This window comes from Chroicocephalus ridibundus, chromosome 6 (genome assembly GCF_963924245.1).
Source record: "Chroicocephalus ridibundus chromosome 6, bChrRid1.1, whole genome shotgun sequence".
Taxonomy (NCBI): Eukaryota; Metazoa; Chordata; class Aves; order Charadriiformes; family Laridae; genus Chroicocephalus; species Chroicocephalus ridibundus.
The window spans coordinates 74,217,320-74,494,025 of NC_086289.1; the positions used below are offsets into that span (position 1 = coordinate 74,217,320).

Sequence of the window (276,706 nt, forward strand, 5' to 3'; positions counted from 1 at the left end):
CATTGACATCATATTCTGCCCTCTATATTTCACGTTGTTCCCAACACTTGATTTTTTTTGCTAGAAAAATTGCTGAGAACAGACTGCCACTGGTCTGCTCATTCTCACAGCCTGTTTCTTCATAGCTGGATACAAACTCACTTTTCAGTTCTGTTGTTTTGTTTTGGTTTTTTTTTTCCTTATTTTTCAACTCTGTTTGGATTCTAGTAGAACCACCTTTTGAAACTTTAATTTATGAAGTAAAAGGTGGTTCTAACAAAGGTCCCATCACCTGCTTGGAAGCAATCGATGAATCCTTGGATATAATGTGGACTATGGGTGGAAGGCTATTAATCTACATTATACATCTTCATTTTAAATGGATTAGTCACTTCTTTAACCTTGCTGCTGTCAGGCATATGCAATAGTTATTAGATATTGCTTGAAAAAAAAAATATTATTTCAATATTTTTTCCCTACGAAGTTACTTCACTCTATGCCTCCTTCCCCTAACACTGTTCTTTCAAAGTGAAAAGCAAAGAGAAACACAGCAAACGCAAAAAAAAAAAAAAAAAAAAGGTAATTTTAAGCAAAGGTACTGTCCCTCGAGCCGGCAAATGTGCGTTTGGCTGCCTCAAGCTCCCCACATCACCTCAGCCGGGGAAGCCCGCTCCCTGTCCCTCCGCAGCGGCCCGTCCCGCTGCCCCGGCCCGGTTACAAACCGCTCGGGACGGTGACCGGCTCCCTCAGCCCCCGCCGGGGCGGCCGCCTCACGCCGGCGGCCACCTAACGGCCACGCGCCGCGCGCGCCCGGGGCGGGAATCGCCTCAGGAGAGCGACCCCGCCAGCACCTCTCGAGGCCGGGGGAGGCCGCGCGGGGGCCGCCCGCCCCCGCCGCCCTGCCCCTCCCTCCCGCCCTGGCTGGGACCCCCGAGTGCCGCCGGCGCAGCTGGTGCCGCTCCCGCTGCCATTGGATTAAAAATAGCATCTTCCCTCCTCCTCCGCTCCCCCTCCCCCGGGCCCCGCTCCCGCCGCCGCGCCCTGCCCCGGGCCCGGCTGCCCTCCGCCTCCATTGCCCTCGCCTCGCCCGCTCGCCGTCGGCCGGCTGGAGGGAGGGAGGGAGTATGCAGCGGGCCGCGCTCTTCAGCGGCGGCGATGCGCAGATGGCCGCCGGCGACGTGGGCGAGCTGCTGGTCCCCTACATGCCCACGATCCGGGTGCCCAAATCAGGGGACCGGGTCTACAAGACGGAGTGCGCCTTCTCCTACGACTCGCCTGTGAGTGCAGCGAAACCGCCCCCGGCTGCCTCCGCTCCCCCTTCCCCGCCGCCCACCTGCGCCCTGCGGCAAACCCGCCCCTCCTGCCGCCCCTTCCCCGCAGCCCCCTCTCCCCGCGCCGCTGTCTCCCCCTCAGCCTTCCAAAATCTTCCCCCGTCCCTTCCTCGGCCAGCCCGCCCGCCTCCACCTGCCGTGGAGCCGGGTCTCCCCTCGCCCTCCCCGCCCGCGGCTGCTTCGCGGCAGCGGTGTTCCTGCGCTTGTTTATTTATTTTTTTTCCTCCTTCCGGCGGTCTGAAGTGGTTGCTTAGACGCGAGGGTTTTGCGGTTTTGGTGGGTAAAACTTCTCGGCCTGCGGGGAAACGGGCTGCGGCGGCCCGAGGGCTGCCCGCTCCCCCTGTTTTCCCTCACACGCTGAGGCAGCAGCGAGGGGCAGCCCCTGGCCTTCTCCTTTGCGCGCTTTGGCTACCAGGTGCCAGTCGTTTTGCTTTCCTGCTGCCTCGGTGCTCAGTCTCCTTTTTAAAATCTTCAGCGAAAGCATCCAAGGTAAAGGCTGGACCTGAAAATCAGTGTGAAAGTCCTCCCGAAACACTTTCTCTCCCAGGGTTTCAGTTGTGTCACTGGACTTCAACCAACTTGCGGTGTTTCCCCACTAGCTCCTTGAGTTTGCTGTTAAATGAATGTTCGATGTACAGTAAACTTTTTATGGTGTGATACCTGTCTTGCAGAACATCCACGAGCTCCACAGACTGCATGTGGTAGATTTGGGGCCTCACTGGTTTTTAACTTCGCTGACAATACTTGGAAGCCTTCTTAGATAGTTCAAGAACCAAGTGCTTAGAAATTATGCTTTTTAAACGGACCTGAAATTTTATTAGAAGTTGCTTCTCTACATGAAGCTGAGGTTTCCCAGAGGTGATTGAGCACTACATATTGTTGTTAAAGTCAATGGCAGCAATCAAAAGGAAGCTCAGGGTTTACATTACAGAATATTAAACGAAAGATAAGTTTCAGACAGATTTTTTAATCCTCCCCCCCCCCCCTTTGCTAATTCCTTTTAATGCAGAAAATCAAAATTGGTTTTAAAGGTGACTCAGCTGTCTGGCGTTCATCATGTCTTGTTGAACAGAGGTTATTTTTACCCGCACTCTTCAGATCTCAAGTGTCACCCAGCAGCCCTGACTGTACTGGGGGACGGTCTGATTAAAACTGCCAAATCAGACTCTACTGCAGAGGCGCTAATTGCATTATATACTTAATAAGGGATTTTGGGGGGAAATCAATGCACCACAATCTTTCCTTCAAACTTCTGCTCGGCAGAGCACGTGATTGATGATTTTAGTTACACGTTGAGGCTTCTTCCACGTTGTGGTTTACAAAATATTTCTGTTAACCAGTAAGAAAGGATATTAAAAACTGCTACAAATTAAAAAAAAAACAATCACCACCCCCACCAACAAGCCTCAGGTAAACACAGCAAATGCTGTGTTTAGTAGAACAGTTGGTTTCAACAACATATAAAATGTTTGAGCAAAACTTAACAGAAACTATATGTAAGAGTAGCAAAGGATTTGGAATCACCATGTGCATGTTTTTTTTCCCCAAGAAACGTTTCATCCTTTTGACTTTATTGGGAAGAAATTTCAGATTTTGGAAAATGTTGCCCTCCATTATTAAGGCTTTTTTTAAAAAAAACTGCATTATAGGCATTCACTGGGCAAAAGGCTGGAGCGAACCTATACAGTACCAGTAAAAATAAGACTAGTCTCAGTGTGTATTGTTTTCCACAGCTTTTCAGCCCACACCACTCCTCAGCTTAGCTGGGCAAAGGACTTGTCTCAGATTTTAGTTTTTATTCCCATATAATCTAACAGATACTTGGATACTGTTTCTAGGATGACGAGTCTAAAGGGTAGTGCTTTCTTGGGTAAAACACTGGCATTTACAAATTGAAAATAGCAAAGTTGTGTTTTTACAGTCTTTCATTCAGAAGGAAAGTGAAAGGGTAGAAGCGGGTTGTTGCCTTGGCTAAAGCGAGACGTTTCTCTCTGTGTGCTTTGTATTAGGTTGGGTTAGTGAGTTATTTTCTTAGGTTAGCTACGTATGACCTGAGCAAGCCTCTGCTATTGAGTCTGCCTCTTTTGAAAGAAGATGCACTGGTTGTTGTTTGGTTTGTTGTAATATTAAAGCAAATGATCGCTGTTAAAAAAGATGCTCTTGGTTTTATTATCCATGGTAAAATTCCAGATTACTTTTTTGACAGGGGAGGTGTAAGCTTATTTCTCAGTATTTTGTCACCTCTTCTCATTTTGCCATTTAAAATATGCTCCTTGTTACAGTTCTAACTTCAGCATGTCTCTGTTTGGAGCCAACTCAATGCAAGATGTTTTGTTCTGTCACTTTTCTTCAATACCAGGTCTTATTTCAGTAGTTTCTTTCATTAACGCTATAAGTTAATGGTTAACGCTATAAGGTCCCTCAAGTTTTACCCTTCTTTTTTTTTTTTTTTTTTGCTTCTCCAAAGAGCTAAATTTCCTGAGTATTTGTCTGTATCTTTTAAAGCAACATACCCAGTCACACAGCAGCTCTATGCTAAAGTTTCTTTAGCTATACTAATTGTATATTATTACTTTTCCTGTAAGGAAGTGCTGTGATCTTTTAAATACACTAAAAACCATCAGGCCTGTGAGGATTAGGGTACAAAGTATTATTATTATAGAGAAAGATTCCGTCTTGGGCTGCCAAAGACAATGAGGTACTGGGTGTGAGTGGCTCTGTCTTTTACTTCCAATAGTGCAGACTTCAACTCAGTGTTCCAATTCACGTGGCTGCAAGACCTGGATTTTGCAGACCTGTTTCGCACTCTGTCAGTTGCGTCTCTTGTCCGGATTTGAGCAGCGTAGTGTCACTGAAGATCCATGTTCTCGTGGTTACAGGCAGCTTCACTGATTGTTCTCAAAATTGGTTGACTCACTGTTCCCCTTCCATGAGTTTTAAGTCTTACTTCCTTGGGTAAAGATGTGAGAACAATGGTGCCTTTGCACTACAAAGAGAGTCATTACATGAGAGATTTCAGAAGTGCAAGTGTAGGAAAGGTACAAGTGGATATTCAGTGTATTTTTTTCCATGTGAATTAACCGCAGCATGATGATCTTGTCAGAAACGTGGTATTGTTAGAAAGGCCACTAAACAGGTGAGAAATTCATGTCCTTCGATTTGGCCTATTTCTGACAGAACATACTAGGGTTAGTTTCCAGGAAATTCAGCAGAAACAGGAGGGAAATTTCTGAGCACTTAAGAGCCATAGTGACAGTTTTTACCTTGCTTGTCTCATAAGATTAGAAAATATGCCTTTCTATGACTTAATTTTTAATTACTTTTCTGGTTTTTTGGTGGCTTCTTGAAAAATTGCGTTTCCCTGATGAGGGCTCCTACTCCAGTTAGCCATTGATTCTTTATAAGAGAATTGGGAAGGAAAGGAAGGCTGCCTACAAAACACGAGTGTGTCCATGTGTTGAGTATCTCTCTCTACTGACTGGCCCAGCAGCCATGGTGGCCTCCTGCTTCCCAGAGGTAACGGGCACAAACTTGAACATAGGAAGTTTCACCTAAACATGAGGAGGAAGTGCTTTCCTGTGAGGGTGGCAGACCCTGGCACAGGCTGCCCAGAGAGGTGGTGGAGTCTCCGTCTCTGGAGACATTCCAAACCCGCCTGGACGCGTTCCTGTGCCACCTGCTCTGGGTGACCCTGCTCTGGCAGTGGGTTGGACTGGATGATCTCCAGAGGTCCTTTCCAACCCCTACCATTCTGTGATTCTCTACAATTTGACGGATGAAATCCAGTACTTCTGATATTTCAGATCTGACACACAGTCCCTCCTGGTGACCGTTTTTTCCGTATCTGTGCCTCTGATGTAGGTTTCTTCTCTCCTATTTTGTCCACTTGTGACCTCACATCCTCTTTTGGTGGATGAACTTGACTTTGTGTTCAGTAGAACGCAGGAGGCAAAAAGGTTGTGTTTATATATCTTTTAATATAATCTTTTGTCCTCTTATTATTTATATAGAAGTATAGTACTCAGCTGGAAATTCAGCCTTTTAATGGGATCCTTGTCTCAAAGACCTCTGACCATTTTAGATAAGACTCATCTGAGGGAGAGGCAACTGCCGGAAAAGGGATGCAAACTGGGGTTCTAAGAAAGGCTTACGTGCAGGCTCTGCGTGTTGTAGATGGATATGCTCTGCAGCCTTTCCCATGAAGGGCAGGGGTTACAACTACAGCAAAAGGCATGAGTCCGGCACGGCGACAGGACCATTCGAGTCCCATAGTCGAGTTCTGTAGATTGCAGGACTGTGTTTGTTTGAGCAGCTTAAAGCTTGGCTTCACTCTGCTGGAAAACCTTGCTGCTGACAACAGCGTCCTTTGTGAATCTTGCTGACTTCATTTTTGTGGCTCAGGGACTCAGTAGTGGTTATGTTAGGACAATTCCCGAAGGCTAAACTGTGCTGATGCTTGGCTGTTTATTAGACAGTATAGTGGAGGCTGAAATCCTTGAGAGTTTGGAGTGTGTAATGGATATCAGCAACTGTGCTACATAAAACTTTCTAGAAATAATTACCTCCTATCTGGCTGTTCCTTTGGTCGATATTCCTTGAAGAAAATTAGAAAGTCACTGGGCCCACTGTCTGGGAGAGGTAGGCTGGTGTCTTGTTTCTATTGATGGGACGGGAGCATCAGTGAGGAAAAAAAACAAGAGGACTGAATGCACCAAGACAAATCAAATACTCCAGACGAAAGATTTTTGGCCAAGTTATTGAAGCAGTGAATTGTTTGGTGGTGGGTGATCACCCAAAAAATCAGAGCAGCGGTTTCCCTGCTGCATCACAGGGAGATACCAAAGCTGTCCCATGGGCAAGTGTTTTGCTGGCTGGGAGTGCACCAGGACACTAAGGTTAACTAAATGGTCTTCCAAAGTTGGAGAATGGTAAAATCCGTAAGGGTTGTGCCTGACCAAACTTTAGTTATCCTGTTATCCAGAGTGATGGTGGGCTGGAATATTTTGGGTAGCAGAGAGACTTTGTAAGGTACCTGGAGCTAAATACAGAGATGAAGATGAACAGGCAGCCCTGGAGTTCTGCTGAATTGCTGTGGAAACATTAGGTTTCCTGTAAACTCTTCTTCCCAGATCTTCTGTTCTGGAAGCACAGCACTGTCTTTGTGAGCAACAGAATTGTACATCTAGGGGTCCGCACAGAGCAAAAATCATCAGGCTCTCTCTAAATCTAGGCCGCCGTGGAAGCAGTACAGGTGGCACTGTTTAAGCTGCAGTACTGGGAAGTAAACCGCAATGGATCTGAGACATCTCTATCAGTGGCCCACGTAATCTGCACCTGGATAATCTGACCCCAAACAGTGTTGATTGATGGGTGGAAGTTCTGTATTCGTGGCTGCAGGTTAGATGAACTCACAACCTAATGTTGCTTTTGCCATTGTATCTGCTCACTTATCATGAAGCCTTGATCCTGCCTGTGAATGTGACTTGTACAAGATACTGCTTCGGAGTTATGTGTGCCCCGCTCAGGAGTCCGCCCATGACTTGTGCACGTGAGTGAGCAGTCAGGCCACCTCTTGGAATGGTGGTTTGGTTTCATTTTAGTGACTGACTGTCCCACGCAGCTTTTTTCTTCCCCAGTAATGTTCTAAGTGCTGTACTGGATTGGCCTTGTCCCTGAGCCTGTCTAGAAGCTGCAATGGAGATACCAGACATCTTTGTGAAGCAATTGCTTAACAATCTGCTCATAGGGAAATATCCAGTGCCATCCTTGCTAGTTGGCATTTAGCCCAGAACATGGAGGACTTTAAACCTTTCAAAACTGTAATATAGTTGCTGATATAACTTTATCTGGTTGTCCACATAACATCAGAACCCTAGAGTCCTGATACATTTTTAATTTCAGTGACATGTAGTTTCTGTAAACTGTTCAGTATTTTGCATGTTGCTGTCACAAAGTGTGATAAAATAGTAAATAGTAACTTTGATCTCTCTTTCTGTCTTTCTTTTTAAGGGAGAGCAGGAGAAGGATTTTGTTGCGCTTGAAGCTAACAGTCCAGTTATTAGAAGCCCAGCACTTTATTTTCTGCTGCCAGGACATTTGTCCTTTCTTTCTCTGCCCAATCCAGCTCTTCTTTTCCCGTGTCTTTCACCAGTTCCAGTAGTACATGCCTCCTCTTTACTGCTTGTATATATTCTCACGTCAATGCTTGTGTACGTCTGTGTCATTCTGTTCCCTTTTCTGATTCTGTTGCTTCTCCTTCTCATCCTCTTTACTAGATGTCCAGTTTTGCCTTCTTAGTATTCCTTTTCTGCTTTCCTTTTGTCACCATTGCTTTCTTGTCATCGTTGGGTGACAGAGGACAGTTGTCTAGAAGGCAGACTTATGCCATCGTTCATACCCCATGTTCCTTTTGAATGTGATTAGATATGTTCCTGGCCTTTGGTACACATTTTTTGGGTTGACTCCCACCCTCTCTTCTCTCCTCTCCCCTTAAGGAAGTTACCACATTTGTTGCAGTGGAAACTTGAAAATGAATTTTTTGTTTTGCTGGAGTCATCTCTGTGTTCTGTTGTGTTCAGTTGGTTGCCTGTGATTGGCTTTGGTTTTTTTTTTTTCCTTGTTTCAATGTAGGTAGTTTTGGTGCATGACAGAGAGACAGGCTTTCTTTTTATTCCTCGTTGTAAATTACTATATGCTGTTGAGATAAATATTAAGTGCTGAAATGGCTGTTATTATTTTTAAGCCTGTCCTGAAATACAATACCTGTCATTTAGTTACACTATTGTGGGATTCGATGCAATATGCGTATGTTAGAGAATATTCTGTGGCTGAATGAGCAGAGGAGCCAGTGACCCTCTGACATAACCGGCACTTTTTACTTTATGTGTGATAGGATGAACAAACTTCTCATTCTTTATATTTGGGTGTGGGGGCTTGTGAATACTTGAGGTGCCATTTTATTCTCTTCTCTGATACCTATATTAGCACATTTTACCATTGTTCTAGTGGATCTAAAGCAAACACCTGTATAGTAGACGCTGTGCCCAAGTCTGTAACTGTGTGCTGTGTTAGTAGATCACCACAGCAATTGTGTTTTTATAAAATCATTGTTGAAATTGCTAAACCCTAGATTTCCCTCAGGGGTCTAAATGGTTCGGGGGTTTGGTAATGGGGTACGGGTCATTAGTTCAAATCCTGCTCAGGGTAGTAGTGTTTAAAAGCTGTAACTGTCTGATGCCATGAGCGTGTGTAAAGTGCGGTGGTGAACTCTCTCTGGTTCCTTGTGGATTAGCATTTGTGTTTGCCAGACCTCTCATCTGCCAGCTTCCTTGCTCTGCTTTTCAGGCCTGAGTGGGAGTAACTGTAGCATTTTAGCTCTTTCACTGTGGATTCCCTGTCCCTTTCCTTCCTCATCTTACCTCTGCAAAACATGAATTATTGTCTAAATAAGTAAGATGAGCTACTTCATTTTTTAAAATACTTCTCTCCCTGGTGCGGACTGTGCGTCTCCCTCTCTATCAATAAAGCACTTGGCATACTGTGACCATCTTAGCAGCAACAAACAGGAAGAAATACAGTGAATAGCAATCACTTTTCCTTCTGCTTAGAGGGCAAGAACACTGGCCTACTCTCGCGTGGCCTTCTGGGTAGCGACCAAGGCCTAAGCAAGTACAAACCTGTGCCCCAACAACGTCTTTAGACTGGAGCAATAAGGGAAGGCAATGTTAATATTTTATTTTATCATAAACTTCACACTACATGCCGAGGCAAGCGTGGAGGGGAAAAAAAAACAGCTAAAATTCCTGATTGTGTCTCCCAGGACAAGCTATATTTTTCTGGTGTAAAATAGTGTCTTCAGTACATTAGATATGTTGCCTTCATCCAGAATAAACTTTCGCACATATCTAAAATGAATATTGATACAAAGATTTACATGGCACAGCCTATGTAAAACATCATTCTTCCCAGAACTGGTTGTGTGCTCAGTAGGGTTAAATTAACGAGCACAAACGCTGCTTAAATTGCAGTCAGGTGTCCTTTGAGCACCAAACAGGGGCCTAATCCTTTATACAACCTTCTGCAAAGGTGGCTTTTTCACAGGTGCCCCTGTTTTGCTGTGACCTTTTAGGCTTTTGAACAGCCTGTACACTTCTTTCCAAGTTGCGTGAGAGAATAGTCTGCCTGCGTTCTCCAGCAGAAATAACTGTTTTGTTAGTAACCACAACCAACTTACTCAGATTCTACATTTAGCTCATATACTGAAAGTGTCAGATTGTTGTCATAGGCAGCTTATCAGAAACGGTTCAGTGGTCTCTTGGACTCCTTCCAGAAAGAGAGAATGGTCTCCAAGAAAACGAATTTGTAAACAAAGTTCCTGAGACCCTAGAGTGACAAGACCAAATATTTTTATTTAGGTTGGGTGCCTGTAGGATCCTCTTGTAGAGGACACATCCACGACTTTCTCACAGAAGGAGATAATGCAAAAGTATTTGGAATATAGGATATAAGAGCAGACAGCAAAGATATAATAGGCCTTAAAGCAGATAAATCTGTGAAAGAGTAGTGGAAATTAAAATAAATGTAATACATTTTAAATACAATTATATTTTATGCATTTTTTGAGTACCAGATTTGGAGTTTTCTTTTAACCACTTTATTACTTTTGAGCACAATTGCAGCTATCAAGTCTGTTCTCAAGGCTGTGTATATTTAAAATTCAAAGGAGCTGTGTTTTTTGTTGGTTTTTTTTTTTTTTAATAGAATCTCAGTTAATTGTTATGTGGATCAGAAATGAGATGGCTAAATATTTTACTATTTACTCTGCAGAGATAATCATTGTGATATCTAGATGCTGAAAGAATGACTTCATGGTATATGTTAAGTGTGAATGGCAGATAGTCTAAACCCTTGTTTCAGATCGTGTGTTTGAAGCTTGGAATGCTTAATGCAATTTTTTGTCCTTTAGAGGTAATTAAAGCAATGTCTGTATAGTTCATTACATGTTCATCTTTCAGCTAAATCTGGAAAGCTGAAGCTTGTATGTGTTGCTTCATGTTAAGAAAAGCAGAAGAGATGGGTATTTTTGAAAGTCTTGGGGTCTCTAGGACATCATTCTCTAGTCTCTCTTCATGTTCTGTTTCTCAGCTCCACGGCTCCGCTGGTCGCTGTGGAAGTACCAGTATTTAATTGGTGTTTGAGGCAGTTCTTCAGTTCTGGCTTTAGTTTTATTGATAAAAATGAACATGTTTGAAAGAGTAGCATATAGATATGGAAAAAGGCTGTAGGTAAGCTAGAAGCTGAGATTCCTTCCACTCCTACAGAAATACTCCGTGCCAGTCTGAAACCAGCTGGGGAGAATTGCCTGGGTTTAGAGTGGCACATTCAAGCCTGGTTTTGGGGCAGTGGTAGGAAGGGGGAGACTTGTCAAGCCCCAGCTGGTCTGTGCCAGGTATCAAATGAGCAACAACTGCTCAACACTATTAGCCCTTCTGCTTCCTTTTCTGGAAGAGAATAAGGTGTATTAACCTGGTGCTGGTTAGGAAAGTATCAGAGATCAGCTGTGGTCTCTGTCAGACTTGCCCTCTGCTACTTGTTCTAGGCCACGGGACAGGAGAGAGCCTAACTCGTGGCTGGCAGGGCAGGATGGCCAGCTTTGTGCTGGCTCTGGGAGGGGACCTGGCTGAGATCAGAGGTAGAATGGAGGTTCCTGCCTGGCAGAGCCTCAAAGAGAGGTGGGCCAGGCAGGAGAAAACTTCTTGGTTCACTGTATTGGATATGTTCCAGGTATTGCACTCTCAGGTGGTATCCTTGCAAAGCAGTTGTTGCCGTAACAATTCTCAATACATGATTATGCTCATGTATGCACCTAATGTGACTTGTTTCTGGAGATAACGATTTTTATTTTTTATTTTTCTTTAAATTTCTTTCTAAGGTGCCTATGGATGAGTTTAATTCATGTTGTTCTTTGGGGAATTTAACATGAGATGTTCTGTACCATCCAATAGCACAAATGCATTCACAATAGAAGGAAGGTCATGGTGCTTCTGAAAGGCTCAATCTTTGTTATGCACCACCTATTCAAAACAATACATGCTAGAGAGGGCTTAAAAAATTGATCTAACATCAATGAACCAGATGACTGAAAGTCCTCCTGGCAGTCTGAATGATGGAGGAGAGATCTGGGAGTGGTGATAAAATGGAACAAGGTCCTCATAACAGCCAGTATCAACACCCAGCTTTCGGGAGAGCAAAAAGTGATGGAACTCCTGCCAGGATATGCTACTGAAATGCCAGCGTTTGTGATCGGTACCAGGAATATATATATTTGTATTTATTTTGTAGCGCCCTTGTTTCCAAGCACTCTCACTGCATGAATAGAGAGAATCACTGGTAGATACTGAAGAATGTTCACAAAACACTTGCCAATTTTCTTGTTAGCCAGTTCTAAGAGCTGTAAGATCACTTGAGATCTGTTTTTCTTGGACAAGATTGTGATCAGTAGTAGAAGTTGTGGCTGAATCAGCCCCTGAACCATCAGCTCTGCTGCGCTTCTGATTTGGAATGCTGTTCTTGCCCAAAAAAATGGCCAAAAAAAGTTCGACTATTTCAAACAAATGTCTGTGTTTCATTATTTCTATGCTTTACAAATTTCTGCATGTACAAATCTCTGGGGATTGGGCACTCAAATGGAATTTTTCAAGACTGACTTCTAGACCTCCAATTTGGATGCTCACTAATCTGTAATTGTAAAGTAAGCCATTTCAATGAGTTTCTACAGGCTGTGATATGATGTGGAAGTTTCTTAGAGGACTGGTAATGTAAACAGCATAATGTGCTATGAAAGCCACGCTTTAAATGCCTGATAACAGAAAGGGTTTGCAATTCTTTGGGTTTTTTCTGCTTGCTGCATCTTTTCTGTCCTGATCAGTTCCTTCTGTGCTGTAACTATTTGTGTCATTCCTTTTAGGATTCAGAAGGAGGTCTCTATGTGTGCATGAACACATTTCTGGGATTTGGAAGGGAACACATTGAAAGGCATTACCGGAAAACAGGACAGTGTGTATATTTGCATCTGAAACGACGTGTGATAGAGGTGAGACTTGTGGCTTCCCAACTAACTACCTTGGCAGTTCTCGTGTCTCTTGTGCTCATTTCAGTAACATGTTTCAGTAACACATTTCAGACATAGACCAAACCTTGAATGACAGAAACGAACATGTTCAGATTTGGGGCTGGATATCAAATTCAGGTGCTTGGATCCCAACCAATCCTATAGCTTCAGTTCTCAGATGAATCAAAAGCCCTAAAGAGTCAGATCTTAAAGGCAGGTCATTGCCTGAGTTCCAGTGGTCTTTTTCATGACACACCTCTGTGTATCACATGCATATTGTCTGCATATTATGTGCATGTGTTTTGTCTGGCATCTTTAAAGGGCTGTTAATGACTGCTGACCTGAGCTATATGGAAGGCACTGGGTTTGCTTGTTGCTCACTCTCCTGTAAGCTCTGTCTCTTTTGGCAAGGTAGAGGGCCTAAAATAGCTGCTTGGAGCGGGATAGAATACTTCACGTTTCTCATTCTACAGCAATGTTTCCCCTGGGTGATGAAGTTATGAGTTATGTGAAATGCCCTGACTACTTATTTTATTCTAGTAGATGACTGTTAATTTTCTTATCAGAATTATAGTGAGGTGGATTGTATGTCTCCCAAGTTGAAATTGTTAATGGTGTTTGTTATAGTTTAGAATTGTCTTTCCGTGTAAGGGTGATAGCAACATTTTCCTTCACACGGTAACTGAGTTTTTGGAGAGCCTAGTCTAGTTTTAGCAACAGTTCTTCTGAGTGAATTTAACACTCCTGAAAGATGATAGTTAGGACTAGAGATTGGCGGGCAGAAATCCTGTTGGCTTTCCTTGTATATAACTTTCTTCCAGCATGTGACCTGTGAATTTTCAATATTAAAGTAAACCGGGGCTAAAATGAGGCCTTGAAAATTCCTTTCCTGGATAAAGGTGAGGGTGAAGAACTCCAAACGGAAGAAACAAATATACTGGCTGTTGTTTAGTGTTGCGTACCCCTTCAATTGAACTACTTCAGTGGTTCCTGTTTTTCTTCCTGTGAATCATGATGTAGCAGAGGGGCCTGGCATCTATGTTTGAAGGTGGTGACACACTGGTGTGCTGGGTAATGTGGCAGGAAACAGTGTTTGACTATACAGTACAGGTGAAGATTGTGTCATCTAGCATGGCTCATAGATAGGATTCCTCATACGTTAGCTGTGGATTTTGTTTACCATGAGTGTTCGCTTCTTACGTGCTCTCCATGGTTTCCTTTGAGCAGTGTGAAACATCAGGCCTTCACTGGAACAGTTTTATGAAGTGTCTGGCACATGCTGCATTGTGGTTTTGTATTTTTAAGCCAAGCTTTTGATGGTGTGGGATACAGTAAAGCCAAAGGCATTGGATATGCTATCTTAAGATTCTTTTAGTAAGGCAGCTATTCTTGCCTGTGGTTCCCTTGGCATCATCCTTGCAGAATGCACTGCATTGCTGCAGAAATCCGTTTGCTTCCGATGGTATTTGGAATAAGTATCAGTCGTGTATCTTGTCACAATTCAATTAGAAAATATGGGTCAGATCTTTAGCCTAATGAAGAAAATAGATTTTTTTCCTTTTCACAGAATTTCACCCTTCAGAATTTTTAAACCAGCCACGATGACTCATACACAACTGCCTGGCTAGTATTCAGCCCCAGGAAGAGCTTTAGCTTGGTCTATAGTGGTACCTCAGCCCTGGTGAAAACACTGGGCAGAGAAGCATGAAATGTCCTACAGTGATGGGTTCCTGGACATTATTATAATCCTTGGAGTATGTGCAATTTATTCATAATGTATTTGCAACTGGTTGTCTTGTATCTCTCTGCTGCTTTTTAAAAATAGATTTGTATTCTTGGCTACTTCCTTTCCACTTGTTAAATTCCAGTAGTATTAAGATAAAAAATGTTGTGCTTGTTATTTTCACTTCATTGAGGAATTTTATTTTATTTTATTTTTTTTAAATGCTGAAGTTGCAACCCTGAGTTTCCCTTGGGCTCATATGTATGGATAATAGGTTGTGTTCTTAAGTGCAGCCAAAGAGTGTTAGTTGGTATCTGCTCTTTCTAAGAATGGAAAACTTTCCTATGATGTATAAGACCTCACTGATGATTCAAGCAGTCTGCTTTGGCCAAAGCTTTATTTACATGGTGAAGGGAACCACCCAAAATATGCGACCCTTTCACTTACCAAGGAGCAGAGGCAAACATGAACTTTCCCCAGGCTGACAGGTTCTTGGCTGGTTTCTCTCCACCTGTTGTATCCCAATATTATTATTAAAAAAAAGGTGCCTAACAACTTGCCAGTTACACTAACGTTATACACTGCATAATGCATCACGTTGGCATTATAGCCACAGAGACTTATTTGATTTAATTTGATTTGATTTAGTGGTGCCTGTTAATAAACAGCTTAAGAATCAAGTGCATTGACTTTTACATTTCCTCACCTACTGGTGTTTTCTCTAATATTTTGAGGTATTTTGAACTGGGAAATTAGTGATTGAAACTGAATGTCACTTGGAAGTTACTATTCTCTGCTGTGGTGCTTAAATTAAAAAATAAAATAAAATCCCCCCCAGATAATTACTTGGGTCTTGTCAGGTTTCCTCCATACTTTCTAATGTTAAGAAAGCATGGTGGTAACTTGGATTGATCTTAGTGGAAGCAGGCATGGATCCTGACAGAAAGGCCTTTTTTTCTGGATAGAAGAAAATTAGCTGAACTAATAAATCACAGCAAAGTGGTCATACTGGAATTAGTTATGAAGGATTGACTCTCTTATGCCGATTTCTTCCCCTCTCTCGTTGAGCTTTCGTCATTAAGAAATACTATAGGGGATCTAGTAGTGAGAGGTCTGAGTGATGCTAGGTGTCCCTGTCTTGTTGACAGAACAGCAGTCAGCCACGGTGACCGTGAGACATGCTCTGCTTAATTGCCAACAGCAAAGTATGAAGGATTCAGACAGTGGCTTTCTCACTTTCATGAGGGTCGTAAGCAATGATGAGTCCCATTGTCAGAAGTGAACGAAGAGGATTTACGTTCTTGCTCAGCAAGGACTGTGGTTTAATAGAAGGACCATGAACAGATATATGTGTGTTCGAAATGGTGATAGTATGGGGTTGTTGCTGATTTACTGTTGTCTCACTTGATAGATTTTTAATTGTTTGTTTCTTTCTTTCCAGAAGGTACCAGGGGCATCTGGTGGAGCTTTACCAAAAAGGAGGAATGCTAAGCTATTTTTAGGTATTGTGAACAGCTGCTTTCACAGAGTCCTTTTTTGACCCTGTCTGCATGTTTACTTGGGTTCTGTCCACCATTGTGTCTGGCTTTGGGGCTCCTTCTGGGTTTCCTTTTTCTTTTTCTTTTGTGGTTTTTTTTGGTTGTTTTTTTTTTTTTTTTTTTTTTTTAACTTTTCGTTCTAGTTTTTAAAGTTGGTCCAGATAAATAAGTAATTCTTAGCAATTTTGGTGTATGTCAAGTGATATGTATATGTATACTTGAAACATTTTAATTTAAAGTAGGCCCTCAACTATTCTCAAGCAGCCTAGGGTTTGATGGTATTTTTTGGCTAGTTCTGTCCCTTCTTTCTCTTTGTGATTTCCACAAAGCATCCTTTTGCTAAAATGTTTATCACTACTTAATGTTCAGATATAACAGGGCCTCAGTGTGGCACTGTTCTGCTCAGCGGCTGGTGATAGGAAGGGTTGTTAGCATTTCAAAATTGTTACCTAGGTAAATGTTCCGAAGTGATGTTGTGGTCTCTCCTGTAATGAATGCAACAGAACATATATCATGAGCATCTCTTACCAGTTCTTATTCTGTTATGTCCACAGTTATTCCCTTGCTTCACAGAAAGCCGTTTTCTTACCATGTCCATTTCATCCAATATCCATTGATTCAGATTACCCAGAAAACCTGAGGGCCTCATAAATATGGATGAGGGGAAATGATGTAAAGTCTATATTCTCCCTCCTCCGACCACTTGTGGTATTCCTCTCATTCATCTATTATTTATTCTCTCTGTATTAATAGCAAATAGTGAATTTTTCTTCAGGTAATGAAGAGGTTAAATATTTTCTTTACCACTGCCAAGTCTTATGGCTAAAAGGAAACAATAGCATTGCCTCCCTTTGGAATTGCTTTGATCTGTGGAATGTGTCCCTAAGAGGCCTTTGCAGATTGTGATCGATTTAATTGTTGTTGTTAGTGTCTGGAGTAAGTTTTGCAAGGAGGACTTAGAGAGAAAAAAAGTCTTAAGATGAGTCATAAAGAAATGAAACTTCTCTTGTAGGAAGAGACTGTTAAGTCACAGATGCTGGTCTAAACGCCATTTTTTGTCAGTTTATATTGAAAATAATGTTTGTCACAGGATGCTTGTAAAATAATTGGTTCAGAAACAAAGCTGGCTGCAATGCAGCAATAGTTGTACAGTGTTAGCAATGTGAATGTAAGCAAGAATTACAAAAGCACGGTCAAATTTTATTCTTGCTGATCTACTGCTACGCTTTGAGGCTCCTGTCATTGTGGTATGCCAGCACACAGTGTACGTTGCACAGTATCTCTCATGTGCCGTGTTGGAGTCCTCAAATTCCATCCTTGCACACAAGCATTTTGTTCCCACAGAGCAGATCTGGTGCAGCAGTTCCAAGTGTCCTGGTCCCAGGGAACTTCTGAAGGTGGTGCAGTTTCACTGTGGTGGATTTAGCACGTGGAACTATCACCATTTAATTCAGCACTTCTGGAATCTAATGCACTTTTGAAAATATATCTCATCTGGTCTGTTGTTCTACCGCAGTCCTCTTTGCAGCCCCTGCTGGCTGGGAGTAAAATGGTATCAACTCTCTGCTCTAATCCTTGAGATAGTACTTCCATGCATCCAAATGCTTTGTATCCACTTCTTTGGCTCAGCAAATTTTATTCTTTTTATGTCCATGCTTAAAGAACAAATTATTCCTGTCCTTGTTCATAGCTGAGGAAAGGAAAGCACAGAGATGTCAGCTGATTCGATAATTTTGCATGAGAGAGCAGCAGAGATGGTTAGCAAAATCTGGCATTTTACCTCTTAATCCAACATCTTCCTCATTGGTTTGGAGCTGCTGGACTTCTTAACAGGTTGTTTTAGTTCTGTCTTTCTCATTGTGACCTTGGGCACCTACAGTAGAGGGCTGCACCAAACTGGCTGCTACTAGCCTGTATGTGTATCCTGCCATTTAGGGCTTACCCTGCCAGACAAGCATAGGCAATGATCAATGGGTGACTCGAACATCACTCTGTTTCTAGGTGTCTTTGAATAATTCCCTGAAGGCCCAGAGATATAAGCGTTGTGTACAAAGTCAACCCAGTTTGGGCATTTGTTACATTGCTTCTTATAATCCTCTTTGATGTAAAGCTATTAAAGATACTAAACCCTTTTCAATCTGTGTAGTAATAGGAAAACATCTTTTGGATGCTCACTGGTTACTTTCTAGCACTGCTGCTCTCCAGCAAATGCAACAGAAACACAGACTGGTTGGGTCACTCAATTGAAAGCTTTACCTTTCCCTAAACATTACAAGATCCATAGCAAAGTGTGTGCATGGGCATTAGGTTTTGGGCTTGTTTTGTATTTCTTTTGGACAGGGCTGGAGGGCTGTCAGTGTTCTATGTAATCAGGAAGCATAATATTGTCCATTGAAATGTGTGAACTGCCTTTAATCTAGATTATTTAGGTGTTGCTAGGCAGTCTGGTTATGATAACTGCAGCTCAGGCTGTGCAAGCTTTCAGGGGATTTGGGATGATAGTTAAAGCAGACTGGCTGCATCACAATGCATAGAGTAGTATCCTCACTGCATTATTATCTAGGCTGGCAAGTTTGAAGGTACCTAGTGCTTGTCAATATGCATGGCTATCGCATAAAGAAGTTTTAAATCTGGTCTGTAAAATGGAAAGAAATTCATTGATGGGGCAAGGTGGTAGGTCCCCATGACTTCACAAGGCTCAGATCTTTCAGATAAGAAACAGCTGCACTGTCGTCTTTGGTATGCAACCTCTTGTTTAAATCAGCCACAATATGATAAACGTGATACCAGTTTGGGGGAAAAAAAAAAAAAAAGACATGATGGACCAGGAGAAGTATCATCACTAAATTTAATTTTCATATTAGCCCATCTGTAAGAAAAAGAATGGATCAGAATTGATAGAAAGGCATATAAAGATGACAGAAGAGAAGAGAACCCTTGTGGATTTTCCAAAGTGAAGTAATGGTTCTGGGTCTGCCAAAATGCTCTGGGACTATGTGTTGCAGTCCCCCTATGTATTCAGTGACTTATGTGAATAAGAGCAATTAGATTAACAGAATGTACTATGGTATTCCTTACAAGATCCTGGTCCAAAGGAGTAGTAGAATAAGAAGGAAGATCCTCGTATTGAAGGGATTGGAGGCCCAGTTCTTACAGTAGAGTTACAAGCAGAGCCCCCCTGACCTGTTACTCCCAGGAGTTATCAGCAGCGTCCTCCATAATGCTCTAATTATGAAGAATTAATGCGATAGTAAATGGTCTGGAGAGGGACTGAAAAATGAGGAAATGGAGTTTGCTGGGTGATTTAAAATTATCTAAGAGATTAAATCTAAAAGTGATTTTTAATGTGTTACTGAGTAACTAAACAATAGATGAAATAAATGTTGAAAAATGCTAAGACGACAAGTGCTTTAACTGTATGTGCACAGTGTTGTGGTTTAAATTAGCTATTACTGTTCAGAAAGGTATTTCTGAGAGAGAGATGGTGTGAATGGTGAAAATGTCAGCTCAGTTGTTAGCAGCAGTGAAAGACTCAAGTGGAACATCAGTAGAGCAACATTTTATATTTTGTTCTTTATTACTTTGCTTTATAAATAAGAAGTGAACCTCTCTTTTGAAGAAAGAAACCACAGCTGTGTGTAGTATCTCCCCCTGTGCCTCTTTCTCCAAAACCAACCAGACAATCAAACACAGACACACCACCCACCCCCCGCAAACAAAAAAACCCCGATAGATATTTGGAAGCTGGGAGGTATACACCGAGGGAGGAATCACTGCAGTTTTGCCTTGTTTTGGTACCCTCTTCCTGGGCATCTGTTGATCCATGCCAGAGCCTGGACCTGGCTAAGCAGAGCTGGCAGAGTGGCTGTCATAAAACTTGTCCATAGACAGATGTCCTCTTCCAGATCAGTTACCACAGCAGTATCTGCCAGTGCAGCCAGTTGTCTGAGCTCTGTTTTGAGCAAAGTCAGGGCTAACTTAGCCCATCAATTAAGTGCTTTGAAGTACTCAAATGAACAGCTCTGTCAGCAGATCTGTGAGGATGGTAATTGCTGGTGGGGAGTGTTAGTGAGGAGCAGTACCCACGACACACAGTTGATCTCAGAGAAGGACTCGGAAAGGAAGAGAAAGCATCCACTTAGAAAGTTTGTGAGAACATATAAACTTGCTGAGTTTTTCTTGCATGGCACCTGCCTGCCTAGGGCTGTGAATGCGCTTGTGGCTACCATTTCCAAAGGTAAAGACCATTCATAAAAGTGGCCATACTGGATTTGATCACAGCTCCACTTAACTCTCCTAGATCTCACAGCAGCCAGTAGCAGAGCTCTGTTTTCAGTAAGGATGTTTTTGTTTGGTAAGCTTCTGAAGAAGACTTTTACCACAGTGGTTTAAGTTTATATTTATGTAAGTAAGCATATAGAGTATATATCTGTGAATGGAAAGCTGTGATTTAGAAGGAATTGAGCGTTTCCTGACAATATTTTTAAATTTTAGCCCAGTAAAGTTGTGCATACTCCCCAACGGTGGCAGTGGAACTATTATACCATGAGTTGAAGGTGTTGCTTTCTGGTTTTGCCATCTAAAGTTGAGTTGAGTACGGAATGTTGAGCAGATACCTTACACTAATAGAGTCTTAACAGTTTGCTGGTTTAGGTAGAACTGCAGAAATTAAGCTAGGTTAACAAAGGCTAATGCTGCTAGTAAAATAGTTAAGAATTTGAATTTGTGTTGTTTAACTTTGCTTGTTTAACCCATGACTGTGCCAGAAATCCAAGGGGTGAGGTCTATATCTAGCAATAAGAACAGCGTACTAATGCTTTGGAGGTGTAGCAAGCAATTTGAATGTTATTTGGCAAGTAGTGAATGATCCAAATGATCCTACTAGAAAATTTTGCTTTTCCTTTTGCCAGAAAGGAGAACGTTATGACTCTAAAGTGAATCTTTCTAAATTATTTTTAATTTCTTCTTTTTTATAGTTCATCTGATGAGGTCAGTCTTTTAGATGTGCCTGAAAACCGAACTGAATAGCTTATAGTTTGCAAAGGGCTGCTACTGTGGATCACTATTATTTAGAGGCTTCAGGAGGAAATGATTTGATTTAAAGACTCAGTCTTCTACTTCCAAGTCAATACAAATTTGCCCATTGCTTCAGTGAGAGCCGGATCAAGCCCAGATTCCTAAGATGTCTTTCTAGGGTTTCAAAACTAGTTGCAAGCTCACTAGTCAACATCCTCATTCAATTTGCACGTTTGTATTCCCTTTCATACGCAGACAGACGCATCTATAGGCACAGGAAATCCTGTTTGGGGGTCCTGCCTGGAGTCTCCTTTTGCCACTATTATTAGTGCAGTCTGTTGGTAACTTGTCTAAATCTGATCTGGGCACGTCCATTCCTTTTCTTCCCCTCTGGTGGGTTGGTTTACAGTACTCTGTCTTCCACTTCCAGCTGCTGTTTTCAGTTAGTTCAGAAGCAATGCATTTCTCACCGTCGCTAATGTGATGCCTGTGAGCTGGAGTAAATTTACTCTACTGACCGCTTGCCCAAAATAACGATGTCAGTCGAGCCTCTGTTTTAACATGTGTGCTATTTTGCTTTGCCTGTCGTCCTAGCCTCCCAGCACAACACTTATGACCTACAGACACTTTGTTTTAGTGACCACAGTGTTTAACTGGGGCTCTGAGGAGGCATCGTAAAGCTGTTAGTCCACTAGAAGGGAAACAATGTCATGTGGACATTCACCATCAAGCTGTCAGCTCTTTAAAAACATTACAAACTGGTTCATTGTCTTGTGGCTCAGTCTTAGAACTGAGTAAACCCTTTTTTGCCCAGAGATTCTTCTACTCACAGTGCATCTTGGAAGAACATCCTTGTCCAAGAAACAGCTTTGTATGAAGTATAGCGCTTGAAAGTTCATATTTTTCAGTGCCTTTAGGGTTACAGTAATTTTTGATCATAGAATTGTCTAGGTTGGAAGGAGCCTTTCAGATCATCAAGTCCAGCCATGGATAAAACACTGACAAAACCATCATTATCACACACCATCACCATTGCTTCTCAGCCTTCTGGCTAAGATCAAGTGTAGTGTGTAATCAAATATCCTCCATTTGTAAGTAGATTTCCCCCTGCTCTGCTTTCCTATAGTTACTATTCTTCGTCTCTCAAATTCTACACAATTTATAAAATCCAAGTTTGAAAACTGCCCGCAGACTGCACATGATGCCCCGTGGCTACAGGGTCAGCTTCTGCCCTCATTTAGTGTGGGCTCCATTGCCTTCTGAAGTAATAGTCATCTGTTTTTATTATATCTAAGCTCATGGCTTGCTTAGCCATGTTGGCCCTTGCACAGGCACAGAAAATATGATGCAGGTCGAACTTCTTACTGAACTTAGCAATTCTGGCTCTCAGCACATGCAAGCCAAAATTTTAAAATATGAGTAGTGATTTGGGGGTTTTCAACTGAACACCATTAAGGGGCCTGTCTGCCAGTCAATAAAAGGGATTAGTTTATATGGTCATCTGCTGTATCAAGGGATTTCAGTCAGTGACCTTAGAAGTCCTTTCCGCTCTTACGTACTGGATCTGAACCTTGAGAAACTGAGTGATAATTGCGAAAAAGCACTGGTGGTCCTTTTAGTTCCTATTTAGAGGGAGTACGTGTGTGGAGTGGAAGTGTACTAGCTTTACCTGGTCACCTTCAAAAGTGGAATTGCCAGTTAAATCCTCATGGTTTTTTTTTTTTTTCTTGGAAATTATGAAGCGGTGTGCATCTTTCTTTAAAATAAGAAGTGTGATGCTGCTGTATCAGTGTGTCAGACATCCAGAATGCCACGCTGACAGGACATTGTTTTCTGCTTTTCTGGTAACGTGAACGTTATGAAGTGTGAGAAGGTAAAAAGGAACTTTCCGTCCCTACCCATTGCACACAAAAGGCTGATGCTCCGAAGTGTGTGAAGTCCTTAGATGGCAGCAGATGATTGCTAATAGGATACTCAGTCTTTCATCCCAGGATCACTAGTTCAAATGCAGGTCAGGTCAGTAGCAGTAAAGTCCCTACTGTCTGGCTGATGTCGTTTGACTTGTGAGATGAGCTGAAATGTGTGTCTGAATTTTGAACCCAGGCAGCTGTATCATTGCTGTTTCTGTATAGCGGCTTGAAAGTACTATAAACTTAATGTCAGTATCGTAAGGAAATGAAAATACCAGCAGGTCTTGCTCGTATCTACAGATAACAGCAGCTGATGTGAGCTGTCCTCAGGTTCCCTCTGGTGGCTGAGCGACGTGTGTGACTGCAGGCCCTGGAAGAGGTGTTTGCTGCCTTTAAACCTCTGTTTACATCCACTGAGTTGTTATCCTCTCTGAGGAATCATTGTCATAGTTAGGAGGTGGTCAGTACTTTTAGTTTTGCTATGCTGGCCACCATTGAAGTTCTGGGCATTATGTGAAAATTCTCTGTTTCTTTGCTTCGTAGAGCAAAAGAGCTTACTGTTGCAGACTGCATCTGTTGAGATTCACTACTTTATTGAAACACAGGATTGTAATACAAGCTGGGAAAGAAGACCAGAGTAAAGTGAGGTCACTGGTTATCTCTATTATGCTGCAGAAAGGGAAGGGATTGTTACGAAAATAATGTGATTCAGGGAATTAGTAGTGAAGTAGTATTTTCTTTATAAATGTCATGCTTTCAGTATAAGAAAAAGTTCTTGCTTTTGTGTCTATATGCAGCTAACGAGAAGGGGCTTTTGTTGGTTGCTGCTGAGAAAGAGGTGGTGATGCTGGAAGTCGCTGACAGTGGGTGTTGTCACCCCGCAGGACTAGCTGGTGCAGCAGGTGAGGCAGGAATTGAATGGAAACTGGATTATGTTCCTCTCAAGAGGTGGTTTTTCCAGGTCAAGTTAAAATATCTTTTGATACTTGTTTTATCACTTAGGATGTTGAGGCTGTTACTGCCCACTGGGTAAGTAGAGACCTTAGTTTTCTGAGTCTGGCCTCTGTCATCCTCACCTCTGTCCCAAATATACATTTGAGATTTCAGGCATTCCCAGAGTGCAGTGGTTGCTGCCCATATTCATTTAGTATTGAGCGACTCATTAAGCATATGCAGTTACTTGGAGTGAATAAAAGCCAGCTTTAGCTACTGCTAATGCATCTTCTTTCTTGGTTGAACCTTATTATGTCAGTGACTGACTGGTACATCGGAATACAGCAGATCTGGCATCTCCAGATGGGAGAAGGATCCAGAAAATCCCATCCTTGCCCAGGCTGTTCTTGCAATTGAATCTTGTGAAATGTCTGACACAACAGGCACATGTTTGGTCTTAACTTTCTCAGTTGTCCTGGAAAGCACTGAGCAAGATTTTAATGTAGTCTTGTCACTATGGGATAATTATGTTTTTGATGAAGCTAGAGATAAAAACTCTAGCTGTTTAGTTACTTGTATGCCCGCCTGGCTTCTCCCTGGGTCGACTTATTTCTGGACAAGCATTTTAGCTGATGTTGCTTGATCAAGGCTCATATTTAAGCAAAAAAGTCATCCTTACACTGGAATAAGAGTTTACGTGAACACTATGGAAGGCTTGATCTTCAAAGGAAAGCTTTTTTAGTTAATAAGTGCGTTTTAAATAGATAGTTACACTGATTACAGAGTGGAGTTTGCAAGACGGATAGTGTTGGTGTAACTGTACTGACTATTTGAGACTATGGAGGAGATGCAGGAATGCTACAAGCCATGGACGTCTTCATGGGAGGAAAGGCCACAGGTTGAAGATGCATGGTAGCCATAGCATGTTTCAGCCAGGTCTGGAAAATAAGGGGGGCTGAAACAGAGGTGCGTTATTCCTGCTCTGCAATTTGGGCATGGGTAATGTGACCTGGTCTCCATATTTTATAGCGTTTCAAGATCTTGGGTAAAAGGCACAGCAGTATCACATCCTGATTTTGTCCAAAATGAGCAGAATTTTGTTGGCTGCTTTCCAGAATGTGACGTCTGCAACAGTGCGCTGCTTGGAGAGGGGATAAATAATTCCTGACTGGGGTTGAGATTAAGATGGAAATTCTGGTCGTCAGAACATCCTCTTGCAGATTTCAGTTTAGATTAGGATTTCACAAACATTTCTAGCTGGAAGAAACTATTGACAGTGTCAACTTGCAGGCTGATGCCAGGCAAGCAATGCTTCAGAGTGGTACCCCAGCCACAATTTAGGAACCTTGGTCTCGGGACAGTCTCCTAACATTCCCCATCTTGTTTTTCAGATCTAGAAACCAACAGTGATCTCAACAGTGATGACTTTGAATATGAAGATGAAGCAAAACTTGTTATATTTCCTGATCACTATGAAATCTCATTACCCAATATAGAAGAGTTACCAGCACTGGTCAGTGAGTGTGTGCAAGTGGTGATAGGAATTGTCTCCTGCTTCAGTTTTTATCAAGATGGTGCTTTATTTTCTGATGTGTGGTGCTTGTTTTTACATAAAGAACTTTCTTAACCAGCTATAATAGAAGAGAGCGTCAGTGATTTTTAAAAGTCTGCTTTGTCTTTGTTTCTTGGATTTCCTTTTCCCTCCTGTATTCCTTCTCTTATTATGATGCCAGCTTGTCCCAGGGAAGCTCACATAGTACATGTCGTGCTTACTTCCCTGCTAAAATAATAACAACTGCAGTCTAGAAGATTACATGCATATTTAAGTATATAAATAGTTTTACTGATATCCAGTTCTGTATGTGGTTAGCAATGGGCTGAATGCCAAGTTCTGTCCAGTCACTGAATCCTGTTAGGTTTTGATTGACATTCATTTGTCTTCCAGGTGACGATAGCTTGTGACGCACTCCTCAGCGCAAAATCACCCTACAGGAAGCAGGACCCTGACTCCTGGGAAGAAGAGCTACAGGCATCTAAACATGCCAAAACACTTGTACAGTTAGACAATGGTGTTAGAATTCCCCCCAGGTGAGGGTAGTAAGGTTTGTTCATTGTAGGCTCTCTAATACAGTCCAGAGTAACAGAACTAAAGCCAGCAACTGAGACGACAATTCTCTCTTGCATGACTCCAGGCTGGGTGTGTATGTTTGGTTTGACCTACCATAAGTGGAAATAAAGGACCGGTTCCTGCCTTACTTATTTCTGTCCTTCCTTCCTGTTTTCTCTTACAGCGGCTGGAAATGCTCAAAATGTGACCTGCGGGAGAATCTGTGGCTAAACCTGACAGATGGTTCAGTGCTGTGTGGGAAGTGGTTCTTCGATGGCAGTGGGGGCAATGGGCACGCAATAGAGCACTACAAGGAGACGGGTTATCCCCTGGCAGTGAAGTTGGGAACTATCACTCCTGATGGAGCAGGTCAGCCACCTGGCAGGTTCTGAGATGGGGTATCTTTTGTGCATGAGACTAAGGGTGTCTAATAAGACTGTTTATTACCAAATGGGTTTATGCTTCTAGTACAAATGTTTGAGAAACCGATAAAGGAAAGAAAACCCTGTGAGTCTGCGAATCTTGATTGGGGCTGGGAAGAGTGACACGCACTCCATTTGGAGAAGCCCCTTACCTTTTTTATCTGCTCTTTTTCTCCTGTTTTATATTTTGTGTAAATAGTTTTTTGAGTTCGTATAATAGTAGATTTATGATAGAAGAATGGTATTATTTTGAAACAGCAGAATCCGGAGAAGTGGTATTTTTCAGTTCTGCTACATTTGCTAGGGCAAGTGGTTCAGTCTTATGTAATATAAAACAATTACAGGGTAATGATTTTTGAAGTCAGAAAAGTCTGTTCTTATCAGCATGTATGCTTTTTCATCATAATGGAAACTGTACTATTTTTCCTTATTGTTTTGGTAACGTTTTGTTCAGTCTAATGAATGCTCATCTTCATGGGTGCTGTGATGCTCATTTGTAAAACGCCTGTTGATCTTAAGAGGGGAAAAGAGCTGTAGATGTATTCTTGTTTGCCTATTCTCTGAGTGTGATGTTCTGCATTGTTGCTGTGGAGAGGATTATGGTGTGAGAGGATTAGATGGAGTAAAAACATGAGAAGCTGAAAAAGTCATAAGCTTTTGCTGCAGCTGTACAGAGAAATAAAAAACGGAAGAACACATAGCATGATTATATTTTGGTTTTAGTGCTTATGACCACATGGATGAAAAATAGCTGTTTAGAGCAGCCCCTTGTTTTAACACAGATCAGTTGAGAGTTTTTTATCTTTAAGTCCTATTCAGCATCAGGGAAAGGAGACTGTAGTCAGATTCAACCAGCTGTGCCACAGAAACACTGAGCAAAATTCATTCTGTTCTTTCCCAGATGGAATATTGTTTCCTTGCATGAGCCTGGTCTCAAATGATTTCTATCCGAGTCTCTCAGTTATTGAAGTTGTTTAGGATTTGCCCGGTTTCAAATGCATCTAAAAAATAAACAGAATATTCTTTAGTGTTTTTTTCAATATTTTTTTCTTTTCGTTCTCATCTTCAGCAGCAGTGCTTGTTTCCTTATGGCTGCTGTCCTTCTGCCTTCCACTGATCAGCTGCTTCCTCTCTTAGGTGGCCTTTGGGATAACAAAGGACAGGCTGTCATCCTTCCCTGTGAATGAGGGGCACCAGCTGTTCCCTGCAGATCTTTGTTCTTCTGGATGACGTTTTCCTGGTTTCCCTATAGAAAAGACTTCCCTCCCCCAACCCTCCTTGTTTCCTTTTCAGGAATTATTCTCTCTCTGATCTATATTGCAGTGGTAATCATAACCTCTCGATAGGGCTAGATGACAAATGAGCTTCAGGAAAGAGGGTCTGTGGCTGATTGTGACGCAGTCTGTCTGGTTTCTGCTTCCCTGGGCTGGAGGTGAAGAAGTGATGGTAGAGGAGTAATAAGCATTAGTCCCTCTGCTGACATAACTTATTCCTTTTTCACATCAGTAAGAAGGAGAAAGAGGTGGTGCCTGAATTCCACTTATACTTACCCTACATGTACACAGAGGGAGCAGAGGAGATCTCCTTGTCTTCTCTTGAGAAATCTGTGTTGAATACATCATGAAAGATTTCTGGGGCATTAGCCCCATTTTGTAGCATTCTGTCACCAAACAGATCTGGGATCGGGGCAGAAATTGAACAAATCTTCTGTCTTGCACTCTTGGACAGGATGCACAAGAGAGTCAGAAAAGTTGCTTGCTTCAATAGGTTGAGTGCTACTCAGCAGACTGCGCTGCCTGCTGCCTCTCTCGACCATACCTTTAGATTTCAAATTATTGTGAGGTTGTGTGTTTGAAACTGGTTTGAGGAATGGAGTGGGGGTTTGGCAGTGGGAAACCCTGTCTGACAGGTACTTGAATGAGTTGCTTTGTGGCTGCCAGTCTCAGCAATTGCAAGATACTTCTTTGCGGGATGCCGAGCAACTTGTTTCTTCAGGGACAGGGTTGCCATTGCCTATTATGCTTTAAGTAGGAAGGAGTGATGTTACACAGCCAGAACAGGTGTAAATCTTGAGCTGTGGAAGAAAAGGAACTACAGGTAGCATTGTCATCTTTCTTTTCTTACCATAATATGAGTAATAATGATTAATCTCTGTTTAATAATATTGTGTTGTCTGTCTCAGATTTTTCTTGGGTTTGTTTGTTTGTTTGTTTGTTTTTTCCCCCCTTATTCCTTCCTTTTTCCCCTTTCTCGTTCTAATGATACCAGCTTTTGTGTGTCACCTTTGCTGACTTGTCTACATTTCTTATCTACTGGAGTCCATATGACAGCACTACAGACCTGTGTTTGGGGGCTCTCGTCTTCTTTCTTTCATTTACTGCTCTTTGATTTTTTCGAAGTAAGTGAATTCTGTCTCTCCCATGAAATTAAGTTTGCTACACAGCAGAAAGAACTAAAATGTGTGACACGAACTGGGCTTGAGCAAAAGATTAATGTGTCTTGCGTTCCATTTCTGCTGCTCTGGGACAGTAGTCCCTGGTGGCTGCTCTCTCTTCACTCGCCAGAGCTGAGAAAAACAAAATCAAAGCTTCCACATTGAAAGTAGTCACCCAAGATTAGTTGATGTGTAATCTCATTCCATTAGGTGTTTGAACTTTACAGGATCTTTTGGCTGTGCTGTGACCTCACCAGAAGACTATGGGAATGTTGTGATCTCGTGTGTGTGGATGAACAGTCATGTCATCTGGGCATGCTTGCTACCACACAGTGGAATTCCAGCAGATGGGCAGCTACAGTCACACACATGCCAGAGAGGTCATCGGGACCAATGTTAATAGAGGGTCTGATGGCTAATCAGCAGCTGGCAGCACGACTCAAAAGCCCAGTTCCCTGTTTTGAGGCAGTTAATGTTTTTCATAGGGCTGGTAAATTTTAAAAGTTGCATTAAGTCTTTGAGTTCTTGGCTAACCTTCAACCTATTGATGGTCCCTTGCAACCTACACAATTGTACAATTCTCTCATTTCAGTGTGGGTTTGGTACTAGCAGACTTCAAGTAGCCTGCCTTGTTGTTAAAGTCTCATGTTGGGGATGGGCTAAATCAGACCCAGGGTCTGTAGTTGAAAAGTCAGGACCTTTCAGAAGTGGTATTTGTGCTGTGAACATCCTTCCTCTGGGTTCCTGCTCTCTTCTCCTGAGTTTGTTTCATCTTTCTCCTGGCTAAGTTTTCTCTGTCAGCCTAGATCTGGTCATATGGGGCAAGGTCACTGTGAGAAACTGCTGGGCATGAAGGAAACTTGGCTGAGGGAAGTGCAGGCAGAGTAGCAGAGGGATTCTGGGGTTCGATATGAGTAGAGACCAAAGCAGGGGAGTAGTCATTCACTACAGAGGAAGAGGCCAGAGAAGAGAAAAGATGGAAGGCCTGTTCAAGTCTTACTAGTGCGTGTCTTATCACTTATATCCTTTTATCATGCCTGCAGCTTTATTCTTCTTGGTTCAAGTAGGTGAAACCTGCTCTGGGCTCAGCGTGGTAAACACTAAAAATGTTTTTTTTTCTCTCAACCATTTTGTCCTTCTGTTGTATTTATTAAACTTGGTTTCATAATGAAAGTATCATCACTAGATATATTGCTTCGCTCCACAGTTTGAACTTTGCCCTGCCTAAACGTTTGTGGGCTTTTACTTAAGGCCGTAAGGACCCATCATAGAGCTAGAACTGAAACCTAGATCTGCCATGCAATAAAGCAAGACACCTCAGTCATGAAATCAGCCATTCTCCATAACCACAAGATTAATCTTCGAAGTCCAATCCAATGGTGTCCAACGCAATAAACACGTCTTCATTTCTAATAAAGTTTTTCTCAGTTCTCCCTCCATCTCTGTGGGAAAAGGGCATAAGTGGATTCCTTAAACTGTGCTAGAAATTAAAATACCATTTGCGGTAGTCAGTTCGCCCCATATACTCGCAGTTTTAATGCGTCTGCTTGTATCTAGTAGCTCCCCAAAAATTCAGAATCTTTTGTTGCTGTGTTCAAAATGAGGACTGGCCACGTATCTGAGAATTTTGCCACCCCACTCTTTGTTTTCACTACAAATTTCTTATTTGGGAGGGGGGGAATACTATGATCACTATAATATTCTTAGGTTTTAATACTGTGAGGACATGTAATTTCTTTTGAGGAGAGTAGTTGAGGTGATTGTGTTGAGAACATTTATGATATTTACTGAGGTCTGTGGATGTGCGTTTTTCTGCTGGTCGTAACTAAACTTAGAGAATGCGATTAAGGCATCTTGCATAGTCAGTCATGTACTGAGAATGCAATGTTGGTAAACAAAGACAAGGGGTAATATTTGATACTACAGCTCATCTGTTTCTCTCTGCTTTTGTAGATGTCTATTCCTTTGATGAAGAGGAGCCGGTTTTAGATCCTCATATAGCAAAACATTTGGCACACTTTGGAATTGATATGCTGCAGATGCAAGTGGTAGGAAATCCATCTTTTATTTAGTTTGTTGTTTACTTGTTGTTTAGTTGGGGATGGGAGAGAAACAGGAGAAGAATGATACTTGTAGCTTACATTTGTGTCATTCCTTCAGACTGTTATGATAGTATTTAGTTTTGTAAAGTTCAGCCAGCCAGTTCATGTTTTATTTTCTGAGGTCTGAGATGAGCGGATCATTACTCTCCAATCCGAAAATCGCCTTCCAAAAGAGTTCCTTTGTAGTCTTTAACTTACACATTTCACTTCTCATGTGTTGTATACGATTTTCCTTCAAGATGAAAAACCTCATTCAGTTAGAGAATAATATCTAGAATATTTAATTACAGTGTGTGAAGGAAAGCCTATTGCATGTGTAAACGGATACAAATCTTAAGCAAAAGATCTTAAGCAATCGATAAGTAAAAAAGTGGTTGAAAGGTTCTTTATGGAAAGTTATAAATTTCAGTTTAGGTCTTGTTAGTAAATACATTACAAAATGAAGAAATACCTTGTCTCAAGTCTAGAAAACAGCATGGTCTGTGGTGTGGTATGCTAGAAAGGGACTGCGGCAAAAAGGGTCCTGTTCCTGAACATGTTGCTGGTCTGTGTTAGTAAAGAATTCCTTTTAATAATTTGTGTCTTAGTGGGTGCTGATTCCAGTTCTGTTTAAATCATCTAAGAAGTCTGAATGGATTATGTTTGTAAAGGCAGGTGGCTTTGTTTTTATTTTTATTTTTTCACTGAAGCACATAGCCTAGTATCACTACCTGAGAACCTGAACATGAAAACTGTTAAAAAAGAACAAACGTGGTACTGGTTTAGTGTATTTAATTGCCCAAAGGGAGAGAAAACTAATAATAACTGTAAAATGATAGAGAAGAGTCAAACTGCAGTTTCAAAAGCCTTCATGGTGCTAGTATTTTTGGTATGCTAATTTCCTTGTCAATATAATGAATAAAAAGTGTCTTTTATCCAGCGATCTTTCTGGAAAACCTCTTTTACTCAGCAACCTTGAAAACTTAGTCTCAGCTGTTGCAAAGTTTTGCCTCCAGTTTTCAGACCCGTCTGAAAAATTCTTAGTGAAGTGGTGAAGCAGTGCTAGCGGTAAAGGACACTGCAGTGACCTGCACATACAAACTGTGAACGAGCTGTGGATCCAAAAGCTGAAAGCTGAGCTCTAAAGGGGAGAAACTTTAGCATTGCACATTTTGGCTTTTCCCATTTGAAAGAAGGGAAGAGTTCTTGGATCTGCAGCTTTTCATCTGGTTTGTTTGCTAGTGCCAGCTTCTACAGCAGCAGCTACTCCTGGCCATTACAAATAGAATGTGAAACCTGAAAAAATGCAGATGCTGATGCTTGAGGTCACAGCCCTGAGAGAAGTGAAGCTCCCAGCTGGGACTGAGGTCACAACTAGGAACGCTCAAAAGAGCCTGTGGTCTGTGGTAAAGAGCTAAAAGGTATATTGGAAGAACAAGCTGCTAGCCGTCTGACCCTGATCTTCTCCTGTACGTGCAGGGCTTACCTCCTTTTGCCTATTGGTTTGACTTTTCTAGAGTATAGAACACAAAGTTGGTGATGATGATAGTGGAAGCATAATTGTTGTAGAACTAAAACAGATTAAAAAAGATCTTGTTGCTTTCAGACAGAGAATGGGCTAAGAGATAATGATATAAAACCAAGAGTCTCTGAATGGGAAGTGATTCAAGAAGCTGGTGTGAAACTCAAGCCCATGTACGGCCCAGGATACACTGGCATGAAGAACCTGGGAAATAGCTGCTACCTCAATGCTGTCATGCAAGCCATTTTCAGCATCCCAGAGTTCCAGCGAGCGTAAGTAGCTTCAGACTCGTTCTTGTCACTAGCTGCTGCATTCCTCAATCTCTTGTTTTTCTAAGCACAATGGTATTTTGTCTCACCTAAACAAGTCTCTTTCAGTCAGTTCAGTGGCCGCTTAGAGGATTTAGTGATTATATTGTTCTCTTCTGGAAAAGGTTGGAACGCAAAATCCAACCTGCCTTTGAAATCAGAACTTACTTAATTTCAGTGGTGGGAAATCGTATGCTACCTTGCAAACTTGATTGTTCTGCCTCTGCTTTTTATATACATACATACCTATCTCTATCTCAGTATCATCAGTGTCACATTAGGGTTTTTTGTACTGGCCCATGCCTTCATACAGCTGCAGGAATCATTCTATTGCTCCAGTGTCATTTGTGCAAAAAACTGTACCGGCACAAACATGTTAATATTGATCCGTGGTAGTGAAAAGCAATGCACCTTTTGCATGCAGGTCTGGCTAAGAAGAGGGGAAACTATCAGAGGCATTATTTGAATTAAAAGTCTCATTAAAAAAAAAAAATCTCATTTCACAGAAAGGGTAGTGTGAGTATATTCTTCCACTGAATAATTAAAAGAGTAAAAGGACAAAAGCGCAACAGAAGAATATGAAATATTCCTGACTGATCAAAAATGAACACATCACTCCAAGGAGAGAAGCCTTTGTATAAAGGACAGTCTATGGTTTGCAATAAAATTCAGAGTGCTCTTTTATTCCACAGCAGTAATAGTGTGTGCGCTGGAAGTAAGGCTTTTAGATTTTGGAAAGCCTCCCAGGTTTTCATGTAGCACTTGCCTTCTGGAGAAGAAGAGTGAGAAAACTTGTATTTGTTTGCTCTGTTAGCCATATGGAGTGCAGCCTGTAGATTCATTAGGTGCCAGCTTTTCTACCTCCATGTTTGAAAAATATCAAAATGGACTTTACTAAGGGAGGTTGTTTTCCACAGCCTGGTCCTAGAGTTACCTAGAGCACTTAGTATCAACAAAGTAATGGAGATCTTTGATCAAAGAGGGACCAGGCAGAAATTAGATGTGTTCTTTCAACATGGCCGTACCTACCTAGCCTGTTTTTATTCTTGTGGTTAAAGGAAGCAGTGCTCCGGTAGAGTGCTATTAAATACTTCTCATTCCAACAAACTGGCTAGAACAATGCATACCTCAGTGTTTATTGTCAGGAGTTAGCCTTTGTTTCTCTGAAGAAACTCAGTAGAAACATTCTTTTTACACTCTTATCTTTGGTCCTGATACAAATTTGGAATTTATTTGGCGACGCTGCCTAGGAGTAGAAAGTACATTGGTTCTCAGCCCAGCCCTATGGTTTTGAGCAGCACCGTCCTGCAGCTATTTCAAGATCAAGAAACAGAATTTAAGTTCTGGGTGAACACCACCACCATATCCTTTATAGCTAGAAGCTTCTAAGCAAAACTCAAGTGTCATTTCCTCATTTCTTTACTATTATTTTTCCACGATGGAAGCACTCACCAGAGATAGATTAAGTCATTGCTATGATGCAAAATGTGACTTGTTAGCCCAGAGGAAGCCTGCTGATGTATCACTGCTGAGGGCTGAGGATCTGTTAGGATGTTCTTGAGTAAATCTAGCTGTGATATTTGAATGTTTCTGCTTTGTTCTGGTTGCCCAGGTATGTGGGAAACCTTCCACGAATATTTGACTACTCTCCTCTTGATCCAACACAAGATTTCAACACTCAGATGTAAGTGACACTTCTCAATGGTTTACTTGGTCAAGTTAAATAGAATCTAAATAATTTAATGGCAGGGCAAATGAACACCCCTGCATGGGTTTGAAAGTGAGATATGGCACAAGGTGGAATGGTAAGATTTGCCTACTTAATTGCAGGTAATGTTGTTTCATCAGGGGGTCAAAGACAGTAAACTTCTTTTTTGCTTGGAATAAAAATCTTCTCCTCTTTTCTGTTTTTCTCACATGTTTGTTTCCACCCCGCCACTTTCTTCCCTACAGGGCTAAATTGGGACACGGCCTCCTTTCAGGCCAGTACTCTAAGCCACCCATGAAATCTGAGCTTATTGAGCAGGTGATGAAAGAAGAACACAAGGTATTTGACTGAGTTTGTGCAGCCTGGTAACTAGGTAAAAGTGATATCCTGAGAAAAGGGAACAGGTGCCGGGCATTGAAGAACACGTGTGGATCCAGCATGGGATGCTTAGCAAGGTGGAATGTGCAGGATTCTAGTCAGGAATATATTAGTCAGGGGCTATTTGTGCAAAGCATTAAAACAACCATTGGTTCTGCTAATAAAGTATTCTGCTGCTCCAGTGATGAGTGCAAAAGTTCATAGAATTTGCAACTTATCCTCTTTGAGGAACAAAAAAACCCCAAAGAGCTATTAGAGTCCTCAGTATTTGGAAGCAAACTTCTAAACCTTCTTTAAATTTGAGAAAGAAGTATAAAGAGCTAAAGAGTTGTTTCCAGAAAGTGTCTGACGATATTCCACCTGATTTCAGGAGAAATTCAGGACAAATCAGGTCTAGGTAATACAAGATTAAGTGGTGCTGGAGGCTTTCATGTAGATGAAGGAGGGGCCATGCAGAGCCATAGAATCATAGAATAGTTTGGGTTGGAAGGGACCTTTAAAGGTCATCTAGTCCAACCTCCCTGCCACAAGCAGGGAGATCGTCAACTAGACCAGGTTGCTCAGAGCCCCGTCCAACCTGACCTGGAATGTTTCCAGGAACGGGGCATCTACTGCCTCTCTGGGCAACCTGTTCTGGTGTTTCACCACCCTTACTGTAAAAAATGTCTTCCTTATATCTAGTCTAAATCTTCCCTCTTTTAGTTTAAAGCTACTACCCCTTGTCCTATCGCAACAGAGCCTGATAAAAAGTTTGTCCCCATCTTTCCTGTAGTCACCCTTTAGGTATTGGAAGGGGCTCTAAGGTCTTCCCAGAGCCTTCTCTTCTCCAGGCTGAACAACCCCAGCTCTCTCAGTCTGTCCTCATAGGAGAGGTGCTCCAGCCCTCTGAGCACCTTTGTGGCCTTCTCTGGACCTACTCCAACACATCCATGTCTTTCCTGTGTTGAGGGCTGGATGCAGTACTCCAGGTGGAGTCTCACCAGAGTGGAGTAGAGGGGCAGAATCCCCTCCTCTGTCCTGCTGGCCACGCTTCTTCTGATGCAGCCCAGGATGCAGTTGGCTTTATGGGCTGCAAGCACACATAGAATCATTGTCAGCTCATGTCCAGCTTTTCATCCACTGGTACCCCCCAAGTCCTTCTCAGCAGGGCTGCTCTCAGTCCTTTCATTCCCCAGCCTGTATTGATACAGGACCCTGCACTTGGCTTTGTTGAACCTCATGAGGTTCACGTAGGCCCGCTTCTCGAGCCTGTCCTGATCCTTCTGGATGGCATCCTGTCCCTCAGGCGTGTCGCCGCACCACTCAGCTTTGTGGCAGTGGGATCTATCCTGGAAACACAGTAGTATGTGAGGTTTTGGATATAAACTGAAACTCCAATTGCTGGGCAACCTGGGGAGAACAGTGTGTATATCCTGATTTGTAATAATTCACAATAGAAAAAAACCTTGGAATCAGCTTTCTCAGAATAGGCAATTTCAGAACAAAGGTATTCTGAGGGGCAAGTACCATAAGCTAACATGCTAGACACAATGGAGAGGGGGATGAGATAACCTTTTTTCCCATGTTTATGTAATACAGAATTTTATTTGTCATAGTGAATGTTTTGTCTTAAGCAAAATATTAGTTACTGGGACAATGTTACCTACCCAAGGAAATCTGTTATTTTACATTTGGGTTGCTATTCAAACTGTCTACCTCAAAACATCTTGTATAGAGTGATGCTGGGAAAACTGGACCTAGAATATATTTGTGTCCCCACCAACCTCTGTTAATGTGACCCCAAGCAGCACAGGGAGTGAAACCACAGACTCCATAGATGGGATATTTAGAAATGAAAGGTCAACTGGTAACGAGTACTGAAAATACGACCTGTAGAAAAGAGCTGTCTTTATGGAGAAAGAATCTGATACTAAGTTGTAGTTTTATACACAGTAGAAGTCACGCATGCTGTTGTCACAGAAGCATGGCGATAGTTTCCATGGAAACAGATATTTTCCTCTACCTTCGTCTATCAGCTATTGATATAGGAATTTCTCCTTCTGAAATCAGAACGCCAAGGAGATTTTGGACAAAGATAGAGCAGCCAGTATGGCGTAGTTTGCATGATCTGAAAGTCTTGTGTCTCCTGCGTAATTGCTTTGTACAGTAGCTACTGATTGTTTTGGAACGACAAATGAATCCTGCTTGTTTCCTTTAAATACAGTTTACAACTTAACACCACATCACTGTGACTAAGGAATAGTGGAATAGATTTCAACAAACTCCTCACATTAAATTCTGTATACTGACTGACCTGCTTTCTTCGACACATACAGAATACGAATAATGTGCTGGAAGTTCAGGGACTTGAAGCCTTCAAATAAAGCTACACCTCCACGTTTAGCCCGGCAGCCACTACTAGCAGTGAGATATTGAGAGCTTTTTAATGACAGATGCTATAAAACTCTGTCAGGCAGTAGTAGCCATCTACTGGCATTTAACAATAGTTGTGTTATTCGTAAGTTCAGTTTAATAAGGTTGAAGTTACATGTATTAGGTGAGTTCTTTATCAAGCAATTCATAGCACGTATAAGGCTTTGAAACAGCTTTTAGTGCTTTTGTTCCTTGTTGTATTGAAGATTTATTTAGAAAAAGAAAAAAAGTATAGATATTTTCTCTGTTCCCTCGCTCTAAGCATACAAATCTATGCTTTGTCGGTTTGGGGGTGCTTTTTTTGTTTGGTGTCTTCCCCCCACATCATACTGGTGTACATACAGATAGTATTTTATCATCCAGAGAGTTGTACTGACATTTATAATACATCATTTTCAAGTGCTTCTGCTTTGTGTCTATAAAATCAATTATTAATTTTATTTTTATTCCTTTACCTGTCCCCACCCCCCCACCTCCTACATGCAAATAGGTTCTCTAGCTTTCTGGGTCTTTGGAATTCATCCAAAGTTTTGGGGAGTTGTTGCCTGTAAAAGCATTCATATGAGATCTGCAGTGGTCCAGCACAGTCTATATTTAGCTAAACTGTTTTGCAACTGTTGATGGGGAAAGTGTGCTGGGTATTCTATAAATATTCATGGTACTGGGGACCTAAAATTTTTCACCACAGGAGTTTAATCTGGAAATGGCAGTAGTTTTCTTGGACTCATTTTAACATTAAAAACAGGCTGAAAGCCTAAAGGGTCATCAGCTAGGGCTTGATTTTCTGTTTAGAGCTTTGCCATTTCTTCTCTTATTTTTCTTGTCCTTGAGATGGAAAGGGTTTAGAGGGCAAGATCCGATCCTCTTCTATAGACTACCACACATGGCATGTTTCTCTTCTCCCTGCTGAAATGGCTGAGTAGAAAGTGTATAGATGGAAACAAGGCTTAATTCCAAACTCATTGCATTATACATTAGGGCAAATGTGCCACCTTGACGTATTCTTGCTTCTGACACAAAGAAGCCTGGTGTATAGTCATTTGAGCTGGTTTATGTGTTTCTCTCCCCAGTCCTAGCTTTGATGAAAGGCAGCTGAGGACACTGAAGTGATATATAACCTAAGATTCAGAAATCCCTAGAACATCTCTTTTGTTCAAGCAATACTGAGACTCTCTCTCTTTATGAGAGCCTTTAAAGAACATCTTAGCCTAATGTGGTTGCTGGTGTACTGCCAGAAATTGAAAAAGCATTAAAATTGAGCATCTGCTCCTGATTTCAATGGGTCTATGAATACCTTACCTTGGTGAAACCAAGAATAAAATTTTGCTCTTTTAGTGTGCGTTTTATGTGCCTTTCGTTTTATACCGCTTTTGCTATTTTTATATTGGTATGTTAGCGCAACGGTAGTAAAGAATGAGATTGGCTGAGTATTTAACAGCCTCTGACATATCCTAAAGGCTACACTTTTGCTTGAGTTGTCTTGAAAATTATTTGGTCTACTGGAGGGTGAGAACAAATCTGAGTAAAAGATTCTGACCCTTTTAAAAGCGTTATTTAAAAGGGATGATAGCTAGCGTTGTCTTGAGGATGCAACTTGGGTTGGTTGGGGAGGCTTCTTAAAATGGTATAGAGGGTGAGAAAGTCAAAACTAGAACTCTCTTGGAAGAGAGGGATTTTCGGATTTGGGGTAGTTTCCTACTGATGTAACTGAATGGCTAAAGGCAGTATGTTACTGTCCTTCCAACATGACCAACACCTGCAAATTGCAAATTCATGTCTGTTCTTAACCCATCTGGGAACGCGTGCTGCACACATTTCTTGTTTTCTACTTGATTCTGTAGAGATCTCTGGAAAGGTTTTGTCCTGAATAAAGCTGCTAATTGATACACTGAAGTGCTTCAATGCCCACATACTTTTGGGTGGAACAGGGGTCTGAAAGGAATGTCAAATATTAGAAAACAGTGCAGGCTTTTAGCCTTTCTGAAAACTACTAACCTTTAGCAAACCTTCGGTAATTTCTTTTAACTTGCAAATGCCATAGAAAAGTCAGATAGAGTGAACACTGTAGGGACTATATCATAAAAGATATTCTAAAACCCCTAAATAATGTTTCAGGACTCTTTCCATTTTTATTAAAATGGAAAATTAGATGAAACTGAAACTGTCTTTTCTCCAGTGGCAGAAATGGGCCATAGATAGATCTAGTGGAGTGACTTTGGGATACTTGGTCCAGGAATGAATAAAAATCCTTCTTTAAAAGGTTTCTCTTTCTTTTATTTAGCCTCAACACAGTGGAATATCTCCCCAAATGTTTAAGGCTTTTATAAGTAAAGGCCATCCAGAATTTTCCTCTAATAGACAACAAGACGCACAGGAATTTTTTCTGCATCTTATAAATCTGGTAGAGGTGAGAAAATCTGATTTCTGCTTCTTTTCCCTGGTTATATTAGACAATGAAGGTGGAGCTGTTACATGAATGGCTTATTTTTTTTGTTATACTCTTTTTAACCTTGGATATGTAGAAAATGGCACTAATTTAAATGTATTTTGGTTTAGAAACATTTGTTTCTATAATTCTCCCTTCACTTCAGACTCTTGCATGACCACACACGGGCCCGATGCTGCTGGTAACAACTGTAAGAGATATAGGGAGGTCAAACATCACCGTACAGGCTATAAAATTTATAAACATATGTGACTGTCCTTTTAAATTGCTGTTTGTTTTATGATTACATGCTATCCATTTGTTTACCATATTGCAGTCTATCTTGGAATATTAATGAATTGGGTAGTATGATTATTCTTATTATTCCAAATCTATATCATCATTGGGAGCAAACTAATTACCATGTCCAGTTCTTTTACAAATCCCAGCTGTACGTCATTGAATGAAGGACTCCCCTGCTGAAAACAAAGTGACTATTTGTCAGTTGAATATTTCTGTATAAAATATTAGTTCCACTGAGCTCCAGCTCAATGCTGCGTGTAAAAGAATCAGTACTGTGAATTTTAATGCTGTCTTTCTGAAAAGGAAATTTACAAATACGTGCAGTTTTGATTTAAAGCATTTCTTTCTTTTCCATCTTTCCTCCTTCTTTTTTCCCATTTTTCCCAAGAATTGAGGGTGTTTATTCATGTATTACAGTCTAGATGAAGTTATTCACATTTGCATGCATAATGTTCCAGATCCCAAAACGCATGTACTGATTATAGGGTGGTTAGAAGACATTTTTCTGGTTTTTGCCTGATAACAGACATTAACATGAACAATAAAGAGGAGGTATTTTATTTGTGTGACATTCCCATCTGGATAATGAGCTACAAGTTGCTTGTTCTGTTTCAGTGCAGATTCAGAACAGTAGGAACAATTCTAGTTGCTGAAAGGATGCTCCGTGTTATTTACCTGAGCTTTCTATCTTTAGTGTAACCTGCCACCTTCCTACCTTCTTCTGTTCGCTTGACTCAGTCAGATTCATTAGGTACATGCTCTGCAAGCTGCTGCGTGTAGAAAGATACCGCTGTGTATGCAGACTTTGTGGACTTCAGTGGGATTCTCTGTGGGTACAAGTGTTCTGCATGCAGTAAAATGCAAGCTGAGCTGTCAGATCTGGGTGCAAGATGGGTGTTTTTGTGCTTGCCATAAAACAGCCAGCAGGCTTTGGGTTTTCTGGTCATTTTAATGATCATCACTTAAATGATTTGATCTAATACTCCTTTCAGAGGAACCCTGTAGGTTCAGAAAACCCCAGTGATGTTTTCCGGTTCCTGGTGGAGGAGCGCACGCAATGCTGCCAGTCCAGAAAGGTCCGCTACACAGAGAGGGTGGACTATATCATGCAGTTACCTGTTGCTATGGAGGCAGCAACAAACAAAGGTAAATAAAGGAACTGGTCCATTGACTGACCTTCTGGTGACTCTTTCAACCCCTATGTAGTCTCTTTGTATGGATAGAATGGTTTGAGGCCATGTGGCAAATGAAACCAATGAGCTGATCAAGGGAAAATTACTTGGTTTGGGTTTCTTTGATTATACTTTCAGGGAAGAAGGATTCTACCTGGATACTCTCGGTAAGTTTTCAGACAGATTTATTTTCAGACTATGGGACCACCATTAAGTGTCACCGCTCAGGAATATATCACTAAGAATGGTAGCAGTTTGTATGATAAAGATGTCAGAGATTTGTGATTTAAAACCTTAACCTAGATTTGACCCAGGGATGTGCCACACCACTTGTAGTACAATTTATTTACCCTTGTTTTAAGTGCATGTGTGCACCCAAAGATCCTCATTAGCATTGAATTTCCCTTGTCCTGGACAGTGAACCCATATATAAAAAGTTCTTAATCCTTAAAAAGGAACTGAACATACTAGCTAATGACTATCTTGTGAAAACAAACACACACACAAACATAAAAAAAAACCCAAAACAAAAAACATTTCTAAAACTTGCGAAAAATGAGACTGGTAAGGTACATCATAACCACGACAATCTTCATTTAGCTTTTAGTGTCATGTACATTTCTCAGATGAATTAATTGCCTATGAATTGAAGAGGCGAGAAGCAGAGGCTGCAAGGAGACCTCCACCAGAGCTTGTCCGTGCCAAGATCCCGTTTAGTGCGTGTCTGCAGGCCTTTTCTGAACCAAGCAATGTTGAGGATTTCTGGAGCAGCGCCCTTCAAGCAAAATCTGCAGGAGTTAAGTAAGTGTGTGTCTGACTGCCAATTGAAAATCCATATGGTAGTGCTCGTGCTTATCTTGCTACCTGGACATGATGCAGAGGGAGACAGGCAAAGGCGTAGTGGGCTTCGGCATTGTATTGGTGGTGGGGCTTCTAAATGTAACACGCAGCTCAAGCCTGGCAAGAGTTGTAATGACCAATTGATCAGCAAATAAATTGTTCTCAACTATCAAACTTCAAGGGATGATGGGGTCCCGTTGTTAAGAGCTTGAACTTTAAATGCTTGTAGCTTAACTGTCTGCTCATGTTTTAAAATCAGATGCTACGGATCAACTAGTGATAGAGCTCTGTACAGTGTGGTAGGAGATACAGTCTGGATCTCTGCACTTGGTCTCTTGATGTCTTCATTTGACTAAAAATGCTGAAGGGTGATGTGTGGCAACAAAGCAGAGTGAAGCAAATGAAGGTTGTTTTTCTTGTGAGAAAGTTCTTTAGATGGATGGAAAATTTTGCATTGTGAAGTGCTATGCTGAAAACTTTTTTTTTTATTATGTTTTATGTTAGTTGTTGTTTGCGTTTGGATTTCAACCCATCATCTTTGTATGCTACAGGGTTTGGTTGCATCTGTTAAGTTTGCTGTCACTTACATGAGGCCATTGTACAAGATGGACATATAAAAGAAGGAACCCATCTTGTGTGTTTATAGTTGGGTGGATAAAAGAACCAAGAACAGCGTGGTCTTAAAAAATCATTAAGAAATAGGATGTCAGTCAGAGAACAATGCAGTTTTCAGGGCAGTATTTCGTGCTGAGAACAAGAGTTACTGCCTTATCTGGTTACATTTCTCTGTCAGCAGCAAGGAGTGGTTGAAAATGGGGCTCTGCAACTGCTTTGCTGTGGCTAGGTACCTTCTAATTTTAGATCACTTAACATATCAATGACTCATCGCTGGTTTAGCATACTGTTTCAGTGACATATTGAAAATTGGGAGACAAGTGCACATGGTGAAGAGAAATGTAGCAGAAATCTAAAGGCTTGTATTAATTGTGAACATGGTGCAAGAACATTCTAGTCTTCAAATAGATCTAGGGTTAATTTGTAATTTAGCCGTTACTCGTCCATTAGGTCTTTAAAAGCATCGAAAGATGCAGAATAATTTGCTATTTAAAATTCAAAAGTTTCGTGCTGCAGATGATAAAGTTAATAAAATTGCAAGGTGGTGCTAACAAGAATTTAGAAAGTAGTTATTTATAGTATGATAGGAAGGCCTTATATTTATGATACATTTACTCTATTTTACCCAGAGTTAGTTGAATTAGAAGAAAGAATGGTATGTGTGAATGCAAGATAAAGGGAAGGGTGCAGGGATTAAACGTGGGGAAAATGGGAGCATAGAGAAGGAGAATGGCTGTACGTGTAATGTTAAATTGTGTTCAAGATTAAACTTTTTCTTTTCACTAAGAGGGCAAATGTCAGAGATCCCCTGAAACTCAACAGTCATTCTCGATTTTGATAAAGATCATAGTAGTTCAATAAGAATATCATGTGGGTTTTTTTATATAGCACTTTCATGTGAAAAACTACAAATGACAGCTTTTCTATTTTTGCTTAATGAAATGCTTTATTGGTGGACTGATACCTCATGGACAATGCTACTGTTACTAGAAAGGCAGTGAAAAAAATGCAGAATTAATTGTTACTCCATTCTGTCTGAGCTGTGTTTTAAGCCTGTGCCCTGAAGTTCTAGACAAGATGTCATTCAAAATGTATTTCCTGACATTCAACTTCAGAACAACTTGAATAAGCAAATTTAACATTATTTGTAGTTGTTTTCTATGATCTTCCTATAAGCTGAATTGTCTGCAAGGGTCTGGGCTGCCATTCAGGATATGAATGCGTAGAAAGCTACTACCATACTTCTCCACTGTACTTGAAAACTTTTTTGTGAAATTTGTGTTTATAAAATCCATGACTATTCATCTCACTCAGAGCTAAAGTTACTCATTCAGTGTGCATGAGCTACTGAAATCTGAGCCGCTTGTGATTTTGTTGCCTTGTTTCACTGAGTTGTATGTCTTGTGTTTCCCAGGACTTCTCGTTTTGCTTCATTTCCTGAGTACTTAGTGGTGCAGATAAAGAAATTCACCTTCGGCCTTGACTGGATACCGAAAAAGCTTGGTATGTGCCTTTTATATTTACCTTTTTCTCATTCTATCCAAGGGAAACCTGTAAGGTGTACACACTTTGGTCTATAATGAGGACCTGGCCTGAGTCTCAAATTTATGCTGTGAAGATCCTAATTCTATCTTCTTTTCTTTTATGACAACTTAAACCAATCCATCAGATCTGTGGAGTTAAAATACAGTTTAATGTAGTCTGACCTTCTAGTTAAATTGTGCTTTAGTATTCCAAATTTCTCAAATAACCGTTTTCAGATGAAGAATCCTGGCTGTGCTTGTGGCTTGAGTACCAGAGTCCCCTCTCTGATGGGGCAGGTTGTACCATGAGGTCATTTTGCTTGATTCATATGCTGAGCCTGTTTCTCTGCTTTTGTAGATGTTTCTATAGACATGCCAGATTTTCTAGATATCAACCACCTTCGGGCCAGGGGTCTCCAGCCAGGAGAAGAGGAACTTCCAGACATTGCTCCTCCCATTATCATTCCCGATGACCCAAAAGGTATTTACTGACTACATCTCTTTTGATTTTCTGCTGAATTCCCCTTTCCTTCCAGCACAAACTGATTCTCCTTAGCTTCAACTTTTGGAGCTATGGACAAAAAGCAGCTCTGTGCTTCTGTAATTGAAGACTGTTTCTTTTACGCTGAAGTTCAGAAACAAGAACGTTAGAATATACTCCTTCCTCATTCCTTGGGACTGTCTAGAGAATGAAATGGTTTATAACAAGTAAAATCACGTCTTTATAGCATGACCTTAAACCCAGGTTGCTGCTATTTCCTCCAGAGGGCTTAAGTTTGAGTGCCTCAATATTTAATAGGAAACCAGTAATGAAACTACTCTCATGACACGATTGCCCCATTTGCTTGGGTGTTTATAAGAGTGGTGGTATAATATCAAGCTGTATGCACCTGAAAGGAAGCTAGTACCAGAAATCGTGTGTCAGAGCAAATTTTTGTCGTGGCAAAATTCAGTTCTCCAAAGGTTTTAATTTTGTCCCTTATCGGTAAGTTCCTTACCAAGGCCTATTCTTTTTTATCCTCTTGCTCAGTGGACTGACCTAGTCTTAGTGTAAGTGCATGGATGATGGTACCTTAGTTATAGCAAAATAGATTTTTGCTGAAGTAGGTTTAGGTCAGCCATCAGCTATATTTCTTACTGGTTTATAGTACCAGTGACACTTTGCTCCGAGTTGAGTTAGGGAGATTACTGGGCAGAAACATCCCTAGTCTAATTCATGGCAAAAACGTCAGGGATGTAAGGATGAACATGACCTGCCTGTATGAGGTGAAATGTTTCTATGACTTTAAGAACATGGTATTATTTTTACCATATGCATCTACTTAGCCTTCACGTAAGTCCTTCTCCGTGTTTTTCTCCTTTCTCAATTTTCAGATCGTATGGCAAACCATTTGGTGGAGTGTACGTATCTCATTGTTCTGTGACTGGTATTTCAGCTGCTTAAAAAATGGTCATGCTTCTTTTGCTCCGCCAATGGCTTCTCTGTCCTCATGGAGATGCATGGAGTATTGCCTTGCATGCTTCTAAATAACAGATGATTTTTGTACTCATTCAGCATTTATTTGCATGTGTACAGGACGCTTAAAGGGTCTGTAGTAGCATCAGCGTATCCAGAATATGAGCTGCTCCTCTATCTGCTGCTCATCAGCAGGATCTTGCAGTGCTGCGGGTCACAGCTGCTTGATCCTGGCTCCCTCTGGACTCTGATCTCAGCTCATCTTCATCTCCATCATTCAGAGATGAAGTTCAACTGGAGACTGCCAGATCCAGCAGTCGTTTCTGTCACCTGCAAGATTCTGCCTGTAAGAGGGGTGATTGCTTTTGGCTGCCATCTCTAGCTAAGCTCAGCACCCCTTGAAATCCAGTGGTGAGTTTTTTTAGTAAATAAAATCCTGTAGGAATTCATCAAGATTTAAGAATCTATGTAGATTACTGATACAAAAGATTACCAGTAATCCCGAACAAATACCATAATGCTTTGTACGAGGCTGTTTTCTAATGGGTGTGGGTTTACTGCAGAACTAAAATAAACACAAGAGATAAGTATTGTAATATGTGGCACCATGAATAACAATAAGAAATACTATACAATGGATGGAATTAGACTTTTATACTTTAGAAGGCCCTTTCTTGTAGCTCTAGATATCGATGAGTCTTCAGTTATGCAACTGGCAGAGATGGGTTTTCCTTTGGAAGCATGTCGGAAAGCTGTGTACTATACAGGCAACCTGGGTGCTGAAGTCGCTTTCAACTGGATCATTGCACACATGGAAGAACCAGGTCAGTGATTTGAAGGTTAATTTAAACTCAACTGCTTGTATATTTTGGCAGTCGGTAGAAAATTTATAACGTGTGACAGTGAAACAATAGCCCCCTTCCCCACCCCAGGAAACCTGGAGGTGTGAGTGAATTTTCCTAAGCTGCTACTGGGATATGCAGATCTTGACTGTTATGCGGCATCCTCTGCCTAGAAGAAGACAACAAACCTAAGCTACATGAGATGTAGACTCTCCTGCCCTCACTGACTGTGTGGGCCGGCTCTCTGTTTTCCACCCTTTGGCTAGGTCCATGCTGCTAAGGGGGAGGCTGACTTGTGGTCAAGTGTAAGTACAAAGAATCCTGTGGTCTGGATGCTTTTCTTCCATATCAGCCTTCTCTAGCTCCAGCTAGAGCATTCGTGCCGTACTTAGAACTTGGGCTGTCTATTGATGGACAGGGCTGCTAGATGTTCTCCACTTCCTGTGCTTCATCCATGCAAAGTTTGGAGCCATGATTCAGCACTGGGTATACCTGAGCACTCCCTCGCCAGGGAACTCCAGATTTGGTTGAGTTCACACTTCACTGTGGGCTTTTGTGTTGCTTGTGTAAATGGGGAATGAGTTTCGTGTTGGCTTAAATGACATATTTCAGCTATGGAATCAGTTAATTTTACATCCATAGGTGTATCGGCTGGGTTGTCTACTATTCTGGTGTCATCATGGCTTCCATACCAATCTTGGCAACTTTCCTGCAGTTGTTTCACTCCTGTGATGTGCCAAGTTGTTTTAGCCTGCTCAGTTTGAGTTTGTCCACCTAGGTATTTTGTAATATGCATGTTCATCTTGTTCCTTTTAAGGCTTTCCACACATCTATGTCCCAACCAGGCCAGTGAAATGAACTTACATTGATTTCAGGACTGCTTTTGAAGTCCTGTTTGTTATTTGTTTGTGTTTGTCGTTGACTTTCCAGTTCAGAGGGGCAAAAGAACAAGCTGATGAATGTTTGTTTGTTGCAGACTTTGCTGAGCCATTGGTCATACCTGCATTTGGAGAAGTTGCTTCCAGTGGAGCAGCTGGATTTGGAGCTGTTGGGCTAGATAACCAACCTCCTGAAGAGATGGTTGCAATTATCATTTCCATGGGCTTCCAAAGGGATCTAGCAATTCAAGCGCTGAAGGCAACAGTAAGTTCCATGGGTTATTGGTAACACTTGGGTTTCGTTTCATATTATGTGCTCTGTACGTGTGCACGCTCAGATGTCTTTGAAACATGCATTTAGAAATCCAGCTAGCGGATGGTGCACATAGAACTATTTTGGCAAAGTGTGGGATGCTTGACTTGTCTGGGTTAGAGTGGGGAAGGTGGTTTGTGTGTTTCACATGAATCTTAAAATGTGGAGGAAAGTGAGGAAAACTTAGCTTCTTTTACCATCTGCTGAGAAAAATCCTGGATGTCTAAAACTATGCGTTTTCAAGATGAGAACCCGGGGGCCGTGGGGATTAATTGTGGGAGGATGTCTTTTTCCATCTGCCAAGCTCCTGCAGAGTGCTTGTTGAGTACTATTTTCCATGGAGGTAGAGTATGTATTTTACAAGTTTTAAGCGCTGTCGAACACAATCCTTACTCTGTTCAAAGACTGATGATGCTAGACAATGTACTAAAGGCTGGTCTTTTGCTTGTGTAACTCACAGAACAATAATTTGGAGCGTGCGCTGGAATGGATCTTCAGCCACCCTGAACTTGAGGAAGAAATTGAGCCTGCTATGGACATGATGAATATGGCGAACAATGCTAACGCCAATATCCTTGCAGAGACAGGGTCAGAGGGACCCAGGATCAAAGATGGCTCTGGAAGTAAGTTCTCCTTCATCTTAAAACTGGCTGTCATGTTGTTGCGTCACACCTACACACCTTCTGTTTTGAAAGTAGCTATCATGGGGTTTTGGACATGATCCAGGCAATTTACTTCCCATCTTGCTTCTGGGGCCGAGTCCAACTCTGGGGCTGCTAAGCTCTTTGGACTGTGTTTGCTCAGAAACTCTTTCCCTGGACTCACTGAATAACCTGAGTCCAAGTTTCTTGTTGCCACAGCATATAAGTCTCCTGGCCTAGCTTTACTTCTTGTTTTGTTGCTGTAAGATAAAAAGACAAAGAAAAGCTAGAATGTTTGAGTCTTCAGAGGCCGGGCATCCTAAAGATAACGCTGCTGTTACAGACCACCTGAGTTTCTGTCCTCCTGTGGTCTGATGAGAGATTTGATCCCTTCAACCAAGTTCTTTATTCTAAATATGGCAGGTATAGTTGGTATCCTACATGTACTGCTTTGCTATTTTCTTGTGGTTTTCTCTTTGAGCTCCTCAGTCATGCTACCGCTAAATAAACCACAAGATGGGGCTAATGTGCAGCGGTCAAAGTTGTGAAGCAGGCAAAGAACTTCCTGTAAGCGTAAAAGCACTGGAGTACAAAAGCTCAGCGGTGGTTCTAACATAGGGATATCACATGACGTTTTTTGAAGGGTCTTTAGTGACCCGTTCTAATAACTATAATATGTTCTAAATTTGTATCTCTGATCTTGACTGTAATGGTCTTATAAAAAAACCAAACTAACAACCAATTTGATTTTTGTTTCTGAGGTTGCTGTTATTATATAAGAGCGTTCGTTTCTTGTTTCTAACATTATAAAGACCAATCTTAAGTCGCTTGCAGACGTGGGAAACATTGATTAGCATTAGGTTAAAACCAAAAGATTTGGAATAATTATTTTTTATGGTACTTAGCCTTTATAGACTGAGACCATTTACTGAGTGCCTGAAATCCTGATAACCAACATGATACTGTAAAATGGCTCCAGAAAGCCCTCTCCACCAAAATCCAGGCCCCTGTCCTTATGCAATATCCTGAAAGAAGGTACCCTTTTACTTTTGGTGGTAATTTGGGTGAATGGCATGAATGGGTGGGGAGCAAGAACCAATGCTGAGTTCTCCAGAGACTCTAAGCACAAAAATGGTCCTCGTATTAAAGGAAGAGGTTTCTTTCCTGTCCTCTCTTTTATGGGCTGCTGAAATTTAAACTTCTGTTTTTAATTTGATTTATAGGGGATCTGTGATTGCACTTTAGATATAGCTAATTTGCGTGCAGAATGAACTCCGTATCTGGCACTTCCTCTGGTGCTCTCTGTGAATCTGCTGTTTTCTCTTTCCTGGTAGGGGCTGTGATCACAGCCCGGCTGTATGCGCACAGATCTATGTGGGTTTGACTTGGATTGGTTTGATGTTTGATAATGAATCTGACTGCTAGTTAAAGCAAGAATATGCTGCAATCTTAACAGAAACTGTGTTTGGGGATGCAGAGTTTGAGTTAGGAGTGCTAAGCTGCTTCTCCAGCATTAGAAAGAAAGCTTCCTCTGGAGTCATATTGCAACGTTAGCAAGAAAAGACTTATGCTCCCCTTCGTGTTTCTTAAACAGGATACGAGCTGTTTGGGTTCATCAGCCACATGGGAACATCCACAATGAGTGGCCACTACGTTTGTCATCTCAAAAAAGAAGGAAGGTGAGTGGAATTAGGAGAGACACAAGGATGAGCAAATGTTTTCTGTGAAGCATGCAGCTGTACAGAGCAGGGTGTGCATTCATGGCAGACAAAACGTGCGTGTCATTACCACGTATACATTTCCCACCAAAGAATGAAGATTGTTACGGACTGTAGGTGCGATGAGTCGGTTCTGATTCCCCTGAGGTCTATGCCGAAACCTATCATCGGCTCTCATGTGCTGGCTGTTCCAAATCTCTGTTCATTTTGGGTCATCAGTTCTGTATCTGGCTTCCCCCAACTTCTTTCATTCCCCATCGATTGAAACCCATCAAACTATGGGCTGATACTAGTGTTGCTATTACTGCAGTGCTGATCTTGGCTGTGATTTTGATATGTCTCTATTATTTGGCCTTGGGAATCCATGGTTTTCCTTCCATTGAACTGTAACTGTGCATTCCTCTGTGCGTCCCTCTTCCTGACTCTGGCAGTAAACCTGCCTTGGCTGTTTCTCTGATCCTTTGTTCTTGTTGCAATGCCTAATTTTAGATTCTAAGCTCTTTGAAGTTTGGGTCTCAGAAATCCCTGATAAACTTGTGATGATTTTTATACACATGGAAGGTAATCAATGTTGTTTTCATTTCAGATGGGTGATCTACAATGACCTTAGAGTCTGTGCCTCAGAACGACCTCCCAAAGACCTGGGCTACATTTATTTTTACCACAGGATACCAAGTTAGGCCTTGAATCTATTACCTGGCCTTAAGAAGCCATAAGCCTTTTTAACCTGCCCAAAAAAAAGTACAATAAAAAAGAAAATCTAAAACCAATGAAAGACCCCTAAATCTTGGACTGCCAAAAAGCAAAGGAAAACATGGGATATTTATAGTTTATTTAAAACCAGTCGTTTGATGCTGCCTTAAGTGTTAGAGGGAAAATTTCTATTAGGTGATGTATAGTATGTTGTTTTAAATTTATACACCTTAAAGGATACCTTAAGACCATGCAGATTACTGGTGGAGTTTGCAGCAGTATATGGAGAAAACAGAAGTTTCAGAGTTGAACAAAAATAGCCCAGTTCAGCCCAGCTCCCGCCTGTTCTGTCCATGCATCCACTGGAGACCGGGAGGAAATATTTGCGTCTTTGGGAACTGGGAGCCAGTGTTTTCAAGCAGAGTTCAGAGCATTTAGAGAAATCACATCACGTACAAAGTTGGAGGGAGGGGGATGTGTGAGTGTTCTTCAAAGCAGAGCATCTTATTTAGGAGATTGTTTTCAGTACAGTGAGAAAAGTCAACTGAAGTTATATCTGTTGGAATTCAGTTTTATAGTATTTTGGTTTGCCTTTTTGATGCATAAACCTAAGAAACTAATGGAGATGGAAGCAATGTCCTGTCAGTGTCCTGTACATTTTCTGCCAAAGAAAAATAGTAGATTTTATTTTAGCAGACACAGGTTTCTTCATCTTCTCTTGAATGTTTGTTTTGCAGGTTTTCCCAACAGATTCAGGAATACAGATGGCTAAAAGAAGCAGGCTATAAAATTAAATGCATACCCTCAGGAAAGGCAAGGCTATTATTTAACTTTTATTTTCTTATGAAGGAGGTAGAGAAAGGGGTTAATGTCCCATTATATTTATTTCAGGGAAATTTGCATCTAGACATCTCACATTCCATCTGAAATTAACTCCCTTACAAAGTACTCACAGTGCAATTCTGCTTTCTGCCAAAGATTGCTTAAATATTTAGTCTGTCCGTGAGTGGGGGAAATTGCTTAGTAAAATTGACAATTTATTGATTTGCCATTCTCTCCTCTCTCCCTTAAAAAAACCCCTAAAGCAACAAAAAGCAAAACCAACAAAACCTAACAACAAAAAGAAACCCACCTTGAAATGATGTTTCAGCTTTCTTGAAACTTGCAAACACACCAGTAATCTGAGTCTTCAACAGCCACCTTCTAAAGGGGCGTTTATATCTCTGGCAGGGCCGAAAGGGCGCGTAGGTAGGGGCTGGCCTTTCCTGTCTTTTTCTTTGGATGTTATTTCAGTTTGTGTCACAGACAAGAATATGTATGTGAGTTTTTAAATTGTATTTGAGAATGCTAATTCTAGAAAAAATGCAATGGTGAGTGCGATACCTTTCATAATTCCATAAAAATCCCAGAGGTTCACAGTGTTGGCTGCTGCTTAGAGACTGTTGCTGCACTGTTACTGAGCCCTCAAAATTTATTGCCAAAAAAAAAAAAATCCTCCTTACAGAGTGCAAGAGAGGCAGGGAGGTATAATTAAATTTTCTCTGCAGTCAGTGCCTGCCAGTTTAATAGCAAAATTCAGGCAGCTACGCACTACAGAAGAGAACCCAAATTAAAAATCTGGTTGTGAGTAGGGCATTTTATTTTTTCCAGCACCAGGGGAGCAATGGTTCTCCCTCCAGTCCTATAGCCTCATGCAGAGCCAAAAAACACTGTTGATTTTTTTTTTTTAATCAGTTTTTGATCTTAAAAGATTATGAGAAAAATTCTAGTGCAATAATTCTGCAGTCTGTAAATGGTGCCTAATTGCTGGGAAAGCTTCCTGCACTTAGTGCTCTTCCTGACACATAAACCCGACGTCCTCACACATCAGTAAGTGGCTCCTGTGAGATTCAGCTGCCGTGTCATTATTGAGCCACCAGTTCTGGACAAAATAAAAGCTGCCAGTAATTTTTTTCTCCTCTTCCAGGCTTTGGGTATGTGTCTATTTCACCAGAAAATGGGATCAGCAAATTATGCAGTGACACACCTTCTATTTAAAGTGAAAGAACAAAACTTCTGTATATCTATATGTTTGTGCTTTTTCATTCTGGCAGTACAAAAAGGACAAAATGCTTTTCTTTTTTTTTCTTTTTAAATTTTTTTTTTATGTCCAGTTGTATTCCAAGGAAGTTCAATACAACGGCTTCCCTCTTGCCTCATGAACTTAAAGGGCTATTTATAAACTAACAAGTTCTGGTGGCCACTACCTTTTTATTTAGAAACCTTGGGTAAATAAAGGCCAACACAGTTGTTCCCATATTCATTATTAAACTGGAAACATGGCTGGTCTCGTAGGATTAAGGATGGAGCTTGGACTCTTGCAGACCATTTGTCTGGTACATCCTAAAACTGGAATGGCTGTGGGACTGACTGGTCTCAGTTAATGGGAGGCGCACTTAGAAAGTGGGTGGTAAACTGGAAATGGGAACTGGAAGGGGAGAGTGGTTCGCTGGGGCTGGTAGGGGAACTGTGGCACCCCGGCTTCTGAAATTCCTTTCAGCTCATCATTCTTGGGTACTGGCTGCCCAGACTACCAGGTGGGTCAGAAGTGCAAGGAGCAGCCTGGGGGAAAGGCTTACGGATCTTCTAAAATTTAGCACTTGAAAATATGTTAAAGTTCTTCAGCTCTTGGAGGAATTATTGTCTCCTAAAGTAGTGGCTTCCCTCCTTTTTCAAATGGCGTGTTAAGTCATCTCACTTTTCCGATGGGATGTGTGTGAAGAACATCCTGAATCTGGAGGAGTGGGATGTAAAGTCCTGACTCTTCAGGGAGAGGAGTTTTGGGGTTTTTGGTTTATTTGGCTTTTTTTTAAACTCCAGCATGCAGAAGCCACAACCAAACAGACTGTACTGAATAGATGACTAATTTATCAGGCTTTGCCTGTGAAGATTTGTGTGCACTTAACTGTGCCGGGCCGGGCCTCGGAGCGCAACCCGGGCAGCGGCTGCTGGGGGAGGTCCATGGGTTGGGTACTGCAAGCGCTGGCGGGGTGTTAGGGGTGCTGGGAGCCTCCCGACAAAAAAGCATGGAGGAAGAAAAATCACTGTGAGCTGTTTGAGACAATCTAACCTGACAATTGTGGAAATCCAGAAGAAGAGCAAATTAACGCTCTTACTTCTTGGGATGAATTTTACTTTTTTGTATGATACATTGAGGTTAGGAGAGTGGAAGGAAGAAAAACTGAACAACTTTTCCCTTGGTTTCCTTTCCCTCTCTCATTCCTAGCAGCGTGCTGGATCCAGTAGACCCCTCATTCCGAGTCACAGTCTCCAGTCTCCAAAACACATGTAGGCACAACTCCTATTTAATCTTCTTACCTAAAATATAATTAAGATAAAAATTTAATTTATTCAAAGCTGCGGTTTAAAAACAAGCCTAGATGTTTCTGGACTACTGTCACTTGCAATTCTGCTGGGTTTGGTGGCATCACTTCTGACTCACTTTGGTGTAACTGAAACCAGAATCAGTCCATTTTGTTTGATTCAGGCAGCCTCCACGGGGTCGTAGTGCACGTTTGGAACACAGATGCAACCAGAGCTCGTTAGATTGTTTTAGAAGCGTCTCCAATTCATTCCTTTTGTTCTCCATCCTGGCAGCAGCCATTTTTATCTTCTTCGCTGTTTTCATGCATTGAAAGACTATGCAAAATATTTAACTGGACATAACTTTTTGTTCTTTTCCCATCACCCTTCCTACCTTAATGGCTGAGATCAGTTTCTGATTTTTATTCACTCTTCGGTGGTTTTACTGTTGTGTCCTGGAAGCGTCTGTACTGGTTTACTTTGCACCATTCGGAGTTGTTTGCTTGAAGCACTGTTAACATTTTAGAGAGTATTTGTCTCAGATGAGAAAGGTTGTGAATGACATTGTTGCAACTGTTTTAAATTAAAAAGAAATATTCTCACATCTTGCGACTGTGTGGATTCTTGCTTCTTTCTTTTCTGTCTGAGCTGAAGAGGAACAGACTGACTGAGTGTGTTTTGATACTCCCTCTTTTCTTACTCCTTTTGGTCATGTTTGGTGTTTTACTTAAAAAAAACGTGCATAGGGAACAAAGAGCTTTGTGAGAGTCTTGATTTCTTGTGACTTGTGGCACATCTATGGCTGGAAAAAAAATAAAATAGAAATCCCCAAGCCCTGAGTGGGTATAAACCATGGCAAAAATAGAAAATAAGATTTAAACTAAGATTAATTTTTTCCGGTTTTAGCTTCTAAGCCAGGTGATGCTCTTTGAACACAAGAGCTCGCAATGTTCATGTGGAAGAGTGTTGCCATTTCACCTGCAAATTCCTGCTGTTCAATCACAGTTTTATCTTTGTCTGTAACTCCTCGTACACAGTTAGAAATTTGACCTGCTGTTCGATAAGGAGAAGTCTTTTTTCCTCATGTGTAAGGGCTTTCCGTAGCGGTGTGACCACTGGAACTCTTTGGTAGATGCAAAAATAGGCCAAAAAATAGGATTGAAGGATGGCAACCCTTGCATCTTTGTATAGGATGATGGGACCAGGAACTGGAGGAGAGGTAAGAGAGAAATCCACAGGGCTGTAAGTGAGATTTCCTGACATGGAAGTAGAGGCCATGTGAAGTGTTGAATGATAAGAAAGGTAAAGGTGGTTCAGCTCCTGAAGTTGAAATGTAATGATCTATTTTGGTTTCTTTTCTATCACAGATGTCCTCTGTGACCACGGCAAGTGACGCCGTGCTGTGTTCGCACCACCTGTAGCAACTGGAAGAGGTGGGGAATGTGGCTCCTTGCACGAGCTGAAGGGCTCTGTTCAGACTTCATGCAAGAATTTCCTGTGCAGGATTTGCCTGCTGTCTTTTTCGGCCTGCTTGTGGGAGGCAGTATTAGATAACTGACAAGTTAACACCGCCCCTGGTCTCTGTTCCCCCTCACAAAACTGGGAAGTGACACCTCTCTGTCCCTCAGGTGTGCTACAGGGATGACAGGAGTAAGGGAGGCGCTGACAGCTGTGGTGAAAGATGAGTGCCATAAAAATGCCGAAGACAGATAGCGCGTGGCTGGCAGCTGGTGTGGAGTAAGTGATTATATTTTAAGACTTCTTTACCAGTATCCTTCCCAGGGATTTTTTGAGCAGTTTTGTACGTAGGATTTGGCACTGATGCTTTTCTCCCAACCGCTCAGTTTGGCTTCAGGACTGCAGCGCTGGGTTCCTGGACCGTGTTTCTACAGAGCCCGTAACTAAAGGGCATTTCTGCCGCGTCTTCATTGGTACATTTGAGCACCAAGAACTAAACTAACCTTAACATCTCCTGGCAAAACATGCCAGTTGCCAGTGCCGCAAAAGATTGTGTTCTAATATTATTTCTTCTGTTTTAATTTTGAGATGTGCAGTTGCATGATCTTCAGGAAAAATTTGGACCTACTTTTTTCCCTTCTTCGTACGGAGTGTATGCGCAAAATCCTTTGGGCCAGACCTCAGCTAGTATAAATTCCAGTTGTAAGTATAACTGATCAACATGTTGAAATAAAAATGAATTGCAAAAATAACTCTACCTCAGAGTAACGATGAATTTACGAAAAATGTTTGGTAATGAAAAAAAGCCTCTTCTGGGCTTGATTTTTAAGCAGAGAAGCATGTTCACATGGTAAACAATAGGATAGCAGACCTCATTAAAAAAATCCTTTATTTCACTTGGAGAAGCAGGTCCCTCCTTTCAGTTCAAGGAATCATAGTCAAGACCATTTTCAAATTGAAAGATATTTTGAAATATTTGAAGCCACAGACAAAGTTTATTTTTAAAACATATTTAAAAATCGCACAGTTATAAATACAGGTAAATAAATACAATTTAATATGTGGAAAAGAACCCAAGGAAGGCATGCTTCCATTACAGTACAAAAATACTACATTAAATATGGTGCTCTGCAAATAGTCATCTATGACCTTAATAAATTTAACACATCCAATATGCGCATCCTTCATTTTTGAGGAAATAGATTATTTTAAAGAGCAGTGCAAGGAAACACCAAATTAAAGCATCAGTAAAACTACAGGTCTGTGTTTAATATTATACACAGCTGATAATGCACTAAGTATACAGAGGCAAAGTTACCTGTAGTAAGAAACTAACCTTTTACTCCGTCCGAACTTACAGACTCAGGTTCTCAGTCTGGGTCAATCTGAACCTTTGGAAGGGATTGTAAACATTCAGGTAGGGCTGAACTCCCACCTCCGCACCCACCGCCTGCCTCGCTGCGAAGCCTCGCACCTACACTTAACGGGCAACACAAGGAGTTGAGTGAGCGATGGAGGTCTCAGATGGCCCAGGCGAAAGTATCTACCAACCCTTTAATCTCCTCTTTCTTATATGTTGGCTTAAAAATAAAGCCAAAAAAACTGATGCAAGATTGCAAAGGTTTTCGAACCGTTTACAGCATATAGAAGAAGCCGCACGGAATGCCTCTCAAAACTATATAGCTTTATTTTACTCTAGATATGTTATACTCTGATATATAAAATATATTTATAAATGCTTTGATTTTTCTGAATTTACAATAGATTACTGATATTAAAAAGGCTATTTAAATTAAAGGTTTAGCCAATGTCGATGGCATTCTGTAAATGCGGAAGGGGAAAAAAGATCAAAGCACATTAAGTCTTGACCATGCAAGCTCGCTCAATGGGCTCTCACATGTGCAAGCATTTGTAAAGTTACATCTCATTTGAGGAGAATTTGGATTCCTTCTGTCTCTTTCCCATACCTATTCCTTTGTGGCTGAGGCTCTGAAACCTCCCGTGGATTCTGTGACATGCTCCTTTTTCATTTTGCCTAGGTTTGTTCAGAGTGTCAGCGATCTCTTCATGCATGGCACTCCTTTTCTCTGATTTATTTCACCAGTCCCGAAATAGTAGAAATGTAATGAAGGAATCTGATTTCTAGGCTAGATGAGGTTTGAGTAGTAGATAATACTGTATTGTGTACCCACCATTTTTTCACAACATGCAGTGCATTTTGTCTATCACTTTTATCTGTGAATACTCAGTATTTTATAAACATTTATTACATAAATTCACTGTACAGACTGCTAAGCTGACAACACTGGTGACCAGAAATCTCAGTTTTTCAACCGTGCAGGTTGTTTGTGAGAAGTAATTAATATGTCTCATTTTGCAGACGCACGTTTGGGCAAAAGGGATCTACAACCAATTTATGTTTCACTCCAGTCCTCACTGGCTCCAGCAGGCAATGGTTGAGGCCTCTGGGGCTGCAAGTGATGTTATCAGTTATGATTTCTGGGGTGGCGTTTGTGTTCTGGAGGCCCGTGCTCCGTGGTTGTTCCTAGGGCCACCTAGCTGATCTCTTGGTGGTGTCAGGTTCCTCCTTTTCATCTGACTGACAGGCCCAGGTTTTCTAAATTGGCTCATTAGCTCTTCATCCTTGATTTCTGAGCTTTCAGCTGAGTTAAGTGTCTGCAGCTGAAATGAGGGATGCAGCAGATGCTCAGATCCTGTGAAGCTTTGTATCTATGTATTTCAAAAAAGGCAGTGGGACGCTGAGCTGCCTTCAGAGCTAGTGGGTGAGTTCGGAAAGCCTGGCCTGTGGCAAGTAAGTGTAGACCAAGACAATAGTTGTTTCACTGGTTTGGGGGATCTTTTTCTCTGGTTTGGTGCTATCTGGTTTAGACTAGAGAAGAAAATGTGAAAATCCAAACATCCAGCTTCACTGTGAAAGCTGCGCACATTTAGCTTTTTAATTCTTAAGAGGATACTAAAACATGTCTGCAAAGGCTGTTACTACAGGTGTCTGTCATTAATTAAACACTTGGAGCAAACATGAAATCCACAACACAATATGATTTCAGAGGATGGAATTTAACAAGGGCTCTGCGTTTGATCTAACCTGTGCCAAATAACATGAGCAACTCAGTTTTGAGTTTGGCAGATGCAAAGTACTTCAAAAATATCCCATAGAAGATACCAATCGATAGTTTAAAAATACCCTATGTGTGGGCCTTCTGCGTGCATTCTGTAAACATATACTTAAGTAGCCTTACTGCATGCTTTGTCTTAATACTTCAGTGTGGTTATTTGTTAATGTAGTTGCGTGCAGTGTTGTCATGTGAGGTTTTGTGTCATTTGAACTTCCCCCTCGATATTTTTACAAATGCTGTGATTTATCAGATCATAAGAAAATACCATTACATACAGACGTGTATATGCGTTTACCTAAAGATCAAACTGACATAAAGCAGTCTGTTGCAACAAGGTTTCTAGAGTCATTACAGTTTAAAGAGATCAGCTTTGGTCACAAAGCCTCACTCCATAAATAATCACTTTGATTTCAGCGCCTGTTTCAGTGTGTGCAGTGGTATCAGAGGCCAGCCCTCGTCCGGCATCTGAATCCACACACACCAGCTGATCGCACAAAGTGCTGAGCGCTCCCGTGAAGGATACAGGCTCCCAGTGCTCAGCAGCTTGATGGATCAGACTTACAGGTCAGACGTACTCATAAAGCTTTGCAGAGGAGGGACAGTCACAAACTGGGGTTAGGAAAGCATTTTTTAATTGCATGAAATATAAAATGGAAGAAAGACTCAAAAACTTGAAACTAATTGTCAGGCAGTTATAAATCACCTCTGGAGAAAGAGGGGAGTAACAAGAAGGAGAAACGGGTGGGAGATGATGATAAATCATTGCAGTGCACTAATTTGGCATCACCCCATAGATGCTTTGCAGCTGTAATCCTGAAATGTCTCCGAGACTCTTCTCTGCTGAAATAGCTTGTCTCTATGTAAAACTGCTTCCTTACTTAGACCTGAGCAACCTTCTGTTTGTGTGTTTCCTTTCAGTTTTTGCGAGCGGTGACCTCACCCGTGCAGGCCGTGAGAGAGCGGCGCTGCCCTGTTCTCGTGTAGTGCCATCCCATGCCACGGCTGTTGTGTGCCCATCTTCCTTCCGTGCACACCTGGGCGAGTCAGGGATGGCAGGAGGGTTTGACTTGGTCGAGCTCATGGGGAGCACAGGGAACAGGACCCAGATTTCCTGTCTGTCACTCTCAGGCTCAATCTGCCACAGTTTGGCAGCCGCCTTATTTATTCTACCTTGTGCCTGGCTGGAAGTACCAGTAGATGAATTTTGTTTTCAGGGTGTTAATACGTGGCAGCCTTCTCACACTTTTCCTCGTGCTGTTTCAGGCAAATACACACGCTTGCCACTGAATATTTAAGAAACACCATGAGGAGGTCAGATCAAAGCTGCATCTAATCCCGTCTTCTGCGCTGACAGTGCTTGGCAGTGGGGGCTAAAGGAGGACGATAAAGCCCAGGATATTGAAGAAATCCCCCAAAGTACCAAGAGCTGCTGAGCCTGACCTTTAGAGTGAGGTGAGCTAAGTCATCGGCCACTCTCCCACACAGACCAGGCCAGCACTGGTGTCTGGTAAGAGGAGATATGCCACCATCCTCTGTAAGGCTGTCTGCTTTAGTCTTTCCCTCACGCAGTGCCTCGGTCAGTGGTAACTGGACACAGGCTATCTAAACGAGGAGAGAACAGTTGGGATAATCTCCAAGAGCGTGCACAACCTCTTTGGACAGGCTTTAGCCCGTGTCCGTACAGCAGAACTGCAGTGCTCGGGATGGACTGAGTCCTGAGTATCCCCTTGGGAGACAGCGTTCAGCCCTGGTGGTTTGTTTCTAGGTTTTCAGAGACGACTTCCCTTGTACCAGTCGCATGGGTGTGGACATGTATTGGCAGATGAATGCAGTTTTCAGCAGTGCATCCCAGGATAAATCAAAAGCTACCTACTTTTTCTATTCTTTTTTGGGGAGGCTAGGAGTTGCACTAGGTTTTCCTAACAGAATTGCTGTGTTACTCGTCCACGCACTAGAGGAGAAGAGGTTTAGTCAACTGCCATCAGTGTCAAATTCTCCTTGTCGTTCTGTCTCTGAGAAGTCAAGCAGTTAAGGGTTTTGGTTTTTTTTATTTGAAAGGTATAAAAATAAAGCTCTTGAACAGCTAATTCCTCTGGATAAGCACTGATTATCCTACACAACGGCACAGAGGATATTCTAGAAGAACTTGTGTGATGGCAGGGCATCAAGCACAATCTAAGCACATATGCCTTTGCTTTACAGCCTCTTCTCGGAGCTGCCTCCCTTCCCTCTTATCACTTCCCAGATTCAATTGCACTGCACCTTCTGCTCTGCCTTATCAATAAAGAGCTGTCATCACACATCGCTGTCAAAGCAAAAGAGCAAACTGTTGTCAGCAGATATGCATACAGCAGCCCACTTAGCTACAGTGACATTCCCAGCCAGTCCTTGATAACCAATCCTTAGAGGAAGTTCCGGGAATCAGTTATGAAACGCTTAATAGATAAACAGGAATACATATATATGAACAATGAACTAATAAAGCACTACTAGAAAAATTCCTGTAGCTGTTTCATCTTCTCTATTCTGTGGGAGAGAGTGAGGGTAAGCCTTTTATTTTTTTAATGACAATTTATTATTTTTATTTAACAAACTATAGTTGGTGATTAGATGCAGTGATTACACTGTCTTATATGGAATTTTCCTTTAAGTGGTTGCTCAAAATAACAGACAGCTGCAAGAAACTTTATGTTTGTACTGGTGAAACTGTCCAATTCCCACAGAGCTGCTTTCTCTGTGATGTCTGCAGTTAAATTTTTTTTTTTTTTTATCCAGCTGATTGAGCTGGATTTTTCTTTTAATGCTGTTTATAGGAAATGTGCTTCTTGTCCCACTTTAACACATTCTAATAGCTACCCTGCACACTGCATTCCTAACCACAGATCAACACAGTAGCCACCTAATCCCACTTTTTATCTTTCACTATTTAGGAAAAACATTAAAAATACCAACAACTGAAAATTACTTCCATAAAAATGTCTATTCCTGTCTTTGATTGACACGTTCACCTTGAGCTAAATGTGTTTGACTGTAGTCGAATCAATCCGTTCATCCTGTGGCAGGGTCCTGCCCCCGGTGCTGTTCTCCATTCATCCAAGCAGGGAAAATTAAGATGGTGTAGATGTATACATTTTTAAGCAGCTACAAATAATGATGTTATCTAAGGATTTAGTCTGATATCATGGAGGTCACTGAGACTTCTGCTACTGCTTACCATAACGGCAGGATCAAATTTAGTCTCAATCCTACAAGCATTATATAGACCATTGTTTTCAGGGAAAATTTTCCCTTGAGCGTGGTCTGTGGGCATTAACTCCTATGAAGACTTTCCTTTATTAGCAATAAAGGTCTGTGGCTTATTATGTTCTGAAATGACATAATTCACGTACAACATGTATGTGCATGCACATGCATGTATTTCCAGTACCTGATGGATGCATAATAGAATAATCTTTCTACTAGATATTGCAGTTTATACTGTATTTGCATTTTTTAAACATAAGAATATTGAAAACCCTCTCATCGCATTTCAGGAAATGATATTTGGTCCTCGATGCCAACAAGGCTATCCTGTACATTCTGTTGTTAGTAACCAAAATAAAAGCATAGCAGCATAGCACTTTTTTACAAAAAGAAAGGTTAAAGTGCATAAGTAGATAGATAGGTGCAGATCCTGCTCTGAGCTCCTTTGAAGCAGACGCACTCTGTCCAAGATCAAGGACAGCTGGTTTAAACAGCAACAATTCTAGTGCAAATTACCACTTTGCTGGCAACACTTGCCTTTCCCATATGGACGTGGCCTAATCCCAAAGACCTCCGTTCCTCTTAACATCGCGCATGGTTTATAACTCCATGAGCCTGCAGAACTGGGCCCAAATAATTCGAGGTACCTTTGGAAGCAAAAATTTTCTTGACTGCCAACTAATAAATATATTCAAAGCAAAATGCATCCATTTCACATGCATCTATTTTCAGAGCTCTGTTAAAAATGGACCTTGAGAAGACTTTTCGACAAAGAAACCAAAGGATAGGGAATCCACGTTGTAGGGCAAAGTGATGTCAGCATAGTGCGATGAGCTACTAAGCAGGTTCCTTGGATGCATTGCTTGCCATTCTCATGTGCAATAATGATTATCTAGGTTTGTTCTTAATATATTTTTCTTTGTATAGCTGTGTACATATAGAGATATAGCTTGCATGGGATGAAGGTTCTTCAGAAATGGCTATTTCATCTAGTTCAGGGCTTTGTCAGCTTAGCCACAGCTCATTTCAATCCTTTGAGTTTGACTTTATTTACATTATCTTGTGCTTTTGAACTTCTCCTTTTTGAACAACGTCCGAGAGAATTCCCCTACTGATCTACAGCCATGATCTTTTGGAAAATGTGGTCATTTCGAGATGAGTAATAAAAGAGTTCTCTGTTTCCTAATTTAATCAATTTGTGGATACTTTTTATTACGGCTCTAGATTGAAAGCTCTTAAGAGAATGTCTAGATCACCCACATTGGCAGCTTGAAATAGTTCTGGCTGGTCCATCATAGACAGAGCAATTCGAAGTGCTGCCCAGATATTGCCTGATAGAGCAGGGTGAGGAACCTGTTGTTGATTCCTGCTCTTTCTTTGCAAACTGAGAGCAGTGAGAAAATTGCTGACGGCCTCTCTGTAGGGAAGAAGAAAAAAGAAACAAGCAATATAACTTGCTTAACAACTAGAGTAAAACTATCTAAAGCTCTATGCTAGACTCAAGTATATAATTTTCCAATGCAGTTCATCGGTCTCTTTGTGTTATTCTTGCTTGATTTTCTTTAAACAACTGGATGTGGCTTGTGGTAATGCAGAACTCAGCCTATTTATACATCTGGGGTATTGTCTTCATTGCTGTGTAGCTCCCCTTCATCTTAACTGTTTGAAGCTGACAGCCTGGAATATCACCTGTGATTCCTGAAGGATGTACTGAAAGTGGTTTTGACGGCATTAACTACTTGAAGCCGTTTAAGTGAAGTTTCTCTTCTAAAGACAGGCTCTTATATTTTCTTTTAGAAAAGCTCTTAAGCACAGGACTAAGTTTATGTGTGAGAAAAATCCCACTGATTATAATAAAAGTACTTGCACTTAGAGCTAAAAAAATGCTTAAGCAGCTTGCTGAATAAGGGATTTATTTTCTTTTAATAGAAATTCAGTAGTTCTGTTATATCGAATTTGTGGCTATAAGAAAAGTATCATTGCTTTGTTAGTACTTTGTAAAAAATAATTACAAATTTTACAATAGCTGAGTATTCTGATGGTTTTTTTCTTAGATAGCTCCAGCTAGAAAGTGAATTTTCAGTTGGTAGTTATGACGTCTGACTTTTTTGTAACTTACCTGTATGCCCCTAGGTTGATGCAGCTTATCCCTAAATTGTATCTGGACCTAATGAAGCCAGGTTGTATTTCTAAAGCACGCGTGTAGGCCTCCACAGCTTCCTCGCTTCGATCCCCATTTGCCAAGGTCGCTCCAAGACGGTTCCATAACGTATAGTCCTGGTGAGAAAATGAACTTTCTACTGTAGGTATCAAAAAGGGACATAATAGCGCATTTTTGCTTTCAAAGGAGGACTGCAGAAAATAACAGTATTGTATCTTCTCTTAATTGACACAGAATGTGAGGTTCTGACTCATGGTTATAGGTAACTTTATATAACTAGTACAATTAATCACACACAGCTAGAAATTGAACTTGTATAAATCTGCTTCTAAATGGGACTGTTTTGTAATTAACATTTCTATTTCAGGTATTAAAATTTTAATGGCTGAAGTGACATCTCATTAATATTAGCCTGATCAAAAGCGGAGAAAGAAAATGGCCAGCTAAATTCTTAAAAATGTAAAAGCATAAAATGTACCTCTGGTCGAACAGTTAAAGCAGCACTAAATGCATCTATCGCTCTGTTAAATTCTCCATTCAGGTGGAAAAGAACTCCAAGTCCCGTCTGCAAGTCAGGGTCTATCATATCACCATTCTGGTGAGCAGCCTCCAGGTACAAATCCTTTACTTCTTCAAGTAATGAGCTAGACAAGGGTGAAAAATAACTGAAAGTTCCATCTTACAGTTCTTTACAAATATTGCAATATTGATTGCAAATTAGAATCCTTGTAGTGGATTTATCAGAAGCGGTATACTCCTAAAATTTGAAAATAAGCTTCTTAACTTTATCATGGCAAAGATTTACTTCCAGGTGCTGTTGTAAACTCATGTTTGGAATAAAAAAGTTCACCTATATAATGAACTCAAAGTGAGATAACGTGAAGGCTTATTAAAACTATTTAAATTAGATGAGTTTCTCAGACATAAAAGAGTTATTTACTGGCAAAAATAGTAGTCATTCTTAAGAAGAACAGATCAAGTGACCAGCGAAGATCCCTGAAGAAAGTTGCCAAAATGTAAGACTTCTGTACCCACTGTAGGCTTCATAAAACCTTTGCACTGACAACACCAGATGTCAGCAGGATGAAGCCAAAATAGAATAACACCCTTAGCTATTGAGCAGGACTTGCATGTTTTATTTTTGCTTATGCTAAATGATCTTGTCAACCCAGAGCTTGTTTAGAAGGAATACAGAGGCAGCAGACAGGGTCAGAGGAAAGTGGTGGGAGCTGAGGGAAAGCATCTCTTTTTAGCTCTTTTATTTATTATTATTTTTTAACTGCCAGGGCTGGAATAACATACAGCCTTCAGTCGCTAAACCAAATGTCCTGTGTTGGCTTCCCACTCCTGCCAGTGGAGACATTGAGGCTTCCATCACAGGGAACAGGCTGGACTTCTACAGAGTAAAGGGGCGCAGCACGCACCATCATTTCTAGTGATGTCGTTAAAATTCCCACCATCAGGATTTACACTGCATTTACCTTTCATCTGATGTCTTAGACATTCTCCTGGTAAGTGCTGGGGACCCTTTTTTGCTTTTCGCTATATACTTGTATTTTGGATTTTGCTTTATCCAGTTTCGTAGAGCTTGATAGGCTTCTTGTTGATGGCCAGTGTTAGTATAACTTACAGCCAGGGCCATCAGAGCTTTTAGGTTGTTTGGCTGTAGTTCCAAGCACCTAGGCAGAAAATAAAAACAGATTAAGGTATTTTTTTAGCCAAACACTATTCTTGAATTCTTCCAAAATAATCTGCCTTAAAAAAAATTACTCACAGAAGTAAGGTCTACCCAGTCATCCTTTAAAGAAGGGACTTTGTCTTATTTTTCTATGGGAAGTGCATTAAGCATATGCACACACACATGCACGTGCACGTTGCTGTGCACACACACCTATGTACATAAACGTATGCAAAAAAGTTTTGTTTCTGTCCTTCTGGTCATGAGTAAATGTAGGGAGATTCATTTTTATAGTATCTGTCTAGTAAACAAAGAGCAGCTTTATGTAAATTCAAGTGAGCAATTTAATATGGTTTGCAGCTATACAAAAAAGTATTTTGAAGACAAAATTTCTTTTTGTGAACATCATTGTTGCTCGTTTCAAAACTGTGGGGATGAGAAAGCACTAAATCAGGCAACCCCTTGGATTTCCATCCAGGTAAGGTAATAAATTACATATAAATAAGTTAGATTATCCTTAGGTGAAATGACTCGATGGTTAACATTGCTAATGCAACTGAATGTGGAGAGGGTACTTGCCTCACATGGAAACGTGAAAGCCCACCACAGAAAGATAATAATAATGCTGATATTTTGGAACTGGTATTTTACATAGACACATACTGTGAGCTTCACATCTCTATCAACCTAAAAATGTTGTCAGTTTAGTATTCAGCAGCTGAAGGGAGCTCGTTCCAGTTAAGAAAACCTCTTCATTAGGTTTCACAGGCTCCAGAAAATATGCCAAGTGGCTAGAATATTAAAAAGTCACTTTATTTGCATTATGTCTAATTCATGTTTATCAGGCCATGTAGCTTTTCCTTTGTGCAACTATTTAAGTTACTAGATTAAATATTGCACTTATTTAAGAAAACAGAAATATTAATTGCTAGTCATCCCTCTGAAGTCACTGGGAAGATTTCTATATCTATGTCAATGCTTTACTTAGTTAACTAAATGCTTTATGTTACAAGATAATTACGATGTTAAATATACTTAGGCCACTGTTACCTAATAATCATCAGACCCCTTATTTAGCAATTATTTTCATCTACCTTTGGAGGGCGACAATGGCTGCCTGCTCGTTCTCATTCTCTGCCTGTGTTATGCCCAGGAACTGCCAGGCCTGCAAAAACAATCATAATTGTGTTATTTTGTTATATATACCCAACTGCAAGCAGAGTCACAACTAATTCTACTGTTAAGCAGCTGGCTGAATAAAAATAGCAGATCTTTCCAGCACTAACTGCGGATTTTTCTGTGGCGTGCATACCAACACTACCAATCAATGCAGTTTTGAATGTCTTTGGGCCTGATAATATTTATAATCAATGAATGCAAAGGTATTCTGTCAGTGTACGCTGATTTCTTAAATTTGAAGTATTGTACATTTTAAATGTTGCAAGAATTTTATGGAAAACAATGAAGAACAATTATTAAGTTGTATGGGTTTAAGGGACTCCAGAGGATCTGAGGGTTCTTTCTGCTTTTCAAAATACTGCTGCTTAATGTGATGTAGCAATAGATTCAGAGAGACATAGATACTTACACCATAAATATTTTTCATGTTTCATAGAAACTGACTTTAAATATATACTCATTGAAAACATCAATATTGTGGAAATTGATATAACTTTTAAAAATTTGTCAGCGTTCTTGTTAAATCAAGTGTTCATCTTTTCAATAGCATTGTTTAAAAGATAGTTTGAAAACATCAGGAAAAGAAGGAAAGGTTTGAAATATTGTCTCTTTTGAATACGCTTAAACGACAACTTGGAAATGCTATAATTTCAAAAATAGGGTCTCATCTTACGGAGAGCTCACCTTTATCTATTTCAAGGCATACGCTATTCCAAAACCACCGTTAGCATTCCGTCTGTTTCAATCAGTCATGATCAGCAAAGGTTTGGGCCCTGAAATCATTCCATCATTGCATGCTAAAGGGAGCCCCCTTTTCCTTTACCAGTAAAAGGCACGTGAGTAAATATACCTCCGCATCATTGGGTTCTTGTAGAATAGCAGCCTCCAGGTACAAGATTGTAACGGGCAGGTCACCTTCCTTCATTTTTTTCAATCCTTCCTCAAAAGCACCAGGCCAGTCTTTGAAGGGATTCTCAGTATGGAAATAATAACCCTGGAGAACAGAGACAATGGGCTCATGATGAAGCACTGTAGCACGGAATGGCAACTCTATAAAATTAAATGACTCACTGTTTTCCAACTGGATGTAAACATCCCTTGTTCTACGAAAATGGGGTGAGATTCCCCATGAAATTTTGACAACAAAAAGTGTAAAAAGCGAGCATCACCGGACACTTATGTTTCTGCTCTCTTTATTTTTACTTTAGCTCTGGAGTTACACTTACTGGTCCTCATGTTGGGCTCTCCTGCTCCCATCACAGATAATGGGCACAACTCACACTGACTGCAGTAAGAGCAGAACTGGTCCTGGCACGAGCCCAGTACCTCCAGTCTGATGGTAAAGAGCACACATCAAGCAGCTGGCTCCCTCCAGTGCTTGTAACTTGATGTCTGTCCAGTTAATAGCCTGAAATCTTCAATTAACCTTCAAGGTACAGAACAGTGTTGCAAGCACCTGAGTTTATTTTAATATTTCTTTAAATTTTGCCTTTTTCTTTTCTTGCCACTGCAGTGTAAAGGTATGCTCATATCAGCTACATAATATAAATCAAATTAAAACATACAATGGAGGGAATGAAGAAGAGAGACAGAATCTCTAGCATGTCTATCCTCAACAGTGTTTGAATGCGCCAGCCCAGATTTTTCAATTTGCTGCTCTTCCTTAAGTGCCCATCTTCAAAAGTGCCCACAATCCAGCAGTTTGCTTTGTGACCCTTTCAGCAGAATTCTTGCAGTGTGCAAGTCTAAATGTAGTCTCGCTATGGCAAGGTCTTTTAAATCTACCCCACTCACAGACAATTAAAGAGGATGAGCTCTTTTGGGTAAAATTAGCTTCCATGTCCAAAGAGTTTGCTTGGGTTCCCTTGAATAGCCGAGGCTGATCTCAAAGTTTCACAGGAAGGATGTACTGAATTAAAAAACCGTGGGTTACCTTCTCAATAGTTGAGATGGTGACTTGCCCTGGTGCTTCCTGGTTCTCTGAAATCCAGTTTCTGCGAGCCATTTCTTCCCATTCTGCTTGCATTTTATCCCAAAACTCTGTATCTGACTAGGAGAGACAGAGGGGAAAAAGGGAAGAAAAATGAACACCTAAGCCTTAAAGTAAAATGGTAAGCTTTTAATTTCTTTCTGTGAGTGGTCTGAGTCTGGCAATTTTGCTGAGCAGTATTAATTCTATTAATAATCATTACTGACTGAAATACTACAGCACAAAATTGGAATTCCATATAATTAAATTTCATGTCTTGTATTGTTGCGTTTCGTCAACAGAAAACTCTTTATCTCAGAGGCAGCGTATGTTCTATTTGCAGCAGGATTTGCAGCAGCTTACACTGCATCTTACTGATGCTAACAGCAAAATGCTACATCAGATTTGAAGGAAATGAATGCTGCTAGTCCCTGGCAAAAAAAAAGAAAGAAAAAAAGAAAAATCAACTAAGCATACATGCTAAAGAATAACAATAGCTAAAACAGTTTAAAAGACAACAAGAATCCCACTTTGGTATATTCAGCATAATTTTCAACTATGTAAAAGAGTAATGGCAAGGCTCAGACAGAGGGTGTCTGCACAAGAGAATTAATACAAATGGGGCTTTTTGACATAGTGGAGAAATCTTGATATTTATCATAAACCGTGATGGTGAGAGGAGCCTATAAGGGATTATAACACTGTACAGTCAGATTAAAATTCAGTTCAAAGACAAGAGTGAAAAATGCGTATACAAGAGAAAAAGAAATGATGAGATTTAAGATGTGTAATGACTAGAATGAGGGAACCACTGTGGCTACTAGAAAATGATGCCAAGAAATTGAAATAGGATTAAAAAAAAAAAGAGGGGAGAATCCAAGTTAAGGTGCTATTTTTTCAGCCTCCACGCATTAGTCACAGTCCCTGAAAAGCAGTTCCATGGCAGAATGTATGCTTGGCACTATGAGCCTTTGCAAAGTTCTCCAGTGCCTACCAGGACGTGGCCAGAACTTCAGTGAACTGCCACTACTGAGGGCACAGTTTCTCAGCTTATTCATGTCAAAGACAACAGCACAAATAAATCGACTGAAGTTTAGACAGAACTATTTGTGAGTGAGGTGCTAATCAAAATTAATTGAAGGTATGGTAAACCGGTCCCGATAGTTTTGTCTGAATCTTCATTATGAGACTGCCCGCTTTGCCACTGCTCCATCGCCACGCGTGATTTGCTTAGTCTGTGATTGCGTGACTTGCTCCAACCCTCCTTAGGTACTTGGCAAAAGGAAAGCACAGACGATGACAGCATCTGGGTGTCAGTGATGAGAATGTTTGAGAGTAGGTGTGGAGGGTTAGGAGGACTTGCTCTGGCTAACATCAGCTGCTGGAAATCATAAGGTGCTTTACAAATGGGAAGGTGCATCCCCTCTCTAGAAATCTAACGGGCGTTTCCTTTTGGCTCAGACTGGAGCGTGTGCCTCCTGATACCCAGCACGTTCTTCCAGGAGACTCAGAATTGTCTGAATTATGCAATTATGGGATCTATGAAGGTACCTGTGATATTCCCCTGTGGACTAGGAAACGAATGGGAATCATTCACTCCTGGAGAGGAGATTTCACTCTTTGTAACAGAAATGAACAGAACTTGACAACTCTGTTACACAACAAATTCCGAGATTTCAAACTTTGCTTTCATTCCAAATGTGAAGGAAATAGTCTTTTAAATAGATGTGAGATTGTGCTGAAATGTCTGTTTAGGGTTTTAAAAGGCTAAGGTAATGAATCACATCGCTCCCTCTTCTACTCTTATCAGCCATGAGCAGAGGCACTTGAATTTCTTTAACTTCCTGTTCAAGAGACGTCTCTATCAACTGCTTTGCATTCAGTGCAAACCTCTCCTCCATGGAGGAAAAAACTACCTGGCCATCATTTTACTAGCAGTCATTTTGAGATTCAGGATGAGGAAAAGGACTGGAAATTTCCCTTTCCTGCAGATCAATATTAATAAAACTACTGAAAAGTAATGAGAAATTCCTTTTTAAACAGATGAACTTATAGAAGCAATTATATATAGATACATATATATATATGATGTTTATATTAGAATTTTTGCTTATCCCACAAAAATCCCTGATGAACCAACGGTTTGGAAACATATCAAATCACATTTCTGTAGATTGTAGGCAAACATATAAGTGGTTTTAGGTCTGAAGTTCAAATTCTGCTGCTTAATTACCGATTTATAATTGACACATAAGTTCACTTGTGCATACTCCACTTAAAAAGCTAATGAATTACCATGCGTTCAAGTAGCCACGCTTAGTGTCTATCTGTAGTGAGTCAAAGGTGGAGGAAAAATGTAATAGGGAGAAGACCTGTTTTACTGGAGAGTCTCTCAACTCATCATATGCTACTTGGACACGGGCCAGGACCCAACTGTTATTTTGTATAAGCAAAGATTTGCTTGTTTGGGCCAAATGGGCTGAAGTCCCAGCGACAGCTTCCTAAGCACAGCCAGTATGTGGGCTTCCGAAACTGGTATGGCACAGCTGTGCTGAGCCACTGGGTCATGCACAATTATGGCACCCGATAAAACGCTATAATATTGCCATGACATAACAATGTCAACAGCAGAGCAGTTTAATGTCCTTGAGGAAGACGATCATAAATATTAGAGTCTTTGTTAAAGGTCTAAGTCTATCTCAGCTGCCATTAGTAGCAATTTTTTCATTGACTTCAGTGGCAGGAGGGTTAAATTAATATTGAGTGTTTCTGAAAATCTGGCTTTGGATCAAGACTCCTAGATCTAATTTTAACTCTATTTGCTATGTGACTGGTGCCAATTACTTCCTTTCAGTGCTTTTGCTACCTTAATGCCAGCAAATTACTTTGGACATAGCAAAAGTTTTGAGACCAGTTGAACACATTTAACACGTTCTCAGATCATCCGCGGCAGTTAGATGGAATGACAACCAGGAAAAATGTTCGTACCATCTGACTGCTTCCAAGCAGAATATTCTGCATTTTGTCAAAGAGGCTATTTTTACTCTTAGTACTTAAAAATATGCTGAAGCAGTTAAACAAATGGGAGGCAAAATATTTCCAGGCTTTTTCCTTCCAATGTGAAAGCGGGTGGGGTGGGGGGTGCACTTTCTGAATATTGCTGCTTAATTTCTAAACATACCTATTTTCATACCTTTTAAGAGTAGAATTTTGCCTGTTCTGTACTGCCAAAAATTAATTCTCAATATTTCTTCTTGACCAATGCATAAGAAAGCAAGCTTCTATGGTTGTTCTTTCTTTGAATTTCTGCATCCACATACTATTCAATGTGCACGACGCAGTAAGGCAGGCTTACCTGCTAACTACGTCAGACTTCCTTAGCCAATATCTTCTCAAAACAAAATTCGAAGTATGCCTTTTTAGTAAAGTTTAGAGCTACAAAATGTATATCAAGGCAAAGATTTCCATTGTGATTTGGGAGAGTACCAAATGAAATGCATCTGAACGACTCCTAGATCCCAATTTAGAATGTGGTTTAGGCACTTAGGCACATCCAAAGGGATGTCGAAATAGCGAGCCAGGAATACCATAGGTACAGAAAGGATTCTAACCAGTGTTCCTGGGAACCACAAAACTGATGATTCTGGACTACATTTTCCTAGGCTAGAAGGAATTAATCCCATCTTCTTCCAACTATTGTCACATAATTTAGCTGTAATATGTTCTGACACTTCATAGCAGTATATTATAGTCCAGATGGCTCATGTGAATGGTGGTGTAAATAAAATGATGCTGAGAAGGACAGCTCAAAATTTCCTTTGCCTAAGCTCACAAAACAGCGTGGCATCTGCAGTTTGATCTCTACATCAGAGAATGTGGAATAAGAAAATATCAAAATTGTTTTTTTTCCCATCTCTGAGACATTTCTCAGCTGGAAGTTTCTGCACTTCCTTGGTTTCATTTTTATTTATTCTAACTCTTTACCAATAGGATGGTGGATGGTAAAACAGTCATTTTAATAGAATATAGGTACAGGATGGTTCTGAATCCCCATGCTGGCATTTTTTAAAAATTCAAAATACCAATTTTTGGTGAAACACAGCTAATCGTTAGAAAGATTACATTAAAAAATATTTGGTATGGTACTTGGAAATCTTGAAGCCTTTAGGCTATTTGTGTTTCCCTCACGTGCATAGCAAAGGGATGAGGCAAAAATCAAATCCAATTTCCAGAATGACAGAAAAAGTAGCAAAGTCTGCAAGCACCCAACCACGGCAAGTGGATCTGGACCCTCTCTGGTAAAAGAGCTAATTTACTTACCTCTTTATTCTTAAAAGATTCCCCAATGGCATAGACATCTTTAAACCTTCTTAAGAAAGAATTACCTCAAGGATCTTCATTAATCGCAAAGTCTGACATCTTAAAACCATTCCCAAAGCTCTAAAGTGAATACTGGGTGGAGGATCAAGTTTGGTGTCTTCATTTACTGAATTGTTAATTAATTCCTTTCGAACTAGGCCACAAAGAACCTGAGATTTGCTTCCTTTTCTTGATCAGTTTTCTGGCTAATCTTACCACTTTGAGCTTTCCCAGTTGAAGAATATTACAGAAACACCCAAAGCCTAAAAGATGAATTTTTGAACTGTGTCTATTCTCTGCTTAAGAAAGCACTAATCTTTCTGAGATGGGCTGCAATTTATTTCAATCACTCTAGCTTTCTTACCACTTCATTTTAGCTAGGATGAAAATTCTCCTCTTTTCATATGCAAATGGAAATAACCGCTCTATAAGGTCTTGAAGAATCCTTTCCTTTACATTTTAACTACCTGGTCCAAGTTTCTATTTTAAGCAGAAAGAATAAGACTGCTGGCTACACAGTCAGGGAAACATTTCATTAGATTCTTTTTAATAGCAGTTTTTGAGACTACACTAAAGCATTTTAACAACCTGTCTTTGTTGTCTCAGAATGACCTTTTAATGTGCAGGGTTTTTTTTTTTTTTACAATATATTCTACTCCTTACTTTTCTCTGTAAAGTAATTCAATAACGTTTTGTTATCTGTTGTTGGCCTCAACTCGTTTTTCTTTCTGCTGAATGTCTGGGAAGTCCCCATCACATGTAGTTTCTGGCATTTGCAAGAGCACTGACATCATTTGCCTAACCGCTAACCGCAACACAGAGGTGTTCCTCATCAGATTCCCTCTATCGCCATCACAGATTACAGCGCAAGAAGTCCCACCCTCAGGATCAGGCTGCAGTGCAGTTAGGAAGATCTAGAGCATCTTCAGCAGTGACAATTTGAAAGCCAGTCTCTCCTTTCCTGCCAGGAGCAAATGTGTATGATGTGGGACATCAAAAAAATCTATTGTGTGTCACTAGCAGCTGTTTATAAAGAATCTATTTCACCAGGAAAAAACAACGCACTCAGAAAATACAAGAAAAATGCATTCCGTGTACAGTTCAGCTGACTTACTGATTGTGCCCATTTTAGCCTTGTGCGATAAGATCCTGAGAAACCACGGATGAATCCATGCAGTCTGACCTTAGCATATCATGAACAAATCCTACAAATCAAATTAATTCCTTAAATAAGAAATTCTGTCTCTAGCTAGAAGCCAGCATATGATTTAGGCCTAGTTTTGTTTGTAAACAACCAATATTAATCTAAAATAGTTCAACTGCCAACACTGGAATTATAATGGTATACATCTTGAGTTAGAGGAGTATTAAAATACAGACACTAAAATTTAAATCTAAACCCAAATATCCTTAAAGTCTTCTAGATGTTTGGAGACTAATGAGACTGCAGTTCATGCTAAAAATAATCAGCTTTGAGCAATCAGTTCACAGCCTCATCCTTTCTACCTGAAAAACTCATTCCAGCAGCTGATACATAATTCAGTCTGAGCTTTCGGCCTGGGTGGATGCAGCTGCCTTGGCTCTGGGTGGGGATGGGATTTGGAAGGGTTACCGACTCACTCCCTGAGAAGATATGATGCTCAAGATCGATGCTTATATCTAATTTTTTGTTGGATTCTGTTAAAAAACCTGTATGCCACCTTGTCTCTAGACAGGATCGGAATTTCAATTGGAACTAGTGGTAGAGGACAACACTCAAGAGGCATTTTTCATGTTGGAAAAGTAGTAGTTAGTGAAAAAAACAGAAGTGCAATAGGAGAACTATCCAAATACCTGCACTTTTTCTAACTAAATCAATTTTTCAGGAAACGAGAGTACTCCTGCATTTAACATCCAGCCACTAATTACAAAAATTCATTGGTGCATGGTTACTGCTGTACGTGCAGTTGCCCGTTAGAGCAGCTGATCGCTCTGTTTATCAGTGATGCTGAATTCCAGTTTCACTCTGGAGAATTGGTTTGTGTCTCAGCTTAAATAACTGACTGCACACATTCAGTTGCTGGGGAAAAATATGTTTCACACTTATACTTTAAGTTTAGAAGTACTTACACTTGTGGGGAATTTTTCTTGACCCACTTGCTATAGCCATAAAAATCGAGCTTGAAAAGTTGGTTCTGTCTAATCTTCATTTATAGCAAAGGGTTGTTTTTTTTTTTTTTAAGGAGAAACTGCTATTTTAGATGAGTAACTCCAGGAAACATATATTTTCTCTGCTTTAAGTAATCCAGTTCTAGCTTTCTCCTATATTTGTCCTGCAAGATGAATCAGAATCCACAGATCACCTGAAAATGAAAACAGTAAATGAAGTAATACCTCAACAGCTGCCTTCGCTCTTTCAAATTCCTCCTCCAAGGAGTGATTTCTGGAGAGAAGAGGCCCTCCCCAACGCTGCTCCTTCGTTGATCGTGCCTAAAAAATAAAAGAATAAATCAGAAAGAGGTGATATACTCTCTGCCACATTTCTGAGTTGTTTCCTTAATTGCCTAGAGCTCCAAGTGGCCTTTTTCCTGGGCAAAACTAGTTCTGTCCCTGCTTCAATTCCCTTACACTGTAGCAGAGATCATTCCTCATGGGAAGCAGAGTAATTTATCTTTTCCAGACTTTTCTTTTCGCTCAAGATGCATGAAAGATAAGGAGACATCCAAGAAAAGACAATGCAAGAGTTGGGCTACAAAGGGAAGAGCCGACTATTTTGTAGAAGACTTTTAACTCAATTGTTCCTTCTCCTGTATTATGACTGTGGCAACACATTCCACTCACTATGCTCCAGGAAGAAAGCATCTCATTTTCCCCGTACATTTTGTGTTTTTCTTTCAGGTTCTGTTTTGGGATCACATTGGAGAACCAAGTTTGCTACGGATTTCACCGGAAGGACAAGTCTTTTTTACAATCAGTAGCTCTCTCTTCTGCGCCTTACTATCAGCCGATCCCATTGGAAGTACATAACAAGTTTCTCCCTCTTCTTTTATTGAAAACATTTTATTTTTTTTGCACAAAAGGCACGGTACAAACCCAAACACTATTCAATGGTGGCAGAGAAAAGCACAAAGTGGCCTAATCTTGCTAAAGAGAGCTCTGACTGCTAATCCCTTAAGGCCCTCGTGTTTGTCAGAGGTTAAACTCATTAGCCATTTGCCTGACCATGGTCCCAATTACATTAATTTACATGATTATATTTCTGATGACTGTACTTGTAATATTGGATTTCAATGAGCCACAGAGCTAAAAGACTCATTTTGCTCACTTCAGACTCATCGGGCTGTATCTGTGAGTGTTGGAATGCGCACTGCTGGGATGAAACATCCAATCCGTTCCGGGGTTTGCGTATAAGTAACGCACAGGGCATGGTCAGACACGTGTGGCTCCGTATGTACGCACAGGGGTTTTTGCCTAGAAAGATGACATTCGTTTGTCAATCTAGCCCTAAAATTTCTGTTTTGTTCCTGAGTCTTCGGTCTCTCAAGTAGAGATTGATGAGCGAAATATATATTGTGTTGATGATACACGTATGGTTAGAAAAGAATAATACAGCAGAATTTCTGTGAGAAGCATGTGGGGGGGGGTGCTCTCTGCTCTCCTCTGTGTTGGCTTTCAGGCTTTGCTGGAAGTGACGGGAAGCAGAAAGCAGGAGGGAAGGTCTGCTCTGAGGATTATCGTTTGTTTTCACACCAACAATCTCTGCTCCATGTTGTTTGGAAAATATATATTTTCTTTGGTGAGGCCAGGAAGAGATTTCAGGTAGTCCTTGAAAGCATACCCAAAGACAATCCTATACACTAAACAGCTATTTTATGGATTAATAGAATTTAGGGCAGAAGAGATAACTGGTTCAAATCGTCTGTTTGTCTGTATATCACGTGATGGTATTTGTCACTCAGCATCCACAGATGAGACTGACGTTCCACAGAGAATAAACGGAGGTTGTCTGGAATATATGTCTTTGAGGAAGGTGCTTGGATGTAATTTAAAGTTATCAAGAGACCTTAATCTTATCACTTTGCAAATTTGTTTAATTGCCTTCCTTGTTTCTCTTGCTAATTTTAATTTGTTTCCAACTATCACTTCTTATTCTTTTTCCAGTAGTTTAAAGCACTTTTTAGTCCTCTTTTTTTCTCTGTGGAAAGATACTGATGACTTTAATCAGGTTTTAATTGTCTTTTAAATGATATAAAGAGATTGAGATCTTAAATTCTCTCATTAAGAGGCATTTTATTCAGACTTCAACCTTCTGTTGTGTCTCTTTTACTCTCCCTCTTTATTTTTTTATAGCTTTATTTTTTTCATAGCCATACAGTCAACCAAAGCGAAGCCTATATTCCAGTACCTGTCTTGCCGTTTCTCTGTAGAGAAATCAGGTGATCCCCTATCTCCTGCTAATTATGTCTGCGTCTACACGCTCTTCTTGCCCCAGTACTGCACAGGGAGCTCTCATGCTGACGTTCTCGTACACTCTGAACCAGAGATTCTTTTCAAATTGCCTTCCAGCACACTGTTGTAAGTAGAGCCTGCAGTCTTGTTCTGAAATGTACGATTTTTCAAGCGACTCTATTGGAATATATATTTCGACAGATGTCTTGGTCACTAGCTCATTTTTATGACTCTCTTATTTACATTTTTTTCATGCCACTCTTGCATCATATGCAAATTTTCTCAGGAATGGCTTGCATATTTATGACGGATCAATAATATCAAAGATCATGGTTTCTCTTTGGAGTCACAGAAGAACCCCCATGTGATTACAATTCCTAGTAAACAACTACTGTACTTGAGAACTTAAGATACCCAGTTTTGATCTGTTTAGCAGCTGATTTATTCATATTGCATGGTGTTAATTTTAAAATAGAATATGGTACGTTAATTCAAACATCTTGCAGAATATCACAGGGCAACATTTATCAACCCGGCCCGTAATCTGATCAAAGAATTAAATTTGGTTTTCTTGACACAAAACTCTTTTGATAGACATTAATTATGTTCCTAGCCTTTTCAGTATTCACGAGTTGGCTCTTGCAAACTGTTTGATTACTTCTGCCTTTTAATCTTTTGTTTCCAGTGACTGCAATTTCCTTAGGTCAAGGACAATAGTGTAAATCAGGATGTTCAGGCAGAAGGGGAGAGTGAGGTTGTTGGGGTAGTAGAGAGGCGAGCGGGAAGAGGACAAGAAGCACAGAAGTCCCCTCCTCTGCCACATGTCAGAGCATATGCATTGTCCCTGCAAGATCCCCACAGAAAAATACCTTTTCCTCCATTTAACGCATACCTGCCCTCAACCAGAGGGAAAAAAAGAAGTCATTAGCAAAACCCACATGAGGTGCATTTACGTATAGGCAACGCAGAGTCGTATTCTGCATTGTGATACCCAGAAATGAAAGACCCCACAAATAACAAACATGCTGCCTTTTCGCTGGTGCAGGAAGAGAGGGGATGGGAATGGAGTGCCAGCACTGGAGAACTTCTCATCTCCAGCTGGTGATGGAGTGGGACTCTGCAGCTGCCTCCCTTAAGGGGACCGCAAGGTGGGGCAGGGGTCGGGGTGGAATGGGCACGTCGGAGGCGCGGACACTCCGCATACGCTGTGGTTTGATATGCTCACCACTCTACAGCAGAGGTGCTGTAGCTGATCACTGGCTGCTGTCTTCAGGGACAAAATCTTCCATTCCAATGCATTTGCACAAACTTCCCTGCGTTTGTAGTCTGCTTATGTGCTGTTGGACCTTCACTGTTGGTGAGAGGCTCAAATTATAGTCTTAACTTTTGAGCAGGTCTTCAAATAATGAGCTAAAGCCGTCCTTTGTAACTCTTCATTTCATTAGAGTACCTGGCACATCCAGGGGGAGCTCAGGCCATTAGTCTTACTGTAGCCATTTGGAGAACTGGGGAATAAACTTTGCATTCTAAATACTGTTGCCCCAAACTGCGGATTTCTGAGGTTTACAGGCTTTGCACTCTATCTTTGTCTAAGAGTGCTGATGTATTAGGTACAGTTTTTTAGCATGTCAGGGTATTTTTGTATGCCTTCTGAGTGAGCAATAAAATGTCTAAAATGCCCAGGGAGGCATTTAGAGAGTTAAAACATGAGCAGACTTTACGCATATACGATTGAACATATTAGCTTCCTCTGCAGTTTGTAATTAAAAGAGAAAAAAAAAACCTCCAAAAAAATCACAAACACTGTAGGATATCTCAGTACTAACAAAAGCGTAACAAGGAACTTTCCAGAATGGCAGATAAAAGAAAGAACAAAAATACTTTGGGGCAATGCAGTTTTAAGAGTTAATAATAGGTGACGTCTGATGTGAGTAGAATACTGAGAAGCAAGGCGGCCACATCCAGTGGCAGCCACCACGCTATTGCCCGTTCCAGCCTTCAAACACGTTCCTTCCTTATTCGTTCAAAGCATGCCTGTGTGATTTTGTATTGGCATACGTGCTGGTAAACACAGGATTTTGTTAAGAAGATTTCGTAATTTTAATGAAAATATGACCTAGTTATTTAGTATTTCACTTTGAGGAATGAAATCTAACATGTCAAAGATGAGTGATGAAGGTGATTGTCTGAGAAATCGCTGATGGAAAACTGCAGCAAGTTTGACAAGATGAAATCTTTAGGGCTCGGCAGAATCTGTTGCATATGCAAAGGTTACCCTTAAATGAGATAGACAAGATCTATAGAGGACAAAGTATGGAAAACACATGCTTTGATAAAAGCTCTAACGTGATTTCTTTTACAAGCAGATTAAGAACTCAGTCAAGACAGATGAGGCTGTTTGTTGGGAGCTGACAATTTGGCAGTCCAAGAGTACGCAGGATGAAGCAGGCAGTGAATGAAAATACTAAATGTATAAGTAAACTACGTAGAATAAGAAGGCAATCTCACTTCAGGTCATTTCTCTGCACTACTAATTACCAATTTAACGACATTTAATGACTTGAATGGATCACAAGTTTGAAAAAAAGCAGCTTATGATAAAATAAAACGAAACAAAACATGAAATACACCAGAACAACAGATAAGAATTTTATACTCTGCTTATTTTTCAAGTTGGCTGATTCAACTTCCCATTTTTTTTAATTTTGAAATACAGTCATTTTACAAAAGAGTATGGAGCCTCAACTGACTGAACTTATACTGAATAAAAAATGTGGATTTTTGGTCCTTCAGTTATTCTAGTGGAAGATAAACAGGAAATAGACCATATAAAGTGGAGATGTGAAATACTAAATTTGTATCTGCTTTGCAGAAAGCCACAACACTTAAATTCTGTGACTGTCTACTTGATTTACACACATCTCGGCTAAGCACAAACTTCCTGGCATTTAGATCTATTAGGTGGAGGAACAGCCTCCTAAAAAGGGGTTAGAGGTACTTAAAGATAAGTGGACAAACACCCTGTCCATCTCAAGTGGATGATATTATGCAATAGATCTTTTCCATTACTTAGACGTAGAAATCTATTGCACAGAAAGGCAAGAGATCGTGTATTACAACTAGTGTTAGGCTTTCCAAAGGGAAAAAAAAGTCCCGTTTGTAACATAGAGATGGCAGGGAAATAAAGGAGACTTTTCTCCTAAGCAAAACACAGGAATGGACCCTGATAACTGGGTTCTGTTTCTGTTTTCTGCAAAAACTGCTGCGTAATCTCAGGAAAGACATTTGGTGTTTTAGTGTCACATTTTTCCATTTTCAGATAAGGCTATTATTTTCCATTAATTTCCAGATTTTCCATCTGACAGAAAGGTTTTGAAGTTCAGGCCTTAAAAATAGCTGTGGAAGTGGAGAAAATTATTTCCAACTAAAAGTTAATCCAGCAAACAATTCTCTCTTCCCCCGCCAGTGGAATTGGCTGAACTTGAAATTTTTCAGTTAAAAAATAAGTAGGAAAGAAGGTGTATAAGCAACCTGATCTATGTGAATGCCTATATAAATGTGTGTTTGCACATATACATGCATACATACATATCTAAAACCATACAACTCTGTGTAAGAGTTTCCACAAGGTCCTGCCCAATATGCAATATGGCAGTGGAACTGGGCAAATCTGCAAACTTTCAGCCCAGATCCCTCTCTATTAGAGCTCCTTTTCCAGCAGGAAAAAGTCCTTTGACCGCATCGGTCTCCCACTTCTGGAGATAAACTGCTAATGAACGTTGGTCTAATGATTCCTTCCTGTATTCCTTAGCCATTTCCCAAATCTAGGGATCCTTGGTTGACCAAGAGACCTTGAGAATAGATATATTACAGGGAGAGGGAACCATTAGAAGTCTGAATTTTAGAACTGGAGGAGGGAAAAAAGATGATGCTGTAAATTGTAGTTTGAAGTCTTTCTCTCTGTACAGGAAGGTCACAGTTCACTGTGGTATTTAACTCTGAATGTTTGAGATGCTGACATAGTTAAATTAGTTTCATAACATCTTAATTGGAAGCTGTGTGAACATTCGGCTGTATGAGTCTTTCAACTGATGATCCTGAAAATATTCCTCAAGTAGTTCTTCCAGAATGTGAACAGTTAGCCAGTGGGACAATTCCTACTTGCCTTTTAATTGTTAGTTTATGTTAATGTTTAATCTATCAAATCCTCTTACCTGTGTTGCAGGTGCAAGTTCTAATTCTGACATTGAATCAGAGTCCAAGGCACTCTTGACGTTAGTCAGCTCAGACTGTGCTCTGTTTTCCGTGGACCTAGAAATAACGCATTTACACACTCATCACTGCACACTAAGACATGCTGCCTTATGTCTTTCAGGTTCATAAGCACATACTGATCAACTAGGCTATTTCTTTTAACAGAATTATTTAATTTGCAGTTACCAAAAGTGCCTGGACCCTTCTCAGCGTTCCCACTCTTGCGCTTTTCAGTCGCATGCAGACAGTTAATACGACAGAACAGAGTCAGGCTGATTCACCAGCAGAGCCCTGGGTATGTATTGGCATGAAACCAGTATGATGGAATGAAGACTTTGCCTCTCCCACTATGCTTCTATTTCATAGCCGGGCAAAATGAGGTTAGGCAATGACACCAGACTGTACCTGCAGTCAGTGTCTAAGAATCAACCATATTACAAGACTTCACCTTGGCATATGTGCATTTTTGTGCCACAATATCCCAGTATTCTTTCTTCCTAGACAACAAAACCCTGGAGACCAAAATCAAGTTAACTGAGCAAAACTTGAGCAAAGCTCTAGGTTAATGAAACACACAGATAAAGGGCAGGTTAAGATACAGGATAAGCGTTATTTGGTCAGAAAACTGCCTCTCATGTATGAAAATGCTAATTATGGTCATGCATAATGTAGCGAATGAGTGTTGCTTACATATCAAGAAGGCAGCAGAATTAATCTACATCAACTGTTCCCAAAGGCAAAGTCTGATTCTTCCCTCATTTACATCCCCTGCAATTTTAGTTGAACTGCGTGAAAGGTAGTACTTGGCTGGATATTTTATCTTGCTTCTTCCAGTTATACACAGAAATTCTGCCCTCTTGGTAGCAAACCCCAAATACACTGGATATCCAGTGCCCGTCAAATCACTGCCAAGTATCCATTTTTGCTCATTTTACTCATATGTTTGTCATTGCGTTTGGGTCACTGGTTGCCTCTGTAGAATTCTCACCACCAGTTATTTAGTAATTGCACCTGCTACTTTTCACAACATTAAAAATTGCCATCAAAATGTCATTTTATAGTGTACTTGCTTATGGTACATTGTCCAAAATGTCTGTTTGACCGCATTTAATGTAATCATAACAGATTTAATAATATGACTTGTCATCAAGTGAGCCTTTCTGTGAATTAAGAGAGCTAGACTGGAAATGTAAGGAAAGCAAACAGTTGTACCATAAAAGCTCTTTTGATGGAGCTCTAGATGATGACGATGTTCGCTCTGCAGAAGGGTGGACCTTGCTACTCCTGTCTCCATGAAAATTGACATCATCCCATTTCTCTAGCTGTGTCTGAATATCAACTGAAAAATAAGAAAAGAAAATATGAATCTTTTAAAGAAACTACTGCAGAAAATTTTACCTCCTCTGTTAAATATAGGTCATAGTGAAAATGGTGCCACCAAAGACTATATTTTAGTTAAAGTCCAATATACAGAAATGTTGTGCAGCTTTCTAGCTGATATTCTGTGACAGTATTTGGGAATTCACAACATTTTTCTAAATCTGTTAGCATTCATGGTCAGAATGTCAGTGGAACTCTTGACTTAACATCAGTGATTTGTGTGTAATTTAGAACTTTTGATAAAATTATATTAAGTATTTGACAGTTCTCGATATTTTTTATTTCCTAATTGTAGTAAAATCATAAAAATACAACTTCTTTTAGTGACTGCCGTTTAAAAATTACTGTGACGGCAACTGATATTATTCAGTCATATGTTGGACTTGCTTTGCAGAAATTAAATGTTCAGCTCCTGTTTGAAGATAAAGTTCTCTCAAAGAATTTCTGTGCTGATGAGTGGAAAATTTGCTACCTTGGTATAAATTACATTTACCTTGCAAATTTCTCAGTTGCAGTGCAAGTAATTTAGTTTGGATGGAACTAAATTAAATTCACCTTTTCCAAAGCTCATCTATAGATCATGCTTGGCAGATATTGAGTTGTGCTTGGGATTTTTTTTTCAATCTGTACAAATATAGTTCCTTTGTCAAGAATGGATTTTTTTTCTCTTGTATGCATAGATAGAGCAGTATTTACAAATATGGGGTGCATTTCTGACATCTGCAGTTCTGAAAAGGACATCCAGTATGGGCCTCCTCTGATTTGTGTGCTTTACCCATTTCCCATGATACCCCTGTAGATTTTTCTACCATTTTACTGAAGCTGACTAAATTCTTTTTTGAAAGAATCCTTTCAAAACTTTATTTGCACATTTAGTGACAACTTAATAGCTACGATGGCAAAGGCAAAAGCAAGATGTGTTTGCAGTGACGAAGTGTTTCAAGTGGTTTATAATGTGGAAGAAAGGTTACGCTCCCTGCTAAAATGCAGTGCAACAAAAAGTCTGGTGTTGCTCGTTATTTTGTGATAGTAGCAAGGAGCAACTTGTGCTAAGTAAGGCTACATAGCACTGATAGAATAGCTACACTCTTACCTAAATCTAGTGAAGACTTGTCTGAAACTCTGACAGTCTGGACTTTCTGCTCAGTATCCACACTGATAAGGTCAGAATTGTCTGTCTTCTTTCTGTGGGTTGAAGCTTTTAAGCCTTCACTTCTTGATGGATTCTCTGATTTCTTTACTTTGTTTTGGGTTTGTAAGACAGGTTCACTAAGATCCAAGAGATCCAGACCTGCTGATAATACTTAGAGACAAAATGTTAGAATTTAATGTTGTTTTAACTCAAATAGCTCACTTTTTAAATTTTTTGTTTAATTGGAAAAAAATTACTAATGTATTTGCATTTGCCTAGAGTAGGTGTATATTTCCTGGCTGAAGATAACGACCAGCACATTCAAATATGACTAGGGATTTCAGGTGCTTAACTGGATGTGGTTTTAAAAAGCCTGATTTGCATAAAAGACTTTTCCTCTGAAAATCTTAAAGACATCTTAGGTCTTAAGGCTGTGGCTTTACAGATTTTCTTATGTTGTGAAGGTTCCCTGGACAATTGACCTTCTAGATAAGATTTGGTTAAATCTTATGCTTTATCAAGCGCTGGTAACAGCTGCTTACGGCACTGCTGTTGTGCCACCTGCCATTACGGAAAAAGCTGAGGAAACAACTTCTTGGGTCATGAAGGAATAATGGAATGTTTAGTAATGGTTTCTACTGTTGTTGCTGTTTATCTTTTGGGGGACAAATAGTGAATATAATTATAAATTCTACTGCTATTTCTATTAAGGACTATATCAGTATGAAAGGCGTGTTCAGTCTGAGTTCTTTATTTAAAAGTTGCTTAAAAAGTAACATTTAAAATTCTTTAGCACATAAAAGATAGATAAACTCCCTCTTCATCATCATTTTATAGGGTGGGTGGTTTTGACCAATCAAGTTGTATTATCTCTTGCAGTGCTTTATCTGTGTTCTTGGTAAATCACTGAATTTCATCAATCTTCATAGAATAAGAAATGTTTATTTTCTTATTAAATAAATCTAATTAACCCCCCCAAATCTGATTGATATTCATGGCAGATATAGGATCTACAGATACTTACTTTTTTACAACAACCACTCTTAAACAACCTGAAATATTTCTATTCATCCCTGTAACATCTTTAGCTACATATAAAAGGAAAAAAATATTATTTACAATTGTTATTTCAGCCAGTGTTCCATTTTTTGTTATTAGAACTTGCATACTGCTTTAGACACATATTAATTAGATGTGAAGATAATCATCCAGCTGTCAATTATTCATTTTAATAACTTGTATGTATATAGATTTTAATTAAATGGCTTCTAACAAGCCAATTCATTTTTATGAGATAGAAACAGAACACAGTAGCACTACGCTGATTTTATTGTATCTCAGTTGATCTGCTCAACCGCTTTGATTACCTTTGCACAAATACTGAATAGGAGGAGGCCGATTTCTAAAAACACTTCCAAAGGACAATATGCTTCAAATATAATTCAATATAATTCAAAAGGCTTTCAGGCTTCACTCTTCATTTTTATTATCTGTTCTACTATCTCACCGCAACACAAAGGAGCTAAGAAACGTGTTAGATCCTTTCACTAACAAAGTGTCCAAACTCAGCCTGGATAAACTGTTTTGATATCTCTGCTCTTTTCTCTGACATCCCATTCAAATTTTTATGAAAGAAAATCTTTCTAGAGTCAGGAATGGGTTTGGTTAAAACCAGATTAAGTGTGGCTTACCCATAGGTTAAAATTTTACAAAACCAAAGACTGAGCATTGGTCAAACTGGTATGTGCTTCCTCTTGAACTGAACCAAGTTCCCTTGAATTCAGCCCCAGAGATCTGCTAGAATACAGCTGATTTGCGTCGCAACAGGTTTGCCCTCAAACGTAACAAACACAGTTTCTTCTACTAATAGATCAGGCAATTATAATTTAATACTAGCTTGTAATTTTGTGCAAATAGTAACAAATCAAGAAACCACTTGACAAAAATGTACCGTAATTAAGATAAAACTGAAATTATTTCTCTCAGTGAGGGATAGCAAAGAATTTCGTTTACCTGCAGTATTTGATGTTACAGGCCTTGCAACAGCTTCTGGTTTAGATTCACAGAGAAAGTCGTCAATGGAGGGGCTCAGAAGGGGTCTGCTTTCTTGTTGCTCATTCACCAGCTAGCAACAAAAAAACCCAGGGTCACAGAGTGTTGCTGGGGTGCAGAATTTAAAGAAAGAAAACATATTCTCACAATATCATGCGCTTTATTTTTGATTCGGAGACAGTAAGATATTGCAATTAGAACATGTACAAATAGCGCTGGGCTTAAAATAGAAAACTTTAGTCACTCTTTTGGGGAAAAATGATATTCTAGTTTTACAAATTGCACAAAAATAAAGCAGCAAGGTGATTTTTCCATTGCAATTATTGCATACTATTGCTTATAGGGCTAAAGTATACAAGGCCTGATGTAACTCCCCCCACATCAATGGGTGAAGTTGGCCGCCTCTGTTGCCAGGAGACTAAGCAGGGCTTTTTTACGATTTGGAAGTGGTTTACGATTTGGAAGTGGTAACTGGCCTCCCCACAGAACTTGCACAATACCATTTCATCTAGCAAATATGCATTAGCCCATTAAACAATAACCTGCTGAGACAGAAAACACTTCTCTGCAATGCAAAGACATATGAATGACAGCGGATGGAGCCTGGTGAATGTACGAGCTTCCTGAGTGAGCTTTGACTGTGTGAAGACTCATAATACAGTTTTTATTTATGAGCAGTTTTCCCTTTTTATTGTAATTGCACCAATGCATTGGTTTTCTGCTACCTAAAAGAAATCTCTGCTATTTCATGTATTAAGGATTAAAAAGACAAAACAGTAAAACGGACTCATAAATAAAAGTCTCCTCTCTGCAATCTATCTCTGATTGGAGGATCAAGACCTAAGCTGAGCTGGATGGATGCCTGATGGTGTGGCCTGCATTTACTTTACCTTTAATAATGTAAAAACATGTGTTCCTCTGTCTGTTGCTTTCATCTGGAGCTATTTCAGCTTTACTTTTATCCCCTCTTCTCTCCTTTCCATTCTGTTCTCGCTCCCGTTGTTATATTTCCAAAATTTTCTCTCAGATATATCTGAACTTTTAAATTTAGGATGCTAACATGGACAAAAACTGGCAAAAAAGGTATTTACTCATCCTCATTTTTTATTTGTTAATTACTGGCATTTAGCTACTCCAGTAGCAGGATTGCCTCTAAAGTTATTACAGCAAAACAGCTTGGATTCACTGTTGTTCACTAATTGGTTTCTGTGTTACAAAGTTCCATGAAAATACCAGAGCTATTGAAATAAAAAGTTCATTATTTTGATGTATCAAACATTTAAGCTGGTACCTAACACTGATTGACTGTATAATAGGTGCACTTGTTCACTTGCCTAGAACCTTACAGTTTTGCACTGAAATACCAGCTTACGTGAGTAACATGGAAGACAGATGGGTGATTGCCTGCCCAGCTCTGTGTAGCAGAATGTGCAAATGTGGGCATTTAATTTAGAAATCTGGCAATGATACTGTCCCAAACTCTAATTCTGCATAGGCTAAACCCAGACTGCAGATGCACCTTACAGGTGACTTAATCACGTGGGTTTTTAACTCTCCCAATTGATTGTCCAGGTTGCCGTCTCATTCGACGTACAGAAGTTACTTGCTTAATTTGGTAGATCTCAACGGTTGATTGGAAATTGCATTTATACCAGCTGCACACCTTCGGTTGCCATTCAAGGTGGCTCTACAGTACCAACGTTATCTCCAGGTCTATACTTTTACCTAATACTAATATTTAAGACTTAAGAGGACCTTATTTTTATGTTTATGATTTGGTGACAGTCCTTACTCATTTCTGTGCATGAAAAAAAGGAGGTGGATGCCTAGTTAATTCATGTCCAAATTACTTTTAATATTTTAGAAGTTTTATTATTATCAAATCCAGGTATCAGCAAAAATTGCTTGAATACATTCTTCTTTTTGCATTTACACATCCCATTCTAGGAACTAGCAGCAGTAACAGCTGCTGCACTTTTGCAACAAGTTACACATTCAGGTAAACATAACATGCAGCAGAAAGACTGTCAAAGCCTCTGGATCAGCTAGATCTTCAATGATCTGTTCAGTGATATACTAATAGCATAAAGAAAAGTCCTACACTATTTGGAGGGGACCAGGAGGGAAGAAAGATGTTCTCTAGGAATCACTGTAAACGTAAAAACTTCACAGAAAATATTGTTTCTCTATCCATAAGAGTGTATCAATAGGGTACATCATCGCATAAGGTTTGGATGCTTATCAAGTTTCCCATTACTTTCCATGGAAATTTTCTTTAATAGGAAGGAATGGGAGAAGGAGGGAATGAAGAAGGATTATGAGAACAAAGACAGCCAACGCCACTCACTGGAGACAGTGAAGAATAGAAAATCTGAAGACCTACTGGAAAGGCAATTTATCGCCCAAACCTGTTGTGGGGTAAGAGGGTAAACTCTGGGAAAAGCAGCAGTAATGCTGAGAATCAGAATCATGGAGGGGAAGGAAACTAGAATCAACAAAGATCTGAAATTCTCCAGGGTTCAAGCAAAATATGAAGTAGCAGATGTCTGGCAATTATTTTTTTCTTTTCAAAGCTGGTTATCACATCCCTAGACATTTCTTTATTATGTTGTTTATATAACAAAGGCCTGCTCAGCAACAGGCCTTCATTAGTTTGATACCAGCAGTGTACTGTTCGATATCCCCTTGATAAAATTCTACCATAAAACCAAAAGAAGATTGGCAGTAATATCCACTTCATCAATTTTGCCAGCAAACACCAAGATTTAATTTTTACTAAGTTGTGTCTTCTTTCTGCTGCATTTGCAGCATTTTTGCTTAATTAGAAAACAAATATGTTCCTCTTCTCTGGCTCTCTTTGTAAAAATATACACTAAATTCATCAGAGATGGGCCACCCAAATGATCAGAGGAATAAAGAACTCATTTTGCAGGGAGACTAAAAGAGTTTGACTTTCTTAGGCTAACAAAATGAAGATTGAGTAAGAATATAATTATTCTTCATGTATACATTCAGGGTGATTGGTTAGATGACATTGGAGGAGGAAAGTTATTTCAGCTATTGAGAAAGGCTCTCACGACAACAGAGAACTAAACTGGCCGTGAATAGATCTGGTCTGGGAATTAAAAGAATCTAACCATCGCAGCAGTGAACTGTACGAAGAGCATTTTTTATAGGGTAGGGGGACAAAAAGCCTAACTATTTAAATGGCTTTTGACAAGCTTTCTCCATGGCTATTTATAATGTGATTGCATCTGAGAAGCGGACTGTGGCCCAGAGGGTCCTTCCCGGTCCTGTGTCCTATGCTCCCACGACTAAGGACTGGAAGCTGTAGGGGTGTCTTCTTAAAAGGATTGTTCCTGTGAAAAATAATCTGCTTTCAACTGACATATCTGTGTCAAAACAGATAGCAAACACATTACCAAGTCTACCAATTCTCAGTAAATACAAACTATGTATGCATAGCAATACAACAACATGTGTTTGTCATGAAGCAGACATTTCATGATGAATCAAACCTTAACATTAAAGAATGCCATGAGCTGATATTTTTGCTGGAGGTAAGTGGCAGGGGGGCAGGTTTCTGACATTACTCTGTATGAGATGCTACTTGGCAAGTCCTCGGTCTCACACTTCGAATTTCGTTTTGCTACCTCATATATTGTACCAAATTTATCCCTAGTTTAACTCTGCTCAAGTTATTAGAGTTATATCAGGCATGAATTTGGAGTAGTGCTATAAAACATTCATGAGATGAGAACTATTATCTATATTAAAGTAATAATTTATGGTTCTCAAGCACCTTTCAGGGTGAATATCACAGAATGCTTTAAAACATTCATGAATCAAGCCTGGCACCACTGCAGAGCTGAGAAGCATTATCTCTACATTGCAGATGAGAGAAGCAAAGCGAAATTAAGAAAGGGGCCCAGCGTCACCCGGCGCTGGAGCAGGAGCCGGGCGGCTGGCGCTGCGCAGCGTTCCTGCCTGCAATATTTGTACACACGCCAAGCGGCAGGGACTCAGCCTGCGAAACCGTTGATTTCCAAGTGCTAACTTAGCCAGTGAGTGCCGTAAATCCTCATAATGTCTCTAACAACTTAATTTTTTCTTTATAAAATCCATTTTGATTAAAGAAAAAACCCACACGCTCCTTTCACTGAAGGATATCTAAGCTCTGTGGAGGGTGATACTCCCTATTACTAATACATCCAAAGAGACTCATCCAGAGTATAAAATACTGCTAAATTAAAATGAATTTTCGGTGACTGACTTCTGCTGTTGGACAGCACCACAAACAAGGTAGTTTTTCTCATCCCAGTACTGCTATTGGACTTTTTTGTTCCAAAAAGCATATATATGGGGCTTTTGTCAACACTGGGAGAGTCAAAAGTGTCATCAGATAGCTGATATCAGCCCCCCTGCTTAAGTACACTCAGAGCGAGGATTATTTAGCAGAGATCTGAGACAAGGCGCAGAGGCCAGCCCAGGCGGTGGCAGTTGCAGTGCTGGAGGCCATGTCTGCCATATTTCCCCTCAGTGCCCAGGACTGTCCAGCCTGTGCTGAGGGGAACCACCTGGGCTCCATTTTCTGTGCCCTGTCACCCACCCCCTGCCCAGCTGTCTGCACTTACTCAGCTGATGTAGTTTATTACCTGCAGCTGCCTTTGCTGCTGAATTGTCCTTTCCTCAGTGCTCTGGCTTGGCCAGTGCTCTTTATGCTGCGCCCAGAGCTGCTGCGAGACAAGGAGGAGGAAGAGGCGGCTTGTGGTGGTTCTCCCTCTGGGTGCTCCTCAGGACTAAAGGGTAGGTGGGAGCCCAATGAATTGTGCTGGAGCAACTGGTTTGGGGTCAAAAAAAATCAAACTCTAGGTGGGCCTGGGCATGAGTGTGCTGGTGTGTGAGGGAGATGGGCCTGGGGAAGAGGCACAGTGCCAGCCCCCTGACAGGGAGCAGCGGCCATGGGAGGGATTTCTTCTCTCTCACTAATGTCCAGCTTGGTCTCAGCTTCCCTCGGTCACCCACCTGGTGCCTCTTCCTCTTCCCTGTGGTCACCCCTAAATCCTCCCAGGCCTTCTTGTCTCCCCTTGCCCCACAGAGGGCCCTGCCTGGAGCCTCGGCCCCAAGGTCTCTCCTCAGGCCTGGCGCCTGCATGGGGCACAGCGAGCCCATCCTGCTCCATGGGGGCAGCTCTGCTGGCCTGTAAAAACCTGCTTTCTGCTCATCTTTGGGGCCTCTGGCTTATAGTTTTAATGCAGATGCCTCTTGCGATGCTGGGGTTGGTGTGTTTTACTGTGCTAGAGACAACATGAGATCACGTGTATGTATACAGCAACTGCTATGGCTTTGTGTTTGCTTTGCTCCCAGTCTACATCTTACCTTGTAGTAAGAGAGTTATGAAACATCTAGGGAGTAGCCTGATTTACAAAAAAAAAAAAAGGCAGGAAGGTGAAGTGCTCTGTTGTGAAAAGTTCCCACAGAGCAGCTTAGTTTGTCCGTAAGGCAGAGGGAGCTGGAGCACTCCTGAGGCTCAGGGGAACAGCGGAGAGGACCAACTTCTTACCTAGTGTTGCATTTCCAGTTGATAATGTTCACCTGCAGAACCTGCCCTGCTCATGGCTACAAGTGCTTTGTCTGCTTTCTCTTCTTAGACTGCTGGCCTTATGCTGTGGGAGTGCTGGAGCGCACCGAGGCCGTCAGTAAGGTAGGGTCCTGGCGTTCTGTGTTTATATGCTCTTTTACTATGTTCCTGATCTTGATCTGTTTGCAGATCACCATGCATGCTGTTTTGTTTCTTTTTTTTAAAGTTAGTAGGGCATAACATAATGCTAGTCTTTAAGATAAATTATTTGGAGTCTAAATTGGGGGGTTCTAGTCAGGCATAGGCAGTTAATTAGCACCTATGTTTTGAGCACATAGTGAACTAGTTCTCTTAAATTAAGTGCCTAAATTCCCTCCATGTTCAACAGGGAGAGATAAATGCCTAGAAAAGCAACTCCAGAGGGAGATTCTGCCTGCCTAATTTAGGCTGTCCCTCAGGAGACTCTCAAAGGCACCTAGCTTTCCCACTGGCTATATATGGAATTTATTTTAGAAGGACTGGTTCAAGAGGCACCTAAAATTTAGATGTAATTAGCTACCCAAGTTAGCTGGATTGGATTCTACTCATTTTGTCAGCTGAGGCTGATTGAATCACTCAAGGCACTAATTTAGGAAGCACCAAACTACTAATGGGTAATCCCCTGTATGGTTCAGCAGCAAGGCTGCTCCTGGGCTCTTACACCTTGTGCTGCACTGCCCGCTCAGTGTGCAGGAGAGAGCGTGGTTGGGCTGCCGACTGCATCAGGGAAATGGTCTGACCTAGAAAGCTCAGGGTGTGGTAATGAATGTGTGGTAATGAGCATGGGAGAAAGCAGGAACCTTTTAACTCAGATTTTCTATTGGAGAACTTGTCTTTTCAAACTTTACTCTGAGCAAATTATCTGCTGCTTGGGTGAGACTGGACAAATAGATGAATGAGTCAGACTAATTTGAACAGTTAGTGTTATAGTGTTCTTTTAACTTTAACCAGTGGCATCTACTAAAGCATGAACTTTAGTCACTAATTAATTTGTATGATACACAGCAACGGTTTCTTGATAGATAGGTTCTCTGCACCTGTCTGGCATGTTGTGATCTTTGGTGGCACTCAGTAGGGTAAGAGGAAAAAAGTGAATTCTTTTCCACTAACTAGCTATTTCTAAAAACTGAGAAATTGGAACCATAACTAGAAATGGAGGTTACTGTTTTCTAGGGCATAATTGGAAGTACTGGCCTGACAGTTGTGTCTGCAGATGACTATCTTGGCAGGATAAGAACTGGAAGACCTGCTTTTCCTTTCACTGAGGGAAGTCTGGAAAGGGAACTCCTGACAAAATCACTAGTCCCATGCTAAAAGTTCAAATTGCATGAATTATGTTTTTCTTCACCCACTTTCCTAGCATGTCTATAAATGTTTCACAATCAAATGATCACCTCACACACTTGATTTAATAATGTATAGTAAGTGTGATCACTACTTGACTTTTTGCATCATTCTTGTGCTAGGGTCATACCAATCTTTTCTCTGTCACTCTAGTGTGAATTTATGTCCCAACAAAACTGACATGCCGGCCAAATATTTGGTTTTCACAAGAACAGAGAATCAATTCACAGGGCACACAGTATAACTGACTTCCATCAAATGTGAATTGCGGGAAGCTCTAAAACTGAGACAACTCATTTGATCCCCCTGCAAAGAGCACTTTGGTGTTGCTACCTCTCTGAAGACTAGTCTTGCTTAGCAGGTGATAACTGGAACTCTGTTGCTAAGTAGTAGTAGGTGTGTGGAGTGGCCTGTGAATCAGAGGTGACAATATTTTACCTGAAATCACACAAGCCAAGTGACCCCCTGGGGCTTACTGCAAACAGCTGATGGAGGGCGTGTGTGAAGTCAGAGAAGCTGTGGGTGGATTACTACGGAAACCGTATTGGATTTAAACTGTATTGGATTAAATTTAAATTCACATGTCAGCTGCGTTGTTTAAAACCTATGCTTGATGTCTAAATTGGTAAATAACATGCTTATGTTGTGTCTTCATGGCATTGCGTGGTGATAACTCTTGCTGTGATTGCTGTGTCACAGTAGCATCCTATGTGTATTTGTAAGTGCCGACCTTATATAAGTTATGGTATATTTTTGCAAGGTAGAACTAAATATCTCACTGCTCACCATCTTCTTCCCTCTGCTCCTCTTGGTCTGGATAAAGGAAACTAAACATGGGAATTGCAGTTGTATCTGGCTCCTGCATTTTGGCCTTGCTCCAGCAAAGCACTTAAGCATGTCCTCAAGGTTAAGCATGTTCTTAACAGTCTTGCTGGAGCAGAGCCGGGGGGAAAGGGAGGAAAGTTGCTCTTATCAAATTTTGACTGTGACTGATAATTTGGCCTTTACTACTCATATAAAAAGGTGATTTACTGTAAATCTGTCTGTTGCATTAATGCCTACGTACTCTATATGCTTTTTAAGTGAACGAAGCTTTTTACTAAAACAGATTGCCTCCCTGGGTGTTAGATTTTATTTATTTATTTTCCCTCACTTGGCTACGTGTTGTCTTTGTGATGTTGCCCTGCTATTTGTGTTTTAGCCTCTCCTCTTCCTCATATCGCTATCTGAACTGGAGAACTACCCTACAACACTGATCAAAACCAAAATTAAGTCATCATCATAGATGCTTAGACATCTTTGAAGTAATATAGCCACTAAGAAATTACAAAATGTTCCTTTAAAGAAATGATTTCTGTAATGTCAGTTTATTCAAGTACTTAGTCTGTGCTCTTAAAATGGCTTGCTAGTTAATTGAGGGACTAACAAATCTGACACGTAAACTGAGTAAACACAGGTTAGGAAAGTCTTGTAGAACAGGAAGGCTACAGAATCCAGTTTTCTGAGAAAGCCCTGAAGAAACCTATATTGTGGGAGGAGGCACAAGTGTCATGACAATATCTACAGGGAACAAATGATAACTCATGATGATCGATTATGGTTTCTGTATCATTCATTGAAATTACGTTTTATGTGGCAACTCCAGCTGAAGGATGAAGTCTGACTTTGAGAACCACAGTTCTCCAATGCTTTTAAATGAGGTGCAGAGGACAAAAACTCGAGCAGTCCTGTTTCACTCACACTGTAGGTATTACATTTGTACTCTTGCAGCATCTCTGGGAGTAACTATGATGGTTGCTTACAAAATATTAGAAAACTATTTAATGTTTTTCATTAGCTGACAGTAAAGAAGGCTGCCAGCATACAGAACTGAGCTGCATGTACAAATTCTTTGTGAACGACCAGTGATGCATAGGTACGTTTGTAGTTTCAGCAGCAGTGGACTGTATGCAGCCTCATGCACTATTCTGAGTATTGTACATAATCAAATGTCAATTTAGGTGGAAGATGCACAACTGCTGCTTTAAGACCAAATCTTCATGCTATAGCAGCATGAAGACTGTAAAGATGAAAACAAGAGAATTAACAATATCAAATATGTCATGGCTTGTCACAAAATTTAATTTTTGTAAAGCTTATGCCATTCCATCTTCAGCTGTGTAGAAGATGCCCTTTGTTGATTTCCCATGCAACAAAATTAATCTTTTAGTGTACCCTTGCTATATCTTTGCATATAGGCTGTAATTACTTTGCAACCACACTGATTTTTCTTGTCCTTTCTGTCGATTTTTCTTTTAAAATAGAGTTCTGTAGCATATCTAGGATAAGGCTGTGGTTTTGGATGCATTACTGTGGGCAGTCATAGGAAGCAAGTAATAATTTCTTGTGAAGTTATACAGCCTTTCTCCGTAGGGATCTGTCATGGTGTGTGTGCCTGCTTTGAAAGGTTTTTTGCAGATTGAAAAGCTTGAAACGCAAAAGCTGTTTGTGTATTTTTCTGGACTTGCAATGCAATAGAACAGTCTGACTGTACAAACAGCACGTTCATTGAATATAGAACAACTGTAGTACATGGCTTGCAACTCTTTAACAGGATAGTATATTTTTACTTAGAGTATTCATGAATGAAGAACCAACAAATTTCTGAAAAATAACTCCTATTCATAAATAATTCATGTTTAAAAAAAACAGAGTTAAACTGGCATAGTATATTATTTACAAAAAATATTTGTCCAAATTCCTCTGTGCTTATGGAAAGGTAAGGCATTTTGAAATGTATGAAATGGTATGGTTAACTTCTTATTTTATGAAAAAAAATTACATCCTCAATTCCCATGGTAATTTCAAATTAAAATTGTTATTTCATGGAAAATGTATTTAATTTATGTGTCAGGGAAATCTGTATAACTTTAGGCAAGCAGCCAATGTATGACTTTTAAACATATTGTCAAGGCAACTTTATTATACTCCTGAGAATGTTTCTGCTGAAATTATGCATACTGCCCTAAAAGCAATAATAGTGTTGAGCAGTATTTAACTTAGAGATAAAAAAATCAATCAATATTTGTACTGCTAAGCATGCATTTATGAATTTTGTATTTTCTTTTTTACTCTTCTATTTACCCTGTTTTAATAATAGATGAAAGAGTTATCAGTAGGACTTAAGACATATACCCTGATAAACTACGCAAAAAAACCTTATAGTAAATCAAATGAGACAGATTTGAGACTTATGGAAAATACTGCTAATGAATTTATCATGAATCCTTTAAAAAAGAATATAAAAATATGGTCTCAGGTGTAGTACCCCTAAGATGAGGGGGGAAATTGCCACTCTTGTCAGAGAGCAGATTGGAATGTACAGAGAATTATTGTAGTCTGAACTTAATTATAGTCATTACCTAGAACTGGCATGATTTTTGCCCTTTTTAAACATTAATGTATATCAATTAGTTAATATGGATTTAATTCTGGTCTCGATTGGCATAAAAGAGAACAGAAGCTAATTACATTTACTTTAACTTTCAGTCATTCTGTTATAATGTTATTTAGTAAACATTTATGGGGTGGGCTGTGAGTCAATGCAAGTCTAACATTAAGAAGCTTAGAATGAACATGATTGATTCAAATGGGACTGTTAACTTTTATATGTGAATCTGTGACTATGCAATCAAATTCGTCTAGTGAGTCCTTGACATACACGTCAGCAAATATGCTAACAACATTGGGAGCAGAATATTAGCTATCTTTACTCTGTTTCCTTTATAAAGTCGAAAGGAAGCATTTGCAAGATTTCCTACTAGAGTTTAAAAAGAAAACAACAGGGGGGAAAAAAAACCCAACCAAAAAAACCCCAGAACAAAACAAAAAGCCCAACCAACTGAAAAAAACCACAAATCAGTGGAATTCAGGCATTGGAAGTGTTTGAGTATTTTACTCAAGTCCTTGAGCAAATATAAATGTGCTTGGATCAACAAATGGTATGCAAATGAAGTTCACTTTAAAAAAATAATAAAAAAATGATCCTGAATGCTAACTAATACCTCAGAGACTATAAAAAAAGTCTTAAGTATCTGGTGGAGTTAATTGGGGTGTAGTCATGAAACATACCTCTTGTTTTGACAATTTGTGCAGTGTAGCCTGCTTTTTTTTCATGGGAAAGGATAAATTTCAGCTTAGCATCATAGAATGTCTGGAAGGCAACTTGAAGACCACTGAGTTCCACCCCCCTGCCCTGGGCAGGGACACCTCCCACCAGCCCAGGTTGCTCCAAGCTTTGTCCAGCCTGGCCTTGAACCCCTCCAGGGATGGGGCAGCCACAGCTTCTCTGGGCAACCTGGGCCAGGGGCTCACCACCCTCAGAGTGAAGAGATGTTTCTTATCATCCAATTTCAACTTTTTAAACTTATTCTTTCCAGTTCAGATTTGAAAAGTAAGCGTTCTGTAGGTTAACTTTTAAAATTATAAGCAGCTAATATCAAAATTCTACTCTGATCAATGGCTGTGTAGTTCATGTACATTTAAGTAGGCAGCTCCCATATTTTTCATTTATAAACAGAAGCGAGGATAGCTTTCAACATAAACTTTGCTTTTTTTTTTTTCTTACTGGTGAATTTTTCATGAACTCTCATTTCTGTTCCGTATGATACAGAGTATATTTGCCTGCAGGATCATCTTGGACGTGAATTGTCTCCTGCAGGTCTTATTACCTTCTATTATCTTTTTAGGGATCCTGCCATCACCAGCTTTCCAATTTATGTACTCCAATGAAGACTCTAAACTAGGTGTGATGGATCTGGGACAAATAACTCCTGTGACACTGTGAGATTTGTTTGTTTAAAATCAGGTTGGCAAGGCAGTTAAGCATGCACTTTTTTTACTGCTCAATAAAGCAGTTAATCATATTTTAAAGCATAAGTGTGGACTGAAGTACTTTATTGAATCAGATCTTTTGAAGTTCACTGACCTGTAGTAAATTAGGAATTTCATAGCTGACTGTACAATTAAACTTTGACTCCAGGGGATATTTAAGTTTAAATTTCTCATTAGAAAGTAATTCTGAAGTGAGCTTTTTTTCTCCTGACAAATGCAAAGAACCTGTGAAGAGGTTAAACAAAAATTTTGGTTTTGAATTCAAATCAAGCTTTTATGCAGAATTTTTTCTCATTAATTTCTCTGCTTCAATTAGAGGTATATTGGTTCGTAGCTTAACTTGCAGTTAATCTTTGAACTTTCAGCAAACTTTCTTTCGCTTTTTCTAGGTTCTATTCATATTAAAAAAATTTGCAAAATACCTTTTTTCACTTGTTCCAGGCTCTTCTGAATTCTTTTTAAAAAGATAAAGGGAGACAGCAACATGGTATAGAGCTATGTTCTACACAATCCCATTAGTACTGAAAGCTCATGCTCTGTTGATGCTTGAAGTGTTAAATTTGGCAACTACTGAATGCTTTCTCACACCAATAAAGTGACTTTAATTGAAAGTAATTGAGAAAAATAAAAAAAAAAAGGGATACTGAAAGGCCTATTGAATTATCAAGAATACCCCTCTGCTTATTGGAGTATACTCATTACTGCTGGAATGATGGTCAAGATTCCTAGTTGCCATATATTGGCATAGCCCCACTGGAGTCTGTAATACTTTTTTGGTTCATGTTATTTGAAGATTTGCCTCCAGATGTGATGATATAAAATAGTACCTGATGATATAAAATAATCTGTGAATTGGAAACTTCATTAAAATTTAATTCACAGTATTTATGTCGACAAATAAGTGTCATATTTGAGAAGCAGCACTTTGCCAAGAGCATAACAAAAAAATGCGAATATTCATCTGGCTTGTTCTGTGTTGGATATGTTTTTAACATTTTCCAGAGGAAGAGAGAAAACAGGCATCTCTAAAAATATAAATTCAGGGACATCCACACATTATAACTATTTCTTTCAAAATAAGGATTTAGTCTTTTCTTTGTGTGTCAGATTCCACTAATGCTTCCTGTGGAGTCTTCTTCCACAGCCAGATACGATTAAATCCTACAGTCATTAAGGATTTTTGAAAAAGATTTCACTTTTCTTTTTCCTTTCTTTCAGAAAAGCCAGTACTCCTCTATCTGGGCTTGATCCGTGCATTTTATTTGCAGGTTTCTTGCTTAGCTAGTTGTAGGGATGGAGCAACATGGATATCTATGTAAATACTTCTCTCAAGAGAGACTGGTGCCTGTACTGGGTTTGGTGGTGGTAACTTTGGAAGGACCAGGCCTTATTCTCGTGCCCCAATTCACTCTGGCTTGGGAAGCTTGTTTGCAGCCAATTTGGAACTTGCGTGTTTCACCCTGTGAGCAGCAACCACATCCATCTGTTTCATCATGTAAAGAGCAGACAAAAACACTGGGATGGTGATGGCTAAATGTATATCACAATATAGCGGTGCGTTATTCTGAATGAATGGTCTGAACGAGAGGTTTACACGGACACACTCAAGAGGAAGCATCTCAAAACAACATTACAGCCAGACAATTAGGATACAAATGATGTATGCAATACGGTCACGTAACTGCACATCACACATACATGATGCAGAGATGGCTATGGAAAATACTCACTTTTTCACTTGATTCTGCTTCCTTTTGGCTTCTGCACCCCTTTGGTGCATAGCAGGGAAGTAGGTATTTGTGTTTAGTGGAAGAAATTACACTGACTAATAGACATAAGCATTTTACTCACAAATTTATCATAGACTATTGCTGTGTAGACTGACAACCACTACAAATGGTGCATTAAACATTTAATGAACCCAGGCTGAACTCCTGGCCCTGTTGAAGCCAATGGAAGTTTTGCACTTTTTTTTTTGGGGGGGGGGGGAGGTTGGGTAAAGGAGGCAGCATTTTATGTTGGATTCTAAGTGTTTGTTAATCACTTAGTAGAAAATTAGAAATGATGCCTCAAAGGGAGCATCCTTTTCCTTTGTGCAGTTACTTCATGGACATTAGAGTTCACCACAGGCAAAATATGGTGTTCAACGGGGGCTGAGGAGGAGATTTCCAGACCTGGTTTCCAAAGTAGTAGATGATATTTCTACAACGTTTGTGTATTAGTGCAGCACATCTGTGATGCTCTCTAAGAGGAGGATGCACTGGCCTTGTGTGCATCTTAAATACTTTCAAAGAGCACAGTAGCTGTTATCCTAAAAATGTGGAAGGAATAAAACAGCAATGTGGATCTTGTTGAAGGCTCTCACAAAAGAACAATTTATGTGGTAAGATTACTTCCATTAAACCTCCTGATGAGTAGGAGTAACTTGTGTGTGCTAAATATTAAGAGTAAAATAAAGGCACTTGCTTGGGGAACAAATTCATGTATGTGAGCGACAGGAGGGAATAAAACCAGCTCTTGTAGTGAGATGGAAGTGCTGTGTTTTACGCTAGTGTTCAGTCACTGTCTTCAAGAAACTAATGACAGCACATAAGGTTTGATGGCTCCTCCCAGGTGTAAGGTTTAGCGATGGCGTTATGTCCTTCCTTCGCCTGGAGTTGTGGAAATGAAAGCAATGGGGTGTGCAAAATAACACATTCTGACCTGGACCAGGAGCAGAATCCCAGTGAGAGCTTAGGGATGGGATCCGAGATATTGAAAAGGATACTACTGTGAAGTGGTTCTTTCTTATTTTATATATGCATTGAGTATAAGTATTTTATATATGTAGTGCAAATGAATATTTGTGGTGTGAATATTGAGGGGGTGAATTATAATTGAAATTTTAAATTGGTTTAAAATAATTTTCTGTTAACGGACATATACTGTACTTTCTACAGATCCCTTGATTTAGGGAGGAAAAAAAATGCATTTTTGCTTAAGTTTTCATGTCAAAACATCTAAACCCCCAAGTGATTACATTATTTATTTTACCCCATGCTATTTTTCCCCGCATGGGCGAGGAACGGTGGTGACACTGGTGTGAGATCCTCGAGTAGATTTGTCCACCAGCTCCGCTAGGACTGCGGTTGCACCGAGGGGAAGCCCAGGAGCGGCCGAGGTTCCCCTCGGGCTTCGTGTGCCGTGTTTCGCGTGTCCGCGGCCTCCTCAGAGCCCCGCGCTCCGCCCACCTGTGATGTCATAGTAAGGAGGGGCTTTTCTTCTGCAGACTCCTCCCTCGGAATCTCCTTCATCACCATGGCAACAGCCTTATCTGCCGCCCTAGAGCCTTTCCCCTACAACAGCGAAATCAACAATGGCGCGAGTCAGCAGCCGGGCTGGCAACAACCGCCTCCCAACAACACACCCCACAACCAGCCAGGCCTTGCACTGACGGCGTTTACAGCTGGAAGCAAACCTTGGTTGAAGGTAGAGTACACAAACGCAGTTTAAAAATAGCAATAATTTATCTGTGAAATGGTTCGTTACCAATGAGGTTGGGGTCTAGCCGTAGTCTCGTGACTCGTTAGAGTTGCCCCACTGAAGTCAACGGGAATACGGCACTGCCTTGGTATGGGGCAAGGCTGGCTGGAAATACTCCAGTGCTAACGGAAGGATTTGGACCTTCTGCAGGACAGGATCTCCGCAGGAGTAAGGTCTGCATGACCAGCCCCATGATTTAATTTGTAACCCAAAAGTTTATACCTGAAATACCTGGTTTTTTGCTTAAAAATGGCTTCAAGCTGATTTTGCAAAGAAAGCACAGATCCTTGTAGTTCACTGAGGCAAACGCTCCCTGAAATTTGAAAGTATAAACTATAGGGCTGGGCCTACAGTGTCTATAGCTCTGGTAACATTTTAAAATAAGCAATTTACATCATATAAACAGTCTGGTTTTTGCTAACAGAATATATGGAGCCAAATTCTGCCATCATAGGCATTGTTACAGTTCTCCAAAAAAAAGGTCATTGCTGTTGAACTTTAAAATTTTTTTTAAACTTCACTTTTCTTAAAATTCACTTAATGTATTGTAAATATTCAAGACAAAGTTAGACTGTTTTAACAATATTTAATTTTAATATTGTAGCCAAACAAAAAATGCACTGTTTGTGCCATACTCTTTGAAGCCATACTCTTTATTTGAAAAGGGTATTTATCTTCTCAATTTCACATGGACTTCTGTATTTTGATCTCTTACACTCTTGCGAGTGACAGAGAAGGTCTGAGCACTACAGATAAAGCATAACAGCAGAACTGTATTATGCTCATGACCCTGGGTATGTCCTTATTTTTATACTTACTAAGCTCCCATTGATTTCTCTGGAAGTTTTAGCTGTGCAAAGACTGCAGGATCTGGCTCCATAAAAGCAGCATTTTACACTAGACTCAAATACATTTAAATACTTAAAAGTCTATTAACAGAAGGGGTTCTTTACTACCACATCATATACTAGAATTACTGTCACTAGCACTGTATTCAGTGTCCAATAAAAATCCCGATGCTACTGCTTATACTGAACTACAGGTTGTTTAGAAACATTTCATCAATTGCAGGTAAAACCGTTACATTCTGTTGCGGGTTTTGAGCAGACTTTATTAATCATTAGGTCAATGTTAGGTTAGCTTGCTTGTGCAACACATCGCCGTTACCCTACAGAGTTCTTTGCATGCTGCAAGAAATTCTCAGAGCAGAAGTGTCATAAATGATAAGCATGCTGGATTTGTGATGCCTTTGATATCCAAAGAACTGCGAAGTTATTGTAAAATTAAGTATATTGAGTTCAATGAGAATTACTTCTAATTAGTACGCATATCAAAGGTTCTTGGCCAATTACGTATCGCTTTGTTCATGATTCATATGGCATATTCCAGGTCTATGAAGCTTGTTTCTAGCATGACGTGTGGAGCTATCATTAGCTAGCTCTAACAACATGCTATTTGATCTCTATAAAATGTAGGCTGTTTGTGCTGAGTGATAGAACAAAATAGTTTATCAGCTAGAAAGGATGCATTGGAAAGCATGCAGTGCTTTTTATTTCTTGCAGAGTAAAAACCCACCAAAGCAAAGGTCAGGTCACTTTTTTGAAGACAGAGCCACTTTTTCTTCAAGGTTTCACCTACTGCCTGAAAAGAGTCATGATACTCGTATTAGTGCCTGCTTTTAATCTTTCATAAACATAACTCTGCCGACCCCTGGGAGTGGCTGATACCATATATAATCTGTCTCATCAGTTTAAAGTGGCTGTAGTACAATGTAGAACAGCTGATGAATGCCCCTGTGGTACTTTTTATGAGCAGACTCTGTATTTCTGCTAGTCAAAGCAAGTGGTTCAATGCTATTTGTTTTTTATTAGGGCTTTCTTTCAGCTTTCCTAAAAGACTACATGTAAGCCATGTAGATTTATGTCTGACTACTCGGCCTATGGTATGAAAAATGTCACTCTGAAACATCTAGTTAGTGGCAATTCCCTGCATACCAAAGAGAGACACTGTGGTGAAGTAGTTTAAATTTTGAGATTATGGTGGAGAGATACACAGGTGATAAGTTCATTGGAAAATCTATTTTTTTTTTCTATGCTGGTGACTAAAAATGGATTTTGTTGTCCAACATAAGGTATGTAAGCTTGAAAATTTTGGTCTCTGTATTCACTACAGTGAATACTACCATATTCAGTCCTTGCCAATGAAGTGATTAGGCAGAAGAATTGGAGAGGAGTAAAAATAGTTTGTTTATGATCAGGACAGCCTTGTTGCTGTTGTGAATTGCAGCTGAAATTAAAATCTCTAACACATATATTACAATAACTATTGAAGAATTGGTCTTTAAAAGAAAAAGTAAAAAAAAGTGCAATTTACTTCGCCTCCTTCAATGTTAAGTGTTTTTTCTTAGCGTTTTGGCTTGCTGTATGTATTTATCTGTTACAGTAGCTCACTGCTCAAACCCTCTAATTCTGTAGCAGCTAATTTTACACTTGCCAGGTCTTTAAAATGAACAGTTTGTTCATAGTGTAGATTTGCAAGGTAAGTTATTTTCTCATGTACTATTTTCTGCAGTATATAGTTGGAAACAATTGTGATGCAGATCATGACAACCCGTGTACAAATCAAGACAAACACAAATTGATGAAGGAAAAATGTATTATTTGTTTTCATAGAACCTACTGCTTAGGGGAAAAAGTAAGAAACATGCCAGTGTTTCACTATTTCATACATTTAAAACCAAACAGTTCCTTTAGGTGATATCTCAAGAGCAAAATAAAGAGGAGAGCCCAGAGTATTCCCATGATGCTAAATATTTATAATAGAATTGGGTTCAAAACTTAATAACGGTTTCTCTAGGTTTATCCCTTGGGATCAGATAATGGATAGTAATAGACGTTTTCAAAGGAGTATGCTGATTTGGCAGGATTTTGTAAGGAAATACTCTATTTTTTTGCAGCTGGTGTTTCTGAATAGTTCCAAATCAAATTCTGTACAAGTCACATATTTACATGTGGTATTTAGTAATGAGTATTTAATTAAGCTACTGTAAGAGCATGTTAATGTAAATTTCTAGTTAAGCATACAGTTTTGTTGTTTTTAAATCAGTGATGCCTGTAGCTTTGTAACCTTGCTTATGTACGAGAAAGCTTTTCTTTAAATACATGGGACCAGTAGATCACCTTCAAGTCACGATGGGTGGGTCAGTTAGAAAGAATACATGGTCATACTTGCTACTGTTTGGAGAAATACTATATAATTCTGTAATTCTTCTATTCATTACAGTTTGCAAATTTGTTCTTGTATATGAAAAGGCAATGGCCAGTGCCTTTTAAATATTTCATATTTTGACAACAGTATTTATAATGATTAATTACAGAAATTCTTTGTCATCTTCTGTGCAATAAAAGGATTTTATCTAAATCCATAACATAATTCACAACATAATTATAAGTTTGCTTTTGACTAATATTTAAGGTACTGGAGTCCCAAATTCACCTTTCAGGAATATTTATGCCACTTGTTCTTGTGAGAAAGTGAGCAGAGAGAAATTGAGGGAGTGATCACGTGCCTTTAAAAAAAATTATACACAGAGAAAGAAATTCTGCCTTTATATATGTGCTGCTCCATTTATTTTATGAAGATCCTACCAAGCTGTTTCAGCTTTACTTGACACACTACAATGCATCACTATTCAGTGAGCGGTTGCAAATCATCTCAACATGGGTATGCTTTAATTTAAGCTTTTGTAAAATAGAAGTTTTAACACAGCTTCCCTTGTAAAGAAGTTTAATAGGAAAAAAAAAAATATGCAGACAGCGCTAGTATACGTATGATATGATTACTGATTTCCTGTGGCATCTCTCCTTTCTAGTTCAGGAGAAACAGAATAAAAATGTTCGGCATTTATGAATAGAATGCCAAAAAATTGACCAACTATCCTGAATTTTTAACATTGGGCTATTGAATTGAAGTGTGGTGTGTTTTGTTTTTGTTTTTTTTTTTAAAAAAAGCAATAAAAAAAACCACCAAGTACTTTTCAGTCCAGAGTATCTTGAAGTACTGATCTGCTCTTTCAATAGCTTTAATAGGTTGGGGAGGGGTTTTATAAAGCAAACTTTCTGAAAGATGCATTAGTGGTAATGTGAAGTTATAGGAGCTGTAGTCCCTCTTTGTTAGGAGAAAGACCAGCCAGAGCTACTGTACGTGTTGGACTTGGGCAGCTTGGCTGCTCTCCACGTCCCCAGGCAGCTGATGCATTAGAGTACCAATTAAGCAGCCTATTCAAAATGGATTTATGCACCACAAATCTTTGTGGTTTGTGCAATTTAAAAATAAAAATGAAGGAACAGGCCTGACTTTATTGTTTAAAATTATGCAGTGCTAACGCTTTTGCCTCTCAAAATGAGCACACACAGCTATGCAATGGTACTGTGAGAGTTCTAGTGTCCACAAAATGACTGTGAGCTCTTGATTTCACGTGGGATCTGTGTTCAGTACTTTGTAGTTTTCCCTTCTCAGGCTGTTCTGAGCATGTTTTCTCCATATGTCTGTCTTTTCATCATCTATGCTTTTCTACTGTTTTCTAGTGGCGTTATATCTTGCATCTTATATATATCATTAAAAATAATGAGAAACCATATGGTGAGGCAGTTCTATGAACCAATACAAGATGGATATTTAAACAAAAAAAATTTTTTACATCAAAGCTCTTAATAGTTTTTTCTTATAAGCATAATGGTGAGGTATACATCTAAAGTAAATGGGAACGTAATTCCTTTTAGGCAATGCTCAGTTGAGTGTGGTGTGGAGACATCTGGACAAGCTCTGTCCCCTGAACTGGAAGCAGTAACGTCAAGGTAGACAAGCTTTCAGGCCCTGAGCTAATATTGTACTTGCGTCCTTTGGAACCTCTTATCAAGCTTTCTGTTAGTGGTGGTCCACCCTCTCTTGACTTATGACCTTTAGTATCTCATTCTTATGAGATTATGATGAAATAAAGATAGTATTGGCTGCGGAGATGGAATCTGGTGTAGGAAGACTTGCCTAAGAAGTAATTTACAGTAGGGCAGCTGAATCCGTATTGCTGAGTTCAAAGTGTACTACTCATCTTTCATTCCTTTTTTTTTTTCATTCTTATGTTGATGGAATAACAGATTTCAATATTAATATGGGAAGACTTTTCCTTTCTTGGCAAAGAAAGAGATAATAGCTGATAAATGGGAATCATCACAAATGTTCACATTTACCTTCACTGGATTGTATCTTATGTTCATTTAAATATTAATACTGTGGTTAAATCACATTCCACTTTGAGAAGAACTTGCATTGCAATGGCATTGTTAGGTTTTCTGTTTATTGACCATCAGTAACTGTTGCGTTACATGAGCTTCCTTTAGAAGTTCTCTCATTCTGATGCCTATAGATCCATTCTGAAAGCCAGGTGGGACTGCTTCCGAAGCATCTCTGGTGAAAGCTCTGCAAGACTCGTTTTGCTCTCAAGAACTTATGCAAAATTATTGTACTTAATGCATGCGAACACGTTATAACTGGAAATTAATAAACAATTCTGTCAAATCTAACTCATTCTCTATAAACTAGGATGATTCTTGCAGGCTAATAGGAGGAAAAGTCAAAAAGTTTTATTTGGAATATACCTAGGCAGTGTATCTTTTTGAGCAAGGTAACACTTTCTAATGTTGGAAAAATAATGTTGACCTAACTGTAAACAGTAAATCATAAATCCAGCCTGAATGTAGAGCAAGGTTGGTAAGTACCAGAAGAGCAAGGTTTGGGACAGAACTAACTGCTTAAAGGTTGTTTAAGGTCCTTTTATGAGCGAGTTATATAATGTGACAGCAGGGTTGGGGAGACATTTGCAGCCCTTTGCATTCTGTGTAAGCGTCATCTTTTAATCAGGCCATTGTGAATATGTAGAAACTATCTTTTTAGCACTTATTTGATTGACTTCTTGATAATTTGGAACTGCGTTATCAAAGGAGCGAGTCTTTTGACTGCACAATGTTATTTGACTTCAAAAATTTCAGGGAATAGCTGTAGAACTTCTTTCATCTCTGCTTAGTCTGTGTCAAGGAACACTGTGAAATCATTGGGTTTAGCAACTGGCAGTTTCAAATTTGCTTGGTAGTCTTCAGGGAGAATTAATACTAAAATATTTTCTCCCTCTCAACTGGGGTTCATTTTATGTTGACTTTGGTACCATGAGCCCCAATCACAACATACACGTAATAACAAAGAATTAGTTTATTACTATGATAATACGTGTACTGAATATGGATAAGGCATTCCTCTAGTACTAGTTCAAGTGAAATTCAAGGAGCTCAGGTCGCTTTAAAAATAAACAGATTGGTGACAAGCGCTCTGTCCATTGTTTAAATGTGTTTACTGCACACGTGATGTGTAACCTACGTATGTGGCTCACTCGCTTCCTCCCAGCACGTGATGTCTTGTTCTCTAAAGTGTTAGGGGTTCCTCACCTCTGAAAGCTGCTGCACAATTTCTAATGATTTTGTTTCATTAAGTGTTCAGAGAACTCAGACAAACAGTCTATGGCAAACATAGCAAGATTAAAGGCCATACAGTAAGTCCAAATTGATACACATAATATTACTGATGAAACAAGTTCTGCTGATATGAATTCCAGTTCTGTGCGCTTCTCCACATGTTATCTTTAGTGGAGTTTCTCAGGATGCGGTTCACGTTGACCGAAGGGCTACAGCGGTGGCAGACACTAATGATAAAGTTAGGAGCAGACAGCTCCTGGAACAGAGAAGTTCTGCCATGATGTACATGTGTGTGTAATGTAGAGCTTGCTTGCATGGCACAGGAGTGAAGAGGATATAATTCCAATGACACTTAACCACATAGATGAACAATTGGGCATTATATTTCATCTGCTTTTTCCAAATGATGATTTAAATCCCACTTCCTAATAAACAGTACTGCCTGAGTTATGTATCTGTGCTGGAACTGTGGTACTTTGTCAAAAACTCACATCAGTGAGAAAGCAGTGAAATCTGTGCCTTAAAACATTTGCTGCACGTACATTCTGATTGATAATTAGCAATGTTACAGCACATAAGAAACTGGGCAGGAGATAATTTTGAATAATCTTCCATGTGCTTGTCTTCAGGTATGCATGTGGGAACGTGCTCTAGAAAATTTTTCTTCTATTTCTCTGGGTTCACAAACCCAGATGTTTCCACAGACACAGGTTGGTCAGGGGACCATAATCATGGAATCACAGAATTGTTAGGGTTGGAAGGGACCTTAAAGATCATCTAGTTCCAAGCCCCATAAATACTGAATGGAAGACTTTTTGATAAATCGATAAGATTTCCTATCAGCATAAAGAAGTGTCCCCTCTTCCACAGACCCTTCTTAATGTGCCTTAAGAATTAGTTGAAGTTTAGTTCATTTCCTGAGTAATTTGAGGGCGAGAAGTTTGATCATCAGTAAGAATTCTTGAGAATTTTTACTTAAAACAGACAGTAAAGATTTCAGCATTTGATTTTAAAACTGTATCTAAGAATTATTTAGTTATTAAACGTTTTCTCTTTAAAAATCTAGACTTTGTTATTTTGGGGACTAGAAGGTGAAATTGCGTTTCAATTCTTGTACACCCTGCCCCAGACACAGATGATGTTAATCCAGGCTGATGAGTAAACCGTTCAATACAGCTGAAATCAGTTTGGATTATAAATAATCTGTGGACATGTAGAACTTTTGTATTAGTGCTAATGCTGTTCAAGATGTAATGCCCAAGCTGGACTAAACACAGAATTGATGGTAAATCGAGTGAACAGGACACTTAGAAAAATATGTACATAGCTTGTGCTTTTTTAAAAAAAGAATTGTTTAAGGAAAACAGTGAAAATAAACTGAGAGGTGGTATTTTTTAATGTGGAAAAATTAGAGGCTTATCAAAGAGCAGGAATACAGAACAGTCTTCATAGGGAATTCAGAAAATAGAATGTTGTTCTGAGCTAACCGATGATTACAAGACAACTGCTTGTTGTCTTGTATTTTGTCTTGTGTTATATTATTATAATATAATAATAAGCCTGTCTTTATATAAAATGTTTTATAGGTGTAGTGGTAGGGTAACCCTCAGTGAAATTAATAGTGGTTCTTATTTAACCTCAGACAATGGCTTGAGCTACAAAGCCTGAGACAAGCATTAACTTTTTGCACGCTTGTCACAAATGTTTATAGATGTTGAGTATTGATTTTGACGGTTTTGCTTGGATCTGCTTTTGCATTATCTCTGCCTTTAACTATTTTGCTGTTAGAGGTCCCTGTACTCTCTCATGTGGTGTCCTGAGAGTCAAAACATTAACTTATTGATATTAATACAGCAAAGGCAGTGTTCACCAGAGCAAAGTGTGGAGCCAAGTCATGGCAGAGCTTCAATGTTCCTGTTTATTTTAAAAACCACCACCACAGATCCAGATGTTCCCAGAAACTGCTGTGCCTTAACTGTTATGTCTTGATATCAATAATGCGTCTAAATAAAAGAAATGCACTTAGATGTGGCAACATAGAGGTATTTTGGCCCAGTACCTAGTAGCAGTCTGTCTTCGGTCTCAGACTCCAGCTTTTGCAGAGAAAGAAGTGGACGATCTCTGGGGAGAGATCAGTTTGTGGGTTCTTATTACTTCTTCACTCGGGACCAATGAGACTCTGAAAAGTGTATGACAATACTTTTAAGCAGCCATAAAAGACAATTAGAAGTATAACTGTGCCTGGAATATGATGCAAGTTCCTTTAAAAAAGAAAGTGATGCATGTTCTGATGTTAAAATGGTATAATCTGTGCTCTCCCTGCCTGAAACATAGAAGAAATGTGTATTTTTTCCAGCTCTTTTGCACGCTTAAGTACTTTGTTCTTCTTGTTCCAGTTATTGTTATAAAACCATTCACTTCACAGTTGTATGGCTGTGTGGCCAAAAAAGGAATGAGATCCCATTAGCCAAATCTTGTTTGTGAATACTTTCTCTAGATGGGGCAGAGACTCATCGGACACTTAGAATGACAAAAAGAGAGGCAAAGAAACAAACATAATTTAAAAGAACAAAAAATTTCATATAGAGCTGAAAGAAGGTTCTGCACACATAGTAATCTGATCATATCCTAGAGTTATAGTTCTATGAGAGTCATTTAAGTCTATGAGATCATTTAAGTCCTGAAACTGTGGTCTTCTGCACAGAAAAGAACTGGCAGAGCTGCAGAAGATACAACACAATTTTTTTAATCAAAACTGCTTGTTGGACATAGCGGTTGGCTGTTGTTTTCTCTGGCCTTTACACTACCAGATTAAAAGAGTTTATGTTGCTTATTGCCACTGTAGGGATGGTTTTACTCTTGTTTTGAAAGCCCTTAAGGGAAGTGGAATTCCTTAGGAAAGGTGGAATTATGTTGAATGAGGGCAACTGTTCAGATGCCCTGTAAATTCAGAGTCAGATAAAATTCTGCATAGTGTTTTGAATAGTAAGGTATGTATTCACATAAATTAATTGCTGTATGTCTCTCACTAGGTGCCTGATTTCAGAACCTTTTTAAACTTGTATTAATTCTAAAATGACAGTTATTTTGATTGTTCTGGTTTTGTTTATGAAGGAAGACAGCTGGGATGCAGAAGGCAGTTTGTGATGTGTTCTCATCAGTATTAACTCTTATTGAAGATTAGGATGAAAATCTCAGTATTTGAGTTCTATAAATCTGGGGTAAGCACTATGTGATCAAAATCCGTGCCTTTGGTTTAATTCTTTCATATAGGTTCTTTTGTGATTTGTATATAATAATTACAGGTAAAAAAATTAATTCCGTTTAGGATTTTTGTCTTTCTTTGGCTCTTTTGTTAAACACTTTGCTCAAATGCTATGCAAAAAGAATGGAAGCTTTTGTTATCATGAAATGCTAAAATATATTTAATTCTGACATGACAATATGTATGGTTCTGCTGCCTGGAAGGGTAGAAAGATGGTGAGGCAGAGAATGAATGGAACAAAAAAAAGTAAAAAAAAAAAAAAAGCGTAGATGGAAGGTTATGATCTGGATTTGCTTGAAGCAGATTGTTAGCTTCTTATCAGGCCTGTGATTAGATCTGCATATATTAAATAGTGAAAACATATCATACTAGATGACAAGTTTGAAAACAACAGATCTGGATAGTTTATATTGAAAAATAATTTTAGGACTTTATTTTCTTGACCTATTTGAGTTCTCTCCAGCCACTGTTCTGACTGCTGCCAGGAAAGATTTTAGGACGGATTTCTGTAATACAAATATTTGATTCCTACCATAATATAAACATTTCATACCCTTGAATGTATTATGTCAGTTTTCTGCTATAACCTTAAGAACTAAGTCATTTCTACAGTGAACGGAGACTAAAGTAGAACTGTTATAGCACTTTGGTGATAAAGGGGCTTTGTGCTGTATCCTTGACCCAAAATTCATTCTGTGTCTCTTGTGCTGTGTGATCTTGGTAACAAAGGTTTCTGAATCTTAGTGTGCTTACTTGCTAGAATAAAACTCTTAAAACTCTTTTTAACACAGTGGAGTTGAATATGTTTACCCCCTTATTTTTATTCCCTAAAAATAGCAGGCTGTCATTTATCAGACAATAGCAATAGTGGATGAGGCAATCGGATAACAGTGTGACTACAAAATAACTTCATGTCCCTGACCTGGAGATGGCCTCTGAGCACAGTTTCAGTTTTGGAATGATCTAATCTGAAGTACTGAAGTATGGTAATGCTGCAAAAGCAGCATTAACAGCATCGTATAAACCCATTTAGAGAGGATTATGCTGCTGTCCCTTCATTTAGCCCCTCATTTATCACACAGTTTGGAAACCTTCAGGAAGCAAGTTCTTAAAATTGAGGTATTATGAGTGTGCTTTTAAAAGATATTTCTAATTCTTTGATGTGTACTATTAGTGAAGAAAACAGACTTTTCTATTGTAACACTGCAAAAATGTTGTAATTACAAAAATGAAAAAATGTACACTAGTAGATAATTTCTTCCAGACCTAATCAGAAGTTCAGCTGTGTTGGACAACCAAAAGCTCGTTCTTCTGTCTTTACTGTTTAAGATAATTTTTTAGCATAAGGGGCCACATCAGTTACATTTGTATAAATCTGCCGTTTTGTGTATATTTGTGAGTATTGTGTATTTTTTTTTGGCTTTAGTGGATTTAACTTCATTTTACGCCAATGCCAGTGATTAGCATGTGGCCTGTTCGAGAAGGAGCCAAAAGCAGCATCTCTATTTCTAATAGCCAGCACATCACCGATAGCAGATATGCTCTGTATTGTTCTGTTCAAACAGGCATTCACTCTCTCCTAGATCGGTACTGTAATGCAATCAAAAGGACTATTTTTCATAAACTTCCTTTTTACATCTTTCACTTATTTTTGCACACTTATAAAGTAACAAGTATCTATTAAAGAAAAAAAAAGAAAAAGATGTACTTATTCACTCAGTTTACACATGCTTTTAAAAAGTATCCTTTAACGTTATAGAATAATAAGGTTTATAAAGTACACCACGTTTTGCAGTCCATGTGTGCTTAGGTATTCAGGTTCCTCATTAGAGAAGTAAGGTGTCTATTTTTTCTCTGTAACTCAACAATATTTCAAAATTCAGTTATTTACTCAGTGTGGGGATGTCTGTAAGTCTGCAGTATAACTGAAAAGGTGGTGAGGCCACACCTTCTCTAGCAACCACTTAAACCAGCGTAGTTTGGCTGGCAGGGTAGTGATTTTTGCTTAAAAACTCTGTGAGTCCCTACAGCATGATATCTGTAAAAAGAAGCTCGTAATGGTGAATGCCTCTAGAGAAACATTCTTGATTCTCAAAACATCTTAATTAAGATTTTATATGCAAAATATTGTTAAATCATCAATTATGCTTGCTGTGAAGCTTCTTTAGCACTTACTTTCTTGGGATGTAAATGACACTGTTTGTATTACAAAACTGGCTTCTGGTACACAGAAAATCCCTTGGATGTATTGTGGCACTAATTAGTGGATTCTGCCTCTTCAGCGGGGATGTCAAATCCAGTGCCAGCCTGTCCTGCGTAGTTAAAGCTAAACTGAATCTTCCCTGTAGTTCAGAGCATAGTAACCTAACGCTGTGGAGGTTAAGTGGCCTGACAATAGCCCGACAGCTGTTGTCAGAAATACTTCTCCTCGGAAGTTCTATTAAAAAAATCTGCATTAATCTTGTAGTCCAGTGCTGTATGCTGCTTGTGTCCCCTTCCACAGGAACACGTTCATGTAGCACGGGCTCTTCCTGAACATCAAAATAAATCTTGATCACGTGAAAGAGCAGGGGTGAGTTAACCACTCCCTGAAGTGCTTGCAGACAGCCTCAATAAATGTGCTGATTAGCAGAGACTTAACAAACTGGTATCTGAGGGAAAAGGGTGCAGCAACTTGCTTGTGTTTGCCATTTGTACTGAGCAATAGATGGGGATGTGGCAGACAAACGTGGGGTGGGGAATATAGGCATTTCTGGGGCCGCAGCATGGGTGAGGCAGGTGTTAGGCCTGGGTGTAGAGAATAAGCCATGATATTTTGTATAAAGAGTGGCTTGGCTTGCTTTGCTTTTTAGTCTGAGACCCCTCTGGAAGCCTGTGCGTGTCCTTTGCCGTTGCTGGCTCTGCGTGAGGATGTAGCAGATAAACCAGCAGGAAATTAGTTTTGAACAATCCTTTTCTAGGAACTAAAAGAAGCTGGAATGAAAGCGCCATCCCTGGAAACATTCAAGAACAGGTTGGACGGGGCTTTGAGTAACCTGATCTACTTGAAGATGTCCCTGCTCATGGCAGGGAGCTGGACTAGATGGCCTTTAAAGGTCCCTTCCAACCCAAACGATTCTGTGATCTGTATATCTATCTGCTTTTTACTCACTGAGGAGAGCAACTGAGCCACCACAGGAAAAGAAATACTAGTTTGTCAATGGCGTAGGCCAGTGGTAATACATTAAATTCTCTCCTGGTGGCTTTAGGAAGAAAGCAGAGTGGCCTTGGACAGCTTTTCTAGTGACAATGCTCTGACTGTCTGAAATCGGTCTGTCAGGCAGCCCTCTGAATTTTGTACTCCCTGAAACACACTGCTGCTCCATTTCACTCTAAAAAAGGAGGTCTTGATCCAGACTTGATTCTTTCCCATTAAGCTTCAAACACTTTATGTTAATGAAACCCCAGTGAAAAGATGTGAAAGATGACATTGTCAACTCAGATCAATAAAAATTAGTTGAATAAATATGTAGGCATATGCTTAAACTGGCAAGGATTGGAAGTTTTTTTCAGCTCAGATAGCATGAGCATAATTGAGGGGAAAAAAGAAGCTGTTGCAGATGGTGATAGCCGTGAGAGGCCCAGTGACAACCCCAAGTTTGCTACAGGGGAGCTCCTAAGGTAGGATAACGTACCAGAGCAACTGCCAAACCTCCGGCTCTAAGAAACACACTTATTAGCAAATCAAACTTGCAAATTTTTAAAGAGAGCGAATGGAATCATTACTTCCTATGGAGAGATGTTCACGAGTAGAAAAGTGAACTGAGAAACCTGTGTCTTGGTCCCAAGGGATCAGTGCCAGAGAGCATCTGGCAGAGATGAGGGAATGAAGATTTCCAGGAGTGCGGCAGCCTGCGGTATTGGCATGGTGTAGCGACTGCATGGTCAGAGTAAGGAGGAATTACCTATCATTATGCAAAATGCCTGGTAGAACTGGAAAATACCGGTGTTTTCCTGTAAGGGAGGGTGTTACCTGGGTCAATACGAGCTGCCTTGTTTGAAACCCTGCCGAGCTGGGGCTGATCTACAAAGGCAGAGCTAAGAGTGTACACAGCATGGCCGGGATTTTCTTCTTCCCCCTCCCGTTCACGCCTTAACATAAAGTGCCCTTGGAGCCATTAGCAGCCAATAAAAAATTCAAGGAGCCGATTCATGGTCAGTGAAGTGGAAAGGATAGTGGAAAGGATAGCTTGGAGCTATTTTCACATGCTCCTTTCTGAATGGAACTGTCTTCTCATCAACTGCACTGGAGTGTTTCACACATTTTGTCTAATATCATTAAGAAAAGAAGTTTCTTTGGTCAGTAACAGTGCCAATGATTGAAGACAGTTTGGCTAAGGTAGACCAAGAACTTGCTCTTATTTCCTAGTACATGAAAGATGTTCTCCTTTCAAATGTTAACGGTGTTATCCTGAAAGTGCTGAAAAGAACCCTTGTTTCTTTCATGCCCCTGTGCAGGCAGAGGAGTAACTCCTTGTACACCTGCTGAGGCTGTTGCTATTTTCTCCAAAGGTTTTTTTTTTGGTGTTGGCATTTATGTCAAATGCTGACCTTTTATTTCTTTATTGCCTGTGGCAATATAGTTTAAATTCTACTCTTCAGGAGTGAGAACTCAACAGTATTATTAACTGTGTTATTTCTGCATATGCGCTTTTTTATTTATATTTGCACTCTGTAAGCGTCCCGACAATACCAGAGGCTGTAGGTGAGTTTTTAGAAACTACTTTCAAGATCTGCTTGCAAATGTTAATAAAATTCATGTTAGCCTCTGTACTTATAGATAGCTGGAAATCAATGGCTCATAAAAATGAGACTTTGCCTTCTGTGCAAAAGTGAGCTTTTTGAGAGTAAATGGAGATGACACACGTGCAGTGAATACAAACAAGTGCTTGTATTTTGTGCTTCATGTTGAAATTTCAGTCTGAAGTTTTCTTGTTTAACTGTGTATCAAAGGCTACGTGCACAACCACTTTCCTGTGCGCAAGAGAAAGATCAAGAACAAAATACAGCTGCCTAATTTAGAAACTCCTATTACCAAACGTGACTTGTTTATGACTGTTTCAAGTTAGCTATTTAAGTCTAATAAGTATTGCAGATATCACCAGATTGCCAAATTACAGATGACTTTCAATTGTTACAAATATTGTAGGAGCTAAGAAAAGGAGGATTTTCTTTGCAAGGTTTTGCAGTAAGGTTTTTTTGTACCACTAAGTAGCTTTAAATTTCTGGCTATGCGATACCATGTGATGGTAATTCCTAGTAATTCATAGCTTTTAAGGTTATAATATTCTATGTGCTCATCTTAGTTGACCTCATATAACCAATATAAAGAACATTTCTTTGTTTTATATGTCACTTGTGTGTCATAGGGAACATTCTTAAATATCACAAATCATAGAATGGTTTGGGTGGGAAGGGACGTTAAAGCCTGGGCAGGGACACCTCCCACCAGCCCAGGTTGCCCCAAGCCCCGTCCAGCCTGGCCTTGAACCCCTCCAGGGATGGGGCAGCCACAGCTTCTCTGGGCAACCTGGGCCAGGGGCTCACCGCCCTCACAGCAAAGAATTTCTTCCTGATATCTCATCTAAATCTATTCACTTTGTTTAATACCGTTACCCCTTATCCTGTCATTACACTCCCTGATCAAGGTGCCCTCCCCATCTCTCCTGTAGGGCCCCCTTTAGGGACTGGAAGGGGCTCTAAGGTCTCCCTGGACCCTTCTCCAGCTTGAACAACCCCAACTCTCTCAGCCTGTCTTCATAGCAGAGGTGCTCCACTCCCTCTGATCATCTTCATGGCCCTTCTCTGGACTCACTCCAACAGGTCCATGTTCTTCTTATGTTGGGGGCCCCAGAGCTGGATGCAGTACTCCAGGTGGGGTCTCACCAGAGCAGAGGGGCAGAATCACCTCCCTCAACCTGCCGGCCACACTTTTTTGATGCAGCCCAGGATATGGTTGGCTTTCTGGGCTGAGAGTGCACATTGCCAGGTCATGTTGAGCTTATATATATATATAAAATTAAAAATATTTTAATATATATGTTTTTATAATAAAAACGTTAGTTGATGGAATTTGTAATATTCTGCTCTTGAACCTCTGTAGTGCTGCTCTTACTTAAGAGCAGCATGTTTGTTGACTACCTGACCTCTCAACTCAAAGAAAAAGCAAGCTCAGATTAAGACTGTCGTGTTCCCTCCTCCTGCCTCATGAGATGCATCCACAAAAACCATTCTGCTGTTCCCTTCATCGTGTCCATGCCTCACTTCTCCAGTGGGAGTAGACAGTGCAGAATACTCCCACAGGCAAGCGACTTCAGCCGCCTGTTCGAGTGGCATTACGTGATCTGAAGGGGAATGTTTTCTTTTGGAAAGCTGCTACCTTTCTTCTCCTGGGTCCATGCTTCAGGTCAGGCGTGACATTGTGCAGAGAGGATTTTGTTAATTTTCAGCTCTGTTCTGCACCTCCCTTCAGTGGCCTTAGGATTCTCTGCTGGCTTTCCTCTTTTTTTGTGCTGCTACTTTCCTACTCTACAGTACAGCCCAAAAGTAGCAGAGCCTGCTACCACAGTAGTGTTCTATCGCAGGCAATCACTGAGTTTCAGATAATCATTTGCTATCTGTTTCAAGTTATGATTTCTATAAAACTTACTAGGAAATACTCTATAAAATAGTGATGAAGGCTAGTTTTTGACCCTTAATTTTACTTTATGATGAATATCTCAACACTTGAAATTCATCCTCTGAGAATTACATGTTCAGTGAGTCAGAAATGCTGTTACAGAACTAAAAATTAGGTATTTCTGTTTCACTTTTTGATTAACAGGAGGTTTGTCCTGATGTGTATTGCCCACTATTCTGTTTGTTATACTGAATGTTGTACCTAGAAACAATAGGTGGAGTTTGTAAAGCAGGATGTGAAATATTCTCTAATGAAACTGCCGAGTTAAATTACACTGTGGACCAAGAAAGCACAACTGTGGCTTCTTAGGAACGCGTGTTATATTGCAGTAGCTATTGTACAATGTTGACATTTCTCCTAACTTATTTATATATTAATTTAATATCATTATTTAGAAAAAGAGATGTGAATGGTGTGGACTACTGAGCATCTTGCAAGATGATCTGAATTAAGTGACGTCCAAGCATAGATTTAGCAGGAGAGCCGCTGCTCAGGTAGGACCAGCAGCAGTGCACGTGCTATGGGAATACCCTTGTGAATGTTCTGTTCGTATCCAGGTTGCCTCTGCCTCTTCTGGCGTGTGAGTAGTTGTCTTTGGCTCATTGGCTGGTTAGAAAAATCGCAATAAAAACATATTGGGTTTTGACCCGCAACTAAAGTGACAGTCACTGCAGTGCACAATTATGAAAATATTTAACTTTGAATCAAATGGGATGTTTATTAAGTCCAAGTCTTCTAGTTATTGAGGTGACAGGAAAAAATATAGGTCAGAAGGAAGTCAGTAGCTGAACATCTGGGACTGATATCTCCAAATATTTTTCACGGAAGACTGACACCAAAAGCTGGGGATGCTAATAAACCTATGGATGACACAAGACTTGAGGGCATCGTTAATACAGAGGGTTATCAGAATAATAGAACTAGGATGAAATGTCCTTCTAATAACAGGGAACTTCTGTTGTCATCTGGGAGTCTATCACTTGGAAATAACCAATAAGCAAAAACACTGTATTAGACATCTCTCTTTCGTGCTATTTCCATGGAAGAATTCCAAACAAAAAAAAAAAAAATTCATATCTCCTTTCTCAATTGTTCACTTTGCAAGAATGAAGTAGTGTTCACAGCAAGCGGAATAAAACCAGCAGGACTAGAGGGATTTGAAGGAATTTCTGAATTTCATGGCAAGGCTCGGTGCTCGACAGGAAATCTTTGCAATGTGGTTGTCATCTCTCTAGTAGAACAGAACAACTTCTGAGTTTGATGTTTTTCTCCCTGGGGTCCTGGTGGGTGGGCAGATGTGAGGAAACACTCTATAAAGGAGTATTCACTTCTTAAAAATTGTTCAGAATTGTGAACTAAGGCTAGAGGCCATATAGCATCATACTGGCTAAGAGGATACTAGTGTGAAAAACAAATTAAAAGAAATAAAGGAATGTGTCACAAAGGGTAATGAATAAACACAGCTGTCCCTTACCACTTTAAAGTATTTTTCTATCATACAGTTCTCTAAACTGGTTTTGGTTATTAATGTGAAATCAAAGCAGAGACTGTAGTTAAATTTCTTGGAGTAATAATGTCTGTAGTCTTTTACTTCTTTCAGATATAAAACTACTGAAAAAAGAGTGAAAAGCAACAAAAATCATATGGGTGCTTTGTCCCATCTAGGTTGCTGGGAATTTAAGCTGTAAAATAAGCTATTGGAAAATCACACTGGTTTTGCTCAGAGAAATAGAGAACAGTTATTAGCTTTTGTACTGTAAAACTAGCAATTATCAAAATGGCTAGAAGCCAGTTTAAAATATTACAAATACTCCTATTGTAAGGTTTTATCCTGCTCCCTGTCCGTGTTGGTATTGCTGTATTACAAGCCCATGAGAATATGAATGCAGTGTGGTCTCTACGTATTTCCTAGAGTAAACTGTTGGTAGCTCACAGCAGCAATAGGTAGTTTTGCATATCCCCTCCACTTTTAAGGTCTGAGTAATGCAATTATAAACCCAGAAACTGTAGCCTGCATTCTACTTGTAGCTACATGTGACACTTGTATTAAGATAAAAAATTGTTGAAGATCTAACAATCTATTTTAACATGTATAAAGACTAAATCTCACACATTTAAATACTAAATACAATTTCCTGTCTGTAGTTAGGCATGTGACACAGGCTAGTATTTGTTATCTGCCCTTAGAGCATTAACCTGGTGGAATTTAGTGGTTATGGCCTGACCCTTTAAGATGTTAAATGCTCACAATCCCGTTGCCTTCTCCAGCTATAAGGCGTGCTCGGCAAATCCCGTAAGCAGGAATTACATTTAGCAAAATAGGTCCTCCTTCTCTTATCGTAATCGGTTGAGTTCCTGAATTAGTGGAAGCATTCAGAATCCATTAAAAATAAACACTCAAAATCAGCCTGAAGTTTATATTCAGTCAGCACAAAACCAGGCCTGATTTGAAATTTCTAACTTTAGACTAAGCTTGGTTCCAATCAGCAAATGAAGCTCACAATTGTATTGTATGAATGGTAGGGAATTATGATCACGGAACATCTTGAATATTTAGAAATGGGAGAGGCTGGAGGGAGCCCCAGTCAGTGCACACAGCTGCGGGCAAGACACGGGCCTCCTGGATGGTACACACTCCTTATCAGTTATTCTTTGCACAGCCTTAAAAAAAAAAAAAAAAGTTGTTGACAAAATTCCCAATCCTATTATCAGTTTCACCACATCTTCCTGTTCCAAATACCATCAGGGATTAAGTATACTTATAGAGAAATACTGTTTTTGGGAGAATAGAGACAGCTGTGGAGGTGAAAAGTGCTGAGGTCAGACAGAAGAGAGAACCCAGATAATGAAAAATGTCAGGAGTAAAGAGAAGGGAAAGACTGATGAGATCATCAGCCATGGGATAATGATGCCGCAGCCCTCACGAAGTATGCTGTGGGCTGAGCTCAGCCAAGGGTTTATAAGAGGCAAAGGTGTTAGACATAATGAAGCGAGATTATAAGCATATACCACACAGTGAAAGTTTCTCTGCTGATACACTCACGTATCTGTAGCACTGAATTTTTTTAGAGCATGTTTGTGATTAAAAGCTCAGAGGGGAAAAAAAACCACTTCTCCTGTGGACTTTGACAGCCTGATCTTTCTAAAGAATCTGCCACTGAACTCGTAGCACAGGGAGCTTGAAATGCATGGGACAATCCAGCTACAGTGAGTGACGCTCGGGAACTGTATCCGTCTAGAAGTAATTCATCGTGGCACTGCACTTGCACTATTATTTGCATTTATAGGTACTGATTAACATCTGTGGATTTCAGAAGACTTCCGCTCAAGTAAGAGCAGTCTCATGGCAGTTGTGAAATTCGAGTTGCTCTAACTGTACCATCTTGCACTTGCAACTTGTCCTACGTACTTATTTTGAGGGAAGGTAAAACAGAGCTAGCTGCCTTTGGAGTTCTTCTGCATGTAGCTGGCATCACTCCTCTGTTTCCCTGGTATGATTTGTTTTGTAATAATGCATTTTTAATAAGTAATAATTCTATTAAAGTAGGCAGGTAACTGACATATGCTTGTGCAATTTATATTTTATGTCCCAGATTTTGTGTCATCTCTTCTAGTTTTTCTTATATTTTTTTCTAATTGTGTTGTTGGCTCTTCAGAGAGGTAGATCTCGTATGTTTGACAGACTTAGGAGACATACACAACGATATGAAGTCGTTCTACATAAGGACCAAGTTCCCTAGACCTCTTCACAAGGGAGGAAGGATGGTGTCTGTCTAGGACCGTCCAACAATTGTAGTGGTTAAAAGCATCTTTGCAAGTTCATTCATCATTTATCATTATAGAAGCTTTGCTGTGATTTACTGAAGCTCAAAACCATCTTGTGTCCAGTCTTTGCAAGTGTCTGCACTGCAAATGAACTTGAAATTCCTATATAAAGTTCAAATTTGTACTAAACAGTGAAAGTTGACTGTCTTAAACTCCAGAAATATATTGTACAAATACGACCCGCAGTAATCCTACAGCCCTGCATCTCCATGCACTGCATGTGGTTAGAAAATATTGTCTTCAGCTGCTGCCCGCAAAAGGCATTGTATTCTGAGGCATACCATATTTCTGCAGGGATACATTAGCTGAATTCATATGTATCCCCTTAAAAGTCATAATCTAGAAAATTAAGCTTTTAAACATGTGTGATCTACCTTGTATAATGAATTTCTCTTACTGCTTAAATTAGTGAAAAGACTCAGTGAAGTGAGACATTTAATTTCACTAGCGTGAAATCTTTTTAAAAGGCCAGTTAGGAAGAAGATTCAGCAACTGCAGAAACACGAATATGGGAGTTTTAAAGCTTCTAACTATTGGATGGTCATATTTCAACAACATGCACTCATTTGCAATTAATCCCATTATCCATCATACTTTCCTTAAATGTACACAAGGGTGTAAATAGGTACGTAGATTTCAAGTGAAAAGTCACGTTATTTGCAAAATCTTGTGGGATTCGTGCCCATGATATTGTACCCATTGCATATGTAAAATATCAAATAGTCATAAGTTGCTCAGAGCGTGCAACCTTTCTTTTTGAGACTAAAGGTCTATCATACGGTCAAACATAAAATAAAACTTCCAGTAAAATTCCACTAAAAACTAGAATTAAATTATTAAGAATACTAAATCAGCCTTATAAGTAGCCTGTGGAGTTTTACTCTATACAATTCTCTTCTTACAGCAGATTTCCAGCTCTCTGTTTGCATTCTGGCAGTGGTAAGAGTACTGTGACCGGGAGCAGCTGTTTATGATGGTATCCAGCAGCTGAAAAAACCCTGATGGAGAATGCCAAAACTCTGAGGCTTTAAAATCTACTCTAGGAACTTTTTTCCCCCCATTCCCCCATAAAACAATTTATTGACAAAGATTAAAGTTAATTTTGGAGGAAAAAAAAATTAAGATGTAAAGAGTTTATAATTTTTTTTTCTCCTGTCTATGTCTATGCACCTTCTGAAACTTAATTGGGTGCCTTGGCACATCATATTGTTTGGCTTTTCAGCTTTAGCCATGTTACAAATTCAGTGTGCCCTTTCAAAAAGACTCAGGTGTGAAGGGATGTCTCCTGGGAATCTCCTGCACCTGGAAGGCCAGGTGCCTCGTTCCTCCTAATTCTGTCTTGGTAATTTTTAATATGCCCTTCTTTGAGCTGGCAGCTCCCATGTGTCTGATAGATCTTTGCCAGGAAAATGTAGTTGTATTTTTGTTGCAGTATCTTTTAAACCAGTTTGAAGTACGTGTGATCCTGCGTTCTCCTCTTGGCAATTGTAGTGGACTTGTACATTCGTATAGAAGCAGGACTGGGGCCTAGTTGTTGATAGAAAGGTTGAAGTCCGAATTGCATGTAGCTGCGTGTGGTCCCCGTGTTTGTGAGTCACACTGAGAAGTTCTGCGCTGCCACCAGGCAACCTCAGCCCTCTGTTCCCAGCTCACCAGGATGGATTCCGGGTACAGCTGTAGCCTTGTCTCCTGTACACCCCTCTGGAGGAGCTGGGTGAGGAGCGCTCCAGGTACTGATGCAAGCAAGAGGAGCTCAGATAATCTCTTTCTTTTTACTGTCCTCCTGTCTAAGCCCACTTTATGTAACTATTATCTCCTTGCTAATACTGTGATTCAGGCTTTGTGTTAAATGGAGGAAGTAAAGGGCACCACAGCATGGTGCTGGAACTGAGTCATTGCAAGTGCTACTTATAAGACACTAGTGGCTTCTCTAACTTCCTCAAGAGCTTTCTTCAAAGGAGTTACTAAATCTCCTTTGCTATAGAGAGAGCTTTGGTCCCTGGGTGCATCTAAAGAGTTTCATCTTTTTCAAAATGTTGTACTTGGTGCGTATCCACGGAAAACGCCACTGAAGAGGTGCCCAGACAGCTCTGTCAGGGGGCAGCTTTCCACAGCGTTCCCTCTGAAATTGTTTGTAACAATTTTATGAACATTGCTGATGGTGTTAATAGCTATGGGTTGTAGGCACAAATGACTAAAACTCTTTGCAGTTAACTGAAGTGCTATAATCTGATCCTAATCTCTATTTCAAATCTGGTTTAATTTATTTGCATTAGAAGGAATGGATGATTTGGACTGTACCTGGCATTTGATCTTTATATTACGCTTATTGTGTTCATAGCATTTAATTAAAAATGTGGCAGGGTATATTCTTAGCTATAGTAAAATTCTTTCAGTAAATGATGGAATTATGGATTTTTCGAAAGCAGTTTGTCCATCTCTTTGTATTTTCACTTTGCTGTATTGCTGTCATTAAAATAATTTAAAAATAGTATTTTTTTTTTTATAGAGTACGAATACGATCTGCAGGCAGCATCAGAAAGCCCGTTGATCCTCTTGTCAGTGGGTCCCACAATATTGGCTGATTATAATTTTCTTTTTATGTGAGAGAATGTATTTTGGTGGAAGCACTCCAAACTTAAAGAACTAACTTGAGAGTTTTAATTAAATGTCTTTTGCATTTGGCTGCTGCTGTCTGTGTGTGGAAGAGTGGGATGACGCAGCTTCTTGGTTGCTTTAGCTGTGCTACGGTGCCCCCGAGTGAAGCTTCCTCTTTGCCTTTTACGAGAAGGAAGACAAAGTAAAATTCTTGTTTGAAGTGTTCATTCCTTCTGTCTGTGGGACTCGGATCACGTGTGAGGCAGGAAATCATTCGTATTTGGGAAACTGTTGTTAATGCTTATCACGGGAGCTTGAATGCGTTTCCCAGTTAAAGCCTATGATTAGGTCAGCCGCTGGGTATCAAAAGAACAAAGGCTGTCAATTCTGTTTGCATTTTTTATAAGTTCAATTAATTTCTATGTCCTGTGAAGGAAATTACAGGATGGAACCCTGAACGAGATTATCTTCTGCAGATTTATAGATTCTTTTTTGTATCATATAAATAGCCCTACTTTGGTGGGGCACAAACTAGATTATTCTACGATTCTACTATCTTATCCTGAATTTAATCTTCACTTCCTTTTAAGAAAAAAAAAAAAATTTTAACAGCAGACCCAAGGTGAGGGAGCACAGAGCACGTGGTGCGTTTCTGCCTGTGAATGATTCAGTACCGAGGTAAGAACCGAGGGACAGTTTATGAAGTTGTCCAAGGTTGTTCTTATGTAGGTGCCACCTGGCAAATGACTTTCTTACAAATGGTGGGAGTATTTAATCTACAGTATGTCATATAAAGCATGTACTGTGTGATAATCCTGAAAATGTGAACTGCAGCAAGTTGGGTCCTGACTCAGGGAAAAGCAGCTGAAGGAATGTGAATGAGCTGGAAATATGAAAACACTCAAACTGAGAGAGTGAATAATTAGGTATCTGAAAGGGAAGGGTATGAAATCCCAATTCTTCCTGAACTTGATTGTAAAAACCGAGTCTGTTGGGCACAGGGAGGTGCAAGCCCTGGCAGCCTGTCGTGCTCGCCCTCCTGCCTCCGGCCAGGGCCCTTTTGGTCCGGAGCAGGAAGATGGTCCCCCAATAACAGGCAGCGGTCTCAGGATGCTCTCGCTAATTGCTGACAGGAACTTGGCTGTTTGAGCTGCTCCTCTTCTGTGTCTGTCACTTTGATTAATTTTTGTAAGGATGTTCTCCAGAGTCAAGGCTGATGATCCAAGATTAGTTGGGGTTAAAGAAAGGTCTCTGACACATTTCAAGAGTGATATGTATGAGCAATCCTCTTGTGCAGAGAAGAGAGTGGCTCATTAGGGCACTTCCAGCGGAAGGTAATGTTACATTCTTTGGTTGTTATACGATGCAATAATTTTTAGAATTACAAAGTATTTATTTCAGTACTAAAAGAAAATTACTCTGTTTAATAACGGGTTCCACCAATATTCCCATTAAAAGAGGGTATATCACCTTCGGTTCTCTACAGAGTAAAAAGATGTTATAATAATGAAGAATGTGTTGAATAGACTCAAGGGATCTTTTTGCTAGAAAGGTACTAACTGGTGAAAATGTAAATGCATGACCTTTAGATTTCTGTTGGGAGTTCTGAATGTGTACCTTTGTTTTGAAAAGAGAAATTCTTACATGATTTGTGATGGAGTTGATGGACAATACGGCTCTAAGGACTAAAGCATGAAAGCTGGCTGTGGAAATAAGGTGGTTTCTGAAGAAATACATATTGCTACTGTGTTATGTCAGGAGACTATAAACAAGAAATAATTGTAAATTGTATCGGTCCCTCTCCAATAATTTCACTTTACTGGCTTTTCAGAAGTTGTATAAAAGCTTCAGTTGTTATCCACCTTGAAAAACATTTAAAAGTGCAGATAAACTCTGAGTTCTTCCTGTAAAAGGACTGAACCCTACAGACTTGCTAAATAGGTTCAGGAGGATGATCTCCTAGGAGATAATGATCACCTTCATTTTCACGCTTCTAGAAAATTCTTGGTACCTTACAGAGTCATTGAACTAAGAAATTAATTTCTTACCTGTACAAGAACAAAAATGTCTCCAGACTCACTGTTTTCAAGTAGACCTTTGAGTACTGATGTCTGTATCAACTTGATTTTCACATGCAAAATTCTAACAAGAAAAATGGCCACAAGCTTCCACTTCTTTATTTTCATCTCTTCCTGTCTTGTAGTTGTTTTAAACCGCAAATTTTTTGTGTTGGTGGACGTCATTTGGTGTATGTCACCACACAAATACTCTGACAGATCCACGCTCACTGAATTTTCTTGCTATTATATGAAATATGATGTGAAATCAGTTCCTGTGTACTTGAAGCAGACGGGCGCTCTCTCTTCTCCTGAACATCGTGTTCTTTCCAATCATATTAACTGTGATGTAGGCACTGGCCCCTATTTGCATCCTTCCTTGAAATCCATAAAGAAGTATAATCTAAAAACTAACCAGTTTTCAGTGTTAGGCTGTAAATTTTGCATAATCTTTTTAATTAGTAGTGTGTCGCCCACATAGCCATTGAGCTAAAATAAATCTTCAAAAGAAAGCAAGCATGCCTTAAAGGTTAACAACTTGGAGTGTAAACCTTTTTCTCCAGCGAGTATTTTAGTGAATCGTATACTACTTTATAAACGGCACTAGAGATGGGTTGAGTATTCAGAGTATTCAGTCCTCTCTTCTTGTTGAGAAACCACAGTGTGAACAGTCCTTGATTCTCAGTTACAGGCTTTTTATTCAGAATTATTGAACAGTTTCTCATGTAAACACATCTCACTCTACTGAAGGATTACAGATGTGTCGTCAATTCCCAGCTTCTTTGTGACTTGCTACTTTGAGGATGTGGCTCTCTGGGTTTCTTGGTTGGAAGAATGTAACTCTAGCAAAGACTTGAGAAAAATAATCAGAGCTAAAAACATTTTTTTTGCGAGCTGATAGAAGACGACTGGCTGAGTAAGGGATCTTTACGTATTCTGTTCTGGGTTTGTTGAGCTGAACCTTGCCAGAGGCATTGTTACAAGGAGAAAATATCCTGTATACGATTTGATGTGATGAAACTTAAAGCATATGTATGCGTATGCATTTCTGTGTCAGGACTTAAGCCTCGGGCACTGTGGACCGTTCGTCAAGCCCTTCTGTTAAACCCATTAAGCATTAGCCTCTGCAGAGCTGTGTTAATCATCACCAAATTTTGTAAGTTAAAGGTGATAATATATGAAGGAAGGAAGAGTTTGCCAAGCAAATAAATTTAAAGTCATGGATATAACTTGCGTATCGTGTCAGAGATATTGTCATTGTTCTGGTGCTATCTTTGCCTGGAAACTCTGGATATGGATTTTACCTTATTTTGTCTTGCGGCAAAATACAGGGAATAGGAAAAAGATAGTTAGCAGAGTAAGATATGGTTGATCATCATGTGAAAAGCGGAGGGAAAGAGATGTGGTAACACGTACTATATAATTTACAGCCAGAAACGAATTCTCCTTAGTTATGTATACTATTAATCTCTCCTTCAGTTTCTCTCCTTAGTAACTTTTTGAAACAATTTGCTTACTAATTTGCAAATTTCTACTGAGCTTTCAATTTTTTTCTTTGCTAAATTGGTGCTGAGGATAGCTGTGTTTAAAAGGCAAGTAGGTCCTGGACTAGGTACAACTGTTTGCATATGAACACGTGGACACTCTTAATTTAAAAAAGACCATGCCTTTTTCCATTTCTAAGGGTCTCTTTTTCACCTGCTTATTACATTCTTGAGTATTTGTCATTGTCCAAGCTGTAGCAGACTGAAATTTTGGCAGAGTTGTATATTTGGGGCATATGATCAGCTATTTTCTTGAAGACTTTAAGGATTATAATTGTGCCTGTAGACAGGTTGTGCAGGATCCTTCTCAAAACACTTGTATTGGAAATCAGATATAGATGCTTTTTCATTAAACTTACAAGCAACTAATAAATGTTGTTTAGTTTGAATTCTTTATACGTTTTGTCCTAGCAAAGTTGGGAACTTTACTCTTAGAAACCTATTGTGAAGGAATTGCTATATTCATTACTGAAATGTAGCAGACTCTGAAATGTAATTTGGGTTATGAATTATAATACAAATATTACTAGGTGGATCAGCATTCAAACAATTTGTAGCAATTTATTAGCAAACTTTTCAAACTGACTCATGTTGAAACATTTTTGAAGTCTTTTAGTCAGGGACGTTTTTGAGTTCCAGATGCATTAAAACTTTGAGAATTTTGAGAAAATGTCTGGGCGAGTGTTTCTGTCAGTTTGAATAATGAGTGTTGAGTGACCACACTTGCAGTCGTTAGGTGTGTGTTTGCATTTGCATATGCAATGCTAAGAGCAGTCACGTGTTGGCAGGCACAACGAGAGCTATCTAACCTAAATGATAAAATGGTGCAGCTTCCCCTTCAAAATGACAAAACTGTCTATAAAAGCCTTGGGAGTTTGCAGATGCTTCATTTGAAGTTCTTTATTACCTTCTGCTTTTATGGAGTTTTTATATTCTTCCTGTTTTTCTACTGAGAAAATGATGTTATTCCAAGACTTGTCATCTTACTGAAGACAGCGTATATTATGTGATTTGAAATAGACTGGAAACTAATAGTGTTGCCCAAGATGCAGAGACCATTTTTTAAGAAAATTGTCAGTGATAGGGCATACTGTTTTCAAAGAGAAACCTCAGGAAGCCTTCCCCACAGAAGACCTGTATGATTCCACTTCAGAAATGTAGCTGCTGAGCAAATGAGATCGTTACAGAAGGCTTTAGATAAAAGGTGCTGACCAAATACGATATATTGCAGTACTTTATTTTACAGATTTTAGTGATGTTCTTAATTTTGTGTGTGTTACGTGAAACATCACTCACATTTTTGAGTAAATCAAGATAATCCCTAGTGAGATTTTTATGGCTTCTAAAGAGGTTTTAGGAGTGGGGTTATTTTTGTCGTCACCTTTCTGTTGAGTTATCATTGCAGCATCTGAATGCGTCAGAACTACTTATCTTTGCATACCCTTACCACATCTGTCTTGAGCCTGGCAAAGGCAGCACTGACCCTGCCTCTCTCAGCATACGGGCGCTGGCCTTGGGAGTCGCCCTACCTGTGCACCGTCAATCAGGCAACTGACAGGTTTTCAGTGGTCTAGGCTGCACTATGGAACACCTTCTCTGGAATCCAGTGTGGCCTGACATGAATTTCTGACTTCATGGTATAGCCAAGAGGCAAGGAGATCTTGCAGACAGAGATTAAGACAAATTTTTAAGTTTTTAGCAGCCTGGAACGACTCAATGACTAGTTGCATTTTTGAAGCATCTGTATTGACCAAAGCCCTCTGAATACTCAGTGTTATTTATAACCCATCGCAAAACATTTGTACCTTATGTTACTTCTACAGGCTTGATTTATTTTTTAATGTTGTTTTATTTTTTTATTATTGTGCACTTGGTAGATGTATCTTTTCTCTTGGACATCAGGGACGACATCCTTGGTTGTTACTAGCTGTAATAACTCCACCAGCAACATCTTGCCATTTATACCCCCCTTGAGCCTGTATTTCCATACTGACAGGCAAATTCACAAAGTAGATAGATCTTTTGATACTTTGTGCACTGGCATTTCTGCTGGAGGAGGAAATCTATAGAAATCCCAGAAATGGCTGGGGAGTACTGTTGAGAATATTGGAAGCTTTGGCTGTCTTTGGACTTATAAATACTGATGGGAGGCATTTTAACGTCAGTCTTTAGTATCCAGAAACCGTGAAACAACAAATTCCTGTATAAGTACTTTCTTCCTTGTGCAAGTGCAAAATGAAATCTCTTTTATGCTGTGACTGAACATATCCAAATAATTTTAAACTACTGATTGATCTTCTCTTGCTTCCTGTAGGGTCTTTAGTGTAATAGAACAGTTTGAGCAGTGGAATGCCGAGTGACTGATTTTACCCTGTATGACAGTTAAGGGATGCTTTTTCTTCATATTTTTTCACAAAAAATCTTTAATTTATTCATAGCTGCGTCATAAATGACTACACAGTTGACTGGGTGCTGTTTCTAATATTTCTTCTTCCACAGCATGGTAAAGTGAGTTAATCCACTGATAATTACAGGTAGCTTCTTTTATGAATGTTTCTGAAATAATTCAATCGACAGCTGTTCCTCCATCTAGTGACACCTATTGACAGTAATCCATTTGAAGTGCACATCCCTAATGCTGTCTCACAAGGATCTGAGGAGACCAGGATGTGCGTGCCCTGGCTCGCAGGTGGAGGCTCAGGAATGGAGTAACTAATTTGCTAAGGATCGCATCAGTGCATGGCTGATTAGAAACTCGCTTTCTAATCAATGAATTGTTCTGTCTCTCCCGGGTGGGACCATGGGTACTATTTTTGAATCTTTTTCACTTGTAGACCCATGTATGCTTCCAGTGGAGGTACGAACCTCTGCAGAGGGAGTTTAGACCTAGCCACTGTGACACTGCTTTTGTTAGTGGCATTTCTAGTCTCCCTAGATATTACCAATGAATATTCCTTAATTGTGAACTTTCCCTGTCTGTGGGCCACAGGTGGAAAACCACTGGTGTGGGCTTAAGGTTTACTGGATAAAGCAACAATATGCAGCAGACAGAAAAAGAAAAGTAGTAATGGTGGTGGTTTTGGTTTGTATTTTACTACGACATCTGGATGGTTCTGAATGTCACCTGGACATTCTGGATCAGATTTTGGCCCCAACTCATTTTTTTTCCTTTGCAATAAATGGTTACTTAAACACTAGCTGTTACTACCCTCACAGTAAAATTTCATCCCCTTATACAGTTTGTTATCTAAATTTGACCACTACTGTGTGGCCAGAAATGAGAGGAAGTCCTCTCCAGTACATCTTCTATCTTTGAGAGTAACTAACTGCCAGCTCATCAGAAACCACACCGCTTCCTGTCACTTCGCACTTATTCATCTTTGCAGAAGCATCCCACTGAAAACTGGCAGTAGAATTTTGGGTAGTTTTAATTAGTGGTAGGAAAACTATCTTAGGATCTACTTAGATTGCATAAGCTGGAGGTATGCAACACCTGCCTGTCCTGCACACGAGAATTTCTACCAATTCACTGCTTTAAAGCCTGTTCTTCAGTTACCTGCCCTCTGTACTGTCTCAGATGTCTTGTTTATCTGGACTTCTTGGCTGAAACCATATCAGTCCAGCACCAAAAAAGTGAAAAACAAAGCAAATATCTCCTGCTTTGCTGCCCACCTTCTTCTGATTGCTCCTTCTGTCAGCCTCCTACTCCGCCTTGTAGCAGACTTGTGAACCAGACGTAAATGTTGGTATGAGAAACACGAGGCAGAAGGGCAGAGCTGCGGAAAATCAGCAGCAAGGAGGAGTTCTAAGATAAAGTACCAACATTATTTCAGTCAAAACCAGCTTTTCCTTTATTTGTAATGAGAAGAGACATATATGCTCCTTCTGCATAACTTCCATATATCTTCAGCCATTCCACCACAACTTCATTCTGAAAGGAATGATGCTTAAATCAACATGAATAGGTTCAGCTCCTGGCTTAGATACAATTTTTTTTGTGAAACTTTGCCCAGATTCTTATTGTTTCAATTTGTCACCTCTAAGAGGACAGTGATGACTAACTGCCCGTTTACGAAGTAAGAATAAAAATTTCAAATGTGACAAATTTTTTAGGACCTGGTGTTTCTTTTAAAGCATGATTCCTCTTAGATTTCTGCCAAGTTTTTTGGTTGTCAAAAGATGCAGATCCAGTGGGAAATACGGCTCTGAACCCTCCCTGAACTGTGCATTGAAACTTCCCCTCAAACTGTCCAATCTTATTGTGATCAACACGTCAAAATCTTAATATATTCTCATGCTTATTTTGAAAATGTGCATGTTAGCATTCATAAGCTTAAATTTCTACTTTGTATGTACAGTGCTAGCATATTTGTGTGTAAATAGTGGTAGACGTGCAGAGCTCAGTGTGTAAGTGTGACCTCTGGGGTCTTCTGCTTTTGCACCTTGCCGAATGCTTCTCTCGGGTGGAATACTTAATCTAGCTATATTTGCAAAGTGAGCGGAGAGGCTCAGATGGAAGGTGAAACAAAGGTGCAAAGTATTATAGTTACACGATAATTTATGCTGAAGGTAAAGGGTTCTGAACAAAAGAACTCAGGGGACTTTTTTAATGACAAAAGTAACACTTCGCTCTAGGTTTTTTGCTAGTCTTAAACATCTCATATCTCAACATTTTGCAGGCCTTGCTGTTATAATTGCATCTGCAGATGATGAAAAGAAACAACTTTTCCTGTTGAGAATATCATCAACAGATGCTGAATTCAAGTAGATTACAATACACCGAGTCTTTGCAGTTTTTCCCAAAGAGGACAAGAAATTGCTGAGACTACACATTCTTATGTTGGAGAAAGCATAGCAGGAATACATATTTTCTTCCACAGTTGTGGAATTTATTCTCCTAAGCCAGCTGAAGTCCACACACTGAAATATATCCATTCAGCCAGAAAAAAATATTAATACAAACAATACACCAACCTTTCTAATTTATGTTAATTTTCAGCTAAATGGTTGTTACATGAATTCTCTTAATGCATATAGTGCAAACTCTGGTCATACAGGATTGTTCATGAGGACTGAGGTTGGTGGAGTTACTCCATTGAAACTGAGAGAATAGTTTGACCACAAAAGAGAAAATGTGCGTATTTCCGATCCTAATTAAAGCTGTCTATTGACCTCAAATTGGTTTAGAAGAGCTTGACTCAGATGTTTTCATTTCCATTCGCATTAAGACTGGCTATTGATTTCAGCAAAATACTAAAGAACAAAAAAGGGAGCGCTAAAGGAGCTGCCTGTTGCGCACATGTGTGTGCAGCTGGTTGGGACGTCAGGCAGGGTAGAGGCTGGAAGCTTTGCACCCTGATCAGGAAAGCACAGATTGAAGCTGGAAGTCAGTAGGTGATTATGAGAAGACACTTTAAAAGCTGAGAAATGTTTAAAAAGAAATGTCTAAAAGCCACAACAGCTTCTCTGTGCTCAGCCTGTACTAATGGAAGCTCTGTGTGCAAAGTGACGGAGACAAAGCTGTTTGCGTATTAAACACAAATCTGAACATCCACACTTCCTAGATTACAATAAACCTGATACAACTTTCCACAGCGTGGCATTTTGTGTTTATTGGCATTCCTGTCCCCTTCAACAAGGGGTACCTCGCTTTATGTACCTATCACAAGAAAGAGATGAGAACTTAAAAGAATTGTCTAGATTAAAGCCCGGTATAAATTACCATGCTCAAAGAAACCAGAAGCCACCTGCTTCTTACAGCTCTCAACAAACAGCACATCCCTCTTTAGAATGCAGATTCGGTAACAGCTAATTAGTTTATGTAGCTAATCTTTTACACAACCTTTTAGGTTATGAAGATAAACTAAACAGGATGAATAAGGAAAAGCATCTACAGCACACTAACGATAACCAATCCCTACGCATCTCCCTGGCTTAATGTCTATTGAAACATCTTTCAAAGCCAAATGCTGTTGGAACAGCTGGGAGAAGCTGCCGAAAAGCCAGGAATAGTGGTTCGCATCTGACTACTCTTAAGTACAGAAGGGCTGCTTACTGTAAGATGGTTTTTGGTGTTGGAATTGGGGCTTAGGAGAGAGCAGAGGAAAAAAGTGAACCCGGGCGATGCTGGGGAGGGAAGAAGCAACCTGGTTAATCTTCCCCGTGCTGTCATGGCAAGAAGGAAATAGGGTGCTGTAACTGTGTTCACCTACATGGATTTCAACTGAGTGAGATGTGGAAAAGCCCATCTTACAGTGAAAAAAATCAGAAGAGATTTCTTTCAGCCTACTGTTACTTAGATTTACATGGCACCAGTCAGGTTTTAATGAACATTCTCATCATCAATATATTTTGTTGCTTTAGCAACGCTCTCTTCAGTCACCAAATTTAAAGGTATGTGTGCCTTTGTTTTTAAAAGAAAATAAGTTCTATTTTTTCAGTGTGTTATCTATAGTTCCAAGTGCAGTCCAGTCAAATCAGCTTAAACATGAGTGATCTCTTATTTTTTTAATAAAATAGTCCTTTTTTTAATATATACTTTAGCATTCTAGGAGTACGTGTACGATTCACTTTGCACACACAAGTATTTTCAACCGGAGGAGTTTTATACACTCAAATTCTTGAACTTGTCCTGCTTGCAGGTGTATGCCTTCTGAAAATTTGCTCTCTGAGGAGAAAATTTCATGCCTTAGATTCAGTGTTGTCCCAGTGTGGCTCTGCAAGTCGTGAATTTCTGAATTCCTTCAGGAAATATGAGCCAATCCATTAAAAATAATGAGGTAGTAAAAATGAAATTGGCGATCATTTTACTTGCTTTCTGGTTTGTGTAGTCTTTAAGTTTTAAAGTTTCTCTCAACTATAAAACCTAGAAACGTTTTTCTGAAATAAAGAGAGGTTTAGATATAATCATGGAACTCTAGGGGTCAGCTGCCTAATAAAGAAAAGAAAGGAGACCGAATAGCAAATTGGTGAAAATGAAATTGACGGAATAATAAGAAAGAAATGTAGGGAAGAAAGTTCCTTGTTGTGGTACACAGGTGTCTGGATTGAAGTCGACTGGACTTCATTGTGTGTGGTTATTTTGTTTATTAAGCCAGAAGAGTGTGTACAGGGAAGGGACAACTTATGCAGATTATACAATCAAGGAAGCGACGGTTGCGTGTAACAGCTTGCATCCAATTTATGTTTTATTGAATGTTGTCAATAGACAGCTCAGTGAATGGCAGAGCATCTGTCTATTTTAACATAATTAAATTCTCGCTGATTTGCATCTCAGATCTGTTCTCTTGATAATAAGCTGTTCTGCGGACATGACATCATCTATTGAAACTGTTTGGAACATTGCACGATTATTAATATATTATCACTAAAGTGATAATGAATGGTTTTCCAAGTCATAAAATGAGAGACCAGATTATTTTACAATAGAAAGGATGTAAAATAGCTAATTACTTGGAGTGAATTGCCTAACTGATTTTATTCTGCACTTTGTATGTTAAATGCTGACAAATGAGGGCAATTAATACTGTAATAAAGTTCAGGGTGTACAATGTATAGCACAGAGTGCCGAGGGAGGTTATTTCCTTCTCCCCGCTACGCCTGTATTTCACAGTTAGTCGCAGGCACTAGCGCCCACCTCTTCCCATTTCAGGCCAGACTCCAAGAATCTGTGTTACCATGTTTGTATTGTTTCTGTACTTGCCCATATGTATTATATGTGTCATATGTCACGTGACATGTGCCGTTTGTGCTAGAAAGCTCTAGAGTTCTTTTAATGTTAATTGAAGGTAAAAAAACCTCCCATCCTTGAGCCGAAGGGAGGAACAGGCCCAGGAGGACTCCGAGTGCTGAGATCTTCTCCCCTGTTATATGGCTTCACAGCAAGATGGTCCCTATTCCTTACCACTTCACATAGTCTCAAACATTGGGTCAACGGATAGGTTATTTTTCAATTTTTTTAAATATTAATTACATATTATAAATTGTACACATGTCCTCTTCTGTGCATCGCCGTTCTCTTGTTGTGATGATTTCCTTTAGGTAGGCAGATTTTGGATACAAAATTTCTACTCCAGGCACTCAAGTCCTAAATTTTAATTTGCCTAATCAAATGCTGTCTTGCCCAAAGACCTTCCAAATGAGGTAAAAGCTCTTTGTGTGTTTTGGAAGCTATTTCATTGGGGGAAGGGGGTCCTTATATCAAAATTAATCATCTTGCAGTTTCTCAGCTACCTAGTTTTGCTTCTGGACATCCTCACCTTGATAGTACTGAGCTGTCTATAAGATTAATGAAATAAGTGCTCTCATGTCTATTTTGGCTGCTCATTTTAATCTGGCAGGCCTTCTCGGAGCATGTCAAGTCCACACGGCCATAGAATCCTTCTCTGCTTTCACGGCATGATGCCACGGTCAGAATAATCATTCTGTGCCCCGTTCCTTCTCTTTCTCAAAACTATTTGAGATTCCTCACCCTCTGAGTGCTCATGTGCCAAACTGTAGGATACCCCAGGGTAGCTCGATGCTATTCTAGTTATGTTTTTTTAATCGAAGCAACTCTAGCTTTTGTGGAATAAATATCTTTCAGGGGCCTGGAGAAAGCCTATGTTTATCAATACAGAGAAACCCTGAGGTTCAGATCCTTGCTCTAGTGAACATTTCATTATTTATTTTTAAGTGATCAGCTAAAGAAAGCCTGAAACTCAGGTGTTTTTTCTTTCCAGCATAACTACTTTGGCTGCTGGGCTATATCCAAGTTTGCTTTTATCCCTTTTCTGACTGTTGCTATGAATATTTAATCAATTCCATGCACAGTGGAGCAAATTCAGCAGTAAGGAATGAAAATGCCATTAATATAGCAGATTGTCCTACATCTGTTGGCTTGGGGACACCTTGAAGATGGCAGATGTTCTGTTGGGTTCCTCAGACATATTCTAGAAGGGGACACCTCTCTCTGGAGCCTGAGGAAGTGCTGCATGCCCGAGAGGGCGCTGCTGCTCCCCCATTTTCCGTATTTTGAGAAGGAGGACTTAAGCACTCTAAGTTTCTTACCAGCAAAGTGTTTGGGTATCAGATTTGTGGTAAGGGGTCTAAGGGACGAGGGTTCTGTAGCCCAGAATTAGACCAAATCAGCCTTGTCTGAGCATTGGATTTTTTAAGCAGCTCCTGCTCTCGCTGCTGATTTCAGGCACACACTCACCCCAGCTGCCTGGGGCCCAGCTTGAGCTATAGATTTTGGGAGACAGTGCAATACTTCCCAGTTAGATGATGCCCTCTTCAGTGCCGCGGTGCCTCTGTGCTTCTGCTGCCCCACCCAGTGCTGGATGGAAAGATAAGAATCCTAAGCAGCAAGTGTTTTGCAAAGGTTTCATCTCTTCTCTCTGTATTTCAGCTTAAAGCATTTTTTTTTAATCCATAAGGATTTTCAGAATTTTCACAATAATAAAATAAAATGGTTGCTCAAATGATAAAATTTCCTGCCAGCAATACATGGAAAAGGCAAGCTGTGTTTTTAACGATGCAATTTGAAAAGCATACGTCAAAACACGAATGAAACCGCTTACTAAAGAAGATCATGCCAGGTAGGTTAGCAAAGCACAGTACTGCAGGATGAAAGGCAGTGAATAAAAAGCTATGGCTCCTGTCTTCCTTGTTAAGTAGCACGTTACGTGACCTTCTCCAGTTCTTGAGCTGCAGAGCCCCAGTAACACTCGCAGGTGCAGTAAAGAACTATTTTGGTCCTGTTTTACAGATGGGATAATTCAAAGCAAAAAGAAGTAAAAGTACAAAAGCAGAGGAGATGTAGAAATATTCTTTGTTTCTTTTAGCTCACAGGCAAACTTTAATCCCCACACCATTAATCCCAGTACGTGTATGACAATGAGGGCAGAGAAGAGCTGGGAAGTGTGGTGATATTCATTTCCGATACTGTTTAACAGTAATCCCAGACAGGTCTGGTTCTATCTGAGCTGTGTGTGAACTTCTCTCTCTCTATTCCAGTCTAGAGGCAATGTTGTTCTTTTGCCTTAGTAGACCCTAGAGGCACTTGAAATACGCTGCTTCCTCCCTCAATCGTTTAGGCAGTGTCTTACTACAAGGTGATAAATAACTTGCCTGCGGTTTCTGCAGCTCACTAACACCACAGACAGGAATAAAACCAGCCAGAACTTTTTTCCCTATTAATTTTCTGCTTAATGAATACTGAATAGAAATATTTTCTATTAATGAACATAGATGGAAGCTGAATCCTGGACAGGATGGAAAGAAAAATAAGAGAACAGTGTTATCTTCTGTACCCAGTGACACTCTCCACATTCCTCCCGTGTGGTCCCACAGATGTCAGCTTTGATGCTTCGTTGGACCAGTCGTCTTCCAACTGCATCCTTTTCTTTTCTGCAGCTTTGTGTGCTTAGGATGATCTTTCTGAGACAGGTTGCAAAGCCTCCAGCCTTTGTCTAAATGCTACTTTCATGGTCCTGCTCTCAGGAAGGAGTTTTCTAGCAAGAGAGTCAGAAAGAATGAAAAGAAAGCTAAGCCTTGATACAGATGAGTAAAAACATTGTGCTGGTGCAAGAATCAGTGCTGTGCTTGACTTGTTTGCTGTAGTTCATCTAATAAATGCCTGGTTCTTCAGGACTTTCACATTTAATTAGCTGTAAATTAATTAGGATAATTTTGACTGACACTGCTGACTTGTTTTTCTGCTGCTTATACAAAAGTTGTGTATTTTTGCTTAGTTGTGCAGTTATGTTTTGCTGTGGCAGAATCTAATTGTAAGCTATGAGTGGCACTGCCAGGAATCACCACGGAGGCTGGTCTCCACTTATTAATGGTATTGCTGTCTGGTATTTTCTCTACTGTCATTAATTTAGAAGTCTTTCTTACACGTCTTAGCACTCAGGCAGTCTGCTTTTATTTCTCTCCTGACTGTTTCCCTACTGGCCTCAGCAGTTTCGCCCTAGTCTCATTTGGCTCCCTCTCCTTCTCTTCTTTTTTAGTGCAGGTTCTCTGTTATTGTTAGATCTTTAAATAGCGAAGCTACATGATGGGCTTTTATTCGCTGCACTTTGCTTCTCAGTCTGTCGCAGTCGTGCCAGCAATCCATACTTGGATATCTCCCACATTCTGTTTTCAGAGTATTTTTCTAGCAGGAACTGGGAGAGGAACAAGATAGTGTAAAAACGATGATATTTCACCATCTATTTTATGTGTCTAGTAAGTATGGAACATTACTGACGATACTATCTTTATGTTGTATGGAAACTTAGCGATAACTATTGCTTTTGTAAGAGTTAAGATTAGCAGCAACAGTGAGAGGCAGGTTTCTGAGCAGTGATGAGCATGGGAGGGGAAGGAAGAGGCAGTGAGGAGAAATCCCGTGATTTTTGTCCCCATAATCTTGACTAAGACATTTCATTTGGTTTCATGTGGAAGTTTGAAAGTTCAAATTAAATAAAGAAACCTTCAACATACCCCTCTTCTTACTCAGTTCCACAGTTACTTCATAATGTATTGTCATCAGTATAATAAGATTAAACTGAAATTGCCTGTATTGAGTTAGATTTTGCTGAAGAAGGCACCCTGTGCCCCAAAGCATGCTTGCTTTTTCGAGCTGTATCAGCTAATCTAATAAAAGATACCCTTTTTACAAAGCTCTCTTTACTTATGCCCATTCCTCATATCCTCCTAAATCAATAAATAAAGTTAAGGGAATCTAAAAATAAACTGGGCTGTTTTCATGGAAGGTTCCCAAGCATACCATGTGAAACACCTTGAAAACCTGGCTATGTATCTGCTCAAGAGTAGCTCTCCTGGGAGACAATTGCTAGCAAGAAAATTAAGTGAGAGATGAGGACCTGAAATTCTTTTTAGAATGTAACTTTTCTCATTTTAATAAAAGACTTACGTACAGATGTTGAACCCTAGAGCCATGCAAAGTGGTACGGTAAATAGTTTACTTCTCAGTGGTTCCTTTCCTAGGAGCGTAACTGCCTAGAACAGCACAATTTCATACACCACCTGATAGTGCGGACGTCTTGCCGCCTTATGTGCTTGATTTGAACTGGACACTGTGTATTGCTGTAAGTAAATGAAGTCCATTGTGGGTAAAGAGATCTGAAGTGCATTTCTTTAGTGTATGCTGGAGGGTTTCAAGCAAATATCTCTTAGTGACACATTGACTCACTTGTACTCCTGCAGTTAGTAAGGCAATGTTCCTTTGAAGTTCTCAATCCAACGTAATGAAAATATTCATATTTATCTAACCTTTTGCTTCCCATCTGAAGATTTAGCATTCTGAGATGTGGTTAAATCTTACAAATGCAAGACTCTTGCAGCAAAGTAACCTATTATTGCTGATTCTAATTGTTCATATAGCAAAGAAATAACACCTTTTTTTTTTTTTTCTTCCACCTAATCAGCTTCTTAACTTAAGTAGAACCTTCTAGGAGAATGTCAGAAGTGATATCAGTCATTGCCATGGTTTGTTTCCCACTGTTGATCTAGTTTCCATTTTTTGAAATCAAAGTACTTCTATGGTACCGTAGTAACCACGAGACCAGTATGGTACTGGAGATGCTCTTAATCACCAGCAACTGTGAAGTACTTCATAGAACTGAGACCTGAAATGTCTGTGGGGTCACAGATTGCTTGTGAAGTGAGAGAGATGCCCATCTAATGACGTTGTCAGATACTGGGCAAAATATCTGTTGAAAGATTTTTTTGAACCTCCCTAGTATGTTATTATAGATTGTCCTGTTATCCACAGATTTTGTGTTGATTGTGAGATACAGCGAGTACTGTCCTTACATGTGGTACAGATTCTGAAATTCTTACTTTCTTCACTAGTTGGTAAGAACTCACGTTTATAGAAGTTACAACCTGAGGGCAGGTAATCAGGATCTAAATCAAAAATGAGGACCTTTTCTGATTTTCATTTTGCCTTGACTATTGAAGTCACTTGATTAGTATAAATTTAAAGATATACCTTTTTTTTTATCCTTAAAAAAGGTACTGAAACACTGTTTCACTGAATATTCCAACTAAAAGGCAAAAACCTCTTACAAAACAACCCACTGCGGCAAGTTGCTTGTGCATTTTTTCTTTTGCACATCTTCTGAGATAATCAAACCACTCCGAGAAGGCAGGTTATCACCTCCCCAGATGAAGAGCAGACTTAGGTCTTTAATCTTGCTTGCCTATGTGAAAAGCAGGCAACCTGGAGGGAAAACAACACACCTCTCCCTAGTGTCAGAACCAATCGTTTACATTAGTGCTTGAAGACTGATCTTGTACTTTTTCAGTTTTTCTCTGGCAGGATTCAGACTTTTGTGAAGTAGAATGAGCTCACCAGGGAAAAACAGAAGTCGGGATAGTGTCAACTGAACCTTTTCTTTTTTAAATCTACCTAGGTGTACAGTAGGAGGAGAAACTTTTCCCTAAAAATATACGTATATTTGAGGAAATTAAGAGTATTTATATGGATATTGTAGTTAAAATTCAAGCTCTCTCCCAATTTCTCTGTGAGAGACAACTTGGAACCCTCTGGAAAGGGTTCTGCTACATATCAAATATTAAATTGATGCAAATCAAGCTTATACTGAGTTATACAAGGTGAGCATCTGATAACTCCTCTCTGAGAGCTTTCAGTGATACTGCTCCCAGATTGTGCTTAACTTGATTATAAAATGCTGTCCTGGGTTGCACCCAGTGTCTCCAGAGTCTAGGACGTGACAATAAAAGAAATGTTTAGAATCTATTCTTGCTGTTAACGATAAGCTACGTAAAGCAATGGAGTTGTAGAGAATTTTGACTGATTTCAGATTTGAATCTGACGTATAATAAGCAGCTGGACTGAAGTCTGAGGTAACTGTACTTTACCTCCCTGTTTTGTGTGAATTCTGCCAGATTAGGACGCAAAAAGCGGCGCTTGCCTTTTCTTCCCTGGCACGTGACCTGGAAACCTGTTGGGTTGTGAAATACAACAGGCGCAGTGTGTGGAGGGGAAACTTGAACAATCGATGCCTGTACTCAAATAACTCATTCCTCTCTGGTTTCTATTATTTTAATACAACAATCACAAGGAAAGAAAGAAAAAGATGGAGCATTGGTAGCGACTGCAGGGAAAGTCAGAAGGAGACCTTGTGCTTCTAATGCATCAGTCCTCGCTTGTGTTATTAGCAATGATTCAATGGTCTGCGAGCAGAGTCCTTATTAATTCACCTTCTGTTCTGCTCATTCCTCTGTGATTAGCACTCGTGAAGCAACTCGCCACCCTTTGCTGCACATTCAAAATATAATGTTCCCATTTAACCAGCAAGGCATATGGAGCTCTTTGCATAAACACCGTGAGGTGCGTCTGCATACTTACAGAGCAATAATACGACTGCAGTTATTACCCAATTAAACAGACAGAACATGACAGGAATAATAAAATCTATGTAATAACTCCAAGGGAGAAATTGTTAGGTAAACATTATCTTTATCCCAAATACTTTTAAAATTTCAAGATTTAAGGGGATTTGTTTTTGTGCTTATTTTATGAATTACTTAGGATGGTAAGGTGTAAGTCATACCACTGCTAATACCGGTGAAGTCCTGTAATCAAGATTATGCAAAATAAGTCCTGATCAAAGTGAATTTTCTTTCTTTTATCTTTCGTTTTTGCTTTCCCAAAAGTGAGTTCTGATCAAAAACAAATGATCAAATAACGCAGATTTTGATCCACTCCTATGGCATGAGCTGATACTAATTATGGCATTTGTGACTTTTATCTGAGTGGAGCTCAGACTGGAAATAGTTGTGTAAGGGCTTGGTTGATTAACAATGTGGCATCTGAGATTTTTTTTCTTGCTGCACCAAGCAGACCAATTTGGAAGGCAATTGGGTTTGTACTGTGCTTCCAATTTAGAAATCTGCCGGTGAATTGTGCTGGAGAGGAAACTGTAATTGAGAAACCGCAGTCAGGTGATTGCATTTGGATATATCTAGACAACCTTCCTTAAGGGGACTGGGGAGAGCATGAAGCGAAAGAACTCCCCTTTGTTTTTTCTTGCCTTCTGTAAAACAGTACGTCTGAACTGGTCTACGTACTTTTGATAGATGGAAAAATGTTGAGCTTAGCCTGTAGCATCCACCTCTATCAAACTGCGTATCCATCTGCTCGTGCCCATAGCGAGCTGCTGCGCAGCCCTGCTCCCTGTAGTGACACCAGCCACACTCCTTTTCGCTGTGCAAAGATTGCTCTGGTTTTAGGACTACACAACTGCTTGTGTCCTAGGATTGGACTCACTCCTCAGGACCTCAGGCAGATCACTGACTCTGAAGCTGGAGCGCTATATTCCAGTCTGGACATTAACAAATCTGGTAGCCCCTTGGGTTCATGCAGGCTTTCAAAAACATCCCTCCTGGGGCTCTCAAAATCAGCTGTATACTGAAATTGGTCTTATGACCAAAGTGGGTACAACTGTTCCTTTAGGTACCTAGGATGTCTTTTAGCCTCTTAGGAGATAAATTGTCTTTGCACAGGTTGTCTCTTATACGTGGTCCAGTACAGTATCATGAAGAGTTTGCATAAATATTAAATAAAGCAGCTCAATGATCTGTAGTAAATGAATGTTTGAGGGAACAAAATCTCAATTTGATGGATTTCCTGGCTCGCTATGACAGATCTGATGTCATGCTCCATGCTGGAGTAGTTATATTATTTCATGCTGCTGGCACTGAAAGAACCCAACCACTTCCATCAGTTGGGAAGAGATTTTGGCAGGAAAAGCTTTGAAAGTAGCGATGTTCCCTACGATGTTAAATTAGATTGGACCCCTTGGACAGCTGTTTGTTTGTTTTGTTGTTCGTTTGTTTGTTTTTAGAAGAAGACTGGCTTAGTGTTAGGATTCTATTCATTGAGAGTGAGATTCAGTCTTGCAAGGAAGTGATCTCAAAGCGTTTGTCCATTACAAGCATTTGGACAGGACTTGGACACAGGAAGGATAAGCTAATGCTGACCAGTAAGAATAAGAAGGGTCTTTAGTTGACTGGTGTAATTTATGCAGATATTTAGCCTATTGCAGATACTCTTTATCTTTTTTTAAACATTCATTGTCTTAAATCTCCAGGGTTCACATAATATCAGTGCTTTCCAGGTGAGAATTACGTAGGGAATAAACCCGCGCTCTATCCTGGTCTTAAGAAAAGGTATGTCAAACAAATTCTTAGTTCCAAATCTGCAACAAGCATTAGATCGTCTATGATTTTTTTTTTTTCAGAAAGCATCATTTATTTTTTTGACAGAAGAAACTGCTGAGAATGGCTAAAACAGCAAAATGTACATATCACCCAGAGACATCAGCACAGTCTATCTGCCCTTTGCTGACTGCTCATTTTCAGATAATTCTGCATATTTTTGCATAATGGGCATGTTATAATTTCTACTAATGCGTTTTCAACTTGGAGATTTTAAAGCAAAATACCATCTCTCTCTCAGCTATGACAAACTTCTTCCCAAGTCATCATTACCATGTAGTTAGTGGTGGGTTATACAATTAGGAAAAACTAATGAGACAAAGCAGGTAACAGTGCTGAAAATACACCAACTGTGTGCGTTTGAAGTGAGCCGCCGCATACTGTTTAATTGTCAATGCACTGAGAAATGCAGTAGTCTGTCTGTCTCTTGTCTTTCTGTCAAGATTGCCTGGCTTTCTACAAGATGCATTCTGAACGCAGACTCTTGGACTCAGCTGAGGGATCTGAGTCGTATTCTTTGGCTTGCGTTGCTGCAGGTCAGACTAGATGGTCATAGCGGTCCCTTTCACAGTTAAAAGCTGTATGTGCCGTATTGCTGGAACCAGCCCATACAGAACCAGCGTGTGAAGTCTGCGTTTCTGCTGAGAGCAGAATGGTTTGAAGTTGGAGGGAGAGAGCTGTGAGTATTTGGAGCCAAAAGTGATTCCTGTCATGGAGTAAGTGTTGTTTATACTCACTGTGCAGTGGAAGAAATTGAGGGTTCCTCAGTTCCTCTGGTTATGTGTGTTAGTAAGAAGTTAAATGGACCTAGGTCCATTCCTCGTTGTTGAACCTTCCTGGCATAGACCAACTGGCATCCGTACTACCAAACTCTTACCCTCCTGCAAAGGTGCCCCGCAACCAGACTGCCACGGGAATGGTCACTGTCCTCTGCCGCCTCCTGAATTGTTTGGAAGACCAGACCGCAAGTTAACACGGGCCAAAAGCATGTCAGGGACCATTATGGCACTCTAGGAGTAGAGATGGTTACAGTCCAGTGCCCAGGCACTTCCCCTGACCTTTAACGAGCACAAACATAACAGCATTTAGCTTAATTTCTCAGACTTTGTGCTTGGGGTGGCTGCCTGTAGGTTTTTTAGCAATGCCCGAGTTATTATTTTAAAAAGAAGCTATATTTTGAAAAATGAAACTTGAAAGCTCTTTGAGGGTACTATAATGTTACTGCTTCCTAGATTTGAGAAGTGGAAAAAAGACGCACATCATGTTACTTTCTCTGCTTACAGATCAGGATTATTCTCTGTGACTTTTCTTGTGTGTGAACCAATTTTAAAGCAGACAGATGACGTGCTTCATAAAGATTTCTGGTACAATTATGTTATACTGGAGCATCAGAATGAAGAGGCGTCAATGTTAAGATTTGCAATAGAAAACGTAACTTGTTCATTTGATTAAAATTGCTGACTGCAAGTTGGTTTGTGTTCTAGTTGTGCTCTAAACGCGTGAATTTGTGTCAGACAAATTGTTGTTGCTTCATGGGGGACTGCAGAAGGAGGAGTTTTCTGTAGATTAACCTCATACGCATATGGCATGGGCTTACTGGAATTGCAAATGCCCTTTCCTTCAAGCACTGACTCTTGGAAGAGGGAAGGAGCTGAATGGGAAAAAAAGGGTTGCGTTATTGAGTGGGATTTTGGAGTCAGTAGATGGCTATTTGTATAACCCAGCATTAGGCACCTGGCTTAACTGATTCAGTTAAGGGGACAGCCTGCATTTGCTTTCCAAGGGAGCCTGCTCACTTCCAAGGCACCTAGGGAGCTAATTTAGATACTGAAATTTAGATATACAAATTCTGCTTTGTTTTAACTTCCAGTCTGCCACAGGGAGTTGAAAAGTGACTTCTTTCTTTACATTTTACCATTTACAAGATTAAGATAAAACTACTGCCCCAATTTCCAGTTACATTCTGGAAATAAGTCCGAATTGTTTAAGATACTGTACTGATAAAGCCACTAGGTATGTAAGAAAGACAGTAGGTACAACAGCTGTCTCTGCTGCAACCTCAGTGCGGTTGGTGATTGCATACCAGCCTCTAACCAGAGCTGGGTCCCATTTCTGACGCTCACCCCTTACTCCAGTGGGTATTTTAAGGCAGAGCTCTTTGTTACGCTCGCACGTCTCTGCCTGAATATGAATGAGATGTGTAATTAGTGCGTATTTGTAACTTTTTTCTAAGTCATTATGGAGATACTGGTAAAAATGGAAGAATTAAAGGTACTGAAAACCTGTATTTATAATATACCCACAGAACAACAGAACCAGCGAGGGCTTTCTTCTCATTACCCAAGGGCCTGAGTCCCAAAACCACTTGGAGACACCATGTTAGCGTATCCAGGTCGTCTGTCTATAAATCTATCCGCTATGGTAAAGTTTTGCAATAATTTTCTTATTAGTTAAAATCTAGATTGAGACTCTCCGTGTGTTTTTTAGAAGACACTAAATCTTACGCAACTTAATTTTTCTTGCACATATGTGTGGAAAATGAGCAGGCTTTTGCAGGTAACTGGGGGGCGCTCATTAGCCTGGGAGAAATAGAGTTAGATAAAGGGATCCCCTGTGCAGCTTTCTCAAGCTGATGTCTCACCCCAGCTTTCCTCTTGTTTTTCTCTCTCGGTATCTCTTTGTTCACTACTGCCAGCAAAAGGTGCCGAAGCTCAATAAGATGAAGTAGCTAGGTCAGACTGCAGAAAGTGCTGATGTGAGCTGTTTCTTAACAGGTTGAGCTGTTTTCCCACACAACCCTGTGGATGTGCTGAAACAATAGATTTTTCTTAGTGTCTATATACACATGTTCTTCTTGGACTTAAGCTATGTATGTACAGAATGACTTTTAATGGTGCAGGATTTAGCATTTCCCGTCCTATGCCTCAAAAATAAATAATTTGCTACACTATAATAGTTAACAATTCACGCTGTTTCAAGATCCAGATTATATAAAACAAAAACCTGGAATGACACAGTCGGAAACCTTGCTGCACATAAAAATGTCGTGTCATTAAAACACAATGCTAAAGGGATTATATAATTACTCTAGGACAGTGATGGACAAAATGTGTGCTGGTAGGTCTGAACGCTTTTCTGAGCATGGTCCCACACTGACCAGGTAATTTAGGACTTTGTCTTCATCTAATTTTCATATGTACACATTAGGTGAAGTGGTTAAACTTGTCATGATAGAAAGACTCCTAAAAAGAAAAAAATGTGGTTAGAATAGTGAACGAGGCAGGTAATTTCTGTATTTTGCGTAGGTTTGGATGGCAGGGAATGGGGAGAGAATTGAGAAAGTTAATTCTCAGATGAAGGGCTTCACCACAGGCCAGAAAAGCATTGTAAATGATGACATAAAAATGAGGAAAATGGGAAAAGGTGACAAAAATTTCATTTGCTGCTATGTGGAGCCTCATTTTAACTTTAATTGACAACAATGAAAAAAACGTCATATATTTTAATGAAAAAAAATACATCTGTGCTTTGCATAGAAGAAGAGGATACTCTCTTTCCCCCCTGCATGCATTTTGGGAAGCTAGTGTGTTTTCTACCTTGGTTTTGAACAGCCATTTGCCAACACTTATTCCGGTACCATTTCCCTGTTTCACTTTTTTTAATCCAAGCATCTAGTAGAGGCACTTGACAGGCATCAGTGAATTAAACCACCTGGTAGATCTCTGAAAGGTAGGTTGGTACTGTCCCTAAAGTATTTCTATAAAGAGAGAAATTGAGGCAGAGAATCTCAGATAACAGAGGACGGTATTTACTGGACACATGGTTCAATGTGCCTAAAATATCCTCCAAGGTGCTCGCACTTTTCAAATACCTTGGAATTCTAATAAGATCTTTTGGTATGCGCAGGACTGACAACATACCAATAAATACTGCTGTGAAATGTTTATTCTTGATTTGCTGACTTTGTGGTCTGTATGGGATGATTTCCAGCATGGCACTAAGGTTCATACTCGAGACGCAGGAGTTAATAAGAAAATATTAAAGTCCATACAATGTAAGAATTTTTTAGAATTCCTTTGGAGATGATATTCTGGCATTTACTGTCAGCTTTCCACTAATGTCATATTTCTACTTTGATTTTATTTTTCTGGTTCTGTATATAAAAATAAAATCTTGTTTTGCCAAAATGCATTTAGAATTTTAGTCTTAGTGATTAGATCTAATAAAGACACAGTTATTGATTTTTCTGGGGACAAGAGTGCTCTTATTACGTAGAGGTTACAGTTCTACCAATTTTCACAACATCATGAAATATTTGTTCATTATAAGTCTGGTAGGAAGTCAGAATGGAATTTTTTTGCAGTCTCTTTTTGTGACCTTCCAAATGATTCTCTCTGAACCTGCACTTCTCTGCCTGAAATACTAGTTATACAAGTTGCCTATTTTTAAAAGTTCAGTTCTTTATTTCTCTTCCATACAAATGATCCAAAACTCATGTGGAAACAGATTTTGATTGATTTTTATAGTTCATTCTTAAATCCATCGTTTGTGAGTAGTAGTCACATAGTTAAAACCAGCTTTTTCAAGTAAGTATGGCTATAGAGCTGGATATATTCAAAAGTGTGTTGGTTGGAAAAGGTCCCTCATAATCTTAGACAAATAGCTTTATTTCCCACAAGGCTCTCATTATATTCTGCAGTAATTGAGCCACAAATGCTGGTTTTACAGGAAAACTTCACTTTTAAATACACTTCACATTTTAGATAAAGCGAGAAATTGTTCAAGACGCTTGAACTTCACATTGCTGTGTTGATAAAACACGTGGAGCTTTATTTTAAGAAGTTCCAGAACGGTTCAGCCGCTGCATCAGGACCTGCAGCAGCTGTGGCCTTGCCTGCTCCTTGTCAGGGACTCGCATGTGCAGATGGATGCTGACTACCAGAAAGTTCCGACAACTGTGTATTGGCAAAAAGAGTTTACTGTTAGGTATTTACATGTTTTTAAAAATTGTTATCTTACTTTTGGCATCTGCCCACAGTATATAGGGTTGGTTGTTTTTTTAGCGTTTAGAGTACAAAATATACAGGATCTGCAATTTCAAGCCAAAAGATAAAAGATTCTGTCTCATGGTAGGATGTTGATGCTATTTTCTTGGAGCCATTGGAAGTTTGTTGTTTTTTTCCACTGTATCGTCGTGGTTTGATATATTGGTAACTCTTAGGCACTGAATTAACTTCAGCTCATAGTCGCTCTTCATGCAGAAAGCACTTTAAATGCTATTTTTTGTGGGAGGTGATGGAGTGAAAGGGGAGTAAAAGTAATTAAAATAACATGTACCATTATTCAGTAACGTGATGTCCTTTTTTGAAAGTACGACTGCAGCTTGTTAAATTGCACGCACCCATATGAAGTTAGCTTTAATTGAGTTATATGGAGTAGTGAGCCAAAATCCCACAAGTCTGACATACGGGGGAATTGCAAGTCCCTCAAAAACTGCGTTATTAATGTATTGCATTCAGTTTCTGTGAAAACTCTTCAGTATAACTTGCTACGTTGGATTGTCAAAATGTTATTTAAATAATACTGATGGATGGTATTCAGGAGATAGGCCTCAGTTAAGCAAGATTCTTAGCACTCTGTAGTTATTGATAAAGGTTTTAATTATTTTATCTTTTAGTAATTCCCTTTCCAATATTTTTAACTGTAACTTAACCCCTAATTGTAATAAAGTAAGCTTTAAAAAAGAGAGAGATGCCTTTTCCTGGGAACTTCCAGCTAACAACTGAGGCTGTTCTCTACATGGCTCCGCTGCCAGGGAACCCCTCACTGTGACCTGCAGTTACAGTCCCCAGCGCTCAACAGCGACAGTGCAGCACACAGACTCACGCCAGCATTGTTTGTTCATAGCACATTAGACCAGGCGGAGCTGTACAGCCAAGCCCAGGCATAGGCGGCCATCCCAGCCCTGGGATAACTGCCCAGGCTCTGGCAGCGCAGGGGCGGCTGCTGTGGGAGGAGGCCAGGGGCTGCCCAGGCTGGTCACAGCCGGTTCCAGCCAGCTCCCCAGTGGCCCCAGCAACAGCTCAGCCAATCAGGGGAGAGTCTGACCCCTCTGAACCAATCAGAGGCGTTTGTGGTGCCTCTGCGGAGCCATCTTTAAGAAAGGGCGGCAAACGCTGTGTGAAGGAAAATGGCGGCCAGGGCTGTCCCGAGTTCCTCCATTAGCGTCCAAACAATGGACTGACAGGCACAGAAGAAACAACATGCCTTTTGCTGAGGACTTAGGGAACACAGGTGACTTTTAAATCAGCTAAATATGACACTGGTGCCCCATCAGAATAGCCCTCTTTGCCCTGCCAGTTGCCCTGCTCATCTGGGGCTTCACTGATGCTGTCCCAGCTGAGGGGATCCACGTAGATTTGTGCAAACTCGGTGTGGTAGAGTGATGTGCCTTGATTAAGGCTTATTTGAATAGCTTTGTTTTGAGTAAATACAGCTGCAAGGGAAAGGTAGAGGCACATAATCTTGTCAGTGAATTATTAAGTACTAACTTTTGCTGCAGGATAAATACAATTAAAGTACTTGGGAGAGAAAAAAATAATTGGTCAAAATGTGAGAAATTCAAGGTACAGAGCTGCTTTAGCTAAGTAAGGCTGACAGCGTACAGGTGGAGGTTCACTGCACTACCTGAGGTCTGCTGAGACGGTTCTAAATAAAACAAGTAGCCTTTGCTTCATAAACAAGTCATTTCAACTAGTGAGTCTCTGTGGAGGGATTTTTTGCCTTTGTATTGTCATCAGGGAATAGTGGAAACATCCCTTCAATCCAAAACCAGCATTAAAATATATATGATAGATTTTGGTTTGAATTTGAATAATTTCTGTGAAAGAAATTAAATATCATACTGTCCAAACTATATAAGCTTCTATAATTTAGTATTTCCTAACTGACTAGTTCAGGTAAATGTTCAAACACTTAGTAATGTACTTTGCAGGCAAGGTCACTCCATTTCTGTTCCACTTGTACACAGTACGTTCCCAAATCAGTTCATGTCATTTTGGTATTAGTTGAACAGAAATGACTGCTATTTAAGTTAATAGATGGGGAGAAGGGAATTAATACAAGAAATTAGTGTCTCCATGCAGTTAACAGGACATAAATGAATGCAGTGAATGTAATTGGAAAGCATGGAATAGAGTTAGTGTTGTAAGTGCTGGTTGTATTGGCTTGGTCATCCTAAATGATAAGCAGTGGGGTGGGCAGTATTGTATGTAACTTCTCCTTTCCACTGAATAGGGAAATAAGATGCTACTAGTAGAGTCAACGCATTTTCTATTCTGACCTGTGTTTATTGTTACCTTGATTTACCAGCACAATGCAATTTCCTCTTTCAGCTTTACTCTGGTTCTTTTCTTGGCCTCTAGCATTCTTTTTTATGAGAGGATTGTCTCCAACTGTTGTCTGTTTAGTGCCTTTAAATATTGATTATTCTTCTTCCTAAATCAGGACGTATGCTAACCTATATCTTTTACTGAAAAGTTCAAACTCCTTTGTCTTTCGCTTTTATTATGAGAGGGGGTAAAAATGGTGTTTCAATTTTTTGCAAATGGCTGAATAACCGTGTTTCCTTTCCGTGTATAAAGAAGAGAGGAGTTCTTTAGCTGTAGCCTTGTCTGATTATTGTTAGTGGGAATTGTTTTCAGGCTTAGAGACTGTCACTCCCTCGTCTGTTCATTGGACTGTAAAAACTCTTGTTGCCAGCAACTTTCTGAGAAAATTCTAAAATAGATGTATGATTAAACTACCTCAGAGAAGGTAGACTACATTTTCTTACTATAATATACAGGAATACACGGTCCTGACATATATATGCAATTGGATTTTAAACAAAGCAGCATTCCTGTTTCTTGACCCAGCTGTTTTCTAAAAGTTGATCACAGCTCCCTCCCACAAGACTAGATGTGAAATCCTGGTTCCTCCAAAAGCAATGTAAACTTTTACACTGTAAGATCATTTTCTGCCACATATAGCAAGAGGCTGCTGCTGCCTTGAGGGTTATTCCTCTAACTCCTCCAGCTCCCACTTTTGTCCACTGTAAGTGAACTGAAATGCTGTGTTGGGAACAAGAAGATAGAGACTTTTAACTGATTCTTTGATGTCCTTATTTACGCAGGTCCTGACTGAGTCAGGTACGCTCTTCGTGCCTATAAATATAATTTCAAACTTTCTCATTATAATTCAACTTACCTGAGAATTCTAAAAATATTATCTGCTTCATTATATTCTTGTGAGATAGCTTCTAATGTATTGTGTATGTGTATGAAAGAAATGTTATATGTTGTTAATACTCACTAGGAAAACTTTGAACAACCTGGAGAATCACTACTGGAATATCTTGAGCAAGTAACAGTAGATTTCCCATTGCTTTAAGTCTGTAAATTTAAACTAGATGCTTTTCCCAACTATATGCTCTTCTTATTCAAATGATGATCTTAAAGCTCAAATAAGTGGTGAAGTTAATCGGCCAGTATAATGTTACAGTTCATATAGGATGACAATGTATTAGAACGCTTTTTTTTGTGTTTTCAAGTGTGCTCCAAATGTCAAAAACATTTGCTAGTTTTACTATTAGTTGTGCACCTCAGTGTATGTTTATTTGTAATGTATATCTCGATCCTAACTCATTAATCTTGTCATAGATACGGTGCCACCATTCAATGGGAGCTTCTGCCTGTTTTTGTCTGCAGTTGCTTACGGAACATTTGTATATACGTGAAAACTTAAAATAGTTAAAATTTCTGGATGATCAGCTTCATTTTTGATGTTACCATGAGACTGAGGTTCTAGAGTAACTAATATTTCCTCATTTCCCTTACAGCTATTGTTTAATTGGATTAGAATTTAATTTGGGGATCTTTTGTGTTTTGTCCTCTCTCCTTTGGGATCAACTATGTGGGAATTCATCAAACAAAATACCTTGCTTGCCGCAGTACAGTAACTTTCAATAAAAAGGAGAATATTGAAGTAACCTTACTAAGTGATTAAAATTGTTCAAATGAATTACAAATGATATCTAAATGAAATTTTAGAGGAGACTGTCTAGACCTACGGAAAAAGAACATGACTGAAGCTCTACCACTTCTATTCAGAGAACAGTAATTCTTTCACTCTCTACACGTAAAATGATTCACTCAAAAAGAAATGCCTTCCATGAGGATAAATGGTGTGAAGAGGAAAATATCAAGCAATTATTTTTTTGTAACAAGCAGAAGTTTCAAGTGACAGAAACGTGTTTGCTCTAGAGAATAAACCACAAGAAGTAAAGAGGAAGTGGTGACTGAGCGCTGGTTTACGGCACCCTTACTCCAAGAAAAATCCTACTCCATTAGTAGTACTATTAAATCCAGCAGAGTAACTCTCAGAAAAAGCTCATATTACGTTCTTATAAGTTGACACAATCTGACACTATGGGAATATTGTTTATAAGACAGCAATGAAACGTTTCCCTGTGGCTGCTCAGCTGCACATTCATAATTCACCTGAAATACTTTTTTTAAGATCTGCATCTATTCTTGGATGTGATTTTCAGGCAGAATTCACACAACATCCTGCGTCCCTGATGTTTTGCAGTTTTGTTTCTATTGCTCCCCGAGTATTACTGTTGCTGTGTACGATTTTGTACATAGAACCAAGCACCGATGTGGTCAAAAGGTTAATACGTTGCAGGGAAGAAGGAAAGGGTTTCCAAAAGGTTATAAGCCTCCCTAAGGACTTCACAGCAGCCATGATACCTATATTCCTTTTAGATGGTAATATTTGGCAATAGACTCGCATGCTTAAATTAGTAGATATGCAATTTACATTCCTCTAGTTTGCTCTCAAAGCCTCACTGTTCTGAAGCAATCTATTGCTCTGTGATAGAAGATCCAGGTTTCACTGCCCAGCCTCCGAGTGTTTGGAAATGACCCTCTTTTCTCAAAGGTGGGAAATGATTCTAATTTCTGTACCTTATAGTCTCTTCTGCAAGCTGGCAGTTTCTTTTGCATTTAGTCTCTTTATCACAAAATACAAAACCTTCTTAACATTTTTCCCCCCAAACTTACCTTGCAGTATTTTGGTAGCATATTAGCTCGCACTGGACTTTCTTCCCTGGAGCCTGGTATCAGAGTCCAAATGAGGTCATTAATCTAAAAAAGCGTAGTGGTCTCATCCTAGTCTTTGTTATGGATGTCTGCAAATTCACATCGCAGAAACAATACCTCGCTCAGTCCAGTTCCAGTCAGCTCTGCAGGCTCTGCTTGAGAAAGGCTCAGGGCTTGAGTAGCGGTATTGCTAATGGTCAGGGCTGTACAGCCTGAGCAGTGCTGTGTCAGTATCAGGAAGCTTTTACTGTGCCTGGGTTCCTGTCAGTGCTACTAATTCAATCACTTACATATGCAATAAATTCACATGAAAAATTAACAAATACCTAGCCAGCAGCAATGCCTTCTGTTCTTTCTTTTTTACTGAAAAACTACGTAGCTTTCTCTGAAAACAACTGGGTTTAATGGTTTCTGGATGCTTTCAGCATGTTCTGTATTTCACCGTGTGGTGAAAAATAAGTTTTTCTTTTGTTGCTAAATAGTTTCTCAATATTAATCACTGAATTTGTTATTTATCTGTTCCTTCTAATATCTTGCGTCAGGTTCTCTCCTACTTACATCTGTATCGTCCCTTGAACTGAATGGGTCTCTGCAGAACTTGCAGTGATTTGTTCCATTCAACTTGAACTAGCTGATTTTACTCTATTTCCCATCACTAAGATCCATTCCAGATAACTTTTGGTATAATGAAGTAATAATAGCTCTAAAGGCAGCACAGTGTATAGAGGGAATAGGATTTAGGACTCCCTCCTCCTCCTAAAGAAGAATCCCTAAGGAATTGAGATCCAAGTATCTTACCTGTCCTTACTAACTTTTTTAAGAGGTTGGTGATCTTCCCTGGAAAGCTGGTCTGTGATTCTACGAGCAGTAGCCTACAGCTCACATAGTCTAATGACAAGAAAGTGCATTCAAAATTGAGAACTACTTAAAGCAAAAGCTATGGCCCTTAACAGCAGGTTTTATTCAAACTGTTCTCAAGTAGCTTAGGAAATGAGGGTGGAAGTGAATGTATACCTCCTCTTCTACCCATGGGGCAGACTGAGATTTATACCAGTTATGAAGTTGCAGTCTCTTTCTGTAGAGAAATGCTGTTAAAGCAGCTGGTGACCGTGGTGATATTTAGGATGCCTTTGGCATATTCCTAATGGCTGGGGCTGTGTATCTCACAGCTATCTTGACAGGCTGGCCCACTCTCACCCCTGCTTTTTGACGCTGTAACAAACTAAGAATCACACGGCTGAGGATGTGCTCCAGGTAATATAAAGGCGTTAATCGTAAATTCCCCTGTTCACTAAAGTGTTTCATCTGAATTTAGTTATGGAGAGTAAAATATCTTAATTGTCTAGGGAATGCCTTTTTCTGAGGCCTTTTAACTCTTTCATTGGGTATCAGACAGTCTTTGAGATGTTATCTCATGTTGTTCTTCAAAATTTCAGGTTTATATACCTGGTAATTGCTGTGTTAGGAACGCTTTCCTCCTGCAAGTAGTGTGCTTTGTTTCTAAAAGTGCACCCGTTTTCTGGCCCTTTTCTCAGAATTATTCAAACTCATATTTCAGATTCCATTATCCGTATATATCTTCCAACTCCCCTACCTATTCAGGTCTATGAAGGGCACTGAATCCAGTAGCATGCTGTACACTATTTCTGTGTGAAATCTGTCAAAAAGCTTGGATTTAAATCTAAAGGTTATTTTTAAGATTACTTTTCATTTTTATTAGAATTAAAAAATCATATTAGGAATTAGAAAATAAAAGTGGTCTCCATAACTGCATGAACGTGTGCTTCTGTAAGTTTTGATGCATTTAGATAACACCCTGCCTACTTTGAGGCAAGGAGCGATGCTTCCTACTGTGAAAGATTCTAAGCTAAATCTGAAATTAATGGTATCTTTGTCATTGATTTTACTGGAACCAGGATTTCAGGATTTCACTGGATGCGGAGTAGGTAAACATAGAGTAGCATCTTTTTAAATGAACCTTGTAGTACATGAGTACTCTGCCAGTAACAATTAATAAGCAGGTGACATAAGACAGAAATCTGTGATGAATTTCCTGTTTTGAAATTATGCTTCTCATATTTCAGAAGTTATTTTACTGCCTATAAACACAAAGTAAAACTGGAGGGAAACAAATGGTAACCAGATACACTAAATAACTGTTTCTCCTGTTATTTAGTGAGGACCCGTAAATGTAAGTCAGAGCAGAATTTATTTGATGTCTAATATGTTTATTTTGTCCTTTTGAAATTTATTTAATTATTTGAGGAAAAACAAATGACACACGTTGATGAAGTCTTAGGCAATGATTCTATTGTTTTTTCATGAAGTCTCAGTTAAAAGAATAAAAAAAAAATATGAAAAAAATATAGGTGCATTATTGTCTCTGAGTAGTAAACTTAGAGTATTCCGTAAAGTATTAGTAGGTCTTTGATAGGTATGTATTTAATTGTCAGTTGAAGTGGGAATGATAGTCCAGTCATCGTCTCAGTGGTTTCAAAATAAACCAGAATCTGTTACATAAATGTCATAGTGAAAAAACTAACAGTGCTAAGTTTCCACTTGTAGATGAGTGTAAATGTGTTCCTTTTGCACTCCTTGCTCACCCCTGTCCAAAAGATTATGCAGTTGAAGCAACTACTTTCTTGTCTGCTGAAATGCTAGGTAGGATTTTAATTTTTAGAACTGATGATTTAGCGAGAAAGACCAGAAATCAAAGAACGCCTGTCGGCAGTAATACCTTGAAAGCATTGTGCAGGCATTCAACTTATTGTAGTTGAAAAAAAAATTAAAATTGATTGTTTATTGTGGATTTGTGTAAACCAAGCAGTCCACTTCTTTATGAAGAGCTGTGCAAAAATCAGTAAAAAACTTACTATTCACGTATTTTCTATTTGTAATTCTTCAGCCAATTGCAGTTGTTCCGTCAGGACACTGTGTACGTACATTTTAGCCATTTGTCAAACTTTGTCTTGATATATGGAGTCTTTCTAGTCTGTGTCTATCTTGTCTGGTTGGCCACTTCAGTAACCTAATCCTTCTGCTCTCTGATTCTGCAAATGACACTTATACAGGTTGGAACTTGAGCAAGTTTGTGTGCAAGGAGTAGTAAATACTTTTGTTTGTAAAGTCACATAAAATTACTTTGCTTGGTGCTTAGCAAATACACAAAATACATTTAGGTCGTTGCATATATATATATGTACAGCTTTTTCTGTGACGATTGAGTCTGAGTTAATTACTTAGAATTTTATTTGAAACTTTATTTCTGATATTTATCAGTGACTACTTGAGAAAAGGGCAGTGAAAATTTGTTACTCTTTGGCAGCTGTAAAACACTTTGGAAATAAAAGTTTATTTTTTGTGTACCGGCAGGAAAAATTACTTAAGTCATTAAATGACCATCCTATTTCTTTGCTTCGTAAATTTAGCTTTTGTGTATCTTTAAGTAGCCATTATCCAGTGATCTCACCTATTTGGAAACTCTTTGCTGGCATGACTCCTGAAATGCTGAAATATGAGTAGCAGAGTGATGCTCAGTAAACTGCAGTGCAGCAGCTGCTAGCAACCAAGAGCTGCAAGGGTGTAATGATGGTATCAAGTTGTGATGGAGTGTTCACGGACATCTGTCTGCCTGATACATTGAGGGATGCAAGTCAGACCCATCGTGATCTGAAACAAGACAAGAACCCCAGCAATCGGATCCTGAGGTAGTTTTATGAGCCTGAATTAACACAGAAATAATTTTTTGACTCAGTCAACTAGAAGGGACATGGGACCAACTATAAGACGTGGTTTTATGATCCCTTCAAAAATTAGTTCAGTAGTTTTTCCTGACTGGGACTGCAAAACAGAGCACTGAGTTCTGTTATTTAAGAATGTATGTTCTAAGTAATGACCATCACATTTAGTTTGGAACTTAGGAGAGAAAAGTGAGCTGGTGGTAGTATGGAGAAAAAGACGTATCCCAGCTCTGCTGAGGTCAGGGAAAAAATATCCGTATTGGTTCTGATGGGTTCTAGTTTAGATCCTCATGCCCACACTTTGGCTGTTATGAAAATAAATTCAAGCTTACTGATAACGCATTGTTAACACGGTTGGTGATTTCAAACCCTCAGTGCCTACTTGCAGGAACATGAACACAAGATGGGGAAAGCTGCAGTGTTTTTAGCATGAACCATTGAGTTTAGCTGTATGGGGGAAATGCGTTTCCTCTGATTATTAAGGTTTTATATGTAGCAAAACTCTCAGTTCAGCCGAGTGGGAGACTCGATAAGGAAACTGGCACAGAGAGTGTTCAAATTGTAGCGCTCAGCTCTACGAGTAGTGAAAACGACGTTTAGGGCTAGGCAACGGGAGGAGAAGTGAGACTAATTGGTCAGTTCCTTTATGGCTCTATTAGCAGGAGGCCACTGAAGCTGTGAAGACAACCAAGCCCGCAACAGCCATATTGGAAGACTTTTGACTTCTTGATGTTGAGAATTTTGGTCTTATTGGACAAGAGTCAGGGTTTGTTTCTGCTGAAGTCACAGAAATTTCAGAAGAGGAGGTTGTTGCTGTGTTATTGAGGTTTAGTCTTCTGCTCTCACAAGCAGCATATAATACAAAGTCCTTCATAAATTGATTGTGTTTCATCTTTAAAGTAATTAGGTTTTTTGCCTACACTATTCCAGTTGGAAGGCTATTGGAAATCTTGATTGCTCTAATGATCAGAAACCTTCTTCTAATTTCCAACCTAAATTTATTCACAGCCGGTTAATATCCATTTGTTCCTGTGCCAGTTTTGTCCTTAGCTAATTTAGGTTTTTCCGTATCTGGTGTTTATCTCCTTGATGCATTTACATGCTGTGATTATGTTCCTGCTGAGCCGTCATTTTGCCAGTGAAATAAGCCAAAATCTTTTGGTCTGTTCTCATAAGATAAACTTTTCCTTCTCCTTAATCATCCTTCTTTGGACCTGTTTGCATGCCTCTCTTCTTGACCAGATCTGTACAAGATTCTCAACTGAAAATTTGCTAGTGGTATTGTAATCAGGCATTGATATTTTTCTGACTATTCTGGAAAAACCTCTTCTAAAACTAAAACTGCACCTGTCTTTTTTAATGGATATATCATATTAATAGCTTATAGTTATCTTGTACATGCCAGTCTTTCTTCTTAATCACTTCTAAATGATAGTTTACAGCTTAGGGTAGACATTTTTTTGTCACTGATGTTCAACAGCATATTGTGTTGTTAAACTTAATCGTATTTGTATTGTTGACATTCACGCAGTTCCTTTTGTATAGTGACCTGAAATTCATCAGCACCGATTATGCTTCCCAATACTGATGATGTTTCCCAGCATCAAGTAATCAACATATGTAGTCAACATCTTCCTGTTTCTAGCAGGTTTATGAATGAAACATCAGACATCAGCTCCAACACTCATCCACAAAGACTTCCCCTATTAAACTTCCCTCAGTCTGACAGTCCTTCCTTTTAATGCTGTATTTTTCATTTTCCCATGAATGAGTTTCTTGCCCTCTTTACAGACTTTCTACTATTTCTTACTTTCTCCAGCTTCACTAATAATTTCTTTCATGGCACCATAACAAATGTTTACCAAAGACCATATAGATCAAGTCAGTTGCATCTCCCTTGCATGGAAACCCAGTTACAGTAACAGAAAACGTTATCAAGTTAGCCTGATGTTATCTTCTCTTGATAAATTCAAGTAGCGTTTTTTCTGTTTTTCTGTGTATGTATGTTTGTTTAATTTTCCTTAAATTCTGTCCCCTAAAACCTTGAAGATTATGGATAGCCATGTGGATATCTGGGCTGTTGTCTTACTGTTTTTTCTTACCCTATCTTAAATCTTGACATGTTTTCTGTTGTCCTGACGTATGACACTGTGTCTGGGTTCATAACTAGACTATTAAATATTTGCTACCAAGTCTTCAATATCATATACCGGTTCCATCAGCAGTTTGGGGTAGGGATTATAGTGTATCTCTGCATGAGCTGTTGTTTCACGCATTTGTAGTAATTGGAGAATTCGTATCTTCATAACCATTCTGTGTTTGCGCCATAAATTAGGTTATCCATAATATGAATGCCACTTTGAGTATGTTTTGCTCCCCTCGCCATCGTGTAACTTAAAAACTTTCAACAGCTGTTTTAATATACTTGCAAGAGCTAAATAAGCTTTACTTTAGGCAACTTGTACTTTTTCCTTCTACCTTCGAGGAGCACTTTATCTCCATTCCTTGTGTGTTCTTGGCTTAGTCCTAACATTTTAACAATTGAAACTACTAGTTCGAAAGTTTCTTGGAAAATTTCCCCCCACTTTCTTGACATCCAGATTCCTAATGTGACCAATACCTTTGGTTTTCTGTCTTTCCTGAACAGCACATCATCTTTCATTGTGAGTGCTCCAAGGATAAGTGTTCTTTCACTGTTTCCATGTAGTGTCCAGCTGTTTTCTAATAATTCATATTCCTTTGTACAGGCAAGCCTATCCATCCCTTCTAGTTTTATATACCTTGGCACATTGTGTACCTTACCTGGATTAAGTACAGTGGTAAAATTAACAACGCTTTGTACTGTTCAGAACAGTAACAGCACTTCCTTCCTAGTTTCCATTCTTTTGCTTTATTTTTCTCTGTTGTGTTTTCCTCCTTTCTTTTATCTAACAAACTAGAGATAATATAATTCTCATCTAACCTTCTGTTGTCATTCTTATTTTGAGTTTATGTTATGGGTTTTTACTTATTACTGCTGGTCATTCTTCCTTGTATTCCTTTTTCAAAGCCGCCGTAAAATTCTCCTGGATCTTGGAAGGAGTGTTAGATGACAAATAGCAAAAGATGAAAGATCTCGGCTACATCTTAAGTCTGTAACTGGAAAATTATCTTCCTTGTTAAACTTCAGTGAATGACAGCAGAAATAACTTTTCACTTTGAGACATGTGTCAAGCTACGCTTGTTATTATTTTATTAATCGCTTCTATGACATTTCTGTCATTATTTCTATGAAAGTATTGACCAAGGTCTTAGTGAAGACTAAAGCCATCCTTCTACTTTACATAAATAATATTAAGCTGCTGTTCTGTGTAAAATACAAGATTCTGTGTTTTATTTTTTCCAGATCTTCCTATTAGAGGATACTCCCTTGGATTTTAAAAAGCTCTGGCAGATTACCATCATGTCAGAATGTGATGTTTTCTCTCATTTATAGTCTCTACTCATCCTATATTAACATTAGCAAACTCGATCTTAGGAAATTCTGTGAACTTAAACTTTAATATTCAGTGTCAGTTATAGAGAAACAGATGTCTATATTCCAGGGTAGGCTAAAACAGGCAAGTGTTCTCTCTCAATTGACTTTTAATGAACAGTGAGTAAGAGTTCCTGAACTTTTTTTCTTGATACGCGTACCAGTTAGAAAATGTTGAATTAGAAAATGCAATTTGTAACAGCTTTTCTGCCCCTATTCAGGACATGCTGTATTCTCTATTTTATGCTGGAACTTTGGAACCCGACTGGTAACATTAGGAAGACAGGGATTAACACGAAAAAGGCTTGGAAGCCAATTATTCTCTTATTTACATCATTATAATTTCACTTATATTTATTCATGTAAAGATAGATACAGCTGGCTCTAATGTTGATGAGGCAAATTTTAAAGTTTGTTTCTTCAGCTTTTGAAAACTAGTCTATAAAGCCAAATGATTGATCTAAGGAAAAACAATACAAAGAAAAACTTGACTGGTCCTAAAATAAATGTATGTCAAAATCATTCTGAAGTTATAATTTCTAAATGTCAGTGGATAAGCATATTTGAATTTCTTTTATGTATCTCATAATAGAAAAGTCTTAATGTAATCAAGAAAGATTATTTGTCTGAATTCATTGCACAGTACTCTCCTTATCACATATGCTTTTATTATTATACTGACAGATTCTAAATGCATAGCTGTTACTTTGTATGTTAATTGAAAAATGCTGTCCAAAGACATTTGTATTCATGTAACTTGTATTATATTCAACATCCATATTAGAACAAGAGGCGTTTTAAGGGATTGAGATGAAATTAACAGTGTCAAGTTACCAGAAGATAGTGGACTGCTGTAAAACAAGTGAACATAAGGTAGTAGAGTGTTCCCATGTTTTAGAGAAAGTCACAAAGACTGTAGTTTGGTTACTTTTCTCTAGGGATTGCCAAAATAGATAAGCATGTGAAAAAAGTGAGTTCCTGGACATTGGTCTACCCTACAAGCATACTGTAGTGGCTGTCAGTGAAAAGTCAGGTTGCTGGTTTAAAGCTACTTTTCTTTTCTTTGTGGTCCCCTATTGCCTCCTAATCTAGATTTAGTTTGAGAGCAGTGAGCTCTGCTGGCAGAAGTGTCCTCAGCTATCGGTTTGCTTCTTTCTACTTGTGGCAGTGAACTTCACTGTGGAACATCTTTGCCTTGTGACCAAGTGCTGCTGAGAGGTGACCCAGACACCATTGCACGTAGTGTACAGCCATAACATGGGTGAACTTGGCTCCATAAATGAAACTGCAGCGCAAACATGGCAGGAGGCAAAGCGTTTTGAGAAAACCTTTGAACTCTGAAAAGGAGGAGAAAATGAACAAATAGGACAGAGTGAGAAAAGAAACACTGGCAGATCTATCTGGGTGTCTTGATAGGCCATGGAGAAGGGGAGGACGGAAGCTTGGGGCTTACGTCTATTATGCCAACCTGACAGAACTTTAATGACAAACGTTTGGGAGGAACTGCAGTAATACTGTGACATATGACTCGTCATGCAAATTTTGGTTTGTGTTTTCTTTTAATGGGGATACATAATCTGATGAGACATGTTTTTTCCATTCAGTATAATGTGTTTCAATTACTTGATATTTTAAACTTTTACTTTATTTATTTATATGCAAATAAACCATTGGAAGTGAAACTCATGTAATGGTGACTCAGAATTTCAAAAGCTCGAGAAGAAAGAAATGAAATATCATACTGTTCGTAATCATTGTAACCTGGTAGAAGAATTTGCTGAATATGGTCTTTATGATCCTCAGGCATTTTTTTAGTATTGGTATTGCACAACGATGAAAATACGTAACTACAGAAAGTCACCTCCTAGTTTACATGTCATGACACCTGATTTGGAAGTCAACTAATTCTCTCAGTTTTGCAGTATCAGCTATATCTGAATTAGACTTTGCAAACTTACGTTCTGTGATACAAACAACTAGTAGATACTTCCTGTGCTGGGTATGTAAGAAAAACAAGCTGGTCAGATTCATTCTAAGTAATATCCCAATGCTTTTACCATTTTCATTTCTAACTAATGCAAAAAGGCTAGCAAATTAAACTAGATAGATGGTTATAAACAGAGCTGGTTTAGACATCAGACGCCTTTTTTTCAAAGTTTCTGGAGAATCAGCTTGCTTAAAAATGAGATTATTATAAATTAGGAATTATTTTCTACAGATGAATGTTTGAGACTGCATTTCCTAAAGGGAGCTGTAAATTTCTGTATGAGGTTATCTTATCTTCCCATCCTTTTGAGCACCTTGTCCTACTTGGATATTTCATCCTAGTCTAGCTTGTGGACGTTTTCCCAACTCTTTGGCCTCCTCCTTTGCATAGCAGTTGGATCTACATTCTTCCATTCTCAGACTGCTGGCTTGCCTTTTTTTCTTGCTGATATATTAACATTGGGTCCCATTAAACTAATTAGTTTCCAAACATGCGTAAGCCTAAACTTTCAAACAAATTTATAAGCTAAGTAATCAGGCTTTTTCGCTCTCTCTGTAGGTCTTCATGCAGCTCACTGTTTTGCTATTAATCATCAATCCTTGGTTTTACTAGTTGTGCAGGATTATTTTAGGGTATTTGAAAACATGATTTTTTTTTTTTAAAAAAAAAAAAAAAGCTTAGCATACGTGCTAGGTAAGCAGAGTAAACAACGTAGGTGGGGAAAATGGATGCATAGAAAGGTGACCGGGCTTACTGAAGCTATATGATAAAGCTAGAAGTAAAATCTAGGTTTCTAGATGTGTAGTTTAAAGCATCAACAACTGCGTCATGGTGTCATAAATTGTGACAATATTGGTAGATTTTTAAAAAAATACAGCAAGACTTCTTGAGTAAATGGTGCCTCTTTTGTGAAAGCTATACACTGGATTTAGACTAACATACTTACATACATAAATGACAGTGCTAGGGACTGTTTTTCTGTTTTGAATGAATTTAATTCCAGAATAGAGGGATGGATCCTTATTTAGTTAGTAAGAGTTCCTCTTAATTTGCATCCAGCAAAAATACACTGTGTGCCAAGAGTTTCTGAGCCTTTGCAAGATTTTCTGCTAGGTTCTTGTAAAACTGCCTAACAGCTTCAAGGAGTGTTTCTCTATACCGACATTACAAATATGCACAATTTGTACAGTTTCAGTATGCGTCTTAGCCAAAAGCAGTATATCACCTACTTTCATTGAAAGAGGTTCATTCAAAGAAAGAGAGCTCATTATTTTTAGCTTGTTTCATTTATAAGCAGTTCATAATCTGCTGTTCATAACTTGAAAAGCTGCTAGTGAATGATTGGAAAATATCAAGACAAAATGGAAAACATACTACCATAAACACTGCCCTAGTATTATAAGTACTCTTGGAAAAGGCTTGTAATAATGAAAAATTATCAGTTTATCGCAATGGCATTTTTGCTAGGCTAGGAGTTATGGTTCATAGACGTCACTACGGATCAGTTAGCATTCCAGCTATGTACCCAGGTTTTTAGAATTTTGTAGCTTAAAAGTTATTGAGTTTATGTTGCTCTTAACAGCTGAACAAAGACTCAGTTTAGCATTGAATTTATTTTTATGTTGTGCGTATTCTTTGTGGGTTGTTTTATTAATGTACAAAATGCATAGCTGAGAGATTACTTTTTTTATTCATAATTGATTAATAGCTTGGGTTTTATTTATTCTACATGGTAGTGTAACCAACACTATTACAGTATTTTTAATAGGTTACCAAATAAGCAAAGATGGGACTTGCATCTGTAGCTAATCTTGAGACAGTTCTGCTTGACTTCTCCCAGTGAGTTATCTGAGTCTTAAGTGTTGAGAAATCAGTGCAAAAATGTTTTTTATAACTTCTAAAATATTTAGCAACAGTTTTCAGACACAGTAAAACATGTGAAGCCCTTGAGGTTTCATCTTGCAAGAAGTTTCATGTGTCCATAGTTATTTTTATGTAGACCCATTATGATCATATAGATATGTGTTTGACTGAAATATTACTGAAATGTGAATGATTAATATGTATCATTTCATGGAAATATGAAATGCCAAGGGTAGAATGTTAAATATCTTTAATAGTACGGAACACAACACAACAATTAAGGGCATGAAGTTGATTGCCTTATGCAAGTTAGGATACTAACTATCTGATCTGGAACTCGGCCAAGCCATCGTGACTAACAAGCCTGTTCTTGCAAAAAAGTGCCAGAGGAACTCTGATAGCCATGTGTGGTCAAGATTTCTGCTTTGTCTAAATTAAGCCATCTTGAAACATAACACTACCATACATAAGATCCAATGCCAACATTTGGCAAAGCACTTCTTCTGTTCAAGCATTTGTGCTGGAGAAAGCTGACTATATACAGCACAAGGCAAACAGCTTTGAAAGCATTTGTTTTGAATTTCCTAGGAAGCCAAATGCTGCTGAAAATCCCATTCTGTGATTGTAATTTACCCTCTGTCCATTTATAGAGCTCTCATAAAAGCCAATGGGAGGTACTGGTAGCACGTATATAATATACTGTAAAAACTTTAAAACATCTTATTGTTGGCTGTTAAAACGATAGACGTTTTAGAACAGTGGCTGTGGGATGAACTCAGTTTATGTTCCGCTTCCATCTGGCCTGTTCCTGTCTCCTTGAAGAAGATGGAAAACAGCACACGTTGGGTTGTACATATTGTCCTAAGAGAAAAAGATTCTCTTTCACCTGTACAGCTGAGCATTTAGACTCAGTTCTTGTGCCATATCTGTGTAATCCCAGGGTGTGCTCTTTTAACCATCAGGTTTTATCCTGTCGCAGACTAAATTTACTGAATTAAACAAGACTTCTTACATAACCGAAGTTGTATGTATGTAGGCAAAGAGTCTGTGTGTCTCATCTGAAGTTCTCTTTCTCATGCGAAAGCCCCATCTCAAAGGTCAGGCTTCAGGAGGTAGCTCTACGCCTTAGAAACTATCTCAGTCCCTGTTAGGTTTTAGACAGCTACTGTGTAAACTGAACAGGTTGGTAAATAGGGCTAAATCAAACACTTATGCATTTTATGATAGTGAAATAGCTTGGAAAGAGCTCCCGTGGCACTGTGCTGCTCTGCATCCTGTTTCTGTTCGGGGTGCTGGCTCTGCAGAATGCCACTTTGCCCTTCTAGTATTTCACGTGAAGGCGTGTGATGCACAAGTAACGCAAAAGCTAGCCCTACAGAAAGGTATGTGGACACATAAAGACAGCGTTGAACCAGTAACATACCTACTTTTTAGATGTTTTAAATTTCTTTTTACTGTCTTTGGAATTTTAGCTTAGGACCTTTCTAATATTTCTGTGTTGTGAGGATTCATTTATAAAAAAAGTTAGAGGGAAATCTAAACCTAAGTCTTTGGAATAAACTAAGTGATTTTCTGGGATTCAAAAAAAACCCAAACAATCTGTACTATAAACAAAAAATTAAGAAGAGATGGACGTATTATGGTCTGATGCAGTGCTTGCTGGACTTCACCAGTGCTTAAATAAAAAGTATGTTTCATCTACACTTGCAGAATTTACTGAGCTTAGTCAGAAATTCCCCACTGAAGCTGATAATGCTTGATGCCTATTCAAGATAGGTAAATTCTCAATCTCTGTAATTATGCTTATTACATTGTTACAGTTGTTAATGTTCTCACCTTTCAGGAGTCTTCCAAGAATTGGCTGAGTTACAGCAGATTATTAGTAAAACATCGGCTGTCTAAGTATCTTTTAAAGTACTTGGACTAAGGAATTATTTCTGTGGATTTTACTTTTACATCTGAGAACAAAACACTAGGAAAAGGGGAAATGACAACTGGAATTCTGAATCAGATCCTGCCTTTGATCACAATAGCTTCAGAAGGGCTTTTACCTTAAAGAGCGTAGGATCAGGCATTATATTATTGGCACATCATTTTGCATTTGGATGTATAAAGTGAGAAGCTTAAGTACCCAGGTAGAGTCCAGCCAAACACTCCGGTTTCACCTAAAGAAGTGGAAGCTCTGCGAGTGCTCGGTCTCTTTAAAAAGAAGATTGTTTTGCTTTAAGAGTCCAGGTACTGACTTAGGTGCCTGGCTTAATCCACCCAAGTTTGGATGGTTTTATGGTTCACCTTATTTTAGATTTGGCAGGTAATTGCAGATAGTTTTCCTTAAGTAAGAAGTCTTACCGGAATTCTTGGGAGAAATTAAGAAAGGACCTGTAATGCTTAGGATGTGCCTAGATTATTGTTAGCATGTGCTTTGATACCGTACTTGTGTGGTAACTTTGATACTTTGTGTTCCAATGTGGTTTAATAAACATTACACTAGATCATTTCATTGCAAAGAAATTAGCTCTTTATTGTCTTTGTCTGACTCACTTAAAGGCTCTAATTAAGGATATAGTAAACATGAAAATCTCCTAATGCTTTAGGCTTTTTTGTGTGTTATCTGAAGAACATTAATGCTTCCTGTTAGAAAGGCAATATATTAAAAAGTTTAGTTGATGAACTCAGGTGGGTTTTTATTTTTAACAATTACAAGAGTACTCAATATGAATAGTATTTTTAATTCAGCAAACTTTTTAAGAGAATTTGGTTAGAATTTCATTACATTGGGGCTAGAAAAATAAAAATACTTTGAAAGAAAAATAATTTAAAGGACATCAGTCACAACATATTTGCATGTTTTGACCTGACTTTTCTATTGCAAATTTGATTTCAACCTTTTAATGACTCAGAAAATTTACAATGCTGTCAGACACCTCAATATTCCATTACATTTCCTTTTAAAGAGTGTTGTACGTTGAAACCTTGCAATATATTACTCATAGCAAAGAACTTCTGCTTTCTTAAGGGTATAAATACCTATTTGGCAATGCCCAATTCAGTATCATTAGTTTACAGGATTGGTTTTGTGTTACCATGAAACAACGCATTCTTCAACCTTATTATCAGAAATAAGTAGTAATACGTATACTCCTCCCATTGATCACATTTCGTATTAAAACCTGTTTGCTCTCCCACCACAAGCGACATTATGACACATTATTTATCATTGTTGAGATCAGATAACACAAACATGAAAGCGTAGCTGCTATCATTCAGTTCTAGAAAGCAGAGAGTGCTGAATCAGAGTCCTCACTTCACTCCCAGAGATTGTACACAACCCTGGGTTTGACATTGACTGAAGTTTAATGTTCCTGATGAGCGTTCAGCAGATTTTTAAATGCTGAGCAGAATCACACCCAACAGAAGTGGCCAGCTTACACTTCCTAAGACTGCAGTTTCTCTGTAAACAGCCTTAGTACTAACAACACTACATGCAAGGCTGGTGCCACTTACGTGATAAAAGCATTTGCTCATTCCTGGCAATGAACACAAAGCCAGATGGGGTCCAAAAGCAAAGAAATTAATTTGGGGGATCAGTGTAAACCTTTACTCCACTTTGGCACTTCCTCCTCCTTCAAAATAGACTTGGCTTTTCAAGGAAGAGCCATGTGAAGGAGAGCGGGAGTCAAGGTTAAAGTCCGCACGTCCAAGGCACTAGTATGTTTTTATTGAGAGAGGCATTTTCTGCTTCGGTGATGGGGATCAATAGGATCATGAGACAAGATTTCTGCCTAAATGTTTAAGTCACTTAGACGTGTGTTTGAATTCATTCTACAAAGTCATTCCAAGGCTTAGCAAAATCAATCCTCATCCCATGTTGGGGATCCATCACCTTTAAACACAACACACTGCAAATTGACGGCTTTAGTGTGGCATGAAATCTTTGCAGATTTTGCAAAGCAAGTGCTCTGTCTTTTCCCTTATTGTTTGCCCTTCACTTGACATACAGGAAGAGATGCATCAAGAGGATGGCAGGAGACATGTGTCACTTAAAGCATGCCATAACAATGTTTGCCCTGGAATGCTCCCTTGAATCTGTTTGAACAAGCAGGCATAATCAATAAATAAATATACACAGAACTTCACCTAGTTATAAAGTTGATAGAACCCCTTTCCATCCTCCCCCTTCAGCAGAGCTAGCCCCAGGCACGCTCTTCGCTTCAGCCCTGAGCTGGAGTGCCACGATCATATTGCACCAGTTCACTTGTTGCACGGTGCCAAGGTGGCATCTCCCCTCCACTCAACCCACAGAAACTTCACACAATCCCGTTTCAGAGCAGCCTGTTCAAAGGGCTTCTCCTCTCCAGCCTGCTTGCAGCCTCTTACCTGCATGTGTCCCTGGTACATTCTGCTTTGTCTGGTTCAGGTGCCCCTCAGGCCGACAGGTTGGGTGTACGCTGAGGTGGAGGCACTGCTCCTGTGCGTTCGACTAAAAGAAAGAAAAAAAAAAAAAAAAAGCGCCTAACCCTGAAAGAGCTATTTTTTGCAAAAGATTCAGTTTGTCCTGGAACCTCCTTTACTGTTTTCCCTAACCCGGTGATCCGGGCTGCTTCCTTCCCTCCTCTGCCTCCTTTCTGCCTCCCCCTCTCCCCGTTACTGCGGTGCTGCCAACTGCACAGGAGCTGTTCCCCGCGGGGTGCTGGGGGGGGCGGGCCGGACCCGGGCGGCGGCGGCTGCGGGGCCGCCGGGCGGGGAGCGCGGCGGGGCGGAGCGGGGCCGCCCGCTGCCGGGCCTCGCCCGCCCGCTGCCGCACCTCGCCTCGTCCCGCTGCCAGCCGGCCCGGCCTGGCGGCCCTGGCCCCGGCGGCCCTCCCCCGCCTCAAGGAGGCAGCCCCGGCCTCCCTCCCTCCCCCCTTCCCTCCTCCCTCCTCCTTCCCCTCCTCCTTTCCCTCCTTCTCCTCCCTCCCTCTTTCCCTCCCTCCATCCCTCCCTCCTTCCCTCCATCCCTCCGCAGAGGGAGCGCGCGGCATCCGGGGAACGCGCGGAGCCCCGCGGCCGCCGGGCGGAGCCCTGCCGGGGTCCCGGGGGAACGGTGGTCCCTCGACCGCACCCGCCCCCCCAGGGACCGGCGGCTTCCACTGCAGCAATTAAAAAAATAAAAAATAAAAAGAAAGAAAAAAAAAATAGCAAGCACAACAACAGAAAAATCGGAGCGTCCCGGAGCCAGGACGCAGCAAAACCTGGATCTGGCACACGGAGCCTCCCGGGTGGCCACGAATTCTGCCTCCTCGCGTGGAAGGAGGGGGGGCGTGAAGGGAAAGGGGCCCCTGTGCGGGCGCACCCTGCGCAATGGTTGTCCCCAAACCTAGGGTCGGCTGCCCCCTGCTCACAGCCCCTTCCCCTGCTGCTGCCTGCAGCACCCAAAAGTTTGGCATTGCAGAATGAGAAGGATGTACCGGCTGTGGTCATAATTAAACTCAATTTTAGCAATGTGCTTGGGCCAGGCCCTAATTTGTGCTCTGTGTACAAAGAGCAAACATGATCTGTCATGATTCACAGAAAACATCAGGAGCCTCTTCTTCTGGCTTGGTAGTATTGCTTGGTAATATTTTTCAATGCTTACTAAAGATAATATCATATAGAAAAAAATCTGATAATAGCCTGTACGTGCAAAATTCTGACCTTGTAAACTGGCATAACGGGCCTGGCAAGGGACATCTGCATCATCTTAAATCCAGCTTTTTTCTCCTCTCTCCCACCTCAAACCTTAAACTTCTTACCTGCTAAAAGGAGCAGCTGCCTCACTTTATGTCTGTCCCACCTAGCGTGTGTATATTCAGTAGCACAGAAAACATCCAGTGCTTGGAGTTTGCTAGATTGTATAATTTCTTGGCTCTGAGCTCTTAAGTCTTACTGTTAAACTACACAAAACTTTATGATGCTTTTGACTGACCGGAGCAATCTGACTTTAAGCGTGTTTCAGTCCTGCAGCAATGCAAAATAGATTTCTTATGCCTGAAACCAGCACATTTGTATTAACACAGCTCTTATTTCAGCTGACTAAATATGCCTTTTTGAAACGTTCCTGTTCAGCTAAAAACCAGCATTTTGCAGAACACGAGTTCGTAAAGTTGCCAGTGATTGCACAAGCAAACTGTAGCTAATTATTTTTTTTACTTAAGCTTGAGAGTTTTAGATACATAGCAAATATGACAGTTCTCTTACATCTGATGAATATGTGTCTAGCTCAGTGAGATTTTTAGAACAGCCTAGGAGTTTAGCCATGTATTGGTGATAAAAGGAAATTAGAAATGAATATTTTTTGTCTAAATCCCTTAAGCTGCTTTGAAAACCTCAATTAAGAGCTGACGAGCTTAAAATATTGCTTTGGGATTGTCCGCATGTGTTAGATGTATCTTATTGTAAAACTTCCCTATGTAATACAAAAGGTGACTGCACTTACATAGATGAAAATATCAGATTTGAATTATTGTGGTTTCACTTAAAATATGAAATATGGAATGCAGATCTGTCAGATATAAATAACTGGCTGCCTTTGTCCTTAATTTAGAAGAAAGTTTAGGTTTAGATTAAAAAAAAACAAGTCCTATTTAAACTTGGGACCTTGGTGTCTTTGTTGTTTGTTGAACAGAGATTTATTAGACTCTTAAGCTTTTAGTAATCTTGAAGGTGCATTTTTTCACTCTGGCTGCAGTAGAGATCCAGATTATCCTTTCCTCAGTTAGTGTATGGTAGCTGAATTATTTTAAGGTATGTGAAAATTTCTTTTTCTTATTGTTGTTTTAAGTATAGAGCTCTCTTAGGTTTCTCAAGGAAGAAGCTGGGGTATATTTGTCAATGCTAGTACGTAGCAATATCTTTTTTTTCTAAATCTAAGTAGATGCATTGTGATTTAAATATTTCCTACAGCGTAGGAAAAAGCACACGTATAGTAGAAGAACTGTTAATTCAAGAATGATTGTTTGTGGCATGTTATTTGAGGGTGAGGGACAAACATTGGTAGAATTTGGCAAGATGCGAATGCTAGATGTGAGATTTTATGGTGTAGTGTGTGTTGGAAAAGGCCATTTTCTTAATGCTTCAGGAGCAGGCGCATTCATTTCATGATTTGTTTATACGATGGCATATTGATGCCACAATTTGGCAGGAGCTGGCAGATCTAGTAAAGCCAGGTAGATCCAGCTTTTACCTTTTTTCTTAGCAGGGGGTGAATCACTTGGCACCGGTCAGTAAGAAGGCTGGCAAAGCAGCAGTCAGTGCAGCGGAGAGACACAGGGAGATGTTTGCATAGAGAGATGGATGGAAGTGGTTTCTTCTCAAGGAGCTGCTCTTTAAATGTCTTTGAGTTCAAGCCATGTGCAGGGCTGTGCTTCCACAAGTGGGAACTCTGCCTTTGCTCTAGCTCTTCACTAGGAGAAGCTTCGGCAAGATTGTTTCTCTCTTCATCTAGTTCTAATCTGGAATCAATGCATGGTATTTATTGTTCAGTTATAGTACAGTTTCAAAAGTGCACAATGGAGTGTGAGACAGAAAGCATTAATGTGAAATTCTGTAACGTAAATATAAATATAAAGGCAAGATCTTTACAGCTGAGGAAAAGGTGAGTGCCAGGACCCGTGCTGTTTGTGACTCTGCTCTATTTGTGAACGTGAAGGTCTGTTTTGTTACAGGGCATGTTTAATTGCACAAGGTTCACTTGCCTAAAACGTTGTACAAACATTTCTCCATTGTGGTCCCTTTTGATCTCTCTGTGTGGCTGCATTAATGTTTGAACCAGTGATGTCTGTGTGCTCTGGGCTCTCTAAGCTTTGTTGTTTGTTATGGGAAAAATGGGAAAAATGATGGTAGAAAATATGACAGTCACAATGTTTGTTAAGAAAAAGAAGAGTCACCATATGGCTCAACAGATTTTAATTAATATTAAATTGCCAGGGGAAATTTTGCAAAAAGTCAAATAAAAATCCTTTATTTTACAAATAAGTGCTCAGAATTTGTTTTCAAATACATTTCTGGGGCATTTAGGACTATTAGGAAGCCTAGAGGTCGTAATGGGAGCGTAGGGGCATTTTCAGAAATACAGAAGGGCACAAGGTGGTTTTGGAGAATACTGGCACAAACCCGACATTTAACTCCCACTGGGAGGCCTATTGAGTTTCAATAGTGGTAGATACTTCATTGATATTTATATCATCCTGCAAATTTAACAAATAGTTTTAAATCACTGACTCTGAAAATGCACAAAACAACACATACAGACTCCAAGTTAATAACAGTTATTGTTGTATTCTTCATTAACAAAGTGACTGGAATGGCAAAGCCTATGGTTTCCATGCCAAGAAACCACATGGCAAGGGCAAGTCATGATTTTTATTAGGGAAATCATGCAATGATAAACAGACCTGCACATTCCAAGTCAGGAAAGTGAATATATACTTAGCATGAAACGCGTAGTTAAGAGCCCTTCCTTAGTAGAGATGCTTCTCTGAAGGTGGGTGACGGATAACTCGAAGTAAAATGAGTTTCCATAGCTGTAAGTTGTGTGCAACGCTGTGTTCAATGGAAGAGTTTTAAATGCAAGTTGCGGGTGATGATTAGTGGCGTTGGAGGCAGAGGTGGCCTGTGATGTGCTATATTCCTGCAGCTTCAGAAGCCAGACTTGGAGAGAGCACTTCGGGGAGCACAGACCTCTGCGTGCACAGCAGGTTGTGGTATGCATCACTCCACTGTGCCTCTCAGATCTCTCCGTGTCTTTTGGTATTTCTCATGGAGGACAACAGATTGTGTTGCCAGTATCCAACGATAGCATATGTTTGGTCGTAAAGACACAGATTTGCTGCTTTGTTCAATAGTAGATTAATGTTCTGGTGCATATACCTTATATAAAACATCAGTCTATTAGCTCATGTAACCATGGAGATAATAAGTAATTTGCATACATGGAAACTCTTTGGGTTCACTTAGGCCTAACGCCTCCATTTTATTAAGAAATAGATCTTTACAAACATTAATATTAATAAATATTTTCATAAATAATTTTTTCTGCTATCTGAAAATAATTGGCCTAATTTGTGAAAACATGGAGCTGATTAAAAATTTACTACCAAAAAGAACCTAGCTTATTCTGAGTCTCAAGCGAGGTGCAAAAACTGTGAAAATGAAATTCAGTTGTTAATGTATTAATAGTCTTAAGTCTTATTAATAACATAGAATTAAGGATTCATAATATGTTAGTTCTGACAGTTTCTAATTGCACTTCATACTTTGTTTTCTAGTTGTAGTTGTAAGGTAAGAATGGTACAACCACACATCAATGAGAGCTCTAATTATGTTATGTGTATTTATACATTGCTTTTATATGCTAACATGATTTATATGTGTTTAGGGAATGCGTGTAAAGGGGGTATTTTAGGTGCTTTACATATTGTAATGGATAATAAATTTGAGTAACATGCAATCCTAAATTAATTTTAAAAAGCTAAAAGTTTTGCTAATGATGCATATAAAACATTTAATTAACAAGACTCAACGTAGAAACCAAAAGTCACAGTAACAAATAGCAATTAGATTGTAAATAGCCTGAGTAGAATACTAACAGGATAATTCTTCGTTGTGTTGGAGTGGCACCACTTTTTTTCACCTGTAACTCTGCGCCTGTCAGTAAGAACCAGCCTAGAACTTGTCAACAAAATGAAGAAAAATACCACATTATTCTAGATTATGAGCAGCATAATTACAAAATCCGCCGTCCTATTTCAGTTGAAGCTTCCGTTGTTGTTACCCGAATTTATGTATTGTGTGCCTGTTGTTGTTACCCCAGCTTCATGTACAGGGTAAATGCCGCGCATGGGCAGAGGCAGCAGTCCAGCTGCACCTCTGATAGCACTGGCCTACGGGTTGTAGAGGTGCTGGTGTGTCACGGGGCAAGGTTACTGGTACTCCATAGCCTGTCCCACTCTTCCTATATCTGAAACAAGCGCTGGGGAGAAATTGTAGCTTCCGTAGGAAAGGTGGGCTCTGAGCGGGCTTTTCACGTACACTTGCATTGAGTTCAGCGGCAGCCAGTGCTGCAAAATGTCGCCTATTTGAAGGAGGATACAAATCATGGTCCTCCATTAACATACCACCTGCATCAAAACACAACAGGAAATGGCCAACAGTAGATCTGTCCTGCCTTTTTCCTGTGTGGCTGTATTTGTTAGCACCATAGATACTTTTGTTTGCCCAGCCATATATTCAGTTTTCTAGCAGAGGAGATTTTCTTTGTTTGCAGAGAGGCAGTTTTCGATGTGTAGTAACACTGTTCTCCACACAGAAATGCCTTATACAAAAAAAGATGTGCCTATTTAGACAAAAAAAGGAAGAGAAAGTATTTCTCTCCACTTTCCCCATGCACCTGATGGCAGATTCCAAGAAAACTACATTTCAATGGCCAGATGTTTTCCGAACTTTGGACCCTGGCAGGCTTCTGCTGAAGTAAACATAAAAGCCTCATCTACATAAGTGTTGCAGACTTGTAAACTGACCATTCCTCATTTATCAGAAAAAAGTTTTATGGAAGGTGTAGAATCTCCAGGTGTAACACCTGTACCGCAGTTACTGTGATCGCAGTGTAGCATAAATATATTAGGGTTGATTCTGCAGCCGCTTATTGAAAGTGTCAAAATGAGGAAAGTCCACAACCCCCAGGACAATTCGCTCCAGTGCTTAACTGTCCTACTACTTGGAAGTTTTTACTATAGACCTTACTTAAATATGCAGTGCTGAACCTTATGCCCTTTTTTCTTTTTGCTTTAGCCAAAAATTGATGTGGAGAAGGATGTATTCCCTTTGTAGCTGCTTTGTACACATTTTAAGAAAATTATTGCATTTCCCTCAATTTTCTCTTTCCTAGAGTAAGCAACCCCAGTTCCTAAACCTAGTCACAAAGGTTGGGTTTTCTAGATCTTGATCATCTTTCCTATTACTTTCCGTGGACCGGTTTATTTCAGTAACGTCCAACACTGGACAAGACCTCTAGTCTACTCTTGTGCAGTAGACCAGAAATTTTTTTTTATGTGTATTGCATGCAGTATTTCTGTTTATACATCCCCCCAAATGGTGTTGCAGCACCATGACGCTGTTGAGTCATGTTCAGCTTGTGATCTGCTGTTACCTTTGGTGATATTCCTGAATCGTTTACTTAGCCACTGTGGGTTTTTGTGATTAGTCCTACCTAACTATAGAATTTAGCCACTGTACTTATTGACTTGTATCCTACTTACTCATAACCATTTCTCCACTTGATCTAGATGTTTTTTAATTCTGATCACATCCTTGTTCTCACGAGCTTTTCCAGCTTCAAGTTGCCTGCAAATTTAACAAATATGTTTTCTATTCCTTTAGCCAAATCATTAATCAAAGTACTGAATTATGTGCTGTTCTATGGCATGCCACTTGGGAAACCCCTCTAGTTTGACAGTGAATCATCAAGAACTGTTTTCTGCGTAGAGTTAAGCAGCCACCTAACAGTGATTTTTCTAGGCCGTGTTTCCCCCAGCTGTTTATGACAATGTCATAAAGTTCTTATGAAAAACATCTAGTCGTTTTTGCCTGTCTGTAATGCCTGGTACCCTGTTGTACAGAGAAAACAGTCTGCATTGCTGGTTACTCATCCCCTTATTGTTTTCTGGGTACTTAGAATCACAGAATGGTTAGAGTTGGAAGGGACCTTAAAGATCATCTACTTCCAAGCCCCTGCCATGGGTAGGGACACCTCCCGCTAAACCAGGTTGCTCAAAACTTACATTGTTTGTTTGATTAATTGTTATAGTGTTTCTGCTGCAATCAGAAGTAAGTTTTCTGGCCTTTCTTTCCCCTGTTTTTAATGCTAAGCACTATGTTTGTACCTGTTTACAAGTTCTATTTAATGCTTCTGAGGTTGCTTCAATCTACGCACAAAGTATCTGAGGGTGAATTTGATGAGGTGAAGTTATTCTGAAAACAACTAACTTGCCTAAATACTTTCAAGCCTGGTTTTACCATCACTGGAGTTAGGTCTGTTAGACTTCTGATCACAGCTGACCTTCTTAGGTAATTTAAATCCATTTTTTTTAAGATACTTCTAATATTTTAACGGCTCACTAGGGTTCCAAAAGATGTTTTAGGAGCTGTATCAGTAGGCAGGCATTTACCTACTCCAGGCTCCTGATGTCTGTGGCCAGATGGGTGCCAGTATCCCAGGCTGGCTTTGGCTTAAAGCTGGCTTTGGTATGTCTGCACTACGTTGCCATCGCATCAGTCAGTGCAGTGTAAACACATCAGTTTACCTTGTAGTTAGGAAAAATTACTAGTATAGAATACTCGCTACACAGTTAATGAAAATCTGGTTTAAATGGTTTAATATTGCTAAAAAGGTTTACATAGTACCACTACCTAAAACATGCTAGACCTCAAATAGCATGATGATTTGCAGGGATTTTCTTCTGATCATTTTATCTTGAGTACAAAAATGCTTTACAGATCTCAAAGTGAAAATTTTTGCTCCTTAATCAGATTTTATCCACTTGTGATTACTGATAATATAGATGACACATATTCTGCTTACCATATTAACTGCTTCACTATTTGTTGTACTTGACAAACCTTCAGAATTTACTGGATTCCGTGAAGCATCCATTTAGAGCGACTCCACACAGTTACATAAGGGATCTTCTGGCAGCCAAAGCTTCAGTGTTGCTGTATAAATTCTGGGTAGCCAGCATGAAAAAGACACAAGAATACTTTGTACCTCAGAGCCTGTTCAGTACAATAGAAAGAAGGATTTTTCTTGAAGTATGAATATTCTTAATCACTGGAGAGGTACTGCGATACAGAGGAGTTAAAAAACTCAAATACCTAGCTCTTATAAATTGTTTTTAAACTACTGATCTCAAAGCATTTTGGGAGTAAGTGCTATTATCTGTGTTTTGAACAGGTAGAGATAGGGTTGGGAAATTACTTTCATTTCATCACTAACTGTGGAGGTTGTTAAACAGCTACTGTTCAAGTTAAGACATGTTATGATCAGCAGTTCCAATAACGTTCGTCAGGGAGTATTCAAGGAACCACTTAAGAATGTCTCTGGACTGTTAATGTTGTTTTTTATTAATTGATACTGCACTGGTAAGGCAAATACTGTGCCAGAATTTTAAATGGCATGGCTTAGTAATTACAGGCCTTTCAGCCTGGTGCCAATCTCTCGCAAAATAATGGGAGACTGATGTGGGACATTATTAGTAAAGTAATAATCAGGAATAATGTAATTTATAGTAGTTCTCATTGGTTTATGGAAAATATATCTTGTCAGACTAACTCAATAGCTATCTTATGATATATGAGTTTTGGTCGATGAACGTTGTAGTGCTGATGTAATGGACTTTCTTAGGGCATTTGTCATGGTACCACACAACCTTTGATTAAGAAATGAGAATAATGCAAATTCAACTGGGCAACACATTAAAAAGACCTAAAACTGCTAATCTGGTAGTCTTAATATGGAAAGTGGGAATCATTATCTAATAGGATCCCTTAGGAATTGTTGGGCTGTGCTCTGTTTCCCATTTCTTTTAATGACCAAAAAAAAAAAAAAAATCATTAATGGTAAATTTATGTAGATGGAATAAAGTTTGGGACTTTGGAAATGAAGTTAGCTTATGAAATGATCCATAAATCATACATGCTTCAGTAAAACTGAAGGTAATACCATATACATATATATACATTTATTTTATATATGTATTTTTTCATGTATATGAACAAATAATTTAGCTTACATTTGCAGGATGAATGACTCTATCCTGAGAAATAATGACTGCAAATTTTTGGGAGATCATGGTAGAGAATTGGGTGAATGCAGGATTTCACTGTCACACAGTGGCCAACGGCCTAAAGATGGACTAAAGAGAAACTCCAAAGAGGAATTATGAAGGTATGCGCTTCTGTGTCGGTAGTGATGTGATAACTTCCGAAACATCTGAGTACGTGTGAAGATTCAGATTCATGTTTCAAAAAGGAATAAAGAGCTGATGGAGGCTTAGAGAATGGTTAATGGCTTGGACATTCTGTGCAGCAAGGTACTTGAGAGCGTGAACCTATTTAATTTGAGCAAAGATAATTTGTCCCAGCCTGTATCTATACAAGGCACAGAATAGGATAGTGGAAAACTTTTCAACAGAGCAGTTATAAAAAACGAAATAGTGAAGAGTTTTTGAAATCAAGGTTTCTTGGTTTTTTTCTGAAAAATTAATTCTGCTTCAAGTAGGAATTGATTTAGAGTGGACCTATAGTTGTGTTATAGGAACAAACAATTGATAGTTGTTATTACTGGGTTTTTAATCTCTAAACTGACTTACTCAAGTCTACCAAGTCGGATACCGGCAGAAGTTAGGATAGTACCTGTTCTTACTGATTCGCAGGCTACAGTCTTATCCTTTATCCCATAAAACTTCCCACTAAATGAGAGAAAGGCTGGGATTTCTTAAATACGTGTTTCTTCACACAGGCGTGCACGTGCGAATCCTGCTTCCGTGCTCAGTGTAGGAGATTAAGGGAAGCTTTTTTCCCCCTCTGTGCACCTTGGCCAGAAACAGTTACAAAGCTGTACTTTTTGTTGTGCTGGTGCAGCAGCATTGAAACCCTACGTGTGGCCAGCCTGCACATCAGTCCCTTTCCTCCAGAAAGCTGGTGTCACTCTGGGAGGGCTCTTCTGGGACACCAGGGCCAATCTCCCTAATACAGTCCGTATCAGATGGAGAATGTGCTTTCCTCAGTGCCCTTGCAGACATCAGACCTTTTTTCATTGCAGCTTTTCGGCTTCCTGCACTGCGCTGGGTCCCAAAGTCATTTCGTTTTTTCTGCTGAGCAGGAAGTTCATGTTTCAGGAGGCGTGCTCAGTTTCAACCTGTACGAATATTTTTTATTAGTGATGATTCCTTTTTTTTTTTTTTTTTTTTGTCTGAAACATCTGTGTGAGTTAAAAAGTTCCTGTCACACAGTTCAGGAATTGGCTGCTGATACACAGAAAATGGGCACCACTTAACGGGGAGCATGTAAGGAAAGTCTGTTCTGAGACCTGACTATGTGGGATCCTGACCCTGTTCCTGTCCCACCAGCTCAGTGGGCCAAATCCTTACGCCCTTGCTCAGGTGCCTGACTATGAGAGGTGCTCTTAAGTTTTTCAGTTCAACTGGGCCAGTCCCTGAGTGATTCAGTGTCACTGCTTAAGTCGTTTGGTATCCTTTATGCTTGCTGTAGTGTCATGTGGAGAGCCAGCACAAGGATCTCTGTATTCTGCAGCATTTCACAGGAAGAAAGGCAGCCATGCCAAGAAGTGTGTACATCACCTAGTTGATGAGAGAACAGATCCCCCTTTGATTCCATCAGAGGCTGGTGGGGGGAGCTGGGATGGACACCTGCCAAGGGAAAAGCTGCTGGCTCACAAGTTTTATGACTATACCAGCTTCTCTTCGCCTTTACTCCAGCTCTCATAGAAACGGCTAGATGTGATTAATAGCAAGGAAATAACTTTTGAATAGTGAGACTTTTTAAATGTGAGACAGCATGTGAGACTAGTCTGCCACAAACAAATTCTGCTGAATCTTTCCTTTTGGCTTTCTGTCATTTACAAATAACCTGTGTATCAGGCTCGTGATTTAATGGTTCTAAGCATATTCTTAACAGAGCCATTCATTTTGACTGCAAAGAGGGGGAAAATGCATTTTATCTTTTCTTTGGTTAGTAATAAAATAGCTACCTTAAAATTTTGGGATGTGTTGATGGTAACAGAGACAAAAGTGATTGAGGTCCTTTGACATATACAGAGTGAAAACTTCACTGTAAATTTTAAAGTTCTTCAAAGAATGCATGTCCTGTGATCTAGAATATCAGCAGCAATCATCGGTTTAACAGGCTGAGATAGGACGAGAATTATCAATTACGTCTCATGCCTATGTGAAATGTCTCTGTTTTCACACCTATGAAACAAGTGATTAAAGTGCACGGCCGGGCTCTTAAGTCTTTCTTTTGATAAACTGATTCTTTGAAAGCTGGCTTCTAGTTTGTCAGTGTCAGGTAAACCATGTTTATGCTTTCATCTCCTTATGATAATATAAGACTCTAATGGGGGGAGGGGGCAGGAAATATATTTTTACTTTGACTTTGGACCAATTTAACTAACTCTGTCCCCATTGCCAAAAACCTCAATGAGTTCAGAAGAGGTGATTTTCAAAACAAACACGGGTGATTCGATAACACAAGTCTCACAGAAAGACATGGGATTTGTGCTCAGAGATCTCTTGGTGCTTTTGCAAATCTCATCCCCCAAAATGAGCCTCCCTATTAAAAACAACTATATAAAAGTGATTCTGTGAAGTTGTGCAACTGAATAAACGTAAAAATAAAGCTTTAAAGGTTAACACATCAAAAAGTCTTATTCCTAACTGTTGTTACATTACAAGTTTTCATTATTCACTTTTTGTTCACTTTTAAGGTGAATTCGTGATTCTCTGTAATGGTGTCTTTGCATCCTTTTCAAAAAGAAATAGTTCCTCCCTTTGCCAGGGAATGTTACCTGGGCACATAAACACAGGACTTAGACCAGACAAACTTATATTGTCTAATCTTGTCCTAGAACTGTTTCTTTTTAAAATTGTCACCAACACAGTCTCCCTGCTTCTGTTTTGTCAGTTGTAAACTGGGGCAGAGGTGTGTGTGTGTAATTAGTTGCGCGTGTCTCAGGGCCAGTAGGGAGTGATAAAGGCTGTTACTGATGATTCATCTTAATGAGGGATTTCAGGTTCAGAAAGTAGCAAGAGCAGATGTGATGAGGGAAAAAAAAAAAAAGCAATGAGTAACAGTCAGATATAAAACCACAGAGTTATAAAAACAAACAAATCATTGTGTTATGCTTACTTTCATCATGATAGACAACCTTTCACTGCTACAATACATACACAGCAATAAAAGCTGCAAAATCTGGAGCAGACCCTCAGCAGGGATAAATTCTCGTAGCTCCATGACAACAGAGTTGTGATAATTTATACCTGACAAAGGCCTGCTCTTTACTGAACAACTCCACCTCTTCTGAGGTGGAATTCCTCTTTTTACCTCCTTTGTTGCAGGCTTAGTAAGTAAATCCTACATGAAGGGCTTGGAAGGCAAATAGGTCTTGTGCTGCTTTGCTGCATCAGAGTATTTCACCTGCTGTGTTGTGGCAATGTTCAGATGAACGATTTAGCCTCCAAAGAATTCCTACCAGGAAGGGCTTTGCTAACTAATGTGAGAGTCAGCTGGTGTCCCTTGAGATGCTACAATTAAGATACAGCAGATGTTGAAACTTTTCTCCAGAAAGTACCAGTGATTAAGATATCATGTGTAGCAGACGTGCATTTGCTTAGGTACGAGGGAGAATGTAGGTAGCATGTGAGGTCCCTGTTTCATGAGACAAGGAGGAAGATGCAGTGCCTGCTGGGAGATTTGGTTAGAAAAGTTCACGGGAAAGTAATTCACTTGGGAAGTGTTGGGCTGATGAAGAGCAAAAATGTTGCAGACATTTGGAAGCTGGAAGGCACGTAGAGAATTTGTACTTTGCAAAAAACCTACTTGATAGGTCCAAGCAGGAGCCAACAGCTTAATTTTTTAATGTATTCCACTTTACTCACTTTATTTGGATTACTGCGTATCATCCTGCTTTGCTCTGTGACCAAATGCGTAGTCAGAGATGCTTTGGAGGAAAGCTTTGGGCCTGTCTTTCTCAGTCTCCCTTGGAAGCTCTCAAAACTCTTGTCCTTCTCTGAAGTATGGAGTGATTTCCAACTGAATCTGCATTATTGCTCATCTGCTGGTTCCGTTTGCTAGGGAAACCTTGCTTAGTGTGTATCTGCTCCGTGGGACACACAGGGTCTCTCTTTCTGATGTGCTTTAAATCCTTCCCACAGCTGATGCTGGGATGCTGGTGTTCCAGTCTGGGTGCCTCTTCATAAATCAAAGCAAGCAAATTGCTGCTCAAGCACTGTTTATGCAAACGGTCGTTCAAAAACCAAGTGGTGTTCCTGTTAAGGATTCAGAAAGTACACTTAGACTTTATAGTATTGAAGCCTTTGCTGCAGTGATGGATAAAGAGACCTTAATGTGTTCAATTAAAACTTCACAATTCTTTTCTTGGTAACAGATTGTGCTATCACCCTACAAGAACTGTGAAGTGAGTTAATAGTGATCAAAATATCTACTGTACCTGCATCTCAGTTTTCTTACATTACTGGCATGTTAGCTCTGCTGTCTTGTCTAAATTCCAATTTAAACAATTACATTCTGCCCACCTTAATTCTAGCTCCTTCCCATGCACTCAGCACTCCTGTCGCCTCCCCTGCTTATCCTTTATTTATTCTCTAACCTGTTGAGCAGTTATTGTGAGCTGTCAAGCTATGAAATCATGATTCCTATGTATAATCTACATGTTAATTTTCACAGCGCTTCCTTAGGCAATGTCTGAGTTACTCCTTCCCAGTACAGCTATATAATTTCAGATGTAAATGTGAAGAACTAAGCCCAGCTCAGCCAATATTTTTGGGAGCTGTATTGGCACCATGCATTCAGTATGCTTTTATATACTTTTCACTTGCAGTAAATAAAATAAAATGTGTTCAGACTTCAAAGAAAGTTACAGTTTAAAAACACCTGTAATTCTTCCAAAGTGTGAACTGCAGTTCTGTAAGGTCTCACTCTTCAGCTGATTAGTATAGCAAAAATGCTTTCAATTTCTGTAACGTTTTTCTCCTAAGCACTGCAAAACATTTTATAAGTTTTAATGAATTTAGACTTCAAATATCATGACGATATGGGTTATCATCATCATCTTCATTTGACAGAAGAGTGTACTGAATCTCAGGGGAAAGTTAAATGACTTGGAGGGGAAACTTTGAAGTACTGACAACTCCAACTTCAAAGTCGTTTTCTCAGAAATATAAGATCATTTGTCATTTCTGTAAAACAACATTCTCAAAATATGATTTGCAATTTCCAAAGGGAGTTACAAGAGTGTTTATGTTAGCCCAGAAATACCTAAACATCTTAGGTATGGCTGAAGCCGTTTCTTTAGGCCAGGGAAGTGAGGAATCACTTCCTGCGATCAGTAATTATAAGCAATTCTCACTTGGCTATCCTGTAGGAACTGAGCTGTTACTAGAAATAAAAGATTATTTGCTGTTTCCTGGTTACTGTAAACACATGAGCAGACATAGGTTGAATCTGGATTGTTACCTCCTGAGGCCTTTTTTTTCTTTGTTTTTTGTACTTAGATTAGCGTAGTGGGTTTCTGATCTATAAGTAAGTCTCCTAAGCTAGAGGGAAATGTTTCTGGTTTTGTCTTGCCTACAAATACAAACCTGAGGACTGGCAGGAGAAATACGCCTCGCCTCAAACTAAAGTTACCTTTCTTGGTCCGGTTAGGAACCTAACAGAGAATTAATGGAGCTGAGTTTAGCTTCAAGTTCAAGTCAGTTGCGTTTGTTCCTTCACCAGCTTGTATTTCCCTTACCATTTTAAATCTTAGCTGCAAAGGGAAGAATAGAATTGAGAAGAAGAGACTGTACCCTGCACTTTCTGTATTTCCAGAACAGGACTTTTCCTCCAATCTCACTGTGTGGACTTCCTCTGTAGCCAAAACACTGTCACAGAGTGCATCTCTTGTCATAGCTGAACTCCTCTTTTTTTTTTTTTTTTTTAATCTATATTTCAGCTTTATGCATTGTACTAGCATCATGCAAAAAATTCACATCTTCAAGTGATTGTGCTACAAGGTGCCAGAATGTACTGCTGCAGTCACAAGGCAAAGCTGCCACTCAGATACATGTGGTCTTTGTTGGAGAATAATAGGAAAAATACAATAATGTGGTTACATCAGTCAGTGATGTGGCCGTATGTAGTACTGTGCAACTTAACAACTGGTATGAAGAGATGACAAGGGTCATGACCAGCTGTTTCACAAAGAACGTTAATTCTTTCTTTAGAAAGAAAGCAGGGCACAGTTGCACAATACCTGGAAATAAATGGTTTCTAGAGGGAGATTGGGAACTTTCCTTTCCTTCACACTAGTAACGCTCGCGTTTTATAAACTAGGAACTCCTTCTCTCAGAAGGCCTTGTATGTGCCAAATTAACTCGGTCATAACTTGTATTTAGCTTTAAAGTTAACTGCTATTTCAGGCCTGAAGAAAGGTTCACATGCCTGAAAACCCCTCTATTTTTTACAGCTGTTCTGGTTGGTCTGATAAAAAAAATCTAGCTCTGCTTTATCATCCTTAGATGGTCATGGCTGTAATGGTATTTAACAAGAATCAGTTGTGTTTCTGTTTTAATGTTGAGAACTTAAAGCACATTGTGTTTTTTCAACAGCGTAACGTCTCTGAGAAGTTACAAAACTCAAGCTTATTGAAAGCCTGAAATGCTTACACAAAGGACAAGACAGTTTAGAAACCTGGTAATGGTTTTAACTTCGGTTATCACGGGATGAACTGTTCATCAACCGGTGTAAAAAGAATGATGAAAGATCAAAGTTCAATTCTGCATCTTAGTGACTTTTTCAGGCGTTTCAGTGGCACATCAGAGAATAGCAAAGGTCATTGACTGGAATTTAATGAGGTGTCTCTGGCACGCAAACATGGATTGAATGAACAAGTTGCATTTATAGATCTATAAGTTATATTTATAGACCAGTAGTTCCTTTAAACCAGATATCCAGTGTGTGCTGGTGAATTTTGCCTTAAAGGAGCAAAAGAAATTAGATGTCATGCTCAGCAATACAGCTTTGCGTTGTAGTCACTTTTCAAGTTCTTTATCTATTCAGATTTCACTTAACAGCTATAAAGACACATCGTCATCGAAACACACGTTATAGATGTGTATCAAATTGTGATGTAAATATCAGCTCCACTGTGCTGAAATAATGGAATTAAAATCATGGAAAGGAAACGGATTAGGGCTTTATGGTAACAAATGAGGCCTCGGTGTTGTCTTGGGCTTATTTGGCCAGCAGTGGACTTGGATGGTCTGTTAACATTCCTACTGGTTGTTCTGTGATGTAACATCGAAGAAGGTTTCAAAGCAGAAAAGTCCACATCCTTTTGATCACAAACCGTAAGCTTTTCTGGGCAGGGACCTGGAACATTTGCTGTTTTGTGAAGAATGGGGAACACATGGCACTTTGTAAATAATGAATGATAAAAATAAAGCATGAGTAACCATGCTGTAAAAAGAGAGCAGGAAATGCATTGAGAAATATCAAGTGTCGGATCAGGATTACCTAACGAGCTGCAGTTCATCATTTGTCATTCAACTTTAGAGTTTTAACTGCTCAAGGAAGGGCTGCTACAAAATCAGTTTCAAAAAAAAAAAAGTAAAAATATGGTACAAACACTTAGGTAGGATTTGGCAAATACTAGAAACAATTAGAAAGAAGAGAGTGAGAAAAATGCAAAAACTGACAAAGTTTGAGTTCTGTCTACTTATAGTCTATCAGTAAAATTAATGAATTTCTGTAGCATGTGGAAGTACCTATGCTCTGCAGTGATCATCTGCATAGTGCTGAGTGTCACTGTCAGAAAACTTATTTTCTTTTTACTGTTGCCTTGACAAAATGCATTTCACTGATTCTATGCATTCAGTAAACATTTTTCGAGAGAGTAAAATGTTGTTTTGAGCTGTTGTTAATGAAAATTCCCATCAGAATTTTAGAGTTTGGTGATCCAAGGGTGGCACAGGGATGAGAAAGAGAAGCTAATATGTTTAGATCAAATGTTTTTTATAAATCTTATTTGTAATTTTGTTTTCTTATTATTTTACAAACTAAGAAGTGAACCTTATAAAATATGAAATTCAGAGACTCCTATCCTGTAAATATTTCATATAACCTAAGGATCTTACCCATGTGTACCAAATATGTTACTTACTTCTTTGAGTAGTCACATAAACCACTTTCTTCATCCAATGCTAATGTGTAATACTGTAGGTAATAAATATTTTCAGGATCAGATTACGATACTATTGTGAGAAAAACATCATTGATTACGTGGATAGTCTCTTCACTAGAGTAAATCCAGCTTGTTCTTCCAAGTCCGGCTGTGAGTTCCAGCCTGTGAGTGGTCCCAGGAGGCACAGAGCTGCAGAGCCGCCGCTGTGCCAGGCTTTCATGTGTCACTCCTGTGTCTCCACTGCTTGTTTCTCTGTATTTTAGAAAAATAACACACCAGTTCTTAAGAGTATGAATTTGGCTGCCTACTCTGTCAGTAACATCTAATCTATCTGTCTTAGTTATCTCAAGTGATCTCCACATGCATCCTTTTATTTATCATTTTCTGCACCAGAAAGAAACTTCTAGCAGTGCGCATTTTATTATTCTGCTACATCCAACTGGCACTTCATATATTTATTTTTAAAGACTGGCGACACATGCATTTCATGTATAGCAGGATGTCATCTCTGGGTGTATATTACCAATATATATGTACATAAAAAGAGGAGAGAAAGGGTAAAGGAAAGAAGAGAAAGAGAGTGATTGGCACTGGAAATAATTATATTTTTTGTGACAAACTTATATTATTTGTAGACAAATCTACCCTATTAAATCTTGACAGGGCGATATGTCAGCAGCATTTCCCATAATTCTTTGGTACTCAAAAAGTGATCCATACTGCAGATATCATCAGATATCATCTGATGCTTTTGAAAGCACGTAACAGTGGGGTGATGCTCCTTTTCCTTCCCTATGTAAGTTTTAAAACAATAGCTTCAAGAACATTGCCAACGAATTCTCTACCTCTTTCCTCATACGAGACCATACCAATGATAGAGAAGTGCTTTGTTCTGTGAAAAGTACTTCCAGGTAATGGCTTTACTCATAGTGACAGGCAACTGGAATGATCCAGAAATAATTTTCAGCACTGTAAAGTTTTTTGCAACAATTAGCAGGAGTCTGCAGAGCTCTTTGCTGAGGGTAGAATCAGAAAGAGCAGAGCTGACTAATGGAGCAATGTGTAAGAAGTAATAAAGAGGTCATCTACCTATAGAGAACTAGAAAATGCTGTTCCACATTCCTTTGTCAGAGCAGCATTTAAGAGAGGAGTCGGGTATTTTTCCATCAGATTGTCTTCAATATTTCAGAGCAAAAGTTTTTCTTCTGTTCTTACTGCCTTTGAAATATTTGGTTATGGGAGACATTTGGAGATTTCACTGTCTGCTACCTGAAATTGGGAACACTCGAATCCTTGAATGTGCAAGACCCTCAGTGGCTGCTGCCATCTGACAGGAGCGTGCTTGAGTACGCTCAATTTTCTTGAATATGTGATGGCTATTGCTGGAGACGAGCAGCGTCATACAGGGAAATGGGCATGTAAGGGGATGTGATTGATTTGCAGACCAGTCCTCGCCTACGACTGTTTTTCCTGCTTTACCTTAACCATATCACGCAGAGACAGGACACTGCTCTTCTCACTATGGGGAAAGCTGGCAGGAGAGACCCTAAAAGCTTAACTAGAAGGTCGCCTTGGACTGCAGGGAAGTTGCAGAGAGCTGGCTGGATGTGCTGGTGAATAGTAGAAGGCCTAATTAGCAAGAAGCACTATGACAGCCATTTCAGTCATAGGCAAGCTTGCTCTTTATACCTTACAGCCCCAGAGCTGATACCTAAAATAGCTACTTGCGTCTTCCAGGCAGAAAGTCCATTTGAATTTGAGTTTGGTGATGAGGTGAGGGGCTGTCTCATTTGTTTCTCTGATTTTGGGCTGTGAAGGGGTGAGTCCTGGCAGGCACATGGGTATAGCTCGGTGTCCCGGTCCCCAGCCGGCCATGGTAGGGTGATAATTGGCCTGCTAAGGAAATGAGTAATAAAAAACAGGGAAGGGGGAAGCAGGTTATATTAAAATGGTAAGTGGCTTTGATACAGTTCTAGCCAAAAGACCAAATATTAATTATGTGGGAGCTTACATAAGGATTCTTATATTATTCTCTTTCTTACAGTGCAGGGGCACAGAAATCAGATATGAAGTCGATATTAAATTAATGAAGATAAAAGCCAATAGTTTTAGTTGATCTAGTTTTCCATTGCATTGAACAGCAAATATTGCTTTTGGGAATTTCTTTTAAAGGCAAGCAGGGGAAGTGGAATGAGATGTGTCCCCAAGGTTTATGAAATGTCAGAACCTGAAGGCTTCATATACAATCCTCTAAGATGTACAACGGTATAGAGGTGCTTTCTAAAAGCAAACAACAGAAGATGTTTGTGAATGTAAAGTAAAAAGGGTTTTTTTAAGTAACTAAAACTTAGACAGTTGTTCAAACCAAAACAAAGACTAAAATTGCAGAAGAGTGAGTGTAATTAATGGGAAGATCCTGCCCTGTGATATGTTAAGTACAAAACAAATCTAAGTGCTAGACCTGTTATTTCAAGCAAATAGAACAATGAGACATAAAAGAAGAGTTCAACCATGAAAGCCAGGAAAAAGAATTAGAGATGAACCAGAGTGAAAAACAGGATCATGTAAGAAAACACAAGAGTGCACAGCTGAAAATTGATCATAAGTAAATATAACTAATAGTATAATGACTCTAAATGAAACAAAATCTGGAAAGAAACTAGGTCTGGATCACATCAGTATGAAAATGTGCGATGTGAATGATGTGACTAAAGCAGTAACAAAGATGTTACTTTAAATGATTAAATTCCTGAGTGCAAGTCTATTTTCTAATCTGCCTCAGTGTTTACTTGTTCCGGCAGCAACATACAAGTTCAAACCGTCCTCTGTCAGGAGCAAGACACGCAAGCAAATGCAAATGTTATTGTTAGCCTTATTAATTGAGTATTATGACTCTGAAAATGCTGTAGTAGATGCTTTGGCAAAGGGGCCAAGGAACATTGCAGGGGCTAATTATGGAATAACTTGATTGAGGCAGGTTCCCTCCTAATCAACCCTGTTAGAGATTGACCAAGGCTCTGAGTTATACGGGTTTATAGAATTAGCTTTTCAAGCCAGGAGGCATGAGAAATCCAACATCCTGTTTAACACAAGCTAGAGAACCTCATTTAATAATCCGTGCATGAAGCCCACAACTATTTTAATACAAACATATGTGATTAAAGCCAGACAGTTATTATTTGGAAATGACAGGAGGAGGAGGAAGCCAACTGCAACTTTTGACTTACAGGATTACTGTGAGCCATCAGCCTGATGCAGTCAGAAAACAAAATAAATAACAACCTGAGATGTATCTCAGGCAAGAAATTTCCAGTGGAACTGTGAAAGAAAGTTTCAATGACATCTTATAAGGCTTTAGTGATATCTGATTTGGAAAACAGCGAATGATTCTCATCAAAAAAGATGACTTCAAGGCAATAGACATCTTTGTTTTTAAGAGGAGGCCAAAAGAATAAAGCTTTCAAAAGGAAGATAAAGTTAACTACTGCTGTGGTTATAGCTGAAGCTGCTCCGGACTGCCATTCATCTTGCTGTTGCAGTATTAAAGAACCGTGAAAGAACTGCCCTCTACTAAACTCAGTGGCCTTGCCAGCCGAGCCATAAAACAGCATATAGAGAGATGTGTGCTACATACAATTACATTGTGCTCATATTTTTTCAAGTTTATAATGGATACATATGTCCCTGGTTATAATTAATGTTCTCTTCTATATTTCTTTCAACTTGAATTTACCTTTCAACCTGATTTACCTTCAACCCTTTATTTGATGTAATCACTCCTTAAATAAATTAAATTTACTTTGTTATTTTTTCACAGAAGTGAATATGCCCAAGACAGGTTGAGGAGGAATCCAGAACATGCAATAGCTGTGCATCAGGAGACTCAGTATCGGCAGGACTTTAACACTGCTCAATACTCAGTAGCTACTTTTTGTGACAAAAAGAACATGGTGTGTGGGTTTGAGGACTTCTAAAAAGCCTAATTTTTTCTGAATGCTGACAAAGTTTGAAAAACTGTAGCAAGTCTTTTAAACTTTCCAATTCTTAGTTTCCTTGTCAGTTAAATGGAGTTAATATTTATGACATATTTTCTGGCTCCAGTGGGTCTTCACTTAGACTCAGAATTAGACAGGTTCTGAAAAAGCCCTAATTATGAATGTTTCAAGAGAAGAAATAATTGCCAAGTATTATTAATTTAATTTCTCTACAGTATTTATAGATGTTATTTTTCATAATTCTGAATCAGAATCTCTTTTCATATAGAAAAGCTATGCAGGAGACAGAAGTAATGACATACTGCACAGACATACCTTCTTAATGTATGCAAATTATTGTGGTTTTAGAAATTACATACAGCAACTGCAATCTTACAAAAACCTGTAAATTAAAATGAAAGAAAATTACTTTAAAACTGCCTTGTTCATTGAGCATTTATCTTCCTACCAGACAAGAAAATAAAGTAAAAAGAAACCCAGAAAAGCCTGAGGCATCGGCAGAACTTCTTATCAAAAGAAATGATCCAACTACTTATGAGATGCTAGTTCTGAAAATCAACGAATAGTGACAATATCTTTTAAGAAGACTGCAATGCTTAATATTAAGTTTTCTTATCTTCCTAAGGACCAACTCTTGGCTCTTGGTAAAATCACTGGGAGTTTCGTTAATGCCTCTAATGAGAGTATGATCAAACCTCAAGAGCCTAATTTGAAAACGTATTAGCTTTTTGAGCATTACCAAGAACAAGTTCAAATTAGCTGCATCACACTATGGAATAAAAATCTGTACTTGTGGTTGTCTCTTTGTGCCTGTGCGTGCTATATGTATAAAGGAATATTCAATTCTATTAAAAAAAATCATATGTTTTCAATAAGTACTAGGGCAAAAAGGGAACACATCTTGAACAGCGAGGGGAACTGGTGAGGCAATCAGTTAAGCTCTCTGTTGGCATCCCAAGGCTTTTTGTCATTTTTAGCAGACAAATGTGTCACAGTGCAGTTTAGTGTTTCTTTTATACAAAATCATCATTTTTAGAAGCCGTGCTTTTGATGTGATACATCTTGAGTTTATTGGAGGAGGATGTGTGTCTGGAATTCTGTTCTTGTGGCTTCTCTATTTATGCATGGATAAAATAATCTGAAATGCTACCAAATTCAAAGAACTAACTTCATGTACTTGCGTGTGTATATATATATATGACAATAGAATCATTGCTTTGTATTCAGGGCGCTCTTTGAATTCCTCTTTAATGGGAAGCCTCACCTGGCTTGGACAAAGACAGGCTTGACAGCCAGAGGACTCCTCAATTAGATGGGCATCGGTGCATGGCTCTTCTTTCTCGGTGGAGTAGATTGCCTCTGTAATTCCTGTGATCCTACAAGGACATTACAAGCCAGTGCTATACAGTGCTCAGAATCGAGCCAAGAGTTGCTTTTCTTCCAGCAAATTGTGAGGAGCTAATCAAGGGACCAGTTCTCAGCGATGTCTAGATATTTAGTCTTGACATCACGTCTATCATCAAAATTTTCTACATGTAGATAGTGTTTCCTGCTCTCACAGCCTTCCGGCATGTCACAGTCTGTCACCTCTGTGGTCAGGTGAATAGTACTACGGTCTTAGTGCTGTGCTTTTCCCATTCGACCTTGGAATTTGTATCTGCAGGGATTCTGTCTTACTTTTTGAGACAGTTAACTTTTCACTCTCATCTGAAACTGAGTTTTCTTTAATGTACAGAACAATTCTTTCTTCTACTTGGTTTTCCTTTATAGTTCACTGAGTTTACAGTATTCCACTAATTCTCTTACACAAGCTTCTCCTCTGCCTTTTATATCAATATTTTCATTTAAAGCTAGGCATTCTACTCTGTAATTTTCTGTTAAACTTTTGCTGAATGTTTTCTGTGCCGTATTTGAAAGATGCAGAGTTCCCCGACTTCATCCCAGAAGGCAGAGCTACCCAATCTGTGCGTTCTTTTGCTCCAGCTTTCTATAATATGCTAGTTTAAAAAGTTTTCTGTAATCCATTTTGTTTAGGTGATGCCAAATTTTTCCTGTGTAAACTCCCTCGTTGAATCTGAAATGCCTTTTTTTCACACCATTTTCTCATCTCCACATAGAGATTTTGCTTCCATGTTTGTCCCCACAGGAGGTACTGGGAGCATTTCAGGGACACCTACAATAGAGTTTCTGTACCTTCAGTTCCCTGCCTAACACCCTTATTTTTGCCACTGGAGCCCATCTATTGTGTTCCTTATAAAACTGACATCCGTAGGGGCTGGGATCCATTATGATCTTCTAAGGCGATGAGCTACTTGCTGGCAGTATTCTCGGCTAAGGTGTGTGGTGACTCCTTTGGAGCAGTGCATTAGGCACTTTTAATAAGATCAAATATACTGAACTTTGAGAACAAAGTGGAAAAAAACTTTTCCACGAAGACAGCGTTGCTGGCAGCCGTGGAGGAATCGTACAGATAGCTCTTTGTGTGAAGTGCTGTAGAACCAAAGCTTCTATTTCATCTTCACTTCACATGCGCCTGCTGTTACATAAGCAAGATCTATTTTAAAAAGCCGACAACATTTTAATATGCAGTACGACATTGCAGAAATACAGAATGATTAAAGAGGGATTACTATTTTGTAAACAAGTTGTGAGTATCATTACAGCCTTTGCAGCAATTAAAAGGTTATATTGCTATACAGACTTGTAGGAAGGATGCTCTTACATAAGGAGAAACTGCTTGGTGCTTTCGCTCTGTTTGTCAGTCTGTATTTCCTCTCTTACTGGATCTGTACTGAACTGATTGGAATATGAACTGATTTCACTCTCTTTTATAGCTATTACAGGATCTCTGTGGATGAGTGCACGCTGCAGTTCAGGGGTCTAGACAAAAGATTGCTCCTGCTTTCTTGGCGTAAGGACCATGAAATGTTCATGGATGCCCTTGGGGTTAGTTTGCATGCATAAAAATGCAAGTCAAAAGCGACTCTATTTTATGCATTTTCCTTTGTCCTCAGAGAGGCTTTTTCTCGTTTGTAACTTCCTCCTGAGGAATGTCCTACCTGCATTTCCTTATACTTAACCACCTACCCTGAAGCAAAGAGAGATGTCAAAGAAAGGATGGGAATCTTAAGAAACGCTGAATAGCTCTAAGCTTTCCAAGAACTTTTCTATATGGGGAAATCCCGCAGGTTTTTAGGATTTATTTTTGACCAGAGCAACATCCACATCCTATTGTGTGTTTCTGAAGCTGAATGTGAGACTGTGTAAGTAAGGCTGAACTGCTGCAGCCAGTAGCTGTGTGTGTAGAGGAACACAGTGTGCATTATCGCTAAGGGCAGGTTGCATTACAATCTGGCTAGTGACCCAGATGTATACAGTGACTGTTTACCCATGTACAATATGCTTCTTTCTAGTAGCTTAGTAACCAATGGAAATCAGAGATCAGAAACTGTCACTTTGAAAGAGCAGAGAGTAATTTAAATCCACCTGAGGCTGGTTCTCAGGGACTGTGTGCTCCCACTCCTTAAGCAATGTAATGCCCAGAACACCAGACTGAAATGCCACATTACTGTTCGTGTCAGTGGGAATTACGAATGCAGTAATGAGAAGGCTGTGTTACAAACATGGCTTTTCACTGTGGTGGTTTTTTTCACTTTTGCTTTATTTTGTATCTATGGACAAAGTTAAAATTTGTTCTGCATGAGTTGCCAAAGCAGGGAAGTTATATGCAGCACCAAAGGTATCGTGCCAGGAGTCAGGAAATTGCAGTTCCGTTCCCAACCCTGCCACTGATTTGCTGCTGGACGATCTTGAAGACATTCAGCATGAGATTCAAGTGAGTGCATTCACCTGAAGCAGTTATCCTAACTCCCAGAAATGACTGAACTAGTTACAGGCACTGGAGTTGAGGGCATAATTAATTTCAGACTACAGTAGATGTTCGAATCCTACTTATTTCTCACAGTAATAAAAGGGTAGTTTAGCATTAGTCTAAAGCTGTTCAAAGCTATGTGAGGGGGTCATCTTGCTCAGTGCACACAAAGTATATGACATTCACACAACACGTATGATCAGTGTCAGATACAGGTGATGATCTGCTGAGTTCACACATTTGGAATCTGATGTATTTGTAGCTCTGGCTGTCTGCATTCAAAGACATCAATATATGTGGCAGAATTGCATCAAATTATTAACAATATTCATGAATATCTGATAAATGATGTTAGGAAACATCTAGCTCTGTGTCAGCACTTCAGTTAATGACGAGTGGCACAAATAAGGGGATGGGTAAGCTGCGATGGGGAGGAAAAAGCAGCATCGACTGGCTCAGGGCAGGAATACTTTGTGCTGCTGTTGCTGCCAAAGACATCGTGTCATCAAACCCAGACTTTTAGACTTAGACTAGCCTTAGATTTCTGTGCCTCTATTTGTCATCTTTAGATGGAGATGATTTTACTTTCCTGTATCAGTGAGTAGCTGGAATGATGAAGACAGACTGTAAGGCGGTGTCTGTTGTATGGTTACCATATTTAATGCATATACTGTTATTCATGGCTACAGTTCAGTTCAACAGCTCTGTGTGTGTGTGTCTTTGTGATAGCTGTTTCTTATGCTTTTACCCCAACAGAATCTGGATGGCCTTAGTGATGAATGGTATTTACTTTATGACATAATTAAAAATAATGATTTTTTTTTTCCTATGAAAGAGTGAACAGCAACATCTAAAGCAAATAAGCAGCTACATGACTAAGATTCTGATGTGTAATTACTAGCAAGTTACAGAGACGACACGGGTATGAATACACATGGAAGCACGGCAGGAATGGTTGTTGCAATGTGCAGAGGTTGTACTGCTGCCCAAAACATAACCAAAGCCTCACACCCAGTTCTGAAAAAACAGCAACTCCTTTCGGGAGTTTAAGTGAAAAAAAGAGCTCTGAAAATCTTTTCATTAGAAGAAAATATCTTTTACGGGGCTGAGCTCTTTAAAAGCAAATTGGAAACACTAAACACTTGTTTTCCATTAACATTCACAGAAAATGGGTGCCTCGACTTTTAGGGCAGTTTTGATTGTCTCAAAAAAATTAAAAAAAATAAACCTAATCCATACACTTAGTCATTTTAACTTTCTCTCCTGTTGCTTTGCATTAGTGAAACCCATTGTGGGGAACAGTCTCCTGAAAATAACTCCCCTCAATGACCATCCCGGAACATCAGTTTTATGCTTCACGTCATTTAATCTTACCCAAATCATTTTTAAAGGGGTGCCCGGTATCAGCTGTTTAACTCAATAGTCCTTAAGGCTCTTCTGGCACTGTATGCCAAGAGGCACTGGACTGTCAAAGCTAATATATGCTTCATTACACAGCATGAGAAATAAAAAAGTAATAATATTTCAGTGGGGAAATTGAAGTATAGAGATTAAGTGCAGGCAGAGTCTGGGCACTGTTCATGCTATTAATTACTATTTAAGTAGTAATAGCAGAGGTTTTGTCATTCCTAGATACCCCAGACAAGAAAAGGACGTATTTGTGTGAGGCATTGTAAGTCAGTCTGTATCTTAATTGTATAGAATTCAGGATAGATGGACAGAAGATGGGGAAAGGAAGCATTGGCTCTGTTTTAGAGGGGAACCGAGGCACAAAATTTTAAGTAGATGCCCAAGATACAGGAACTTTGTGGGAGAGTCAGAAGCGGAGTTCAAATGTGCTTAGGCTCCAAGCCGTACTTTAACAAGAAGACCATTCTTTTTCTATATAGCACATGTAGAGTGTTACTACCATACCATGTGGACAACACATCCTCATTCAGGTATTCCCTGAGGCTCTTCTGCCCCTCCTATCACTGGCAGGATTTCTAAACAACCTACCGAGCAAACTGAGCCCTCTAAATGCTGTGTCCATTTTGATTTCCATTCTTCTTAGCTGTGTCAGAACTGCTTTGGGGTCAACTTGTCTCCTGAAAAAGAACATAAAAGCACAACATGTCTGTATTTTGGATGCATCCTGAGTACTTGTGTCCGGATCGTAGAAGTATGTATCGGGCAGATTAAAAGCTGCCAGTCAGCTTTTGCTGGTTGTATAGAAACAGTATGGAAAAGGAAAGCGACAGAGAACTTTTTTCTAGTCTCGGACATCAAACTTGAGGGCATAAGCATATATAAGGCATCTGTCCAGAATATCTTTGTGACATGAACACTAATTGGTTAAATCAAGTGATTTTTCAAAAGTAAAACAACCACTGCAGTCTTGATTTCCCACTGCCTGGCCAGTGCTGTAAAATACTTTGTAAAAATTTTTACTGGTGTGACAGAAATAGTGATTTTGTTTTATTGAGATATAATCGTTGGACACTTACATTCTTTAACATCAAGGGCATTAAGCAGTCAATTTTATTAATGCACAATAGATGTAACCTGCCACCAAATTTGCGTAGTTCTGCTTTGCACTCATTTTGATAAGTTATAAATGGCTAAAGAAGATCTATGGTAACAGAGAATCACAGATCAGATATTTGCGTTATTTGAATATGGTTTCGTTGTGAAAACAACTTGAAAACTGATGAGCAAATGAACACAATAGGGTAGGTAATCTTTTATGAGTGTCTGTGATTTCAGAATACAGCTCTCAAATTGCTGGCATCCCTAGTTCTGGGGAAAATGGCTTCAAAAAATAGGAACTCTGATTCGAGGCCCAAGTCTTCCACAGATTCATCTGTTCTGATTGTACGTCTTGTATCAGTGAAATCCACTGTGGCACAGCTTGTCCCATAAGGCCTGTATAATGAAAATAAGGAAAGTTTGCACAATTTCATCATTTCCCAAATTTATAGGGACTTTACCAGTTGTGTGGCATATGAATATTCAGGTCTTTTCCCCAGTGTGTCAGAATACGCAATGAATAATTTATAGCTTTAGACTGAAGTCTTGTCCTTTCAGCTTTGGAAATGTATGCATCAACACTGACTTTTCTATTTCCTGCTATTGAAACTATATCCTGAATAGTCCTTGTTCTAAATTGCCAGCTTAACTGAGGCAGCCCAGGATACCAAAGTATACATGGTACTTGGGGATGTTATAACAGTGGGTGTCAAAAGGAAATTTAATTCCACGTGTAAATTGTTATCTGCAAAACCAGAATCCTTCCTGTGCTTGGTCTCTGCAGCGAAGAGCAACAAAGCTGTAATTTATCCAACACGCTCAAACCTGGCTCTAAAGCAGATTAAGTTACATGTGAAATATTGGTGCTTTCTAGATGAAATTCCAGCATTTGATTCTCTCCCATCAGACACAAACTGGACTGTTCTATCACGTCTTTTTTTATTTCTAGAAACCTGTTTCTGTTTCATACATAGAAATTCCTGTCTCAAGGCGAGTCGGTACTGAGTTTTTAAGGCAGCTATTAAATTGTGAGGTATTTGTACGCTCGTATGTATGAAAATAGATTGGTGCCATACTTTATGATTGAGCTTTAATTAGAATAGGCAACTGGAAGACTAAGATTCTAGTAAGGTGCTGCTCAGATTAGTCTTGGCCTTCATTGCTGCTCCGAGAGAATATATGGATTGTGCCATAGTTCACTCTTCATTTAATTTTGACGTTAATGAAGTTTCATTTCAAACGAATTTATGATAGACTTGTTTACAAGGAAAAATAGAACTAGTATTTAATGATTGTAAAATAAGCATTGTTACAATAATTTCCAGTACAAATGAATTACCTCAGCATCATTTGGCCTCTTTGTTACGTGGTTAGCACGCCTGCACTTTCAGTTGCAATATTGTATTTAACAGCACAGTTCTTTATTTTCTATTCATAGAGAAACCTGCTAGGCATTGCTGGGATCACAGTTTTATTCTGATACTAAAAAACAACAAAAGCTTCTTGGCATCCTACTGAATGCTTGTTTTGTGGAAACACCGAACATTGATGTCAGGTGATTCAAAGAGAGTCTATTTTCGTTTAAAAAAATAAGTTGAATAAGGATCAAGCCGTCATGGTATCGTTCAAAACACTGAGAGTCTGAACACAGTCTAACTTGAAGACTCAGAACCCACAAGTTAATTAATTAAAATTATAACCATAATTTTTATCTTGACATTCTTGGGATGTGGCACATGTTATGTGGCTAAGGATTTCTGAACTGTTGCAGCATTAGATGACTCTGCAGGATATGTAGATGCTACTCAAGGACTGACTCTACGTGAGTTGGTACATGGCAGGGGGAGGCATTGTAGCGATGGCCAAGCCAGCCCATCTGGACTTCACGCGTAGAAATCAAGCTTAACAAAACTTCACACTGGGAGTGCATTTAATCCCAGATCAGAGTACGTGAAGAAAAAAGCCGGATGCAGTGAGGACGTGCTAGGCTTTTAGAAACTGGGAGAGACCATGATGCAGCTGGAGCCTTCAGGAAGGATCTCTGCTGGTGTCATCCCTTTGAGCATGGGGCAGCAGCGGGGAGCAGTCCCTAAGCAGCTGGCTGTGGTTCTTGGCGGAGGTGCAGTTCTAGTTGCCAGATGCTGCTGTGGAAACTAAGGCTTGAACCTGGTCAAGTTTTCTGGCCTCCCTGTCCTTCTCCGTCCCACTGAGCAGCTTATTCAGATGGAGAAGCCAGGAAAGGCAGGGTTGACGTGCCTCAGACGCAGGTCCTGGCTTGGGCAAAAGAAGAGGGGAAGTTGCAGGAGGAGGGAGATACATAATCTTGGCAGTTTTGGAATAATTTTACCAGAACTGAGAAAGGAGCACAAGGCTTGTGTGGGAAAGCTCTGACACATATCCAAATGGAGATGTTTGGAGGATCACAGCAGTTTCCTTTGGATTTACCCACGGAATCTGAAGATTGACTTTCTGTTTTCTGCTACATGCATGTTCTATTTTTATCTTTCTGCTCTCTACTTAGGATCTTTTTTCTACTATATACTCCCCCCTCTCCCTGATTCTCCTCAGGTTTGCAGTTCATCTGTTTTGAAGTGCTAAATTAGGATTAAAATGCTACAGTATAATTTATATTTATGAAACTGCTGCAGGTATGAGGGGCTCAGTGGTCTGCACAAGGATAAATAACAAACAGTTTGGGTAAAAGGAGGAAAACAGCCTTTATTCTCTGACATGAGGAAATTATTGCAATTTGAGTTCTGTATTATGTAATCTGAAGCCCTACAAAAACATAAAGGAAGCATAATATAAATGGGAATTCTGCACTTACTGGATTTGTTCATTATTGTTTCCAAATTGATTATTGTGTCTTCAGTTGTGATCAACTGTATTTCATTCACTGGAATAACATAGATCTGACAAAGGAAGAAAACTGAGAACAGAGAGACATGAGAAAACCTGCACAGGTAGGTTTTTTCTATATTGTTACACGAAACTATCTTGCTCCAGTAGCTGTAAGATCATTCTGAGGCAGCTTTTATCTATCTACCTGAGTGAGGAAAGAAAAATGAAACACTTAATGCATGCCTAAATGTTCACTTTCCTTCCATTTTATGCATTGAAGGAGGTAATTTAGGTTAAAAACTCTGCAAACGAGAGGGCACATCCAATGAGAAAAGGTTTCCCTGTGTGAGATTTTCTGTAGGCTGAAGATCAGTTTGCCAGTTCTCAGCTGCGTGTTTTTGAGAAGGATGAGAACTGCCATCTTTTGCAACCCATAACATTTACAGTGACTGCACTTGTCTGCTTCGTGGCTGTGGGAGGACCACCGTTGGCAGTGGTAACCGACAGCAGGGGCTGAGAGCAGCTGCAGGAGGGTAGGCAAAACTGGCACGAAACTCTCTGCTTCCAGCCAACTCCTACCAACTGGGAAAGATTGTTCTGTGTCAGAGTCAAACCGCAAGAGGCAGTGCCTTCCCTCAGGACCCTCCCTTTACTAACCTACTTAGATGATGCTCGAATACAGAACTTCTACCCTCAGACTACTTCTCTTTCCAGAACGCTATGTGCTTCATAGATATTTTATTACCTAATATCTAACCTCATATTCTAGTCTCTGTAGTTATCAAATCAAACACATTTTGAGATGAAGATGTTTACTTAAATCTTTAAAATATTGATTGTATATGAATAAAAATGACAAAATTTCTAAATAAGTTATTTATCTGCACAGTTTTAGTTTCAAATTCCAATATCTTAGAGATATTGGCATTTTCTGCAACAATTATATTTATGGTTTTAATAGAGATTAGGCGATCTGTAGGTAATCTAAACCTCAGCCAGGACCCAGTTATGAAGAAGAATCTTTTCTGCTTCCCTTGAGTCAGGGTATCAAGTAATTTCTGATGCAATGGATCACAATAGCAGAACAGTTTCTCTGTCTTTTTGCTTCATCTGCTACAAGACACATGTAAGAGAGAGAAGGCAGAGAAAGGAGAGAACATACGAAGTGAATGAACGCGGTTAGCTCAGAAAGATTTGCAACTTCAACAACAGCATGACCAGAAGCTGTTGAATGAAATACGTGAGTGGGTAGGTCTGCAACTGGAGCAAGTCGTTGTAGGTCAATTTTTGTTTCAGTAGGCCTGTGACAAATTATCCTAGTTGAGGCGATAGCCCTAGAAAATTCACTTTCCTGAAGTTTCTACACCAGCAGGTGTCTCTGTACTGGTCTAATATGATCCGAAATGAACAGAACTAATTTATACTCTTACATCATATAAAAAGAATGTTTGTTTCTGTTATGTTTCCCACAGGCACATATCTCACTGAAAACCTCTAGGTTTCTCTGCACCCAATGAGTAAAATTTTACTTTTTGTTGAACGTTAGTACAACTGAATGGAGTCATTCAACGTTCTGCTGGTGTAGCTGAAAGCAGGATGCGTCTGTCAGACTTGTTGGTCCCCTCCGGATCTCCTTGTACTTGCAGCACATAAGATCAAAATGGTGAAATGAAGGCAAATAAGCCTGTCTGTCAAATTAATTATAGATGCCATCCATACTTGAGAACCAAACCCAAAGCTCTCATTCTCTTTCCTGCTGATGTCTTTAATTATGGTGGTTAGACAGATGGAAAGATGATTGTACAGGTTTTATTTAAGAGGCTCATGCCATGGTAGCTTTTCTGCCAAGGGTAATCAGTTGCATTAAGGAATTTGCCAGAAAGAACAAATCTGTCTTATTTATAGTTAGCTAAGTTCTAATTATTTCTCCTAAATGGACAGTCAGATAATAATGTGTAAACATAAAGCAAGCATAGAGCTGCAATTACTACGCAGTGGAGAGCTTCCCCCAAGCTGTATAATATTTTCAGGCTTTACCATGTTGCAGAACAAAACCACTTGAATTGGGTGGACCACAAACCTGTCTAAATTTTTAATCATTTATTTCTCCCTGTCATGCAAAGAAATGGTGGGTTCCTTTTCCACACTAATAATTATCTCAAGCACCTTGTGTCATGGGAAATGGATCACCAGTGCACAGATCTGGTACTAACAAATGTGAAAACAAATCCTAAAACGCTCTTGGTAGGAATAATATATCAAAGCACAAGCAAATCATAATTAATACCAGAAAAGATATTTCTGGTTAAAGAAGGTTGCAAAAACACCTCACGTACTTAGTGTGCCAAGCTCCTAGTGTAGTTTTCTAAAAAACATCACACTGGAAGATTGCTGAACACTTGAAAAACTGATCGGATTTCTCCTGAAACCTGGCCTCAGTGATTACATCTGTGATAGTCCGGGCTGCCATCAGCTGGATGGCGGCGTGCGTTGCCTGAGCACTCTCTCCCTCTTGCTAAAAATGGGCAAAGCTGTCTTTTCTGACTTCACATGAATGGAATGAAAATATGTCACTAATGTTTTGCAGTAGATTTTAGTGGTAGAAGACTAAATGAAAAGAACCAACGTGGTTAGTGGGGCTGCCTAGTAAAAGCCTTCAGGAACAGAGCAGAGGTACCTTTACACAGGGTTGCTACCACAGCAACTCTTTCTCTTCCAATGTACGAAGGACCGAGGACGGTGGCAGCAATCGGAGCAGATCCGAGGTTGTGTAATGGTCAGACGAATGGAGGAAGAGGATCTGAGACTGCTCATTCTGTGAGAGACACCATCTGTGTTCCTTCAGCAGCTGCTTACATCCTGCTGCTTCCAGAGCCTCAGGTAGAAATACAGCTGCAGGTGGAGCTGAGAAGCCCTTTTTATAGCTCACCAGCTTTCAGGTCCTTTTTAAGAATACTTTCAGGTGTTTTTAAGAGATCCTAGGAAGTTCCCTGAATTGGTCAGGCAGTTGGACTAGATGATCATTGTAGGTTCCTTCCAACTGAAATAGTCTGTTCTATTTTATTGTGCTTCGCTGCCATCCTCACCAAATGCAGACTCACCAAACAGATTTCTAAATGCCTTTCCAGTGCACTGAATTTTCCATTATGAAGGTTCTTGAAAGTAACCTTCTTTTAGTTCTTGGAACTGAGAGAAAGTGACAGTTGCATGCATTTAAATTCCTGTCATAAGAGGTGGGAAGGATGCAAATAGTAAAATCTTATTAATATCAATACAATCATTTATACTGTAATAATGACATAAATAAGCCTCTTCAAAGGATTCGGGGCAGGTGTCTGGAAAAACATTGTGTCACCTACCTTTGATGAGAGCTTCAAGGCAAATCATAAATGAGCAGATGAAACTTGCTGTAGAAAGTCATGTTTTCAAACATGTCCAAAAAACGTCTTCAGTTCCTGATAGCAGTGTGCTAAAAGCAAAAGCAGATCATTAAAAATAGAGAAGCTACTTCCAGATTAATAGGTCTGGCTACAAAAATCCTAAAGTTTCTCTTGAGAATTGCCAATGAATAAATTAAACTAGCTTCATTTCCAGTGAATTAACATCAAACTATTTTCCAAAACAGTGAAAACTAAAAATAAAAAACGGAAGAATGTAATTTCTTGTGCTCTGTTTCTTGCAAATTCTGTCCCTGAGTTTGCAAATTAAATTAAATGATTGACTAGTTAGAGGCACAAAGAAAGAGGGCTAGAATATGTAAGTGAAGGAAAATAAATACACTGAATTTGATAAAGGCATGACGGTACACAAAATATTTAAGTACGATTTGAAAGAAATCCTGAGTTAGGTGTAAAGGAAACATGTCTTATATGTCCTGAGTTCCAGAAAGGAACAACAACTCTCGTTACTAATAGCCAGATTCCGTGGTGATTTAAGACAAGGTGCCCCTAGCAGGTAATGCAGAGTACAGCGCTGCAGTGATTCCAGCTCTGCTGAACACGGTATTTACTGTAGCCTTAGGCAGACTCTCGGGCAAGTCCAAATAATAACAGCCAAGAATAGCCTTAAAACTCCTCTCATTTCCTCCCTGTTGAGCTCCGAGAGGCTGCACAGTTTCAGAAACCTGGGAAAGGCTTCAGGAAAGACCAGGCCAGGGGATTTTTTTTGGTAGGGGACATTTTAATCACTAGCTGGAGGGCTCTAACATATTACCTGCCAGAGACATTCATCAAAAAACTAGTTAATCATGTAGAAGATGGTATTTACAAGAGATGAAGGGATGTCATGGTTTGAGCCATTGCTTCTTTAAAAATATACCCAATTCAGACTGGAGCAGCCCATGAACTAATTGCTTTGGTAATGATATTGTAAAAATGAGCAGGAAGTTAATTATGGAGACAGTTAGTCAAATTCAAAATGGTCAGAATAGAAAAAGGACCACAAGAAAATTCAAATCCATTTACATTGAAAAATCAGCTAAGAAAATCAGATTATTCTTGAGCCAATGCCATATTTTAAGTACACGAGGAACTTGATTGCAAGGGAGTTACCCCAGTACATAAAATCACGTATGTGTCTACGTATCCTCCTGAGTCACGTCTTGTAGAAGTACAGTGCAGTAAGATAATCTTCAAAGGATTTAGACTTCAGCTGGTAGAGCAAAAGATGGTTAGTGGAGTTAACTGTGCTAACGGAAGGTGAAAGGTTTTCCGAAGAGGAGTATTCCAAAGGACAGTTTTGTTCAGTTGTCATTACAAACTTTAATCTTGAGCCTTTTGTTTGTATCCCAGAAATCTTTCATTGGAGGTAAAGGATGTGGCTGCTCTATACCAACAGTAGAATCAAGCTTTTGGTTTGAGCTGATCATGAGAGACACTGTGAGAGAAAATGTTTCCTTTAAGACTTCTTAGCTCTGTCTCCAGTCAACAGATATTATTCTCCTGCTTAGAAATTGTTATTATTATATGTTATTATGTATAATAGAACATGTTTTTATCTTATTTCCGCTTCTGTGGTTTCAGACTCATCCTGCTGGAGTCACAGGAGTAAATTAGACTTGTATTTGCAGCAGTATATTTTTAATCTATATGCACATACTTTTAAAAAAAAAAAGTTGATAAGCTGAGTAAGATCCTTGATCCATTAACATTACAGAGAATTTTGCCAGTACTTTTAACTGGCTCAGGATCCTGTCCCGTGTGCCTTCCGTAGAGTTGTACGGAACACCCAGGTGATCCAAGTTTCTCTACAGTGTGGAACTGAAAGCCAAACACTTAATCCATTTCAGGACTAAGAATATGTGTTCTCCTTGCTAAAAAATGATTTACTGTTCTATTGATGACTCTATTTTAGTACAGAGAGCTGTTTTATTTCCATATATAAGATGGGTTTATTTGCAATTTGGGTTCACGTAGGATTGCTCTAGGCCCGTGAGCATCCCTGTGAATGATTGCATTCGTTACCATGGGAGCCATATATTTCCTGGAAGCAACTCTGGCAAGAAAGATTAACCAGTAAGGAATAGTTTTGTTATTTTTCCCCCTTTTAAGAGAACTTTCATTTTATGAACACGGCACTCAGAGTTAGATATTCCTGAAAAATTACAAACAATCTACCCCTTAAGTTACCAAATGTCAATTAATTAAATTCACTTAAAACACTGATTTATGTTCTGCAAATGAGTCATTTCTCATTTAGCTACAGAATGCTTCACTTTCCACTTCAAAGGGGAAGAAATAGTTCACAGTAAACATTATCTCCTCTTTAAACCTTTTTACTGATAGCGTGCCTTGAATGCCAGGACTGTGCAGTTATTTAATCCATTTTCCAAAAGAGGTCTATCTTGTAGACGTATCTATACAATGTACATCATAAAAATATTAAACTGTAGAAGATTATACAGCATATAAAATACAGTAGCCTTTTTATGGTTGACTTCGAATTTGCAATCAGCCAAAACGCCATTAACTATCTAAAAGTCTTGGACACGTTGCTGATGAAAAGCTAACAAAAGGAATGAAATTTGAAGAATGGTTTGGTTATCTCATATCAGTTTTGATAGATCATTTTCCGGTAGAGTTTAAAATTTAGGAAAAAAATCCTAAATCTGAGATATGAAATAGTCCTTTCCTTCATTCTCTAGCATTTTTTTCTTATAATTAGTAAGAAAGAGGCAACTAAACCCCAAAATGTTTTATTTTAATTTGTAATCCAGTCATGCATTCCTCCTCTTCTATCCCTAGCTATTTTCTCCCTCTCTGTTATGTGTTGGTTTGTTGGGTTTTTTTGTCTCCGGGATGTTCTTATCCTCATTGTGTTTGTTTATTAAAATCCCTGCTTAAGGCAGGGAATGCTGTTTAGCATCACTGTGTACTAACCCAGCCTCCTTAAACACTGCTGAAAGCTGACACGTTATGCAGGAGGGACTGAAGTTGTTACATTACAAAGGAGCAGATTGTTTTGAGTAGCTGTTTTTCCCTTTTCAGAGGTTTCTCTGATCTTTTTTCCTTTGGGACGTAAGAACATCCCATTCTGTAGTATTTCTATCCACGCTCCTGCTGACATAGGGGATGCCACCCCTGCTTATAGAGGGCTGAATGCAAAGCCATCTGTTTACTCTGGGGAGACAACACTTACTGTGTACCCATTTGTTTCTAACCATTTTGGTTTCTTTGGTACATGTGAGAAAGCTCTGCTGGATTTGTTCATGGAGAAATATGCAGAGAGCCTGTTTTTCTCGTGTGCTCTGGTATTTACAAGTGTTATGTACATGTATCAGAATCATAGAATATCTCGAGTTGGAAGGGACCCATAGGGATCAATATATCAGGATATCTTCTTGTGCATTTATTTCCTGTGTATGCTTTCTTGAACAACGTGCTTAAATGTACAACTTCAAAATGTATTGTAGGTTCTTGATGGGAAATTGAAGGCTGTGAATATAAATTTCTAATTGGATTTGAAAAAATAGCCATATTCATTACTCATGTGAATTCTACCCAGGCAATTAGTGGATAAAAGCTGTTCAGAGTCCCTTGTAACATGAACTTTGGGAGTTTGTCCCAGCTCTCACAAACATCTCATTGAGAGAACCTCACGGATACTAGATCCCCCTGCTCACTGACTCAGCAGAGAGTTCAGGTGGGTGCTCAGCACCTCTCACATGCGCCGCATCCGGGGACACGCTTTGCAAAGACAGGACGCAAAGACAGTAACTGACCGAGCTTGAAACTGCTGTAGGTAGAGAGCCCAGCACCCTCTTTACTCTCTGTTTTTCTTTCTTCTCTAAATTATATTGGAGTTAGATTTGCACGCTGATGAGTAAGAGAACTGAAAACTTCATTAAGTTATAAGAACAGAAAATTACACCAGAGTGTTTAACTCAATTAATGAGAAGCAACTCTCACAACAGATTGAAGAGTATTAGAACAAAAAAGGGTGTCCTCCCTCCATGTATCTTCTGCAGTGCAGCATGCAGATGGTCATCTCTAAATCGCAAATCTTCAGCTGTCAGAGAATCCAAAATGATCCCAAATGTCTTAGGAAGAGCCGCGTTTACCAGTCACTGTAACCAGTGCGTGGCAGCTGCCAAGATGCCACAGCAGCTCTTTCCAAGCCCTGAAAGAAGGAGCTAAGAACTGAGAGACAGCCCTCCTCAGTGCCGTGCTTTGGACTTGACAGCATTTGCAGAAAGTTGCTTTATGCAATAACCAAGGTTTTCTGCGTTTCACCCAGCTGAATTCTTGGGGATTTCTCTTCCTCTCTTCCTTCCCCTTCCCTCAACTCTCAGAATAAAAAACTAGCTCCAAAGAGGGGCAGCAGACCTCTGCACGACATCGCTGGGTATTCCCCTTTCTTTCAGACTTTCACCAAAATCCTGTCAGCAATTATAAAAATATTATCTTTCTTTAGTTATGTGTATGTATCAAAGGACTTCAGGAACTGTGCAGCCTGTGCACATTGGTGGATTTTGTCATATTCCAGCATATAAGGAAGCCAAGTGTTAAACGTTTTCACCAAAGAGATGAAGGCATTCTGTGGGCTGAGAGCACATTAGCTCTTCTGTGCCTGGGTCAGGTGCTGTGAGGATATTTCACAAAAGAAAAAAAAAAAAGACGGATACTTAGCAGGGAAAAATCTTGTGCTGCTTAGATACGACAGTTCAGATGCACCAAGTGAGTTCTCATTTCTCCTTTTCCCTGGCATTTGTGGCAGCAGCTCCGAATGGGAGGTCCCGCAGTCTGATGCAAAAACACTTTGCGGGGGAAATAGGTGCTGTAATCTCTGTTTAAATTTAGTATTAGGGCTGCGTGCCCTTGGCTGCTCCTCTGGCAGTTGTTGAGGCTTAGCTGATTGATTTCTCAACTGATGAGCAGGCATCTGTAGAGAAGACATTGATCTCTGTAAAGCTGGTCACATTATGTCCTAGGACAATAAGCAGCTTAATTCAGGTTTTCAGAGGTATCTATGAATGAAGCTGGGGTCTGTGTCACTACAGTCCCCTGCTATCAGTTACGACGTACAGAGGGTGAATTTCCCACCTCTCTTTTTATCTCCAAGATTCGGACCTACCTTGGAAAAACAGGCATATCTGAATTCATAGGGAATTTTTATTTTTATCTTAGCTTTCTATGCAGCCCCTCCTTTTTCACTTTTCCCTGCCCCCCTTCCTCCCTAAGTGCTGTTAGTGTGTGAACGTGGATGCCTGCGTGCGAGGGCATGACAGAGATGACAGATATTTAAATAACTGCTGTATTTCCCCTCCCCTCTCTCCTCTCTTCTCCAAACATTTTCTAAAACAGCATTAACATGTGGCAACATACATTTATTCTCTCATCCTGCCTGTTCAGTGGAGCCTTTGGGGTGTGTGGGGGGCAATTTTCTTGTTTTGCTGTACAGATTTTCTTGTGTTCTGTACATTAATGCTACAGAAGGCAACGCTAGACCAATACATCATTCCTATGAGCACAGAGGACCAGGGTCGATCAGTGCCCTGACATTGATATACTGTGCTTTTAAGGGCAGGCCGATGAGTCCTTGTGTATATTAAACTAATTCGCCTTTAGTATAATTTCTGTCTCAGTTTCTTTTTTATAACATGTGTCTGTGATCAGAGACTATCAGAGTGGGGAAGAAATGAAAAACCCTTGGAATGAAGCTGCATTTTTTTTGAATTTATCACACTGAACCGCTTTCAAAAGAAAGCAAAAGAGAAGGGAAATACAGCTGCAAATGATGACAAAGGAAATCAGATTTGTTTAAACACAGCTGGAAACAATGCTGGAGATGAAGACAGTGCTTTAAAATAATTTTTATGGTCAGAGTCAGTAGCTACATAAGAACTTCCCAAACAAATTATATTTTCTCCCAGGCTGACATGCTTTGTGCACTAACTTTTGGGAACATTTGCAATGTGTCTGGATACTGGTGCAGTTGTTAATAGCGGTGTTGCCTTCTACTTCTTGTGTTGTCAGAAAAAAAGGTATGTTGTTCTCATAGTAGTCTGTTAAAGTAAAGACTCTCTGCTTGTCCTCAAAGTTCCTTTCATAACCAATCATATCAAATTCCTCTCTTTGGATGGATATTGTGGTTTTTTTTCTCTGCATGGATAGTCATAGTCCTGATCTTATGATGATTATAAACAAGTAGCCCGTGGCTACACCCTTTTCAGTGCAAGGGGGAGGGACCCGTGTTCTCACATGGGCTGAAATTTTCTCTTTGTCAACCAAAATATTTTTTCCTTTTTGCACCATGGTAGTGTTTTGTCTTGGTGCAAAAAAAAAAAAAAAAAAAAAGTTCAAATTTTGATTGCTTTTAATTTAAATTGCAAATGCTGACTGTCAAAAATATCAATAAACTTTGTAGCTGGAATGGAAATATGAAAAAAGCAAAGGTAGAGTTGCATATTTTATTTTAAATCTCAAGATGTTGTAATTCCAAATAAGTTTTTGTGCTAGTAACATAAGCAGCCCTCAGTACAAACCTGGGTCAGGAGGGTGTGGGCTATCTAATACCCCACGGCACTAAACTGTGTTTGCAAAAGGATCGCAGGACTCTGTTACTGATTTTGTAGATTTTTCTGTTTCTTGTTAGGGAATGGACCAGGAGTGGATCCGCCCAAATAAATGGAGGAGGATCTGTGTGTCTGTGGTCATTTAGGTACCTAAAGGAGTCATTTGGGTGTGTGACTGTGGTCATTTAGGTACTAAGGAGCTTCTTCCTCACTCTGAAATCCTAATGAGAAAGAGTAAAATGCCATTAAGGCTTCCAGTAAATCTTTTTGTAGAATAAACCACTGGTGTACCATTTGCATGACAGCAGAAGGGATGTAGCTCGATGAACCAGTAATGGATTGGAATCTGTGGATTCCTGATTTCCAGTGCCACCTGTAACGCTAAGAGAAGGCATGATCTTGGTCAGACACCTTGCTTTCCTTTGGCTCAGTCTCCCAGTTTGTGAGTGATAAAGTTTTCGCATTTATCCTAATGGAGCCATTATGCAAAGGGAAATAAGTAGAGTGAAGAAGAGGAAAGAAACCCTGTTGCTTGTATTGAACTGTATTATAGATGAGGCTAGACAGTAACGTGTTATCTGAAAGGCTTTTGTTCCTTGCTACCTTAGAGACAGTTGAACTTTAACGCGTGCATAGCTGATCCTGACAGCATGGCTCTTTATCTATTAAGTATCATTTACACTGCAGGCCGGCTGAGAACTCTGTGCAGGGGAGTGCAATTTCATTGCCAGAGCATTGATCAAAAGGATTTTATTTTAATGCAAACAGACAACATACAGAGTATATATGAATGTAAAATGTAGATCCAGAACACCAAAGGACTTCTATTAAAAGATAAATTTATTTCATTAATGAAGTGGCGAAGGATGTTCGATTCTACTTTGTATAACTTCCAATGACACAGCACATTAACGAGGCACCTCTAAAGTATATGGGATCTGGGTACATCACTGAATCATTAAAAAATCATAGACATTTGGCACTGAGTTATTTGACTACAGCGACAAGTCATTAAGCTCCAGTCCTGCAAAGAATCACATGTATTTTTTTACCCAAAAAAGATAGTATGTGATGAGTCTTTTAGAGGCAAAAGGTGCTTTTTCCAGCTCTGGTACTAGAGTTGGTTCTAGGGAGAGCTGGGCTTGGCTCCCGTCTCTGCCATAATCTGTGTGTTATTTAAGCAAATCCCTTACATCCCCTGTACTTCAGCTTGTTATTAAATGAGAAGAACAGTATGACCTTCTCACCCTCTTCGGGATTTCAGGGAAATAACCGTCGTCCTGTGTTTGCACAGTGTCTAACACAACGGGGTCCCATGTTTGGGTGGTGCCTACAGGCACTACAACAAAAAAATGTAATAATAAAATGCAAATGTTCATAATTTGCACCATGAAGTTTCCTGAAATAAGAAAACATTATTTAGGGGAGACCTTATCACCATGTCCCAGTATTTAAAGGGTGGCTACAAAGAAGGTGGAGACTCCCTTTTTGCAAGGAGTCACATGGAAAAGATGAGGGCTGCTGGGTACAATTTACTCTCCTGGGGAGGTTACGACTGGACACGGGAGGAAAATTTTCATAATGAGAACGATCAGCGATTGGAATAATCTCCCCAGGGAAGTGGTGGATTCCCCAACGTTGGACACTTTTAAGATATAGTTGGGCAGGGTGCTGGGCCGTCTTATGTAGGCCGTGCGTTTGCCAAGAAAGGTTGGACCCGATGACCCTTGAGGTCCCTTCCAACTTGGTATTCTATGATTTTGTCTGAGAAAGTCCTTTGTAATTGGATGTAATTGCCTGCAAGGACTATTAGCTCACGTGCTTTCTAGAACATTAAGATCTGAATTGCTTTTTCTGCTCTTTAGGGTGAGAGCGTTTCAGTGTATTATTACTCATCATAAGGGAGACTATGCTTCAGTCTACATTAGAGTCGCGGTCTGTATTGCTGTTGCAGTCATGAGATTTTTAATCACATACTAATTTTTAAAAATAAGAATATTAGTTTACATTACTGTTCAACTTCCTTAATTATTTACTATAATCATTATAGGAAATATTGCCAGCTTGTGCTACTCATTAGGAAAAATAGTTCCTATTCAATGTGATCTGGGGTGATGCTGTCACCGGACCCTTGCTTCCATGATAAAGTTGTGAGATATACGGGCCTTAAATGCTCAGGTAGAGAAAACTCCACAGCAGGGGCAGTGCATAGGTAGCAGGGAGGATATGGCAGAGTTGCTCTGGGGAGTCTGAGGTTCACGAGGATGCTGTTTACGCCAGTAGTGACTTGCAATGGCCCAGCCAAAGTGCTGTGGCAATCTGAGAAATGCTGTGGTCCTCAGAGCAGCGAGGACAGACTGACATTAATGCCTTAACATTTATCATTTATCATTCCCTGCTTACTGCAGGGCGGTTGGACTAGATGACCTTTAAAGGTCCCTTCTAACCCAACCTATTCTATGATCGTAGCTGCTCCCCACTCCCATTTATTGGGCTTGTGAGACTGGCTGCCTCTATGCTTCAGCAAGGAGTGCTTGCAGAGATAGTCTTGACAATAGTAGATGCCTGGGAGCAGCACACTGTTTGAACTTCTCTGATCTCCTCCCGAGTAGGGCTAACTAGCCAAGGGAGCGCTCTGCAAACAGAGCTGGACTGCTTCTGCTCCTACAACAAATTTGTTCAGAGCTGTCTTGCATCACAGAGTGTGAGCATGGCTTTGCAAAACCAGCATGGAATCTTTCCGTGTCATTTAACGAAATAGTGTTCTTGCTATTTAAAGGTGCCAGATATGGTCTCCAAAAGTTTCAAACCTCTTTTTTTTAACAGCAGAAAATTTTTCTGCCACTTCTATATAAGGACAGGATGTTGTAGTTCCCACTAGTATTTGTTCCTCAGCTGAGGCTGCTGGCGAGTGGCAGTGGGTGAGATGAGGACGTCAGTTCACTGAGAGCTGGATGGAAGCCACCAGCTCACACCAAATACCCCATCAGATGGCTTTGAAATTTGGTAACTTCTCAAGTCAGGACATAGCTGATCTATCTCATATCATAGTACCAAGTCCCTGAGCTACTGAGACTCAGTTTAATAAATTCTATGGGTAACTGTCCTTGTTTGTTTCTTGATGATGATCCTCTGTCTAAGGTCTTGTCACTGATATTAAAGTAATGTTTTGCATACTTAATTACTATTTAAATTAATGTAGCTTATAAGTCTATGTCATCTTTTTCTGTTTTCTAGACATCTCCTGAAGAGCTGAGGGATGTTGCCTTCACATATACCTTTCTGAAATTCAGGTTTAAAAGGCAGAAGCCATGACAGAGAAATTAGCTTATCTATCAGAACTCTGAGCGGTAAGAGGCTTCATTTCTTCTCACATTTTTGTTATGCCGGGAAATCAAGTCCTTAAATCAGAACTCCTCATTTATCTCACAAATTAGATTGGTTTCAGCACAACCCAGTAAAGAACATCAGTGACTACACACAATATGCCATTAGTGTATCAAACAAATGAAGGGACTGTACATGGTATTTAATTTGAGAGAATCCTGTGGTGCAGTTATATTTTTTCTAGTGCTAAATATAATAAAGAAAAAGTATGTGTTTGTTTCGAGTACGTGATGTACTTAACTCTTCTTTTTTGCTGTAGCGTCTGTAAAGCCCAAACAAGAGAAATTATTCTGTGAAGGTTAGAGGGCTTCTTGTATTTGTGCTACCTGTGTACATCTGAGTGTTTCTGCCTTGGGGAATATTAGAATCTATTTTAAAAATAAAATTATTTGAATTTGAGCTGGTTCAAGTCCTCCACAAAGGCCCAGTAGTAAATCTATTTTAGATCTCTTCTTTCTGAAGTACCGATGATCTTACTTGAGATGCTGAGGTAGTGCGAGAAATGTCATCTCTTTCTCTTTTGTCTGGTAAAGAATACAACAGGGCGGAGTGTCATGGGTTGATAGCGATTATTTAATCCCTTACAGCAGTTTGTTAGCAGGGGCATTGTTAGGACTCGTATCTAGTAATTTCTGAAGGGTATCATCAGACAGTGCTCTTCAATATTTCACGGTTGGGGAAGTAATCTGAAACCCAAGGGACTCGAAACTTGCTTTGACTAAAGTCCTTGGACTTCTGTAGCAGTTTTCAGAGGCAATACAGGAGAAGCAGATGGAATTTAGGGACAGCCTGTTTACTGTGTTAAAGGACTACACAAGGGTTTCAAGTTTTATGGCATGCAATAACCAGTTAAAAAAAACATGGAAAAAAGAAAAGAAGAAAATATGAAGAATCCTTTATTCATTATACGTAGGTGGGTGGCTGTCTCACATGCTTTGTGGAACAACCAGGAATACTTAAGTGAAGATGAAAAATAGACGTTCTGGGGTCATTAAAAATTACTGGAAGTGGTTTTCCCAGGACCCAACTGGGAAAGATGGGAATGTAGGGAGAAATGCTTTTAACTATGCTCACTTTAAAGTGATAGTGGATTTAAATGGACTGGGCTGATCTTTGGTGACAATTTCTGGCGAGAATACTGAAGCCAGTTTACAAAAATTGAGGTCAAGGAGCTTTGGTTACATCATACACGAGCGAATAGAAAATATGATATTGTAACCTGCTAAACCAAGTGGATTAGGTAATATATATCTATAAACTGATGGCTCAGTCGATGGCTTGGAAAAGATCGATGGCATTTTAGGAAATTCAGTTTAAAGTGCACCTACGATTGAAACCAAGCAGTAAAGTACCGAACAAGAGGGGATAATAATGTTGTAAACTATGCTACTTAAAGTTCACTGTGATTGTTGGGAACTGGACCATAAAATGACTGAAAATAGGCACCGTATTCTTTCAGCTTCAGACATCAGTAGCTACTGAGCCCTTCTTAGGCAAAGAATATCATCAGGAATCTGTGATTAAAATCAATTACTGCCTAGGCAGCCTACCATCTGGAGGGAGGGAAAAATCTTTCATTCTCTCAACTTGTGCGTCTCATTTTTGAGTTGTGAAAAACTCAGCCAATCCACCGTGTTCAGTAACTCAGCTGCTTCCAGCTGGTTCTGTTTTCAAAGTTAAAACTAGAGATAATTACCTTGTTTATCATTAATATATAGATTTTAAACCAGTTCATTTTAGGGGGCTGTAGAGAAATCTGGGGGGGGAAATGTACGTTATCTTTCTTTTTTAATCTAAAGATGTAATAATATTTGAGGATTCTGATGGGTTGGCACTGAAAGCTTAAAAAGTGCTGCCCTTCTGGCAATGTCTATTGTTTCAGTCATTCTGAGGGTGACAGAGCCGAACCCAGCACTATCGTCCCTACGCTGGCGGTGCAGTGACAGTGTGGAGGGTTCCAACCAAGGCTCTTGTCGTTGTGCTGTAGAAACTCATGACTTTTTAAGCTAAAATTTGAAACCAGCCTTTCAGGATAATGAAGTTCAGTCAAGAATATCCCCTGTCCTTATTTCCTAAAAGGGCTACGTGAAATACATAGGAGCGCTCTGACTGCGTACCCCGTGCTTTAGTTGCTGTTTATATGTTTATGATAAGATTCCACATAGTATTGCAGCAGAGAGTAGTAGCTATTCATAACCTGCAGAGAGAAAATAGTGGGATGAACAGTTTGAGGATAGATGGATCCAACAGGAAGGAAGGGCTTGACAGGTATTTATATATAATTTTTCATGAGTTGCCACAAAGCCTGTTTCTGCTTTTGAAATGCAACAAACTGAACATATAAAATACCTGCTTCCGTGATGACTATCGCATATTTACAGGGATTTATTAGTCTGTTTCTTATAGCTGTTTTGCTTAGTTTATGTACAGCTTTGGGTGGGGTGCTTTATTGCGTTTGCATTATTTTTATTAAATACATTTATTAGAATGAATTTAAAAGCCACGGCTGAGACCATCTTAAGGTCTATCAGGGCTGAAACCTTGACATCAGTGTTAGTAAGCCCTTTTCCAGATTGCTGCGCGTGAAGTAGTTCACCTCTTTTCTAATGGCTTTGTAAAGCCAGTATCTAAACTGTGGGATAAAATCCTGTGGGCTTTTTTTCACTTTTCACTTTCTTAAAAGCACCTGGGGATGTAGGACCACATTCCCAAATAGAAAACTATAAGGCTTCTACCTGAAGCGTGGCTTCAGGTCCAACTCTGCTGGTGTTTGAAGCTCTATGCTAGTGAAGCTGGAGGTGGATTGTCACCAGCAAAGGTACTCCCTGGGTAGGATTCTGGAGCTTGGTGCTCGCTGCCATGGATTTTACTCATTGAGGTGGCTGAGAAACAAGCAGGGTTATGAGCAGAATGGAAAGAAATGGCTGAAATGGACAGAGAAAGTGCTTTGTCATGTAAGAGCTGTACTTAGCCATGAGCCTTGACGCTTCTCTTCCATGTAAGTGACTAAGAAACAGTCGGGAGGCCCATTGCTTCCCTCTATGTGGGCTACTTTATCTTCATAAACGGGAAAGGGGCCAATAGCAGATTGCTATTCTCCTGCTACGCAGGAGGGCAAGAGGTGGGCAAGCACACGTGTGAAAAATACTGAGCCTTGATGTTATTTTTCATCCCTCTATGTAGATTTATTTGCCGATGTTTCCGTATTCGTTCGACTGAGCCACAGCAAAAAAAGGAAAGCAAGCTGCTAGGGAAGGAGACAAAACTGTTTTCCACTAAAAGTAAGAGAGAGATAATGAGATCATACTTTGATTCTTTATTTGCTCAAGCTATATTACACTAACGGTTTAATATTTATTTATAATCTTTACCTGTTAGTAAAACGGCTGAAGCGCTAATAATAGTGACTTCATGGACGGTCGTTTCAGTTCATAGTCTGCACGGGCAGCTGTGTTAAAAGTACAGAGGTTGCCTTGCAGCAATTGTTCTTGAAAAATATTTCCAATTTTTTTACCAAGAGCAAACAAATTATGGTGTAATATGAACTAGTCTGAGTTATGAGCACCTCTCAAGAAAAAAGCAGATCCTGATAGCACTTTGTTTTAATAAAGATACTTTCCTTCCACTGTCAAAATGAATTTCCCCTAGTTTTATATTTTTATTGCACATTCCCTACCAGCTGAGAGAGTATCAGTGTTCTGCCCAATTCAGCTTCAGCAAGGTCATTGCTTCCAAACTTGTTATATTCTATTGTATTCTATATTAATAAATGCTGGTAATAAGAGATATGTGGATTGAAGGAACAAGCTGTTTATAAACCTTGGGAAATTTTCAATTAAAACATTTAATCTTCAGGTTGCACGACCAGCTAGCTTTCAAAAGATACAGACATGAGAAATACGGGTTTAATATTTTAAAATTCTCATATCTTCTCTGAGTGGTTACTTGTTCTTTGTGGTTACAAAGGCTCTTCCTTATGAAAAAAAAAATTGTAGCTTTCTGTCAGCAAAATATATTTTCAACGTAAAGAACAGTAGTGAAATAAAAGGAAAGAAAACAAGTTGACCATTGGGAGATAATGGCACTGTTTAGTCTATAGGTCAGCTACTTGTGGCTGTCAGATCTATTTACTTTATTGACCGAATGCCACGTTCCCATTTTCTGTGTGTGTGTGGTAAAAGGGTAATGATGATGCAGCTGCAGGTGAATGAGTCGGGCTCTATTCTGAAGCGTCGAGCATGAAATAATCCACCGGGATTATTAACACATCATTTGAGTTCACAATTTAGGGGGTTAGATTTTTATTTGCCTGTTAATAGTAAATTCGTTTAGCCTCTGAGATACCCTAAATAAGCTACACGTCGAGGATGACGGTGGGCTATTATATAGGAAAGATCTTGGCTGAGTGTGAGTTTAGTGTGCGTTTCAGGTGATGAAGCTGAACACTGCAGCTCGGTGTGACACATTTCAGACTTGGAGCACAGCCACAGAAAGGTGTCCAAGTTATTAAGACCAAGTTTGCCTGCTAAAGCGGCTGTACTTGTTCTGGCTTGCACCATCCTAGCAGAAGAGTCCCAGGCTTTCTGTTTGGGGGTTGACTCTGCATCTTTCGGTGCACCATCTTTCACAAATGAGGGTGATTCTCACATATTTTTATTTTGTTGTTTGCATTCGTCAGAGCAATGAGCAGCACCAGCCTGCATTATACTCAGGAAACATCAACTCATCCTCTGTGGCTAGGGTGCCCAGAGAAGTTGTGGATGCCCCATACATTTGTATAGGTTCTCAAATGGCTTTTTCTGTCATTTTGTGTGTCCTTTTAGCTCCAGCTATTGCAATTTACAGGACACCCAAGCAAGGTGAAGTGTCAGTTTAGAGATGGAGTGTTGGCTTAGTAACTTAATTTTAAAATATAGACATTTTTTAAGCTTTCCTTACAAAAGAAAATCAGGGTCTAAATGAATTTAGCAACTTTTCTGGGAGCTTGAGGCTACTGTGGGTGACTTCTATCTTTAAATTGCCCTAGTCAGCACAGTAACAGGTTACTGCGATTGAAAACCGGGCAATTATCAGTTTCCCCAAGCAAGAAATACTATATACCTAGCAAATCTGTCCAACTTGATCAGGAAAGCTGGAGTGAAGGCATTTTGCCTTTCCTTACCTCGGAGCTAGGTGCTTCTAAATGTCCTTTCTAAATTCTGCTTAGAGAGTTTTTCACTTCAACCTGCCTGTTTCTCCCTGTCTCGATCAAGCACTATTACCCTCTCCCTTCTGCCTCCTCGCAGTAAGTATATATAAAGTGTATTGAGTATGCCAAAAAATTTTTTAAAATTCTCTCATGAAGGATTTTCTTGCTGATCTCTGCTTCCCTGTTTATTGGGTGGGGTTTTTTGGTGTGATGTATAGAGAGTTTAATGCCCTAATACTGCAGCTGATTCTGTGTAGGAGTAAATCTGTGCCCATTTACAGCCCCAGTGACTCCAAGGGATGGGATGCCAAGGGAAGGGTGGATGACAGGGCCTTGAGTTAATCACAGCCTTGCGATCATATAAAAATATACAGATGCCCAATTACCTAAATATTAGATTAGAAGATAATAAACCAGATATGAATTCTGTAAACAGAGAGGGATTAGGCATCCTGGGTGAGACAGATTTAATATAGAGCTTGAAAATGAATCAGACTGCCTGACTCTGCCTTGCAGTCTTGCTCTGAAGGTCAAAACCTGTCAGCAGCAGAAGATAAAAATCCTGTGCTGGACAGTCTTTGAGCCTCTCAGAGTACATCATGCCTTCTGTCCACCATTCGAGGGGTACATTGTGGCCAGACCCTTCCTCAGACACTTCCAGAGCATACGGGATTTACTGTAATCAGCTGTGCTTGGGGACGGGTGGCTTCCTCCATCCCCAGCAGGTTCAGCCTGGCCCAGGGTGCATCAGCACAGACAGGGGACAGGTCTCATCCCCTCTGCTCAGCTGCACCTTCTTGATGGCGTGGGTTCCCTGGAGCCAGCGAGGGAAAATGGTGTTATTCTCAAGCAAGACTAAAAAGGAGGGAGTAAGTACAACTTGCTCCTAGGTTAGGTGTGGGACCTTATGACTTGTTTGGAGCCAGCAGTGAATTGCTCCTACAGAAGAATGATTCCAGCCTTTCTGGGTCTGGTTATTACTTCCATTATGTGTTTATGGATTGTAAATTCTTTTGTCTCAACCAAATTTGAGCCTACTTCACAGAAAATGGGAAGGGATCGAGTGTTCATATCTGGGTGCTGATTCTTGAGATTTTCCTGGGTAAATTGTCTTATCTTTTGCTGGCAGAGGATGCTGAAAAGCATTCAGAGTCGTGAAGATACTGTTAACAGGCACCATGGGTTTATAATGAATTGTAATTCTGTTGAGAATGTACCAATTTTAGTTGAAGCTTGTGCTACTGCATGTCCTAACATAGTCCTGGGCAGCTCACTTTGAGGTAGTTAAAATCTTTAGTAATGGCAGGAAGGTGCTGTGTGGTTCTCTTAAGCACATGCCATTTGGACAGTATTTTTTTTTTTGATGTTTGGCTTAAATTTTGACCCTTACAGAGTGAAAACCCTTGGATGGTTAAAGCACTTTTGTACTACCTTAAAGAATAATTGTCAATTTAGTCATAAGACAACTTCAAGAAACCTGAGGCTGAGTTTCCACGTGTACAAAGAACAGAAATTGACTCTTGGGTTTTTTAAAGACAAATGAAAAGCAAACAGTTGAAATAAAATTAAATTGCCATTCAGCCTGCAAGCTCACAGTAACTTTTAGTGGTTACAGTCAATGCGAATGTACATTTTTTTGGTTCAGTCATTATTTTTAACAGTTGAGCCTATCTAATCATTAGCTGGATCGTGAAGTCAATTCTTTTCATGTATTCAGTAACTCATCTTGTCTAAATTGTTTCAGTTCCTCAGAGATAGTTTTTGAATATGCATGACATATTTCAGCATAATAACTAGGAAGTCATTTTATGTTGCATCTCATTAGCAAAATAAAGTATCAAAACAGGTTTCCTTTCCTTTAGAGGAAGCTCTTCAATTAGCTCTGGAGAATAATTCACCTTCAGTTTCCTCACACATGTTAATACCTATTCCTGAATATTTGATCTTAAATACTAGACTAGATTCACTTTAATTGCATTGCATATAATTTACTTTTCCTCTTCAAGGATCCTAAAAGACTAGACCAGTTTGGGGCTGAGTTCTAAGCAGGGTATAAACCAAAGCTTGAATCACATAATTTGTTTTGTGCTTTGGCACAATGCTTGTGGGGCGGATTTCTCAGGTCTCTCCTTCAGTAAGTGGCGTGAAGCAAGGCCACCGAGAGCAGCTGCCTGCTCAGGTTGCTCCTTCCCACAGAGCAGGATGGAGAGGTACAATATGTGTCAGTGGTAGAACCCTCAATCTGGTGCTACCTCTACAACCCACGTAAAGAGAGCATAGAACTTGCTCCACAATTGTTTGATGTACCACATCAATATATGGCCTATCAAAAAAATCTTATTTATGTGCTTCCAGAATATGAGTCACATTATAAACAAGTATATCCTTGCATACCATCTGGGATGACTTCATTCTCTGCTGCAGCAGAACACAGCAGTCGCTGAAGTGTGTGCTCTGATACCAGGCAGCAGTTTAGGACGGGAAACGACTCAACTGTACATTCAAAACTCGAGGAAAAAGCTGTAGAGGTAGTATGTGGTGCTTTGGTCAGGACATAGTTACTTTGTCTTTTGAGATCTTAGGACCATATAGGCCTATGTGTAAGTAGCCATTATAATTGCTGGCTTTTTTGTTTGATTGGGTTTTTTTCATGCTTCCTCAGATGGCTATATTTTCATATGGAGAGAGATTCACAGTAGAATCCGTGGACTCAGGGGATGTGTCCCAGGAATGACTGAAAGAGAAGTGTGAATAGCTATCTGCTAGAGCCCTGCACTTGTGCTTACAATACCTAGTCTGTCTTTGAAATGCTGATTTAGTAAGAGGTTTACACTGAGGTTTTGTCATGGAGGTCATGGGAACCATGAATTTGCAGAAACCTCAGGATTTTTGTAATACGCCCCACTGCTTACCTAGAGGCAGGCCACTGTGGATTATAGAAATAGAGTGCACGCAGGAGGCCTGGCCTGGAGGTCGAATGATTGCTCTATCACTCCAACATATAACAGGCACGAAGCAATCTTGTAGGTAGGGGAATCTGATCAGTAAAGCTCTTGTTTAGTAGTTATAATCATATTTAACATGCTTTGCCTTCATTTGCTCTCCTGTAATTTATTAGAAACATTCATATTGAAATCAAAGCCATCCTGCATAAAGAATCTGATGGAAGCACAAGAGATGCTACCGCGTCTACAGGATACTGTAGGGGAAAGTTCAGCAGAAAAGAAGGATTATCTGTCTGGCTTAAAATTCTGACCTGATTTATAGTAAAAATTGCATGTTTACAACCTTCAGCTGTGATAATATCTTTAAATACACCACACAAACATTTTTACTGTGTTTTGTACACATCTTGTGAAGAACGGATGTGGAGTTTGACGAGCCTTTTGTACTGAGGGTTGTTACAAAAAGTCAGTAAAACACAGGAGCAGTGGTGTAGGAAAAAAGATGTGAGTGATGTAAAAGGAAACAAATTGCATCTCGGTGGGACATGGCCTGGACAGAGCAATCATTCTCACTCCTCGAGTAATTTCCATTTCTCCAGGGAGATGATTTATAATTAATGCTCTTTGTTTATGGTATATTTATGCCTGCGAAAAAAAAATAAAAATAGAAGTAGACATGTCCTTCATCAAGTATCCCAGCATGCAGGCTGGTAATTATTCTTATGTAACTTGTATCGTATGTAGTATAAAGCTCCCATGCAGTGCTGAGCACTGAAGGGCTGCTAACATCGCCAGCAAGCACAAGTTAGGAAAAAATAAATCTTTTGAGCGGGGCTAGAGAAAAAAAATCCCTTTGACCCTCCAAGCCGTCTGTACTGATGGGTGGGCTTGAGGTTCGGTGCTGTCATACGTGCAGAAAGTGTAGATGTCGCAGAAAGGAGCTCTGCTCTCCATCCTTCTGCCCCGCATCACCTGAGGGAAAGCTCAGGTCCTGTGCTGGAGGGCTGGGAGAGATCCCTGTGGGAAGGGTCCTCTGAAGGTTTGGATCAACCCTCATCATCTCTATGGGTAAATCTGTAGGAGCTGCTTTGCTTCCAGGCACTTTGGGCCAAGCGTCACAGTTTATTCCTGATGCCTAGAATCTCTTCTTTCTCCAAACCCTGTAAGTGTTGCGTAGCTCTGAGCTCCACTCCTGTGAAAAGACGTTTCTTTCATGCTACTCAAGCCGTAACTACATAATCTGTGAATGCACAGAGTGACCTGACATCTGTGGAATGCAGCGGATTACAAGTTAGAAATATTTCCTCTTTGCATTAACTTGTTTTAAGTTTTGTTTTGCTTAAAATCACACAGTTTTAAGCAGCAGTTGTTACTTTTTTCACAAGTCCCTTTAGGGAATTGCTGGCCTGGTTGACCCAGCTGCAGAATGCTTGATACTGTGAGGTTTCTGTTACTAAAAGAAGATAAGATCACTACCATAAATATTATCTGTAACTGAAAAGAGGAACATGTATTTCTGAACCGGTTTTAGGAAATAAAAGCTTCTAAATCAGAAGTTGATCAAAACACCTCTTTATTGTAGGTATTTTTGAGAAAATCTAGATACCAGACAGACAAGTTTGATATGTGCGAGTAGTAGCTCAAGGTTACTTGATCAGAATTCAGTAAAAACCTAAACATTGCATTTCATTTACGTCCTCTCCTAGCAAGTAGGACTTCAACTTTATGTGAGCATTGAGAAGAAAATGGGCCATTTCTGTACTGGGATCTGAACTAAACAAGTGCCAGGTTCAAACTCAGGAGTCTCTACCTTGTCTCTCTCCTACTGAACAGGTTGATTTTAATTGATCCATAGCATAAATAGTTATAGTACTGCCACGGCTCCTGACCTTTAGAATTGAAGTTCTCAGGACTCTGTATCTCTCCTGATATTTAGTAGTTTAAACCTGTGGCTTTTGCAGTCCAGTGGCTGTGTAGGCAAGCCAGCTCTTCCTGTACTGCACTTTGAAAATGTGGATGCTGTATATCTAAAATATCAGAGACACACTAAAAATGTAAATACATTGTTTGTGTGGGAAAGATTCACACTTTTGAATAAATCTCATGATTTTTTAAGGCCTGACTCACAATTTTAATGCTGGTGTTGGCAATACTTCTGGTTTTCTCCAGATGGTTCTTTTGAAAGCAAAAAACCTCACAGTGCCCTGTGGGACACTTGAAATTCAAATAGCAATGGTAGATATGTAAAAGAAAGAAGATGAAAAAGAAGGCCACGCACAAATCCAACAATCCCAGGACAGATGTTTAAAGCTGGATTATATCTTGTTTTATCTACTCAGGGATGTTCAATAAAATTAACCCAAATGAATTTGGATTTGAAATGTATTAGTGAAACCATATTAAATCGTTTTATGTACACGCAGCCAGAATTTAAATGGCCTCAATTTGCTTTACTTTGATTCACTATGACATGAATTAATGAAACCAAGTTATGCCACCTCTATTTCTGAGTGAAAGTCCATCCATTTAGTGGAGCTGATCTACATAATTTGCCTTAAATTGACACCTTTTGGTTAATTCAATGTCTTTTCCTGAGTGTCCTTGACATACCTGGGAGATAGCAAAGGGCCAGCAAAGGAATGAATGACTGTCAGATTCAGTGAGATTCTTTCTTCGTTATGCTTACCTCGAGATTTTTCAGACTTCTAATATACCCTGTGGAACATGCTGTCTTCCTCCCCGATGAAGTCAGTGAAAACTCAGCTGCAAATGGTCTGAATTATGTATATTGCAGATGATGTATTTGTGCTTCTTCAAGCAGATGTGCATAAAGACCCAGCTGAGGTTGTTGTGTTGTTCCACCTTGCGAGCGTGGAGCTGCCAGCAAAGGGCACCTTCCGTTCTCACGTTCCCCGCATTGCATAAACACGGGAGGAGAAGATGGACAGAAAGGATATTGGCCAGTACCTGTGCCCGTGTTCTGCATCTGAAATCAAGGTGGCAATTATTAACAGGGCAAATTGGCTAGAAATCATACATAGGCATTTTTCTACCAAATCAATACCAGCACAGAGCTTTGAGCTAATGTGGGCCTTCTGCTTTCATGCTGCCTGCTGAGAGACAGGAGGTGGTCCCTGATCCGCGTGGAGTGCCACAGGCAGGTAACACCAGATCCAACACGAGCTTGCCGATGCAACACTAGCTAGAAACATTTTTTTACCTAATTTTAAAAGGCAGTAAGTGGTTATAGCATATCCTATGTTTCTCACGTGCTGACAGTGTTTGTGATTTAATGCTAGGGGGCCTAAAGGTGGATTTATGTATTGTCAAATCTGAAAAAGGTCTGAATGAAATACCACAATGATCCTTGCTCGGCGTTGTCGAAATGGAAAGCCTGGAAAATGAGTCTCTGTCTTTAAAACAGCATGTGGTTAAGTGAGGTTTGGATTTGATGATCCAGGATATCCTTTTCAATTCTTCCACACATTCTGGGGTGGTTTTTTTTCTATTCTTTATGCTGCATTCTTTCACTTTGTGCAATCAACTGAAGGCTTGTTGAGTTATGGAATAGAAAGCGTTGCCCATTACTTTAATCATTTGCCCTAACTACTGTGATCTCTTTCAATTTTAAGAAGCACACTTTTCAAATCACAAGTATCATTTTCTAAATCAGTACCTAGCATTTCAGTGATACATGTCTTTAAAACAGAACTTTGATTTTAATAAAAATGTTGTTGAAAGGAAGCAGGTTTTGAGAGTCTGTGATGGCTTTGAACTGAAAAACATTGCCAAATCTCTGGAGAATCACGCAGATCTCACTAGCATTTAGATCCACCTTTAAATTGCACTGTAAAAATACAGTAGACTCTTGGAAATATTTTAGGAATCTAAAATGTTTTAAAACAAAAATAGATCCCTATATGTGTGTATCCATGCAAAAAGGTAGATGAATTTAATTACGCTCCCTCCAGTAACATATGGAACCTTTCAAATCAGACAGTTTTCACAGCAAAACCTTTTCTGTCTTCTTCAGCCTGTAACTGGAAAGCAGAAAACTACATAGAACTTTCAAATCTGGTTGTGGAAATGTCTGAAGTTTAATACAGATTAGTCCTTGGGATACAAGCCTTCCTGTCCTTAATACCAAGACAGATTTTTCTTGTAGCTGCCTTCCCATTTGCCGTGTATCTTGCCAAGAAGTGTGACAGAGACCAAAAGTGTGATTTGATCCTCACTGGAAAGTACTTAGGCAAAATATGTTATATTTAGAAAGCAACCAATATCATTTACCTACCCTTCGAAATGATTATTCATGTATTCTCAGTGTAAGTTGTATTTTGGATGAGCAGTTCCCACTACATGTTCCTTTGCTCTTATTCACTACGGAGAATATATGGAACACTCGAGCGGTTCCCAACAAGCCCCGATGAATAGCTGTGAGCTATATATACTGCCGCAGGAGTGGGGCTGGGGTTGTGGCATTTTCACTAGTGATTAAATGTCTTCCAAACCTATTCATGCTGCAGAGCTATAAATGATGGATTTTTCACATTAATGAAAGGAGCCCTTGGAGCCCTCCGGAGTGCATAGTTCTATTTTTACATTTCACTATCGGAGAATGAAGAAAGATAGGCCAATGTGTTTCTTTTTTTAAAATGGCAGGAACAGAAATTCAGCCTGTTCTGGCCGTCATTCAAGTGCCAACATCGTTAACCATTGTCGGGCACAAATTCAGAGCTCATACTTGTTACATCATTTCATCGGGTGATTTTTTTTTCATTTACTTTGAGCTTGTTAGCATACCTGACCCAAAAATAAACATACACGGGAAATCTGAAACTGCTCCACTCTGAAAGCAATGTGGTATATGATCGTAGATTGGGGTTATAATTTGGAGATCAAGCTTGAAAGTGCCCAAGAAATGGTGCTATGGCTTATTATGTCGCAGTTTGTTCTGTATTGTTACCTGTATCTTGGTGTTTGTGAGTACAGAAAAGGGAGGAGGTTTAGTCCCCTGTGCTTGCTTTTCAGGGAGGATTCTGTCATCCTCTGGATGCCCTGAAAAAAAAGCTTTTGATTAAAGCAGAATAGGAAAAAATCTGCCATCCCTAAAGGGACTGTGATAAAAAAATAAATTAAGAGCAAAAGGGAACATATAATTTCATCTTCACCCGAACTGTCTGTAAAAGTGTGTGTAGCTGTGTTTGCATAAATAGTACTCTCTCATCCAGAACTGATAAGGCAGCAAAAATAATGGATCCTAGACAACAAAACTGAAGTAATTTATTCTTTTAGCCTAGTATTGCAACAGGCTTGTTTGTATTCTGGTTTTGTGAATAGCAAATTTAGAATTGCACAAAAGTAAAAGCTAGATTCACGCCACTGAGACTGCTTTGACTTCCAACAACTGGCATTTGGGATAAACGGTGTGAGAGGCCATCAAGTTTCAGCTCTCTGTAAGCAGGAAGGAATTGTATTGAAATTGGAATCCTGAAAGGGTTTTGCTAATCCTGAAAGGGTCAGCTTCCTTGAGAAAAGAGAAGGGGGTCTCTGAGTGGAGCTACCTCTGTGTTCCTGTAAGCTCAGCCATATAATCTTCCAGGCATCTCAGCATGAGGCTTCTTCCCAGAATACATTCAGTTGTCGTTGGGCTGGTTCTCCTAAAATGGTTTCAGGTGTGTATAAATGAGGCAGAAGCGAACAACAGTAATAAGTAACAACACGCAGAAAAGAGGCTGCATCCTTGAAGCCTTTGGGAATCGTTTAAAATGCATTGCTTTCTTTACTTTTCCTTGTTTTCTGGCTTTGGTGAAAAGATTTTAAAATGTGAGAGGCAAAAAAACCCCAACAAACCAAAAAGCAATGTGCAATAAATAAAATCCCAAGGAATGAAATCAAGACATTAAAGTTGCAAAAAGCGTGTGGCCCAGTGCTGTCAGAGACTGCATCATCCTCAGCAAGTGGCCAGGTCACATCCCTTGGAAGGAACAGAGGTCAGGCGCTCTGGAGAAATCATTATGGTAATCACCAATACAGGGCAGTTTAAGAAACCGAAGAGATTCATCTCTGAAGCCTATTTAAAGATTTAATGTGTTTTTTATAGTACCTCAAATCATGGAATCATAGATTCTATGATTTTATATACATAGATATATATATACACACACACCAGGGAAGAAGAGAGAGAATGGAGGACCAGAGCTGTTCCAATGCAGTTTTTGTCTTGATAGAGCTCATTACAGTTGCTTAAAATCTGATGTTCTATAATGGCGTAACTTGGGTAGGTGATAGACTGAACTGCAAACAGTGGTTTTGATAACTGTGCTAAATCTAAATTGCTATTTTAATCAACTGTAATACTTAGATCTTCAGCTGATAAAAATGTGTGCAGAAGACATTGCTGGTGTAAGTGCAGTGGTATTTGAAATCAATATAATCTCAGCAAAAATTATGTTCTGCTTTTTTCTTAGGTTTCTATGGAAACCTTCTTAGAGGTGGTCTGAGGAAAAGAAATGTTAAAATAGAACAATAAAATGTGTTATTTATACATGCAAAGTAAATATCCTTCCTGCATTTTTTTATGGAGGTGAAAATGTGATTTCATCATTTCATATTCACCCTTGACAGACAAATTAACTGTGACCCAGTCTCCTTAGGGTTTACTTTTCTGCGTTTGGCCAGCATGTTTGAGAGAGGAAAAGCAGTCATCTTCTGTGCTGAGCATCTATTATTTATTTGTTGTATCTTACTAAACTATCTGTATTTTTTTATCTAGCAGCCTTTACAACTTGTACCATGAAAAGAATGTCTAAAAAGTTATTTTGAAATTACAGCTCTGTTAAGTTCTTTATGAACATAATGTTCCTTCAGAGTTTTAGCCAGAAAAATATAAAATTTGAACCCATATTGATAACATCACTCTAAATATATATTCATAACAAGTGGCTAGGAGATGTTGTGTAGATTTATTCTCTTAATGAATCCTTGCTGCATAGAATGAATTTTCACTTACCCTAAAATGCCTACATATACCAGGTGTGACGGCTTTGGCGTCTGCCGCTGTTCTGCTACGTGTATTGGGTTTGTAGCTTCTTATTTTGGCGTACAGTTCTGTTGTTTGTGTTTTCATCAGTGTGGTTACCTGCCTTTGAAGGCTGGCTGTTAAATCTGAACACACACTCTAGTCTGTTGGGTAGATAAGCAGCAACTGTCACGAACAGTATTACTCTGAGGAAACACCTGGGGGGCTACTGAGCCCTGTACCGGGTTTAATCCACAGTGGAAACCAGCTTCCCAAAAGCAGGTGTTGAGACGTGCCATAGCCGCTGCCCGCTTAATGTGTACACAGCTCCTGCTTTGTTTCTGCTCCTTCCAGGTTTGGAAAATCTCTCTTGGGGTCTGCTAACAGGGCTCTCCGTTTGCTATTAGGTGATTTTCCTTTTCTCTCGTGTGTTCTTCTCCCGTCTGCGCCCATTAATAAAGCTCTGTAATCAGGGGGAGTTTTAACCCTCACTTTGGCAGAAGCGTGTGTGTTCTCTCAGGCTCTTCTCAGAAGTCCAATGCAGAAAGTAATAGAGAGTCTCTCCTAGCTTTCTCTTCTATGCATGACAACAATTTAAGGTTATATTTTTTTTATTCCGATAAACCTGAGGGACTGTGTTACAAATCTTTCAGTAATGAGTCTTCTCTGTTCAGTATTTGCTGGGATATACTGACATCGCATTTCTTGAGCACTACCGTAACAGGTACCCGATGAAGCTGGATGACATTAAGCAAATACTTTGCTCATGAAAAAACATATTTTTAGTATAATTAAAGTGATGGTTTAATATAATCCATGATAACAGAAGAAGGGAGTTATTTTCTGGAGAAAAATTGAAATGTTTTGTTCTGCTATTTTCAAAATATAAGATTTCAGCTTCTTTCAAGTCTTTTGATTTGAAGCTTAGCTTGCTCTTCTTTTCCAGGAGAGACGTTACGGGGCATGGGAGCCCTTTAATATGCAGGGGCTCTGAAATGACGCAGCCCCTGTCTTAACCCTTTGTACACTCAACCTTGCCACGGCACAAGAGCAGTGTGCATGGTAGAGCCGAGAGTGACAGCTCCAAGCCCGGAGGAGTCCAGGCACAGCTTTTCTCAGCCAGTTCCATACCTGCCTGTACAGACATCTTCCAGCCGAGTCTGCCTCTTTCATCTCCCTGCTCCCTACTGTCCGTATTGCCTTCATCTCTTCTGTAAGGTAGATAAAACACTTGTTCTGTGCTGGCTAGCGTAGCAGTACCTGCATTTCCCAAACTCTTCTGTCCTCTTTCCTTTCTGTTTCCCTTCTGTCTGTTACCATTTTGATACTTTCCTTAGTTTAAGCTAAGTCCTCTGGCTTCATGTCTATACGCAGTCCTTGCCCCTTTCAAAAAAAAACTTATTGGTGCTCTCTATTCTTTACATAATGCTCTTCAGGAAAGATGGTGTTAATTTTTTCTCATGGAAAAGCAGTAAAACTGAGGTCTCTAATGTGCTGCCTGTAGCCATGCTCAAGGCTGAAGTCGTCTTGAATTTGTGGTATTATAGCACTGGCTGGGTAAACAGAATCCAGCCCCTTACTTTCCATTTGCAAAAAAGTAGTCTCACAGAGCTGCAATAACTAGTGACAGGAGGTATAAAAGCTTTAATGCTGCATTTGCAGAACTCCCTGACAGTGACAGAGGTCTTTGCCAATGAATGTCAGAGGAGCTGAAGCAGAAGTTGGTCTCAAAATCATTGCTAATCATTTCCATAAACCATTTCTAAATGAAAATGGCATTACTGTACCATAGCGCAATATGTGTTTCTTGTAACCAAGGGCCTAGAATAGCCTGAACGCAGGAAAGGGAGAAGAAGGGAGGAAAAGAGCAAGGACCCAAGTGCCGAAAATGGGAAAGGAAAAGGAATTAATGTCTCTGAAGGAGCAAGGTGATGGATGGGAAGACGTGTTACTGGTGCAGAGCCTACGCTGAGGATGAGCAAGGTGGTATCACTCAGTTGCTTTGGAAACATGACCCACCAGAGAGGCATGGTATTGCCGCAGCGTTTCTTGCTACTCAACCCAACCTAAATGGCTGAGAGTGCTGTAGCCCTCTCTTTCCACCACCCAAAGAAGTCTGCTCTGAGTTGTACTGGTAGGGGTGTGCACAATCCCTCCATCAGCCCTACCCCTCTGATGCTTCCTAATTTAAAATTATTTAGCCCACCCCCACCCTATGATCTCTTTTTCTGTCTGTCAAGTCTCTCTGCTGTGACACTTAGGTTTAAACTAGTCAGAATAAAAGTCTTGGACTACATCTGGGTTTCATCTTCACTGTCACCATGGCTCCTCCATTTATATTTCTGATGGAGATTATTGCTCTGTCTTGAAGATTGTGCTTTTCAGTTATTCTATAAATTATTTTTTTAATCATCATATAACCTGGTCATAAGACCGCTTAAGGAATTTGTTCAGATACCAGCTAATCATATTGAAACTCAAAACAACTCATAAATGCACTAAATGCAAAAAAGCTACCAAATACACAAATCTTTGCCAACTGAGGATGCATTGTCAGTGAAAAATAGAAGCTGTATGGAAATCCAGCAAGTGCATTTATTAGTGGTTTCAAAATGCTTGAAAACCTTTTCACAATGATTAAAAATCCCCATCGCAGAGCTTATTCAGTTGCTACGTGAAAGCTAATAGCTCTAATCCATAGCCAAAGCTTTATTTTTCTTGGATGCCTTTCTGTATCCAGGTCTCCAGGCGCGGACATGACCTGCCGTGTAAGGCCTCCCTTGCGCCGTGCAGAATATGGAAAAGTTCCCTGCACTTAAAATCTCAAAACCATGTAATCCTTTCCTGGGATCCACATCCAGAGCCTGTCCGCCTGTAGGGCTGTGAGGAGCAGAACACCTAGTCAGTATAGAGGAGCATAGAGTTTAAATTGAATGTAGTTTATATGTCCCAGTTTGAATATTGAAATATTTAAGATTTGACAGAAGTCGAATGAGAAACTTTGGGAGCAGAAGTAGGTAAGGAGACACTGGGTTTTAATAATGCCAAGGGTACCCTGGAAAGAGGATGCGTTTCTAGGTTCTCTCTTCTTTCCTGGCATTCTGGGTAGTATGTCCCCAAAGCAGACGTGCTCCTGGGATACTACTGATCAGAGCTGCAGCAGGAGATCTCAGTGGAGGGGTAGTGGGGAATCACAGGATCATAGAATTGTTAGGGTTGGAAGGGACCTTAAAGATCATCTAGTTCCAACCCCCCTGCCATGGGCAGGGACACCTCCCACTAGATCAGGTTGCTCAGAGCCCCGTCCAGCCTGGCCTTAAAAACTTCCAGGGACGGGGCTTCCACCACCTCTCTGAGCAACCTGTGCCAGTGTCTCACCACCCTCATGGTGAAGAACGTCTTCCAAACATCCAATCTTAATCATCCCATCTCTAGTTTTAATCCATTCCCTCTAGTCCTACCATTACCCGACATCCCAAAAAGTCCCTCCCCAGCTTTCTTGTAGGCCCCCTTAAGATACTGGTAGGCCACTATAAGGTCTCCTCGGAGCCTTCTTTTCCTGTTATCATTAAGCTATACCTGTTATCATTACATGGTAAAACCTTTTTATGCGGAAGACATAGCTGTGCTCTTGGAGTGTGCATTGGATTGGGAAGATGAATCCAGGAGAAGGACGGGTTTTTCTCATGGGACTTGATTTGTACAGGTCCTACTCCCTTGGATCATTATGGGAGATAAGGCATGTACTGAGCCTTGTCCTTCAATAGACCTATTGAAGGTGTGTCAGGACTTTTCTGAAAATTAGGAAGCACTCCAGCCTGGCTCATTGACTTCAGAAAGGGGTTTGCTGGGAAAGGACTTCACAGTCAGATGTGTATTGTCTCTGTGCCTATTGTGTTTGGTTTCTATAAGCACAAATAAATTATATTTTTTAAAAAATAATCAAGGGGCCTACGCACTGATACAGTCAAATTGCAGCAAGAATAAATAGATGATAAGAGAGGCAAACTGTTCAAATGTAGCCACAAACGGCAGTTGCATCGCATGCCCTGAAAGCTGAATCCAATGTCTAACTCTTAATAAGTCTGTGCCCTGGGGCATCTCCAAAAGGTATATTCCTCTGCTACACCTGAGGCACTGCAGAGGTGGAGGTGGCACAAATAACCATTAAAAAAAATTGTGAGAAACATTAAGCACTAACATAATACGTCTGTCTTCACAGAACTGAGCTATCAATGAATTGTTGGCTCTTCAAATAGTCCTGCGAGGTGAGCCCTTGCTGTGCTCTGCCCTAGGGAGCTACTGCAAATGCCATGTGACGCCCTTTCAGGCAAACCAGTTTTGTGCTTTAGAATGATTTCTGAGGCACAATAGAAGTCGAGTCTGGCAGTGTCTATACAAAAAGATGACTTCCTCCAAGGGCAGGGCAACCCATCTCTGCCTCCCAGCACTGCAAACACTGATTTTTATCTGTCTGGTATTGTGTGTATGTCCTCTTGTGTCTTCTCTTCTTAAAGTCTGTGCTTTCTGAGAACCTGGGAACATTGTTGTACAATCGATAAATACACTCATAATATTCTAGGTTCTGCATAGAGAAATAATTTCAGAGAACTCTCATATTCGTGCCATGTTAGTAAAATTTATTCTAAATCTAATAAACATTGTGGAACTACAACCCTAAGTATGAACTTAAATTGTTAATCCACTTTTTTCAATAATGCTTATATTTCTTATGCTCCATTTTCATAGATATTCTAAGAAGTTATTTCTCCAACAGAAGCAGCAAATATAAAACAAATATTGAAAGGGAGTCTGCAGAATGGAAATTTGAAATTGAAAAAACATGGCACCAAACCCCTAGTTTAGAATTTCATTACTTAGAATACAAAGATCTGTTTTGTATGACTGGAATGTCCAGTCAGTTCATATCAGACTCTGAATATTGAACATCTCCCAGGAAAGTGCAGTTGCAAATCAAGAATTATTTGTGAAAGTTGTCTGGGGAATGTTCAAGAAACTAACAATCTCTTCTAAAATGATTTGCAATTATAAAGAAGCATAATACATCATTTAAACCACCACAGAAAATTATTTATACAGTTCTGTTTTAGCTGTAAACTCTATCCGTGAATCCATTTCTGGAAAGGTCATTATAATGACTCCTGTACTCAGCATTATAATGTCCCCCTGTACTGGGCACTGGTGAGGCCCCACCTCGTGGGCTGTGTCCAGTTTTGGGCCCCTCACCACAAAAAAGACACGGAGGTGCTGGAGCGTGTCCAGAGAAGGGCAACGGAGCTGGTGAGGGGTCTGGAGCACAAGTCCTGTGAGGAGCGGCTGAGGGAGCTGGGGGTGTTCAGCCTGGAGAAAAGGGGGCTGAGGGGAGACCTTCTCACTCTCTACAGCTCCCTGAAAGGAGGGGGTAGCCAGGGGGGGTCGGGCTCTTCTCCCAAGGAACAGGCGATGGGACAAGAGGAAACGGCCTCAAGTTGCACTAGGGGAGGGTTAGGATGGATATTAGGAAAAATTTCTTCACCGAAAGGGTTGTCAAGCATTGGACCAGGCTGCCCAGGGCAGTGGTGGAGGCACCATCCCTGGAGGTATTTAAAAGCCGGGCAGACGTGGTGCTGAGGGACATGGGTTAGTGGTGGTTTTGTCAGAGTCAGGTTGGTGGTTGGACTTGGTGATCTGAAAGGTCCCTTCCAACCCAGACAATTCTATGATTCTAGAATTCATGGAAAACGTGTATGTGCATTTGCAAAAGTTAGTTGAAAATAGTCACTTGTATGCTTCTCCACAGGGGTCTGAGCTTGGAGACAAATTATAGTAGTACAATGGCTGCAGTTATTTTTGAAAGTGTAAGGGACTGTAAGATGCTGGTACAGCAACTGGAGAGGCATGAAATACAGAGACATGAAAGCAATGGTAATTTTCCCCATGCCCCCTTTTTTTTTTGGCTAGGTCCTTTGACCAGCTGCAAAAATTTTTGTTGGCTCTTGAGTTGTGATGGGTTCACTCCACCTGACAAATGACTCTGCTGCAGGTGGCTATAACCTGACTAGCGGGCACTTCCGCATGCCCAGAGCACTGTAAAAGCACCCAAAACCAGGGAGACCGGCAGCCTGCACTGTGTGCTTAGTCCGCAAATATCATCTGTGTGAAGGAGTTGTGAAAACTTATAAAAGAATACCTACTTTCATTCTTTTTCTGCTGGTTTCAGCTCTACAGCTCTTTGACACTGACTAACCAAGATTGGATTGCATGACATTAAGACATGGCAATTTGTCTAAAACTGCATTTTTGCCCCATGCGTCAAGCAAACCAAGCAACAGTATAGATAAAGAAAGGAGTCTTTTGCTGTGAATTATCTGTTGTTTCCTTATAAAAGCTTCTGCTCAGAGCCAGAGGAACTATCCAAAATCATATTGAGCAGAGATGGAAGGAGTCTTTCAGTCTACTATAAAAACTGCCGAAATATATTTTTGCTCATTTTAAAAATAGTGGGAATATTGCAGCCTGCCATGACTGTCTCCTCTTTTAGCACAAAAAGGCAGTAATGGAACATTGCAGTGTTATTCTAACATGCCAGCTATCTCTTTTGCTGCACAGTCAAAAGCTGGGTTTGAAAGTAATTAGAACGAATATAGAGCCAAGATTTTAAGTGCTAAGTAATACAGCATTTTAAATTCAAGTATCTTGCTGTATAGGGACAGACATCAGCCTATAAGGATTGGACAAATTTTTGGTCTTGGGAGCTCATAAAGATTTTTCTGTTTAGATAGAAAAGTTTAGGATCAATGATAGGAACTATGGAAGAGAGTTACTAATTTTTAAGTGCCCATTTTTTGTATTTTGTCATGTGCCTAAGTGATCCGTTCTCCTGCTTAACATTCCTTTGCCACAAGAAGTAATAGTCAAACTAAACCAGTCATTCCTCCATTGGCACACCTTCCCCCAGCTGTTGAATTCCTTTTCCTTTCCTTTCTTTCTGAATATTAAGTTTTGGTAAGTTGCTCTCACTTTAAAAGCCAGTTAAAATAAAGTGTTTAGCTTTGGCCTGATTATGAAGAGACTGTCTTTTATCAGGGAAGTCCTGAAAGCTAATCTCTAGATGAACGCTTTACTGGATCTGCTTTGAAATCAGCTTCCTTTGAATTGAGAAGGATCCAGCTCATGTGGGCTTAGCTATGGCAATGTGCAGCCTTGCCAACGCCAGGTGTTGAAAATGTCTGCCAGCCATTTGGGAACCCCAAAAATGGCGTAAGAATTATGAAATGTAAAAATAACAGCTTCGAGGGTTTAGCCTTCACTTTTGTGAGCTTTGGGTTGTTTTTCAGTTAAATCACAAAACCTGGCAGTGGTGGGAGAGGAGAGAGGTGTTTCTCCAAGTACATTTTCAAACCCTCTTTGTGGATGGAGCTTTAGCCAAATTTGAACAAAAGAAGCAGCTAGGAAAGTAGCTGATGTGTGGTAAGAGACATAGCAAGTAATTTGTCAGTCATCAAGATTTTACCTTTTAATATATGTGCTTTGAACAAGTCAGACAGATTGGCATATACTCGGCTTGCCCTTGAGGTGGTGTGGGCACGGTCTTTGAACTGAAGTGGATGGTGACATTCCCAATTTCAACAGAAGAATTCAGCTGATGAATTATGTGGTGAGGGAAGATATTGGCCAGCTTGAATTTGACACATACACTTGAGACTCAAATAGGCCACAGTACTTTGGCCAAGGCTGGCCCAGGCCGGTGGCCATGACTACATTTGGTAGCTCATTTTTCTCTTGATGCAAGCTCTGATATTGCTCTGGTCCCTGTAACACAGGTTTCTTTCATCTCTAGCCAGGCAGCTGTCTGAGCAGTTTTGTGGAAGAGAAGGGGTTTCTGTGCTCGTGCAAACCGAGGGATACAAACAGAGGAAATAAATGCAGAGTGAGAAGGAAAAAGCCCAAAGGACGGAGACAGATGGGGCTGTTCAGAGCTCAGAAGGGAGTCTCTGCTCCTTGAATTATCTTTAGTGTGTCAGACTTGGGATGCTGTGTGTGGGTGCCATCCAGCTTTTAGCATTATTATCCACTGAGACACCGACTATGACTAAAAGCAAAAACCAAAAAAGTGTTGGAAGAAATGGTCTCTAAAAAACACTTCTTCTCATTCACTACTGCTTTATTTTCCCAGTTTCAACTTTATAGTCTTTTCAGGCAAAAGTGTAATATTTTCTTTGCTCTCTAAGGGAAAAAGGAACACTGGATCCAGTGAACTGAGAATAGAATAGGATGGTTTTCAGGTTTTGCAAATAAAAACCACCATTTGTTGTTTGGCGAGGGTCATTGGGTTGAATTATTTGTTGTTCGTTCATACTTGGCCAACCAAGGGCCATTCACTGAAACTGTCTTCAGATACTGAATGTCCTACATATAATTTATCTAGGTCTCTATTTATCTTCCCCGCCATGTCAGACTGCCTCCTGTGCGTGCCACAGGTTGTTTTGTCTGTAAACAATTAGCTAAGAGGGAGCCAGTATGCACATACAGATGGCAGTTCCTGAATTTTATATAACTTGTTCTGCACTGCACATTTCCTTTCTGTGGCTACTTATGCGTATTCTTAAAAGCTGGTTCAGAGTCGTCTTGCAGATTCATACAGCGCTGGAGGCTTGGTAGTTTGGGTAGGGTCTGCCAACGGTGCTGGCAAGGGCAAGCCTTCTGTTCTGGAGCCTTGACTGGGAGGTGTGGAAGTCACCTTCCCCTCAAACATTGCCTCAGTCTTCAGTTCAGCTTCGGGATGGGATGACTGTTCAGCGACTTGCTTCCTTTCTGTGTGTTTTTACAATCTTTCCAGGCCCATCATCCTTCCTTCTCTCCCGTTCACGTTCCTGAGTTCACAGACAATGGGTTTTTTAGAGTCAAGGGACCATCAATCCAAACTTCCAGATTAAAGGACAAGCTTTAATAATGGCCTGGAGGCATTAATAAGCACTAATTCATTAAATGCTGGAAGATAGCAGGAGCAGAAAAATGCTTGATTCAGAGATAAAGTGACTTAACGCTAATTAGATCTGTTGAGCAATCCAAAAACATGTCACAAATTGGAAAGGACCTTTCCCAATTAGTGAAGAGTTCATTAAAAAAAGACTAAGAGCTAGCAGGAGATAGGAAAGAGCTTGAAGTGCACACACATATTTTAACTAGATTTGGGAAGAGAACTGTTCTTGTGTCTTAAGAAGTCTGCTGATTCTAAAATCTTCTGTATCTAATTCTGAACAACTGAGACGAGTACTTCGGGGTTTCATTTAATAGCCAGTAAGGCCCTAAACTAGCAACACATTTTTCCAGGTTCTTAGTTCATCCCACCAGTAAAGCATTCCAACTGTGTGCTTAGGTCCCCTTGATTTACAGAATTATTTATTGCTGGTTCTATTAACAGTTGCAGGAATTAATTGTGTCTGACCGTTTCAGTAAGAATTATGAACTTGTCTGTTAATCTTTATCCATTTTATATTCCTACTTAGGGGTACATTTCTTCTTGACAAAGGCCTTCTTCCTTTGCATGGTAATGAAGAATATCTGAAAGAGTTGTTCCAGCATACAATGATTTAAGAAAAAGTGGATGGGTGTGCCAGTTATTGTTTCTAACAGAACAACCGTCTTTTGCAAAATGCTGCCCAAACCATGAATAAAAAGACAGAATGGGCCTGGGGAGTTTGAAACTTTATTGCAGAGGAAAGATTTATCAATACAGGATGTACACAAGAAGTATTTTGTGAATCCCCTTGGGAGAAGCTCTCCCTTTGGAAATTTCATTCTGTCTCGCTGCTGAGAAAGCTTACACGGGGATGGCTCAAAGGTTTGCAAGAAGAGTGTTTAGCTCATGAATCTTTATGTAACTCTCCCCTCCTGTGTCTCTAGGCAGTGTCTTTTTGGTAGCATCCACTGATCAGCTGACTAGCTTTAATTGCCATTAGCACCGACTAACTGTACCTACAGTGAGCTAGACTGTGCTGCCAGCAATTAAAGGGAGTTAGCTGGGTTTTGGGTAACATCAATACCTTGATGTTCTTCTGGACACCCAAAGAGTTTGGGATCCACAGTGAGAGAAATGCTTTTCTATGCTGTATTTTCACTTGAAAGGTGGGTTCACAATGCTAAGAAATAAGAAAGACACAAATTTGCATGCACTTACTGTGCCCATCAACAAGCACAGAACACGCAGGCATGACAGAAATTGGTGTACGTGTACAGACTGTAGGGCAGTGGGGCTTCAAGATTGGGATCCTGAGCACTGCTGTAGTGCAAGTCAGTGGAAATGATCATGGTTGACTAACAGGTGAAAAGATAGAAGAATCACAGAATCATAGAATCGCTGAGGTTGGAAGGGACCTTTAAGATCATCAAGTCCAACCATTAACCTACCCTGACAAAAACCACTTCTAAACCATGTCCCTAAGTGCCCCATCTACCCTTTTTTTAAACACCTCCAGGGATGGTGAATCCACCACCTCCCTGGGCAGCCTATTCCAATGTTTAATAACCCTTTCAGTGAAAAAATGTTTCCTAATATCCAATCTAAACCTCCCCTGACATAATTTGAACCCGTTTCCCCTCGTCCTATCACTTGTCACCAGGGAGAAGAGGTCAGCCCCCATCTCTGTACAACCTCCTTTCAGGTAGTTGTAGAGGGTGATAAGGTCTCTCCTCAGCCTCCTCTTCTCCAGGCTAAACAACCCCAGCTCCCTCAGTCGTTCTTCATAAGGTTTGTCCTCCAGACCCCTCACCAGCTTTGTAGCCCTTCTCTGGACACATTCCAACACCTCAATGTCCTTCTTGTAGTGAGGGGCCCAAAACTGAACGCAGTACTCGAGGCGGGGCCTCACCAGTGCCGAGTACAGGGGGATGATCACTGCCCTAGTCCGGCTCACCACACTATTCCTGATACAGGCCAGGATGCTGATGGCCGCCTTGGCCACCTGGGCACACTGCTGGCTCATATTCAGCCGGCCATCCACCAACAGCTGCTGCCGGGCAGCTTTCGAGCCACTCCGCCCCAATCCTGTAGCGCTGCATGGGGTTGTTGTGTCCCAAGTGCAGGACCCGGCACTTGGCCTTGTTGAACCTCATACCATTGGTCTCAGCCCATCGGTCCAGCCTGTCCAGATCCCTCTGCAGAGCCAACCTACCCTCAAGCAGATCAACGTGCCCGCCCAGTTTAGTGTCATCTGCGAACTTACTGAGGGTGCATTCGATCCCCTCATCCAGATCATTGATAAAGATATTAAAGAGAACCGGCCCCAGCACCGAGCCCTGGGGGACACCACTTGTGACCGGACACCAACTGGATTTAACTCCATTTACCACCACTCTCTGGGCACGGCCATCCAGCCAGTTTTTTACCCAGCGAAGAGTACACCTGTCCAGGCCACGAGCAGCCAGTTTCTCCAGGAGAATGCTGTGGGAAACGGTGTCAAAAGCTTTGCAAAAATCCAGGTAGACAACATCCACAGCCTTTTCCTCATCCACTAAGTGGGTCACCTTATCATAGAAGGATATTAGGTTTGACAGGCATGACCTGCCTTTCACAAACCCATGCTGACTGGGCCTGATCACCCTGTTCTCCCGAATGTGCCGTGCAATGGCACCAAGGATGATCTGTTCCATGACCTTCCCAGGCACCGAGGTCAGACTGACTGGCCTGTAGTTCCCTGGATCCTCCTTCCGGCCCTTCTTGTGGATGGGTGTCACATTTGCCAACCTCCAGTCAGCTGGGACCTCCCTGGTTGTCCAGGACTGCTCATAAATGATGCAAAGTGGCCTGGCGAGCACTTCTGCCAGCTCCTTCAGTACCCTTGGGTGGATCCCATCCGGCCCCATAGATTTGTGCACCTCCGGGTGCTGAAGCAGGTCCCTCACCATTTCCCTTTGGATTACAGGGGCTTCATTCTGCTCCCCATCCCTGTCTTCTAGCTCAGGAGTCTGGGTACTCGGGGAACAACTGGTCCTACTGCTGAAGACTGAGGCAAAAACGGCATTAAGTACCTCAGCCTTTCCTTCATCCTTGGTCACTATGTTGCCGGCCCCAGCTACTAGAAGACAGAGATTATCCTTAGTCCTCTTTTTATTGCTAATGTATTTATAGGAACTTTTTTTGTTGTCCTTGACAACAGAAGCCAGGTTTAGTTCTAGCTGGGCTTTGGCACTCCTGATTTTTTCCCTACATAGCTTCACTACCTCTTTGTAGTCCTCTTGAGTGGCCTGCCCTTCCTTCTAAAGGCCATAAATCCTCTTTTTTAACCTAAGTTGCAAAATCCAGTTTGCCTGTGATTAAAAAATAAATGACACGCTACAGCTACCTGTAATATATGGCATAATTCTGCAATCCTTCTCTGGCCAGACTCAGACACGAATTCCAAGCTGCTAAGCATCCTCAGTTTTCTAGGGCAAGTGATGGGAACAGTAAGTTCTTAGCCCTTCTACGAATTCAGGTTTATTAGTTTAACTATAAAAGTTGCCTGAACGGTGGCTTTAGAATCACAGTTTCACAGTTATCTTGCAGTTTAGCAATCTTACCTAATATAAAAACATTAACTGGCACATCCGTGGTGTTGTAGATAAATCCATATCATCTTCTGCAATACACTTCCTCATTTTTAACTCTTTTACTGCTGTTTTATACAATTGGACACCTTAAAAGAGACCTAGATAATCTGGCAACGTTTTCTGATGTGTAGGGTTAACATATCTGCATGTGTTTTATATTTTGGAGCCTTTCAGATTATAGCTCTTGGTCTTAGTAAAATTCTTTTTTGCTAACTTCTAAACTAATAATGTATGTGAAAGGATGCCTGTCAGCTGGGCCTGTAAGTATATTTCTTCCTATTATGTCAAAATCAAATACTGAAAGGTTATGCATCTTACCCAGTATCTAAGGAGAAAAATGGAGCTCTGGGCCTGCTGCGTCTTGCTCTCATATAGAAGCTGCCAGTCTAAAGGTCTTTGCGGCAAACAGTCTGCTCCTGCTGCTGGTGATACAAAAAAGTAGCAGTCTTGTGTGTAGGCATAATCCTCCTCAAAATACAGGTGTTTCATTTTTTGATTGCACTTAAACAGAAATCAGAGATCAAAATAATAAATTTTGGTCAAGCAACATTTTGCCTTCAAATGTGACTGTTCCCAAATTAAATTAATTCTGTTTTAGACAAATCAATTCATGCTTAGCATAAGGAGGGCTCTTAAGTCCAGATTCTCAAAAATCAGCTGGAAAGGATAAAGGTTGAGCAATTATTTTTACGATTGGCTGCCCATTCAATTTCTGTTTCTCTAATGGGATTGTTCACTGAGTATTCTACCAAAAGTGCGGAAATTGGTTAAGCTAATTCCACTCTGCAAAAAAGATGAAAACCCATAACGTGGTATTTAGCTGCTTGCTTTCTTTACAGGTTCTGCCTAAGCTCTTGTACTGCATTTTAATCCGTGTAACTTCCTTCAGATAGTTTTGAGAGAGGAAGCTCAGCTCTGATGTTCCATTGAGCCATGCTTCGGCAAAACGCCCACCCGTGTTCTTCAGTCCTGTTGCCTTTGGTGAGTAGGCATGCAGCTAAAGAGAAGCTGTTGCTTAAATCTCTCCTTGCCTTTGACATTCAGGGGGTCATTTATTAACTTGTTGCATATTGTTATAGCTTCATTGATATGCAGTGAGTGACAAGAATTTATAATAAGTAGGGATCTGGATAAATATAATTCATAGGGAAAAGCATGATGTATTTTGCCAGAAACAAAAACTTGCCAAGGAACTCTGGCAATCTATAACACCACATTTAGCTATAACAACCAGGTTAAAAAACAAAACAAAACACAAAAACAAGTAGGAAAGTTCAGAATATATCAGACTGTCTTCGCACATGCCCTTCTTCAGTGGCTATAATTGGTCCTTAGCAATTTGTACCCACACCAGCATTCTCTCTCTACGTGTTTGGCTAGAGGGTGAAACACGGCAGGGAAATGAAAAATCACCTCCCTCTGGGTTATTTTACAACTGCAAAATTCCTCTGCTGGCACGAGCAGGTGCAGACGGGGGTCAAAGATGGGATAAATCCTGTTCAAGCAGCCTTAAGCAATTCTGCTCATTAATGTGAAATGATAGCTTCAGGTTTAGAAGTAGTACAGACGCGTCGATACAGCCCTCAGCCGAGGCCAACGTACCCTTCTAGTTTGGCTACATAGATGCAAATCACAGTCCAGGGACAGACAACAGGAAACATAAAGACCAATGCATTTTAAATATATTCAAGTTTACCTAATATACAGTCTCAGTGCATAAGTTGATCTGATGTAAAATTTTAGTGGAGTTTGAGTTACAATATTGCATGGAATATTTATGACTTTTTAATGACATTCTACAGGGCTGACTATTAGCTACATAATGGCTAATTCTCTAACAGCACCTCTGCTCCTGTGAAGCTGCTTTGGGAATCACTCCATCATGCTGGGGAACTTCTTAGACTGGGTATATTTAAGTGAAAAAACAACCAAAGAGTTAACGACCTGGAAAAATCTGAGATAGTAAATGAGTTTATTAGGCATACAAAGGCCTGCCACTGTTCGCTAGTACTTCATATTTCAAAAGATCAGGAAAGATGGGAATGGCTGGGATGTATGTCAGGGGTGCAAGAGAAGAGCATGCCGCGGCAGAATTACTGTAGGGCAATAAACAAAGGATGTCTGAAAACCTTCTCTCAAACATTAGCCTGAGAAGGAAAAATAGTGGAAATTAATGAATGCCTGAAGCGTGTGTGTGTGGGGAACAGTCAAAGAGCTCTGAGATGGGGCTGGGTCTACAGCGCAGCTGAGCCGAGCAGCCACTGGGAGCAGAAGCAGTTCTCCTCTGCAGGGACAAGTTGTCTCTGTTGCAGCCTGACACCTCACCTGGGACCTGCTGATCGTGGAAACGTAGCACTGCTCCCTGTTTCCAACGCAGATTAATATTATTTTAGTTCATTTACTACTAGGAAGTGCGCTGTGGGGCAGATTTATAACGATACAGAAGTGCTTAACTCCTGTCGTTAACAAAATGCCTTTGAAAATCAGCCGTTGTGTTCTCACCATTTAATTTCTCTTGATTATTGAAATAAGTTACTCGTTACTTAAAATGACTAGTCAAGTCATGAAAAGGAAAATTATTTCCATACTGAATTTTAATTCCTACTTAATAATAGGCTCTCGTTGGCTTTTGAATATAGGATCAGTGGAGAGTTCAGAGCTTTTTAAGATATATCTCCCTAAGAGAAGAATAAAGCATGTCCTATCAGACCAATAACAAATAAGTCTTAAGCTTGAAATCTGAGTCCCGGCTCAGTCTTTACCACGTCACACCTACTTCCCAGGCCTAAATTCTGCTGTGACCGGAGTAGCTAAATCTCTTGTCCATCAAGGAAGAGGTGAATTAGAGAGGATCCTCTTAATCCATGAAGAAGGGGGAAACACAGCCTATAAACTCCAGGGAGTGTCACATTCTACAAAAATTATGAGACTCCTTGGGAATTGCAAAGTTTTCTCCATGAAAAGTTGAAGCCAGAGTGGTCTCTGCTATCCCCCGTGGTGTATCCTGCCGGCAGGTTCCTTTGCAGCTGCAGTGACGGGGTTTGCAGGCCACAGACGCTTTCTCATCCCAGGAAGGTCTGCAGGGCCTGGGCTGTAAGAAATTGCATATTCTTTGCCTGCGAGGAAATACAAGAAAGAGCAAGTGCTAGAACTGCTATTTCCTTAATTACCAGCTACAATCAGTTGGACTAAATCCTCTAAAAATAGAATTGATTTTATTTAAATTATCACAACGGCTTTATTTAATCTAGAGCAAGGATGAGCAAAGCTTATTTAAAAGCTGACCAATCTTTTTAATTATTCATTGTTCTTCAGTTACTTTGTAATGTGGGAGGAAAAACACTTGAAGTTGTTTTTTTTAAAGTGGCTAAATCCATATTCATCTTTCACTTGGTTTTCCCATCGCTTTTGAGGGAGGTAGAGAGACAGTTTAAACTGTGTCAGCATTTGGCTATGAGTGAATTGTAGAAAATTATTTTAATTGATTTTTATGTTTTGAATAATATGTTAACAGGCAATCATTGAATTTTGCTTATGCATATAAACAAACAAAACTCATGGGAATGTGTAATGTTAAATCAGATGTTTTACATTTAGTCTCAAATCTAACTAATAACTTCTAAATCCACTTTTGTATGCACATGCAAATTTCCATCCAAAGCAGTGCCAGGGACTGCAGGGTCGGCCTACTAGAATATTTTAGGACGCTTTTCTATCAAATCTGAGTTCTTAGATCCAATTTTTGTTTGAAAGCAGAAATGAATGCATAGAAGTCCGTGGAATTACACAGTTAGAAAATTAATCTCACCCCTGAGATCTTATGCAAGCGAAGGGCAGAAGGACCCAGGCATCCTTTACATGCCCTTGCTCTGGAAAGACCGGGGAACGTGCGTGGTCTCTGGCACGTATTGATCTGATCTGGAGGTGCAGCAACCCAGTTTTTTACCCCAGGACCCTTGTGGGTCTCAGGAGATGGAGGAAACGTGCAGCGCAGTGGAGTCTGGCTGTAGCCTATGCCACTGCCAACAGCTGGTTCCAGGTCTCTGCATGGAAAAGAGGATTCCCTGTGCTGAGACTTCAGCAAATTAATCTCCCCTTCTTTATAGCCCTTTTGTTGCCGGAGTACTATTAAGAGACATTAGCGTAAGGAGAGTTCAGTACTTTGAATTGCAGGCTTCGCTTGTCATCTCTGCTAGTATCACATACGATGTAAATGCTACAGGAAAATTCACGGAAAGATGAAGTCGCTGCAGGAAAGGAACGTTCAAAAGGTTTTAATTGGAAGAATCACCAGGGAGGAAGGAACAGAGAAGGAGATCAGCATCACTGGAAATGAAAGATATAAAAGATAAACCCTTTCCATCGCTGCAGTTCAGGAGCATGCAGGAGTTGAAGGCAGATGCTGTGTGATTTATTGTTTTTCTGTGTGGGTAGTTCATATATGGTCTTGTAACATTCTGTAACTCTGCAAAACAGATTTGTGCCTTCCCTTCCCTCTTCTTTCTGTTTTACCTCCCCTCTCTCTCTCTCTCTATATATATATATATTTATATAACTTCTCTGTGCATTTGATGATTAGGACGTTAAAAACCCTTTTGCCAGTTAGAGACAGGTTTTATGAAACAGTCCTCGACTGTATTTGGAGTCTCTATTAAACAGTCTCTATTTGGTGTCTGTTAAACAGGGAATACCAGTCATATCATAAGAAGAAAGTGATAAATTTTTTGTTGAAGCGTAATGTAGCTGCTCAGAAGCACTGACTTTTATTTCCTGCTTTGCCACTCTTGCTTTATAAGCCTGGGCAAGTTGCACCAAATTTCTGGGTATCTGTATTTTTATCCCGTTTTGTTTTTTTCTACTTAAACTGTTTATCAGGGTAAAGGCTTTTTTTCTGGCTTTCTGTGTATTTTGCTTTGAGCTCTAAAGCCCTGATCTAAAGTTGGGATCTAGGCACTGCTGTAGTCCAGTAACAGTGATAGATAACAGTAGCAAAAAGTCAGGATTGAAAAAGGCAGTTCCTCCGACACTTGGCATTTACTGTAATGTCAGTGCGCAGGAAGGTTTGAAGAAAGAAGTCTGAATCATGCTGCTGTCATTCCTGAAATCTCTGAGCCTTCTCAAATCGAGAGTGGCAAGCATGGCTAATGTTTGGACTGAGAACTCCAAGAAGACTTGAGTAAGTTTTAAAGAGCCTGCACTGAGACTCATGAACTTCATATCCATAATATGCAGCTTTTGGTAGCAATTGTGTGATCAATGGTAGGGACAGAGTTTGAGTGTTTTACAAGCGTGACATCTGACATGCCTAAAATATTTCATCAGTGGCCCCTGCAAGGATTTCTTTAAGCACCACTGTCATATGGTTGATTGCAATGAGAAAAAGGCAAGACAGCAGGAGGCAAAAATGCTCAATTCCTAACTACGTTACAGTTTTTAGAGACCAGTAATCCTGGGGCCACGGTGAATTGCAGCTTTGGAGTTAACGAAGGTACATCCTGAGTCAATGCAGGAAGACTTTTGTTCTTTCTCAGGCTAGATCCTGGATGGTTTATCATCAGCAAAGACACTAAGAAACTTTCTATTAAGGATACAGGTATAGGATTCTGATATCTTAGTAAAGTCAGCGTGCCTCGTATACGCCTAAGCACAGTTTAATTTAAGTCAATAAGGATTCCATAAAATTTCTTGCAAGGATAGACCAAGTTGATCCCTTGTGCATTAGGATTGTTTCATAAATTCTCTTGGCAGTTTCCCTTGGATCAACTGCTCCTTCATCTGCTATGTGGTGTTGTGTGCTTCTGGAAGATCTCACCCACAGCTGTACGTCTTTCACTGATAAGTCACTTATTTCAGCAGTGTCTGTGGGTCCTGCCTGAGCTCCAGCTCCTGTGCAGCTGCGGCCTGTAGAAATCTGTAACGAGCAGCTGGAAATGGGGGGATTCTGATGGAAACTGAAAACCTCACAGCAGCAGCATCACCAAACTTAACCTTCTGAATTAGGGCTCCAGAACCAAGGGACTCCAGAGAAACGCTGAAATGTGCCTAGTCCCCAGGTAATGCAGAGTCTGGAATCACAGCCTTCACACCGGCTCATCTGGGAAGCCAGGGCTTTGCAAGAAACCATCCAGAAAATTTTTTTTTGAAGCCCAGCAGCTTCCAGCAGGTCTCTATTGATACGATCTCTGTTTTGATAAACAGGTATTTTTCAACAAAAAAAATTATTAAAACACTTTTGTCATCTCTACCTCTAATCCTGAGCTGGTCTCGATTTTTCAGTGCAGAAAACAGGCATCAGGGCTATTCACGTGTTTTCCACGGACAGCACAAAACCTAAAATCCATTCCTTACATGCTATCTTATTCAGTCCTTTTTTCTTAAGAAAATCAGGCAAAATCAACACAATAAATTTTAGTTTTCAAATTTTAAAAATGAGGGGTTTACTCCGTTTTCCACTGCAAGTTTGACGTCTTTCTACAGGCTGCGTTTACAGGTCTGTTGTAAGGTACTTGCTAAATAGCATCACAGCAGTTAGAGATGGTAAGAACTTACTGAGTCACCCAGTTCAAGCCCTTTGCTAGGTTATAACTGAAAAGTAAAAGAAACAGGCTTTTACTTAAGCATCCTCCTGCTTCAAATGATGACAAATTTGCAGGATTGGTGGCATAGGAATTTGAAATTTGTTAAATAGTTTCATCATAGAGGATGCAGTATCACTTTTGCTCGTGATGGGAAGTGAGGCTGGCCATGTAGCCTGGCATGATTTAGGATGGAGTGCAGCAAGCTACCAAGTTCATTAGCCTTTAATTCCACCAAGAGTTACGATCTCTACAACCAGAATTTTCAAAAATTAATGAATGTAGCAGTTGAGTAAGTGTGAAAAGGAAGCAGAAATTATTTCCTAATGACTTAGTTAAAATCTTTATTTTAATCTTCACAAGGGACCTTGCTTTTCAAAATTAAAACTCCTTATGAAAAAAAAAAAAAAAGCTCTGAAATGGGATTGGTTAAAAGATAAGACATTACTTATAACTTTCCTAACAGAGTGATGAAGCTTTAGAGATACAGGGTTAATCTTCTCTTGCTTTGCAGAAGGAATTTGAACTTCATCTAAATGTGTTTTTTCATCCCTTCACCCCAGCCAAATGTAGCTACACTGCAGTGTTTAGGTGTTGCCAGTGAGCCTGACTCAGATTTCTTCATCATTATTGTAGGTAATGGCAATGCTACGAGCCAGACAGTGCCACTTCTGATGCCTTTGGGACTTCTTTATTGCCAATGCAAAACGAATGGCTTAGATTCTAGAAGCAAATCTGGTGGACAAGCAAGAATTGGAAGAGCAGTCAGGTCCCCATCCTTCAGCTGTGACTCTTCAGTGAAACTTTGGGTTTGTGACTAGCAGAAACAAGCTGTCATCTGGAAAAACAGCAGGAACAAATCTTTGGTGTGCAAAATTAACATTCTTAAATATCTAATTGTAGAGTAGAATGGAATGAATTTATTTTGGTGGCTTTTGAATATGAGGTTACTTAGTGATATATCAGGCAAACGATGAACAACTGAAAAGGCTCATCACCCAGGGGGCTGCATATTGCTGTGTCTTTGGAAAAATGCACAAGGGAGGAGGATAAAACAGAGTTAGAGAGTCTCATGCTTTTCTGAAAATGTTGCCAAATGCATAGCTTTCAGAAGAGTTGCTCCCCTAAACTACTGTCTCCAAATATCCTTATTATACTCCATATAAATGAAGTGCAGAAACTAGGATATGTGCAGCCCTCTTGGCTGGGCAGTGGAATAGGCTTTCACCAGAAGGCTGAGAGATGGTTATCAAGTGACCAGGAGATATGGATCATGTTTGCTTATTCCTTCGGGGATTTAAAGAACCAGAGAGGAGTGTCGTCTATTTTTATGGCCTGAATATTCCTTATTGTGACAGAGTCCTACCTCTTTTTCATAGAATAAGTTTGGTTGGAAAGGACCTTAAAGCCCACCCAGTGCCACCCCCTGCCCTGGGCAGGGACACCTCCCACCAGCCCAGGTTGCTCCAAGCCCCGTCCAACCTGGCCTTGAACCCTTCCAGGGATGGGGCAGCCACAGCTTCTCTGGGCAACCTGGGCCAGGGGCTCACCGCCCTCACAGCAAAGAATTTCTTCCTGACATCTCATCTAAATCTCCCCTCTTTCAGTTCAAAACCATTACCCTTCATCCTATCGCTACCCCTTGTCCTATCGCTCGCCATTTTCACTAAAACGGTGCGGACTCAGGTAAGCCTATACACTGTGCAGCAAAAAATATATGCGTGTTGTTTTAGTACGGAAGGGTAAATTTCCCATTTCCATTTTTCAACAAAAAAGGGTCCCAAATGTGCCAGTCACTACAGGAGTGAACAGTAAGTTACCACATTTTTGCTGCTGCAGAATTTCACCCTTAGGAAAGGACAGCCAGAGTAAGCCCCATAATCTCTTTCTGGATGTACCTTCCCCAGCTCAGGTATATCGTCCCGGATGCCTTCCCTCTCCTTCGAGAGAGGAATAAACGACGGCTCTGAACTGTATCTGTGGGCAGTGAGTTTTTGTGCTAATCCTCTCAATTATCCACTTACCATCACCTCCGCAGGTTCCTACAGTCAAAGCAGAGCTGTGTTTTCCCTGCCCCAGTGCACAGCTCCATGCCAGTGTTCTCAGTCTTGCTTTGCGGGGATTCTAATGGCAGCACTAAGTCATTATGCTGCGGAAAGGGAGGCTGCTTTGGCTATTAGCTGCAATTAGCATTCACCCTTCCTGCTTTAAATGAGCGTGCTTCTCTGGGCTCCCCCTCTAAGTACAACATTTTGCTCATTTTAGGTCTTGATTGTCTTTCTAGTAAATAGGTACCTTGAGAATTGCTCAGCAATGATCGCTATCATAGTTCATCGTTCCTCAAGATTGGGAGTTTATGATAAATTTGTACAATACTTATGTAAACGATGGCCAATGGAGTTATGCAAATGGTTTCCTTTTGTACTGAAGAATAGACTACTAGTGTGAACTTCAAACCTGTTTGTTTATGCTTTACACATTGTATTATCATTTATATTTATGAAACATGGCTGGAAAAGGCTTCCAACCACATTACCTTTGCATTGCAGAGCTCTAGGGAGCAGCTTACAAAACTGTGGAAAATAAAGCCCACTGAGTTAGATAATGACCCTTTCTAGCTCCATTCTGACACTCCAGGGACTAAACTTACCAAAACACCAGCGTGTCTGGGAATTTCTTCTTAGTAAGTGGGCCCTTGAGGTGGGAGAGTAACGTACGTTACTGGCCTTCCAGCTCCTGTCCTTGAAACACGATCAGGAAAATACCTGTCAGCCACAGCATCTCCTTTTCTGCAAGAATATCCCTTTGGGGCTGTGCCAGCCCATGATGCACCAGAGCAACCTCTATGAGATGGCTTTGTGCCACGAAGCCAAGCCAACCTCAAGCTGAAGACAAAAATCAGAGTGCAAAAAATTTATGGCCACTTTACCTTAAGCCGTACCTGCCGGAGTGCAGAGTTGCTATAGGAACCTGGTGAAAGCACCCGAGGCTCCCTTTTGTTCAAGTGTCATTTTCAATCCCACAACAAATCCACTAATTTACATAGGCAAATGGGAACTGGGCTGATGGGCTGTTGCAGTTAATCCCTGTTGGGAGAATCCACTGAAATGGATTCAGAAAAGGAAGGGTCAAAAGGAAGAGTAAGAGTTAGGGGAGAAAAGGGCCGTTTTTTTATTTAGTTTTTTCACAGAATCACGGAATCTTCAGAGTTGGAAGGGACCTCTAGAGATCATCTAGTCCCACTCCCCTGCTAGAGCAGGATTGCCTAAAGCACATCCCTCAGGGCTGCATCCAGGCGGGTCTTGAAAACCTCCAGAGAAGGGGACTCCACACCCTCCCTGGGCAGCCTGTTCCAGGGCTCTGTCACCCCCACTGTAAAGAAGTTTTTCCGTGTATTTGAACGGAACTTCCTATGTTCTAGCTTGTGCCCATTGCCCCTTGTCCTGTCAAATACTTGTTTTTCTTTTCAATACTTCCAATACTTTCAATACTTGTTTTCTCTTTTTCAGTGTTTGAAGGCAAGATGATTTAGTTAAACCAACTGGAAAAATTGGAAAGCGAAGAAAACATGATTTGGACAGGAACCGAAAGGCCGTGCGGAACATCCTAACGAGGAGCATCAGGAAGCCGCCTTGCTGTGCCTGGGTGCCCCCTGACAGCTCAGGTGACACGGGGCGTCAGAGCAGAGAGGTTCGGACTGGGATTTTTAACTCATCTGCTTTGCATCGGGGCAGATAAGCAACGCTCGTTCGATCCATTTTGCTACTTCACTGTACTAAAGTTCAACGGAGGGTGAAACAGGGAGGTAGGAGCGGGAACTGCTTCAGAGGCACTAACAAAAAATACATCTCTTTCCCACCACGGTCACAAGCCCTTTATAATGCCTATTCCCAGCTCCGCTAAATTCTGACCACTGTAGTAACATCTGCATCTGAGAATTAGGGAATGCACAGTTTTGGTAAAAGTTTACCAAACTGTTTACAGAGAAAGGTGCCAGCATAGCCGTCTGCTCCACCTTCTGCTGTTTGACAGTCAATAGCGCAGGCATCCAGCTATCCCCTACACAGGCAGGAGCTCTCAGTGCGGAGAAGTGTAAGGCCGGCTTTGCTGCCTGCCTGGGCAGGCTTCTAAGACACAGACAGGAGTGAACCGATGAAGAAATATTGAACTGTCAAAGGAAACTTCTACCCCTCTGTGCTCACGTCGCATTCAGAGAGACAGTTCTTCCATAGGCAGCTTGTTTTAGGAGAAGAGCAGGAAAGGAATTTCTTTCTGAGCACGCAAATGTTTCGGTAGGCTAAACGTTGGCTTAGATTAAAACAGTTATTATGTAGCAAAAAATTATGTAGTTGCTGGGTTATATGGAAAGAAATATATTGCTTACATGTCTCACTTCTTTTCCTTTTTAAACTGAAAGCGCAGCAGGTTCAACAGGCAAAACTCAGCATTTTTGCAAATGGCCACAACCCCACAGGCTCAAACAATACAATTTTCACCTAACGGCTCTCTGCCAGGGTTATGGACTACTCATCCCACAGCAAGCATTAAAGCAGACGCAGCAGAACCCCTCAGATCGACTCGCTAGCGCTTGAAGTGCTGTTTAAAAACGTCCTCAACGCTCAAGTATACAGCCGGCTAAATGAAAGCTGTGTCCTGAGCCAAAATTCTGTCCTGAAACCGCTATTGTGACTAAGCTGAGGGTGGTATTAGAAGGTATTAAATATTTATTTGGGGATCCTGATGATGTTGAACATTTTTTTCTGTCGAAGCTCCTATCCCAGTGACCGTAAATGAAGAACAGGACTTAGATGAAGCAGATGGTTCAGCAGATGGTGACTTGCTCCTTTTTTAACCAGGCTTTTGTGTAAATGGAGTGTGGCATGGATCTCTATGCTTTTTGACTTTGAGAATGTGTATGTGTGCTTTTAGGTTTTAAAAAGTGTTTAATTATGAAACCATGTGTCAGGATGATGATTTGGATTTTACTGGCTCTTTAAAGATTTTGGAAGTTCTTGAAAATATAGTTTGTTTACTGATTTCTGAAACCAGCACCATCTTTGTAAAAGGGGTATTTTGGTGTTGATTTTTAATTAAATGGGAGCAGCCGCAAGTGTTGAGTGTGGCACTGGACAAAGCAAGATTTTATTACGGTCTTTAATTTTTTTGCCCTTTTCTGTTTTTTTTTCTCCACGATTAGGCTTAACCTTCCTGACTGCCCAGGGCATTAAGATTTCAATGAAACTGAAAGACAAAAGACGCAAGAGGTAACTGAAGAAGGGTGAGATTTGAGGTTCACTTTGCAAACAGTTCTGTCGAGCTGTCGAAGGTTCAACAGTCTCCAGCACCTACTTACCGTTCCTGTGCTGAAGGTAACAGCCCCTCAAACCTGCCAGCAGGACTGCCTGTGCATGTGCTCCCTAACCCATTTTATTCAAAATTAGATGGATTACTGAAAAAAATGTATTGTCTCAACTAACGTGCCTCATTTAGACTGATACAGGTTAAGGAAAAGCCATGTGAGCAGCTCTGACAGCAGATCTGTTGCACCGCGGGAGATTTGATGGTTTGCAGCGAGGATTAGATTGAGGGTGGCAGCATGTCACACTGGCACCGCTGGGACCAGAAGAGAACGTCCTTTTACTGAGTAAGAGTGGTTAAACCAATACAGTGTCTTCTGTCTCCTTAAAGTTCATATTCCTGTAACTCACCCGTGACTTTGCTTTTAATTTCACATTAATTCATAAGGCCACAGAGTGGTCTTCTAGAATCCAGCTTTGTAAGTTGGAATGTAATTGAAGATGGTCTTCTTGGATCTCATTTTATGTAATTTCTCCTATCACGCGGTATCCAAGTGCCTTGTAATCTTTCATTGGGAAAGGGGAATTTTTCACTTTTGAGGTTTGTTCTTTTGCTCATTATTTTCCCAGGTAGGAGATTGTGTAGGCAGAGTGGTGTTTTTGCTGGCAGAGTTCACAGGTTTAGCAGACTTTTTTAAATTACACTAAAATATAGTTTGGTTTCTCAGCCAAAAGACAAGCTACTTGCAGAATTGTCCAGCTTTACTTTGTCTCCTGCTTGAAGTGTTTCTAAGCTGAATATAATGAAGATCTATTCTAAGTATTCCTAAGGGATCTCTTCACACAGAACCTGGAACTGATCCATGGGTTTCCACACTTTAATCAATGCACTGTCTGATATTGATTTCCTTCAGAAGTCAAAGCGATTTGTTTCCCTTCCCTGGAGACTTTGGGTTTTTACCTTTGGCTGCAGTCCTTGAATTAATATGGAAATTGAGAACATCACTTAGGACTAGTCTCACATGCAAACAAAATGTGCAGTTGCATGAAGCCAGGTATCCCGTGCACGCTCAGACACTCCGATGATTGCTCCATCTCCTCCCCCGGCAGCTGGACCACTCCCCCAGCTCCTTGCTCATCTCTCACAAAGCTTCTTTGTCTGCCCAGCAGAATAGTAAGTGACTTATTACCGATCTCTTCTTTTCCCCTTTCTTTTGATAGCTCTTCCTCATGTCTCTCTGGAGTAAAGGTCAGTACAGCTCTCTCTGGAAATTCGCTTAGGCTGGTAAGGTAATAAGGAGCTGATTACAAGCCAGAAAGCAGCTCCATGGAAAGCAGCCATCTCTCCCATCATTGATCCGTAGTCACCTATAGGTGACTGTCTGTCAAGCCAAGAGTTTCAGATGTGCAGCTAAAGCCTAATGCCTTTCTTCTAATCAGCATTTCTAAGCTGCCAATAAGAATGATCATACCGTTGCCCGCGTGAGGTTTCCTTTCCTCATTTAGCAGTGGCAAGGCAGAGCGGCTGTGCCTTGCTTTATACCACGTAAAGCTGGAAATGAAGTACTGGGGAATCAGGGTGTTCCATGTTAGAATTGCTCATGTAAGCCTCAGAATCACAGTGGATGGAGGATCCTGTGCTCTCCTCTTCCTCATCGCTGTCTCTGCGTGCTGTACACATGCAGGTACAATGGAGCATAAAGAAATACATAGCCTTGGGAGAGCAAGGGCACTTGCAGCAGTATAGAGGTCATCAAAGTCGGTCTTTTAAATGACGTGTGTGATCTTGTGAATTTGTCCCAATGCCAAGGGAGTTGAAACAATTCCTCCTGGACACGACGACATGAGTGCAGGCAGTGATGTAATCGGTTCGGGTCACATCCAGCCTCATTCGCAGGGGAAGGTTCTTGGTGGTGTTAAATGACAATCTGTCCCGAATTTGTCACGCCCATATGTCATCAGTAACAACTTACAAAACACACCTCTCATTTTAGATCCAAGTTTGCATCTGTTCCAAGCAAAACATGTGCCATCTCCCTGTATATTCCTAGCAAGTCTATATTAGACAACACATGAGTAAGCTGAAAGTTAAACGGGAAAAAGTCCTTTCTATATTATGGGGAAATTAATCGCAAATCACTGTCGTTTTTACCTGGCTTTACATGAATATAAAAACATCTCAAAATACTTCACCATATTTCAGTGACATATGAAAGGTTATTGTAGCTCACGTGCTATCCCTTAGGAGAAACATATTTTTATGTGTTTTTTGGAATGTGATGGTAAACAGCGTACAATTTGTCCTGGGGGGGAAATCAATCAAAAAGGCATAGAAATTTAGTAACCACTGACATCGCAACCGATGCTTCAGTTGTGATTTGTCCATCCATCTGTGTTTCATTGGTCCATCATGCAGGTAAAGGACATGTTTAAAATAAGGATCCGGGCTGAGAGCAATCCATCCCTGGCTCCTGAGATGCCAGGTAGCGGATATGGTTTATGAGAGGTTGTAGCTTCAAAGGAATTGATTTATAAATGTTTTCTATTTTTAAAGATGCAGCTGGACATCTAGTATGATTTACAGAAGCATCTGACTAGCTTATATGCTTAATTTTCAATGACTAACAACCAATGTTTAGGTGCTTCTGTAAATCTCCCTAGCTGTTTCTCTTCATCTTTAGGCACATAAATGCTTTATAAAGCTGAAACAAAAAATTCAGGGCCTAATTTTCAAAATCTCAGATGTCGCGTGACATCAATGGCCAGATTTCAAAAATGCTCTTTTCTCAGCATCCTGAACTCTTGCAGATTCTGCAAATTCACTGTCATTGTTTGATATCTACTTTTTCAGGAATTTTGAACTTCTAATCTGAAAAAAAATTAAGTCATACTGCAGAGAAATCTGCAATCCCAGAATATAAACGTTTTAACACTATTAGTTACAGATAATGTTTTTTTATGGTTACAGCGATGCAGAACAAAAAACCTGTGAAGTATAATTCTGCTCTACATAAACATTGTTGGTGCTTTGCTCGCTTAGCCTACTGATTTGCTGTATCAAATACACTCACTTTATATTTTAAAGTATCTTTTATGAAGTGACAGGTCAGGAATAAAAAGACAAATACGTTATTGCCAAGATCAACATTTCTGAAGACTGGACTCTTGAGATATCTAGATCTATGCAACACCAGTGCCTCCAGGGAGACCCTACAAAGGGAGGTAATGAAAATGTAGTAATTCTGTCGCTATGCAAAGTAGTAATAGAAAGAAATTTTCATCCTCTTAAATGCATCGATTCCAGGAGCAATGGGAGAGCAAAAGTTTACTGTTAGCATTTAAGCGAGCAGCCGTATCAGAGAGCAGCCTTGTTGAACAAGAAGGTGCCACGATTGCTTAGCAGAAGACGACTGCTTTAAAGGGTTTAAATAACTGTGCTTTATTTAACGTTCAGGACAGATAGGACTTTCCAGACCTTTTCCTAAGAGAAGTTTCTGCTGGGTTGATACTGAAATTCCGCGTTGCAGAACTAAGGAAGTGTTTAAGATCCAATTATAATGTAAAAAAGAAAGCAAACGATGTCCCATAGAAATGCTGTCGCTTGTATCAACGTGGTGACATTCCCAAGTGCTGCCTTTGTTATTAATGTTTATTTTTCCTTGTATTTACACTTTGGCAGTACAAGGTCATGCCATAGACTAGCCTGACTTTCAGAATTGTTTACTGACATGAGTATTAACATCTTGTCGAGTTTCTTCTCTCCTCCTCCCTCTTTCCCCATTGTCCCTGCTTCCTGTTAACATGTCAATATGAATCAAAATTAGGCCAAAAGGATTTGAGGTGATAAAACCTAAGATGAATTACAATTAACATGATAGACTGCATTGCTGAGCTGCGCTGTGCTTTGAGATATTCTGCCAAGTTATCGAAAGTGGATGAAATGTGCTGTTATAAATGATCTGCTTTCTGAACTGCAAGTCTTTCCAATAGGAGAGAAGTTACAAGTTCCTACTTGTTTTACCAGGCTATAGTTAGGGCTGCAAGCTCCTATTTTTGGATACTTTAGTGACTACTGTGAGAGTTTGTGTGATAAGGAAGACTGGGAAGGCAAATTCACATCGTCCCAAATTAGCACCCTCCACGCGCCCATTTTTCTGCTCTTTGTCCCATTTTGTGTGAGAGCAGCTGCCCTTGCAAGGCTATAAAGAAGGTGCCATCGTGTGCGTGCAGTGTTATCCATCGTGGAATCTTGAAGCATCTAAACAGATTTCCTCAGCAAGCACTTCAGAGTGCCTAATAGTATTAAGGTTACAGTTAGGCCTAAAATATATTTTGTTTGTTTGTTTTACTAGAAGTTTACTGGTTTTCTGATGTTTCTTTAAAATTAGCATAAATACTTTAAAACCAGACAATATAATCAGAAAGATTTTTGGGAGAAATTCATAATTCAAGAGAAAGAAAAAAAATACTCAGAAAGTAAAAAAAAAAAAAAAAATCTATCTTCATATATTCACACCCCAAGTTTAGATTTTAAAATCACAGCAATTCAGCTTCATTTTAATAAGATTCAAGGATGTTTTAAAAATTAGTGAGGACCTAGAATTGGCTTCTTATTGAGATGCCAAGTGTGTATAAATCTGACCTGATCCAATGCAAGATTTCCTAATTCAGAATAAGCCAAATGCAAGTTAAGCTCAATTATACATGAAAATGACTCAAGGAGTGTACAGTTTAAAAAATTTCAATAAATTATGTATGAAATTGAGTCATTCCACCACACTGTTGTCACAAGTGCAACATGTCAAGGACACCATAGTAAAAAAAAAAAAAAAATTGTACGTGAATATAGAAAACACAGAATATAATTAACTCTGACTGCTGTTAGACTCACAGTTGTCTGTCTGATTAAAATTTAACCCAAAAAAATAAAAAGTAATTGAAAAAATCTCCCAGCAACCTGAAGCTTTTTCCTAAGCCTTGTACACTCACTGAGGTTTTCTTCCTATAGCTGTGTTGACTCCAAAGAGGTAATAGCTGTGACGGTGCCAGCAGGAAAAGACGGCATTTTCATAAAGGTCCCAGCAGGGAAATGTGAGGAATATAGCCTTATCCTGGCAGAGCACAGAACACTCCGGGGGATGCCCAGGCTGAAATAATGGTTGGATGAAATGAGTAGTCCCGACCCCAGCTCTTCTCGCGCTGCCGATGCTGCTTAAGGCAGACGAAGTGTATTCTTCAGATCAGGTCATACGTGTAAGCACCTCTTCCCACCCAGCCCGGCCCCTGCGCTAAGTTTTAGCTCCAGTTAATTGAAAAGCGACAAGGGTGGTTCCGCTGGCACCTCTTCTGTAGAAAGGCCCGGCCACCTCTCCCTTCCTTCGTTGGCCAACAGGAGCAGTTTCAGGGTTTATTAGTGCTGCTCACTGCTACACGTGAGAGGAGAAGAAAAGAGGTTTGTGGCAGAAACAAAACCACCCACGGCTAGGACAAGCTGTAGCCTAATTAAACTTAACTCTCCCCAAGTGCTTTCTTGAGAATAGTTGTTCAAAATTGCCTAAACTAATACACTTTCTTAAAACCCCCTAAGGCTTTGTTTTCCTCTCGTTTATTAGGATTTTACCTTTCTAATACCCATGATTGTGATAACGTTGCTTTTGATTTACACTGAGGAATCTGCAAGCCGAATTTGGCCAGTAGGCATTAAGAGAGAAGTACTCATCTTCAGAGAGCTCTTCAGCCTGAGAAATGTGTTCAGCCCGTGCCCACTGACATTAATCCCAGCGCTCTCCATCTGCCAGCAAGTAAGTTGCAAGCTAAACTGTTTGTTGGAAGTTTTGGAGAAACACCAAAGTTAGGCACACTGACTTGAACAGCAGATTCAAGGCCTTGTAAAGAAACTGAAAAAACTTTTTTGTTAATGAGAAAATATAATCTTCTAATTATATAACTCCTTTTTATTCTAGAGAACCTCATCAGTTTGGGCTTGACCTTATCGTTCTCCCCATTTGTTCACCACTTATGTATTTTCTATGCAGTTGCTCACAATTAAGGGGACTGCAGAAGCAGAATTAGGCCCTTTATAAGCGAGTAGCTATCTAACTATAAATGAGTAATAATCTACCACTTAACAAAAGCCTTCGAGAGGGCAAAAGAGCACTGCAGTGTTGTATAATGACTGTCACAGCCAAGTTCAGGAGAGGAAGAAGAGGAGATCCCAAATGGAAGAGGGAGAATTTAGGTGCACAGATAAAATGAAATTAGAAAAATGCGGTTTGGCTGTGCTGGCATTTCAATGTGAGCACATAATAAGAGCTCATTGAAAATTTCCTGCAGGAATATATTTCCTTTGGAAAATGATGATAATGTCAAAATGTGAGCGTTTGGCTGGACGGTGAACTATGGCAGCACCCTCCCCAGAAATCAGGGAGGGAGGGAAACCTGCTGGGTCTCGGGCACCCTGGATCCCACGTCCTGCGTTGCCCAGGCCAGAGCTCACCCTTTGCCTAGCTGTTTTTTTCCCTGAGTTTTAGGCAGAGAACAAATAACTGCTCTGCACGCCAGCATACAGAATTATCCACACCTCCCCTTTGCAACCCACTGCTAAAAACCAGGGCAGGTGTTGGCAGCACCGTGGCAGGACTCTGGCCCCCATCTCCACACCACCACCACATCCCAGTGCTGCCCAGGGCAGCCCTAAGCAGCCGGGGCACATCCTGTGCCAAGGGCTGTGGTGCTGGGCACATCCCACACCATTCCCCACCTTTTCCCTTGTGCTCAAAAGGCTTCTGTGTTCTTGGGAGCAAACTGAGACGGCCTGACGCTGAGCAGCTCCTGAAGAGCTGCTGGCCCGGAGAGGCTCCCGGCGATGGGCCAGACAGCTGCTCCTCACTTGAAAAGAAGTTGACCGGAATTTCCCCCCATTTTTTCTAAAACGGAAAAAAAATCATTCTTCACAGGAAGTGTTGAAATTTCTATTTTCATTCCCAAACTGAAATTTTAATGGAGTTTTGGTTTGGGGTTTTTTGTTTTTGTTTTTTTTTCAAAAGAAAACAAATATTTTCTTCAAGAATTATTGCTTTGGTGTAAAACCACAAGATCGGGCTTTTCTCTGTTTCTCTAATAATTAAGTCTGCAGATTTTTAGTTTTTACAAAAATGTCAGGGACCTTGACCATGTGTTTGTTTTCTTTAACTTTAGGAATCGATCAGGTTATTTTATGAAGCCTGATGGATGCATAGACTTTGCCCTTGACCACGTTTCATTTAATTGGCATTCCATTCATTTTTCCATGTTTTTAATGAACATACTTACTTACAGTCTTATTTTAACTAAAGAATTGCACTGGTATAATTTAAAATATGAATTTAATATGATTAAACAAGTACAGAAAAACTTAACTTTCTTTTAGTTCAATTTGAGCGGCTTATTTTTTTCAGTTTATGTTACATTGTTAAAAACATTTTCCTCTAGTTGGCAACGAGCTACTCTTCGCCCTAAAATAATAGGATATGCGAAATCTTTTGCATTGATTTCATGAGATGGGTAGAAAATCTGGTTTAAATTATATGAATGCTACTTTCTCACATAATCATCCTGTGTGCACAGCTTGGAAGAAACCTGTAGATTTCCTTTTTTCTGTCGATGGATCTATTTGCGAACATTTGGCAATGGAAAATAATACAGCCTTAAAGAGACTATTTTATCTGCTTGGCAGTCGGTTTTCTGCTTAGGTGAATCTGAGTAGTCATATAAAGGCTGTTTTTTTCCATCCCAAACATACACAACAGTCTTCTGGACCCTTTCCTAAGAAACACAAGACATACCCAAGCACTACACTCTGCCCTCAAAGTGTGGATTTATGCACAGAGGTAACACTTCTGCTCACAAAAGCAAAGCCTCTGCATTTGCTCTCCAATATTTGCTACCGACCTTTGCTGCGACTCATCATTGTGCTGTTAGAGCCGGCCTTTGGTGGTTACAGAGTTCGGCAATTGCGAACATAATGGAGAAGGTACAGTGAAAGCAGTCCTGACCCAAATTGATTTATGGGCTAGATTCTGCTCTTGAACACCCCTGAACCCATTCAGTTTGTACGTATATAATGAAAACTTTGTAGGAAAAAATGGGGATGAGAGACAGAAAGAGGATAAACACAGACTTAGGTATCCAATAAACTAGAGGAGATTACTTTTCTATTTGTCAGCTGAATACAGCTGCATCCCACTAAATTTAGTCTCTGCTTAATGTGATTCTCCGCATACTTTGATCAAAACCACAGGAATGTACTCAAGAGAACACAGCTCCTTCCCTGCACCCCCTCTGATTTTGATCGGCTTTGATCTCTGAGGCAGCTGCTACTTGAAAACTAAGAAACAGATATGTAATTAATAGTAAGGGAGCCAAAATTGTGAAACTCTTAAGATGTTAGAATTTTTGATAACAAAAAGGACTATAATTTTATCTCTTCAAGCCAAACAGTAACCTTTACTAATTTTATACAACATACCTAGCACATTAGGTTCCTCTACCTAGTTAAGGCGCATACCTTCCAGTGGCAATACCAGGTGGTCGTTTTGAGTGTTTCATGATACTGAATTTCATTTTCAGGTTATGAATGGACCTGAATAGCAGTAGTTTCTCTTTGGAATTCTTTGGCACATCGAGCTGTTGGAATGGCTTTGAAATCTGCTCTTTTCACTGAGATTTCTGACCCACTTGAGGATTTTAGGTGAGTGACTTCACCTCCATGTACCTCAATTTCCCCATCTAGAAATTGAGGATAATAATACATCTGTATCTTACTTTGAGAGCTACTGATTGCAAGTGCTGTATGAGAACAGTGCTCTTTTTATAAGAATTTGTTTTGTGCAATCAGAACAGTTTGGTTTTAATTCAAAGTGATAAGAAGAGACTTAAATGAAACAGGGCAGTTTGTGGATATACAATAATTTTTTTCATATATAATTCTTTTCCATATGAATGTATACATTTCTTTTGGCATTTATTGTATAATAAGTTTTCCTGAAAAGTTGAGAGCTCTCACCTCCCTTTACTGTAAATTACTGCTCTGTGCAACAGATCAGACTGTGTGCTGCCCTGAGAAGCATCTAATGGTATTCTTAGAAGCCTCTTCTTAATTATTTCCGAGCCTTGATAACATTTTTAAATTTTTAAAGATGCAGTCTATCCAAAAAACCAGAGATTAAAGTACCTAGAGGAAAGTTATATTCTGTGCCTCCAGCAGGCAGTAATCTCAGTCCAATTCTAGCTCTGAGTGGGGTAAGATTTACTCCATCCCTCTTCACACTCAGTGCAGAGGGAATTTTTGACTATAATTAGATCTGAGGAGCCCGGCTCCTCTTAAGAGTTTGCTCACGAGCAGGAGAGAGGTGAGCTCTTCTTGTTTGCATCTTTGCTTGCTTTTCCCAGCTGGGGAGCCGGCATTAACAAGGCCGTTCTGGAGATAAATAGTGCCCTGGTGACACCAGATGGCACGAGAGCAGCAGCAGGAGTGTTGCAGGTCACCCTTCCCCGCCTTTGGCTTCGCTGATCAATCAGCAGAGCCTCGGAGAGCCGGCAGCCAGGGGAGGGGTTGGCCCTTTATCCCTGTATGAGGATTTCTCATCCTCCTCATCTTTGGCGTGATTTAGTTTGGCCCTTGTTAGATACGTGATTCAAAGCAGTATGCATTAGAGCCCATACATGTGCAATTAATAGTAGATTTATAAATGCCACTGGCTGGTATCTTCATTGTTGTGGCACACAAAAGGCTGTTCTGAACTCAGGACTCCTTACGGCACAAAATCAATGAGTAAAATTGTTTAAAAAATACATGTCTGTAGAGCTTTAGGTCCTTGTGCTTCTCGCTGCAGCAAAATGCATTAGTTCCCTAGGGAACTGTGGGAAATTACAACTGCTGTTCTAATTTTCTCAATAAAAGAAAATGTAAAAGCCCTCAGCAAGCACTCAGGAAACGGCACTTTGCATTTGATGCCTGATCATGATAAAATTATTTATTCAGTGGAAGAATAACTGTAAGAGAATGTTTTAAGGGCTTTTATATAGATTTTTTCCACCCAAACATGTCAGACAATGGCCTGTCAATCACCTGAAATGCACATTCCAAAAACCTTGCCAAAAAGTACAATGTAACTATTTGTTGAGAAACAGGAAAGTTCTGAGTTGGATTTTTTTTTTTAATGGTAGCTGTTTCCATTATGACATTTGAAAGTTCAGGTGTGACATTAAGGGCTTGTGAAGATGAACTGGCCAGTGACTCGCAAATGGCTCCCGAATTCGCTGTTCCGGGAAACAGCAGGCGAAGGGAAGCTGCAGAGGCTGTCAGGAGTGCAGCTCTTTGATCTGCGGCCTGGCCACATCCCGGCACTATGCCCTGCTCTAACCTGTTTCTTATTATTTTTAGTTGCAACTATTTTTGAGTCAGTCAGCAATCTTATATTGTGCTTTCTCTTTGCTACAAACCTAATTAAACTAATACTGGTACAGGATCTAGAGTTACATGTTTGTTTTTCTTGAAAAAATGTTTGCTTTAGCTGAAATCTGGGTAATGCGGAGGCCACAGCGTGATAAATTCCCGCTCTACTTTGCCACCTAATACCGTACTTTTGAGATTATCTTTTCTCAAATGCTTCTTTTGCTCTAAACCACAGGCCTCAAATTCAGAGATAAGCTGAAATAACTGCTGGCTGAAAAAGTTATAGATGATGCAGATATCCACTGGAACCGGAATTTAGAGAGAACATTCAGGTTATACCGAAAGGAACAGCACACTGTATGTCATTACACGTGGGTACAGTTTCCTGTAAATGTTTTGAAAAATGTAATTGTGGACTAATGCATTTGGGCTAAATTCACCGCTGCCCGAAGTGCTGTGACTTCAGCGGTGTTTGCTATGGTGAAATTCTGACCTTCCTGTATCAATATTATCAGAAAACTTGCGGAGGGTGACGTAGCTTTCAGAATTCATGGAGATTTCAGCATGTTTTGAGGAGGCCCCAGAACACTGTGCAGCACATCCAGGGATGCTCGCAAGACGATGCAGAGGCCATTCCTTAACAATACACCCCTGCTCAACGCACCACTTAAACGTATGCTTGGCCCAGAGGCTTGCAGGTTACAGTGTCATAGAACCTGATCTCTCCTGATTTCTTTCCTCTTGTATGTGATGAAATCCGTAGGTTCTCGTTACACCTGTCCAAAAGAGGTACAATAGCGGAAGAGGGTGCCAGCCAGGAGAGGACTTCCCACGCTCAGGCATCATGAAGGGCACATCTACACCACACCACAAAATTGAGAGCAGTCTAACTTCTTTAAGGCAATGTTCCTGAACTAACGAGTCTGCCTGTGAAGCTGGTGGTGTCACCTCAGATTTGGCACGACACCAAAGCAGCCACGTTGCGGTCAAGACCTCGGTGCTGTGTGAACTGTCTGAACGTCCTTGTGCTGGGCAGCACGAGCGATGGCTTCTCCTAATGGTGCGCCCACTGCCACAGAAAGCTGCCTGCAGGACTTTGGGGTAAAGGGCACAATAAAGTTGAAAGGTATGTCGTAGATCAAACTGTATATTCATGTGTAGGTCCCGAATTATGTGTCACAGCCCATCAAACTTAAGCTTAAGCATCAAACAAAGCTCATCAAACTTAAGTTGAATCCCCCATCAAGCCATAAATCCCCCATCAAGCCAAAAAAGGCAGGTGTTCCCAAGGGGACTGGGTGACACGAACCAACCGCAGGTATCACCCGGTGTGGTCACGTCCTGGGAGCAGCTGCATGGACCAGCTGGCAGCTGCCTCCAGCTCTGTGTAAGCCATCAGGGCTTGCCGTGCCGTGCGCTGGGATTTCTGTGCTGCGTCGCTTAGAGGCACAGCACAGATCACTGTTCATTTTTCTCCCCTGTGGTTTGGCACAAACAAATAAGAGCTGGAACTAAAAAGGTTAGCATAGGTTTATTAACTTTGAGGAAAACAAATCATAAAAGGGTAAATTGAAATTAACTGGGTTGAACACAGGGTAAATCAATAGGATTAGAGAAGGGTCACAAAAAGGGAGGACTTTCTTCTATTCTGTGACCTTTTCTGAGGACAAGCTCGAGGAAACACATGAGGCAGAAAAGAAAAAACTGAGCTCTAGCTAAATAGCAATAACCAGATGTTTTTAGCAGGTGCTGTAAGCCCCGAACAGTGGGATTTTGCTACATGATGTCTTAGTTGCCTAAATTCAAAAAAAAGACTTAGACTAAGGCCAGAAAGATGCAGGTGGTTACAGGCTCTGCTTCCAAGAGCTCAGTGGCATCTCATTTGCTCTGGCCGGAATGCAGAAGGAAAATTTCTTCTTAACAAACAACTGATCTAAGAATAACTCCCTCAAACAGACTTTCAGGCTTCTTTTGTACATAGATATTAAACAGAAGGAATTCTATGACTACTGAGACAAATTTTGTTATTTAGAATTTGCAGAAAGTTCTTGATGGTTTCAGTTCACCATCCAGGGCAGTTTATACCACGGCTGCATAGTGTATTATAGTGACGTCTCACCCTGCAAGCTTGCGAGAGCTATTGCTGCAGGCAGTGGTTGCTGCAGTATCTACTATATTACTAGAAACTGATCAAAATAATTTTGAGTATGAAATATAAAATTATAATCTCTGCAGTGAATCATACTCATTATCATACCTATATCTGTGCATATATATGCCAAAATTGTAGTTGTCTCCGTTCCTGCAATATGATTCAATTGATATGATACCTTTTAATGTAAGCCAAACAGTTGTTTATTTCCTAAAGCTAATGGTGAGTCAAGAGTGACATCAAGATCCAGTTTGATAAATAGGCAAATGCTGGGTTAGAATAAGGTGACTAATTGTACAGCAGAGATCACTGGTAGCTCCTGGGAAAATACAGTCACTAATAACCTAGACAAGGAAGTAACTCACATGTTAATGAAGCCTCCTACCTGTGCTTTGGATGTGGTCTGGATGCGTCATGAAAGAAAGGATAGAAAGCAACTGGAAATAATCTGTGTCTTGGAGGTCTTAAAAACATGATGAAATGGCAACAAACATTGGATTCTACACAGAAAAATGCCGGCTAATCTATCTCAAGAAAAGTAGTTGAAGTTGTACATACTTACTGTGAGGGACAAATCTGGAAAGCAAGGACAGAAATTGTTGGAGTGCCTGTGCTCGTGCAACATGAATTAGGAGGTAATTGTTCCTCCCTACCACTCTGACAGAATACGTGCATTTCTAGGTAGCTCATTACAGCAAACAAATCGAAGGTCATCCGGTCTACTGCAGAAATAACTCCTGGGATTTCTGAACAGGCAAAAGAGGGAAGACTGGAATGCATCAATATTTATAGGTCAGTGAAAGAAAGGTTAAGTGGTTGAGAGTCAAAAAGTTTGCCAACAATCTAAAAATGGGATAAGCAGCAAGAAGGAAGAGGACTTACTTAGGATGTTCTGAGGCAGAAGGAAGAAATGAAAATTTAGGCTGGATACTAAGATAAAAACACTGATACAGAAATGAACTATACAGTGTAAAATTCTCCCAGGAACTACTTAAACCTCATTGCTTGACAACTTGGACGAAGTCTTGACTAAATATATTTCAGTGCATAATTTATTTCTGTTAGCGTCAGGACATGATCGTCTCTCAAACACCCGTTAACGTCAGTGCATTTCATATGTGCCTTGTGAAGCAGCAGCGGGGGCTGGGCTGGCTGTTATGCTTGGCTGGGTGCAGGGAACTCCAAACTAATGCAGTTCGGATCCGTGACAGGACCTGGGACCAGTCCAACCTCCAGGATGAGTCTGTACAGATCTACATTGAGTGAGTACCTCCAAAAGACTTTTAAACTCGTAAGTCAGGTTGTGTTAAAATATAAGCTACAACAATTAACTTGTTCATCTATAGCCAACTCTGAAGTCAACACAAATTTAAAAAATAACGTATGTCTGTGCTGTTTGCGAGTTCGCAGATTGTGTCTTTCCTTCCAGATTTACTTTTTGACAACTTGATGACTTTCTGTTCTGGTCCTTAGGAATTTTCTTCATGGGACTCACTGTCTTTGCTTGGGCGGCAGGCAGAGCTCCTGACTGTGATTTGCTCTTTCTTCTTTTGCCATATTGTGCCAGTGGGACCATCTTCCCCAAACAGGCTCAGTTGCTTCCATGGGAAGGAGTGGTCTCCCCATGGGCTAAATGGGTCCATCAAACTCAGACACGCTTTTAAGGAATATTCACAGCCTGAGAACGCCCAGATCCAGCACTTACTGTCCGTTGCAACCTCCCACAGTACTCATAGCCCACCTCTAGTTCAGGCAGGTTCAGACAAAATGAAAAGCCTCTGGCCTGTTTGGTAGCATGCGTGGAAGTAGTTGCAACCTCAAATCACAGATGACCCAGATAAAAGTTACCAAAAGCTACTGCTGCACCTGGCACTGACAGCTCTGTTGGAAGCGGCAGTTTAGGTGTGTCACCTAAAGATGAATCGAAGAGAGATTTCCCACAGCAACCTTTGCATCCCAGCAAGAAACTGGTGCGGGGGAAGTTTATGCTGATGCTACCATGGTGTGTTCGTATGATGCCAAGACTAAGTTATACCTTTACATTCACATTAGATTTAATAAAAGTCTATGCAATTATATCCCACATAATTTGGAGTGACTAGCGCGAAGTAGCACAGAAGTACACCACCTTCGTGTTGGTTTTGTTTTCTAGGACAGATGAAGAGACCATTTTCACTGACAGGATCCTTTTAGTTTTCAAGTGTGTTTTTCCCTGTAGAAATGTCCTCTGGTGTGGTTTTTTGTTTGTTTTGTTTTAGTGTCAATATGGGAGTACAGCGTGTGCCTGGGAGTGAATAATGACTCTAAGATGATTAACATGTTATTATTAAACTACGGGATAATCGCTGTCCTGTCAAGTGTCAGAGCGTGCGTCTCATCAGCCCCCATGTGACTGCGGCTCCTGCGCTGAACTCCCAGTCGCTTTGATCTAAGGAGAATATTTTTCATGGTCAGCTGCTGAATGTGACTCCTTCAGAACTGCAAACAGTGTAAAGAAAACAAAGGTGGATAAACACTACTAAGTCCCCAAAAAATAATAAGGTTTTGTACCATTTGAAGTGAACCTTAGCTGACTTTTCAGATGGCACCATATTGATGGGACCGGTAATAGCGAACAAGCTGAGGCATAATGAAGTGTGAACTTCTCAAGAAATACAGCTAATTCTGCTTCTCAGACTGTCTGATGAGTCACACACGAGGCACCTGCGTGGTGAAATGGACCTGGACCGTATGCTACAGCTGCTGGTGCACTGGCCCAAGCGCAAAGCCCGAGTTTGTGCCAGGGCCTGGAGTACGTGCCCGTCTGGAGTTTAGTTGGCTCAGAAGAAAGGGGTTTAGTGGGCTGAGCCCAAGATCAGCCCCTTTGCTGACAAGAACTACTGCGAAGAAAACTGGAGGTGAGGCCCTGCCCCTCTTTTGCCTTGGGAGTTGCTTTTAAACTGAGGGTTTACTGTTGCTTTCCCCGTGTAACTTTGCAGCCACGGTGCAGCTGTGTCTGCACCACGCTCTGACCTCCAAACTCGGACCTGGACCCAAACCCACCAGCTGGGCCTCCTGGCTTGGGGCTGCCTCCTCACCGAGGGCTCGCTGGGCGATCGCTGGGCTGTGTCTGGCCCCGGTCACTGTCCCCAGCCCTGGCCCCGATGCTGACGTGCTGGTCGACATGCTGGCTCTGTGGTGGGGTCACTGCTCCCCACCCAGCTCACCTTCCCTTCCACACCCAGGTGGCCCTCGCTGCTCTCTGACAGTTTGTCACTTCACTGGTTTCATCTACCTGGGTAACTGAGTTAACCCTGCTCGTTTCGGGAGTACAAAAAAAAAATATGTGGCCTTCCATTATAGTTGCTTTCCAAGGTCCAGCGTGTTGCAGAGTCAACAACAGAAGTCGCGTTTGTACGTAAGGCTGTATTTTGCCTTCCTCTTATGTGTTGCAGGAGGTTTATCCACGTATCCTGCGTGGCGTGAGTCTACCATTATAGGGCCAACGTAGGGGTGAAAACTAGAATCTGGGTGAATCTTACAGAAAAGTGAGACTGAAGGCAGACAGAGACACCCTGTGAGGTGGTATCTTCAAACTACAGTTCACCTGCTGAGAGACACTAATTTCTACCATCCTGCTGCTGTGCCTTTCAGCTGTGAGAGCCACCCTACAAGAGAAGAGAACGGCGGCTTTCTCCACTGAAAAATTAATTTCTTTTGGTTTTTTGGGTTTTGCCAGGGAACTGGCATTTAATCACTAGGATGTGTCATGCTGCTAAGCTGCATGACAGCTTGATGCACCAAAGGATGCTCCCCACTGAAAATGTAAACTATTTATGCTCTGTATTTTTCTACCTAAGGAATCTACAGATTTTTGCTAGTAATGGCTTTTCTTTTTTCCAGTTAAATTAGAAAAAAGCATCTGCATTTCCATTCTGGTATGAGTGAAGCTAAACAGCTCTTATACCCTTATCTTACGTTACAATATATTTTTCTTCTCTGTGATCATTATTTTAAAGCATGAAGGCAATAATATGTTTTCCCTGTGAAAAAAAGATTTGTGTATCGCACTGGCCAAGCTGCCGCTTTCTCCTGCTCTTCCTGGCTTCTCCCATAGCTCTTAAAGAGACCAAATGGGTGTTTCATCTCCCAGCTGCGCGAGACGCAATTTCTGAAGTAGAATACAGAGGATTATGGCCCATTTTAGGTACCAACAGGAACCTACTGTAGCTCAGAGTCTGCAATTACAATATCTTAGGCTTCTCTTTACAGCCCTTGTTATATTTTTGGTAGCTCCATTTGCCCCCAATATGTATCATAATCTACTTTTTCCCTGTAATTTCCCTGTCCTATATCCTCCCTTTATTTGTTGTTGGGGGCTTTTTTTGACAGCACTTAGCAACAAACGATTTGTGCAAGACTCTAGATAGTTTCCGACTGCCTGATACCGTGAAGCGTTTCTCTGCTGCCCACCCCTTCCGAGAAGGCGCTGTTGGCTCTGGTTAGGGAAAACCTTTCCTTTTATCCTGGCACTCCATGCCAAAACGACCCTTGCAGTCCAGGGGGAAACACTTCTCACGTTTTGAAATTTCCAAACCTCTCTCTTCTGGATTGCAGGACCCAAAACGCTCTTCGGATGCCGCACGTTATTTGAATTCACTGATTTTGAAGAAAAACCGTTCCTTGTATTTTTCAGATGTACTTTGTGATCACTCCTAACACAAGGCAGGCTCTTCCCGTTTCAGAGAAGCAAAGCGCTACATTTGCATTATGAGATTAAAAACCAAGTTAGAGAAGTGAAAGATAAAAAATATTGGAACACTGCATTTAAGGACCTGACAATAATGTATTTCCCCAGCTGTCACTTACATTTCTGCGAGGCACATTCTGGCGGTGGGAGCCGACAAGACAGTTCAGCCACAGCTGCGCTTAGTGTTACTTTTCAGGACCAACCTCCTCCTGGACTATTAACCTGCTGGTTGAACTTGCGATTGTACGTATGCTATCTAGCATTAACCAAGCCTTAGAGCATTTTTGGAAGTGCTACCTCATGTCCTTCCAACTTCTCAACTTAAGGAAACGTTATCTTGGAGCTTTGGTTAACTTTCACTGCTGGTGAAGATACAGATTAGAACTTGACCAGACCGAATTGTGTTTATAAGCACTTTGTTCACAGCTTTTTATAGACAGTATGTTGACATTTTGTACAGATGGAAAAATCTGGATTTCTTTCTCCCACTTGCTGTTCTCCTACACACGTACACACAGTCCCTCATGTATATATCTGCCAGCTTTAGCAGGATCAGATCATCACAATTACAAGAGGGGAGTTTTAAACACCAGCGTTTTGAATTTGTATGTTTATTTTGCACTCACAATCAACTCAGCACAGAGTTACATCTGTAATTACTTGCGACAGCAAACAATTCATTTGCATATGTAAAAACTTTATTTGTGGTACTAATTCACATCCTTTTTTAGGACAGAATTTGCAAAAGTATTTACATACCTAACCTACTTTTATGTTTTTTGAAACCTTAGGCAGCATTGTGTGACTTCAGCCGCCAATACCTTTAAAAACAGAGGATTTGGTATCAGTGTCATAGAGAGATCTACATCTACAAAAGAGAGATGAATGGAATGCATAATTTTCATTTCACTTTGTCTCTGCATTTGACTTGGGACACAATATTAGAGGTTGGTTGGGTTTTGTTATTTTTAAGTGAGAAATTCTGGCTCTTGCTGTGCTTTTGACACGGGCCCCTTACTTCTGCTCCAAGCCTGTGATTGTTAGCCGCACGCATACGCTTCTTTCTTTCACAGAAGTATTGTTTTTTCACATTTCAGGCTACTTCCTCTTTTCTTGTTTCTGCTTTAGATTTTCCTTTGTTTCAGCATTTCTGTTCCCTGTGATTAGCTATTTGAGTTCAACTGCCTTAATAAGACAAGAATCTAGAGACAATCAACAGATGTGTATGACTTAATGTCAACAGCCCCGGCCCAGTCCAGACAAGAGAGTCTGGACTTTGACACTTGATTGCACTGATACGTTGCGATTAGCGCTTTCCTAATTGTAGAGGGCAGTGCAAGCACAGAAAGTTTAATGGCTGATTTCTGACTTTCACGCTTGACCTGAAACCTGGTGAAGTCAATGGGAGCCCTCAAAGTCTTCATCCAAAATCCATCAGGGGCACTAAACTTCCCATTACAAACAGTGGCAGTTGTTTCTACCTCAGCCTTTGTGACTTGTTCACTGAGCCAAAAGGCAGACTGGAGCTCCAGGCAATCGATTTTACTTACAAACTTTAAAAGTTTTATGATACAAATTGGAAACCTCTAATAATTCATTATAAACCTAAGGATAATTATGAAGTTCAGAGCAGATGTTGGATTTTTTTTTCATGGCTTGTTAATTTACTTGCAAATCAGTCCAGCTTTCTGGATTTCACATGCAAGGAATTCAGCAAATGTTTAAACAAACAAATGTCATATACATACATCAGTTTGGCATTTCACTATTCCTTTTGGCCTCTGCTTTTCATTGTGGATTGGAAAAACTTGGGAGACTAATGAATGTCTACATGTGAGGGTCGCTACTTACAGCTGTTGGTGACTGGACTTATACCATCCAGATAATACTGAAATTAACTTCTCTTTCTATTGGTAAAAGTATTTGTTAAACACTGCATTTCCAGACAATTCTTACTGAGATAAAAATGAATTGTAAATCATATCACATCAAATCATCGTAGCAGCTTTAATGGGAGTTTCACCTAGTTAGGGCAAAACTCATGTTTTGATATATTTTGTTTTAAATACAGGTATGCTCGTGCATTACATGGGAGCAAACATGAATATAATTAATCTTTATTGTCAAGTTGCCAAATATTTAACTCTTCATGAGTTAATGAAAAGTTTCAACTTTTAAATTTTGGTGTAGGTTAAATAGTGACAAATTTTAAAGAAGTGAAGAGGCTGCTAATTAGTTTGTGACAATGGTTACATGCCTGGTTAATTGCGAGCAATTAAGAAAACAACTTCCGCTATTTGTTAATTGCTCTTTAGCCCGTATTTATTACACATGCGGCACAAATGGAATATTAGAGCAACTGACATGAGATACAAAAAGAAGACAGTGGTATTAATAAGAACAGGAGAACTCCAACTGGTTTAGATCTTCAAAATACTTTAAAGACTTCTTTGAACATCTTTGGAAAGTTCATACACGTGACATGACAATTTAGAAAGATGAGAATTGCTGGAGAAAGAACTTTACAATGAAAACATGACTACTGGCCTACTACAGACGAGAGACTTCATAATTGAGAGTAGCTGCATGCTTAAAGTTAAGCATCTCCTTGTAGTGCTTGCAGACTCGAGATCAAATATTCCTACTGTATTTTGCTATAGACTGGAAGTATAATGTTGGTTTGTAAGTAATAATCTACTGTGCTGACTGGAAAGCTCTGCCATTGCTGGCTGTTTGACTCTCAAACTCAGAAACCAGGCTGACTCTCCCTTGCTATAAGGCAGTAGATACTGTCAGTCTGTGGAGTGTGAGAAGCTGGAAAATTCATTAAAAAAACCACAAAAACCTGTCTGCTTGGTATGCCTTTTGCTGAGTGCCTCGTACGATAGGAATTTGCTCTGTAGGCAGTATTTCTAGATATGCTGCAAGCTGTACAGGTGGGTGTACACATATTGTCTGTGTCATGATTACCGCTAAGTTGCCTGACTGGTGTTCCTGTCAAATCAGCAAACCTTCATTCACAACAGCCTGGTTCTTCATATGTAGGTAAAAAAATGTCAATGCCAGTGTTTCCTTCAGTAACATTTTCCGTCTCACCTGAAACCTTCAAACACTTGGCACTACTCTGCAGGCACAAAACGCTGCACTAAGTGCACAAGCTGATCCTTACAGCACACAAAGGCTCAGCAGTGCCACTGCCTGCGGTTTGACAGAAATCGCCACAAGTCAGAGGGGGTTCTCAGTTGACATTTCTTAACTGTTATTTCTGTTGTATTCCAACAGGGTCTAATTGTTGATTCAGAGCCCGGGCAGTTTCCACAGTCCATCTTTGCGTATTTATTGCATGCGACCGACTAGTCTTTGTCTACACATTTCCAGAAATCTGAGAAGTGCGAAGGTCCGTCACATATCTCCAGGTGAGTCCACATGTCACTGAAACGCAGTCTCACAGACCACGCCAAAGCTGGACTTAACGATGAAACTGTTAAAAAGAGCAATGCCTGAAGGGGCATGATGTTGCTTTCGTACCTCCTCCATCACGTTTGGTCGTTATGCCTGCAGCGATAATGTCTTCCTCAAAGTAGAGCTACTAACTGGCTAGCAATTATTTTGTGCTTAACTTCCCTTCGTCACTCTTGAGCTAAAATAATGTCTCGGACATCATGTCATCTTTTAACAGTCCCTTTGCTGCTTCATAAACTAACGAAGTCTAGGCAGCAGGACTGCATTTTGCAGAATTTGCCAAAATTCTGACAACGCAGCTGGAAACATAGCTCTTCATGTTAATTCTCATAGTACTATTAGTTTCATCTTTCTTTGCCCAAAGAACATATTTAATTGAACATTTCACTCCCATTTGCAATAGGCTAAAATTTATCTCGAATTTGCCCAAACTTTGCAGAAAATATTACTTTGACAAACATGATCTTGGAGGATTTAATCTTTTTGTCACTGGTAAAATGTGACTCAACACAAAATCCTTTCTTCCATGCGATTTTCTTGTAAGCTTTACCACTGACGCTGGATGCTTGGGAACGTTTGAAAACCAGCTTGACCTTGTTGCATTCAAACTGCGCTTACTGGAGTTTGATGAAAATATGCTTAGTATTTCACATATGCACTTTGAAATCCTACCATCCCTATCAGTTTTTGGGTTGCTCGGGGGCCCTGTCGCTGCGAGATTGACCCTGGGTTCAAAGCCAGCTTGGTGACAATTCATAAGCTTTGTATTGTGGGAGTTACAGTTTGCACGATGGATTTGGGGAGCTGTCTTTTATCATGCATTGACCCAAACTGTCAGAAAATTTACAGCAATCTCATTCAGGCTCGTCTGGTTTCAGAGTATCTGGAATGCTCCTCTTCAAGCAGGGCAAAGTGTTGACTTGTATCACTTTCTTCTGTAGAATCAGGACGCTTCCTGCCCACCCTCTTTATTTAGCATATGGGATGAAGCACTATTCATCCAGGCAGTTCCTAAGTCAACGGAACAGAGGATTAATGACATCGTAGCATATGGAGGATGCCCCCTCCTGAAGCCTGGGGTCTCTCAAGCTGTATATACACCCCTGGGTCTATTCCATACTGGTCCATCTAGCATTATCCCTGCCAGAACCGTGATGGCTGCTATATCCTTTTATCATAAATTTTTCCTATTGGGTAACTGAATTAAAAGAGGCCAAAACTGAAAAGAAAAACAAAAAATTCCACCACTGAAAACATGCAGAGATATTTTTAAGAGCACAGTGGATATCCAGGCAGTATCCCATGAAAGAAAAGGACGGCAAAGGCTTGTGTGTGCCTGGAGTATGGTGGAACAATGCACTACGTGCCATAGCCTTGCTTTGCTCCTGTGTTCTTTACTATAACCTGAAAAACAGGAAAGAAAATGACACGTTCATGCTCACTTATCCTGCTCCGGCAAAGCTATTTCTGAAGATGGAATTATTTTGAGTATTATAGTTTGTTCGATTAAGATAACTTCAGAATTTGTTGGGCTCAGTTAAGGAAAGGGTCACTATAAATATGAAGTTAACTCTCGTGTTCAGGGGCAACTAATCTACATTCTCTATGTTACTATGATATAAGTTACTGAATTCCCTAAAATGCAATTGATTTCTATTCATAGAAGAAAATGTCTGTAAGAACAGTACATAATTATAAGTGGCTCAGCTTTCGCCAGGATTTTTTACTGGTTTGTTAAGTCCAGAAGCCACAACACATTTAAAGTATTTATTCATAACGCCTTACTTCTTGTACATTGCGTGTGTGTATCTGCATATTAGACTAGCGAAACGCTTACACAAGCAGTTTGTGCCTCCAGAAACTTTTTTTATTGCTAGCTCTTTGTATTTGCTAAGCAACACAAATTAACTCTTCCTCAAAATACCATTCCCTCAAATAAAACTGCCATTGTTTGCAATTGCGCAACACAGTTCAGGACACGGCACTTGCAGTGTGACTCATCCGGGAAAGGCTCCCTTTCTGCACCGATCTTTGCAGGTGCACTACCCTTTCCATGTCAATCTGTCTCTTATCAGTCTTAATGTCTAGAAATTTCCATCTAGCCTTCATGGTTTTTTTCCACCTCGGTAACCAGAAATCTAAATAGACACCTAGCCTTAAATAGATCGGGAAGACTTTAAATCAAAATCCTGACAGCTGTTCAGTACTCAATAAGCGTTATGTCTTCTTTATCTTT

The 276,706-nt window shown here is 40.1% G+C and overlaps 2 protein-coding genes across 9 annotated transcripts; one reads left to right on the plus strand and one right to left on the minus strand.

Moving 5' to 3' along the window:
• The first annotated feature begins 1,036 nt into the window (after positions 1–1,036).
• On the plus strand, positions 1,037–54,282 carry USP13 (ubiquitin specific peptidase 13). The gene is made up of 21 exons (XM_063339037.1): positions 1,037–1,256; positions 12,277–12,402; positions 15,585–15,645; positions 24,932–25,053; positions 25,486–25,628; positions 25,832–26,016; positions 30,457–30,551; positions 32,191–32,378; positions 34,027–34,098; positions 34,368–34,461; positions 39,194–39,319; positions 40,633–40,786; positions 41,439–41,613; positions 43,682–43,770; positions 44,149–44,271; positions 45,165–45,191; positions 45,927–46,070; positions 47,065–47,231; positions 47,740–47,902; positions 49,515–49,599; positions 50,225–54,282. Exons 1-21 carry the CDS (start codon positions 1,104–1,106, stop codon positions 50,316–50,318), a joined length of 2,586 nt encoding a protein of 861 aa, XP_063195107.1. The 5' UTR covers positions 1,037–1,103; the 3' UTR covers positions 50,319–54,282.
• A 1,712-nt stretch (positions 54,283–55,994) lies between these two features.
• On the minus strand, positions 55,995–170,322 carry PEX5L (peroxisomal biogenesis factor 5 like). 8 transcript variants are annotated; one of them, XM_063338423.1, is made up of 16 exons: positions 169,849–170,322; positions 103,037–103,102; positions 101,170–101,274; positions 99,670–99,708; positions 86,065–86,176; positions 84,013–84,222; positions 82,752–82,878; positions 81,500–81,596; positions 75,231–75,326; positions 68,463–68,579; positions 67,380–67,523; positions 66,445–66,515; positions 65,154–65,351; positions 64,151–64,316; positions 63,631–63,788; positions 55,995–62,928 (listed from the first exon to the last, which is right to left on the minus strand). In XM_063338423.1, exons 1-16 carry the CDS (start codon positions 169,867–169,869, stop codon positions 62,724–62,726), a joined length of 1,932 nt encoding a protein of 643 aa, XP_063194493.1. In that variant the 5' UTR covers positions 169,870–170,322; the 3' UTR covers positions 55,995–62,723. The 8 variants fall into 8 exon arrangements, with proteins under 8 accessions (XP_063194493.1, XP_063194495.1, XP_063194494.1 ...); XM_063338425.1 differs by lacking the exon at positions 103,037–103,102; XM_063338424.1 differs by lacking the exon at positions 99,670–99,708 and having other exon boundaries at positions 169,849–170,320.
• Between the last annotated feature and the right edge of the window lie 106,384 nt (positions 170,323–276,706).

Bases quoted from the DNA above. Each gene is read 5' to 3' on its own strand.
- USP13 (XM_063339037.1), top strand. From the start codon at position 1,104: ATGCAGCGGGCCGCGCTCTTCAGCGGCGGCGATGCGCAGATGGCCGCC. The intron at 34,462-39,193 runs GTATTTGACTGA...TCTTTTATTTAG, and splicing joins TGATGAAAGAAGAACACAAG to CCTCAACACAGTGGAATATC. The intron at 45,192-45,926 runs GTACGTATCTCA...CCTTTCTTGTAG, and splicing joins GGCAAACCATTTGGTGGAGT to CTCTAGATATCGATGAGTCT.
- PEX5L (XM_063338423.1), bottom strand. From the start codon at position 169,869: ATGTACCAGGGACACATGCAG. The intron at 66,516-67,379 runs GTATATTTACTC...TTGTTTTTGCAG, and splicing joins AAGAACCCAATGATGCGGAG to GCCTGGCAGTTCCTGGGCAT. The intron at 65,352-66,444 runs GTAGATGAAAAT...TTTTCTGCCTAG, and splicing joins GCCATTGTCGCCCTCCAAAG to GTGCTTGGAACTACAGCCAA.